The sequence below is a fragment of the Parasteatoda tepidariorum genome, chromosome 11 (assembly GCF_982258835.1).
Source record: "Parasteatoda tepidariorum strain Cologne lab strain chromosome 11, Ptep-v5.0, whole genome shotgun sequence".
NCBI lineage: Eukaryota > Metazoa > Arthropoda > Arachnida > Araneae > Theridiidae > Parasteatoda > Parasteatoda tepidariorum.
The window spans coordinates 53,423,254-53,654,598 of record NC_141765.1 but is presented as its reverse complement, the minus strand read 5'-3'; the positions used below and the strand labels follow the sequence as shown (position 1 = coordinate 53,654,598).

At 29.1% G+C, this 231,345-nt stretch overlaps 1 protein-coding gene and 1 long non-coding RNA gene across 5 annotated transcripts; one reads left to right on the top strand and one right to left on the bottom strand.

Moving 5' to 3' along the window:
* Positions 1-35,656: 35,656 nt before the first annotated feature.
* Scgbeta (sarcoglycan beta) lies at positions 35,657-185,356 on the bottom strand. Of its 4 annotated transcripts, none has more exons than XM_043040634.3 (6): positions 185,210-185,356; positions 49,160-49,354; positions 47,048-47,230; positions 45,130-45,339; positions 41,946-42,080; positions 35,657-41,227 (listed from the first exon to the last, which is right to left on the bottom strand). In XM_043040634.3, the coding sequence occupies exons 1-6, from the start codon at positions 185,255-185,257 to the stop codon at positions 41,018-41,020; spliced, it is 981 nt and encodes a 326-aa protein (XP_042896568.2). In that variant the 5' UTR covers positions 185,258-185,356; the 3' UTR covers positions 35,657-41,017. The 4 variants fall into 4 exon arrangements, with proteins under 4 accessions (XP_042896568.2, XP_087010542.1, XP_015919863.1 ...); XM_087154416.1 differs by lacking the exon at positions 185,210-185,356 and adding an exon at positions 74,995-75,357; XM_016064377.4 differs by lacking the exon at positions 185,210-185,356 and adding an exon at positions 50,078-50,142.
* On the top strand, positions 165,587-229,332 carry LOC107448990 (uncharacterized). The gene is made up of 3 exons (XR_001584728.4): positions 165,587-165,801; positions 204,287-204,352; positions 228,597-229,332. It is a non-coding gene; the product is annotated as an uncharacterized LOC107448990 (long non-coding RNA).
* The last annotated feature ends 2,013 nt before the right edge of the window (positions 229,333-231,345 follow it).

The window sequence follows — 231,345 nt, the reverse complement described above, 5'->3', positions numbered from 1 at the left end:
ATCTTAGGAAATACAACCAATTACTTAAAAAAAATGAAATTAAGTTATAAAAAAAATATTGTAGTTTAGACGAAATTCAAAAAATGTAAATTTCGTTACTCTATTTTGTTTTAATTCTGTAGAAGCATCTAAAAAATAGTGAAAATTAACTAATAACACTAAACTGATTTAGAGAGAGCTCTATTAACAAAATAATACAACTCGTTGTTTTGGTTTTTAATTCTCTCATGCTTTCAAAAGTCTTCTAATTTATCAACTGTATCAGAAAAAAAATGATTCGAATTTTTATTTTGCATTTCAAAAAGATTGATTGCTACGTAAGCATCCATCTGAAGAAAGTAAACTAAAATATTCACTAGTGAAATTTAAAAAAAAAAATTATAGCCTCACAATCTGCAGAAATCCAATTCAGGCATATTAATTTCTCAGAACAACTTATGAGAGTGTGGGCGAAATCCCTATCCAATGAACAAAGGAATAATATGGATGGCCATTTCTCAGGAAAACCTGCTTCATTACATTCACACTCACAAGTATTCCCATGAGGTGAAAGAAAACTCGTTTCATAAAGGGCTTATGCTGTTTGCAGTAATATAGTCAACAGTTTTTTTTAGTTAATGCAATTCTTTCATTTGACTGCTGTAATTTTGCAATTCTCAACACTGTAACAACGTATCTAAAAAATTTACTCGTATAGACATAGAATTGTGAATGATCAATTTTTTTTCATGAGAAATAAAATAAGTTCACTTTATAAGATATTTTACATTAAGCGTTTTCAGGTTAAAAGTATTTTAAGGTATTATATCCGTATACAATTTGACGGGGAATCGAGAATTAGTTCATGTTAAAAGAAATTCACTAAACGTGTTCACGTTAACGAAGTTCGACTGTATATATATATATTGAAATACACATTGCTCTTATTACTCTTTTACAGAATGATGGATACGTTAGTTTTGAGTTTTAAAATTTCTACAAATAACAATCAAATTTCAAGCTTTTTCTTTAAAATGAGATAAAATTCTTAAATGTCTTAAGAGATAATAAATAATCACTTTTAACTTTTTAAAACCGGGAACTGTATGTTATTGTCATGAATCATGTTTTACTTCAAGAACCAAGACATTCCAATTTGCTTTGATATCGATTTTTAAATTTATCTGCATTGGTCTAGTCAAGGACTAAACGACAATAATAGCAACAGCTTTTAGTTTTCGAAGCTCTTGAAATGATCGTTTCTATAGCAACAAGTCCCGGGATACAGGGAGTTATTTATATAACAAGACCGCAACGTCCGCATGTGATGAAGTTCAATAATCTCCAAGCCGGACATCTTGAAATTTTTCTGACGAAAAATAAATGCTATTAGAATTATCTTTTATTTCTTATTCAACAAAAAAAGTAACATTTAATTTCATGTAAAGTTTTCCAAATAAAAGATTTCATTAATATAATAACAAATTCCTTAAACGGTATAGAGTGACAGGGCTAAAGGGAGAAAAGAAGGTCACTCCTTTGAATTAATAGACACGTGCCGTCTGAGCTTCTGATTTCAGTCAGTGACGTCACGGCGGCGCAGCATCAACTTCTCGCTTTAAAAATATATTGTTTCGCAATGTTACCATAGCCACCGAGAGTTAAGGTTTCTCAATAGATTTGTGACGTCAACCTCTGAAGTGCCAGCGAACTATAAGATCATGCGGTATTCAGATTTGTATTAAGAGAAAATTATAATAAATAGTCAAACTTTTGAGCGACGTAAAATAATGTTGCTTTGGCTAATTTAATAGCATTTTATTAAAATAAATCAATATTATTTATTTCGTTATAACTCAATAAAATGAACATCTAGGACTGTTTGATGCTTTTCATGAAGCAATATTATGTGTATTTCATAATAGAAAATGATTTAATAAGAAATTTCTTTCCTTCAATTTTAAATCTTGGTTCATTATAACTATTTTTAATATCCAAAGAATAAACCTTATTTAAGTGTATAATTTATTATTTACTAATATGTAATCAAATATTAGATTTAATCATTTATTTGAAAATAAGAAATTATAAATTTTAATAAGGAAATCAGTGCCGTAACTTCGGCCCTCGGGCAAAAATTTTTGGCCGGGCCCTCTTAAAAATTTTCTGTACTCCATCTTTAACCGTCATTTTAGCTATTAATGTATAATGTTAGCGAATATATTTATGAAAACAGTTTACTTGTTTACATATAAATTGCATTATGAAATATTGTAAGTTTTCCACGTGGCAAAATGCAAAATTTGAGCGACATCGGTTCATCCTGAGAAATTAAATTTTAAAAATGTCGTACATATAAAACTTGATTTCTCAGGAACTATTCAACCAATTTCGCTCAAATTTTGTAATTTTCCATGTGGAATTAGATACTTTAAAATGATGCAAAAAACTGTTATTAAAGACTATTATTAAGTGAAAAATAATAAATAAATACTAAAAGGTATTTTTTGCATGGAATTTTCCTTAGATAAAAGAATTTTATTACTGTGTGCAAATTTTTTTCAATTCCCATAAAAAGCTCTCGGGCTATGGCGAAATACAAAAAAAATAAAATTTACATTTGAGGGTCCAAACTTTGGATAGCTCACCTGACCAAACTATTGGGACCATATTACCCAAATTACGGCTACCCCCCCCCCCATTACGGAGTTGGAAAATCGAATCCGTTGAAATAAAGAGTAATGTTTATTCAGAGAAAGTATGTTTTTGTCTCTGATAACGTAACTTAAAATAAAATATCGTCTGCACCAATTAATTAGCATATTTGAGGTCACACTCTCGAACTATTAAGATGGAGTCCTAGAACGTGAAGATCCGATGATTAAATCAAAAATTATTCAGGGTGGTCCTTTAATTTTTTTTTTTTTGCTCGCACTTTTTTTTCGCTTTTCAAAAATTCACAATTGAAAGAATATTCAGAAATTTTTTCTGCATATACATCCCTTTTATTACTGATAATAATAGCATTTTATAGAATTTTTTAATGAAATGACTTTTATACTAAAAATATTTTTTTTGTTATTTTAATTGTTTAAATTATAAGTTGAGGTTAATTTTTTGTATTGGAATAAAAATTACCCTTATTTATAGAAATTTTTGTTGATGCATAAATGATATTTTATATGGTTTATTTCAAATGAAAGAGAATAAATATATAACGGATTTAGTGTTTCAGCTCTGCTCTACATAATATCGTTATCCTATAACCTATAAGGTAAGAATAAGTAGGTAGGCAGGAACTTTATTTACGTCGCACTAGAGCTGCACAATGGGCTACTGGCGACGGTCTGGGAAACATCCCTGATGATAATCCGAAGACATGCCATCGCAAATTTGATCCTCTGCAAAGGGGATGGCTCCCTTGCTTTGGTAGCCCGACGACCTGCAGGCGAAGTCGAGAACTTTTCGGAAGAACAGTTTAACGAGTCCACTGCGGAATAAGATAAGAATAAAATAGTAAATGTAATTGTAGATTAATTACTCAACCCAATTGTGCTATTTCCCTGTTTTTTGAATTAACAGTTTTTTTTTTCTTTCTTAGGTATATAAAACTGCTGTAGGTACCATTTTTTGTCATTGAAAGCAAATGACTTGAAATTAGTTTAATTTCAATAAATAAGGATAAAGCTGACCGTAAAGAATCGATTTAAGAAAGTCTCGCGTGAAAGTAGATAGAATAATTGAAATAAATTATTTTTTTGAATAACTTTATTTTTTATTGACTGAAAAACAGGGGTTTATTTAACATAAAATACTTTAAATGAGGACATTTTTTCAGTTATTCTCAACGAAACAATGTTCATAGCTTTTTTATTAAATTAAATAAAATTTTTATTCAATTACATAATATTTTCATAAAATTAAAGGATGCATTTCATTTTTGAATGAAAACAAAGTTGCCAAAAAGCATAAAAAATTCAAAGTCCCAATTTTAAAAACTTAAAGGTTAAAGGTCGTAATAATTTTAAAAAAAAATATAATATAGGAATAAAATCTACGCACACAATAAGCAGTAAAATCATGAACTAAAGTACTATATAAAATGAAATTTGATATACGAACATAAAAAAAAAGCAATTGTTAAGCGTCCATTCATATAAAACAATTCTAACAATACATAAATACACAGTTTTAAATGTATTAAATGAGTTGATGCAAGCATTTTCTTACCTTTTTAGAAATAAATTTACTTTTTTTCTTCTCTGTCAAAAGAAACATTTTATTAAGAATAGGAATTATGGATATCACTATTTATGTTTAAAAAAAAAGACAAATTGCAAACAATTTTAATTAGTCTCAATTAAAGTTAAATTTTAATTTCAAAAATTGAACAAAATAAAAGGTAACAGAAAATTCATATCTGAATAAAAAAATACTTAATTTAAATTATGCAATTAAATGAGCTAAAAACAGGAATTTAACAGAGAGTATTAAAACGTCTGTCTCAGGAAAGGTCTCTTGACAAAATGACGGAAGTAAATGTCAACCAGAGTCATCCCCTTGGATCCCTTAAAAGCTTGCATCTGTTATTCTAGATGATTGCTTGTTTAAGACAACTTATATCGGACATATAGATGGTTCTGTAAATATATGATATTTTATAGAAGTACAAAAGAGCCCAGAGTCAAAAAATGAGTAAGGAGATTTAAAGAAGCAAGAGGACATTTTCCCATAGTGAGATGGCTATTTTTTGAGGAGTCAAATAACTGTGAGTCCTCTGGGTAGGTGGTGATAAGTTAAAAGATGCCTTAAAATATCCCCTATTTTCGTCAGTGTAGGATGTATTTTATAACTCTATCCAGGATAGGGTAAAAGAGTGGCAATTACTTTAGTTTTCTAAACACTTATTTTATTTTTTTATGCTGTGCTCTTCTTCTCGTTTCGTATTTCAGATTTAATTTCTTTTTAAATAAATTAAAAGTCGTCATATGTAGAAAAAAAAATTGAAGCAAAACAGAAGTATTTTTCTCGGGGTGGGGGGCAGTTTTCTAATTCAATTTGGAAAATAGCTACTAAATTGAAAAAAAAAAAGTAGTTTCTTTTTCTGTAATTACCAATTCCATTTTACTTTATCAGAAGGGGTGACGCACATTGCCTTCGCTCTTAATTAAATTTCAGAGTTAAATAAAGTTTTCTATTTGGAAAATAGCTTTAAAGTTGAAAATAAGAGTTAAATATTAATTTTACTTGACTTTATTTTCACGAATGTCTGAATTCTAGAAGAGGTGAAATACGCCCCTACACTTTGATTTAAGAGGAAAATAAAAAAAAATAAAAAATTGGAAAATTGCTTCAAAGATTTTTTCAAAAAAATAACCAATTTTACTAGACTTTATTATTGCAAGTGTCTAAATTTCAGAAGATACAAAACACATTTTTGCCCGAACAACTTTATATCAGAAGAAAATAAAGTTTTCTACCCCCTCACTATAATTTAAGAGGAAAATGAAGTTTTCTATTTGGAAAATAGCTTCGAAGTTTTTTAAAAAAAACTTTTTTTTCTTCTAAAGTTTCCAACTTTACTTGATTTTATTCGATTAATGTCGAAATTTCAGAAGATGCGAAGCAGATTTTTCGCCCCCTCACTTTTATTTCAGAGGAAAACAACGTTTTCTATTTGGAAAATAGATTTAAAGCTGAAATTTTTTTGGTTACAAATTTTTCTTGACTTTATTTTTGCGCTCATTGAAATTTCAGAAGAGGTGAAACACTTTGTTCGCCCCGTTATTAATATTTCGGAAGAAAATAAAGTTTTCTGCACTGAAAATGGAGTGAAAATTGGAAATAAAATATATTTTATACTTTTACTGTACTTTTCCAAATTTCAAAAAGCACATTATCCGCCCATTTAGTTTAATTTCAGAACGAAATAAAGTTTCCTACTTGGTGTAAAGATTCAAAATTGAAAAGGACAAGCTTTTTTTTTTTTCTAAAATTGCCAATTTTATTTCATTTTGTCATGGCGAATGACTAAATATCAGAAAAGGCAAAGTACATTATTCAACTCCCCACTTAAATTTCAGAGGAATATAAAGTTTTCTATTTGAAAAGTAGATTCAAAATTGAAAAAAAAGAATTTTTTTTTTTAATTACGTGTTTTACTTGACTTTATTTATGTGAATGTCCAAATTTCAGGAAGAGCGGAGCACATTGTTTCCCCCCCCCCATCACTTAAATTTTAGAGGGGCCCTCTGCCCCCTCCTCCGGTAGGCACGCCGCTGGGTCTCGCACCAGATAGTCAAGGAAACAACTAATTCAGACAGACGTACAATATACAGAAAGTGTTAACAATCAACTACAAGCAGTTGAGACGTTTCCCCCTCTCTGTGAAGCTTGTTTGTTCTTTTGTCTGGGAAAAAGTTTTGTCTGGGAAAAAGTCTTGTCTGGGTAAAGACTCTAAACCTGTATGTTAAAGTAGATGTGTAATTACGAAAAAGAAGAATTTCTTTCCTTTATATATATATATATATATATATATATATATATATATATATATATATATATATATATATATATATATATATATATATATATATATATATATATATATATATATATATATATGTAACATAAAAAGCTTCTATTAATCTTTTTACGTTAGTTTCTTTGCTATAAAACTTCATCCTAATTAATTATTCTAAACGAAATACTTTCTCACACTTTTAAAAGCCACATCCTGTTCTTAAATCTATTTTTGGCTCAACTATGCATTTAATTAAGAGCAGGACATATCTCCCTATGCTCTGTGTGGGAAAAGCTAGTTTTCTTTCATAAACCAATAGTAATCCTTATCACTTCCCTTTTCCCCTCAAATGTAACAAAATAGAGGGAAATTCCTTTGCTACTTTCCCTAAGATAAAAACTTAAGCACACAGTTTTTGAGTGCGATTTGGAGCTCCGCCTTTGCTAGAAAATGTCTTAAATATACTATGTGAAGCTAATAAAATATTTTTTGCCTTCCAACTGCTATCTGCGTGGCCTAACATCACTCACCATGACTGCTACCCTTTCAAGCCTAGCAGGATAGATAAATTTTGCAGTTGGTTTGGCACTTTTTTTTTTTTTCACTGGCTCCATTAAAAAAAAAAAAATGCTTTTTTCAAATAAGTAAAAAATATATAAATATAAAAGGAAAGAAAATAATCGAATGAAGTTTTAGGAGATGCCGGCGTTGCTCGTGAAACAGATATCCTGACTAAAAGAATGAGAATTTCGGGACTTTCCTTCATAATGGGTCCAGACGTTGCCTCTACACCGTTGTACCGGAATCGCCGTTAAAGAATTGATGTCTTCGCTGTTTTGGTTTCGTTTTCGCCTACCGTGTGTTACCATCAACAATTAGCTTCTTGCGGGTTTACAGCAAGTGCTTGCTGTGTTGCCCTACTTGCTTGCTGCTTGTCGGTCTCATTGAGGATTGATAAAGGTTCAGCATATGATCGAATTGATTTCGTTTTCTGGCGATTTTCTCGAGTGTTCTGTGTTTCCTTGAACGGAAGATGACCAAAAATGTGATCTCAAGTGGTAGCTATGATTCCGCTCGCGTGTGCGCGTGATTCATCAAATATGAGAAGTGATTTATTGGTGATTAATTACAGATGTGATTGGTATTTACTCTCAAAAGTTTAAGTTTTTAAACGTGAATACTTTTGAATCATTTACGCTCATATATTGAAATAGGAACATATAATTTTATGTTTATTGTTCCAAATATTTATTCCGGTAATATTATATTTATCTATTAATATTTATATTTTGATAATAGTTCCATTTATTGATGCTATTATTCAATGGTTTATAATATTATTTGTTTAAATTAAATAATGATATTAAAATTTAGTGCTATCACATATTTTTTTCTTCCACTTATGATTCAGTATGATTATAGTTTTAATTATTATTTAAGGAATCACTTTTTATATTGCATTATATATCACAGTGTATATTATATTGATTGTAGAAGTAAATTTTAAATTTTTATTTTATTATGGTGTTTAAAAAAGCAAAATATGTGCTATTCATAAATTTAACTTTTTTTTCTTTTAAATGTTATATTTAGTTAATGAAATTTATTTTGGTTATTTGAATGCCCTTACTGAGTGGCAAAAAGTACAAATTTAATATGCATCAAAATGTAGAGGATAAACCAGACATACTAGTCTTTGAGCCTGACATTGGTGTTCAATTCACATCCTGGCTCAAACACTTCGAAAAACAAACTCTAGATGCTAAATGTAATGACGATTGGAAATTTAAAAATTTTCAAAAATTCATTAAAGGTTCAGCTTTGAAATTGTATATTAATAACTGCCTTAATTGTAATTCATATCAGGAAATAGTTGAAATTTTCCAAGAACATTATTTTTCACCTCTCTTTGGCTTAAACGATTTTCAAAATTTAAAATTTTCTGGCCAAGCTAAAGACCTTAACTCATATTTTACTGAAAAGGTAGAGTTAGGTAGAAAGATAGGTTTAAGTAATGAACATATAATTGAGGGTCTATCTATAGATTTGCCTCCCCAAATTAGGACACTTTTGGTTTTAAAAGAACCCAAAACCCCGATTGAATGGCTCACAATTGTTTCGAAAATAATTCATGATGTACCTACGGTCTTACCCCAAACTGGAACTAAACAAAAATTACCAGAATCCAAATTTAATGGGTATGGACCACAATATCAAGGCTGGGTACCAAGGCGGCCATTCTTTAACAACTCGGGTAATCCAAATTATAATCCTCAACAAAATCAAAATTTTTCCCGGCCTAGTCAAAGTTATAACCAACAATCCCAATTTAGACCTACAATTCGAAATGAAAAGTTTCATATAAATGAACAACAAACAAGTCATTTCGCCCAGGCTTCCCAGGAGTTGCCTCCTAAGCCATGTAAATACTGTGATAAGCTTGGTATAACCAATGCTTATCATTGTGGCCAAAATTGTATAAACAAACCTAATATTTTTACGGTTGAGAATCAAACTCAGCCTAAACAAGAAAGTGACCAACAACAAAATTGTCAATTAATAGTAACTGGATATTTACAAAATAAAAATGAAAACAATATAAGTGACAAAAACCCAATTTTGACAAATAAAACTATCCTGTTAAACATTGATACAGGAAGTACTTTAAATATAATTCCGGCTAAGCTTTTTGAAAAACTTAATGTCCTAAAAGAAAGAAAAGACTTTGTTAATGTAAAACAAACAAAAGGTATTTTGCAACTTAACCACACTTGTACTTTAAATTTAAAAATTGGAGATATAGCTAGGTCAGTGAAATTTTATATTTTAAATACTGATCTACCTTATGCCATACTGGGTTTAAAAGAATGTAATGGGTTTAAATTAATGATAGATTGTGTTGAACGAGTTGTAATGCAAAATCAGAAGAAGCTGATAGTTTTTTCGGATTATAAAAGCAACTTGTCTTTACACATTTCTCCTGAAATCCAGGTTAATGATTGCAACAAAAATATCAATAAAGAAAATAAAGCTAAGAATAAAAATAAGGAAAGTAGAAATGAAAGAAACAATGTTAAATCAATTAAAAATAAACAAAATGAAATGATTATGGAAAATAAAAGTTTGGACATAAAAGTAAACAAAAATAAAAATGTAAACAAAGAGAATTTAAAGAAGAATAAAAGAAAAAATAGACTTAAAAATAAAGATTTAAATAGCAAAACTGAAAATAATCTTGAGTTTTCAAATGTTCTTGAGACTAAATGTGATAATGGTGCGCAACATTGTCAAAATCATGTTGACGGAATTATGCAAATTCATGATGATGAAAAAAATTCCCAACTTCAGGAAATTTTAGAAGATTTTTCAGATATTTTTGCTAAAGATAAATATGATGTAGGGACAATAAGAGTTGAACCTCAAAGGGTAAAATAACCATCAAATTTACCAGTGTCAATTTTGTTTTGTTTCATGAAAATAAAATTAAATACCAAATATGACAATAATACACATAGTTCAATGGAACATGTGGACCCCTTTTTTTTCTTAAACTTCAGATTAAAGACTAAGTGTCAAACTTTTTATTCTCTCATTGAAATAAAAATACTGAAGTCTTAAACTTCAGATTAAAGACCATTGTGTCAAATTTTTTTTACATTTTATATTGAAAATTTTTTTTGATAAAAAGTGTCAATTTGTATTTTTATATCTCATATCACTTGCATTTTCATATTTTTGTATCTTTCTTGTTATTGAATATGAATATTTACATCTTTTAGGAAATTTTTATAGATTTTCTTATCTTAAGTGAAAAGTTTATTTTAATTGTGTTAGTATGAGGAATAACTTTATTTACTGTGATTATAAAAAAGGACTGAAAAAACTTAATCACAAAAAAATTTTGAAAATGGAGATCTAACACTTCATTTCGATAGTAGCGCTACTTCAAATTTTTTTTCTTCCTCTAACACTGTATGAAAATTTTTTTTACATAGTGTGCAAGTGTGTTTTTTTTATAATTCATGTTACTTTATATCTTGTTGATTTTACAAATATTATTATTATTTTAATTGTGTTATCATAAGGAAAGTTTTGCAAAGGGATAATTTTAAAAAATTTTTTTGATGTTAGTTAAAATTTTTTCGGCGAGGGGGGATGTAACATAAAAAGCTTCTATTAATCTTTTTACGTTAGTTTCTTTGCTATAAAACTTCATCCTAATTAATTATTCTAAACGAAATACTTTCTCACACTTTTAAAAGCCACATCCTGTTCTTAAATCTATTTTTGGCTCAACTATGCATTTAATTAAGAGCAGGACATATCTCCCTATGCTCTGTGTGGGAAAAGCTAGTTTTCTTTCATAAACCAATAGTAATCCTTATCACTTCCCTTTTCCCCTCAAATATAACAAAATAGAGGGAAATTCCTTTGCTACTTTCCCTAAGATAAAAACTTAAGCACACAGTTTTTGAGTGCGATTTGGAGCTCCGCCTTTGCTAGAAAATGTCTTAAATATACTATGTGAAGCTAATAAAATATTTTTTGCCTTCCAACTGCTATCTGCGTGGCCTAACATCACTCACCATGACTGCTACCCTTTCATATATATATATATATATATATATATATATATATATATATATATATATATATATATATATATATATATATATATATATATATATATATATACGTGCCCGCCGTTTATTAAAATCACTTTCGTTTTATGCTCTTTTGATTTTATTAAGAGGCGATTCAACATTTGAAAAAAGAAAACTTTTTTACGATACATTCTAAATGCACACACTTTAAAAGCTGAAATAATGACCACATTAATGCTTTATTTTAACAAATTTAATTATTTTAATAAAGTAAAACCCTACATAAGATTAAATCATAAGTTTTGCAAAAAACCGATCAATGGTTGCTTGAGTTGCAGTATTTAAAATTAACTTTTCAACATCATTTGAGAGTTTATAGAAGTTTTTATAGTTTTCGATATTCCTCCTCTTTGTTCTGAAGCTTTCCGCAATACATTAAGTGCTTTTCTGACTTCCATTGAATGAGTTCCATTCCCACTGATGAGTTTATTTCATCTTCTGAGTCTGATTCCTCCATTTCTTGATGGGAAATAACTTTGCAATTTTTGATGTCTGTAACAATTTCAGAATCAGATTTTTCTCCTGATGTTTGCAGGTTATCGTCAATAGCTACGTAACGTGAAAAATTCTCGTCCATTTAATTTTCTTCATTGCTGATCATTTCTTCGAAACACTTATGAGCCCCATCTCCATTGAAGCTTCACGTTGATTGCATTTAGGAAGCTTATCATAATTTTGCAACACTTCGAATTTATCTTTAAGACTCAAATCCATCTTTTTCGGCATGCTGATTAAATTTAACACCAAACGAACTTAAAAATGATATGCGCTCAATTTCAAAATGAAGAAGAAAACAAAGAAAAATTATAGACATATGAAAAAAAAGGGGGGGGGAATAATAAGTGAAAAAATAACAAACAACAGTTTAAAAAAAAAAAGGATGAAATTTTATTTAAAAAAACCGGAAGAAAAAGATATAATCTTTTCATCAGCCCGCACGATTATATCCGCAGAACAGAGTACTTTCTGATATTGTATCAATAAAGCCAAAGCCAAATATATTAATACAATAGTGTGAGGAGCACTCAAAAATTTTTTTTTATAAAAATTACAACAAATGAAATAGAACATAAAAAGTAAAAATAAGTAAAAATAACATGTAAAAACAGAAAATAAAATAAAAAGAAAAAACAGAATAAAAATGAACTATAAAGCGAGTAGCGAAATCAGATCAACTTACATGGACGGAAATTTTTCAAGAATGATTTAAAAATGTTTTCGCAGAAAGATTGCCAGATTACAAAATATGAAAACAAAAGCGCAAATTGAGTGTAACAAGAGGGTTTTAAAATGTCGTTCTTACTGCACTGCTGAAGTGATTCTGTGCATTGATTTGTTAGTTACCAAGGATGGGCCCGAAATGGATGTGCGCAAGGTAATATTATACTGGATAATTTTAAAAATTGACCATAAATAGTTTTAGAAAATAGACGTTTATTTAAGAAAAATATAAAATAGAAAAGATAAACATAAATTGCCTGTTTTGCAAATAATTTTAGCCACGGATTTGCGCGAAATGGATTAGCACATGGAAAAATTATATAAATTATCAAAGAAAAAAATTTTAATAGATAATTTTAACACGGATTTGCCCGAAATGGATTTGCACACGGAAAAATTAACAAAGCAAAAAAATTTAGTAGATAATTTTAGCCACGGATTTGCCCGAAATGGATTTGCACATGGAAAAATTTTATAAATTAATAAAGAAATTTTTAACAGACAATTTTACCCACGGATTTGCCCGAAATGGATTTGCACATGGAAAAATTGTATAAATTAACAAAGGAAATTATTTAGTAAAGGAATTTTTAGTAAATAATTTTAACCACGGATTTGCCGGAAATGGATTTGTGCATGGAAAAATTATACAAATTAACAAAGAAATTATTTAGTAAATAATTTTGGCAACGGATTTACCCGAAATGGATTTGCACATGGGAAAATTATAAAAATTAACAAAAAAAAAAATGTTTAGTAAATATATCCACAAAAATATACGATTAATTCAATGATTTTATATAAAATTTTATTACTTTAGTTGGGTACTGTAACGTAACAGAGTGACAACTGAGCTAAAAGCATCAATTCCTCGAGAGGTAATGCTAAAAGAATGTTGCTTGAGAGAAACACACGAGAAGTGATGTTCTTTTTTGTGTAGTTGAAAAAGAGTTTTTTCTGAGAAGAGATATTTTCTTTGGGTAATATTTTGTGATTTTTCGGATGAATGTTTAAATAAATTGTTTGGTACAACTCACGTCTTATTTCTGGTTGTTGTGACACAACAGAATTTTACTGGTGGCAGCGGTGGGATATAGTAAGAGTAGTTGATTTAAGGTAGTCAGTTATTGTATATTTAGTTTTTTATCAGTTGTAAATCATGGCTTTTCTTAATAAAGCGAAAAAAGTGGATTTGATAGAATTGGCCGACGAATTAGGTGAATCTGTTCCACCTCAAGCAAATGTTTGTGAAATTAAAAAAATAATTCAAACTAGTCAACATTATGAGGCTGAGGATGTGAAGATGTGTTTGACTCGTATAACGGAGGAGAGAATTAGGCGAGAAGAACTTGAAAAACAAGAACGGCGAGAAGAACTTGAAAGACAAGAACGGCGAGAAGAACTTGAAAGACAAGAACGGCGAGAAGAACTTGAAAGACAAGAACGGCGAGAAGAACTTGAAAGACAAGAGCGGCGAGAAGAACTTGAACGGCAACATCAATTGGAATTGCGTAAACTCGAATTAGAAGCAAATTCTCAAATTCAGCACCAAAACAGACCGGTATCAGGTGAAACGAATCATAAAATACAGATTTTACAAATAACACCAAAATTTAATGAAGGTAAAGATGAAATGTCGTTGTATCTGATAAATTTTGAACGTCGAGCAGAAATTGCACAAATTCCTAAAGATGAATGGGTGCCTTACCTATTGAGCGTAGTACCACCCGACATTTCAAATATGTTGGCGAGAGAGTCCCCTAATGATGCCAATAACTACGACTTTGTAAAAGAATTGATTCTTAAACAATATAAGCTTAATGCAGAGGAACTCAAACAAAATTTTTATCGACATTTTAAATCACCTGAAAAATCTTGGCGAAATTTTGCACAAGAATTAAATTGCTATTTTAGCGAATGGGTTTCTGAAGCAAAAATTACCACTTTCGATGATCTTAAGAGTTTGATGGTTACCGAGCAAATGAAACGTCATGTACCAAATGACATGAGAGATCATTTTCTTGAAGATTGGATGGAATTGAATTCTTATACCAAATTAGCCGGAAAATTGGACGACTATGAAAGTTTAAAAAACAGTTTCAAGGAAAAGTCTGTGTCTTATAATCGAAGTAACCAAGATGATTCTTGGCGATTTCCGAACCAAAGTGATACCAGAACTGAAGAAAAGTTGACTTGGCAGAAAAATAATGTTAAAGAAAATGTTCGCGAAAGAGAATTTGAAAGAAGAAGACAGCTTAGATGCTATGAATGTGGTTCTTATGATCATCTACGCCCTCAATGTCCCAAGGTGAAAACAAATTCTGAAACTGTGGCTTCGCTTCACGTTTCGGAATCAAGGTTTCCTGATAGTATAATGACACCATATACGAGCATTGGCGTGGTAAATGGCGTTGGCATTTCAATACTACGAGACACTGGCGCAACCTTGGATTTAATTCCTAGGAGATTTGTAAAACCTGAAATGTACACGGGTGAATCTGTTTGGATAAAAACTCCAATACAGGAAGAATCATTTTGTTTTCCATTAGCCGAAGTTGAATTAAACTGTAAGTTAGGAAAAGTGGTTACTAAGGCAGCTGTATTAGGTGATTCTCTTGATAAAGGGTATTATTTATTGGGTAACAAAACGGCTGCTCTATTGGAAAATTCGTTTGAAGTCCCAATGATAAGTGCTGTAATGACTCGAAAACAAGAAAATATGAATGAAAGGAGGGAAGTGGAAAATAAAGATAATGTACAGCTCGGTATAGTCGATTCCAATGAACACATCGTTACTTCTGATCAAACGGCGAAAAACGATGACTTACTCACTGAAAAGATTCGTGACTACAATTTTACTGTTTATTTTCCTGTTTATTTTCCTTTACTGTTTTATTTTCCTATATACCGATAAACAAAACAGTTTTATGTCAACCTATATAGATCAGTTTTGACAAAATTTTATGTATGTTTTTTTGCCATTTCCTACTTTTGCAAAGAAAACTCTGTGGAAGGGAGGAGTTAGACTGTAACGTAACAGAGTGACAACTGAGCTAAAAGCATCAATTCCTCGAGAGGTAATGCTAAAAGAATGTTGCTTGAGAGAAACACACGAGAAGTGATGTTCTTTTTTGTGTAGTTGAAAAAGAGTTTTTTCTGAGAAGAGATATTTTCTTTGGGTAATATTTTGTGATTTTTCGGATGAATGTTTAAATAAATTGTTTGGTACAACTCACGTCTTATTTCTGGTTGTTGTGACACAACAGTACCCATTGTTTTTTTATCAAATTTTGAAAGAGAGTTTATCGATTTGTTTTTTGGATAAATAAATATTACTACATATTCTTTTAATTCTGTTCATTTCATTAAAAGTGGTATTTAAATAGATGCTCCTAGAAACATAAGAATTCCAAGTAATTAGTTTATTAATATTAAAATCATTTCTTTTATCGTATAAATCAACAAAGCAGATATTTTCACCTTTTATAATACCCAAATCCAAAAAATTGAAATTAATATTATCATCATGATTACGAAGTAAGATTAATTCCTCAGGGTATATATCACTCAACAAAATAGTAAAATCCTGGAAATTAAAGATAATTAAGTCATCAATATATCTAAAAACAAATTTAATACTAAGAGTATAATTTTTTTCATAATAATGCAAAAATAAGTTAGCTAAGAGGGATGAATAATTAGATTCTTGTGGTATTCCATTAATTTGAAGAAAAATATCCTTTCCATTATAAAGATAATTACCAAAAAGACAAAAATTAATCAGAATTTCCCAATAATCAAAATCGCAACCAAGGATATTTTTAAAATCATAGTAATAATTCAAAAGGACATCTTTTAGTTTAGAAAGGGGAATGCTATTGAAAAGATCCTGGAAATCAAAAGTCGCAATAGAATTAATTTTATTATGTTTAATGAAATCTAAAATCGGTTGATTATTAGTGATAATCCAAGAGAAACCTTCTTTAGTAATATTGTTAATAATCTTATTTAAGTAGTTAGAGAAAATGGTACCAGGTTTAGTTAAATAAGTATTAGACCCACATGTGATAGTTATAAATTTTACTGGAATTTTATGAAATTTAGGACTGATAATTAAGTAAGGCAATTGTATATTGCTAATTTTAATTTTTAATCTCTTGTAGAAAGCTAAAATTTTTTTAATGACAATATTATTATTGAAATTACTAAGTTTAAAATTTTTACTATTTTTTAATTCCGTATTTAAAAGTTCAGCATAGAATTTTTCACAGAATATAGCATAATTATTGTTAGCTTTGTCTATGGGAGTTGTTGTTGTTGTTACTTTACGTCGCACTAGAGCTGCACAATGGGCTATTGGCGACGGTCTGGGAAACATCCCGGAGGATGATCCGAAGACATTCCATCACAATTTTGATCCTCTGCGGAAGGGATGGCACCCCCGCTTCGGTAGCCCGACGACCTGCGCGCGAAGTCGAGCACCAATACCGCACACTCTCGGTCCCTACGCAGACTGATCCAAGTGGTCACCCACCCGCACACTGACCGTAGCCAGTGATGCTTGACTTCGGTGATCTGCTGGGAACCGTGTCTTAACGATCAGTCCACTGCGGGACTTGTCTATGGGAGTAATTACAAAATTTTTTTGAAGTTGCTTAATTGATTGAACAATTTTAGAAAAATTTGTTGAATTGTTATTCTTATTTAAATTGTCCTTATTATTGAAAATAAAGTTTTTAAAGTAATAATAAACTCCCCATTTCCATTGTGTTAGCATACCTAAAGGTAAAGAGAATCTATTTGATATCTTTAAACAAAAACTATTGAGATCATTAAGAAAGTATTTTAGAATTTTATTGATTGATATATGGTAAATGGGTCTAAATTTTGTGTCTTTTATCATTAAATTCCTAAGTTCCAAGTTTTCTATAATATTTAAATTACCAGTAATAATATGTTTATGATGTTTATCAACAAAATCAAAATATTTATCCTCCTCACAGTGACATTCATAATCGGATATATTAATACTCCCTAAATTTTTGCTTATATCATTATAGTTAAATATGGTTCTACCAAGAGATTTGTTATATTTAAAACTTTTAATTATGTTAAAATCTTTTAATGGAAATGAAGCTTTAAAATTTTCAAAAATGTTGTGAAATTTGATCTTATCGAAAATAGGATTTTGAAAGTTAATAACGAAATATAAATTATCTAAACTTTTCTTTTTATTAGGCGAAATTTTGCTCATTTTGGCTTTTATAAGATCGAAACAAAGAATTTTGAAATGTAAATTAATGAAAGAAAAGTTAATAATAAGATCGTAGAACTTATATACTTTATAATTCTTAAGGGAGAAGACAAAATCTTTAATTGTTTAATGCTATATTGTTTATTAAAGTCTTTTTCCATATTAGAAATAAAATTTATATTTAATTTGTCACTACGCTTATCTTTAATATGAAAAAGTGAATAAGTTGATGAGTTATTGAAGTTAATCTGTGTATGTTGGAAGGTATCGTTTTAAAAAGTATATCAAATATTAAGAATTATTACCTTTCAAGCAAGCGAAAACAACAGTTTAACAGACGACAAACTTCAAAAAAAGAAGCCACTTAAATGAAAATTTATTTCAGTACGCGAAAATTAGAAGCATTGTTATAAAAAATTAAGTTTATCCTAAGCATTATTACATTTTCCGCAATACGGGTCATGCGGAGAATTTCCCAAATTTCAGACAAAATGTTTGATATAATGCTTTTTTTTACATTCTGTTCATTTCAAAAACGTGTTTTACATTTATCAGCGTTTAAAGTTTCATCCAGACGGCATCCAGACTTGTTCTTCCATTGGAATTTTAAGAAACAAAATAAAGAAGAAAGAAAACAAACGAAAATGTTGCTCAGCAAGAATCAATTTCGGTTTTTCATCAAAGAAAATAATTTTCTTCATTTGTTTCTTTATCACAGAATGATAATATGATAAACTTATTATTATTTACTTTAAAGTTTATATAATATATAATGCTAAAGGAAGTTATAGTTTCACTATGCTTTTGCGACAAAAAATGTGACTAAAAAGAATTTTTGATTTAATTATTCAAATCAGAAAAACGATGAGAATAATAATTTTACGGAGAATTATTTTGTTTCTAAATCGTTGTCTAAAGCCAGAACTAATTAAATTATGAGGTGCCAGAAAATTATAGGTGCATAAATGAGGTGCCAGAAAATTATAGCTTCACTTGTGGTTTTTATAATGAATTTGGTTTAACTGCAATTTAAGGTAAATACATATTAATTATTAAAATGACATATGCGAAATGGGGGGGGCATTGATATTCAGCTTTTTTTGACAGATTTCTTGCATATTTTAAACGTTGGATAAATTTTACGAATAATTTATGAAACTATCAAGAACAAAGCGGAAATGTGAATTCTGAATGCAAACTAAACCTTTCCAAAGATGGTCAATGTTTAGTTGCACAAACAGCATCGAAATTCTAGATATTATGTCAACATATATGTCTTGAATCATACTAAAAAAGAGCTTTGAGTAGCTTTAAACTGACTCTTGAGTTCTAATGAATTAAAAAAATGTTTGAAGTATTCCCTATTATGAACTATTTCTCCGTGTGTTTCTGAACAGGTCATAATAGGGAAGCGCCCCAAGCCGCGTACGGCGACATTTCCATGGCATGGGTTCCGATTTATTTTTAAGCCTGATGGCGTGCTCTAACTCTCTTAGAAGTTTGTTACAACATTTACGTGACCCTCTGTTATATGTAACGTTTTTAAATTTGCAAAGTTTAACAAAAAATAGACTAAAAATGTCATTAAAAATTTGTTGCTTTAGGAGAAAAACTAATTACAGATTTAAAATTACCACACGTGAAGTAGGCAAGATCAAGAATTAGTGTAAATTCTACCGAAGTTATAATTTCGTGATAGGATTTTCGTCATAAACTATAACTAAGTGAGAAATACATATTGTTTGACCATGGAAAAGAATTAAGAAAATTTTATGTTTTTTTTATCATGTAAATTGAATAGTAAGTTATCATTTATTATGTATCAATTAGCAGTACTCTCTCTGGGCAATACTCTCTTGTAAAAATATTTACAAAAATGATGCAATATTCTGTTATAAATGCATTTTTTTTTAAAAAATCACTTATTTAAAAAAAATATTTTTATAGGATTTTAACACCTCAATATGATAAGCATAATTATTGATGTTAGAAAATTTTAAAAGCTCATATAAGAGTATGAAACGAGTATTAAAAAGTATAAAATGTGAAAAGTTCCTTTCCGCTAACTTCAGACTAATTCTAGTATATGAACTAATTTTAATTCATTGGTGGTTCAATTAATATTATTTTTATTAGACTTTTAGAATTGAAATTATTTTAGTAACGATGCGCCATGTCATTTCTTCCTGTTTCAAACGTGAGTATAAAATAAGATATTGTTGGTAAATTTAAAAAAATGCAGACGTCATTAGTGTTTTGAAGTTTTTCACTGGAAACACTTTAAACTATGCGGCTTATATCTGGAAAAAACATAGTCTTTCGTTATACTTTTCAATTTCACTTTATTACTTACTATTTAACTTTCCATACTTTTTCTATTTCACTTTATTTCTTACTATTTAACTTCTTTTAACTTTCTATATACATTTCTATTTCACTTTATTACCTACTATTTAACTTCTTTTAACTTTCTATATACATTTCTATTTCACTTTATTACTTACTATTTAACTTCTTTTAACTTTCTATATACATTTCTATTTCACTTTATTACTTACTATTTAACTTCTTTTAACTTTCTATATACTTTTCTATTTAACTAGATATGAAAAATTCCTCAGAGGATGAAGGTTTTCACTAAATAAATGTAAAGGGATGCGCTTATCTGGAAAGAGTGAGAATGAGACTTTCAAAACTTCTCTCCCTACTACCTTTAAATACTAAATACAGTAGGAGAATGTTAAAAGAACGTGAGAATTTCAATAAAAAGTCACTTATCACTGAAAAGAAAAACACGCGTAAGCAGAATTTACTTCTTAGTAAGAAAAAAAAAAGTAAAAAAGGGTAATGTTAGTTGGAGTTCTTAGAATTAGAAGTTGTGCCAGTGAGAACTGTTTTAGGAAATTTAGAAGGAAAAAAAAAGAAAAGAAAAAAAAAAAAAAAAGAATATTGAATTGCTTTTCAGAAATATTTTCCTAAATTATAGATTTCAAACTATTAAACATTCGACGCAGAGGGAACCCAAATGCCCCTTTTATAAATTTTTTATTCTGTGGCTGTAATTCCAATAAAAATATACGTATTTTGGTATTTTTTAATTATAAAAAATAGTTTAATAGTTACTAAAAAATATATACTACATAATCGGAACTTGTTTGTACTAAAATATAAAAATCAAAAAAAAAAAAAAAAAAAAAATAGTTTGAAAATTTTTCTTTTTATTCATAATCAAATATTTATCAATAATTGATTTTGTAAATGAAAGAAATTTCAATGAGTAATAACTGTTTTTCTTAGATCTAAATGACTGCACAAAAATAAGAGAAAATATTAAAAAAAAAAAATTTTTTTTTGCTGTTGCATACTGGGAAGATTTTATCATTAAAACAGAAAAAGGCAATAGTGTTCCCTGCTGTATTTCAAAACCATAAATTATTAAAATGCAAAATACAATATTTTTCACTTAATTTCACCTAAATTAAAACAAAATAATGAAGAACCATGAAAAATATATTTAATAAAAACTCTGCGTAAACATAATTGAGCGATTAATATTAATCGTCCAATTATGATAGTTTCTTTTTTTTCGTATTTTATAAATTATAACACTTAGTTCAGCCAAAGACACCCAATATCAAACTGTTTGAGGATTTTCTAATAAAAGTTTTTGCAGAATTATAGCGTGTCAGACGGAAATTGTATAAAGTAATTAAATGACTCATTGAAATCTATCAGCAAATTTACCAATGCATAATCATGAGGGGCTCAAATTCTTAAACATTTTAAGAGATTTTAATAGGCATCTACGAAGTTAAAGAATTTTATTAGACACTGTAAAAAAAAAAAAAAAAAAAAAAAGTAAGGAGATTTCAAACTAAAATGACTTAAAAAGCGTTCGTTCATTTTTTAAAAAATTAATATCTATAAGTGCATAAATGCCGTAGAATCATTTTGACGTTGTTGTAGTTCATTTACGTCGCACTAGAGCTGCACAATTGGCTATTGGCGACGGTCTCGGAAACATCCCTGAGGATGATCCGAAGACATGCCATCACAATTTTTATCCTCTGCAGAGGGTATGTCACCCTCGCTTCGGTAGACCGAAGACCTGCTTCAATGTCGAGCACTTCACGGTAGAGCAGTTTAACGAGGACCAAACCGCACACCCTCGATCCCTACGCAGACTAATCCAAGTGGCTACCCACCCGCACACTGACCGCAGCCAGTGAAGCTTGACTTCGGTGAATATTCTCGATTTTATTTTAATCATTACCTCTCTTCAGGGCCTGATTATCGCCTAGGCCCAATAGGCACGGGCCTAGGGCCCACACTTTCTGGGGGCCTCAAAAATCAGTAAAAAGTCCACAATATTACTATTTTTTTAAATACAGAAGAAAGAAAAAACAGTTTTTCTCAAAAAATAATTTTTTTTTAATTTCAAATTTTCTTTATATTGTGATAAACCAAACTCGTGTTGCACTAATCAAATTCGAAAGTACAGCTGATATTGAATTGGTGCAATTTTCACATCAATGGCTAAATTGAATGCACTGAATATGAATTTGCTTCTTTTAAAAGTGTTATATTTAAATAAATTATTATTTAAATGTGTTTTTAATTTTCTATGAGTAGCTATAATTTTGGCTCTTTTGGATATTTTTTAGTAAAAATTGTAATTAATAACCTTAATATCTTAGCATGCATGCTGAACTTATCCTTAAATCGTATGAAAAGTCGGCTATATTTGTGTTGGTTTAAGAACTAAATAATAATAATTACAGCTTACAATAAAAAATAATTCAGCTAATCAGTGACTTTTAGCAAAAATCACTAATTTCAATTGTTTGTGGTCACCAATTTATTTTTATACAACATTGCTTTGTTGTTTTATGTTTTGCTTTAATACATAAAACTTTATCTTAAAACAATAATCTTCAATTGCCTGCTTTCAAAATTTCTTAGAATATTTCTCTTGAATCATGCAGTTCAATAGATTCTTTTTTATTGTTAGGACTACTTTTCAGAAATTTAATTTCAAAATCTTTTGTAAGGGGTTCGGAAAACTTGGTGGGCCTGAATTTGTCTTTATCGGCCCATGCCTCTCCTTTTAACTAATTACTACCTAATGTTTTTTTGCTTAATGATGCCCTTATTCTCGATTTACATTATACCTTAACGGCTCTAAATATTTAATTCTTTCTTCTTATTATTAACGAATGTTTATCCTAAGCTCTCAAGTTAGTTACCTCAGTCGTGCCACCTATGGACAAACATCGACTTTATTTTCCACATACTCTTTCTCCAATATATTATTTTTATTTGATTAGAATTACTCTGTTAATGATTTGAAATAATTTGTTTTGCTCTTTAATAGAATAATTATAAAAGCATATATTTATAGATGGATGAAGTCGAGAATTTATCATCTGCTAAATATAGCAGATAGTTTTTGATCTTTTTAAAGTTGGAGATTTGCTTCTCCAACCTTTCTTTACATATCTCAGCTTATAAAACATTGATTTTATTGTTAATTTATTTTATTTCACATAGAATTTTGTAAATTTACCAACCTTTTTTTAGCTCACCGACCATTTTACAAGACACAAGTTTTTCAACGCGCCCCTCCCCCGCCTGTAAAAGTTTTCAAACAAATTTGTTAAACAATTATCAAAACTTTTTATCAATACTTGAACATTTTTTGCATAGCCGATGTTTTAAGTTAAGAAATCAGTCACGAAAATGTACTTTCGTAGAATATACATACCTTTTTATTCAAGGGATACAGATTTTTGACTCCCAAATATAGGAGTAATCAGGGAAATATGATCCCAATAGTTAGGGCAGAAGAGTGATCCAAAGTTTGGATTCCTTATTACTTTTTGTGTATTGCTCAAAATCTCGATAACTTTAAAGCGAATTTTAGAAATTTTGAGCAGAGTTATAAAATTCGTTCATCTGTAGTTAATTCCACGAAAACTTTAAGTAAATAGTAATTATTTTTGATTGTTTTATTTAATAATAATTGAAAAACTTTTGAACTGTAAAGCATACAATTTTTTACATTATTTTAAATAATGCAGTTTTAAATGGCAAAATATAAAATTTGCAGCGAAATCGGTATAATAATTCTTGAGAAATTTTTTTTAAAATTACGACTTTTTAAAAATTTGATTTATCAGGAATTATTCGACCGATTTTGCTAGTATTCTGTATTTTTTCTGTATTCTGTAATTTGCATTCTTTAAAATTATATAAAAAATTGTACACCTTACAATTCAACAATATTAAATAAAATAATAAAAAATTATAAATATTTATTAAAAGTTATTTTTTGCATGGAAATTATCTTCGGATAAATACATTTTATAACTTTGGGCAAATATTTTTCAATTTGTTTGAAAAGTTCTCGATATAGCGAAATACGCAATACATAAAATTAACATTAAGGAATCCAGACTTTGGACCACTCACCTGATCGAACTATTCAGACGATATTTCCCGAACTGCGGCTACCCCTTATATTTTGAGAGTCAGATATCTGAATCCGTAGGAAAAAAAAAAAAACGCACGTTTATTCAGATAAAAAACGTTTTGGTGGCTGATTTCGTAACTTAAAGTATCGTTTGTACTAATTAATTAGTATATTTCAGATCACCTCCTTGAACTATTAAGTTTGAGTCCTAGAACGTCAATATCCGATCATTAGATCAAAAGTTATGCAGGTTGGTCTGTACATGAAATGAATACCTCTTTCTCTTAAAAACAAAAATCATTAGCATACATAATTTTAAGAGGGAAAGCTAAGATCGAAAGAAATATGTGTTAGACTCATCCAACAAACTTCATAGAAATTGATAGAAGTTAATTTTATTATTAATTTATTTATTTAGTTAAATAAATAATCCCAAGAAACTGAAGCGGTAAGATATTACTAGATTAAAAACTTCATTCACTTGATCCACGTCAGAAGAAACCTTTCATCCTCTAGCATAGAAAATTTAAATGCCTAATTCATAAAAACCAATTATTTCTTCAGCAAAATATCTGAAGAAGGCATTTTGAATATCATCCATATTTTCAAATTTTTTGTCAAGCATAAAATGTAGTAATCAGAATATATGGAAATCTCATGGTGCAATGTCAGGCAAATATGGTGGGTGATTGAAGAACTCCCACCCCAACTCATGATCGTTTTTAGGGATTGTTTTACACAGTGTGGTCTTGAATTACCATGTAAAATTTAATGAATAAAGGTAGAAGCACTTCACTCACCTATCATAATTGCCGGACCTTACACCATCAGATTTCCATATTTTCTAATCTCTATAACATTTTAAAAATGCCGCTCCTCATATTTGCTCAAAACTACAAGTGGTTTTCATCAATCCAGCATTAAAATTTGGCAGGTTTGATAACGGAAGGTTTCTGATAACGTGGATATTTATATGAGTGATTAAAACAATTTATAATTTAATGTAACAAAAACTTAAATTTCCTAAAGAAACACAAGTTTTTTTAAAACAGTGATTATAAGAAAATTAACAACAGCAATAATATTTCTAACCCGTACTTGATTAAAAAAACTTCATTTTTCAAGCGAATGAAGTTTTTTTAATCAAGTAATATATTACCACTTCAGTTTCTTTTTTCAGTTTTAATATTTATAATCTCTTTTAATACTGTTTATCCGCGTTGCACGAAATGTAAGTTATGACGTATGCATCCCTTGAGACGCATAAAAAGTCATGATGCATCCTCTGGAATTAATGGCGTCGTCAGATAAAATTTATTGGGGGGGACCATACTTAACACTGTTATTTTCACGTTTCTTGAGAAAAAAAGAAAAATATCACCCTTGCCCTTATTTATACATATATATATATATATATATATATATATATATATATATATATATATATATATATATATATATATATATATATATATATGAGCAATTCTACAAATAAACGCCAGTTAGGCGGCCAAAAAAAAATTTAAAAAAATTTGGAGGGCACACTATTTCTACATGAATTTTCTTCTTCCTTACACCTTAAAAAGGCGAGAAAAAATCGTGAACATGAAATTTTTTCTTTGTGACATACTTTAAATGTGACATACTCAGATAAATCTGAGCCGTTTATTCAGATAAAACGATTTTTACATAAATATAATATTATTATAATGTTTTTCTAAAATGTATTTATAGAGATTTCATAGTATAAGATTATATTTTAGTATAAAAATTGGCGTTTATTTGTAGAATTTCTCATATCGTCGCTTTGAAACTAAACCGTGGTAACTCAAAAAAGCAAATTTTTCAGGAGAGCAATTTCTATCTAATGCTAATCACGCCAATGCGATAACGATTTATCTGCTCTCTAAATTAATTTTATTGAACTATGAAGATAATACTTTTTTTCTCTAAAAGGGTGATTTTTTTTACACAAAATGACCCAAATATCTCATTTTTCGATTTTTTTGAGTTTTACGGCGATAAAAGCGACGATATGAGCAATTCTGGAAATCAACGCAAATTAGGCAAACAACAAAAAAAATTTTTTTGGAGGGCTATTTCTACATGAATTTTCTTCTTTTTTACACCCTGAAAAAGCAAGAAAAAATATTAAACATGAAATTTTTTCTTTGTCACATACTTTAAATGACAAAATATCAATTTTGAATTTTTCCCGATTTTTTCAATTTACGAACTTTGATTAAATTTTTTTAGTTTTGTTTTTTATACTAAAATATAATCTTATAGTATGAAATCTCTATAAATACATATTAGAGAGACATTATAATAATATTATATTTATGTAAAAATCGTTTTATCTGAATAAACGGCTCAGATTTATCTGAGTATGTCACATTTAAAGTATGTCACAAAGAAAAAATTTCATGTTCACGATTTTTTCTCGCCTTTTTAGGGTGTAAGGAAGAAGAAAATTCATGTAGAAATAGTGTGCCTCCCAAAAAAATTTTTATTATTTTTTGGCCGCCTAACTGGCGTTTATTTGTAGAATTGCTCATATATATAGTAAGAATACAACTCTAATGAATGAATAAGCTCTGCATCATAGAATCAAGAAACATCTTGATTCTATGATGCAGAGTGGTCCGTAATCTACTTCCTCATATATAATTTTAGAATCATCTTTAAGAATTAAGTTTAAAAAACTATACAAATTTTGAATAGCAAACTACCATTTAAAAGCGGGAAAAAACGATAAGAAAATCGTAAGAATCACTATTAAGATAAACGGAATTGAAACTTTCAAACCAGTTTGATTGCCGAAATAAGTTTGAAGTGTCTCAAATAAGTGTCTTTCAATTCCTCTATGTTTTTTCGGCAACTAAACATAAATTTTTGGTCATGTTTTGATTTTCTTTCCCCCCCCCCCTGAAATATCAATTTGTGATCCTTTTTTTTTTTTTTTTTACTTCATTTGTGACAAGAATTCTAGAAATTTATCGAAGGAGTTGTCTTTACGGAGCATCATGTGTACAATTCTGTGAAAAAATACTATTAAATGGGCAGAAAATTACAAATCAAACAATCTATAATGAAATACAACATAAAGTACTGTCTGAGTAAAAATTTTCAGACTAGAGCAGTGGTCGGCAAACTTATTAGCCAAAGAGCCAAATATGAACATTACAACAATTTCAACGAAAAATTGGGAGCCAAATCTGCTTGTTTAGTAAACTTTTATTACACTAAATAAGTAGTACACTAAATAAAACTAAATTTCATATTTAATAAAATAAATATTTATTAATGCGAACAATGTGCTTGCATCTCCTTGGAAAGTTTGAGTAAGTCAGGTTTTGTATGTTGTTGTTTTTAATTTTAGGCATGATTCCAAGTTTTAATCAATAAGACGACTTCTCAGTTTACTCTTGATAATGTACATGCTTGAAAAAGATTGTTCGCATATATATGTAGAACCGAAAATGGAAAGAACAGCAAACGCGAGCTTTTTTAGCTGATCGTAAGAGTCAGGAATACTATTCCAAGCGTTGAAAATGATCATGTCTTCCTTCTCCAGGTCATTCAAAGCAGACCACTTGTGTTGTGATCTAAGATCAAATTTTTTCTTCTCCAATATTTCCAATTCAACACAAAGACGCTCGAATTTAGAGCGCCATATCTCCTTGTTTTTTTTTAAATCCAACAATTGTATTTCAAAGCTACCAATGTCAATTTCAAAAGGAGAAAATTTCAGCTCGGTTATCGTAGCATTAAGAGGATTTTTGACAAATGCTGAAGTTGCTCTGCTGTTTTTAAATTCCTGAAACCTACTGAAAAATGCTTCCCTCATATTTAAAATTATTGTTTTAAAATGATGTTTATCAATAGAGGAATTATTTCCTTGGCGATGCTTCAGCAGGCTCGAAGGCTTACCAAGTTTTTTTTTAAAATGAAGATATTATTGCGCCTTCCGTGGATATTTGTGCCAGAGCCGCACTTAAAGAGCCAAAGAGCCACATGCGGCTCTGGAGCCGCACTTTGCCGACCACTGGACTAGAGCAAACGTTTGAGAAATCGAAAAATACAATTTAAATCCCCTTTATTTAATTCTTAAAGTATATTATTAAGAAATAACGCTACAAACAAGATTTGCAATTATGTAAAATTATGTAGAAAAAATTGTTAAGATCAAAATTAGTATTTTAGCCTGAGTAAAAACTTAAAGGCTACCAGTAATTTTTGGAAATAAATATAATTAAAAAATACTATGGCTACTACGACGATTGAAAAACACTTCTATTTGCAAATTTGCCATGAATTCTTGCTATGTACTTTTTATTGCGCTTTTTAGAAGTTTTGGTTGCAAAGGTAAAGAGGTTAACTGATCATGAAAAGAACCGATAGAAGCTTTTTCTTCAATAAATATTCGTACTATTGCGATGATAATGATAGGTAGTTCAAGATCAAAGACTCTAGTCAGTAAGTTCTTAAAATTGAAAGACAATAATGGTAAAAAAGGATGCGGAAAGAAGAAACTATGTCCTCGTGTGATAAAAGACGAGATTACAATAATATAAAACATATACCTAACTTTGTTAAAAACTATTTTCTTCTATGAAAACTAGAATAGTAGAAGTAATTCGGAAAAAAAAAGACTCTTACACAGGCTTCTCAATTTTTACATTTCTTAAATATTATTTTTTTTATGTTGACTTCAATTGAAACCCTAATTTTGTGCCGCACCACTTTTTTCAGATAATTGCAAAATTAGAAATCCTGTTTGTTGCGTTACCTTTTAACAACTTTAAAATTAATTATAAAATAATATTTAAATCCCTTTTATTTTTATTTTTGAATTTTTTTTTTCACTAGTCTTTAAGTTTTTATTCAAATTATAATTATGCAAAAATTAAAATTATACAAAAATTGAATTTTGTTCAAACATTAGGATAGCACATTGATCTAACGGAAATTTCTTGGAAAGAGCAACAAATAATAATAAATAATTTTTTAAAATTATTTTAACTTTATTAATTGCTTTGGTACATGCTTGTGCATGTTGATTAACATCGATTGATTATTTACTTTCCTATTTTATACCCCATGCGCTGAACTGGTATTCGGCTTGTAAATGAATAAAAAATTTAAACTGGGGAGTTTTTCCGGATGATGCAGATGCAACTGTGCAATGTGACTCAAAATGGGAATCAGTAGAATAAGCAGCAAATACAATTATTACATTAATGTCAATTAAAAATTGAGTTGTGGTGAGTCGTAAGTTTGTAATTTACTTCAGGCAAGGAAATATATTTGTCCTCAAAAACTGCCTTGAGAGCTAGGCTTGTTAGTCTAAAATAGCTAAATATTTTTTTAATAAAAATACTATTTATTTCAATTATAATAGCATACTAGAATTAAAAAAAAGAACAGAGTTCAGTAAGTAAAATTTTTGCTAAATAGGCAAAAACTGCAGAATAGTGCATGATAACAACATTTCGACAAATAAATATTTTATTTATTGATAATTTCTATTTTTACTTTCCATTTCTTTATTAAATGATTATTTCTTCTTTTTCTAATACAATTTTTTATAAAAAAGCATTATTTAAAAACAAAATTTCATCAATTTTATTTTTAACTTTCGAACCTTTCATATTTTTGTATTCTGTGTTTGATTACTATATAATGTATGAAATACTGCAAATTTATTCTATGATTAAAAAATGAATTGTATCATAGAAACGACTAAAACTTTACAAATTGATAATACTTTGAATTTTTTTGATATTTTTAACTAATTAAAAGATTTAGCCCCTGAGAGACTGTTGATTGATACATTATTTATTACAATACTATATATTAAATAATTAAAAATATGAAAAAATTAAAACATATAAAGTATTAAAAATATATGAAGTAATCATGTATCACATATCATTTTTATGTATCACGTATGTCCCTTTTTCAAAAGTCTCAATTGAAAAATAAGCATAATTTCTTTAAATAATACATTGAGGTAAAAGTAAAGTTACTTAAATCCAATATGCACAGTGTCTTAAAAATATAGTTTCATTTTGAAAAGAACATTTTGTCTGTTAAAGTTTTTGATGAGAATGACATGAAATTTATAAATGCATAATATTATGTCATGTAATCCTACGTGATTAAACAATCATGAATGAGATAAATTTTTTGGGGCATATTTTAACATTTTAAATTGTAGCGGAATTTTTTAAAAAAAAATGTAAGGAAAAAGTCATAATACGTTTTGCTAAACGAAAAAAAATTTTTTTTACTATGAATTTGAATTGATCTGGATTTCTGAGATGAAAGATACAACATTAATAATAATACTGGAGAAACTATCTTTAATATTGGTTTCAGTAGAGATCATCATGATTAAAATAAATATATTTATAGAACTCTAAATTGCAAAAAAAAAAAAAAAAAAAAAAAAAAAAAAATTGAGAAATTCAAGAATATTAAAGCAGTTTTAAGTTTAGCCATTTTCTCATCTTGTTCCTGCTCAAAACGTTTTAAAAATCGAAATTGTTGTCTTTAAAAAGGAAAATAAAATTTTATTCAGTTGATTGACAGAACTATAGTATTCATATTTTGAAGAAATGATAAATTATAATAATTGTGATGGGAATAATTTTTATGTCCATTTTATTCAATGTATTTCTCTTATTATTATTTTCAAGCAAAGCAACAGACAAGATGAGATATTTTTTTTTTTTTTCGGATCGCATGATTAATTTTGGTAACCATAAAAACTTCATATAAATGTACACGAAAAAATAAAAAAGACAACACATAGTACTCTTATTTTCCTTCCTCTATCGACAGTATTTATAGTTTCAGTATTAAAAATTTAAAAATTATTACTTTTAATTCAGAAAAAATATTTGTTGAAAATACCAAATTATGAAAATGTTTATTAGCACAAAATAATTACTTTAAAAATCCCATATTATTTTGATAAAAACAAAATAAATAAAATTACATGAAGTAATCATTAAACACTCATACAATAAATTAAGTTTAACAATTTGTCCCATTCTTAAAAAAAATATTTTTATTAGTTTTTTTTTACCGTAATAAAATTCTATGAATTTTTTTAGGAAACTTTAGCATTTAAAGTAATTCTTCATTGTTTTAATTAATTAAAATGCAAGTTAGTGATAATTATTTATATTTGAACATAAATAATCAATGTTTATATAATTTTTTTAATTAAAATTTTTTATTAATTTTATAAATGTCCTTATAAACATAAACGTGACATTAAATTTCTGAATGAAAACAAAGTTATAGAAAGGTCATTAAAATTCTAAGTTTCGATTTATAATTTTAAAAATTAAAAAGTTACATTGATTTTACAAATATAAATAAAAAGTAGCTCCGTGCGTTCAAAATAAATTCATGCGCAATGAACAGTAAAACCATGAAATGATGTACTGTATAAATAAATTTAATATACAAACTATAAAACAATTCTTGCAAATATATAATAATAAATGTATTAGTAAGTGATTTAATACAAACATTTGCTTACCTCCCCAGAATTTATTTAATGACTTCTTATTTTCCAACGATAAACATTATTGCAAAAACTTTAAATAAACTTTATTTAAAAAAATAACAACTAATAATTTAAGTTAAAACAATTAATGAAACAAAATATAAAAGTAAACAGAATTACTACTTAAATTTATCAAAATTTCGAACTGACTGGAAATGTCTAGTTTAAATAATGATGGAATAACACTGTGAGCGCTTATACGTAAGAGAAGATTTAGAATGATTCTATTTCAGAGAAATTTTCTTAACAAAACCACAAAAAAAAAAAAAAAAACCAAGAAAATAGAAAATGTGTACAAGAATCTTTCCCTACTGAAATCCCCCCTAGAAATTCTAGATAATTGCCTGTTTGAGACAATTTATGAATAGGTAGGGGTCTGTTGATATTTGACATTTTAAAAAAGAGGACAAAAGAGCCCAGGGCCATAAATACGATAAAGATAAGTTAAAAATGCTAACCATTTTCCCGTATCCTAAACTAAGGCGGCTATTTTTGGGTATCAAATGACTATGTGTGTTATGTTGAGGGGGAATCGTCTTTATCAGTTAACAGTGAGAAGGAATGGTGGGAAGAGTGTTTTATTGCTTATTGAAGGAAAGGGTGGCTGTGACATTTCTTGCAGTTCTCTAAACACCTGTTTTATTTTTTCAGACAGTGCATTTTTCTGTGTGTATTTTATTTTTTACTAATTTTCTTTTAATAATATAATATAATAAGTTGTGCTTTGTAAAAATAAGAGAGAGAGAAATAAAAAGTTATGGAAACAAAACGGAAATATTTTCTCAAAATAATGAACCCTGGCTTCCCAATTATTGGGGGGGTCCGGACCCTTCGGACCCCTATGGTTCCGACGCCAGTGTCTGGAATACATAAGAAAAGTTAATATGCGTCCCTCTGGACTCATAAAAAAAATCTGTTTTAACAAGTCATTTTAAAAGTCATAAAAGTTTGTTTTTAACAAATTTAGAGGATAAAATTAAAAATAATTAATGATTTTAATTTAATTTGGAAATATTTTAAATTACCCAAAGAGTAAAAGAAAATTCAATAGAATGGAGAATTTCGAAGAAAGAAAAATCAATACTAATCTTACAAGTTCACATTATTTTATATTAATTAAATATATATATATATATATGCTTTTTCAATTTTTTTAAACTAAAATTTAAGCATTTAAAAAATAATGTACTAATAAAATAAAACAAAATGATTATAAGACATTTAAATTAATATTACAATATCTGAAGAAAAGGAATAAATTTCGTACTTACTTTAAGGATGAATGTAAGAGTAACTTGAATCTGTAATTGCTGATGGACAATTATAATTTGAGAAACTAATATAAGTTTCTGATGGATGCTTTTTAAAAAAGCACTGTGTACCAGAAAATTCAAGGTATGTCTGTTATTCACATCTTCCAACATAGTAATTTGTTAATTTTTCTGACAAATCAGAAACAACTTTTTGTCAGTTCATTTTTCTTATACATTTTGCATCAATAATTTTTGTGAATAGCCCAATGTTGCACCAATCTTTACAGCTTTCTATTTATTTATTTATAAATTTTTTTTACAGAAAAAGTGTCAGCCTTTACAAAGCAGATTTTTCTTAGAACATTGTAAGAGGTGGAATTACTAAAGGAAATTTCGATTTCTTCCCGCCCAAATGAGTTTTCTTGAAGGAAACTCAATAGTTATCTGTACTTAACTCAACAGTCAACCGTCATCTGTATTTGCAGATCGCAAATTATCACAGGGCAAGATGTCATCGGCACTGACGAAAAGAGATAAAACAAGGAAGTAGGTACGGTTGGTAGGGTTTATTGGTTGCCAAAATATTAGACATATTTTAAAATTTTATTTCAGGCTGATCACAGGTCCAGTGTTTATTTTACTGGACTACAGGCCAGTGGTTGTGAGTTCGAATCCCACCATAGACATGGATGTCCTTTCATCTGTGTGTGAATGTAAATCGCCCTATAAACTGGTTTGCGGTTGCATGACGTGGGCTATACTACTCCACCGCCTTGGCTTAGTCACAGGTGCCCACTGGGTAACAATAAGAGAGTACCAATTCTGAGGCCAATGGGAAATAGACCCAAGTGATCACCATTAAAAAAAAGTGTTAGGAAAATAAGTGCATTTTCAATGTTATTTTCAACAAGCAAGTGAGAGAAAAAAGCTTTTAGAAAGGAAAAAATAAGATCGTAAAAACTTTTTTTAAATGTAGTTATACCAGTTTGGTGGCCCCTTCATTCGACGCCATTACATAGCCGCTTACACCTCGGATCAGCCCTGGTGGCGGGCATTGGCAATTAAAATTCAATTGGCAATTCTGATATTTCTCAAAAGATATATTTATAAATTCTTTCTATATAGTCCTTGTATCAGACGCTTTTTCTAATGATGTAAGGATGAACAAGACTCATTGTTTCATTATAATTAGAAAAGGATACTATACATAACAAAGGTAAATACTTATTTACTGTGAACTTTTATGCGGAGGATAAAATAACTTTTCAACAGGTCATTTTAGAAATCCATAACTATTGTAACATAATGTTCAAAATAAATGAAAAAAAATATCCAAATAATTTTTTACAAAATAAAAAATTCATTGAACTCTTTAGTTTTAAAAGTTTTTGTATAGAACAGCAATCAAGGTGTTATTTTCACTATAATTGATTCATAATTCTTTTCTCAATAAATTGCCACATTAATATTGCTCCTAACATTTAATGCATGCAAAATTAAATATGTATTGATTTTTCAATACAAATCAAACGAAAATATATTTTTATGAGTACTCAATACTTAAAATAGTTTTTTACTGTAAGTTTTATAAATTCTCTTGAAAGTCTTAATGCCCTTTTGGAGTTTTCAACGTTTCCTGGGGGATGTTAGCATCCACATTGGAAATATAGGATCTAAATCTTAACAACTAGCAATCTAAACTGGAAAATAAAAAGGTAAATACAAAGCAAAAATATTAATAAAAGAGATTATAGTAAAACACAGTTAAATGGCAATGAAGAGAAAATTCAATAAATCCAACTTGATTTTTGACACATATTCATTCGAAAAGTACAAAATTCAACAAATATGAGAGTAATTTCCAAGTTCTTTACCATACAGATAAAAATTAAAATTTGAATTTTAAAATTAAAAAAATAATTTAAGGCTTTTCAACATAATAGATTTTTTTGAACAACATTCTATAAATAAGAGAACATCAGTCACGGGTATATTAAAAGATGAAATGTTAATAAATTTAAAATCTCAAATCATGGAAGAAATAGAATTTAAAAGCTCACTATAAAAGGTGATTTACCAAGCTACTAGTCTTTTGGGTGGTATTGAATAGTTTTTTTTCTTCAAATTAACTTGTATTTCTGCAAAGCAGGAAAAATGTGTAATACACCTCAGGTAATAATATGTTGGCAGACAGAACAGTATCCTTTTCATTTTAATTTATCAGTTTCACATTTAGAAACTGAATAATTAATTTCCTTGGTCAAGCAAGACACCAAGCAAGTTTGGTCAATAAAACGCCAAAATAAATGCATAACATTATATTAATCTTGAGGTTTTTAGAGTTAAAAAATAAATTAATAATAAGAATACTCGAAAGATAAAACACAGAAATCAACTGGAAAAAGTTACTTTTAGGGGCAAAATCCAAATATGAAGAAGGGTATTATTTTTAAAGGAATCTAAAAATTTGATAATAAGCTACTATTTTGTGTTTGATAATACTTTCAATACAAATGCAATTTATTTAAAGACACATACATTTAGAAACAATTAGCGAGTATACATGGACAAATAAATCCTTTTACATCGAAAAGTTTTAAATAAGGAGGTATTGTGTGCAGTTTAATTGCAGGTTGAATTCTGGTTAAATGGGTATTTTATTTTAGTCTTCTTAAATATTCACTACCAAATAAAAAGCTAACACATTTCTAAAATTATTTTTAATATCACAAATGTTAAACCAATAAACAGTATTAAACAGTATTCTAACAAAAATAAAACACACAAATTACATTTAACAGTTATAAATTTGGCAACTAAGTACATTCATAAATAAATATTTTAACCCTTTAACTGACAATCTATTCAAATAAATTTGCTAGAAATGACTGAAATTTGAATTAAATGATAATTAGTCAGATGTGCAGGAAAGCATCCAGATTCTACTTTGAACTAGTTCATCGATCACAGTTAAAGAGTTAAAAATCAGAATTTTCTAGTGCATATGAAAGACATGACATATTGCACTAAACATTTGATATATTGCACTAAACATTGCATTAAGCATGATATATATTGCTCATTAGACATCATACAAAATTCAAGGTAAACACAGCGTTAAGAAATTATTAAAATTTGAAAGGGCAGTTGCATACATGAATTTGTTATAATTTAAAATTATTCCAGAAGTAAAGAATGGCTTTGTAAAAAATTAAAGGCTAAGAGGCAGAAGAAAACCAAGGAATGGAATCTGTATGAAATAATGCTTCAAATTCCCAAATCTTCCCCTCAAAAATAAATAAATAAATAAAACTGGTCTAATCACACAAAGAAAAAACAAAACAAATATTTTCTGAAGTTTTTCTATTAGTTTTTTTTAAAAATGGATTCCTAATTTAAAAAACATTTTATTACCCTATTTAATTTAGATAATTTAAATAAAAAATAGGACAGTTTGTTAATAAGCATGATTCAAAGCCAATTAGAAAACAAAATTTAAAAAATTATTCATTTGCAGTTAAATGGTTGTTCTCAGTTATTATTAAGTATCAGTAAAATACGACTGCAAAGAGTCAATAGGTGTAAATCAGTCGAAACCTTTACATAAAAAGCAGAGATAAGCATTTACTGCTGTAAAGTCATTGTGCGGGGGGAGATTGTTTATTGCTGTTGATAAGTAAAACACACACTGACATAAATAATTGATGATTGTAATGAAATATATATTTTAAAATTGACCAAGTGCTATTTTTTACTATACTATTGTAAAAAGATATTTTTTGTCTTTAAAACTATTGAGCTTAAAGAGTGTGTAATTTTTTTTTATTGCTGAAAATTGCTTTTGAAAAACACCTAGAAAATCCAGTTTTCTATTCAGAAGCATTTAGTTATTTCCCCAAACTGAATTTCTAATTCAATCACTAAAAAATAAGAAAATTTTAACAATTGCAAACATATCAAAATCTTAAATACCATTAAATAGAGAAAAATATTTAAAAAAAAGCAACTTAAATTAAAATATATCACATTTCAACCCAAAAAATACATTTACAATTAACAGCTATAAATTTATATCTACAATAACACTTATTTGTAATAAAACAGTGAAGGAAGACTGCAGATTAAAAAGAAAATGTCACATACATTTTTACAGGAACAGAAGGGTATATATTGTAACAACACAACATTATTTTATTACACAAAAGACAAGATTTTTTTATGTTAAAAAGGGCTTAATTATTGCTCTACGATTCCTTAACAGTCCCTATATTTTAAAACTCAAAATTAGCGCATTTTCTTGGAAACTCTGATAGAAAATAACTTTGATTTAAAGTACAATATGAAAAAAATGCAAAATTGACTTTATTAAATTTTTTCAAGCATTAAATGAAGAGTCAGACAATAATTAGAGCCAGTATTAACTCTCTGGCTGCTCATCCCGTGGGCATTTGTTTTTATTCTTTTATGGAGGAGTGCATCCCGTTTTTTTACCGTTTAACCAGTGAAATTAATTATATACAGTATTAGAGGTTCAATTTTGGTTTTAATCAACCGATGTCGCTAGTTTTGACTCAAGCAGTGTCAAAATCTTTTGTAAGCTTTAGAGATATGCAAAGGACCTCAAAAATCCCAAACTGCTACGCTTTGAAAAAATAGCAAAGCTTTTCGAATTTTTCGAAATTTCTGGAATTACACAATTTAATGATACTGTTAATTTACTCAATACCTAAAACTTGTTTAAACTGCAGACAACAGGCTATATTACCAATAGTCAAAGACTTCATGAAACCTATATCTAGCTAAGTTTTTTAAAATTTATAAATATGAGAAAATAGCACAAAACAAAACAAACAAAATTGCGCAAAACAGATTTGCCTGAATTTATAATATGATCTATTTGTTTTGTAAAGAAAGGTAAAATACAAAATTTATAAAAGAGAAAGGCAGCAATAATTGTGAAAAACACTTAAAAATACTAAAATAAACAAATATAAAATAGTCAGTACGATTAGAGAAACATTTAAAATATAATACAACCATGTTAGCTATTATTTATGAAACATATTTGTTTTATAAATATCTAAATTTTGTTAAAATATAAAATTTATTGCTTAACGCTAAGATTAACATTTATATCTAAACAATGCAGCTTTTTTATTACACAGTTTTGAGTCTTTTAAATGTGAAATTGAAATGAAATTAATAAATCTTACTCTATAGAGTCTTACCTTTTTAATACACAATATATCTTATAAGCAATCATAAAAACTTTAATTTAAACATAAAAGTTGTAGCATATGTATTTTCAATTCAGATCACAATTGTATCAGTTTTATTTCAATACTTTTCTGAAAAAAATATCATACAATTCTCTTCCATAAAGTGAAATAAAATGACCTATAACAATAGTTCAAAATTGAACTGTAAGGGAAGGGGAAGCAGTTTTTTTTTGACATGTCAATCGATTTTCTCTAATGGTAAAAAAAAAAAAAAAACATTTTATTATTGAGCATAAAATGGTTGAAGACCATCAGGTACAAAGAAAACGATCAAATACCAAAATCATGTGAAAGAATATGCTTTTATATAATCTTTGATGCTTGTATTTTTTTAATAAAGATAATCATCCCATATTAAAGCATCTCAGATAATACCTATTTGATAAAAATTAAAAATAGCAATGAGCTTAATAAATATAAATTCCTATAAATCAATACAATGAACCAAATTCGTACTTCACAAGAAAAGCGTTAAAACACATAATTAAATTCATAAAAATTTTTTATTTGTGCTTAAATTTATAAATGGGAAAAAAGCTCCTATGGATTTAATGTGGAGTGTGGCTGAGTAGGTGATAAATCCATTTAAGTATACTTGAATATGAGAAGTTAACTCAATTTGAAGGTATGCACAGACAAAATTTTTCACAATACTAGAGGTGAGAAACCTGAGAAGTTTAACTTGCGATTTTAAAGCATCATGGAATGGTGTACAGTAGGCGGGTAGGGAAGGTCAGTATTTCAGAAAATTTAATATGCACCCAACAAGAGGAGAAATATAGAATGGCACATGCATTAAGTACTTGCTACCATTACAAGTTAGATTTCAAATTACAATTTACAAGTAATATTTAATGGCAAAAAAAACCCGACTTATTTTAATGCACTGACATTTTAATTATCAAAACAGACATGCAGTTTAATGTATTTACTTTTGGGTCAGAAACATTTTCAATAATTTTTACTTCTACTATTTCTGATATCATAATGCAATGATACTACCATGATAATATTTTCTTCTAAAAATTATTCTAAGCCTATGCTAAATCTAGCATTTTAAAAATTAAAAAAAAATGATTAGATTTTTAATTATTATTGTTTCATAGCAATAAACATGATTTAAAAAGCAACAGATAGCTGAATAACTAATTACAGATTTTTTTCAGTATGAAGTTTTATCACTCAAATACCTTGTTGTTTTTAGTAACAAGTAAATTATTTATCATTAAAATCTTAGCTTTTCTTTTTATTTCAAGTTCAGTGTAAAATTTTTTGGTTTTATAGTTTTAGAAAACTTTTATGACATTATTTGCTGAATTCAGTTCATTAACATTTTGCAAGCATCTTAGATTTTGGTTCAGAGCAATGTTTAGCAGGAAAGTCATCACATTTGGAGATTCAAAAATCAGATAATTATGTTTTAAGATTTTGTTTTTATAAATAGCATTGAAAAATTATTCATTGAATGTTTTTTTAAAAGAGTTAGCATTTATTTCTTTTAAAATTTTGATTTTTAATACTTATAATTGCTTTCTTTCTGCTGATACAAAATTAAAATGAGAAAATATTTTAAATTTTGATTTTGTGAAAAGAGAATGGATAAAACACATGAAGGTGATATTCAAATATAAAAAAATTGTAAAAGGCAAACAAGGTATTCCGATTTTATGTAACAAATCTACTTTAACACAAGTACTGTGATGCAATGTGTGATGGCAAAAAATTAATAAAAGCAACTTAGGTGGAATGGAACCAGCCTTTACTAAAGTGCATTTGACTCACAGTGCATGTGAAAGTCAAAATATTCCTTCAAGATCAACAGTTTGAGATAAGAGTCAAAGTGATTATGTCTAATCACCCATTTCATTGAATTGTTAAAAAAAAACTCAAAACAAGAGGGGGATGGGGTGCTAATTTATGTTGGTAATATGAAAGAAAAACAACACTTTAGGTATTTAATTTACAACACAGTAAGAAAATAGAAATTTTTTTTTTTAAAAAAAAGGTAGGGAAATAATGCCTTTTAAAAGTAACTTGAAAATATCTGCTTTTTCAAAGATGGCAGAAAAATTATGAAAACTTTGATCTAGTTTCTTAATTTTTCAGATAAGGAGTTATGAATTTCAGATAAAGAGTTATGTACTGCAGTAAAAAAACAACTAAATAATTACTTCTGAAATAGTGAATTATTTAAATTTATTGTGAAGATATTAATCTAAAAGTTTATTTTGAAGATACATAACAAGTTTGAATATTTTGGGATTCTGAAAAATTATCCTAGGCTTAATTATGACATTAAATTTTTTTATTTTCTAATCTCTAACAATGACATAACTTGAGCTAAACGTTTTTTTTTTTACTAGTAAGTAGTCGCATAGTTTTTAACTTAAATACAAGATGTTTCTGTCCTTTTACAAAATTACATACAAATGAGAATGAATGCATCAGCTATTGTCGTTAAATAAGTGAAAAACAACACAATTCATATTAAGGCTATGAATATCTCTGTGTTAGCAGAGTAAAACCAATAAAGAAAGAATATAAAGAAATGAAAAGAAAAAGACAATTAATTGATAATTACTAATTTACACTCAGAACAATTCACTAATAATTCCTTAAAAAGTTCGACGAGTATAGTGTCAATTAAGTCTGAGTAAAAAACATTTAAAAACAAAGCTAATACTGTAAATCAATTACGTTTTTAGAAATAAATGCTAAATTTGTGTAAATGTAGATGAGATTTAATAAATATACAAGCGGCTTCACAATAAGAATTGATCAAGCTAGTTAAGAACATGGGTTTATGCTTTCTGGAAATCTTACATCATTACAACCATAGCCTTGTTCACGGACAGGAATTCGAAAAACACGGCCACTAGGCATACACACACAAAGTTTGTACCAGCGAGGAGCACTATCTTGGGTTTCTGCAGCAAATGGTAATTTCCCAGCAGAAACCATAACACCATCTGCACCGTCAAGAATTATACTTTGATTCTAAAAGTATTTAAAATTGAAAAATTATCAATTCCTAACAATTTAGCTGGATAATGTCACATGAATATTAGAAAGAAATAAGTAATATATACGACAGTGACAGAAATCGCTCATTTATATAAAAATGAGCTAAAATCTGCAAAAACTTGAATATCCATAAAGTAAGAAGATTAATTTTAAAGTATGATAAAAAAAAAAGATTTTATTGAACAATTTAAAAAAAATGTTAAAAAGAGAACTATCCTATCAATCATGCATTCATATAAAATATTATACAGCTTAGTTTGGCATTTCTTGAGTAGCATGCAGTAATGGCAAAGGCAAAATATAAATCTTTTAATAAATTAGAATTTATAAGAATTTTATCCATCATTAATATTAATAATTAAAATAAATAAAAAGTCAGATAGAAGAATGGTTACTTTCTAAAAATTTGATTAAAGTTTTATTAAAATTCAATCTATTTTAAAAGCTTTTGCTTTAGTTCACTACTACTGGAAAAAATATTTTGCACTAACCTCAAATGTTAGTGAAAATGGTTGTAGACAAAAATTTGTTTGTTCCTTAGCTTTAGGACATGAGTGTAGTTAAATTATTAACTATAATTTTATTACCTTAATTTTATATAATTGTATTTAAATATTTAGCAAAAATTTTGACTAATTAAAGTAAAATATCATATTTTATCAATTGATTTAGATATTTAAAAAAAACTTACAACACTTTTGAGATAAAGATCAACTCCAGTAACCCAAACAATTTCTTTCCCTGCCATAGTGAGACCTTCATTACCCTTTAATATTACTTGATAAGGAGATGATATCTCTAGTGACTCATTTTTCTTACTCACAATCTGGAAAAAAATAATTTACTAAGACAAAAACAAAATTCTATTATAGCTTCATAAACAGATAAAAACAAAATGCTACATTACATAAACCTAATGTGTATACTACTAATAGAAAGTTCATGTATGTAAGCCTTTTAAATGATGTTTGTTTTCAAAGCAAGAAAAAGAAGTTATTTTCTATTATGTATGCAACATATACTTAGAACTTTCCTCCTTCACAACAAGAAATTTATTTAAAAATAATGTAATATCAGTGATGCCAACTTGCTTCTGAGAGTGGATAAATATTTTCGAGTGGTGATTTATGGTTTATTGTGGAATAGACCACTTATAAATATAACCACTTATAAATATTTCCTTTCAATGTACGATTTTTTGCTTAAAAATTAAGAAAAGATTTTGCTAAAGTTTTATTCTTCAAAATTCCAAAATGCAAGCTTTGGTGTGGAACGCTAGGTAAAAATTCTAGCTATTTCTTTCTTCAATTCTGTTGATTGACTCCTAATGTATTGAGTATATGTATTTTTTCTGCCATTAGATATTGAGCAGTTTTTTTTAATTAAAAGTAAAATATAAAAAACAACATATAAAAATCAAAACAAATCAATTTAGAAAAAAAAAAATCAAATATAAAATTGTATAATTCAGATTTCTTAAAAATGCTGATTTTTGTTTCAAATCCTTATTCTGCATAATACACCCATCAACACTCTTTATTTAAGTTGGTTTTGCATATAATACACTACAGGGGAGTATTTTGTTTTCTACTTCATTTGCAACAAAAATGTTTACTGTCTATATCTATAAAATTATCATTATTTTGTTTCAGCTCAAGATTAGCTTGTTGGCATTGGTGTCAGAAAGAAGATAAATCTTAAGATTATCAAAGTTATATCAAGTACAAGTAAAGTTACAACAACAACTAAACAACAACATTAAACTTGAAAGAGTTAAGAATCAAAGCAATCACTATTTTTGATGCTACAGTTTCATGCTATGTCATAATAAGACTGCGGTTACACTCAAGGTGCATAAATATTTATTTAATATTCTATTTTTAGTTAAATTATTCAAAGTCACTCATATATTCCGCATTTCGTTAAAATATGATTACGGTGTCATTATATAGGCATTACATATTTCATAGCTTTTAAATTTTTCAAAATTTCATTTATAACTCGGGGTTGGTATTATTTGTGGCTATATTATCTATTGATAATTCACGAAATTTTAGACCTCTTCCCATGCTCCCAATTGTCCATTAGCAACTATGCACTCACTGGAAATGTTAACTTCTCAGCGGTAGGACTGCGAGGTTTTTGGATATCCAATGGTCTCTCAGCCTGACTGCTGAAAAGGCTACAAAATCGCTGTATAAAAATCAATACCTATAAAGAAATTGTCTTCGCCTCGGTAAAAAAGATGCTTAATATTTTAATTTGTTAATATAATATGTTTTTGATGTGATAGGTGTAGCTATATTTGTTCATTTTACAAATAATGCCTAATAAAGCAGGATGATTTTCCTTGCTTGATCATATCTCAGCAGTTTCCCTGTTTAGTACATCAATGTAAAATTTTTTTTACTATCACTTTGCGGCGTGATAATGATACATTAATGACATTGTAGATTACTGCACAAGGTGAAAGGAATGAAGAAATATATTATGCATATACAGTGAAACCTCAGTTAAACAGATACTATTGGGACCAAAAAAAAAATAGTCTGCCTACGAGGGTTGTCCGTAAGAAAGAAAGAAGTTAGAAGCACTAATTAGAATTATTCATAAAGTTAGAAATAAAAAGAATTATTTAATATAACAATTCAATAAAACAGCATTTTTCAGTTAAATGCTATAATGTTAACTTGTTGTTGTAGTTCATTTACGACGCACTAGAGCTGCACAATGGGCTATTGACGACGGTCTGGGAAACATCCTTGAGGATGATCCGAAGACATGCCATCACAATTTTGATCCTCTGCACAGGGGATGGCACCCCCGCTTTGGTAGCCCAACGACCTGCACGCGAAGTCGAGCACTTTACGGTAGCACAGTTTAACGAGGACCAATGCCGCACACCCTCGGTCCCTATGCAGACTGATCCAAGTGGTCACCCACCCGCACACTGACCGCCGCCAGCGACAATTATTTGATTTATTTGAATATGTTTAATTAAAAGTAATATGACTATTCACAAAATAATAATTAAAAAAAAATCAGAGTAAGAAACTGCACAAAAAAATATGTAAAATTTTAATGGTTATGAACTTTATATTTTTCACCCAAATATTTAAGAACATGACCTTCAATATCCAATTACGTCTCATTACCTTAAATGAGAAGTGTTCCCTTTGAAATAGCATTCATTGATAAAGTAAGATTCTAAACAAATGACATTTTCAGAGGAAAATGGACAAAAGAGTGCAAAAATCTGTAAACATACAGTTCTTAATTATAAGATATAATTAGTATCCTATTTAAAGAAAATAAATGCACAATTTTATTATTTTTTAAATAGAATATTCATTGTATCACAATGTTACATTTTTTACTCTTTCAATTGTGTAATAAAAAAGGATGCAACTAAAAAATTAAGGATGCAAATAATGTGGGCTAACATTTAAGAAGTCTTTAAGGAATGAATGTAAAATATATAAATATTTTGTACCAAAATCATAGGGCATAAAAAAGTGGAGCCCCCTTAATAACTTTTGATTGAATAAAATGATTTTCACAAACTTAAATGTTATCTTAATAGTTCATACAATGGAACTTAAATGTTTTAATTAATTAAAAGTGGATGATATTTTTAACTATCAAAAGAGATATAAAAAGTCATTTTTTCGCACAAACATATTTTTCACTGAGACCACTTCAGAATTAAGGTTCAAATAATAAAGAGCTAGAAAATACTATGCCATGATAAGGAAAAAAAATAATAATAAAATATCTGAAAGTAGAAGAATTTAAAGTTTGAGCCACATAGAATTAATAAAATTTTTTGACATATCTCTGAAATTGAAATAAAAGCTTTAAAAAGTTTTTTTTACCCTGGACACATGTGCTTCCTTAACACTTAAGTGAGAGACACCTGTAGGTAACTTGAAATCATTATAATCAGTAGAAAAAATCTTTTTTCCTGAGGTAGGGCTTTGAATTAAGAACTCTTCAACACCAGAGATAATTGTATGGTCATGATGAATTTCAAGACTGGGTCCAGACTTTCCAGTATTCATTCTGGGTCCAGTTCGGAAAATTATCTGAAGAAAAAAAATCTATTAAACAAAGAAAACATAATAACTTAAAACTATATAATTTTAAAATACAAAATGTACATTTTCTCTTTAAAAAAATTAGATCTTAATCAGCCAGAATTTCAAGAAAAAATAAATAACCTCTACTATGGAACAGTGGGTCACAAAGACAGGACCACTACAGGGTTTTTTTTCACTAGAAAATCAAGTAAAAGAAAATGATACCGAATTTCCCAAATTAAACAGGAATTTTACATTTTGTTAAACTACAGAATAATTATCTGATTTGAAAGAATATTATCAAAACTGAAAGAAATTTGTGGAAATACTTTTTGAGAAAAAATTAAGAGATTTAACTACCACTTGTGTTTTGTTTCTTAAAAAGTTATACTTCCAAAAATATTACAAATAAAATTTTATATTTCAATAATTTATCAGGGGTGCACAACCTTTATTAGTGAAAAGAACCACTTGTACAGCAGGTTGACCAATGAAGTAGACTAAGTAACTAAAGACCTGTTTAGACGATCCAAGTTCTTGGATGAAGATAGATTGATATTGATGGAAACTTGTTTGGCTTTGAGCTTGGATCTTGTAAACGACCATCCAAGTACTTGATCCAAGTCCTTGGACGATAGTAGAGCATGTTCTACTTTCCATCCAAGTTTTTTATCCCTTAACCAATCAGCGTCTTAGGTTTTGTGATGTCAACAAGCAGGCATCAGATTATGTCCTTTTGTTGTCTGTTTTCATATATTTTAGTCCAAATAAATTAATCTATTAAGGTTAATTTGTGTTATTATGATTTTATTTGAATTTATTTAGTAATTTTAAACTCATGTAATTATTATTTTATATTGCTGATCACGAACAACGTGTTGAGCAAGTTTTTCATACGACCAATGAGTGACATTCAAGAACTTGGATAGTGTTGACGAATCATCCAATTTCTTGGACAGAGAAATCCCTCCAATTTCTCAGACTCAAGAACTTGGACCGTGTAAACAGGTCTTAAGTATTTAGACTTGTTGACTGATAAATAAAGCAAGCATTAAAATATGTGATTCGAAACCTGCAAATATTGTATATATTGCAAATATCCGGATTTTCAATACCAGGAGGAAATGCATAACAACTGCTAAAAAATGTATTGAAAAATAACTTTGATTGACAAAATCGGCACAAATAAAGCTTTTCAAAGTATTGTATTAAAAATATTGGGATTTTCAAACGCGAAGCAATAACTGCAAAAAAAAAAAAAAAAAATAGCTTGTTGAAAGGATGAAATCAGCACAAATAAAGCACATTAAAAGTGATTATTAAAACGAGCAATTTGAAACTTGGAAGTCATAACAATATGGTATTTAAAATATCGAGATTTAAGCAAATATGTAGAAATTTGACAATAACTGCCGAAAACACAATCGAAAAATCACTTGGATAAACGATGAAGTGGACACAAAGCACATGAAAAATAACTAGACTTCGAAATTCGCATATCAGAACTGCATATTAAAAACATTCCGATTTTTAAAACTATGTGGAAACCCATGGCAATAATTACTGAAAAAGTGATTGAAAAACCACATACGCTTATGATGGAATCTGCATGGATGGTTATGGTTTTCCAACACTATGTGGTTATGATTTTCCAACACACCAGAGGATGCAGCATATTTACATTTTTCTACAGATAGCCGACAAACATACTTACTGGTTTATTATCTCCAATTATAGGTAAGTCGCTATCAGAGAAACCTCCTATCACTCCAGTGTCTGGGGTAATTGTTCCCATGTCAGCATGATTTAAAAATCGTAAGAGTTTACCATATCTGATAAATTCCATACTTTCCATTCCATATCCAATACGAAGGACACTCAAAAGTACAACTATGACCTATAAGTAAATTATGTTATGAAGTTTTTTCTGTGCAATTTATTTATTTTTATTAAATATTTATAGGGTCTTCCAAGATACAAAGAATAAAATATTAAATATATTATGATTTGTATTTTAGCACATTGCAAATAGTAATTATAGCATTCTGATTTAAATAGGTGGATTTTAAGAATGTTCTGATTGCATATTAAAAGAAAATTCCCCTATCTTAAACAAAATATAATAAATTTTGAGCCTAAAAAACAGTTCATAAGTATTTATGTACTGCTCACTATATCTGATTCTTTAGGCTTAGAATTTTAGCTTTTTTTAACCGCTAAATATTGATACTCAATTTATAAATAATTACAATAGCATAATTATTTAAATTTTAAGGAACTCAATCTCAAGGATAAACATAGATATGAATAGTTTAATTAATTATTTAGTGGCTGCCATCTTTTATGACCTTACAGCCAGAGAATGTACTTGGCCAGGAATGTAAAAAAAAAAATATTTTCTAAGACAAACATAATATAACCTCGAAAAAAAGATCTTAAGCATATCTTGAAAAAAAAAAAAAAAAACTTTCGACATAATTCTCTTCAAACTTTCCAAACGAACTGCAGTTAGCTCTAAGACTAAATATACCAATATTTGAAGATTTTTCTGAAAATCAGAAAATGTAGCACATATTTAATTTAAGAGTGACATTTAATTAAATTAAAACAGATAAAAAATGAAATTTTTATCAAATAAATGAAATAATTTAGCTTTTAACGTATTTGTTAAGTACAGGTATGTCAGTTAATCTAATTACCCACCAGAGTTATAATAAAACCAAAAGCCTTTTACATTCACAGATATTAGACCATAACATTCTAAAGCATCATAGTGTAACATGGTTGACCAAAAAAAACAAAAATTCCAGAAAAAAATATAAATTATGTTGCACAAAAATATCCTGCAACATTTGGAATGTTTACAAATTAATTTTCACAAAAGTGGCAGTGCACAAAAGCAGAGATTTTTTTAAAAGCAAATAGAATGTTTATAAAACTTTTATTGGAACTTAATATGGCGGTTTGTAAATTTGAATCGTAGTTTGTATATTTGACAATTTATAAGCCTATTTATATTATTTAGGTAGTGGTTGACAAAATTCTTTCAATTCGAATTTTTTTAAAAAATTAATAAATTACATTTTCAATGACTAGGAAATTTTTTTCTGAAACTATGGAAATTTTGTAATAGTAGGAGGGCATGAATACTTTTATTATTTTTTTTACATTAACATAATAATTTTATTCAAAAATAAATTAGAAATCGAACAGAATTTGTTTCTTCGATTCATTGTAAGAAAACATTAGGGTCTATCCAGGGCTGCATTACCCATTAGGCCATGGCCTGGTGCCCCCAATGATTAGGGCCCCCCTTAAAAGGGATTTTTTGAAAATAAATTTTAAAAAATTGAGAAAAGCAATGATTTTTCATATTTTTTCAAAATGTTATGATTATTTTTTAGCTCTAATTTAATAAAATAAAGTAAAATTTAATTTATTATTATTTATTTTTCTTTTAAATATGCTTTCTTAAATGAAAAGATATATAAATACTTTGATATTTGAATAAATAAAAAATATACAAGAAAAAAATTTAATCTGAGAGCCCCAAAAGATTGAATGGCCTAGAGCCCCACGTACGCTTAATATGGCCCTTGGTCTATCAAAAGCTTTATAAATGTTTATAAAACAATTACAATAGGTGCAGTATTTGGTCTATTGATAACATCTTTTAACCCTAGGCCAAGACTTTTACATGCTCGCAAATTTATATAGATATGTTACTTATATCTTCATAAGTGTAGACAGACATTAAAAAAAAAATCACTCTCTCTATGTATATAAATAATACTTAACAAGATACAATATCAATTGACATACTCACAGCTAAATTTATAAGAGCAATTGTAAATAGTAAAACAACCAATGCATAAAACATGATGCCCTTTTTTCCCCTCAAGCCAGTTTTATGCAAATATAATTCTGAGACTGGAACATAGCCTGGATGTGCAGAAACATGATGATTGTTTATATGTTGCTTAAGCAAAGCTTTCTCTCTCATTGACAATGTATTTGTACCCTGTTAAAGACAAAAAGAAAAGTATTAAATAGTAATAAATAAATAAAAAAAATTATGTATGTAATATATATATATGTAATATATTTTCATTTAAAACTTCCGCAAAAACGAATCACTTAAAAAAAAAAAGATAAGGGATTACTTGGGAACACTTATAATTAAATTATTTTACAATGAAAATGTATCTTAAGGAATTATCTTTTTATGCAACCAATTACTAAATTTTCCACATCTAAAATAACTGTATTCAGTAAAGGAAACAGATATAACAGTTGGTACCAGATGCAACAAAACTGATTGAAAAATTTATGCATAAGATTTCAAAAATATTTTAAATAGAAAAGCGGGAAACAAGAAAAAAAAAAAATTCTGCTAAATAATACAGGAAAAAATAATTGTGCAGAAAATTTTACCTCTCCAGCAGCCATAGTAACACTTGAAGTTAACTATTTAAACTTACAATTTAGGGAAAATTTTATTTTCTTAGCGACGCCGATTTTTTTTAAGAGAGTATCATCTTTGCGATCAGAATATCAAATTTCAGGTTATGTTATTGTTTTCTGTTTTGATTTTGTGCTTTAAAATGAAACTTTTCAATGCGATAAACTAGCACGCTTTGGCCATACTTTCTAGACATATCAATCTTTGCATTGTTTCCATTCATATGATTCATTGTTTATATTTTAGAACACAATTGATCTGTAAATTTAATATGTTATTTACTTCTTTTTTTTCCCCCATTGACAATTGTTTTGTTGTGTAGGCAATGTTGAAGAAGAAAGAGACAAAAATTTTAAGATAAAGTTTGTTTGTAATAATTAAATAGTGCTGCCACCTACTACAGCTATAATCAAATAAAAGCGAGAGAAATTGTTTTATTATAGGTAAATACATACTAGGTACTAAATAGGTAGGTACTAGCAAGATAGGGAAACATTTAAAATCAATGGCATTTTATCAAATAGTTGAACAAATTTTGAAAGTAATATTTGAATAATACGTTTACTATAACATTAAAAATAAAATGAATGCCCAATTAATTAAAAAACGTTCTTAATATAGTTCTGTAAAACTTTGGTTCATCCAAAAGTCTAATAAAGTAAAGTAAAATATTAAAACTGAAAATTATCATACATTTCAAATAAAAATTGGATTTCAGGGGAATTTTTTAAAAATTGGTATTATGTAATTACTATCTTTCTGATCAAAATTCACAACAGGCAAATCGAAATATATCAGATATATTTTTAAGGTTTAATTACTACAGCTACAGGCACAGCGCAAACTTTTACCCGAGGCAGAGCCCTGTTTAAGTATGTAACTACAAAATTTTACCATTACATAAAATATTTACTCATTTACATTACGAAAAATATTACCATTACATAAAATATTTTACCATTTGAACATTTTCATATGTTGTTAATATAAATTATTAAATTGGACAATTAAAAAATTTAAAGAAAGGGAAATTAGGAAAAAAAAACATCTGAAAATAAATTTACTTTTTCATTGATTAAGTGAAAGGTATATTAGTTATTGAACTTGTCAAAAAATTTACTTTATTAAGAAAATAAAACCATGAATTAATTTAAATATAATTATGAGAAAATGAAGGCAAAATATGGGAAATAAAGTGTTAAATAGTATTGAAATGGCAAGAATTAATGAAGGTATCCAATTTATTGATGGTTTTAGGTTCCATCATTCGGGCCTTGAATCTGCGTACAAATTAGATAGCAACCTAACAAACAAGGGCGCCGGCAGAATAATATAAAAGGGGGTGCAACCCTCTAGCAAACTACCCCCCCCCCACACACACACAAAAAAATTAAAAATATTCGGTTATTACATTTTGTTTTGTTATTACATATACTTTCATCTGTTAATTTTTTCAAGATACATTTCTTCATTGTTAACAAGATATATACGAATTTCTTGTACTTGCAAATTTTGCTACGAGAAACTGTACTGATGGCGCTGGCAGAGCTACTGACTTTGAAACACAAATAACTACAAACAGTAGTTTCGTATACTAACGTGTTTGTGCACGCTTAACATTGGTATTTATTGTGTTGATGAAGTTTCACAGGTTTGAGAAGTCAGTTAGTGTTATACACCTTTGTTAAACTAAATAACTAATAGAAAATATAATATTACTTATATTTTATTAAATGAAATTTAAAAATATAGCTTAGATGTCTGCCAAGTTTGTTCAATAAAAAAATATGTTTAATAAAAACTTTTGTAACAAAATTGTTTTTCTGTATCTCTTTAACTGTTTAAAAAAAAGCCAGGGGGGTGCAAGTGCACCCCTTTGCACCCCGCTGCCGGCGCCCTTGCTGACAAACCTTTTCCAACCTAGAATTTAAAATCTTTCTTTTGAAAAATATATTTGTCTAAATAAATGAACAAAAATAATTGAATAAAATGATAATTGATTTCGAGATATTTTGCGACTTGAGTTTAGTTTATGATAGACTAAAATCACTTTGTAAGGAAACACAGGACGTTTACATAAAAATGATAGAATTTTTCTTATTTAAACTGGTATGAAATTTCTCAATAAAATTTATTAGTATAATTTTAACAATTTAAGCAAATTATGGCTGCAAATTATCCTTCGTGTTTTCAATTGTAAATAGAAAATCTAAAAAAATTATCTTCGTAAATTGATTATCATGAAAAAATATTACGTAATTTGCAATATTTTATTAAATTAATAATAAGTAAATTAATATGTTATGAAACATATACATTTTTATTTGTCTTCAGCAGTATTAGGAAAAAAAATTGCTGATTTATTCAAAACACAATAAACTTATCAATATTTCTATCAATAAAGTTTCGAACAAAATTGTAAGAAAATCAGAAACAGTGAAATACAAACATTTTCATTCGTGTCTCCAATTGTAAGCAGAAAATCTAAAAAATTTATCTTCGTAAATTGATTATTATGAAAAAATATTACGTAATTTGTAATATTTTATTTAATTAATAATACGTAAATTGATATGTCTTTGGGGGAACCCTGGCATTTTATTAAAAAAAAAAGCTCATTAGAGGCCGTGAATATACTAACCAAAAAAATAAAATTAATTATTTTGAAAATACTTAATGTAAGGAATGGAATATATAATATTAAAAATTTATAATAGATTTTACAGAAAAAAACATATTTTTAATTTTTCAAATTTGTTACATTTTTATCATAAGAATTTTACAGAAATAAATTCATATAAACAACCGAAATATTAAATAAATTATGGATGATTGTTTGGGTATATGGATGATTGTTAAATTAACGGTTAAAGAACAATCGTAAATTTCTGAGCTCCTGTGATTCTTCTATGGAACATTTTTTGGGAAACGCTATTCTAAACCGATACAAAATGCTAATATCAGACTTTCAGGAAAATTGAAAGTAAATCCAGACGCGAGAGCCAAAAAGAAAGAAAATGAAAAAAAAAAAATATTTCATGAGGATAAAAATCTAATTGTGCAATTAATGCAAAATTGCTATTATAATTGATATTAAATCTTTAAAAATTATTTTATTGATAAATAAAATAATTTTTAAACAACCAAATGACAAAAATAATTTTTTATTTTTTTAGTCAAGAATATTTTTTTGAAATTTCGAAGCATTTTAGGATTTTGTTCCCCTTATGATATAATGCATTCAAATTAACAAAACTGATTGAACTTGTTTTCTTACGGAAATCGGATTTCAAAGAAATTTCACAAACAAAACATTCTTAAAATTAGCATCAGTAATCAGGAAATCTTTTTAGTAAAATTTATAGCCAAGAGCATAACTTTATAATTTCTTGTAATTGAATGCTAAAGAGCCCCGAAGTCTCCCTATGCAATAATAATTTTGAATCTTCAATTAATTGAATTGTTATTTTTATAATTGTTTTATCAGAAATTTATTTTTCAATTCATTTTCAGATTTCTGTACTTCATTCATAATTATTTCTAAGCTAAAAATAAAATTATTTCCTTAAACGATTTGGCGATATTTTTGTTTCATAGTTTATATACTAATAGCCTTTGTTTAGCAATTTAAAAATAATATTGCATTGAAAAAATGAATACTAAAAATTTTTTAATCTTAGACTTCTAAATGGTTTAAATATGCTCGAGCTTATTTCTAAAAATTCGTAATTAAGAATATCTTTGTGTTGCTAATTACACATACCACGTATGGGCGGTATTATGCAAATATGATTAACGTATTCTGCATAGTATCGGCTAGTACAAAAAGTAACGAATAATTTCAACCTTATAGAATATTTTTGCTTTGAATATTTTGCTATCTGGTTAAACAGTAAAATAGGCAACAAAAGTGTGAGCTCACTTTTAAATGTGAGAATTTTGAATTTTTAAAAATAGTTTTCTATTCCTTTTCTCTTTTTGCTCTCAATTACAGTTCCGATTTGCTTGGTATGTTAGCCCTTAAGGAATGTGATGAAATATTTTAAATATTGTTTTAATCTATATAGACTATTTGCATTTTCGAAAATGATTGTAATATGAGGTTGAAGAAACGATGATAAAACGATGGTTGTAATATAAGTTCCCAATTTCTGTCCTAAATTCATTATCATATCTTTTACTTTTAAACTATCTCAGATCAGTTTGCCACTTAATTTATTGATGTAGTTGAAATATTATATTGAGATTCAAAATATTGAGAATGAAAATATTGAAATTTAAAATGAAATATTTTAAAATTTTCTCATTACATGATTATATTTATAGTGGGCCGTCCCCCGTTTTAGATTTCTTATCAGAAATAAAGTACTAGAAGTATACACATGAAAGATCGAAAATTTATATCTGTGAGAACAAGAAGCAAAAACGCTATAGAAATCTATCAAATTGCTAATGAGGACGGCGGGATAGAAAAAAAAAATAAAAAAAACGTTAAAATTAGTTTGGGTTGAAATTTAAAGTGTTTTTTATAACAACCATACAGTTTTTCTCGGTTTTTCCGGTCATCAAACGATGTTTTGAGTATTTTTTTCCTCAATAATAATTCGTTAGATTTTGATAGCTTTTAGATTTTTTCTTTTTACCCTAATATGTATACTTTTTGGAAGGTTTGTGAGAATATTCATTTTAGGTGATCATTATGGCAAACCCTGTGCACTCAAACCCATGAATCAGCACATTCCTAGATAATCACGCATCATAATTTCTTTTTTCAGTCAGTCCACCATATAACTTTTAAAAATATGATTTAAATTAATAAGTGTGTGTTTTCTAATCAAAAAATACCGTCGCCTATATTAAAGGTGTTGAAGTTAGCTCAAAACAGTTTATTTTATTTATTTATTATTATTTTTTATTTATTATTATTTATTTATTATTATTACTCATTTATTATTATTATTTATTTATCATTATTATTTTTTAAGAATAACTCTTCTGAAATTGATATTTCAAGTGTTTATAAACAAAATAGAAGGAAACAATCATTTCGAGAGTTTTAGCTTTACGAGCATGATAATGAAACAAACGATAATCAAAATCACGATTTACTATGAATTTTTTGAATGATTCAAGTAAGAGGCAGTTAACATCTATTAATAAATCAGAAAACCAATTTCGGATCTTAAAAATTCAAAATTTAAGATGAATTTTAAGACAGAGAAATATGTATTAGATTAATTTGTGAAAGTTAAGGAAACACGGTGTTTCTATACCAAAAAGAAAATAAAAAATGTCCTTTAACTCGTGGGTCAATCATGATTACAATACGCTCTACGTATTAAAGAATAATGCTGAATTTGGCTTTATATTCGACAAGGATATTCTTGGAAGCATATAAATCTGAAATTAGAAAATGAAGTTGGATTGGTCAAGTTCTTTTAATTCAGTTTACATATTACTTAGAAACAAAGATCGCATTTTTGTTAAGGGGCTGGCCAGTGACCACTCTAGAATTTTAGGAAAATATTTTTCTTTTTGTTTAAATGTCCTAATACGTTAAAATGAGATACCTAAAGGTTTAAGATCAAGAAGAATATCTAAGTACTCGAATTGCGAGTTGTAGTGCAACACCTCACAGTCACTCTTGTACAGAAAACTTCAAAAGCACTTTCGTCGAAGTCACATCTATCAAGAAAACCAATATCGTAGCTCAGACAAATCTTCCAATATTGACTTCAAATTCAAATTGAAAGTTTAAAATTACATTCCTTATCGAAGTGCTTATATTTATTTATTGTATTATTTTATTTATTGTAAAACTTTTTTGTTATAATTTATTTTTTGAAAGTTTTTTTTAGGAAATTTTGGAATTTTTTTTAAAAAACGCAATATTCTTACAAAAATTAATAAGCCACAAAAAAATCACATGTTCTTCTTTTAATCACATGTATTTTATATTGAATCTCAGTAAAAATTGGAAAAAAAATTGTTTACAGTGGCCTAAACCATTAGTACACGTATATAGTGACAAATTGAATAGATAATACCAAGAAACTGAAGTGGTAAGATGTTACTTGATTAAAAACATCATTCGTGTCAAAAATATACAAATTAGAAATAACAGTCGGCATGTTTCGAGCACTCAAAAATAGGCACCCATTTTAAGGCTTGTCAGGCGTGAATGAGAAGAAATGAAAGTGGTTTAAAATATAAAACGTAAAGTTGCCAACGAAAAATGGAAAAATAAATGTGATAAATCAAAACTAGAAAAACCACAGAAGCCGAGAGAGAAAAAAGATGAAAAACTGAACAAGAAAAATAAAAGTGACTGAGAGGGGCAAATTAGGTAAAATGCATTTCCACGCTTTTAACAAAAATTTGAAATATCAGTCGTCATGTTTCAAGTGCTCAAAAAAAGTGCATTTCAAGTGTGCCAAATGCATTTCCATGATGGACCACTTGGATCAGTCTGCGTAGTGACCGAGTGTGCGCGATATGGGTCCACGTTAAACTGTTCTACCGTAAAGTGCTCGACTTCACGTGCAGGTCGTTGGGCTACCGAAGCGGGGGTGCCATCCCTTCAGCAGAGGATTAAAATTGTGATGGCATGTCTTCGGATCATCCTCAGGGGTGTTTGCCAGACCGTCGCCAATAGCCCATTGTGTAGCTCTAATGCGATGTAAATGAACTACAACAACAGCAACAACAGCATTTCCACGATGCAAAGGACTTTTCCCCACTAGGCCACTGTGGTTTTTCTTGTTTAGGTTTCTCACCTTTATTTTTCCAATTTTCGTTGGTTTATATTTCAAATCATTTTTGATTCCTCTCATTCACGTCTGACAAGTCTTGAAAATGGGCTCCTATTTTTGAGCGTTTGAAACACGTCCACTGTTATTTCAGTTTGTATATTTTTGAAGGAAACGAATCTTTTAATCAAGTAATAGCGACAAATTATTTCTCTTAAAAACAAATTATCTTTACTTATTTTCAGTATCCTAAGAAACATAATATTTAAAAATAAGAGATATTGTTAATCTTGGAAACAAAATAGTCTTTACTTATTTCGGTATCCTAAGAAACACAATATATAAAAATAAGAGATATTGTTAGTCTTGGAAAAAAAAATAATCTTCACTTATTTCAGTATCCTAAGAAACATAATATTTAAAAATAAGAGATATTGTTAGTCTTGGAAAAAAATAATCTTTACTTATTTCAGTATCCTAAGAAACATAATATTTAAAAATAAGAGATATTGCTAGTCTTGGAAAAAAAATAATCTTTACTTATTTCAGTATCCTAAGAAACATAATATGTAAAAATAAGAGATATTGTAAGTCTTGGAAAAGAAATAAACTTTACTTATTTCAGTATCCTAAGAAACATAATATGTAAAAATAAGAGATATTGTTAGTCTTGGAAAAAAAATAATCTTTACTTATTTCAGTATCCTAAGAAACATAATATTTAAAAATAAGAGATATTGTTAGCCTCGGAAAAAAATAATCTTTACTTATTTCAGTATCCTAAGAAACATAATATTTAAAAATAAGAGATATTGTTAGTCTTGGAAAAAAATAATCTTTACTTATTTCAGTATCCTAAGAAACATAATATTTAAAAATAAGAGATATTGTTAGTCTTGGAAAGAAATAATCTTTACTTATTTCAGTATCCTAAGAAACATAATATTTAAAAATAAGAGATATTGTTAGTCTTGGAAAAAAAAATCTTTACTTATTTCAGTATCCTAAGAAACATAATATTTAAAAATAAGAGATATTGTTAGTCTTGGAAAAAAATAATCTTTACTTATTTCAGTATCCTAAGAAACATAATATTTAAAAATAAGAGATATTGTTAGTCTTGGAAAAAAAATAATCTTTACTTATTTCAGTATCCTAAGAAACATAATATATAAAAATAAGAGATATTGTTAGTCTTGGAAAAAAAATAATCTTCACTTATTTCAGTATCCTAAGAAACATAATATTTAAAAATAAGAGATATTGTTAGTCTTGGAAAAAAAATAATAATTATATTAATAGCTAATATGATTCTCAAAATGTTTTCCTTGAATGAATCGGCAGAGAAATTGCATTTAAAAACAAATATCTCAAATCAATGGAAAAGTAAATGCAAAATCAGTTCCATTGAAATAAAATAAATTAATTCATAAAAGCGAGAGCAGCCTTTGCCAGTAATGTTAAGCACTTAATCCCGGGTATTTCTAAGGCAGGGCAGGATTGATACCCAAATAGGCATCAAATCGATATTTTAGATAATGCGCCTCTAATCCTCGTAACTGACGTAAGCTTTTCTGAAGCCTTCACACACAAATGACATTCTTGAAACATATAGTACAACCGTCAGAAGGATAATAAACTGTGAGGACGGTATCGATACATACCGCTTTTCATTCCAAATTATCGAAGGAATTTAATTAAAATTAGTGTGTCAAAATTTGCTGTATTCCTTAACATTCAACTGACTTGTGTTCCATTAAATGAATTACGATAAAGTATATAATCCTCACAGGAAAAGATAGCGAATGAAAGACGGCCTTTAATTTATTAATTAGATTTGAAATTGCAATTTATATTTGAATGGGAGGATTTTTTTTTTTTTGAATTTAAATTTAGTCATTCCAGTTATTCTTATTTTTTCTTGATTTCATGAGGATAATATGCATTGAAACTAAACTTATTTTTTATTTTAAATAAAACTTAATATATTCGCCCCAAAGCTAAAGCTGAACAACGTAAGATGAGAACAAATAATAGCTTATATACAGAAATATTATAGATTTGGTTCTGTAATAAAAAAATGTTTTCAGAGGGGGAAAAAGGGAAGATGCAGAAAGAAAATTATAAACAAGTTATATGGGAAAAGATCAAAAGTATAGGGACGTGTTCCATTAAAACGTGTTCCAAGCTTGAACAAGATAAAACAACTAAAGAAAGGAGATAAGAAACAGAGAGCTATGCAGACTTAGAGAAAATGAAAAACTTTCTGCGAGCACAAAATTTCAGTTAAAAACTTTTTGTAGGCAATTTATTTATTGTTGTAACTACTTTCAATTCTTTCCATTACCACCTAACTTGGACTAAATTTGTTCGAAAATCACAGATTATTACCACCTAATTTGGACGAAAATCACGGATTTTTTTTAAAGTGTTATAATTCTTATAAAACTATATAGATTATTATATATATCAGCCAGGAGATCTCTTAGGGTTTTAGCGGCCCTGGGCGAAACATTAAGGCATTTTTTCATGGTTAATAAAAATCAAGTTTTGTTTAACAAAATATGTATTAAACATTGTATTTTTTTTTTCACTCAGAATTAATTTTTCATTCATTTCATTTGTTCGAAAATCACGGATTATTACCATCTAATTTGGACAAAAATCACGGATTTTTTTTAAAAATGTTATAATTCTCATGAAACTATATAGATTATTATATACACCAGCCAGGAGAGCGCTTATGGTTTTAGCGGCCCTGGGCGAAGCATTAAGACCATGGTTAATGAAAATCAAGTTCTGTATAACAAAATATGTATTAAACATTGAATTTTTTGTTTCATTCAGAATTTTTTAAAAATTGTTTTCACGTTTAACGATCAAACCAAAAACATTAATAAATTGCAAAGACAGAGAACTAAATTGTCAAATGAAAAGTAAATTAATTTTGATCAGAAAACATTTTAAAAAATAAATTATACTTGACAGAACAAGTTTTTATTTACAAGTAGATATTTAATAAGTTCTAAAATTACTTGCATTGAGATAAATTTGCATGAAATTAAATGGGTGCAATTGAAATATATTTATTGCTAATAAAACAGTAAATTATATTGCATACTATAATAAGCACATTAAAATATCAAAAATGATATGAAATGAATAATGAAAAATTATAATTTAAAACTTACATTTTTATTTACATTCAAACTTTTTAAAAAAAGAGAGAGATTTTGTCTCTTAATTTATTAACTTATTTCTTGATTCTATGAATAAAGCATTTATTATCATTGAGATTTGATTTCAATGGTTTATTATCACAGCCTTAAGTATAATATATTAGTTAATGGAGTACTGTAAGTAAAGTACTGTAAGTGTACTGTAAGTAAAGTACTGTAAGTGTTTTTAGATTAATTTTTTTGTTAAAAAAGCATAATGTGATTCAAATAAATGATTTTTTGTTAAAACTTCATATTTTTAAATTATTACAATCCTGCTTTTTGTTTTTCTTGACATTTTCCCTAGCAGTTTTTAGAGATTGCTCTCCAGACACACTCACAAATCAGCAACAGTTGAAATTTTTAATATGATTAATCACTATATCATAAAAGTTGAAAAAAAAAGTTCCATGTTGCTATTTTAAAAACTACATTCCTCATATAAAGGAGCATTAACTGAAATGAAATTCACCATTTTGAAATATAAATTATAGTAACTCCCATGAATTATATATCCAAGGAATAGTAAAAATCTATCCAAAAGTTAGCAAATGTGAAGAAAAACTTGTAATAAAACTATTAATCAATCCGGAATTTTTTGGCGGCCCTAAATTTTAGCGGTCATGGGTGGTCGCCCATCTTTCCCACCCCTAAACACAACCCTGATACCAGCATAGATTTTCTATAAATATAGCGTTTTTTTTTCTTTTTTTTTGAAGATTTAAAACTAGCTATTGTTGTCGTATCCTAATTTCTAAAATTTTATTCTAATTTTCTAAAAGTTGGGTAGAATATGGGAATTCTGAACCTGGCAGCTTTTTCTCTTATTTACTTTTTCTTTTTTTTTTAAATAATGAGTAAAATTAAAAAAATTTCCGCAATGGAGACAAATTTGCTCGTGTGTAATTTGTGCATATCTGGATATACGCAGGAGGTTTCAATCAGAACAGTAGTATGTCTGAATAAATCAGAGCAACGTGGATAAAGCATAGATAGAGATACAATTACGGACATACTACAGTTTCGTTTCCATAAAGAGTAACCTTCTTCAGTGTTTAAACACAATATGACAGTAGAAAAATAAGGAAACAAACATGTTGCAAAAGAAGAAAAAATAAGTGCTTAACCAATAGGAGAAAAGGAACAAGCTTGAACATGATAATAAAAGAAGGAAGATAAGTAACGGGGGTGTGAGATGGTTGGGAATCCCAGTTTGTTAAAAATTTAAATAAGAATATAACGATTGGAAAATAAAAATTACATTTCAACTTAGTATTACGTAACATCATATTCCATAAACATTTTATAGGCTTATAATATTTTTATTATAATTGTAACAGCTCAAAAAATTTATTGTTCTGGATTACACATGGTCTACTTATTCACTTAATCACTAATACTCAACATTTTTGAGGTTGGTACTATTTAGGGTGTAGGTGGTACGAATTAGGTAACCGGTTTCCTAAATCGTACCACTTGCAGACCTTGATAGAACTATTTTCAGTACTTTTTGAGCAAATAATGTATAAAAAAAATAATATAAGTAGCTGAATAACTTTATTTTATTATTAAAATATTTTAAATGTAGTTGTCAATGATTTGTGACTGATAAAATTTAAATGTGAAAAATGGTACAATTTAGATGACCTTCTTATTTTTTCAAAATATTTTTCTTTAGTTGACTTTCTTTTAACTGAATTTATCAAATTCAATATTACTTATATTTTATGACATGTAGAAATTTGTCCATTGAAATGAAAAAAAAAATAAATAAACTAGCTAATTTATTTTTAGGAGTATGCCTGTTTTAGGATCATTAGAGTTTTTGTAATTATAGTTGCGCCACAGTTCCAAATTTGCACACAAAAAATTACGAACAAAGAATTGAGACAAAATCGTTAATTTATTAAGTGTGATGCAATGTAACTGGATTAGATGAAATATAACTTAAACAGGTAAAAAGTGTAAATTTTTTTCATTTTATTTATCATTTTTTCTTAAAATTCTAATTTGTAATTTGATTTATTCTAATAGTTTGAAGCTTAAACTCTGTCTGTTGTAAGAAAGAAATCAAACAATTTAATTCACTTTCAGAATTAATAACTGTTTTAGGTTTCTTCAGAGTTTGTGTAAATATAGAAACGCCATTATTCTAGATTTGCAGATAATTTTTTTTTTTAGAAAGGAATTAAGTGAAAATTGGAAATTTCTTTGTTGTGCAGTCATTCCGGGTGAGGTGCAATAAAACTCATACAAATAAAAGAGCATTTTATTTATCTTCAGTTGGTTTTCTCCTGCGCATTTTCAAGGTTAAATTAAAGTTTATTTAGAGAAGGGTAGAATTCTGTCCATTATTTGCTAACTGTTTTCAGAATTTATGTTTGCTTTATGTTTCTTAAGGGTCTTTGTAATTATAGACACGGCAAAATTTCAGATTTTTTGAGGAAAATTTTTGAGTTAAGAATTAAGTCAAAATCATCAATTTTCTTAGACGGGATGTCATCTTAGAAGAAGTGCAAAGAAGTCATTCAAACAAAAAAGTGCATTTTATTTTTCTATAGTTGATTTTCTTTTCTTCGAATTTGTGTGATAAACCTCAACTTTATTAAGAAAGTTTGAAGAGCAGAATTCTATTCATTAACTTTATTTTTATTTTTCTTAAATTCTAATTTGTAATTTAATTTATTTTAATATTCTGAAGCTTAAAACTCTGTCAATTGTATGAAAGAAATCAAACAATTTAATTCCCTTTCAGAATTAATAGCTCTTTTAGGTTTCTTTATAGTTTGTGTAAATATAGAAGCGCCATTATTCTAGATTTGCAGATAAAAATTTTATTAGAACGGAATTAAGTGAAAATTTCTTTGTTGTGCAGTCATTCCAGGATGAGGTGCAATAAAACTCATACAGATAAAAGAGCATTTTATTTATCTTCAGTTGGTTTTCTCCTTCTGTGAATTCGCAAGGTTAAATTAAAGGTTATTTAGAGAAGGGTAGAATTCTGTCCATTATTTTCTAACTATTTTCAGTTTTCCGAATTAATGTTTGCTTTATGTTTCGTAAGGGTCTTTGTAATTATAGACAAGGCAAAATTTCAGATTTTTTGAGGAAAATTTTTGAATGAAGAATTAAGTCAAAATCATCAATTTTCTTAGTCGGAATGTCATCTAAGATCAGTGTTTCCCAAAGTGTAGTACGCGTACCCCCAGGGGTACGGGAACAGTTTAGAGGGGGTACGCGTTCTTATGTGAAATATCTTGCAGCAAACGAAAATTTTAAAATTTTTTATTCAAAGTAATTACGTATAATTACGTATAATAAAGTATAATTACGTATTTTTCTGTTGGCTATTTTTTACAGATTTAACAGTTAATATTTAGTGGTGTCAACAGCCAGTTATGATTTTTAACTTTTGTGCAATTTTTTTATAGTAAAAAATACATTCATTTTTTTTTATCAGTGGTACGAAGAATTTAGAAGGGGTACACAAAAGTCATAAGTTTGGGAAACACTGTCTTAGATGAAGTGCAAAGAAGTCATTCAAACAAAAAAGTGCATTTTATTTTCCTTTAGTTGATTTTCTTTTCTTCGAATTTGTAAGATAAAACTCAACTTTATTAAGATAGTTCGAAGAGCAGAATTCTATTCATTAAATTAACGAAATTAAACTATCCCAGAGTTAATGTCTATTTTTTTTAGAGTCTTAATAATTTAGAAGCTAAATCCAAATTTTAAATTAACCCATTTTATTTCATTAATTATATGATCTACTCGATTTTTATCGACAAGATATTCATTCTTTGTTCTTAGAGGATGGGTTGTAAAAACGAAATTCGTCTCAAAGTCATAGCCGATCCGAAATTGGTTTGGAAGCATAAAAGAACGCAAATTGTGACACGCAAGTTGAGTGAAGGGTGGAACTAAAGTTCCTGGAGCCATTATACTTGTTTACGACTGAACAACTCGTTCAAATACGAGAGTAAGAAACGAAAACGACTCGTAAACGAACGATTGAAGAATATCAGACAATCTAAACTTTTCTTCTTTCTTAAAGCTATCTTCTTTCCTTTAAAGAAGACTGCGATTAATCTTCTTTATTTGCTTAGTTTTTTTAAGTTCATGTTCACACACAAACTAATGAGAAAACTTTTGCTTCGGACATATGGCAGTGGTGTAGAAAACTGAAAATTTAAATTTTTGTTTTCGCGATGGAAAGTTATTTTTATTCTTTTCAGCAACTGAGAATAATTTCAAAAACTGTTGAGATTGTTGAAAATGTTCAAATGCATCTAGAACAGCTATCACAAATCAGACTACTAAATAAAGTGTAGGAAGAGATAAATCGAAAGAAGAAAACTTGGTAAATAAATAATATAGATCTTTCTCATAATGAGAAAGAGGAACGGAATAATATGTGGGGGATATACTAACATAAGAAGAGTCAAATCATTTTAGATTTCATAGTTATTGCAGATATCTTTATGGAAATAACATCAATCTTTACATTTATCTTATCTAAAATAATAAATAAAATAGAAAAAATAGGGAAAATAGTTCTCCTATCCCAAATAAAATCAATAAATAAAACGAAATGCAAAGTTAAAGAAGAGAACTGTGCAAATAAATAACATTGAACCTCTCTATTACTTGAAAAATAGTTAGAAAATAATGTTAGGGTTATTTACTGTAGTTTTATGGAGATGATAACCCAAAATATTTTGTTTTGTACTTACCAGAACAAAAATCGGTAGAAAAAACTAACAAACACAGATACTACCAGTAATTAAAAAAAAAAAAAAAAAAACAACCTAAAATAACACACAATGTTTTTGTTGTCGTTAGGCCATTAAGGTAATTGGTGCGATTGTTCTTGTTTTCCAGTGGTGCCATCTATGGCCAAGAATTCGACTTCTGCCACACCCATACGTCGCACCCGTCTATAGGGCGGACCCATTCATACATTCATTCATTCATCCACAGATCGTAATTTTGATCTGAACCGGAGAACGATCTATCTCCAATTAAGTACCTCCAGAGGTATTGATTTGTTACGGGAACATGGAGGACTTTGTGACCGGACTGATTTAACGTGCACTAGTCACCATTTCAGCCGTGATGGATTCGAACTCCCGCTCTCGCATACGTGTGTCTAGCACCGTGCCGATCAGGCTATCCCGGCCATAATATATAATAACATACGTATTTAATAGCAGAAGTAGAATAAAATAAATTTAATTTCAATTTGATAGTATAACAGTCTGAGGAATTAATAATGAGATATTTTATATATGATCTTAATGTAAACAACAACCACTACAAGTAACAACAACCAGTAGCAGCAGTAGTAGCCTCAGCAGAAGCATCAACAACAACAATAATAATAGGAAGATGAAAGAAAACCATTTTATCTCTAATAAGATCAATAAATGAAGTTAAATGAAAAGTTACACGCGACAAAAAGTTCTTACTATTAGAGTTTGCCCTAATGAGATAAGAGTTGTGAAATAATGTTTCAGTGATTTACTAACTTATGAAATGGGGAATATATTATATTTCATTGTTATAATAAAAAAAAAAATATGGAGTTATTAATACAAACATTTTTAGATTTCTCTTTAGAAGATTAAAAAATAGATATACAGACCAGGACTTACAAAATACTAGCTGCTCTTGAATTTGAGTATTTTGATTTTTTTTTTTTGAGCCTAAGGAATAAAATAATAGCTAAATCATTTGAACAGAAAAAATGTAATTGTATGCTCCGGTGCAAGAATAAGATAAGTCTAAATTTTTGATTAAGGATAAATATAACTGCTCCGATTATTTTAAGAACTGGGTACGGATGTAACATTAATTCTCTCTTGTGTAGTAAACAGTATGGAGAGAGGTCGATGCAAACCTGTTATCATTCTAATTTAATTTGGCTTTTACCAATAATTAATGAAACTTGATTTACTTTGTTCTTGCACCAAACTTCTCAATTAGCTAATAATAATAATAATAATTAAAATTACGCTCACAAAATCGAATATGCTACCAGAATCTAAGATTTACACAAGGGTGGGTCGAAAAAATCTAAATACTTTAAATATTTTCTCGGTAGTGCGAAAAGTTGCCAACTACCATCATTAATAAATAGGCAGAATCTTATAACCCTTAATTGATGTTTTCTGTCTCCTCTATAAGCTAAAAGTTGTGAAAGTTGTCTTATTCAAAAAATAATAGATTTTGTTAATACACTTGAAGTAGCACTTATAAGTAACAATTTTTTTTCCATAAAGAACATCTAAACAAAATTTTTGAATTATATATCAATCTCTTTTTTAACTGATATTGATGGGTGGCAGAATTGAGTCTTTTGAATTATCTTCTGCCCAACTGAATAGATCAAACAAAATTTGGGTGCTGTTGAAATGGCAGAAGATATTGAGTTACAGTCGTAATATTTTGTACAGGTATTCTTGCTAAAAATGGTAATTTTTAAGTGTTACTATAAGTCATTCCGCAGGTTAATACATATTTTTTTCTTCAATTTTGTGCATTTTTAGCCAAATTTTCTTAACGTTTGGACCATTGAGGCGACAGTTATCAATTCAGAGTTGAAACATTTTGAATATTTTTTAAAGAGGACGCTACAGAGCGTAAAAAACCTTTCATGGTGAATTCTCTTTCAACTATATTAGCAATTTAAAATTTAAAGTATTTATAAAATTTAGTTCAGTTATATCAAAAGCACTATTATGTTTTAAATACTAAATTCCTTTTTTTTATATCATATTATAGAGCAGCTATCATGGAGAGGAAAGCAATCATTTGATAATTTACCATTGAATGTTCAAAAAAATGTAGCATTTGAAACTTCATAGTTTACTCCTGTTTTATCTAAACTCATATTTTTCTGTACTTTAAATCTTATAGAGAGTTTGCCATTAAGGATTTCTCCGGTATAACATCCTTTTAATGATGCTAGTTCCAGTCTAAAGATAGACTTAGACTTTTTTAATCCACTCTAGTCTTCATCCTGGAAAGTTAAGACATTTATTACTGTACAGGTAAACGTGCAATGGAAGATTATAAAGTATAAGAGTTTCTCACGCGGTATAGCGTCCTTTTAATGATGCTAGTTGGCAACTTTTCCGTGCTAAAGATTCAAGCTGTGACTTTTTTGACCCACTCTAGTCTGCATCCTGGAAAGTTAAGACACTAAGAGGTAAAAGGGCATCGGAAGATTATATAGTATAAAATATCTTTTCTTGTAGAATTTCATATTCAAAATTATGTGATTCCAACATGAAATCACTTTAACCGGAAAGAAGAAATTTTTTTGCCTTTCTCAAAACACGTGCCTTAGCTCCTCGCCAGTGTTTTAAAAATGATTGTTACTTATAATTATTCCAATCATGATATTAAATCATTTAAATTGAATAAAGTTACTATTCATGAAAAGATTCTATTCAGCAAATGAAACAAACTATTGATTTTTGTAGAAGGATCATCAATGAAATTCAATGAGAAGTTCACTAAATTGATTAAACCTGTGCTCAAGAGATTTCGTGTTGAAGTGGTATTCAATATAATAAGTATTAAGTAGATAACTTAGAAGTTGAAGTTTCTCTGTTTTAATTTATTTCTCAGTTATATGACAATTGCTATTGCTAAAGTTTATTTCGGCAATCGCACCTGCTAAGAAAGTTTCAAAAGATTGCGGTAAAGTGCTGTTGTTTATGATTAAAATTTTTTTAAATAATAATATATCTAATTTCAAATCATTTGACGAAATTAAAAATACTTTTTATTAAAAAGTGTTTAGATTAAAAGAATTATATTTAAGGAAGTGATTATATTTATAATGACAGTATTTAAAAATTTACTGGAAAGCGGCTAAAGTTAAAGTATCTATTAGTGCAGAAATGTAATGTGTAATGTCAAAGCATACAATTTTCTTCATAGATTGTGTGTTTTTAGTAAAATTTTTTTCACCGAATGACGCTGCAAGTAGTAAACCTGTAAATCCAAGAGAAAAATTTAAAAATCACATCATAAAATCTTTCTATGAATGAAAATATCATTACAAATAAAATATCCACCATTAGCCACAAATAACATGTAGTAATGGGAGAAAGAAATTTCAATAAATTAAAATACAGTGGGAAAAATGGTAAAAAGGATTCACAGCGCAATTTATTGGAAAATTTCCCATAAATTTGCAGCAAGAATCATTGTTTTAACCATAACTTATTTCCTGCAATAGATTTTTGAAAACAGCTTGTCTAATTTCGGATACTTTGTTAAATTCAAAAAAACAAAAACATTCTCTAGGTAAAAAAAAATGTATTTTTTTTACTCACAAGAAAAGGCCTTAAATATTGGAAGAAATAGACGTATTAAATAATGAGCAAAATTTTGGTGACACAATATGGCTCCAAAACATTACAAATTGTCCTTTTTATAAAAAAAAAATTATAGGGTAATCAGGTTTTTTTATTGTAAGATACAGGGAATATTTAATATTAGGAATAACGGAATTTTTCTGATTTTTAAAAAAAAAATAATTATTGAATCACTACGCAATGGCTTATACAGGTCAGTTTACAAAATGATACAAAAATTAACGTGAATTAAAAAAAATCATACTGTTTTTAATGTTAACAAATAAGGTAGATTTTTTAAAAAGGGACATGGGATCTCCAGAATTCGCAAAACTTTTTTTTGTCTAAAACGTTTAGAAAATTTATGTTTAGGGGAGAGTGGGGTCAATTGTAACAGGGTACGATTGTAACAGAGCAAAAATTTCGAGTGTCGGGTTCTAGATTTCGTCCCTAGGTGGCGCACAAGGTGTATTTAATAAATCTACATGTACACCCCTGCTGGCAACCATTTTTATGTACTTTTGAAAGAGTTACATCACAGAAGATATTTTCACGCTACGTAAGTACTTTTTTTGGTATTAGAATATTATATCGTAACAAAGTAATTTTGCTCAAACAAATAAAAATTATTAACCGAATATGTAAGTGGACACCTTAATTAACATTTCAATAAAAAAAATTAGTTTTGTTAATCAACTAGCATTGTTTTTAAGAAATGAAGCTGAAATGGCGTCTTAGGGACAATTGTAACAATAAGTAAAGGGACGATTGTAACAGCTGAAAATAAATAATGTTATGTTTACAAACCATTACTTAACTTTTTAAGAACCACCAATAGTTTCCTATATCATTTATATTATGTTGCATGTGCATTATTCATTAAAATTTTTAACCCCTTAAAGTTAAAAGTTTAACCCTTTTGGTCTCTGCTCATTATTACTTTTACTCCTAAAATATCACTACTATTTTGATCAATAAAAAATATATCACAACTATGATAATATGTATAATTAACTATGTTTTAGATGAATTTATGAACTGTTACAATTGACCCCGTAAGTGGGGACAATTGTAGCAAGTGCACGACTGTCAAAAATTCTTAATAACTAATATAATAACATTAAAAATAAGGTATTATTTTTTTTTCTAGTATAGGATAGTCTACTTTACTCGTCTGTCAATTAATACTAATAATATATTGGATTTTTTGTCAGTTAAAAATAGTTAAGTAAAAAATGTTACAATTGACCCCACTCTCCCCTACCGTTTGGTATTGATATTTTCATCAATTAATTAGATTATAAAAACCAATTTGAGTTCGATTTTTCCCAATAGTCTTTGCAGTTTGAAAAACGTTTACAACTTTTCATCTTTACAGTTTTGAAACCGTTTGTTACTGATATGGTTTAAAAACTGTTAATACAAAGCTATATACGGTGTTTAGTAACCATTTACAACTAGCATGGTTTCTAAACCTATTCTAAAGATAAAATTTAACTGGACATAGGAGTTAGGTTATGTTAGGCAGTGGGCAATAAAGTTAGATAGTAGTTAAGTTTTTTTTTTTTTTTTTTTTGCCAAATAAACCATGAAATGTGGCTTATTAAGTTTATCTGGTTGTGCCATCTATCGTGAGAAATGGGTAATACTAGGTTTTTTGTGTTAATCAGCTTTTGTGGTGCTATCATCTATGCGTGAATAAGAGTTTCGTATTAATAGTCCAGGGTCTCTAATTGGAGGGCACAAGACACTCCAAACTTTTCATGCGTTGAAGGAATGGAAGAAATATTGCTATGTCAGGGCTGGGATTCGAATATTCATTTAGTCGGCCTCTCGGTTATGGTATGTAGCTAGCTACTAGAAATTAAATAGTTAACAGTTCAAATACCATCATTTTTATGACTATTTGACTGTCTCGGTTAAATTTGGTCAGATAAAAATTAAATAAATTGTTATATTTAACCAATTTTTTCGAGAAGTTTCTAACAGTGTTTTTTTTCCTTTCATTTTGCTTCGCACCAAGCGTCTCAAATTGTTTTTATTAAAATTTGTGAAATTTTAGACATCTTCAGTTAATAGATCTTTCAAATAATATCATGATTGCTAAACATTGTTTTGTTGCCGTTATTATAAAATATTTTGTTGTTGTTTGGGGGCATTGGAACACATAATTTGGTGCAAAAACATAAGTGATTTTTTTTCTTTATTTCTCTCAAACGCTACAAAAGACGGCTACAAAATTCTTGAGGTGATGCTTCCTGTTATGCTTTTGATGGGGAAAAAATTGAATATTTTCTGTTGATATTCGAGATACGAGGAGTAATTTTTGCATTTAGACACATTTTTATGCAATTTTTCTGGAATTCTTTAAGACAACACAAAACAATTAATTTGTACCAGGAAATTAAAAAAAACAATTCAAAGATATCTTCTAGTTCTATTATAAAATGAATTTTTTAAAATACAAAAGTGTTAGAAGTTATTTGAGAAGTTGGCAACATAAACAAGAAATTTGACTTTGCCATTTTTGACAGCCAATTTTCTAAAATAGGTTCTTTATTAAAAATGTATAGAAAATAAAGCGTTTGAACAATTTTTATATTATTATTGACAATAACTCTTAATCGTTTTGGAAGTTGCAGATTTGGAAATCACAAACATCTAAGCCGAAAGGCTACTAAATTCTATAAAACGTATTTTGTTGTTGGGAGTCAAAAATGTCTCAAATTTGAAATCCGTTCTATAATAATTAAAAAATGTTGCATATTATTTTTAAGTGTCTTCGATACATGATCATTAATTAAAAACCTAATTCAATCAAATAATTATTTTATCTGAAAAGTAAAGTAGTGCATAATGATTGTTAATTTTAACACATTCGTCGCATAATTATATTGTTATTGTATCTCCTAATTATGTACGAAATTTTTATAAATAATTAAATACCTACTACAGCTAAATAATTATATTATCAGAACGCAAAGTAACGCCCGATCATTGTTAATGTCACAGTGTCACAGTATTATTGTTACTTATCATACATTAATATATTATTATTAATGTCTCATCATTGTTAATAACATATTTGTCAATTAGTTATGTTATTATTTTAACTCATTATTAAACAGGAAAATTGCATCATTAATTAAATACCCGCTTTAACTAAATAGTTATTTCTTGTAGAAAGCGATGTGATATATTATCTTTTATAAATATAAAAATTTTGTCGCTTAATAATATTAACAATTCATCTACTTATTATGCTTAAAATATTTTTATTTCATTGTTTGATGTAATATACTGGTCAATTTTTTCCTTAAAAGCACCAATCATTATGAAAATTCTTTAAAATCAACACTAAATTTCACATTTAAAATAAACTTTAATAATAACAAAGAAAAAAAATCCCAACAATTTCGAAAATAAGTTTAGCAGAATAAATGTTTTTTATTATTATTATTTTTTTATTTGCTTTTATTTAGAGTAAACGTAAGTCATGACTTTTATATTGAATTCGTTTTCAGGCGACAAACTTTGACAGTTTTATGATTTATTTACTAATATTTTCTTAGAATAAAATAGAGTGATTTTAAATGCGATCAACGGTCTCGTCTCTGTTTATTATATTTTGTGTAACAAATAGAAATTTTCAGAAAGAGTTTAAAAGGATTAAAAACAAACAAAATTCTGACGACATAGGAATTACATTTGAAATAAATTGTTAGAATGGTGAAGAAATATTTCACAAAACCGATCTCTGATTTTTTTCCTACGCTATGGTGAAAGAGGTTATTTTATTATAGTTTGTTTTTTTTAACAGAGAAGTCTAAAACTAACGAATTAATATCAGTAAATTATAAAAAAATTGATACAGTGTTCCGGTTTATAGTTTTTATCGACGAAGCATCAATATATATTGGATGATTATAAAATAAATTTGCTGATATGAATAAAATTTTGCACATCGGTATTTTTTATACTGTAAAGGTATTGCTTTCAAGAAAGGTGTTAAAAACACGATTGCGTAGCTCTCACGGTTACTGTTACAGTGGCAAAATTTCGAAATTTTCGAAAGGCAACATCCACTTTTTTTAAATTTTATTAAAACGCAATCCTAACAGTAAAAACCTAAACTGGAATTGGAACGACGTTTTGAGCACAAGAAAATGCGACGCTAAGCTTTTTCCAAACGTCGCCATTTTTCGTGACCTCTAACGAGAAGAGAGTGTTATATAAAAATCTTTAGAAACCGAAAATAAATTATGCACATGTCAAGAAATCTTTAAAACTATTAATTCATTATTTGTACTTTTTTTCTGTTTTTCAAGGTTTTTATCAGATTTTCTTCTCGCTAGTGGTCACGAAAAATGGCGACGTTTGGCAACTACCTAGCTTCGTAATTTTTTGTGCTAAAAATATCGAACTCCAATTTAGTTGTTTTTTTAAAACTATTACGCTTTGATCAAAAAAAGTGAGTGTTACAATTTTCACCGTAACTGTAACTACGAGAGCTACGCAATCATTTTTTATGCTATTTTGAATTCGAAACCTATATAAATAAGAAGACATAGCGCGTTTTTAATAAGGCGCGTGTATAAATAAAACCAAGACAGTTGAGCGTTAAGTTCTATAATTATGTACAAAGATGTGTAAAAGTCATTTAAAAAAAGATATGCAGAATAAGAATTAAGAACTGTATAGTAAATCATGGGTGGAAATGCCGTCGTACGCCACTAGGGTTACCCGATTTATTATGATCCTGCTGTTCGTACGCATGTGAACTGCCATCTTAATTTAAGATGATTATCCTAATTTTACGTTTAACAGTTATAAGTTCCGAAAATTGCATTGTTAGAAAAAGCTGTATTGTCTCAAACGTCGCAGCTTTTGATAAGTGGTGGCAGTGCACTGATACTAGTAGAAGAAAGATCAAAAGAAATTTTAAATCCAAATATATTTCCCTGTAGTTCCAGAAATTTACATTTAATAAAATACGTATGAAGAGTCTTCTATCCATTTAAAATTGAAAAGTTTAAAAAATAATATTTTCAAAAAATCACGAATAAATTAATTGTGAATAAGTGTTCAGAAGTTTAAGGAAGTGAGAACCCCAGCTAAAATTTAAAACTGAATGAATAAAACTCAAAGCACTAAAAATTAAATAAAATTTTAAAGTACATTTAAAATTTTTTTAATTAGATTGAGGTTTTGCTTTAAAAAATTAATTTCGCACGTAATTCAAAATTAATGTGTGACGTAACACAACAGAAAATTAAAATTGAAATTTTCTGCAGAAATTTTTTTTTCCGAGGAAGGTAGGAAAATTTTGTGTTAGTCAGCTTTTATTCGTTCCTAAATGGTCTTAGCATAACTAATTCAGTTCATCAGTTGTTCAAGCTAACAGAAAATAGAATAATTTGAACGTTAAAACTGTCCAGTAAATTTTCAGAACTTAGCTTTTCTTTATGAATAAAACAATCCGTCTCTAGTATGAATCCATTTAAATGTTTATACAGACAGTGTTTAATATTTTTATTTAATTTTTTATCGCACATAGAATATTGCATTTAATTATTTGCAATTATTCAATTACTTAAGCCCGTTTATCCGATGCATAAGTCATGAGAAAATATTTAAGTGAAAACCAACTATCGTTAACTCAAATTAGCATTATAATCACGATTGTACAGAGTTCAATGAGATGGTAGTTTAATTATTAAAATTAATATTCAGTGAATTATGTCGAAAAGATTATATTGAAAATACCTCTATTGTTTGTCGATTTTCTCCGGGAAAGATTTTGATGTCATAGAATGTAAATGAATAATAAATTTATTTAACGTCTTTTTTAATGTAAAATAATTGCTAGGATCGTAAAATATAAGCAAAAACTTATCTTCTTTATAACTCAACTGTTATTTCTAGACAAATAAATCCTACAACTTGTGTGATATGCATATAAATGAGGAATATGCTTGCATATTTATTAACCTTAATAATTTAAACGCTTGTGTGTAGATGAAATAATAATACTAAAAAAATAAATAAATGAAGCAGTTCAGTTTTATTAGTATTAGATTAATTACTAATTAATTCTTAAGTGAGAATTAAACGCATTCGTAATGAATTTCAGATTTAGAATATTTAGATAATGCATTATTTAATTAGCCTGATTCTAATAAATAAATGCGCTACTCATTTACTATGGAGCTGTTTTAAACTATGAAGTGAAACCAGAATAGCTTTAACATCAATGTAATATTTATTTCTTAAGCTAATTTCAAACTCTGCACGCTACTAAAATTAGGAGCTATTAGCAATTAATAAATGTAGTTAGAATAATAGTTATTAAATTCGCCTCTCATTCTTTATCAGTAGTTTAATCAGTTAAATTATTAAAATTTTCTCATTAATTTTTTTAAGCTTTAATTTTGTTTTTTAAAATTACCTAAAACTATTTGTATGATAAAAAAAAACAACTTTTTGGTATAAGATTGTTAATTTAAAATAATTTCACTAAAGATGTTTTTTCAATGTAATTGTATAGTTGTAAATTGTAAAACGACGGACCAGGTAAAATTAATTACCAAAATAAAAAAAGAGAAAGAAAACAAATATATATTGTAAAATTTAAACCCTGACAAATTAAGAATCTTAAGAACATTTTATTCTGCAAATAATATATTGAACAATTAACGATACTGGATATTAATTGATTTCACAAAATATAAACTTGAATTGAAATTTTTAACAGTAAACAAGTTGAAAATAAGATAGCAGCAAATTATTTAGTTAATTAAACATGAAAACGATTTCAGACAGTTCAGCACAACTAATGACAACAAAACATAAAAACGACTCACCTCGTAAATTAATATAGCTAATAGCTATCGATAAATAACAATTTTGAATGTATCATCGTAATATCTTTGGGAGCTGGTCCCGAAAAGAAAATTATAACCATCTACAACACATCGAATTCGTATATAATTTGCTCCGTGACGAAAAACAAAGTAAAAGTAAAGGTTCGAAAATGAAACTTACTACTGCGCAGACTCAAACAAAAATTGTGCTGACATCTCTGAATTTGAATTAAACAAAATAAAATGATATATGATGAATTGATGCTGCTAGCGTTTAAAGTTACAATTAAGAATTAAAAAATACTATATTCAGATTGAAAATTAAATAGCAATGAATAATAAATTTTTTAAAACTAAACATCCTGCCGGCCAAGGCGGTGGAGGAGTCAGTTCTTGGGTAATGGGCAGATTTTTGTAATGGGTCTGGTGAATTGTCCATTGGAAGTCTTGACTTCTACGACCCGAACCAGTTCGTCACTGCCAGGAAAAGTCCTTAATATTCGGGCTGAAGTCCATTTTAAAGGTGTGGAGATCGAGTCAGTTTTTAAGAGAACTAAGTCCCCAACGGCAACATTCGTTGATGTACCAGTCCACTTAGATTTAGTTTGTAGAGTTTGGAGATAATCTTTACTCCATTTGTTCCAAAATTGAGCACGAAGTTTTTGAATTAAAGACCATCTAGACTTGAGACACATGGATGGTGATGGGTCTCTCTCAGGCAATGAAAGAAGTGGAGCACCCACAATAAAATGTCCAGGGGTAAGAGCCTCTAGATCACTTATTTCTGAGGTTAAGGGACATAACGGTCGAGAATTGAGGCAAGCCTCAATTTGGCACAAGAGCGTAGCCAGTTCTTCGAAATTTAGTATAGCTGAGCCGCATACTTTTAGCAGATGTCTCTTGGTTGATTTAATATTAGACTCCCAGAGTCCGCCAAAATGAGGTGTTGCAGGAGGAATAAAATGCCAAGAGATTTGAAGATTGCTGGAAAAATCTTGAACTGAATTGTCTCGAACAATTTTGTACAGAGACTTCAAATAGTTACTGGCTCCTTTAAAATTTGTGGCATTATCACTGTATACATCAGATGGCAACCCTCGTCTAGCAATAAATCGACGAAAGGATGCTAGGAAGGTTTCTGTTGACAAATCAGAGACAAGTTCCAAGTGGACAGCCTTCGTAGCAAAACAAATGAAAAGTGCAATGTACGACTTTAAGGTGACTTTAGATCTTGGTAAATTTGGTTTGGTTGAAATTGGACCTGCAAAGTCCAACCCAACACGTTGGAAAGGTTTAGATGGAATAACTCGATCACGTGGCAAATCGGCCATGAGCTGGCTTGAAGAAACAGCATTTACCTTTAAACAAGTTATACAGCCTCTGAGGATCTTTCTTACTGTGTTTCTCCCAGCTGGAAATCAAAATTTTTGCCGAATTAAAGATAAAACTACAGAAATGCCAGAATGTAACGAAAGCTTATGATAATATTCTATAATAAGCGTGACAAAATGATGACTTTTCGGCAAAAGAATAGGATGTTTAGCCGACAGTGGCAGATTTGAATTTTTGAGTCTCCCACCAATTCTTAAGACCTTGTCAGAATCTAGAAAAGGTGAAAGGGTTATTATTTTAGAGTTTCTTGGAACACAGCCTTTATTTTTGATTGACTTAATTTCAGCACTGAATTCCACCCTTTGAATTTCTTTAATAATTGCGATAAGAGCATTATCCAGTTCACAAACCTGAAGGCAACCGTTTATCCGATTTTCCGAATTTCTCGAGTTGAACACGAATCTTTTACACCAAGCAATCACTCTTATTAATTTGCTGAATGATGAATATTTTTGAGTTAACTCTTGCATCGAATTACTTTCAACTGCTGAGGCATGTATTAAAGTGTCAGGGTTGGAAGTGTGAACAGAGTTTGGTTTAACCTCTTCAGTGAATGCTGATTTTGCATTAGATAGCCACTCCGGGCCCTGCCACCAAAGTTCCAAGTCCATAAGCTTCTTTGGAAAAATTCCTCGAGTGGCGCAGTCGGCAGGATTGGTAATACCAGCCACATGGTTCCAGTCGCCAATATTAGTAAGTGATGTTATGGCTGCAACTCTATTTTTTACGAACTGATCCTTTAAAGAGTCTGATCGAATCCAACTCAGAACGATTTCTGAATCCGACCATAAGAACACTTGCTTCCAAAATTGATCTATCGAAATTTGAAGATTACTATACAATTTTGCTAGCAAATGAGCTGCACACAGTTCGAGGCGAGGTAGTGATACTGTTTTCAAAGGGGCGACCCTGGTTTTTGCTGCCACTATGTTCACTGAAGCTCTATTTTCGTTGTCCACTACTTTCAAATAAAAAACAGCTGAATATGCTTTGAGTGAGGCGTCGCAAAATCCGTGTAACTGGGCATCAATGATTATATTATTTATAGAGATCAGTCTTCTTTGAATTGCTATTTCCTTTAGAGCTTGTTTTTCAGCCTGGAAGGTTTTCCAGACACATAAGAGTTCTTCGGTTAAAGGTTCGTCCCAAGTTAATTTATTTTTCCATAGGCTTTGCATCAAAATTTTTAAGATGATTGTGGCAGGTGAAAGAAAGCCCAGGGGATCAAAAATCCTAGCTATGACAGAAAGCAGTTCTCTTTTTGAGGTAACTATCTCTGGAAATGAAATGTTCACCTGAAAAGTATCTTGTTGTGTATTCCAATACAGTCCTAAGACCTTCTGACATCGATTTTCTTCTATAGTAACATTGTGCTGCTGTGCAAGAGAGTCTTTGGAAAGATCTGATAGAACCTCTGGACAGTTAGACGACCATTTTCTGAGATTGAAACCTCCTCGTTGCAAAAGTGATTTTAAGTTTGAAACTAGATTTTTGGCATTGGGGATGGAATCTGTACCTGATAACAGATCATCAACATAAAATTCTTCCTTAAGAACTCTTGAAGCATCAGGAAAAGCTTTCTCTTCGTCCTTAGCGAGTTGTTGAAGTGTTTTTACAGCAAGATAGGGAGCACAGGCTGTTCCATAGGTGACAGTTAATAATCTGTATATCTGGATTTCTTCTTCAGGTTTGAACCTCCAGAGTATTCGTTGGTAATCAGCATCCTCTTCATGAATACGAATTTGACGAAACATTTTCTCGATGTCAGCAGTAAATGCAACTTTGAAAGTTCTAAATTTTAGTAATAGAGAAAATAATTCGGGCTGCAAACGAGGACCTGCATGCAATGCATTGTTGAGAGAATTCCCTGAAGAATCCTTAGCTGACGCATCGAAGACCACTCTTAGTTTGGTTGTGTTGCTGTCTTCTTTAATAACGAAATGATGAGGTAGATAAAATGTTGATTCCTTAATCAGTTCGTCGGAAGGAACTCTTTCCATATGACCTAATTGAAGATATTCCGACATGAAAGTTGTGTACTGATGTTCAAGTTCATTATTCTTACTTAGTTTTCTTTCAATGTAGTTGAATCTTTTACTTGCTTGAGTAGCTGAGTCACCAAATTCTATAGAATGTTTGAAAGGTATTCTCACAATATACCGTCCAGATGGATCTCTAGCAACCGTTTTTTCGTAAAATGCTTCACAATCTATATCATTCTTTGATTTCAGTTCAGCTTGAGGTAAAGATTCGAGCTCCCAGAATTTTGCCAACTGACAATCCAAAGATGAGGTAAGATGACAGTTCACAAAGGAGTTTTCCTTATTGGAGTTTGAGAACACTCTTCCTGATAATAGCCAGCCTAGATGAGAATTGAGTGCAGCTGGAGTACCTTTCTTCCCTAAAATTGGTTCTCCAATTAGCAAGTCAGCGTATAAGTCGGCTCCTAACAGAATGTCTATTGGACCAGTTGCATGAAATGTTGGATCTGCAAGCATTAGACCATGCAGGTGTGGCCAGTTGCATGAAGAAAATGTGAAGTTCGGTAAATCACTTGTTATGCAGTCTACAATTAAAGCTTTACAGCAAAAAATGTTCTCATTAAAATGTGGAGAAAAGACCAAAGATACTTCAGATAAAGAAGATTTTACTAGCGTATTATTAATTCCTGAAATCGAATGATTTGTAACAGTCTTTGATAATTGCAGTCTTTTAACACAGTTTTTGCTCACTAGAGATTTCTGACTGCCGTTGTCAATCAGCGCTCGGCAATTAACGAAATGCCCCTCAGCATTTTTAACCTTTATTAAAGCTGTTGATAATAAAGTATGTTCCTCACTTTTAAAGTTTTGTTGACAAGTTGTGCTGAGCTGAATATTATCCCTAGCTTCAACTAAATTTTCAGATCTGGCTGCAGTATTAGCAAATGAATTTGAATTTTGCCTAACTGAATTGTAAACATTAGAATTTATAGGGTAAAATCGATGCAGTGAAGTGTGATGTCTTTTTTGACAAGATTTACAAGTAGAGTTCGAAGAACAAGAATTCGGAAAATGACCCTTCCTTAAACAATTAGCACAAATTTTGTGGCTTTTTATGAGATTCCACCTGTCATCGATGGTCATTTTACCATAAATAGGACATTTAAAAATTGGATGACTTTCACTGCATGTAAAACATGAATTTTCTTTTTTATTCAGAACAATATTGTTAACGAATGCTTTCTTAGGAATCGAATTTTGTTTTATTTCCGTTTGCATTCCATCTTTACAAGATAAACCTTTCGCCTGTTGTTCTAAAAATTTAGCCAAATCAGAAAATTTTGGAAAATCTTGATTTGTCAAACTTAGTTCCCATCTTTGCCTAAGTGTTTCGTCTAATTTACCCAAAATAAAATGAATTAAAATTAAATCGACAAACGAGTTTACTTCTAAACCTAAAGTTAATAAAATTCGCGTAACTTCGTTACAAGTGTCTAAAATTTCAAAAATAGACTTAGCTGAATTCGGTTTCATAGACTTTAATCGAAATAATTTGGAAATTTGAGCAAACGCTAATTCTCTTTTATTATCAAATCTTAAATTTAAAGTTTCCCAAGCATGCTTATAATTTTCTTCGGTAAGTGAAAAACCTGAAATTAATTTAAGAGCGGATCCCTTTACGCTAGCGTATAAATACTGAAATTTCTGAAGTTCCGTTAAATCAGAATTTTTATCGATAGACGTCAAAAATAATTCTTTAAATGACAACCATTTCTCGCTTTCACCAAAAAACGTTGGTAATTCAAATTTTGGGAGCCTTAAACAAGTTTCTGAAAGTTTTGATTTATTATCACTAACATTAGCGGCATTATTACTACATACTTCCGTTTTACTCTTTGAAAATTCACGAGCAATTTTGATTTTTAATAAATCAATTTTAGATGCGATTTCATCAAATTCATTTGAATTCGTTTCAAATTCATCTTCTTTACATTGTAACATAATATCGTTATGTATGCTGTTTAATTCAGACCAAATTTCGTTAATTTGTTCTTTAAATACTTCTAACTCTGCGACATCAATAGAAACAACATCAAATTTCGGATGAAGAATGTTTGAAATTCTAGTAATTTTCCCCTTTAACACACTACGCTTCTTTTTTAACATATCCATATCGAAATCGAAAATACGAAATGCTAATCAAAACAAACAAAAGACTCAGCGTCGTTTCCGGTACGAAATCAAAAGCACGAAAATGCAAATTCTCACGACAAAACAATAGCTCAGTGGCCGTCTCCCGTCTCGACGAGACCAAAAAATGTATAGTTGTAAATTGTAAAACGACGGACCAGGTAAAATTAATTACCAAAATAAAAAAAGAGAAAGAAAACAAATATATATTGTAAAATTTAAACCCTGACAAATTAAGAATCTTAAGAACATTTTATTCTGCAAATAATATATTGAACAATTAACGATACTGGATATTAATTGATTTCACAAAATATAAACTTGAATTGAAATTTTTAACAGTAAACAAGTTGAAAATAAGATAGCAGCAAATTATTTAGTTAATTAAACATGAAAACGATTTCAGACAGTTCAGCACAACTAATGACAACAAAACATAAAAACGACTCACCTCGTAAATTAATATAGCTAATAGCTATCGATAAATAACAATTTTGAATGTATCATCGTAATATCTTTGGGAGCTGGTCCCGAAAAGAAAATTATAACCATCTACAACACATCGAATTCGTATATAATTTGCTCCGTGACGAAAAACAAAGTAAAAGTAAAGGTTCGAAAATGAAACTTACTACTGCGCAGACTCAAACAAAAATTGTGCTGACATCTCTGAATTTGAATTAAACAAAATAAAATGATATATGATGAATTGATGCTGCTAGCGTTTAAAGTTACAATTAAGAATTAAAAAATACTATATTCAGATTGAAAATTAAATAGCAATGAATAATAAATTTTTTAAAACTAAACAGTAATAATGATTAAAAATCAAAATTTTTGCCTCAAAAGGTATGTTAAAGTTCTCATATCATGTTTATATATGTTTTGTAACACAATGCACAATACGAATGAAATAGAATGAATTTCAGCTAAAAATTAAAAGAAACCACAATTTTTAACAAAAAAATCGTGTTTTTAAATTTTTATATTTGCAATTGTCTTAATTAGATTTTCAATTTATAATTGATTCAGTTTTTTTTTAAAAAAATTTTAATTTTTACTGATACAGTTGTATTTTTATAATTTTCTACTAATGATTACCTGTATCAATTGACGAAATAATAATACAATTTTGAGTATTCTTCCGTATTGTTAAGTTTTCATTCATAATATTTTTTTAACAAAACGCTTTGATAAAATATCACGCATTTAAATTATCTTTCAATTCAATTTTTGAAGTTTTATTATTTAAGGAATAAAACATTTCTACACTTTTTAGAATGCAAATTGTTCTACAGGATTCGTAGCTTTTTCAACATTTAAATTTTTATTTTAGCAAATGTTTTTTAGATAAATTAAGATAACGATTGAGCAGAAACTGTAAAATCTAAATTATTACTGATCTCTCCAATACAATATAATATTAAGAGAAAAAGAACTACCAATTAATCGTAAAGATTATGTCATATCTTATTGTATTACTGATATTAGTATAAAATACAAAAGAACAAGTCATTTTATTTTATTGAGTGCATAACTTTTGAGTATGTATTCTATTAATTTATTATTAAAGGAAACGAAAACAATAATGGATATAATGAAAATTCTTAAAATGATTCATACTAAGTAGAGTTAATGACCTTAAAATTATCTCTTAAACCAGTGCTTCCCAAAGTGTGGTACGCGTACCCCCAGGGGTACGGGAACAGTTTAGCGGGGGTACGCGCTCTTATGCGAAATATCTTGCAACAAACCAAAATTTAAACAATTAAAACAAAGCTAGCCATAAAAATTTTAGATTAGGTATTTTCCAATGGCTATTTTTTGCAGAGTTAACAGTTAATAATTAGTAGTGTCAACAGTCAGTTGTGATTTTTAAATTTTGCGCAATTTTTTTATAGTAAAAAATATTTTTATTGGCAGTTTTTTTTATTAGTGGTACACAGCGTTATGAAAAATTTAGAAAGGGTACGCAAAAGTCATAAGTTTGGGAAGCACTGTCTTAAACAATCAAACAAACAAATTTTCAGAAAGAAATGTGTAAAAAGGATGCTTTTTCTTATTCTCCGCTGAAAGGTTTGGAATATAATTCTTAAATTGCTTCGTAGCTAGAGTAATACAAATAAATATTATCAAGTATTTGAAATAATTTAGACTTTCTTACGAGTAGGTTTTTTAGCAGTAAAATGCAATCATAGAAAGAAAGCCACTCATTTATGCGTAGTCGGCAATCTTTTTTTTTCAATTTCTAAATTTATAACAAGATTTAAAGCTTTAGAAGAAATTTAGATACATTTTCCTTTCGAAATATATGAGTGTTTAATTTGTTATTATTGCAATCGAAGAATTTTGTAGGATTTTTATAAGTTTTCGCAAGCTAATTTAAACAGTTAATTCAACTGAATTCATACTGTTGTTAAAATTAGCTTTCGAAAAAAAATTAATATGTTATAATTAATCAGAAAACAGGTCTTAAAATATAAAGATAACTATTATTATAACACTGGTTAATTATTTGCAAAACATTTTTATTAATTGGAAACCAAAAGCTTTTTAGATCTAATTAATGTTCACTGCTTACAGCTGATGTTAACATTTTCCTATATAAAGCCGGAAATTTGATTATTTTTAAAATGTTACACGTTTGCCCATTTAAGATGTTTAATTGTAATAATTATTATTAATATTTAATTTATTTGCCTCATACATAAACGTATTCAAGAGCTTATTTTTCATATTTATACACTCATTGACAAAAAAATTAGCGCACCAAGAAGGAGTCGTCAAAATAAAACGAAATTTTACATACGTAATAACTACTTTGATATAAGTAAATGATTAGAAAATCAAAGAAAAAGGATAATTTATTTCAGAGAAAAGGCAAAAGAACGGAGGAGTTAATACCCCGTTGGACCCCCTCTAGCGCGAATGCACGATGCGATACGTTCGGGCATTGAGTCATACAAGTTCTGTATGATGTCTTGAGACATTTCGTTCCATATTTGCTGTAACCTTGCCTCTAGTTCGTTCAAACTCGTGGGATGCCCAACTCGCCGTCCCAAATGATCCCAGATATGCTCGATTGGAGACAAATCTGGGGATCGGGCAGGCCAAGGAAGAGTAGTAACAGTACGGAGACAGTCTTGTGACACCCTTGCCGCTTGAGGCCGAGCATTCTCTTGTTGAAAAATGGCTCCTGGGAGCCGTTGCATGAGTGGCAACACATGTGGTTGCAGGATTGCATAGACATACCGCTGGGCTGTCATGGTGCCATGGAACAATACTAGGGGTGACCGTGTATTGTAGGCAATGGCACCCCATACGATCACACCAGCTGTGGCAGCGGTGTGTCGCTGTACAGCAAAGTCAGGATTGAGGCTTTCACCACGGGGTCTTCACACACGAACACGATTGTCATCACTGCTGAGATTGAATCTGGATTCGTCGCTAAAGACGACCTGCTTCCATTCCGTTGCAGTTCAGTTTCGTAAGCGGCAAAACTCCAAATGGAGGCGTTGATGGATGGGGGCAATTATTTCTTGGTGCGCTAATTTTTTTTGTCGATGAGTGTATATGGTGTTAGTGATGCATCGAAGTTAAACAATTACGCGAAATTCCATCGGTTTGCAATAAAGTGTAATACTACCCAGTATTTATTCCAATACACTCCTGCGTTTTGATGAATTTTTCCACAAACGCATGCACATTATGCAATAGTCACTAGTAAAACTGTTAATTTATCCATTAATTTCTGTAATTAAATGTTGGTCTAAAAAAATGGGTAACACTAAATTTTTAGTTTTTTGTCCAAAAACGAACAGTTAAGAGAAAAGTATGAACACCGTGCAAAATATCTTTCGTGGGAGGAGACTCACTGATATTCGATTGACATTAGACTCGTATTTTCAACTATAACCAACCAAAAAAATGACTAAAGTGTTTAGGGCTGTGTTCTTCTAAAAGGGATTTTCTTGGTTACGATTCATCTCTTTGATACGACAATATCAGAGACAAATTCTTAAAAGAATCTATTTCTAGAAAAGAAAAGAAAAATGGTATATTGAAATTAATGTGCTGTAGTGTATATTAGTTATATTTGTTATTTATTGTGCGTGCAAATGCATTAAGTAATATGGATGATCCCGCAACTTTCATTGTGTACCCACGGACATTTGGCTCTCGAGTAATCATTAAACATAAATGGAATTTTGAACTATTTTTTAAGTAATATAGATGATTCCGCACCTTTCATAGTCTATCTACGGACATTTGGCTCTCGAGTAATCATTAAGCATAAATGGAATTTTGAACTATTTTTTAAGTAATATGGATGATCCCGCACCTTTCATAGTGTACCTACGGACATTTGGCTCTCGAGTAATCATCAAACATAAATGGAATTTTGAACTATTTTTTAAGTAATATGGATGATCCCGCACCTTTCATAGTGTACCTATGGACATTTGGCTCTCGAGTAATCATTAAACATAAATGGAATTTTGAACTATTTTTTAAGTAATATGGATGATCCCGCACCTTTCATAGTGTACCTACGGACATTTGACTTTCGAGTAATCATTAAACATAAATGGAATTTTGAACTATGTTTTAAGTAATATGGATGATCCCGCACCTTTCATAGTGTACCTACGGACATTTGACTTTCGAGTAATCATTAAACATAAATGGAATTTTGAACTATTTTTTAAGTAATATGGATGATCCCGCACCTTTCATAGTGTACCTACGGACATTTGACTTTCGAGTAATCATTAAACATAAATGGAATTTTGAACTATTTTTTAAGTAATATGGATGATCCCGCACCTTTCATAGTGTACCTACGGACATTTGACTTTCGAGTAATCATTAAACATAAATGGAATTTTGAACTATTTTTTAAGTAATATGGATGATCCCGCACCTTTCATAGTGTACCTACGGACATTTGACTTTCGAGTAATCATTAAACATAAATGGAATTTTGAACTATTTTTTAAGTAATATGGATGATCCCGCACCTTTCATAGTGTACCTACGGACATTTGACTTTCGAGTAATCATTAAACATAAATGGAATTTTGAACTATTTTTTAAGTAATATGGATGATCCCGCACCTTTCATAGTGTACCTATGGACATTTGGCTCTCGAGTAATCATTAAACATAAATGGAATTTTGAACTATTTTTTAAGTAATATGGATGATCCCGCACCTTTCATAGTGTACCTACGGACATTTGACTTTCGAGTAATCATTAAACATAAATGGAATTTTGAACTATTTTTTAAGTAATATGGATGATCCCGCACCTTTCATAGTGTACCTACGGACATTTGACTTTCGAGTAATCATTAAACATAAATGGAATTTTGAACTATTTTTTAAGTAATATGGATGATCCCGCACCTTTCATAGTGTACCTACGGACATTTGACTTTCGAGTAATCATTAAACATAAATGGAATTTTGAACTATTTTTTAAGTAATATGGATGATCCCGCACCTTTCATAGTGTACCTACGGACATTTGACTTTCGAGTAATCATTAAACATAAATGGAATTTTGAACTATTTTTTAAGTAATATGGATGATCCCGCACCTTTCATAGTGTACCTACGGACATTTGGCTCTCGAGTAATCATCAAACATAAATGGAATTTTGAACTATTTTTTAAGTAATATGGATGATCCCGCACCTTTCATAGTGTACCTATGGACATTTGGCTCTCGAGTAATCATTAAACATAAATGGAATTTTGAACTATTTTTTAAGTAATATGGATGATCCCGCACCTTTCATAGTGTACCTACGGACATTTGACTTTCGAGTAATCATTAAACATAAATGGAATTTTGAACTATGTTTTAAGTAATATGGATGATCCCGCACCTTTCATAGTGTACCTACGGACATTTGACTTTCGAGTAATCATTAAACATAAATGGAATTTTGAACTATTTTTTAAGTAATATGGATGATCCCGCACCTTTCATAGTGTACCTACGGACATTTGACTTTCGAGTAATCATTAAACATAAATGGAATTTTGAACTATTTTTTAAGTAATATGGATGATCCCGCACCTTTCATAGTGTACCTACGGACATTTGACTTTCGAGTAATCATTAAACATAAATGGAATTTTGAACTATTTTTTAAGTAATATGGATGATCCCGCACCTTTCATAGTGTACCTACGGACATTTGACTTTCGAGTAATCATTAAACATAAATGGAATTTTGAACTATTTTTTAAGTAATATGGATGATCCCGCACCTTTCATAGTGTACCTACGGACATTTGACTTTCGAGTAATCATTAAACATAAATGGAATTTTGAACTATTTTTTAAGTAATATGGATGATCCCGCACCTTTCATAGTGTACCTATGGACATTTGGCTCTCGAGTAATCATTAAACATAAATGGAATTTTGAACTATTTTTTAAGTAATATGGATGATCCCGCACCTTTCATAGTGTACCTACGGACATTTGACTTTCGAGTAATCATTAAACATAAATGGAATTTTGAACTATTTTTTAAGTAATATGGATGATCCCGCACCTTTCATAGTGTACCTACGGACATTTGACTTTCGAGTAATCATTAAACATAAATGGAATTTTGAACTATTTTTTAAGTAATATGGATGATCCCGCACCTTTCATAGTGTACCTACGGACATTTGACTTTCGAGTAATCATTAAACATAAATGGAATTTTGAACTATTTTTTAAGTAATATGGATGATCCCGCACCTTTCATAGTGTACCTACGGACATTTGACTTTCGAGTAATCATTAAACATAAATGGAATTTTGAACTATTTTTTAAGTAATATGGATGATCCCGCACCTTTCATAGTGTACCTACGGACATTTGACTTTCGAGTAATCATTAAACATAAATGGAATTTTGAACTATTTTTTAAGTAATATGGATGATCCCGCACCTTTCATAGTGTACCTATGGACATTTGGCTCTCGAGTAATCATTAAACATAAATGGAATTTTGAACTATTGTTTAAGTAATATGGATGATCCCGCACCTTTCATAGTGTACCTACGGACATTTGACTTTCGAGTAATCATTAAACATAAATGGAATTTTGAACTATTTTAGATAGTACACAATGCCAGCCAGGTGTCCGAGCGGTTAGCGTGCCTGACTGCGAAGCCAATGGCCGCAGGTTCGAATCCCATTCTGGGCACGGATGTTTCTCTCTCTTGTGTTGTCCTCTGTTGTGTGTGATGAGTGAATGTGACCCAGTGTGGCGTAGGCAATGTTACTGGCCTCCGTGACTTTGGTTCACAGGTGCCCACTGGGTAACGCGAAATAAGTAACAACTCTGGCATCTTCTAAGGCGAAACGAATAAAGTTCAGTGCCTGCCTTTCGAATAAAAAAATAGTACCCAGTACATTTCTATAGATAGAGAGTATAGTGAAAGATATACTGTTCATTTCTGTACATTTATATAAATGGAACTAGAGCTTTGATCAAGATCGGTGAGAGAATGTTTATTTATCTAGAGTACTGTAGTTGTATAATACACAAAAAAAGATTGAGCCCTGAATAACTTTTGATCTAATGATTGGATTATCAATACTAGGCCACTTTTTTAACAGTTTGAGAGCCTAACTTAAAATATGCTAACTATTTAGCGCAGACGACAATTTAAGTTACGAAATCAGACATTAAAGTTTACTTTCTCTGAGAAACCATAATTTTTTTTTTGACGAATTAGGATTCTTAACCCTCAAAATAAGGGGAGTAACCGCAATTTCGAAAATATGGTTCCAATAGTTTAAGCAGTAGAGTGGTCGAAAGTTTGAGCCCCTTACTGTTAATTTCACTTTTTGCGTACTTCGCCATTCCCCGAGAACTTTTTTAGCGAATAGAAAAGTTTTTTTTTCACACTATTATAAAGTTCGTTTATCCAAAGATAATTTCACGCAAAAAAATAATTTTAAATAATTATTTACTTTATATTATTTTATTTAATAGAAGTCGAAAAAAATATTGCACTGTAAGGTATACAAATTTTTATATAAATTTAAAGAAAATAATTAAGTAGCAAAATACAAAATTTGCATGACATCGGTCGAATAGTTTCTGAGTTTCTAAATGCAAAAAAGATCACTTACTTAAATATTTCTTTCAAGAACTATTCGACTATACATTGAACTATATAAATATTTTCGACTTGATTTCATTCAAGTGATTCAAAACACGCTAATCCTAGATGAATAAAATTATTAACTCCGAAACTAGTCGCCATATAAAAAAAAAATTAAGACTACTATGAGGAAATAGATAAATCCAAGACAATAGCAAATTCAAGATTCTAGTTGGATATTCCCAAACAGGAAAAAAGTAGGTAAAAAAATATAAAATTATGCTGTAATTAAAAAAAGAGAAGAAAAAAGTGCGATTAAAAAATACTTTCCAAGAAAATAATTTTCTCAATTCTATGGTATTCTAATTATTTTAAAATTTAAAAATAAGTCTAAATATCTTATTTTATTTTCACTGATTTAATCGAATTGCATTTAATCGCAAAAAGATTTTAATTAAGAAAAATCTCAGCGTGAAATACCTTTTATTTACCTTCAATGTGGCTTTTACTTGATCCTAAGATAAAATTATAAAGAGTAAAAAAAAATAAGGAAATGACACAGTGAATTTTTTTCAGAGCAATCGAAATAAATTAAAACTGACTCCGAAAAAAAATATATAAATAAGAACGTCACAAGAACTACTTTTTTATTTCTTCTGAAATCCTTTGAAAAGTTTAAGACCTAATTAATCAGCGACTCTCTTTTCTTTGATTGATTGTCGGTAACTGAAATTCTACTATTTATTTTCCAACGTTAAGAGGATTAAGGAATTTCGGTCTCAATTCGAATTTTCCTTTCTAAGAGTTATTATTTCTTTAAAATGTCTTAGGATTTTGATACTGAAACTAAGTTAAAGGAATCTGCTTGTTAATAATATTGTTTTTTTTCCCCATTTAATTTTGATTTGAACGAGTCTTCTGAAAAAGTAAATATAGAAGGTTTTAGTTTTTAGTTTAAGATATTGTTAATAGATGGTGCAACATGCAACTTAGTGAAGAAACGTTATCAAGATCATTAGCTGTTGAGCAAATTTTTTAGCCCATTGAGGGATGAAAAATAATAATGTAATACCATATATTTGTTATTAGTTCTAAATTTTTGGACATTTATTTAAGAGAAAATTTGTAATTGTTTTAAAATATTAAAAACATAAATCGTTCTTTACCTTTGCTTAAATTCATTTCAAAGAGTAATTGAAATTTTTTTTCTCCTAATTATATAGCATAGAAACACTCTAGGATAAAAAAAAAAAGGTATGAAAACTTTCGAAATCAAATTTTTTTCAGTTTCTCTCCTTGCCTTTTTAGTTTATGTCAAAAACAGAAATAATTATTTTTAAATAAAATATTTAATAATTTTACTCTTTTTAAGATACATATTATGTTAAACATTAAGTTTAAAAATATCATATAAATTATAATATATAATTCATATTTGCACAGTAAATATACTATATAAAATGAAATATATTGCTCATAAAATAAATTAATATTAATATATGTGAATTTTTTTAAAAAAAACATGAAAATTAGCTATTTTTTAAATTTTTTTCTAATAAAATAACGTTTTATTACCACAATTCGAGCACCTTACATTCGAAGTAAAATTTACTTTTTAGATTACACATTCTATCTTGTTTGAAAGAACTGCGTGGAGTTTAAACGGACAAATAGTTAAAATATTTGAAAATAAGTAAATAAACAAAAATATTAAATTTTAACAAAACGTCGCCATTTTGGCGAGATTTTATAAAAATATAGCATGAGGGAAATTTTTCAAATATTAAAATACCATGCACAGAAGATTTTTTCATATTGGCATTTTGAGCTATTTTCATAATTAGCATAGAGAACTCGGGTTACAGAAAAACATAACATAACATAACAGTATCGAATAATTCTTATAAACTAAAGTAATAAAAAAAGCATATTATTCGTCAAAAAGCATTTGCACTTGACTTCAGAGCTTTCAAAGAATTAAACAGTATTATTTTAAATGTTTTAAATTGTTTATTTTTATAAAATTAAAATAACAAAAATTTCAAGTTATAAGCATGTCGTTCTTTAGTAACTTTAAAAGCAATCAAAACCTACATTATTTTCTCCTAATTTCTTCAAAAACATTCAATTTTGAATGAATACCAGAATGAAGCAGGTACCTATGACCAAACATAATGCAATGTGTTTTCTCCCAACTTAAAGCAAACACACTTTGTTTTAAATGAAGTTTGTTTGCTGCAGAGATCGACCAATAACGTAATTCTTTAAAAATGTTCAATATTTCTGTTTCCCAAATTTGCAACATAAATATTCCGATAACAACGCAACGAAATATACACAAATCCTTTTAGTGGTCACGATAGTTTTGAATCATCATTCTTTGTGCTGCATTCATTCAAGCATAAAATATATTTTGAAATAAACTAATTATTATCAGGAAATAAGATAAACTTCTATTCACTATTTTCTGGGAAGTTATTAAAATATGAATTTAGAGCTGCTAGGGCAGTTTCAAATGGTAAAACAATTAGATAATTACACCGATATTTTAGATGTAGAGAATCTTTTTAACGGCAAAGAAGTTAAGTCATTGTTCTTAATCGAAACAAAACTTCGTTTTCATTATGGTTTTTAATTATCAACAACAAAAACCACAATGTAAAACAGCTACATTATGTTTGATGATGTGAAAATATATCTTTAAAAATTATTAAGGCGAAAAAAGTCGACATGTTTTGAACGCTCGATCACAGACGCCCATTCTCAAGACTTGATGAGAAAAGTAAATGAGGACATAAGTGAAGAAAATAAAACATTTGAAAAAGAGAACACAAAATTGCCAATTGAAAAATTAAAAATAAAACAAAGGTTAGAAACAAAACTAGAAAAGCCGAGGCAGCTGAGAGAAGAAAATCAGGGCAGGTGGCATTTCCAAGAGCTATAAAGGGTAGGTACGGAACATATGTCATTAAATAGGGAATCGACATTCATATGAAGGAAATAGGAATCCAGAGCATGAAGATGAGTTGATGTGATAGAGGAGGAAAGAATTTTGGCTTTATCGAACTTTAGTGATTCATTTGCCAGATTACATGGTTCAACTTTGCACCAATTTAAGGCAAATTTGCATATATTATGTTACAGCGTGCTTTAAAATTTTTATAAGTGAATGTAGAGCACATATCTATCTTATACATATCTATGTTACAAATGCACATATCTATGGACCATACGTTATTAAAATTTTAGTGCATCTTGATCCATAATATCGGAAAGGTTTGCTGCAACCTTTGTAAAGTATCAGGACTTAGCAATTTAAAATACGCGAAAAATCTGTATGCTTTTAGCAAATCTATAAAATTTAACCATTTTATTTTGCATTTATGATTAATTTGATTTAGCTAATTCAGTTTATTCGAAAACTTAATGAGTTTTTATTCAACGTCTGGAAGACAAGAATTCAAAGTGAGTATTATCCATAGTGTTACATCTAGCCATATTATGGACCATGGTGTTGAACCTTGGATCAATTTATTTTTTTTTATTGTAGTATATGACAGTATTCGTTCGCAAAAAATGTGTTAATAGCCAGAAGTATAATGCATTTCTCACAAAAAAGTTATTTAATTTTTTCTTTGTGTTTTAAAAAAAAGTTACATTTGGTAGCAGTACAGACCTCCCCTATTACTTCATTACATAGAGATTGTGAAAATATAAAGGCTTATTTTAGTGAACATTACTACAGTTTGCGTTACTTAAATACGCACTTTTTTTAGATGGGATTTGTATATTTACCGGTCCTCGTAAGTTAACCTCTGTATGGTCGCTTTGTAGTTTTTTCTTTGAAACTAATGCGTGGATCTTAAAACAAAATAATTTCAATGAGTTTCTACATTTGGGAAATTAATCTCGAGTTATGTAGAAAAAATAGGATCATTAGAAAATTTTATTAATTAAAAAATAAACTCCTGCGTATTATATTTTTCAGAGTAACTCAGTTTTTATTTTTGTGTTCTTATCACCACTTCAACTATTATTTTTAAAATAGTGAATGTAATGAGTAACAGAAAAATCCTAACATGTGAAACATCTTTTTGCAACATTAATCTAAATTTTTAATTTTTTAATTTGGGAACAAAATTAGAAGTCACTGATCAAATAGTTAAAAAAAATTTTTTTTATGAAAAAAGTGATAGTTGTTTTTTTAAAGTTTAATCATGAGTCGAAAAATAAATTGAAAAACAAACAACTGAAAAGATAATCTTAGTAAATAAATACAATGCATCAAAAGTAATAATTTCTAAAATATATATAAAAGGCATTATTTCATCCGCATATCAATTAATTAAATCCTTTTATGCATTGAAAAATTTAATTAAACGATTTTAATAATTCTATTAAATTGTAATTGAAAGGGATTATTGATAGAACATTTCACTAAATTGTTAAAGAAAACTGATTGAATTTACGGAAATGAAAACGTGAAATCTATGTTAAGAACCAATTGACTTAATCCTCTTTATTTAACGAATAAACAAACCGTTTGATAAATCAAAGAAAGCAAAAATATTTCATTTAAAGTCTCGTATCATTAAAAGGACAAATGGTGATTCTCGTAAAATCTTTAGCTTTTACAGAAATTTCAAAGAATTCGAAATATATTTTAACAGTGAGATAGAGCTAGTATATCAACATTATATTTAAGGAAACGAGACTTAAGGGCATTTGATATTTGGTGAGATAAGCAACTCATTGAGTGAAAATGCGTGTGCATCAAATAGATTGAAATCTTTATTTTTTATTTGTATAATAAAATATCTATGGCAAATTTAAGCTTTTAAAATAGCAAATTCATTATTGTTTTAATAAGCTACCTATTTCAATATTTTTCAGACAGACAAAAAAAAAAAGGAAATTTTCTGGAAAGGCTAATATATAATTCATATTTGCTCAGTAAATATGCTATATAAAATGAAAATATATTGCTTATAAAATAAATTGATATTAATATATTTGATTTTTTATTAAAATTAGCTATTTTTCATAATTTTTTTCTAATAAAATAACGTTTTACTACCACAATTCAAGCACCTTACATTCGAAGCAAAGTTTATTTTTTAGATCACACATTCTATCTTGTTTGAAAGAATTGCGTGGAGTTTAAACGAACAAATAGTTAAAATATTTCACAATAAGTAAATAAACAAAAATATTAAATGTTAACAAAACGTCGCCATTTTGGCGAGATTTTATAAAAATATAGCGTGAGGGAAATTTTTCAGATATTAAAATACCATGCTCTACGGAAGATTTTTTCATATTGGCATTTTGAGCTATTTTCATAATTAGCATAGAGGACTCGGGTTACACAAAAACATAACATAACAGTCACGAATAATTGTTATAAACTAAAGTAATAAAAAAAAACATATTATTCCTGACACTTGACTCCAGAGCTTTCAAAGAATTAAACAGTATTATTTTAAATGTTTTAAATTGTTTATTTTTATATAAATTAAAAAAAACAAAAATTTATAGCTATGAGCATGTCATAAGACATCATAATGAAAAATGTATAGTTAGTCCAAAAACTTGGGAAATTTTTTTTTTCCAAATGCATAGGAGAGAGGGGCTAGACTAGACAATTTTCTAAATCAACTAGAAAATTTCACCAAGCATCTTTTTAAACATATTTAATAATTTTAGGCCGTGGTAGCCCAGTGGTTAGATAATCGAATTCTGATCCGAAGGGCCCGGGTTCGAAACACGACCCCATTATGAACCACCGAGTACATGCGACATACGAGCTCGTGGTACCTATGGTAGGTCGCTGAGCAGTATCATGGGTACAGGGATCTGAAGGTAGTTTCCTTTCCCTTTAGATCTATGTCTAAAATAAGGGAGTGGTCTCACGAATGAATGGTGCTGCCATCTATCCATGGGGTTAAGCGTACTTGTCAAACGAAAGGCACATCTTCCTGACTTAATTCGAAAAAGGCCATAGCTAGCGAGCTTGGCTTGTCCAATTGTCATTAGAAACACTACGACTAATAATTTTTTTTCCAGTAAAATTTTATTTTGATTGGCTCATAAGCTAATTTGAGAGCATACATTTTAATTTATTTTTTAAAATTATTTTCACTTAAACTACCTAAAGGATAAATATGATTGAGCTGATGAAATGACATGTTCTAATATGAAATGGGCTAGTGTGGACAAGAAATACATCTGACTATTAAATATATTGCAATTAATTGGATCGTCCATTTCGAATTTTGACGAATTTATTAAATCTATCATTTATCCTCATTTCAGGATTGTTCTTATTAGAAAGGAAAATCAAATTGCTGAAAATTAATTTCCACAATTTAGCTAATCTACCTAGAACTTATACAATTCTACAATTTAATCTATAGTGTTTAAAAGCTCTAAGTAGGAAACTTCTTTTAAAAAATATTTTTGCGTGAGTGAGTGATGTTTCATGCCTAAATGTGAAACTCGAAACATTATGAAAACCCATGCAAGTTATAAAGTCAACAACTATTTTACATCGCAGTTGTGGTAATATTAAAGGGAAGAAAAAATTGAGGTTTACAACTTCAATTTCTCAAATTTTTTATCTCTTCGATTGTAATTTCTAATGGAATTCTATTTTTCGCCGAGCTCTCAGGTTCTTATAACTCTTTCCGTCATTGTATTCATTTTCAAAAAAAAAAAAAAAAAAGCTCTCACGTACTCCTTTTGAATATATTATGATTGAGATATTACTTTTTTTAAAGTAATTTATTTTTGTATTTATATTTCGCATTAAACAAAATTTTTTGACAAGTAAAAAAAATAAAATTTCATTACAAGAGAACTAAGTATTATTTCCAGATAGATACTTTTCAAGTTTTTGGTATTTCTATTCGATAACAGTAAGATACACAAAAACATATTATTACCAACACATAAGTAGATATGTTCTTTACATAAAAAGTTCTTAAAAATTCTTCTGAACAACTTGAAAATGTGGCTTGTTTTAATTGCCCAAGCCTTTAAATTGCATGTATACATTTCATGTATTTTATTTTTCATAAATTCTAAAACACGCAGGCTGCTTTTGATCATTCGAAAATGCGATGCCAATTTCACATTCTTAAAATGTATACGAAATTAAAAAAACAATTTGTGTGCAGTCGTACACATAATACACGTACAATATACAGTTAAACACATAATGAGTTCCACAGTGGACTGTTCGTAAGGACACGGTTCCCAGTAGAACACCGAAGTCAAGTATCACTGGCAATGGTTAGTGAGTAGGTGGGTGACAACTTTGATCAAACTGCGATGGGACCGAGGGTGCGTGGTATTAGTTTTAATTAAACTCTTCAACCGTATTGTGATAAACTTGAGGTCGAAGAGCTAACAAAGCGAGAGAGTTCTTTGCTGAGGATCAAAGCTGTGATGGTATGTCTTCGGATCATCCTATGGTATATTTTCCAGACTATCACCAATAGCCCATCCTAGTGCGACGTAAATAAAGTACTACTACCAAACTCATTACACACTCATAATGATAGTTTGTTCCTTAAAAATTCATAATTGAGGCTAATTTAGTTACAAAAAATTAAACAGAATTTACGATAATGCAATGGAAGATATGTACTCTCTTAAGAGTCATCTTCCTTCGCCATCTTGAATTTTAGATAAACTTTTAGATTTTGATATTTTTTTAAATTTTCGATCTTTTATTTTTAACAAGCTTTTGACGATAGAATAAGCATAATAGCACAAAAGAAAGAGTACACATAATATCACAGAGTACTTTAAAAAAAGGTGAGATGTTAGGGCCTGTACATGTACGTGCAGAGACTGACTAAGGCAGGGGCAGTTGCCCCGGGCCCCCACATCAGAGGGGCCCCCAAATCGAATAGAAAGTTAATTTTAAGTTTCCTTCTTTAATGAATTTTTTTTAAAAGGAAAATATAAGTACAGTGTAAAATCCGTCAGCTTTATGTTAGCTTCTTCACTAATCTATCGTATGAATACAAAAAAATCTATATTTCGTAAATCCATGGTTTTTTAGTGCGAATTCAGCTAAATTATATCAATTACGGTGGAAAAATTTGGCCAATCAAAAGCCTTTTAATTACATATAGCAAAATGTGATATGTTTGCAAAAATACAGGCTTCTGATTGGCTTAATTGAGCCATCGTCATTGCGAAATTTTAGCTGAATTCTTCCTTAATGTCAGCAAGGATATGATTTTTTCGCAGCTATATGACAAAGTTAACAATCAGAAAACTGCATTCTGCATGAAAATGTCAGAAAATCAATAAAATGGACAGAATGATATTTCGTCTGACCATTGGAGGGAGGGGGACATTTATAGCTATTTTAGGTTCTAGTCAATTTTCTTGTCATATATCTATAATGAAGTGAAAAATTTAAATACCTCCATAAAGCTCTGTTCTTCATTACTGAAATAGTGAAGTAAGGGCTGTCCCAAAGAAGTTTTTGCCCCGGGCCCCAATTAGGCTTAGTAGGGCCATGTGTACGTGCCCGACACGTCTCAAAAACACTGACATGCGCGTGCCGATATGTCTCAAAAACACTGCCGAGTCAATTTACAAAAATTAAATAAAGATAATAGAATGCTTATTTAACACTATCCCTTTCCATTCATACCCTTCTGTCGCTTGAGTCTAGTGGTGAAAGTAGAGGGGATACTAATTTGACTTGTATATCATTTTGACTTAATAATTTAACACAAATATTGGCAATATTTGAAGTGCATAATTTTTTAAAATTAATTATTTTTTGCATAACATCTAAAGAAACTAAGCATTTTTACAAAAAAAAAAAAAACATATTCAAAATGATATGAAGTAATACAAAGGAGTTAAACACTTCGGAAAAAACCACTGTGTCCAGTAATAAGTATAGAGATTCATATTTGGCGATCTTGAACTAAACAAGCCTAAATTTGTCGACTAAATTTTTTATTCCGAAACATCAAAAGCCCATTAACTTTTATACTAGTCAAGTTAACAAATCAGTGCCTGGGTTAAGTCAGATCCCAAAGGTATAAAACCAGAAGGGGTTAATCTGTAATACCTGATCTATGATTCCAGCATCAATCTTCATAATGAAGGCATATTCACCTGTCAAAGAGATATATCCACGTGAATTACAGGTTGCGGTTGATTTAGATGCGACTTAATACCAATATTACTAATGATATAGTCTAATATAATTCACGATATATCTAGTTTTGGCTTATATCTTTAAGCTCATTTGCAAGGAATTATATTACCATAAAAACTTTACGATTCTCTCATATGGTTAACATAATTTATTAGGATATTAAAATTAAATGTTTGTTAGGGAAAATTTTATTTGCAGTCATATTAAATAGTTTTTTATTCTTCATTGGTATTCATTAATATTTCAAATCTAATAAGGACATTTATTTAGAAAAAAATACTCTGTGGAGTATGAGCACTTAACTATAATGATTTGCTTCATATTTTGTGCTCTTTCATTAAGTGATTTTTTATTGATACTATTTTTTATATTTATTATTCATCAAAACCGCAGCATGAGACAAAAATTATCTCTATTAAGACAGAAAATTAAAATTGGAATAAAGACCTAGAATTCTAGCTATTCTGAATTCTTGAATTATTAATTAAAATATTGGTCTGGACTAATTGCATTGTGTTTAAATAGAATTAGTGTACAAAATAGCTTGGGTTTTTAAGAAGAAATGCGGTATTTATGACGCGAAATTTTTGTTTAGTTTAAGCACTAATTTTATGACTATTTCTGTGGCCTTTAAATATTATTCATACAGCTTAAAGAGATTGCCATGCTCAAAGACGTCTCAATCTTTTTTATAATGTTTGAACTGCTAATGTTTGTTAATGTTGTTTAACTACTGAATCATTGTCTTTAAAAGTCAAATTCGAAAATTTCAGAAGTAGTGCTTCTCTGACATTAGCAATTTGTTTAGTTTAGAGAGGAAGAAAAACGGTTTCCCTCCATAATGACATCAAAAGCTACATTGTAACAAAATATTAGATAAACGTATCTAAATTTGCTATGTTAACGCTACTATGGTGTCTCTAAGGAGTTAACAGAAAAACAGTGTATACTAGTTGAAAAACAAACAGCATATATTACTTGAAAAAAAACCCAGCGTATTTTTAAGTTGAAAAATAAAAGCAGTTCAGTCCAGCCGAAAAAAAACAGCGTAATCAGGTTAAAGAAACAAAAATAGAGCAATCAAGTTTTTTTTAAAAAACAAACAGAAAAACAATAACAGAGCAATAAAGTTAAACAAAAAATAGCGTAATTCAAGTTGAAATACAAAAACAGCATTATCCAGTTGAAAAACAAAAACATCGTTATCCAGTTGAAAAACAAAAACAGCGTATTCAAGTTGAAAAACAAAAACAACGTAATCCATTTGAAAAGCAAAAACAGCGTAACCCAGTTGAAAAACAAAAACAGCGTAATCAAATTGCTAGAAGAAACCTTCGATCAAAACTTAAATTAGGTGTGATTGCATAATGATTTCAAGTTAATAATACTTAAATTCAAGCTTCAAACGTATATATTTTACTATTTCTTTCTACTATATTTTTTGAACTGTAATCCAGTAAAAGTAGAAGACAAATAAGAACAGGCAAAAAAAAGTTAGAATCATGGCACGTTTACAAAAAGATTGCAAAGTCATTCATTTTAAACCATATAACAAGATAAGAAACCAGAGGAAAGAAAGACCTAAGTTTGAAGGATCATTTTTCTTGTTTAAGACCAACATCAGTCAAAGATACAGTTATATGTACTTTACCGCTATCCTTGAGTTCATTTGTTTGAAAACGTAACGAATATTTATAATCATATCAAAAGAATACATTTTTCAAATAGGTTTTAAACTATAACAGTTCGGTTTTAAGTGTAACTATTTTCCTTGTTTTTATGCTTTAACTATAGAAAGTATTGGTTAATAAAAATTCCCATAACTTGAAATTGATATGAAAGAACAACTGATAAAGTATTATTTATTAGATCTCATTCGTTTTTATTTAAACTGGGCAGATAGTGTGTTTCTTTACATTAAATAATAGTGGTAAATTGTTTTTCATACATAGTGAAATTTACTTTAAAGTGATTTAAAAAATCATTAAATTTTAAATTAGCTAAACTGGATCATAAAATTTAGTTAGTAAAATGTAAATTATTTCTGTTATTTACAAGTCAATTACAGGGTGGACACATTCCAGAAAAATTTAAAAACTGGTAGAAAAAAAATCGAGGAAACAAAACTTATTAAGTAATTAAATTAAATATCTGAGTTAAAAATTACAAACTGACTTCCTAAAATTGAGTATAAAGTTAATATAATAATTTATATTAGTAATTTTAAATTGATATATGAAATTAATGATATAAAATATGAAAATTATGATAAACTCATGAGACATTTGTCACCACTTTTTAAATTACCTGGATTAAGAAGATAACGTAATCCTGGTTTAAGAAGACAACATAATTAACACTGGATTGAGAAGACAACGTAAAATCTAGATTCACATTTGCATCTTTAGCTTTTTTAATAGAACTAATATGTCCCTTTAAAAATATTTTTAAATGTATACATTTTAAATTTATTAATTTGGTTTTAATTACTTCTAAATTTACTTTAAATTTTTAATTATAATACTGACAAATCCAATAAAACTTAAAGTCTTAATTTTATAAATAATTAATACTTCGTAAAGGGTACTTCGAATTTACCTTCACTGACAGAACAGTTACGATATCAATGCTGCAAAATATTTTTTTTAAGAACCTGATACTCCATAGACCAAAAAATTCCTATCAGTTTATAAAAAATCTGAAAAATGCAATTTAAATTTTAGGCGATCCGTTTTCAGAAAGAAAATTCAAGAGTTTTAAAATTTGCATTTCACACATCTCTGTAACCATGGAGAGTTAGTTTACACTGGTGTTCAAAATTTCATTATAATCGCCTTTGTAATTGTTGATTTCTAGGACATTGGAGATAGATAAAGGGTCTGTGGCTCACTCTATATAGAATATCTTACAAAACCTAAGAAATAAACCACTATGGTAACAGAGGCTCGAAGGTCTATTCTCAGTTTAGTTCCCTAACTGGAGTATATTACATAATTTAATTAGTTGACGAAACAGTAAACAAAATTATGCATGCAGTATCAAATTTTTTTTACATAGGGTTATTCGGAAAGTAATTTCGTTTTTCCCAACAGCATAATTATATCTTTTCACAGCCAACTTCCCACTTAAGCCGCATAATCATTATATATTTTGATAACTCATATGGTGATAGAGCAAGGAAGACTTGCTTGTGAAAAAGTTCGGTTCATTCGACGCAGTAGTTTTTGGTTGGTGCTTTTCAAATATGAAAAGTGAGAAGTAGAAGTTTAAGCATATTTTATTTTTTACTATCGAAAAGGTAAACATGATGCTCTAGCAAGGAAAAAACTATCCGACCAGTATGGAACTTTTTTTTTGCAAAATTTCGATTCAGAAACACGAGGATGCACCACGCCAGTTTAAGCTGATGAAGACACACTAAAGGCGTTGATTCATGCCAAACTGATGAATAACAACTCGTGAGATCCCTTTGACATTATATTTATTGATTTCGACCGTTCATGATAATTAGAAACAGCTTAAGGTTTAATCTCAAAGTTCGATATATGGGTTCTTCATGTTCCTATGGAAAGAAATTTGTGCCATCGCTTCGAAGTTTGTGATTTGCGTCTCAAATGTCAAGAAAATCATCCATTTTCGAAGTGCATAATCACTGGGGACGAGAAATGGGTTATATACAACACTGCTCCGGTCTCTGCAAAGTTTTTAGACGGACTTTTTTTAGACTGTAAGACTTCAAATAAGACGGTCAAAATTCACCTGTCTCTATTTTCTGCCAGCAGGAACAGAAACTTTATTCGTGTGGAAACATGCTACAGCTAGAAAGAGGGCAAATTCATACTATTTTTATTTATTGATTGTAATGATTACGAATTTTATTCTTTTCATTTTGATAGTGCTTCTATCACAGGGAAAGTTTTGCAAACAGATAATTTAAAAAAAAAAAAATTATATGGTCATTAAAATTTTTTCGGGGAGGGGGGATGTAACATAAAAAGCTTCAATTAATCTTTTTATGTTATTCCTTTCTTGTAAATCCTTTTCTCATTTTATTATTCAAAACGAACCGCTTTCTAACACTTATAAATTCACATCCTGTCCTTTAATCTATTTTTGGCTCAAGTATGCATTAATTAAAAGTGAGACATTTTTCTCTTTGCTCTTGGTGGGAATTGCGCGACCTATTTGATAAGCCAATAACAATTACTAAGTTTTCTCTTATTTCCTAAAATGAAACATTTTACGGATTTACTTTGCAAGATTTTCCTTAACTTATATTGAGGAGCACAACATTTCATGTACACTTTTATAGCTGTTCTCACTCTAACAATTAATAAATAAATTTTGTACCTTCCTACCCCAAAACCTGTTTTCATCCTTCCACTCGGCAAATATATATATATATATATATATATATATATATATATATATATATATATATATATATATATATATATATATATATATATATATATATATATATATATATATATATATATATATATATATATATATATATATATATATATATATATATATATATATATATATATATATATATATATATATATATATATATATATATATATATATATATATATATATATATATATATATATATATATATATATATATATATATATATATATATATATATATATATATATATATATATATATATATATATATATATATATATATATATATATATATATATATATATATATATATATATATATATATATATATATATATATATAAGAAATTACTTTCTGAACAGCCCAATACATATAAATTTTATTAATTGCCTATGAATAAAATTTTTCGTACTTAGAATCTTTCGATTTTCAGCACCTTTGGAGAAATGTTAAGCGAAAACAAGTTCTTCTAGCATGTAAGAAAAACTAATTACAGTTAAATGACGAGTTCTAGTAACAGAAGTGGTACTTTAATTTCTTCGAAGGTATTGTAACGTTCTATCTAGTGGATTCTTGGTAAGAAAACGATATCCTGCTTTCTCGCCAATTAAAAACATAAGAGACTTCGTTAGACAAGAATACCGCGGGGAACTTAGTTTCTGTTTAAACGTGTTGATATCCCAGCAGGATAAATGTTGACTTCAGCTATCCCCCAAGGAATAATCACTCTTCTTGCCTTAAGATTGTAAGCTAAGACGTGTGTTGATTTATTTTGCTCAGTAGAAATCTCATTAATTAAATTAGAAAAAGATCTAAAGGTTTTAGGAAAGTATTACAAATTCTTTGAACGAAGTATTTTTTTTTTTTTTGTAACTTCAGGAAAATGTTTTTCAATTTTTTAAAAATATTCCGGGTGTTAATACGATAAAGAATGAGCAAGAAGGAAAATATAAATCGATGAAAAATGAATTTGTGATATTTATTTAATAAAATTATGATTAGTTGAAAAACCGCTCGTATCTAATCAAATTATATTCGCTATTTGAGTCAAAAGATTGTACAGTAGCTAAGGCACTCTGTAGTAATTGTGGACAACCGGCATTCTATTCTTGACGACGGCTTGAATTTGACCCAAATTCAGATCGTTAGGTTCTTGCTTGTCTGGGAAGTAAATGTGGTCAGTTCACAATACTGCCTTCGTTGATAACATGGCGTCGTAGGCCTCGAAATTATGGAGCCTTAATCCATGATTCCCTTGGCTGACAACGGGTTGTTTTGGGAGTGCTTTACTTTTTACTTGAGTCAAATGTCCAAAGATTTAATTCTCACCTTAGTCTAGAGCTCTTTAACGCGTGGCAACTGTAATATCTCGTTAAAATAAATTTAAAAAAATAAAATAAAATTTAATAAAAATTTAATAATAAATTTAATAATTTAAAAAAATAAATAAAATTTAAAAAAAAGCAGCTGAAAGACATTATTTGAGACGAGGACTGGAAGTTTCATAGTTGTCAAATTAAAAAATAATATATAAATTTAAACTACTGTATTTTAGAGCTACAATGCTACCAAAGAAGGTAATGAAATAATTTATCTCAAAATCTACTGCATTACATCGCAAGGTATGTTTTAAAATAACTAATGTATCTTACAACTACAATATTGCTAAAGACGATCATGAAGTAAATTTTTGAAAAATCTATTACTTCGGGTTTACACTACGGTAGGATGTTTCGCAAATTGCGAAAAGACTCATCAAAAATTTTAAAATGAAACAACACGGTTTCGGTTTTCCGGTAAAACATTTTACCAAATTCTATTTAAAAAAATAAACATCAGCTTTAAAAACTAATAAAAAAGTATCCTTTTGATGTATACTTTTAGATATTCTTGTTGTAAGATAAGCTATTGCATTTCAGATAAATTATTGTATAAGCTTGATATAAGGCAGTTTTTTATAGATAAAATAGCTGTATCTCCTAAAGTGGAATATAAATCATGTTGAGGTGTTCAAATTACTATTTATTTCAATAATATTTTTATTCAGTATATTGTGTGGTATTGGGTTTATAATCTCTTAGAATCAAACTTGTTTTATCTCACCAGTAAGTACAATTATTAATTAATTAAAAATATTATTTGCTGTTACGTATCAATTATTCTCTAAGTATATCTTAAATAAATTTTAAAATTTCACTGATAAAAATGCAACTAGAATTGGTGCATTCTCGCATTTATAAGTCCTCTGGAAAAACTGGGCTTATTAAACTAATTAAATTTCGCTAAAACTTTTTTACTGATTTTAGCTTTTTATTAAAGAACATTTAATCCCAACTTAAACCGTGTACAAGATATATTTTAAAATAATTACTGTATATTAGAGCTACAATGTTTTTTTAAAAAAATATTAAATTATTAGGTCACAAGTTAGTTAGGTCACAAGAAATGTTTTAAAGTAACTACTGTATCATTGTATCATTACTGTATCATTGAGCTAGAATGTTGCAGATTATTAATGAAATAAATTATACTTTATGTTACTCTTGGCTGTTGGATAAAAGAATTTTTTCAGATGAATGATTAAGGCCAATCAGCCTTCGAAAAGAACAAAAACTTTTCGACGAAAAGCAAAATGTATCTATCGCTTGGCGATAGTGTTTCTGGTAAAATAAAATCGTTTGTGCTGGTATTTAGCGTCAATGACGTAAAAAAAAACGCAAGCGTTAGTAATATCATTCAATCAATCCATAATGCTTACGAAGATGAATGAGTTGTCGTTTTGTGCGTCGACCAAGATAGCCAGGAATATATAGCCTATGCTGGTCCAACTTCCGAACGTATATGATGGTTGCTGTCATGATCGTATATATATCACACTAACAAAAGTAGCATTGGGGGAAAACGTCAGCTAACCTGAAGTCTCTTAGAGATATGAAAAGTTTCCCTTTATTATGTTGAGTACGTGAAAGATATCCACATACGACGAGCTTAATATAATATGTTCAATTTACTTACTCACAATATTTCAAATCTTTTAATTACGTTGTTTGTACTATGAATACAATTTATCTTTTTCTTACAAAATTCTTTATAAAAATAAATATTTATTAGAAAATTTTATAAATTAAAAAATTTAATGTCAGACGAATATTGTAATCTAAGTTTTTTTTTGTGGAGCATATCGGTTTCTACTATTTGTTGGAGGCTTCCAAAATACATAAATTTTTTTTGTTTACATACATAACATATATAAATTTTTTTTGTTTTTATATGGATCTGGTAAAATATTTTGTAGGATTTCTAATTTCACCATCATGTAGTAGCTGTATTTGGAGTTTCTCTGAGGAAAAAAAGTAAAGTTAAAACTACCAACACATGTTAAAATTTGGTGTGTTTCTTGCTCTGTGGGAACTTATTTCCATTATTAGCTGGTTTGATGTAAAAGCAATAAATAGAAATGCTATTCTTTGAAATCATCACGGTTTTGAACTATTTTACAATAATTTTTTTTAAAATCTTTAGAAAATTCACGCACATTAATGCCTATGGGAATTATAAAGTAGATAGAAATAATAAAATCAGTTCTGGTGAACACAATTGCTTCGTGTGATTCATTTCTGTAGTTGATATAGTCGATAGTGATTCATTTTTATAGTTGATTTTTATGGTTGATTTTTATAGTTGAACTATGCAATGATATCAACAATCATACACTAAGAAAAAAAATGTGGTCAAAACGACCAGAACATGGTAAAATTTGCTGTACTTCTGACTGCATGGAAACATTAAAAAATTAGGTCATTTTTACTGAAGCTGTCTGGTAATAATATTAGTGAAATTAACAATAAAATAAACACCCATGATGGAAAATGCTTACGCCAAAGTCCCACTTCATTTTTGTTTCCGAAAACATCAAATTTGGCGTGCTTGGAATAATGTAAGTAAATTGTTACCAATTGAGTAAGAGATGGTGTGAGCTTGTTGTTGTTTTGCACGGTGCTCTACATCTACAGAAACAAAAGTTCTTCCTTACAAAATGCATGTATGTTTTCAGTTGCGTTAATTTTTAAATATCTGCTTATTGTATTAAATATCTGTATAATATTCATTTCCTTTCTGTTTTGTTAAGCCTAATTTTAATTCGTTTTTATTCTGTTTCTGTGCTATGTATGTGTTTGAGTTATAAACTAATTTCCTTTTAGAATTAATGTGTGTGCACCCTAAACTAACTGCTCTAACTTTAAATTGTACCGAACACAGCAAAAAATTTGGTATATAAAGTTGGCAGTGTTTCCGGTGTTAAGATGAACCAAATACTTTTTTAAGAACAGAAGTGCAAACAAATATATAAATTTGATAAAATAACAACTGTTTAAAAAAATTAGTGTAAATATATAACTAAATATGAGCTAGTTTTTTAAACGAAATATTTTTTGCATTGGAGCCATAAATTGATTCGAATGTGTATAAAAATATGTTGTCAATAAACAAACAAAAAATGAATAAATAAAAAAATTGAAATATAACAGAGAAAAAGTAAATAAAAAATATGGTTGCAAGCACTGCAAAAAATTTTAGTTTACCTCAACACCAAAATTGGTAGCAACTATTCACCAAAATTTTTCAGTCTAAAAATAGCTATACTGACTTTTATATGCATTATATCTTAACGTTGTTATAAATTTTAGCTGCTGAACATAAAAATGGGAGCAACTATTTTACACCAATAGTAGTGTAAATGTATATTCCTAATGTTTTGCTGCACCTAATTCAAAAAATTATTTGTGGTGTATTACTATATCCCTTTAGATGTGAAGTAGTTGCCACCATTTTTGGTGTTAAAATACACTAAAATGTTTGACAACATACAAATACTTAATGGTATTAAAATAAAAAAAATTTCCTGGCGGAAAGATTTCTGTAATCTGGCAAGTGTGTAACCAGTATTTTCTTTAAGTAAATAATCCTAAGAAACTGAAGTGGTGAGATATTAGCCGATGAAAAACTTCATTCGCTTCAAAAACATATAAATAGGAAATAAAAGTCGACATGTTTAAAGCGCTTTGAAAATAGGCTCCCATTTTTAAAGTGCTCTAAATCTGTCGACCATTATTTGCTATTTATATATTTTTGAAGCTGTATTTTCTTGTTAAAAAGCTATTTTGTGCTGTCAAATTAGTTATGTTTAAAACAATGATCTTTAGAACTATTTTTGTGTATTTTAGAGTTAAATTTGTATCAATAAAAGCTAGAAAGCCAATTAATTTGAAAAAGGATTATCAATCTTATTAAAAATATCCCACTGAAAGAGAGCTTTTATTTTTAAAGAGCAAACAAAGCAATCTCTGGCTAATAAAAACTTATTATTTACGATTCTTATTTCTTTTCGCGATAGAAATACACCTGAGTTATTGAAATTTCAAATCATTATTTTTTAATCACACGAAAAACATTCGATATTTTTTGCCTCTGGTAATTGGTCCTTCTCACTCAAGCTATTTTCTGTTTTGAGAATCATTAGATTTTTTTAATAGAGATGCAAATTGTTATTATGAAAACAATTTATCTACTTTTCTTAATAGTGTCTAATGGAGCATATTTAAATGTAATTTTATTCTAAGTCAGTAAAAATTTAGATTATTGCAGAAAGTGTAAGAAGTAGTTTTACGATAAAGACGGTGCAACACTTATTTGTGAAATCTCTCAATTTAATTGTAATATGTCTATTGAAACAACTGTTCCGTTTTTGAGTGAGAATAAAAGATACAATGCATATTTTTTTAACTTTTAAGTAACATTGTTTTATGTCTGAAAAAATAAACATGCCACAATTTGGATCGTCAATTAAAAAGAAATATATTGAAAAAGTTTGTTTGTGCCTATTGTTAAGACCAAAACTATTATTATTTTTTTTTATATAGAATGTTGCATTTGCGTCCCATTTTTTTTTATCTAATTACATGTAATAAAATAAAGAATTAGTGTTACAGTCTGTGTTATTTGGCAATAAGCTGTTTGGTAGCTACGAATTCAGCCTTAACTTTAATATTAAGTTCCAGTGAGTACTTAGCATACCAATTTTTGAACTTTTTGCTATTTTTATTTTCCCCAGCACTTTCGCGTTTTAAAGAAATTGTAAAAATTTCCCTTTCGTCTGGTTAGCCATGGGAGGTTTTCGTGGATTTCATCTCAATGTAATGCAAAGAAGGTTAATTCCATTAAAAAGTTCTCCACGAAGGCTAGTTTGTCCCAATGCTTGCTACAGGAATTTCTTTGTTTTCTAGTTTGGGTTCAAAGTTACAAGGCATTGATAGTCGTAACCCAGAAATGTGTAAGCAGTTCATCGTTGGTTCAATATTGCTTATAATATAAAATATTTGTATTTGAATGAACACAAGGCAAAATGTTCAATAGGGGATACTAATTTAATTGATACTATTTCGCCCCTTGTACTTGAATCACAATTTGAAACCTTTTAAAAGAATACCATTTATGAAATAAATGTATTAAAATATCACTGTTAGCGTTATAATTGTCTTATGTGGTATCTTTTCTTTATCAAAACAATATTATAACAACTAACAAATAACTTCTTGCATTTGAATATTAAAGAATCATTAAATATGACATTTTGTGAAATCTTCACCAAAAATAATAAATCTGTTATCTGTTTTTTGCATTTATTGTAGCAGAAAGGTCGAAAATAAGGCATAGGGCAGTTTTATTATGATTATCTAGGGACAGCAACAAAAAACAACTCTGTACAGATACATATGCATGTACACCGTGCAAAAAAAAGAGCACCCTGAATAAGTTTTGGTCTAATGATAGGATTTTCACGGACTAGGATTTCATGGTTTGAGGGTTTAATCTCAAATATGTAAATTATTTCTTGCAGACGATAACATCGATAAGCTACGAAATAAGACACAAAAGCGTACTTTATTCGAAAAAGTATGCCCTTTTTTCCTACGGATTTAGATTCTTTATCCTTAAAATATGGGGGTAAATACAATATCGAAAATATGATCCCTATAGTTTAAGGAGGAGAGAGGTAGAAAGTTTGTAACCACAATTTTAAATTCGCTTTTTACGGATTTCGCCATAACTCGAGAACTTATTAAGTATTTAAAAAAAATTGACACTAGTAGTTTTTTTTATCAAAAAAAATTCCACATAAAATGGTTTTTAATAACTATTTAGTAATTTTTAATATTTTATTTAGTAATAATCGAAGTAATTTTGAATTTTTACGACATACAAGTTTTTAAACATGTAATTTTAAATGGAAAAATATAAAATATGACTGAAATCAGTCGATTAATTCTCGAGAAATCAAATTTTAAACATACGACTTTTTCAAATTTGATAACTCAACTAGTTCACTAATTTAGTCTTGCTACCCAAACTACTGGAACCTTATTTCCTCGAGTGTGGTTACACTCAATAATGTGAAGGCCAAAAATCCAAATCTGCTGGAGAAAAAGATAAGTTTAGTCAGTGAAAATACGTTTTTGCGTCTGATTTCGCATTAAACGAAACAATAAGAGCACGAAATAATAATATTCACAAAATAATAAGTGTAATTAAATTAAGCTCTTTCAAGCTTAATAATTGCATCTTAGTACTTGAAAATCCGACCAATGAATCAAAAGATGTACTGTTCTTCTTTTTACATACAATGCATGCATAGAGAAATATATTCTAAATTCAGACCTTATCGTGAAAATAGTGTATTTTCCATTACATAAGGGGATTCCCCGAAAAAGCGCCCACTAAGCTACAGCTGCAAATAATTCGATTTGACTCAACTCATAACATAAATAGTAAAACCTCATTTTTAAAAATTAATTTGTATTATAAAACTAGGGTATCGAGCAATCTCTCAAGTTTTCAAGTGCAATTATTTGAAGGCCAGGACAGTAATTTCAACACAAGAAAGAGCTTAGGTTAATTACATCCTGCTGGTAAGTTTGCTATGTTAGTTATGAGGTTAACTTTCAGATTATGACAACGAGCCCCGAAGAAAACTGTATAACAGAAATACACAATTTTTCCTCAGTCGATCATGTTCTACGGTAAGTGAAGAACGGAATTAGTTTATATCTATTCATTAAGAAATGCATTTCATGCTTATAATGATGCTTTTCAAAAGATTCTGATGTTATACTCTGGGTAAGAAGATTATGAGATTAGAATTTATTATGATGATTAAGATTCAATTGAATACCTAGCAGAAAATATGCTACTTAAGTCTATTTGATAGTAATAACTCGATGGTATATTTATCGCCTAACTTTCATCTTACTAAATAATGCACTAGTTGAGAATTTTCAATCAGTTTTGGATTGTGATATGGTTAAGATTTGGCCAGTTAAAAAGATTTTTAAAAGTTTCAGTAATTCCTAAATTAATAATTTATTTTGAGATTAAGCCTAACAAATTTTTAAGTTTAAAAAAATAACTTCCGTTCTCAAAGATTTGGCAATCTTTGTACTTCAAAATAGCATGAATACCTATAATATTCGGCTAATGTTTCACAAATATCATGAATGTACAAACACTAAGAATAAATATAGTCAAAACTACCAGAATATGGTAAAACATTCCGTGCTTCAGACTATACGTGAACACTAAAAAGGTGGTAATTTTTACCGTAGCGCTTTGGCAATGACTTTTGGTAAAATTAACAATAAAATATGTTTATACTGTTTGGTAGTAGATATCGTAAAATTTGTTAATTTTATCATGACACCTCAGAGCATGGCATAAAAAACATTTATACGGTTCATTTACGTTTCAGTTTTGTATTTTACTAAATGTATGAAATGAGAACTGCAATTCGAAAACCATAATTTGCCGTAAACTATTATTATACGAAAGGAAAAAATTAACAAATGAATGGTTTACGGAATGGTTACAAATGAATGGTTACATTTCGGTACCAAAATTAAGTATTTTTTTTTTACCAGAAATGTCATTATCATATAAGTACAATAATTTAATCTGAATGTTTTTCTTCGTGTAGTAGTACGTTAAAAGTTTGTAAGAAATAACAAAAGTACAAGCTAAAAGCAGTTACTTAACTTGCAACTGTTACTTTAGAAATTTATCGCTTCGTGAACCTTCGTTTGAAATTTAGGAAAAAAACATTAGATGTAACGAAAATTTACTATGATTGTCAGTTTCATTTATAATTTCAACTAAATGGTGAATAAACAGAACGTTCATCGCTACATATTTCTACCCTTCATAAGTTTCTCAAAATATATTTAATAATACAGCCCAAAACAAATTATATGCAACTATGATGTAACGTTATTATTGTTTATTAAATATGTTGCTTTTAGCATAGGTGTTAAATTCCTTTTGATTTGACTATTTAATATTGCTACGATCTCCAGTGCTTATCCACTAATAAATGTTTTGAATTAAGCCGTACGTTAAATTTCTCCTTTAATTGAAAACCACCTTAGAAGTAAATTGCCTGAAGTGCATAATGATTATTTTGTACCAGGGACGGATGCCTCTGTTGTATCTACAATTTGGGGTTATTCTGAAACAATATTTTCAGTCGTAAGTTTTAAGCACCATCTGTTAACAAACTTTGTTACCAATTTTGAAACTTGGGAAGACAAAAAGTTAGCTTTGGTAATTAAACCGTTCATTTATATCCTCTTCCATTTATATTTAGTTGGTCATATTTAATGGGTATTAGTCATTATTTAATTGGCCATTTGGAGACACCTGGTATTATTATTATGTTACCGTCATTCGGGGCTACTTTGTGCAAATTCGAATTTGGCATTTTTCAAGTGCTGCTATTCAGTATTATGTTTATTTCACGTCAAAAATGTGTGGAATTTGAAGATAGAAGTCTGTTCTATTACTACAAAAATTTTTTTCGAATTTTAAAACAATCTCAGAGTGTGTTTCGTTCATCCAATGTCAACAACTTTGCGAGGACGTCGGATGTCGAAAAGTGTGCGTGGAAACTTTAGCTGTGAAATGCAAAGACGTTGATAAAACAATTGTCGTAAGTGCAAAATTTTTTATTTTTATATTAATAAACAATTATATCATGTTAGCGTTAAAAAATTTTGAAAATTAATAACAAATAAACGGAAAATGAAAAGAATGCACTTTGAGGCTACTTTGTGCAAAGTTTCATTCGTTTTTTTTTCGACAGAAAAATGGTCAGACGTTATAAAAAAATACCTGGAACGAGAAACTACCGTGATTACACTTTAGAAAAGCTGCAACAATGTTTGCAAGCAGTTGCTGATGGTATGTCGATTGCAGAAGCTTCTCGGAAGTACAAAATCCACAGAAATACTACCTCTAATAAAATTCACAAGAAACACGTGAAACTTCCTGGTAAACTATTATTTTTCTTCTACAAAGATTTTTCTAATGAATTAATCAAACAATTTAACACATAAAAATATATTTTATAGGACATCAGGTGATTTTGACAGAAACTGAGGAGCAAGTTCTGTCATGTTCATTCAAGGATGTTATGTTCAAATTTAACAATATCATAAATGTTAATAAATATGTAATAATTATTATTTTTGAAATTTCATCCATTTCAATGTTTAAAAATGTATATGGTTTCCTTTTGTTTAAACTCAAATGTTTTGAAATAAACATTCTTTTTAAGAAAAAATTCTTCAAAATAAATGGTTTTTTAGCGCTGAAAATTATTTTCAAACTAATATCTTTACATATCTTGATGTTTTTGTCTTTAAAAATGTCAACAATTAACTTTTTTAACAATTTTATATCAATATTTTACTAAAAACATGATTATTAAACTGAATTCCTATCGCTGCACAAAGTAGCCCCATTTGAGGGCTACTTTGTGCAAGGTATGTTTTGACTTATTATTCGTAAATATTGCATACAAAAAATGCCAATATTGATCAAGTTCACTCGTCTGAGTCCATTTATGAATATAATATCGATAAAATTTACTAAAGTTTGAATTAACATAGTTTTTTTACATGTCAAAGTTCAAAAACTGCGAAATCCTGCACAAAGTAGCCCCGAATGACGGTAGTTCATTATTATTTTTTTATTATTATTTAAGTTTGCACTGTTACTTCTTCAGGAAAGTTTACTTCGTTATGCTAAAATTTTTCTGTAAGTGTACAAAAATCCTTTTTTTTAAATTTTGCATTCATGATTATTTTTTATATTTAAAAAAAAACAATTTTTAGTTAAGAAAAGTTGCTCTATTTTTAATTACTTGCACTTATACTTGCAAATTTTTAAAGGTAACGCTTCCGTGAATCATTACAAATTACATAATCATTAAATCTTTGCTTTAAATTTCAACTTTTGAAGGTAACGTTTCAGTGAATCATTACAAATTACATAATCATTAAATCTTTGCTTTAAATTTCAACTTTTGAAGGTAACGTTTCCGTGAATCATTACAAATTGCATAATCATTAAATCTTTGCTTTAAATTTCAACTTTTGAAGGATATTTTTAAATATTACTAAATTGGATCCTAAAAGCTTTTCCTTATTAGAATACTGTGGCTATCTTTTTTTGCGACAATTTCATGATTAGTGTAGAAGGCACTAGCAAACGATATGCAAAACTCAAGTCATTAATAACTGCCAAAAATAGATAAAAATTTTATTCCATGCAATGACAAGAAACTTCAAAAAATACTATTAAATAATGTTTTATGATGATCTCAAAATTTAGTTCCAGTCTCCTGGACTTAAAATCTCTAAACAAGACACTGATCGAAATTGAGATCAAAAGTTTATCTCCTTTAAGTAAATATATGTTATAAGAAGAAGAGCTTATTTGAACTAGGAGGAAGTTCTGTAAGAGTAAGTATCGTCTGTAGGAAGAACAATTGATCTTACTTGTTCCCTAGATTCATCGATCAGTAAATTAGACCTAGAGTGCAGTACTTGCCACGTTATTCAAACAAGGATGCGACAAGGATGCGAATCTTTAAGAACTAAAATGTGTCACTAGTACTAGATGATTGTCGGCATTAAATACTGAATACAAAGGTAGACTGTAAGCCTCACTACTCTTTGCTTTGATGATACTTTAATAAGAGTTTTTTGTTAATAGTAATTATAATTTTTTGGCATGATTTAGTTACCATTTTATTTTCTCTCAACACTAGACATTTGAGTTAAAGTGAGCAATGGTTATATCTGAAAAAAAATTTTTTTAAGGGATTTCAGAGGAAGTAACATTGCAATAGTTACTTATACGATGAATAAAAGTAGCTTTTAAAAATTGTTCAGCTGGTAACTCAAACGCATCGTTAGGGGGGATAGAAAATAACGTAAACGTAACGTAATTTGCAAAATCTCTCTAAAATGGTGCTAAATTGGACCGTATCATCATGGCTTTTGAACTTGAGAACACAATACTATTGTTTAGCATGAATTAATACATGATCCGATTTAACATCATATTAGGATTACAGTATTTTTGCATGACATTATGGTTCAAAATACCAATGTTATGGTTCATAATTGAACCAATTGTTCGCTGAATGTATTTCCAAGCATACTGATATCATCGCAGGGAACTAGCGAGGGATATATGCACTGAGACTATTGCATGATTGAAGCAAAAAGATATATTGTTTTGAAAAATAAACTTACACTTAATACTTTTTAAAAAGCGTAAAAAAATTAAGAATAGCTCAAAAAGCAAATAATATGTATAAATGAATTTTAACAGGAAAAATAAATGCATAAAAAATATTTGAGAGTATCACAATTTTTTTCAGAATCCTTTTATACTTTACTTGGAGAATAATACCAAATAGAAAATGTTTTAAAATCATTGATTTCTAGACTGAAAATTTCGCAAGGTTTTTCAAGATAATTCACTTAACAAGATAATGCACTTTCACGATAGATCATCGCAAACTTCTTAACGTCTTTTTTCCTAATTAATTAAAATTAAGACGCAAGAGGACGTAATTTTATTGATTCAAGAATATAATTCATTTTTTCTATATGCCAGAATAGAAAATATTAATGCTATTTCCTAAAAGACTTAATGTGATAGTTAATATGCAGATTAGGTTTTATTAATGAGAAAAAATAATATACATTTTCTTTTTTCTTTCCAGAATAATTTGGCAAAATAAAAAAAATCCCTTGATAATATTGTTTGTTATATGTTTGAGGGAAAATAAATCTTCTATGGTAAAATAATTAAATTGTATGATATAATAAAAACTGTTATATTTCTTTTGTAATTATCAAAGTTGTTGTTTTATTTTAAGCTATGAATAAGACATACTGTTTTTAAATTTAATTTTTCTGCATTAAATTTTTTTTATATGATTTTATGAAAAATGCAGTTTACATTTAAGCATAATTTAATTAGTAGATTTTAAAAATATATTTTTAATACACCGGAAAGTTATGTAAGCATATATTATCAAAAATTATATTCTTTTAAGGCTTTTAAGGAAAAAAGAAAGTACCGTCATGTGGGGTGTACCGTCATGTGTGCAGAATTTCGCAGTTTTTGAACTTTGACATGTAAAAAAACTATGTTAATTCAAACTTTAGTAAAATTTATCGATATTATATTCATAACTGGATTCAGACTAGGGAATTTGATTAATATTGGCATTATTTGTATGTAATATTTACAAATAATAAGTCAAAATATACCTTGCACAAAGTAGCCCCCAAGTGGGGCTACTTTGTGCAGCGATAGGAATTCAGCTTAATAATCATGTTTTTAGTAAAATATTGATATAAAATTGTTAAAAAAGTTAATTGTTGACATTTTTAATAGCAAAAACATCAGGATATGTAAAGATATTAGTTTAAAAATAATTTTCAGCGTTAAAAAAACATTTTTTATAAAGAATTTTTTCTTGAAAAGAATGTTTATTTCAAAACATTTGAGTTTAAACAAAAGGAAACCATATACATTTTTGAACATTGAAATAGATGAAATTTCGAAAATAATAATTATTATATATTCATTAACGATTATAATACTGATAAATTTGAACATAACATGATTGAATGAACATGACAGAACTTGCTCTTCAGTCTCTGTCAAAATCACCTGATGTCCTATAAAATATATTTTTATGTGTTAAATCGTTTGATTAATTCATTGAAAAATATTTGTAGAAGAAAAATAATAGTTTACCAGCACGTTTCACGTGTTTCTTGTGAATTTTGTTAGAGATAGTATTTCTGAGGATTTTGTACTTCCGAGAAGCTTCTGCTATCGACATACCACCAGCAACTGCTTGCAATCATTGTTGCAGCTTTTCTAAAGTGTAATCATGGTAATTTCTCGTTCCAGGTTTTTTTTTATAACGTCTGACCATTTTCTTGTCGAAAAAAAAAACGAATGAAACTTTGCACAAAGTAACCCCACAGTGCATTTTTTTTTTCATTTTCCGTTTATTTGTCATTAATTTTCAAAATTTTTTAACATTAACATAATATAATTGTTTATTAATATAAAAATAAAACATTTTGCACTTACGACAATTGTTTTATCAACGTCTTTGCATTTCACAGCTAAAGTTTCCACGCACACTTTTCGATGTCCGACGTTCTCGGAAAGTTGTTGACATTGAATAAACAAAACACACTCTGAGATTGTTTTAAAATTCAAAAAAATGCTTGTAGTAATAGAGGAGACTTCTATCTTCAAATTCCACACATTTTTAACGTGAAAAAAACATAATACTGAATAGCAGCACTTGAAAAGTGCCTAATTCGAATTTGCACAAAGTAGCCCCACATGACGGTAAAAGAAAAGTACGCAGATTGGGGCTAGCTAGTTAATATTTAATCAACCATTCAGGACGTTCGTGTAAAAATCCCCAACAAAACCAGTTTGTTTATGATGAAGCTTGAAGGTGTTTCTGTTTATTGTCTTTTAGCTCCTCTTAGTCATCAATCGAACGTGTTATGACGTCTTTAATCTTTTTTTTTTAAATTTTAAAGCTCTTACTGACACTGTTTATTTTAAACTATTGAAAATTGAATTCATGGTTCTTATAAAGTGAGATTAATTTTTTATTTATTAAGAATTATCTGACACACATCTGTCTGTAATAACTAGAACGCAACGTTTTCTTAAAGCTTATTTTTTGTAGATTATAGTAATATTAGAAATATTACAATTCGATATCATAGAAATATATTTTATAATATCGTATTGTAATAGCTCTACTACAGAAACACCAGATATGTGTTTCAGAAAATACGGAAATGTTGTAAAATGAATGTAAAAATATATCTGTCTGTTGATTTGAATATTGACTAAATACAGGGTTATCCGTATTCCGCATTCACCATCATTAATCTACTATATTATTGTAATTCTTGTAAAAATGAAGTAAAAATATTTACACGTTTTGGGTCACAAATTAATGTTTAAACAAGGCAGAAAAAAACGTTAACAAAATTTCACGAATCTTTAACGAGGTAAACTAGATTATAAACATTGAAATCTGTTTAATTGACAGTGAAAATTCAGAAGAGCTAAACGCTGATAATTTGGTACAGTTTTTAGTAGGAATTCGTCTGAATAAATAAACTTGATATAGATAAATTAAAATGGATTAAACTAGTTTTGAAAGAGTACTAACGTGCCTTTAATTAGGATGGAAAAGTGAAATAGCTGAAACAGATTGGGGCTATTACAACCTTACGAATATTTTTAATTTCTACAAAATTATTATTATTATAATTTTATTTATCAAATTACAATAATAAGCGTTTAACTTTTGATAAATGTATTTTGCATTTTTTTAATATCTAGGCTGATTGCAGTGATTTAAATTATAATAAAATAAAATTTCTTCCCTTATGAAATTTTTTTTATGAAATAAAATTATTTAATGTTACTTGAAAAAAGTTATTGAATTTTCTTAATTTATAAATCGTACCTTAAAGTTTGCTTAAGTTTACAGGCTATTTCAGAACATAAACTGCTTTCACGTATTTTAATATTATCTATGAAACTTATTAGCATTAAATTTCTTTATTGCACTGAAATAGAGTTTTATAAATTCCGAGTTGTAAAGTTAAACGCAGAAAGAAGATTCACAATTTTTATTTGATATTTAAAAAAAGCACAGAGAAAAAATATTAAAAAGTTTAGAAGAAAAAGTTTTTATACTCTAATGCTGCGGATGCACCAAATATTCAGTTGTAGGTCACTTATGCTAAATATTTGGTTACGTCAGATATTTACCTTTTTTTCTATTAATAAAATGGTTGATTCATAAAAGTATACTAAAAGAATTAATGCTACAAAGAAAGTAAAACTGGAACTTAGTATGAGAATTTGCTTACCTATGTAAAGTGTCATCAAATTCGTTGCACTGAATATTTTTATAAAAATATGTGCTGGTTATAAACGTAAATGTTTTCTAATTATAATCGACACTAAAACAAGTATCTCATGGAACAAAACTCTTTTACTCTTACGAGTGTACATAAAAATAAAAACATATATTTGTTGCCAACAAAAGAATGTTGTAAGAAATAATAAAGACGAAATAATCATTGCATTTGCGTTGATGCACTTGCATCTGGAACAAAATATTTTACTGTATAAAAAATTCTATTTTGCTTGAGAAAATTTATAGTTTTTGTACCATGATGTTTCATATATTGACAATTTAAAGATTTTATTTCTGAATGCAATTCATAAATGGTCTAAAACAATTTTTTAATGGACCATATTTCAGTTGACAAGAAAATTGCATAGTATGGCTTCTTAATTATCTAGATTTCTCCAGTTATAATCAGTATAGGACCAAAAATATGCATAAATTTATTATTATTATTATTTACCTAAAGATGATTTATTCATTGTTTATTTCGATCTACTTACTTGTAATATTTATTTATTAACCTTTCTTAATATTATTCCCTGCTATTAATAAGATTTGATTTTTATTATTATTTCATAGTAGTGACTGAAAACTGAAATAGGTATTATTTTTATTATGAAGCAGTAAATAAGTTATATTTACTTTTATAATTAGCTTTATATTAAATTGTTTTCAATCATAACATGCAAATAAAATGAGGAACATAAAACTGTTATTAGGAATTAACTTTACCCAATATTGCTAAACAATCCCAATAGACTCTAGAAATAAATCAATGCTTATGCAATTAAATTTTTAGAATCTTTTATTTGAATTACTTTAAGTTTTTTTAACTAACACTCTGTTTGTCCTTAAGAAATAAAAATAATAGCGCAGCAATAAAAAATCCTCAATAGAAAGGTTACATTGTAACAAGACAAGTTATAAATAATTACCAAATATTTAAATTTTATGTTAAGAATTTTATGTTGTAATTCCTGCAATCTCATTAAGGACTTACGAATAAAAATTTAAAAAATTTCTGAAAAAAAAACAACCATTTTTTGTTTTAAAATTAAAAACCCGAGAAAAACTGGGTTTTTGATAAAAAGAAAATCCAGATGTACTGGGCTTCTTATTTTAAAAAAGCGCGTTTTTTCTTATCCAATATTCCCATCCAATAACTAAATCTTCTCTGTAGTGTATTCGATGATTTTCAATAACTTTTTTAAGGAATCTAAAAATATATTAAGGGTAGATTTTATGGAACACACTTTTTTTGTAAACTTAATTTGCTGTAATTTCTGAAAAATTTCTATTACTTTTCTCTCAAATTACAATTACTTATGTTTTCTCTCAGAAGAATTGTTCTACTTGTTTCATTTAAATTACTTTTTACTATGCAATCAAGAATATGAAGGCTGTATTAACATTATTAGCGCAACAATTAGCATTGCTAATAATAATGCAACTGAAAAATTACTATCACTCCTCTCTGAAATTACAATTACTTATCTTTTTTCTCTGAAGAATTGTTCTACTTGTTTCATTTCAATTATTTTTAAACATACAATCAAGATTATGAATGCTGTATTATTATTGTTAGCAACAACTAGCATTGCTAATAATAATCCAACACCAAGGAAAAAAGAATATTAGCAACACCAAAGAATTTTTTTTCTTCCAAATCTAAAATTTTCTTAAAAAAATAAAAAACGCAAGTCAGAAAAAAACCGAAAGCATTCTAGTTTAAAAATCCCTAGCCATTTTAACAGATTGACATTTTCCAAAATAGCTTCAATTTTATTTAAACCTTGATTGGAGAACCAGTTTCAGAGTGTCCATAGAGACTTGGAATAAGCGAAGCGTATTTCTGAAATCCAGTCAATCGGGCGTCACATTTCACATCGTTTTCACTTAACTTATACCTTATGATGCGTAGTAAACTTTAATGTTGTGTGAGAAAAGCCGAAAATGTGAAATCTTACAAACTAAATGTAAATACAAATGTCACTTGGGGGAGGAACAGGGACTTGTGGCAGATTCCGTCTCTAAGTAGCCGTAAAAATCTGGAAGAGCAATTCCAACTTTCTTTCTTTTCACCAAAGAGTGGAATTTCAGATACTTATTAAGCTTGTTTATTTTGTTCCGTTAGGCCAGAGGAATGTGATTTCCCAAGAAAATGGATTGTGTAGATTACGGATAATTCCAGTAATTATCCACAAGTTTCTATTAGCGTGTTTCGATTGGTCGGTAAAGTCAGGTCCCCTCTTATTAACTTGTAAGCATGCGTTCACGTGATTTAATGTAAGTCGGATTAATTTGGTGGTAGCTGAGTAATTTTGGTGAAATGAGCTTAATTCATGATTGCATAGTTGTTAGTAGAAACTAATTTTCTGCGATGAATAATTCTGCTTTTTCTTGGAGATGGGTCTGGTTATTACTCTTACGCTTGTACATTGTATACTTAGTATTTCCGTTTAAAACTGTTTTTAGATTGTTTTAAAGTATAATATTGTCTTAAAACTTAATTTGTATTAAACCGTTCCAAAATTTGGCTGTTAGGAAATAAATAGGCTCTCTCCTACTTTGGGACACTTCGAACCATGACATAGTTCAAATTTGCAACAACTTCAGTATAATGATAAGTTGATCCATATAATCGTACTCTAAATCTTGATTACACCATAGTATTGCTCAACTTGAACAGAAACATGGTTCGAATTTACACCATATAAAGATTGTGGTGAATTTGTAACGTACTGCTATTTCAGATTGACAATATTGTATCTCAACGTTGAATCGATTTTTCCGAGTGTGCATCAGTGTTAAAATATTTTTTTATTGTAAGAGCAAGTGGTGCTAAATTATTCCAAATTATTGCAATCCTTAAACTTGATTATATGTTACTGTGTCTCAGCTTAAACATAAATATGCTTCAATACAACTCTTTATTCAAACTGCAGAGAATTTACAACGAATTATGATTCAAGATGCCAATAATAAGATTCAACGTTGAGCTGGTTCCATATTATTGTAGTTTTTAAACTTGATCATACGATAGTGTGTCTCAGCTTGAACGAAAATATGTTGTAATATAGCATCTTACTCAAATTACAGCGAGTTAGGATTCAAGGTTCCGATATGATTTCACGTTGAGCCGATGCCATATTATTGTAAATCTTAAACTTGATCACAAGATAATATGTCTCAGATTGATCAGAAATATGCCTCAATATAACTTCTTATTAAAAGTGCAGTGAATTTGCAACAAGTTATGATTCAAGTTACCATAATATTATGATTCAACGTTGAGCCGATTTTTCTACGAATGAATACCTATGTTAATACATTTTATTTATTTTACGGGTATGTTAATAAACTTTTTTACACATTTTAATTTCGATTTTTTTCTGAATTGTTTAACAGCTGTGAAAACAAAACTAATTTATTAAATACACTGCACCTTTGCATCCAGCGTTGTAAAAACTTTGTCATCTGAAATTATGAATGGAGTCATATCCCTCATAATTTTGTTCTCAGTTGTAGCTTAAGCTGGCATTCCTTTTTTTAAGGGGTTAAGTATCCACATTAAGGTATTGCTTCAACGTCACAATAGAATAAATCAAAATTGTGAAAAATTACTTATCATAAATTGAGGGTACTGTAAAAAAAATTTCCGAAGCAATATGAAACAAAAAAGTAGCTTACCAGTAGTAAATTAGTTACAGCATCACCTATAATAGAGATGGAGAGATGCATTTTAAAATCTCATGAAATTTTGTTAAATTAATAACGATCGGATTGAGCGGCTACACCAAGAATTTAAAATAAGAAGTGTCTGAATTTTTCGGAACGGAAGAGATCCATAGCTGATAAAATATATAAATAGCCTGATAAAATATATAAATAGCCTGATAAAATATATAAATAGACTGATAAAATATATAAATAGCCTGATAAAATATACAAATAGCCTGATAAAATATATAAATAGACTGATAAAATATATAAATAGCCTGATAAAATATATAAATAGACTGATAAAATATATAAATAGCCTGATAAAATATATAAATAGCCTGATAAAATATATAAATAGACTGATAAAATATATAAATAGTCTGATAAAATATGCAAATAGACTGATAAAATATATAAATAGCAAGATAAAAGAGCCATAAACAAAGTAACTCCGCGTTATTAATATTAAATTTTAAATAATTGGGCTACAGCTTAATCACCAAAAGGACAGTAAAAATTAATATAGCCCTGTAACTGAAACATTTTTATGATTAGAGAAATAAAGAAGCTTAAGGAATAAAGAATTAAAAATTAATTTGATGTTCGTTTTAGTCACGAGAGTGAATTAATAAGTTAGACATTTGTATTGAATTAAAAAAAAACAATTAGCCGTTACATTGATTGTTAAGAAGTGAATGAAATATTTATATTCGATTTTTATAAAATGTGATAAAATTTAAATAATTGGGTTAATTTAATTAAAATTAGATCATTAGAGTTATTTAAAAAAAATTAATTTATGAATTTAAAGAAATTTTAAAAAACTAGGAAATATGTAATGTCTATAATAGCATCACAGTAATTAACGGACGTTTTAAGCTAAGAAAAAAGTTATTTTTACAAATTTATAGAGGGGCTTTATCCTTTTATTCTTGCACAACCAATAAAAGGGGAACTTTCAGTTATGACAGATTTAGCAGTCCTGTTACTTATACTAGTTACATTTTTGGTTTAACTTTGAATTAAGCAATATCCCCTTCTTCTGCTCTCAACTAGATATGTTTCAAACTGCTTTATTCCTTGGCTTGCCTTGTGCAATAATTTCAAACATAAATTTGGCTTGGTTTATGGTTCAAGCAATTTAAAGTACACTGCAATCCAGTTTATTTTCTGAAATACCACGTTTATTGAACATTTTAACCGAAGCATTAAAAAGTAAAAGTGATTTCCTTTGTTGTTTTGCGATTTTAAATAAAAAAAAACCGAGTTTCTAAAAGGATTCGCAGCTTAATTACTTAATAAATTACACTATTTACAATTAGACCCAATTTTCAAATTTATTTTGTTATTATGAGAATGCTGCATGGCACGACTACTGTTCAAAATTATGCGTAATGAAGATGAAACACCATTCTTTTTTTCTTTTTTCCTTTCAGAAATTTTAATTATGCTACACTGCGCAACTTCTGTTCAAAATTATACGTAATGAAGATGAAACACCATTTTTTCTTTTGCTTTTCCTTTCAGAAATTTAAGTTATGTTGCATTGAACAGCTACTGTTCAAAATTATAAGTAATGAAGATGAAACACCCTTCTTTTTTCCTTTCAGAAATGTGAGTTATGTTGCCTAAATATTTAGTACAAAGAAAAGAATGCTGAAACAAAATAAGAAAGGAATTTTTTTAACTGCTATTCGTTCTTAGATAAAAATTACAACAAAAAGTAATATATTCTTAAAATCTTTGATTTTACGTAATAATTAAATGAAAATAATTGCAAAAATACAAAAAATAAATTCCTTATTGAGAAGATATCGTACAGAAAAATATAGTAATTCAGTTTTCGAGAATAGCAGAAAGAAGATGTTAGCAAAAAACATAATATTAAAAATGCAAATATTCACTGAATTGAAGATGAAATGAAACTCAAAAACAAAAATAAAAACAACCAGATGGAATTTACTTATAAAATACTTTTAAATTCTAGAAATAGAAAAACTACCTTATTCCCTTAAGAATATTGTCGAAATTTTTACGCTTAATCTTTTTGATGCCTTTCCTTTTGAAACAGAAAATGGAAAATAAAACTAAGAATCAACAGGTTTAAACGATACTTTACGTTACTTGAAAGTACATACGCATTTAATAAAAAGTGAAAATATAAATATACTAAAAAGGTTCAAACGTATAAGTTTTTCTTGTTTGAATTTTTAATAAACCAAACGGCTTTTGAAGAAAAACTTCAGAAGAGCAATTCTAGATGAATAATTCTCAAAAAATATATTTAAGACTTACTTAATTTTTCCATTTAAGTAAGTATTTATCGCATTAAAGCATTATAAATTTGAATATTAAATGACAATTAATAACTTTTTTAGTTTTGTCTTTCAAAATAATTTTATAATTCGACTTAAAAAGAACGAGGGAAATGAGATTAAGTTAACTTTTTCATTGCGTTAAAACTCTTTAATTTAATACACTATATTTTTTCTAAAACCACGATGTTACACATTTTTAGCCAAAATAAAAATTAATTAATGGTAAGAGTGTTTTTAGTTTATTTTACAAAATTAGATTTTTATTTATATGTAAACCTTCGCATTATTTTTATTTGTAGACTTTCATGATTTAGAGTATGAAATTTCAGATTTCAAACTTTGCTTAGTTACGAAGTCTATTTTTTTGCTCTTGTAGAGGTTTTTAGAAAATTCAAGTGCAAGTTACGAAAATACTAAATTTTTTTTTTCATTTATCATTTTTCTTCTGTTTGAACTATAGTAGTCTTTCTTGACTATGAATGACCTCCATTTAAGTTAGCGAAATGAAAAAAAAAATTGGTTGAACTTTCTTTTTACATCTTACTTTGGGAACAGCTTTTAGCTGTGGAGATTCCCATATCTGATAAGGTAGCTAATTTGAACGATATTTTGATTCCATTCTATATTTTTGCATTAATATTTTTTAACAGTGTAAGAAGTTTTTGTTAAAACGTGCTTAATGTATTATAATCATTTTTTAAAAAAATAAAACGTAATTTTTTTAAGGATCTCATGACCCCTGTTGAATACTGCATCCTATCCGAAGAACCTGTTTGTACTGTCCAAAATCTGGTTTTGAATCCATGATCAACTTCTAAAAGTATGAACAAGGAAATATTAAAAAATATGATAAACGGATAAGTTAAGAGAATTCATTGTATCGTTGTTGTATATTCGTACATTTGTAGTTCGTTGCTGTTAAACCACGAGCGTTACCGTGAGGCTTTGGACAAACCTAAAGATTTTACTATATAAACGTAAAAACCTATATACTGGGTAATTATAACTAAAATAGCACTTTCAAAAAGTTATAAAAAAGAACCATTGGTCGGAATTATCTAATATTGAGTTTAAGTGAAACAATGGGAATTTGTCTCACGAAAGAAAAAAAATATATTAAGAGTTGACTGACCGATGTCACTGTAATAGTCACAAGGTTTCAAAAACGCGACTACTTAAAAAGATAAGTTAATTTGTAGACACTAATTAAAAGGCATGAAATGCGCACCACTTATTAAAATTGCGATAAAGGTGCAAGGTAGCGCATAAGTCTTGTTTTGTTTCTGAGATTGTAGTTATGACTCTATGATTGAAGGATAGGGCTCTGTTGGTGAAGTTCTTGTTTTGTTTCTGAGATTGTAGTTATGACTCTATGATTGAAGGATAGGGCTCTGTTGGTGAAGGTCTTGTTTTGTTTCTGAGATTGTAGTTATGACTCTATGATTGAAGGATAGGGCTCTGTTGGTGAAGGTCTTGTTTTGTTTCTGAGATTGTAGTTATGACTCTATGATTGAAGGATAGGGCTCTGTTGGTGAAGGTCTTGTTTTGTTTCTGAGATTGTAGTTATGACTCTATGATTGAAGGATAGGGCTCTGTTGGTGAAGGTCTTGTTTTGTTTCTGAGATTGTAGTTATGACTCTATGATTGAAGGATAGGGCTCTGTTGGTGAAGGTCTTGTTTTGTTTCTGAGATTGTAGATATGACTCTATGATTGAAGGATAGAGCTCTGTTGGTGAAGCCGTTTTACAAGAACTGCACTTGACTGCGTGGGAATTGCATTAAAGGCATTCAAGATATTAAGAATTTTAAGAATCGGCGGAGGGATTCTTATGTAACGCGTTTAATTTAGCATTCTTTAAGCAATCGTTTAAAGCACCTTATGACCAGTACAGTGCCATCTATCGGTCAACTTTTGAACTAGTTTTTATTTACAAAACAAATTTCATTGCTTCAGATGTATTTTGAGAAAATATCAGTTAACTCTGACCAGTGGTCTTTTTCTTTTTAAAGCTTTTTGAAACTGCAACTTCAATTATTATCTATTTTTTATTTCCAATGCCCACTACATTTGGCAACTATATGCCCTCGTAGTACTTAATGGGGGTTTGATCTCTTTTTAGTGGGCACCATATAGGTGGATCAATGTCAACCCAGCGACATAAGAAAGACAGAACAGTGAGAGAAATTAAATCCATGTCCGAAGCGGGATTCGAATCCGAGCACTTCTGACATGAGGTCAGCTCCCTGACCACCATACAATCGGTCGACGAATTATAATCACCCAGTGTGATATCTATTGCAGGATATCAGGCATTTTATTTATCGAAGATTTTATAAATTTTTACTGCCGTGATGGCTCAGGGGATAGAGTGTTCGTCTTCCAATGAGGTAAACCGGGTTCGAATCCCAGCGATGGTTTATCGATATGAATTCCTCAAACGGCTCGCACCGATTACAGTGCTTACATAAAATATTATTCTCATTGGTAGACGGATCATGTGTTAGAGCCCGCTTGCCACCAGGCTAACCGTGGAAGGCTTGGTGGTTTTGCTCTCCATGCAACGCAAATGCGGGTTAGTTCCTTCAAAATTTTTCCATTTTGCTAGAATTCTTTATTTTGCTATATAAAATTACATTCTTCAAAATGATGCAAAAAACCTTACAATTAAATTTTTTTTTGACCATATTAAAATAAAATAAAAAAATAATAAATATTTACTAAATATTAATTTTTTTTGCATGGAATTGTCTTTGGATAAACAAATTTTATAATTGTGGGTAGAAATTTTTTAATTTGCTTAAAAAATTCTCGAAATAAAGCGAAATACGCAAAAAGTAAAATTGACATTAGGGGTCTAAACTTTGCAGCGATCTCCTGACTTAACTATTAGGACCATATTTCCCAGACAGTACAGCAGTCTACAGCAGTCTTTGGGTATTTAAATAATACACAAAGAATATAGCATTGATATAAAAATTCAAATTAATTAAAAAAATAAGGTCTATAGATTCCATGTGATATAAAATGCATAAGAAAAAACTAAAATTAGCTCTTTGGTTTAAATATATAGTTGATCCTAAAGATTTTCTTGAATTTTTTTTTTTCTAGGACACTTTATCAATTTTATATTTTTTTCAGAATCTTTTGATCGAAAAATCTATCAATTTAAAATTTCGCACTTTCGAGTTTAAATTTAGTTTAAAATCCTCATTTAGAAATTTATCAAATGAATTGAAATTTGAGCTCTTCTCAAACATCTAATGTCTAGTAATGTTTTCAAAAAGCGATTGGCACAATCGAAAAATGTTAAGTACCAAGATAAGACTCTTGATAGGCAATAAAATGCAACAGCTTTGTAGATAAGCCCTTTTAAGAGCTCACGATAACGAGAAACTTAGAAACGAATTCTCAAACACTTAAAGCATTTATTATAATAAAATAGAAGATCAAGAATACCAATATTGATCTAAGAAGGGTTCGGCATCTTTGCTTTGTTCCCTATAGCGAAAAGAGCATTTTAAAAGGCGATAAGATTTAAAGCAAAATGTTATCAGATCTATTTCAAAGGATTTATTCTTTTGAGAAATTCTTAAAAATATCTCAAAATAGAAAGCAAATCTTGTTTGTTTATTTTCTTTACCATATTTAATAAGCTTTTGGTTTTCCGTGAAAATTTTTTTGTTGTTACAGTTTGACATAGATTATGTAATTTCTTTTGAAGAAAATTGAACTTTATTCGCAGTTGAAATAAATTTCATGGAAAGTTTAACTCTTTGAACTCCGAATACTTTGGAAAGCGGTTTGAATAAGTGTAAGCACTAAATCATTTAAAATACATAACACTGTATTTTTACATAATTTTTAAAATACTTAAAATAATGTGGTCACTAATTAAAGATATAAAAAAATTTCATTTTAGAGTGGTGATTACTGACTGCGACTCAGAAGAGATATCGGAGTGACCACAGTGCTGACGTAAAATATCCTCAGTGGTAGACGGATCATGGGTTAGTGTCCCCTTGCCGCCAGGCTTACCGAGGGAGGTTTTCGTAGTTTTCCTCTCCATGTAACGCAAATATGGGTTAGTTCCATCAAAAAGAAGGCAAATTTCTCTCAGGAGTTCCCTTATCTTTCGAATTGGGTTGAACATTGGTAGGCTGTTCAACGACTGTTATTAAAGAAAAAAAAATTTAAATTTTGGAGCCGTGATCGCTCAGGGGGTAGAGCGTTCGCCTTCCAATGAAGTAGACCGGGTTCGAATCTCAGCAATGACTGGTCTATGCGAATTCCGCATCCGGCTTGCACCGACCACAGTGCTGATGTGAAATATCTACAGTGGTAGACAGATCATGGGTTAAAGTTTCACTAATTAGTTACTAATTAGTTAATCACTAATTATTAAGATATAAAAATGTTTCATTTTAGAGTGGTGACTGCTGACGGCGACTCAGAAGAGATATCGGAGTGCAAAGGGTTAAAAATGTATTTTTGTTTTATAGTTTATGGAATATTAAAGGTAGGAATTTTTTTAATAAGATTCTGGGGGCTGGGATAGCCTGGTTGGTAGGGCGCTGGGCCCATATCCAAGAGGTCGTGGGTTCGATCCTCGCCGGCCGAAGACTCCCCGTGTAGTAAATGGTGACTGATGCACGTTAAATCTGTCGAGTCTCAAAGTCCTCCATGTTCCCACAACAAATCAATACCTCTGGGCGTACTGATCCAGGAGTTTCCTTGTCTTCTGGATTGGTTCAAAATTACAAGGCTACGGAGTTGAACATTAGTAGTCGTAAACCCAAAATTGGGTCGGCTGTTCAACGAGGGTTATAAAATAAAATAAAAAAAATAAGATTTCGGTATTATAATGCGAATATTTTTCTCAAGCAATGTTTTTTATAGTAAAAATTAAGCTGGAAAATATTGCAATAAGTCGAAATTAGTAGAAAGGTTTAATGTATAAAAACAAGATAAGTATTGCCAAATCAGGAAGTTACAGGACAAAACTCACATTAATTCGTTCCACAACATTAAAAATATCTTTTTTTAATTGCTTACAATTTATTTCCTGTAAAAGGTAATAATTTCTTAGATATTTATAAAAAAACGGTGACAAATATTAACGTTTTCGAGCTTTTTTTTTGTGAAATATATTTTTATAACGAGGGAAATGTCAGATCTAATTATCGCGGTTTTGTTGTCGTATGCCTGTTTCGGCAGTGGGGGTGCGATTGTTCCTGTTCTTAAGTGGCGCCATCTATGGCCAGGAATTCAACTTCTGCCACGCCATTCATACAACCACAACCCGTTTATAGGGCGGGTCGCATTCACACACCAAGGAGAAAGGACATAGAACACAGAGAGAGAGAAATAAACATCCATGCCTTGCCCGGCATTCGAACCCAGGACCTCTCTGATGCAAGGACAGTTCCCTGCCCCCTACACATGCCGGTCGGCATCGCGGTTTTGTCCTAACAGCTTTTCTAACCTTAATATATTTCAGGTAAAAATGCAGAAATTAGTCATTCAAATACACAAATGATGCAAGTCAGGAAAAAAAATCTAAAAACAATACTAGAGAAGAGTAAATTTTTGACATCACTCAGTTAAAGGACTGATAAAATTTCAGCACTCACATTTAAACAATACAAATATTTTTTCACAGTTACATTTTTTAAAATTATAAGCAAACATTATTCTAGTTTCAAGTCGGATTTTTTCATAGTACCAATAATGATGGATATTTCAACACATAAGCGGAAATATCACCATGAAAAGTTTAAAAATCTTTATTGTTTTCTTATCTTACAAAATTTTATTTTGTAACAGTCACTGAACAGCCTAACCGATTCTGAATTTATGACTATCAATGTTCAATCCCGTAGTCTTGCAATTTTGAAACTAATCCAGAAGCATGGGAACTCTTGTATTCAGCATTGGGCCAAATAAATTTTTGTGGCGGACTTTTTCATGGAACTTAAACACATTTGCATAACACTGAGAGAAAAAAATCATGAAAACCTCTCACGGTTAGCCAGACAGCAACGGGTTTCTAACTCATGATCCATCTACCATTGAGGACTACAGGCACATCCAAACATTCAGAGTAAAATAAAATCTCATGAAATTTTGTTTGAAAGAGTAAAGTACTTAGCTAATCATTTTAGAATTATTTAAAATATAATACAAAAGTTTAATTAGACGAGACATAATTAGGCGAGACAGCTCTCCAAACTAATCTAAGTATCCGGAAGCGGCTATACTGCGACAGACATAAAAGCATTTAATATAACAAAATCAAACTGTGTTATAAATTAAGATAGAAACAAAATTATAAGTGAAGGAAAATGAAACTACTAAAATACAATAAAGAGCAAAAAATAACTAGTGTGCATAAAGTTCCTGGACACCATATATACATAAAATTTTTATCTTTATTTCATAAAACAAATCCTGACAAAGCCTGTGAAGATTTAAATGATTAAAATGAATAAATAGTTCTTAATTAAGAAAAAAAACCTTAGTGAATATTAAATTGAGAATTTAAAGTAACGTCTTAACATGATAAATCAAATAATAAAACAAGCGAACAATTATCATTGCAACAATGTGCTTCATCATTAATCAATATTCACGATTGCAAACATTTATAAATAAAAAAAACTAACTGTTCTTAAATTGTATAAATCTGTCTAATAATATATTTAATTTTTTTTAAAAAATGCCACTAAATAACAAAATAATTAAGGTATATCAAAAACATTTTTCTAAAAAATTGTTTTGATTGTTTCAATTTCAATGGAACTCGTACTTTTTAATTTATTTTCTTATTCATATATCATTTACAACAACTTATCGAAACTGAATAAACTGGACATAATAACACATATTCAAATGATGGTAATTTTGATTTATCAACTGAGGTTCACAAAACTAAATCAAAAGGCACAGATGATGTTGCAATCTATATGTTTTCCAGCATATTTTTTATATAAATTTATTTTATAATGTGCGTAGATTGAATTTGTGTTCAATTTAAAAAGGTGTTGCTGGTGTGACTTTTAACGAATCTCACGCTTGCAACAGGAATACCCGCAACGCTTAATAACTATAAATTAAATATTAAATAATTATTTTGTGTCTTTAATTCAAAAAATCTTAATATACTGTTTCTTTTTATTGCAGAGTTTTAAAATTTATACTCAAAGAAATTTTTCTGTGGAGATATAAATGTATTTTTCTGTTGAGGGTATGACAATAATTAAGATTAGTGAACACTGATCTATATACTATAACATTTGAACATTGTAATAGCAATAAAACAACTAAACAATTAAATTAATATAACATTCAAATAAGAATATATATATATATATATATATAAACATATGTTACCGTTAAAGCATATAATGCAGTTATTTCATAGAATACCTAGTTATTCCATGAAATAGCTGATCGTGTCCGTTAAAGTGTGTAATATGTTATTAATTTGACACTTTAACTAGTTATTCTATGAAATAACTAGGTATTCTATAAATTAACTAATGAGAGACAGTTAAAGTGTAAATTAAACAATTGATCTAAAATGAAATAACTAGGTATTCTATAAATAAACTAATGATAGACAATTAAAATTAAAAAGAAGCAATTTATCTAATTTATGCAGCGTATAAATGGTATTTATGGGTACCAGAAAATCATTTGTTACAACAAGGATTACTAAAATGGCACTTGGAATTACAAAGAACATTATTTCTAAAACAAAAACATTTTTTGTTGAATAGTTCATAAATGTAGTAGGGGTGGAAGGTAAATGTATTTGTTGTGCGAGATATATGATTATGATATAGATTATTTTACACTTTAACGGGCTGCAGATCGTTATTCTATGAAATAACTAGTTAAACCGTGAAATACAAGAGAGTTTTACACTTTAACGGACACGATCAGTTATTTCATGGAATAACTAGGTATTCTATAAAATAACGGATTTCCTACTTTAACGGTAACATATATATATAGCACAATAAAGACAAAAAGGATAAAGGAAAAACGAAAAAATTAGGAAAATTAATGTTTTGTTTACTGCGTGTAAGCTGGAAGTAAACTCATAAAATAAGTAAATAAGTTAAAAATATAGAGGGAAGCATGGAAAATAATAAAGATTAATGAAAAGGGAAGAAGAAAAATTATTAAAAAAAAAAATACTATATTAAAAATCCGGAAAGAATGAAAAGATATAATCTCTTCATTATGATTTTACAATATGAACAATTATTTAAAAAAAAAAATATTTAGCGTCTGGCAAAAATTCTGTGCAAAACGATCAAATCATGTTTTTGTTTAAATAATTGTCAATTTTCTAAATTCATTAAAATTTTATAATTAAATATTAATCTTATTAATTATAAACTTTGAATTATCCAGTATAATATTAATACCTTGCACTCATCCATTTTCGGGTCGATCCAAGGTAACTGACAAATCAAACGCGCATCAGTACTGCAGTAAGAACGTGTCTTTAAAAAAATCCTTTATTTACGCTTCTGTTTTCAGATTTCGTAATCTGGCAATCTTATTACGAAAATATTTTAAATCATTCTTGAAAAGTTGCGGTACGTGTAAGTTCATTTGAATTCGTTACTCGCTTTATAGATTTCGTTTTTGTGTTTTGTTCTGTATTTTCTTTCCATTTTATTTTTCGTTTTTTGCTTGATATGCTTTATTTCGTATGTATTTTTTACTTAATACGCTCTATTTTCGCTTCAATTTTTTTAGTTCTCATCACACTATTGTATATTTTACTTTGGCTATATTTATACAATTTTACAAAGTACTCCGTTTTGCGGATATAACCGTTTGAGCTGATGAAAGAGCTAATATCTTTTCATTATTTTGCTTTCCGGCTTTTTGTAGAATAAATTTTTTTTAAATGTTATTAAATTTTTGTTATTTTAATAATTTTTATTTTTCTCTTTTCATTAATCTTTAACATTTTCTATGTTTTCTCTATATTTTAACTTATTTTATGAGTTCTATATACTTGCAGCTTACGCGCATAAAATAAAACTTATTAATTTTCTTCGTTTTTCTCTCTTTTCTATTTATCCTTTTTGTCTTTCTTGTGCTGTATCAATATATTTAGACTAAATAGTAAATAATTATCATTGTTAGTTGATTTATAGCTAACAATAAAGTTTCGTCTTCATTGTTAAAAGATCTGAAACATCACAGTCTTTTTATATTCTATTTTAAAAACAAGTTGCATTACATTTATTCCAATTGAAGCTTATTCAAAGCTATTGAGCAATATATCTCTTTCCCAGGCATCTATCAATCTTAATACATTGTTTAGTCTGAAAGTTTTATGTTACTTAAAAAGAATAATTCGCTACTTATTATACTCCAGCTGCCTTTATGAATATTAATATGTTGATGCAAAGACTTTTTAATCGGTCAGCAAAATTGCTCCTTTTTTAAAATTTTTTTATACTTAACAGATGATGGGTGAATTTCGCTGCAAGAGTTGATGGAGTACTTAAAAAACTCTGGCATTAAAAGATTTGAATAAGTTTCTGAGGAAATTATTTTTGAACTATGGTAATTTCTTTTAAAATTCTTAATGATATTTCTCGCCCACTTTCAAGAAATTTTGCATTATAATTATTTAAGATTTTTTTTTTTGGCAAAGGTTTTTTCAATTGCATTTGAAATACTTTTGTAATTTAGAAAGTAACTTTAAAAAATAACTCTTTTGGAATATTGTGGCCACGCAAGCTCAAAGTATATAATATTATGGCCATACAACAACTATATTAGATAATAAACAAATTTATTTGAATGGACAATTATATTAGAATACATTTGTCGAGGAAAATCTTTTTATTTTCTAGCAAAGGTTTTTTCAATTGCATTTGAAATACTTTTGTAATTTAGAAAGTAACTTTAAAAAATAACTCTTTTGGAATATTGTGGCCACGCAAGCACGAAGTATATAATATAATGGCCATACAACAACTATATTAGATAATAAACAAATTTATTTGAATGGACAATTATATTAGAATACATTTGTCGAGGAAAATCTTTTTATTTTCTAGCAAAGGTTTTTTCAATTGCATTTGAAATACTTTTGTAATTTAGAAAGTAACTTTAAAAAATAACTCTTTTGGAATGTTGTGGCCACGCAAGCACAAAGTATATAATATAATGGCCATACAACAACTATATTAGATAATAAACAAATTTATTTGAATGGACAATTATATTAGAATACATTTGTCGAGGAAAATCTTTTTATTTTCTAGCAAAGGTTTTTTCAATTGCATTTGTAATACTTTTGTAATTTAGAAAGTAACTTTAAAAAATAACTCTTTTGGAATATTGTGGCCACGCAAGCACAAAGTATATAATATTATGGCCATACAACAACTATATTAGATAATAAACAAATTTATTTGAATGGACTATTATATTAGAATACATTTGTCGAGGAAAATCTTTTTATTTTCTAGCAAAGGTTTTTTCAATTGCATTTGAAATACTTTTGTAATTTAGAAAGTAACTTTAAAAAATAACTGTTTTGGAATATTGTGGCCACGCAAGCACAAAGTATATAATATTATGGCCATACAGCTATATTAGATAATAAACAAATTTATTTGAATGGACAATTATATTAGAATACATTTGTCGAGGAAAATCTTTTTATTTTCTAGCAAAGGTTTTTTCAATTGCATTTGAAATACTTTTGTAATTTAGAAAGTAACTTTACAAAATAACTCTTTTGGAATATTGTGGCCACGCAAGCACAAAGTATATAATATTATGGCCATACAGCTATATTAGATAATAAACAAATTTACTTGAATGGACAATTATATTAGAATACATTTGTCGAGGAAAATCTTAAAACAACAAACAATGTAGGACATTGCTTTTGTGAATAACCAAGATGGAAAATTGTTATTTTATTTCTAATGAATTGCACTATAAGAAGTGGAAAATTTAGATTTCAAGAATTAAAATATAAAGCAATAGATACTTCTACTTACCTAAAAATATTAAATTATATAATTTTCACTTTATAACACAAGTGAGGTTTATAAATGATAGCAATTAAGTTACTGTGAAAAAAATGCAAGGTTGTGCTTTCTAACAATGGGTGTCAAAAATAGTTTCTATTTTTGTCAAAAAGTGATCGAAAACATAATGACACAATGGGCTATTTATAGATTAATTTCACAGTTATTTTTATAAGATAAATATTATCTCCCTGTATCTCTTTTGTGAAGAGGGACATACAATTTGCATTTGAATTGCAGTGCAGTTCACAAAGTATTAAAGACAAATAGTTTTTATTTTGGAGGGAAAAAAACTCCGAATGGACATTTAAAAATATCGTTTTACAAAATTGCATAGCACAGCCTGCACTTTTTTAAAGATAAACACTTTTTCCCTCATGTCTCATTCTAAAGGGGGCCATAAGATTTGAATCTGAATTGCACGGCAGCCCACTTAGCATTCCAGCCAAATAGTTTTTATTTTTGAAGAAACAAATGACTGCATGAACCTTCTCACGAAATTGCATCGCTTAACCTATATTTTTATGAAGTAAATAGCTTCAAATCGCACCAGTCTTTAAAATGCCATACATTTGTTTCGCAAATTGACAGAATGAAACACATATTATTTAGCTGAAATATGAATGAAGTAATCGATATTAAAAAAAACTATTTTGCAAATTTTCAATGCGTAAAATTTATTTTTATTAGGAAAATATTTTTTACTTTTGTCTGTTTTCCAAATGGTTCCCTTTACTTTTCAGTTGAATTTTAATTTTTTATAAAAATGCCCCTTTAATACACCTTTTATTTTGAATTATAATTTATATTAAAAGATTAATTTCACAAATTGCCATCGCGTAACATATATTTTTATGAGAGAGAAAAATATTTTCTATTAATGTCCATCTAAAAAATTGCTCGCTATACTTTGCATTTGAGGTGTAACTTCTTTCTTAAAGTTCCATTCAAATGCATTATTAATTTTGTAAAAATGTAAGCAAAAATGTATTTATAATGGAAATAAAAAGTCATTTCTTAAACTTGTATCGTTTAACATATTTTATGAGAAAAATAATATGCAGGTATTAATCTTTAAGATGGCTTCCATGTACTTGCATCTGAGTTGTAAATTTTTAAAAAACTTTTATTTCATTCTTAAAATATTAATTTTCTTAAGTGTATTTTTAAAACATTAATAATTAATTTTGCTTAATATTTTACATTTAGATAAAACATTAAATTCATTCTTTTACAAATAAATTATTTTGTCTAAATGCTCTTCTCACTCTGTTAACATAGTTGATTGATAATGCATTGTTGAAAATATCACATTATTTTAGACTTAAATTTTTTAAGAGTCAGTCTGTATTTTTTAACTAGAAAATAATTTTTTTGCCGTTGTACTGTTTGAATGAATAAATTTCAATGTGAAGTTAAAGTGAAATTCTCATTTACGTTGTACTTATAAGTTAGTCAAGCACTCTCTTTTTGCATTACAGTGTAAAATTTCTCTTTATATTTTCTAGTCTAGTTTAGATTTTTTATTTATCGAACCCAGATAAAATAAGAATTCAATATTTGGTCAAAAATATCCTGACACTCACTTAAAGAAGTGCATCTACATCATGGTGTGGGTATGTTTTTCATAGTCTCGCGTGGGCCTCATAGCTCCCGTGATTGGAAACATGAATTGTGAGATTTGGACATTCTGGACATTGCTGATGGCAATATACTGATGATATTTTGTGTCGGAGAACCGGGACCAGATTCCGTTTCGACCAGCCTTCGCTTGGATTCGAACCTTGATTACCTCACTAAGAGGCGATCACTCAATCCCTTGCGCCATCGCGTCTCACAGCCAATGAATGGATGGAGCCAATTGAAAAGAATGGACAAGTTGACTTCTCAGAGCTTCTATCTAAATCTTATAGAACTCCTTTGGGGTGAATTTGAATATAGATTGCGAAGCAAATTTCATTCATCATCACGACCAGCACTCACAACTTTTATAGACGCCGGAAAGTCAATTTTAGGGTCAACTATCAAAACCTGAAGAAAAGTCTCCCCAGACGTGTGCAGGCTGTCATCGATGTAAAAGGATCAACATCATATTATGTCTCAGGACTCTATTTGTACCGAGTTAAACATCTCTTGCTTGTTATGTGCCAATCATCCCTTTTCTACTATTTTGTAACAAAAATATACAAAAATGATCATTTTTGTGTTGATACTTGGTATTTAACATTTTTAGATTAAAATTTAAAGGTGGGTTACACCAATAGTTGGCTCAAATGTACAGCATTTTACCTAAAGAACTCTTACAGATATCCAATTAAAGTCACAAATGAAAGGAAGGATGAGTTAAAGGAATAAATTAAAGAAAACCATAATTTTTTTCTTCAAAATCACATTGCTTTAGAAAAACTTCACATTGATTGAGAAAAATTCCATATTGCTTAAAAAATTCTTTTTTCGAAATGGAATTTTCCCGAAGCAGATAACTCAATTTTTTTCAAGTTTAAACTTAATTTTATTCGAGTTTACACTTCATAGTCAAACCCACTAGACCCTATAACTAGAAGTAAAAAATATCCATTACACTAAGAAATAGATTTATTTATTATTATAAACAAAAATGGAATTTTTTTTAAAATTCAAATCTATTCCTTGCGAAACATATTTTGCTTTGGTTAAACGAAATCCGAAACACTATATTTCTTTTTTTAAAACACCAATAATGCTCTATGACAACATAAATTCTTTCTTTACGTCTTACTATTCTACCATCCAATTAATTTTCTTTCCTTGCACTTCAGAAGTGGATAATAATAGTTTCCAATCTAAAGCAAAGCCAATCAAAATAAAACTTCGACTTAATAAGGATTCTTTTCATTTATTTGAAACAGCTGTCAACAAAGCTGATTAATTTGAACATTAGTTAAATATAACGAATGTTTCAAATTGCTATGCTTTAACAAGGTTTTTACTTATTATTCACAATTGTTGAAAGTTTTTTATGCTGCATAAAATGTTCTAGTATGATAGAAATGAGGTTTCAATTAAAAACAGATTACTAAATGTCTGTTTTAATCGATTGTGAGATGTGTCATACATTAACTGTTTTATATCTTTCTCTACTTAGATATTTTGTTTCATTTTGTGTTTTCTTTCATTTCGAATCGATGAAATATTTTTAAATGATCTGTAAAAAAATCCCGCTAAATTTATGGTTTTAATTTGGCAGTTGGATTGGTTGTGCAAAACCGGAAAACGTACGAAGCAAATCCATTGCCACAACGGTTTTTTGCATACAGAAACAAGTTTTCTTAGTAAACAATGCGAAGAAAATACGAAGTCAGATAAATTTTTTACCATACCAAAATGATTATTTTTCGTGTAAGTTACTGAGTAAATCAGTACTCACAACGGTTTTTTTGCAACACAGGAACAAGTTGTAACTAAAAATAACAAAAGAATAAAAAGTCCGTAGCCAAACTGATTTTTCACCATATCAAAACAAGTTTTTTCTGGAAAAGTTACAGAGTAAATCTTTTGTCACATCGGATTTTTACGGCATGGGAACATGTTTTCTTAATGAAAATTGCCTACTCACTTGCGTATTCTGTACTCACGCGAGATATGGATATTTTATGTCAGTGCTCTGATCGGTGCAAGCCGGGAGCAGAATTCGTACTACCAGTCATCGCTGGGATACGAAACTGTCTTCTCATTGGAAGGGAAGTGCTCTGATCTCTGAGCCACCGTGGCTCTAGTGAAGAAGTCAAACTGTCTTCATTGTTAAAGTCTTACATGTTGAAGTCATATTTTAAGTGTAAATACGTTTAAAACTATAGTGTATAAAACTTAAAAAAATGTCTAGCAATTTACCAAAAAATTATCGAAAGAAAGATAATATAATATTCAGGTAGAGTACCAATTTGACAATAAAATAAAATCGAATAAGCTTTTTTTTTGTTTTTTTCTTAAATACGATGTTCAAAAACATGAATTGATGTCCAAAAAATAAAAAAAATTGCTGAAAAGTAAGAGCAAGTGCAGATAATGATCGTAAACGAATTTGAAAAATGGTTAAGTTATCGTACAGTAACCAAAACTGTACGTCAAAAACTAGAATTTGAGCTGACTGTTTTATCTGATTATGATTTAGGGTGAAACACTGAAAAACTATTGTGGTCAAACTAGCTTTAAACCGCTAAATATATAGAGAAAATCTGGATGTAACGGGTATTTTTTTTGCAGAGAAGGTTATATGCTTAATTTTTCTGCATAAAAAATGGTTACTCTTTCCTTAAAATAAAACTAGAACTGGTTAATAAAAGAAATATGAAAATTCAAGCATATTTCATATGTCTTTTTACATATATCTAATTATTAGTAACAGAAAAACTCAGAGACATCTTAAAATAAATTATGATGCTACAAGGATAGTTGAACCATATTACATTCTGTAAAACAAACCTTTATTAAATATTTACATTAAAATAATGATATTAAAAATAGTGATGCTTTATATTAAAATAGTGATAGTTTACATCAAAATACTATTAATAAGAATTGAATTGAATGAAAGGTTTAATGACACAAGGTTCAAAAAGGACATGCTGCGGCAAACAAATGGTTTTTAAAACAAATCAAAAAGGCAATATATATAGTACAAATTTATCTTATTTAAATACAAGTGATAGTTCAAAACCGTATGTAGCATGCAAATGCATTCAAAAGTTAATAAAACCAGATAAAAAATGCGATAAAATTTCATCCAATAGGTTAAAAAGGTATGTAGGTAATGAGATAAAGAAAGTATAAAATTAGTTAAGAACAGTTATATACAATATAAAATACCAATAGCTCGTAGAAGTGCAAAGATGTTAGGATGATGAACTTCACCCAACAAATATTTTCTATTTATAAGAAGATAGTCACAGTTTTGACAGCAAGAGAGGCCAAGAGAAGATTTTAAAGCCCCATCAAACCAGAGAATTAGAGTTATTCGAGCTCATTCAAACAGAAATTTTGTTTCTTTTTCATTCACTTGTTGCAAAGATGATTTATCTTTAGATTTGTTTACTGTTTGAAATAAAATGTTTGAAAATAACCTTTTCAGTAGTACTTTATTTATTTCGCTCTGGAGCTGGACAATGGACGATTTGTGACAGTATGGGAGACATCCCTGAGGATGATTCGAAGACATACAATTACAATTCTCTGCAGAGAGAAAGCCCAACGACCTGCTCTCGAGCACTTAACCGTAGAACTATTTAACGAGGTTCGAAACCACACTATCCCGGTTCCTTCGCATGTTGATCAAAGTGGTTACCCACCCGATTCATTGACCACTGCCAGTGATGCTTGCCTTTGGTGATCTGTTGGGAACTGAGTCTTAAAAGCAGTTCACACAATCGAGTAATTACAATTTCATTTTGAATTTTTTATGATATTTTCATTTTAGGATAGGTAAAATGAGGAAGAGAAGCTATCTGAAAAGAGCTCTGAAGGCAGTTCCGAAGGTTGGTGAATAATAATGAGCAATCCTCTAATACACTATCCGGTCAAAAATATCTGGAAACCCAGTGGTATGGACTTAGAGCATCATGAGGCACATATTAATATGTGGGTCCCCCTTTTGCATCTATGACAGCCTGCACACGCCTGGGAAGATTTTCCAGCAGTTTTTGATAGGTGGCCATAGGAATTGTCTTCCATCAGAGCTGAAGTGAGTGCTTGCAGTGAGGAAGGTCGATTTGGCTGGCTAATTAATCTGCGCTCTAATTCGTCCCAAATTTGTTCTGTGGGATTTAAATCGTGGATCTGAGAAGGTCAGTACAGTTTTTGAACACCCATTTCGTCAACCCACTTCTGTGCAAGCCTCAATGTGTGAATGAAGCAGTTATGCTGCTGGAAGACAAATGGGCCTTCCCTGAAATATTGCATTAGTATTGGGAGTGCAGCATTGTCCAAAATGTCCACGCATACATCTCAGAATTTATGCTTCCAGTCACAGGAACTAACGGACTTAAGCCAGACCACTAGAAACACCCCCACACCATTATGTTTCCACCACTATAACAACCGGGTGTTAGGTTACTTTTTGTCAGATAGTGTATAATTTAAGCAAGAAAATATTAGTTACTGAGTTATTTTGAGCCGAAATTAAATATTTTTCACAAACCAGAAGCAGTTGAATTATCACTTTTTGCAGTTACAACATATGATGAACTAATACGTTTTACTTTGCTTAAATTTCTAATTTATTTGGAGCAATTAAATAGTTAAGTTGCGTTTTCTAAAGAACGAATCTCAGGTAAATCGGTATATATTTCGTTGTTTCTTAGTAAGTAAAAATTAAAACATATTCTGTGAATGACATATTTCAGACAAATAACTAGAATATCGTATTTTTATGCCTTTTATTTAAAAAGATTGATTTCAAAACTCTAAAATCTCTACCAAAAAATAACACCGTATTATCTCAAAATCAATAATGAAAATACAACTAAATTGATTATTTTTTTTTTACCGTGACAAATATTAGAATGTTTTATAATCATTATTTACACATGGCTCTCCAAATAAATCTAAAGTGTTTGATTAAAAATGAAACTAAAAATAATTCAAATAAAAAGCGATTATCTAAAATATCACTTTTCCTAAAATTGCTAGTGCAGCTGCGTATGCGATTAAGAGGACATTTGCTGGAAGCTGATAAAAGAAAATAAATAACTTCTTCATGTATTAGGATAATAGCTAAGAGTTTAAGTGAAAGAAATTTAGTTTTCTTAATTTTATTCATCTCGAAAACTCTTGGCAGAATCTTAAACATTATATACAAAAAATATTTACTTAATAACCAAATAAACTTTATCGCATTTTATATTAATAGTTATTGAAATTGCACAAAGCAAAATGGTATCAATAGATTATATGCATCGTAAAGGCAGTTAATAGTATTTGTTAAAAATCATTATCTATACATACCTTAGACAGTTAAATAAATTTTAATGTGTTTTTACAGATAATAATGGAATTGATTAAACATTTAGTTTGAGTTTGTTTTCCTTTTTATTAAAAGCGCTCCTAAAAGCAATTGCAGTTTGAAGGAAATGAAATTTTAATCATAAGCTAGTTTATAGATAAGAAATTTAATTTTGCTGAGAAATTTTTAAGAAAACAACTTTGTTTATTATTAAAAGTTATAGTAAAATAAGATAAATACGCTGTTCTATAAACGATAGTTTTATAAAAATGGAAATTCCAGGCTACTTTAGAAAATTTCCGTTTCAAAAATAGTTTTTTTTGTCCTAGGTAATTTAATAACTCAATGTAGTGAAGTAAAGGGTTGATAACTAAGTTCATGTAAGCTTTTTAAACTTTAACATTTAGTAAGCCATTAAATGTTTTTGTTTTAAGCTTAAGATCGCTCGAAAGAGGATGTTTCGTTCTACCGGACTCAGTATTTTTTTTAAAATTGACATAGGTTACGTCACACTAAAAAGATCAGTTTAGTATGACGTAACATCTGTCTGTTAACTAAAGAGATCTCTAAGGCGATGAACCTCTGTCGGTTGAAAGATTGTTGGTTAACTAAAGAGATTTTTTTAGTTTGACGCAACCTTTGTCGGTTAACTAAAGAGATTTCTTTAGTATGACGTAACCTCCGTTTTATTTATGAAGGTTTACCATTTTATTTTAATACCGGCGTTGAACAGCTGACCTAATTCTGACTTTACGACTATCAATGTTCAATTCCGTAGCCTTGTAATTTTGAACCCAATCCAGAAGACAAGGAAACTCCTGGATAAAGCATTGGAACAAACTAGCCTTCGTGGAGACTTTTTCATAGAACTAACCCTCATCTGCATTACATGAGGAGAACAACCACGCAAAGTTCCTAGGTAAGTTTGACGGCAAAGGGATTCTAACCCATGATCCATCTACCATTGGGGAAATTTTATGTCATCAGTGTGGTCGGTGGAAACCGGGAGCAGAATTTGTTTCGACCTGCCAACTCTGGGGTTTGAACTTGGTTCGCCTCTTTGGGAGGCAAGCTCTTTATTCCCTGAGTTACCGAAGCTCTAAAAGCTCTATGATAGCGAAAAGGGATTAGGTTTTAATAATAAAAAATTTTACCATTTACGTTGTTTTTAATGAAATTAAAAAGTCCCTGAAAAGAAAAAGCAATCACCGGAATTAAGAAAGAAAATCAGATTAAATTTGAAGATAAAACTGGTAAAATATAGGTTTATAAAAATCTAAATTTTCAAGTGGAGGTAGCCAAACTACCGAATCAGGGGAGCCATGCCCTCGGCAGAAGATCGAAATTGTGACCGTATATTTGCGGATCATCCTCAAGGATGATCCGCAATGATTGCGGATGATTTTCTCAGAACCTCACCAATAGCCAAATGTGCAGCTCTAGGTCTCTATGGATTCTACTACTACCAGATTTTCAATTCATTGTTATACAAATTTAAGTGTAGGGTGAGGCGAAAAAACTCGGACATTATAGAAGTAAACAAATTTCTTTTTACTTAGTGTGTTTATTTCTTTTTGTCTACCACTTTAATTATAAGATATTTTATAATATATCTCTTAGTTTAGGTATTGTTTTTTATACATTGTCAAGCAATGCATGATGTAATTCATGCCCATGGACTGCAGTGGATGGTCCATTTTGAAGTCTAGGACTTGCACTAAACTGAATAAGAGTTTGGACTCTCTAAAGCACTCGCTTCGGCTGGAATAGGATAGATTGAAGATGGAAGACATGCGGCCCTAGTTGAAAATTTCAATAAGCGTTTGCGCTTCTGCATCGCTGCAGAAGGCGGCCATTTTGAAATCAACTACTGAATTCTACTCTTATTATTTTTGTTCCATTTTCTTAATTTATTACTTTTAATAGAAATTAAATTAAACATTTTTAGTCCGGGTTTTTTTCCGCCCGCTTTAGATATTATCTATGGATTAAGATTTTGTTATTTTCAACAAAATATTTTTATATGTAAGGAGTAATTAATTTTCATGACTTAAAACTAAATCATTAAATTTGTTTGAAAATCTATTGTATTCTTCTCAAATTATTTTTTTTAATTTCAAATATTTCTTTGTTAAAAAATTAATTTCATAACAAAATAATCTTAAAAAATTTAATGTTTTATTGTTCTTTATCATCGAATGGATGTCCTCTTTGGCTGGACTGCGGCTACCTTTACCCCCTCTGCCCATCACATTCAAAACTGACTTTTATGCAGAACAAATACCATTTAGTAGTTAAATATACCAAATAAACCAGAAAGATAAAAAATGCTCAATTCATAACAAACATTGAGTTAGGTTGAAGTAAAATTATTTTAGTTACGTCGAGCTAGAGCTGCACAACAGTCTGGGAAGCATCCTTGAGGACAATCAGACATGCTATCACAATTTTCATCCTCTTCTCTGGGGATGGCTCCCTCGCTCTGGATGGTAGATAGTTAAAATAGTAGAATCAGGGTGCGTAGCGTTTTTAAAAAGTGCTTAAAGGTGCTTATTTTCGTTTTTAAAAAGCCCTTAAAGGTACTTTTTTCATTGGGTGTTTTTAAAAAGTGCTTAATTTTCCCTTTTCAAAACTGAGAATTTTCCTTTACTGCGTTGATTTTAGCTTCGAATTATGCAAAAAGACGCAGTTCACATTGTTCTATTCAACGCTTTCACAATTAATTCTACCCCAATCTGTTTCTGCGTATTTTCAGTCCGTAGCGTATGAAAACGCCATTCGTTTTACAGGATTCAAAACTTCATGATTTTTGACGATTGTCAAAAACAATGCCAAAAGATTTTTTTTTGACCTGACGGTTAAAACAAGATAAAACCGTTAATAGTCAAAAACTTTCCAACCCTGCCTAATTATGATATTTTTTAAAGTGTTTAAAAATATTTTTTGAGTGCTTGAAAAGTGCTTAAAAGGTGCTGATTTTTTGTTGAATAATTTGGCTACGCACCCTATCGAACAGTTCAAAAAGGTAGATCAGCTAATGAGGATCAAAACCACTCACTCTCCATTCCTTTGCAGGCTCAACAAAGCGGTCACCACTTGCTCACTGATGACTACCAGTGATGCACTCGGAACCAACTAGGTTGAAGTTAGATGATCCGTTAAGTTGAAAATGAGTTGAAAGTACCTAAATGACAGAAGATTTAAATCAGGAACATGTCACAGTTGGTCAAATCTGGAATTCTTTTTATTCTTATTTTAGTACGTTTCCTTTCTAAAGTGAGCGATAGTGAACACAGTAGTGATTTAAACGCTTATTTTGGAGGGCGTGAAAGCAACCATACATAAATTGAATATTTTCAATTGCTGTTAAAGATTTATATAAATTTTTGAGTACCGCACTAGTGGCACAACCGCATTCTAGTAACAACGCACAAGAAATGTGAAAATTTTGATATAAAAGGAATTATGATTTCTAAAGTAATACCACAAATATTCCACTTAATACCACATATGTTATTATTACCACACATTTAGTAAAAAATACAAAACTGAAAAAAAAATTTAACCAAATAAATCATTTTTAATTCAACTTCTGAAGTATTATGATAAAATCAACAAATTTTGCCACATTTAAAATTTTTTTTATCACTTATTGTAAAATCATACTTTATTGCTAATTTCATGAAATCATTACCGAAGTGAATCGATAAAAATTACTGAGCTTTTTGATGTTCCCATAAAGCGAAAATTATGGTAAATTTTACCATATTCTAGTAGTTTTGACCATTTTCTTGAGTGAGAGAATTGTTGACATCATTGTAGAATTATAACCATAAAAATGATCACATAAAGCAATTGAGGTCACTTGGACTGATTTTATTATTTCTATTTATTTCACAATTCCCTCAGGTATTAATTTATATGGTAATTTTATTTGTTTTTGGATTTTAAAAGCTTTTATTGAAAAATAATTGAAAATTTTGTCATCAAAGAATACCATTTCAATTAATTTTTTTTATATTGAACCAGCTAATTATGGAAATAAGTAAATACCAATTATAATTTATTATTTTTTCCACTTTTCTGGAATTTACCAAGAGATTAAAATTCAACTATTTAATTTTTCTAGCGTCTACACAAAAAATCAGACTTAATTTAATTGAATACAATTAGGACCAAACTATTTCCTTCCCAATAACATGTATGCTGTGATTAAACCATGAAAAATATTCTTGAAAGATGTAGTGAAACTTTTTTCATCGGAAGAAATGCATTTAATCAAAGAAATAATTTAATTTATTTTGAGCAGAAAAAAACAAACATTTCTCGATAGCATTCTGAGATTCAATTAATTCCATTCGCCAGTTTTACGAAGAGATCTACGAAATGTAAAATAAAATTATTTACGCCATTCAAAAATATTGAATTATTTATATTTATTATTTTTGAAATGTACAGTTAAGTTTTCATTAAAAGTTGGAAATATTTAATTCAAACTCAGAGTAAATTATGTATTCCGATTTCATCATGTGTCTGTATTGTTGAGGTAAAAGTTGATTTTAATTATAAGATTTTAAACAGAAATTATTTTTTAATTTAAAAAAGCAGTTATTTTAAAACCGAACAATAAACTATAATTTAAGCAGGGAAAATGGAGTGACATTAGTTTTCGAATGACCCAAGGTTTAGGAATTCTTGCATCTGACAGATGCACGTTCGTTAACCTTAAAGTGTTCAAATGTAGAACGCGTAAAAAAAATGTATGTTAAATTATATAAAAAGTTCTCTTAAAAATAATTACAGTGCACGAAATAAAAATCTAGTAATTGGATTTATCCAGTATTATGCTTTGAAGGGTTGAATATGTCATGGAACTATTTAATTAAACCTAAAAATAATAAACGCAATTGTAAAATTTTTTTATTTAAAAGGTAATTAAATGTAAAATTTTTTATATAATCTTTCTTTCTTTTATAATTAAGTTTAAAAATGCTTGGAAACTTTTTTTAAATTGTATGGAACACAAGTATTAACCTAATTACAAACTGTTATCTTGACCAAAAAATTTCGAGTGAAATTTATTTTCTCAGAAACCATTCGGTATTGCGTATTGTATATTATACTTTCAATGGGAGGTTAAGGTACAGTCGAAGTTTTTGAAAATAGTTGAAAGTTTGTCATCCGTACGTAAAGTACGGATGACAAACGTAGTACGTAGAAGTACGTAAATTTTTTTAACTCATAAAATCAAATTTTTTAACATGATTTAATCCTAGATCTGAACGATGCTAATACGGTAAAACTTTTATATAATCATTCAATTTTACCTTTTCCACATTTCAATTTATTTTTTCAAGATTTTTTACCATTTCGGGTATAGTGAAGTAGTGAGCATATATAAAATAAAGCATTCCTACGTCAAGAGGGTCACTTAAGTTGAGGCTCCACATTTTCGTGACCAACGGCATGAGTGTGGCAATATGGTCAGATACCCAGGATACCTTTACTTCCCAGACAAACTGGTACCCATCAATCTGAAACTGGGTGGGCCTCAAGCCACCACTGAGGATCAAACCCCTGTTCTTCACAATAACAGTTCAGTGCCTGAACCACTGAGTAATCGTGGCAGTGATCATAATTACCTCAAAATATTATGTCGGTTATTTAAAACAAATTAATGATAGCAAACAATAAATGTATTTTGAGAAATAGGAAATTTTAAAATTGCTAAAAAAAATGTAATCGCACTCCTTTATTAAACTTCCTGCTTAAATGCAATATAATAATAAACTTCAACTTTAAATTAAAAATGAAAAAACACATTAGTTTTTACGTGTTATACTCCTACAAGGTATAGTTTTCCACAGTAAGAAGCCCGCAGTTCAAAACTGTTGAAGTGTTTTTTCTCTTTACAAGTACTTATGCTAAACTGTGTGACTCTTAAAACGCCCACAACTTTTGTTCTAACTTAAGTTGTTAGCTCGTATAATGAGATACCTGGAATATAAGTTTTTTTTTATTTACTATTTTCAAAAGCTGAATTTACCACAGGAAGAGTCCTTTCGAACTCTTACCCGTACAAGTTTAAATCTTTGCCATTCTTGAGAATCTGGTGTGTAATCACCCACGCCTTCATTATTCATAAAGTTAGAATTCTTTTTACCTTTACCTATCATGGAGAAGTTATAGTTACAAGCCGGTATTTTCTTATATATACATGCTGCGTCACGGTTGATTTGCGATTTCAGACAATTTGTGTTTATTGTTGCGTATTAAATTAGAGTCCATGCGGTGTCTTTGAGTCTGAAAGGAGTATTCCAACCTTAGCCGGCTATTAGGTCAAAATTTTCTTATTATTTGCACAGTCTTTTAAAAAGTGTTTTCTTAAGGAAAGACAATTTTTGGAAGTTTAGGAAACAATTAAAAGAATGCAGACTTTTTATGAACCAGTTTTTTGATTTAATTTGCAATTTGGAACTCATTCATTTTTCCGCTAACATTGAGGTGCATACTTATTTTTGACCTGTGTTAAGTTTACATAGAAAAAATATGTAACCTCTTTATTACTTTGGTACTTATTTGGATGTTAGCTTTATATAACACACAGATAATTCGTTAATATTTTAATGGTTTTGTTGTTTCGTTTATTGTAAAAAGTGCTGAGAGTTAGGTAGAGCACTTTCTGACAATATTCTTTAATTATTTTAAGAAAATTATAAAGCATAAAAAAATCACGTTTAGTTGTTGATGCTTGAAAATCATTTCGAAGCATCTTCTTTGACGCTTTCACGAAGAGTGCATTATTTATAAAGCGTTATTTATGTATTTATTTCTATAAAAAAAAATAGCACTTCGTAATTATGCTTACACAATGAGTTCAATAACTTGCGTTTGAACAGGGTGCGTAGCGTTTTTAAAAAGTGCTTAAAGGTGCTTATTTTCGATTTTTGTTTCTTAAAAGCTCTTAAAGGTGCTTTATTCCTTGGGTATTTTTAAAAAGTGCTTAATTTTCCCTTTTTCAAAATAAGATTTTTCCTTTACTATGTTTATTTTCGCTTCGAATTATGCAAAAAGACACAGTTCACATTGTTCTATTCAACGTTTTTACGATTAAATTCAACCGCAATCTATTTCGGCGTATTGTCAGTCCGTAGCGTATGAAAACGGCTTCGTTTTACATGATTCAAAATTTCATGATTTTTGACAATTGTCAAAAACAATGGCAAAAGGTTTGTTGTTTTTTGACATGACGTATAAAACAAGATTAAACCGTTAAAACCGTCGAAAACTTTCCAACCCTGCCTACTTAAGATATTGTTTTAAAGAGCTTAAAAATATGCTAAGTGCTTATTTTTGATTAAAAAAGTGCTTATTTTTGATGAATTTGGCTACGCACTAAGTTTAAGATAAATATTAATTCTTAATCTATAACCTTTTCATGACCTAAAAAAATGCAAAAATTGTACCTGTTTAAATAATGAACTAATTTGTGTCATTTTTTATTGGTGAAGGTAAAAAGAAATAAAATTTATCGTAAAATACAAGATAACAGAAGTGATAGGAAGTTCGGCTGTCGAGCTAACTATGGAACGGTTTTGAAATTTCTCCTCTAAACATAAATAATATTTATTTCCACTTAAAATGTCTCAAGATTTCCCTCCACATTCTTTTCAAGACTTTTCTTGAATCTAATTAAAATTAATTCTACTACATACTTAGATTATTTATCAAAAAGGTCGTGCCAGGCAAATCGCGGCATCGCTCAGGGTGGCAGAAGAGCAGTTCAATTTACTTATTCAAATTGATTAAATTTTAAAAATGTTTATAAATATTTAAATATTACTGCTATTACAATAAAAACTTCATATTATTATACTACAAATATTTATGCTATAAAAACTTATAATTATAACTTTTGCATCGCTTTCTTTTTCAAAACCATAGCCAATTTTGTAGCGAGAAATTTGGAAATACAACTAAAACCTTCAACCAATGCAGTGAGGCAGGGATAGCCTGGTCGGTAGGACGCTGGGCCCATGTCCGAGAGTTCGTGGGTTCGAACCCCGCCGGCCGAAGACTCCCCGTGTAGTTGTTGACTGATGCACGTTAAAATTCTGTCGTGTCGCAAAGTCCTCCATGTTCCCATAACAAATCAATGCCTCTGGGGGTACTGGATTGGAGATCGATCGTTCTCTGATTCAGGTCAAAATTACGATCTGTGGATGAATGAATGGCTGTATAAATGAGTCCGCCCTATAAACAGGTGTGACGTATGGTGTGGCAGAAGTCGAATTCTTGGTCATAGATGGCGCCACTGAAAAACAAGAATCGCACACTCTGCCTTAAATTTGCTCGGTTTCACCAAGCAGACTTGCCCGTGTGGCAAGTGGCATTAGAACCAACTAACCAACGCAGTTAAAAGCTAAGGCAATTTGATGAAAAAGAATGTACTATGGAACACAATTAAATGAATTTAATAAGCATTAATGTTTGTTTGTTTTAAAATATTCCTAAAGTATATTTATAACAAGAGATAAATTGAAAATTTTTCATTTTCTTATGAAAATTCAGTTTTATTTAATCAAATATAAATGCAATTAAACATAAATTTAATTTTATAACGCATTAAAGCAGGGTATGAAATTTCAGTTTTTAAGATACTAACCGGACTAAACTTTTTACCCCACCAAATTTAACATTCATGAAAAATATGAATAATTTTTTTTGAAACTTTAGTAATGGTTTTAGAGGTGAAAGTGCGTGCCACATCATTTTTTGATCTAAATCGAAGGAAAAGGTTGACATTTGATATCAAAACGTTTCCACGCGCCGTTTTACCGAGGTACGATAATCGAAGTGGATATAGTTTTAATGCTCAATATTTTAAAATGTAATACTTAACAGCCTTAAATATTTGATTCAATGAAAAATTTGGTACCAAAATCTCAACCCCGGGGGTTGGTGAGGTTCAACTTTAAAAATTTTAATTTTAACCCATTTTATTTTTCAGATTAGGATTTTCTAGAGAAAAAACTATATTTGACTTCCAGGTCCTTGCATTAGTTTACAGATGGCACAAAAATCGCAAAACAAAAAAAGAGGCAAAAGTTGTTTAAAATGTAGATATTTAAAAAAATGCTAGTCAGAAATAGAAAATAACAATAGTCGTGTGTGATATAATGAAAAAATCTAACTAATGACTACTAACTTGTCCCCAGCCCACCTCCTTAATTGAGGGGATTTGCGGGGATCGGAGAAGAGTTTGGGAGTGGAGTGAGTTTGGGGTCATTACAAATCAAACAAAACTATTTTCAGATTTTTTCAGACAGACATATTTCGATCTTTCTTTAGCTCAGATACTTTTTTTTAATCTTTTTTTAATTTTGCGAAATAATCCATTTGTAGACTAAAATGTAAAGACCCACAAGTTAAATTGGGCACAACCGGAAATTCAAGTGAAAATGATGCTTTCAATTTAAGAATTTGCAGTTGAAACTCGTTTACCTTCAGGGGATCATTTTGGAGGGTCAAGTTTAATATCATTGAATGCAAATTTTAAAATAAAATTTCGCATGTATTTTTAGATTTTTAATTCGGCTCGCATATCTGGAGGTATTTGTCCTGTATTTAATCTCACCCATAATCATGTATAATTTTACAGTTCATATGTAAAAAAAATGTAAATAATAATTTTCTAATTGTTACATTAATGTTTGCAACTCACATGCAGTAAGTAGCACCATTTAATTTTTCTTAAATGGAGTATTTTGTAAGATAGAGAAAAGCACACACACAAATGTGTGATTTTACTTTTCTGGTTCGTTAAGGCAGAAAACAACTTTTTTTAAATCACCATTTCAAAATTTTTTTTCTTCTTATCAGTTTCTTTTTTCATAATCAATTATTTTTTTTAGAAACAATTCTTTGATTTGTTTCTTAAATAAACACTTAGATTTATTCCCCACATAATTAACAAAAATTAAAAAATATATTACACTAACTAACCTATAAATGATAATTTATCAATAACTGCCTGCTTACTGGCAAATAAACGTCAAAAACGTAATTAAAAACGTAGTTAACAGAAGGATTGTGTTATGGTAGTTACATATAAAATAAAAAAACTCTTCAAACCAAAAAGATATTTAGGAGATTTAATCAAAGTTGTCTTACTCAAAATCAACTCTAAAAGTGAAAGGTATTAAAAATGAATCTTCTATCTTCGAAGGCTTTTCAATAAAAGAATATTAAATGAGTAAATGAATGAATTATATAATAAAATGTAATAATATTTAGTAAGAATACAATTTGAAGCAGTGTTTGTATTGATGCACAAAGAAATAACTATGATTATATTTATGCTGCGAGATATTAGAATTTTAATATCACGATATATCACCAAGAAATATTTCATGATATATCGCGATATTATTTCAGTTTGACTAATCTATATTATTTTTTACTTAAATCAATATTTTCTTTACCCAAAATAATATTTATCAACAATCATAAAAACATCGAAGGGCGATTCCACGAAAAGTGGTCCTGAGTGACTAAATTTTCAAAATTATCGTAAAATCAAAAATGACACAATTTCGGAATCTAGAAGATGTACATTTTTTAATAGTTAAGATAGTTTTTTGAATTACAAAAAATATTTATGTGAATTCTAACAAAAGGTGGAACACTATGAATTTTAACAGGAGTTCTCTTCTTTGTTATGTTGTATTCCAATGGAGTTCTTAAAATATTAAAGAGCAATAAAATAGTTTTTAGTAATAAATATAACTATTTTACTCTTTTATCATTGTTTAATGTATTTTTTTAATTTGGCCTAAATTTTTTTGCTTGTTTAAAAGTCGATTAATCAAGATAGTCTAATTTCCCAGTAACACACGTAACATAATTTTGCATTTTTTTCTGTAAAAACTTTAGTAGAAAAGAAAATTTAAAAATTTTTTGTTTTATAAATTAAGAAGGCAAGATATGCAACGGAAAAAATTCTCGAATTAAAACTGCCAATAGTTAAAATTTTATAATTAATTTTATTCAAGGTAACACACGTAACGAAAAGTTACGCGCGTTACTGTTATGTGTGTTAGAGGTACTTATACGCTTTAATTATTTATTTATTTTCAATAAAAGATTTAAATCATGTTCGGACATTTTTTATAACCGCCGCACAACTTCAATGCCACAAATACGGAATTGTAAGATTGTGGTTTTTTGTAAAATCAGGTCGGCATAAGCATTAATAAAAAAAACAGCATAATAAGACGATAATTTTGAAACTTCTATTTTTTATACGTTTATGTTTAAGTAGAATATTTCGACTGCATTTTCTAGATTATTATAAAATGGATAAACTTAAAATAGTGTCCTTATCTGGATTTAAAAGAATAAGAAGATGAAGAAAAAAAGAAAAGAGCATAAGATTCTGCACCTCAAAGGAAAGAAAATAAGGAAATAATGAAAGTTAGACTTGAACTTTCAAAACAGATTGATAATGATGTAAAAGGTTCACCACTAAGTATTTCAGATGAACTTAATTATTAATAAATGGATTTTCTTCAAAAGTTAGATTGTTTATACTATGCTTGTATTGAAACAAGAGCTGGTTCTCTGGATTATTACGGGTAAAAACGGGCAATAAAACGAAAGAAATATCTAGCAATGTTTCTAAGAGAGGCTTATACTGATTTTTGTCAGTTGCATCCTAAACATTGTTTAATTTTCCATATTTAGTACTTTATGATTAAAAAATTTATTGCTACTGTAAAACTTAGAATCAAAACAAATATCATGAAATTTTTATTCTTTAACTGGAAGGCTAAAATTAAGTTTATGACAATACATGGTGATGGTAGAAGTATTTATGTATATAAAGTAAAAGAAATTTTGGATCTAATTGTTGGAATGGGTGCTTCTGATACTTACAAAAATTTCTCATTGTTTGTTATAGGTTTCTAACCATCATTTATTGTAGTTTGGTAACGATGAGAAAAAGATGACAATAGCTCACAATAAAAAATATATAATGGCAAATGTGCAAGAAGAATGTTTTGAAATAACTCTTGAAAATTGGACTAACTTTCAATAATACGTAAGAGTTAAAAGAATCCGAGGTGATACTTTCCAAACAAACATATCTAGCATTAAAACCAGGGAAATTGAAGTTGACTTTGCAATGGCATATTCTTTTGAATATCAAAACGAATTTCAATCAGCATTATGCTATCCAGCCACAGTTCCGTTATTCACGGCAGCTGTTGTCTTAGACGATACTCTCCTAAAGAGTTTAAAATAGAGTCCTTTACAATATTTCCTAAGGCAAAGACAAAGGTGAAACAATGTCTACACTTTTATTTTAAGACTGTTTAAAAACGATTCTACTTCAGAAGATGAGCTAACAGAAACCTTCTATAGTAATAAGTCAAGTTAAGAATTTAAAAATAAATATATGGTTGAATTATTTCATATTTTGTCAATCAAAATATAAAAAAAGAAATTAATTTGGAAATATTTTACGATATCACATGCAGAAGTTCCTTCTATGGGATAGGTGTGTAGTACAAAATCTTGAAAGCGAAGCAAAAAGCAAAGTTATTTATATCATTGTGTTGTTATACAAAAAAATTTATTTGCTATCCAGTGTTGTTTGCAAAGCTAACCAATCAACTCATGCCTAATACAACAGTATTATATATTAGCCAAAAGGAAATAAAGATATTAATTGAAAAGATCAATACATGGCAACGGTAATACAAAGCATAAAATCTATGCATAAGTATCGTTAGATACTTGAATAAGATGCATAGATGCACATTGTGGCACACAAATAGTCAGTAAGTCAATTTCTGTTCCCTCCTGATCAGAAGTGCGCCTATAACTGAAATTAAAACGACATATGCTCTATCTCGGGAACATTATTGACGCAAATGCACATGCTTGTAAACTTAAAATGCAATATTTGCATAAAATAATTGGAAAATATGCATATTTTTGTTTCCAAACAGAAATGATTTTGAAGGAATAGATGTGCCTAAGATTTGCTATGTTTTACTCTCTAAACCAGTATAAAGAAGGGCTACAACCATCATTCCAGACCATTAACTATTTTATTTGCTAAAATAAATTGTTTTTCTTCTGCTAAATTAAAATAAATAAATGTTTTAGTGCAACATTTATGACTTCTCAGTTGAAATATTCACAGAGGGTAACACACGTAACGTTCAGTTAACACACGTAACGCACCAATTTCACCAAAATAAAGAAGTTTTTACTGTTGAAAGAAATTTTTAAAAATCACTAAACACAGCTTCGATATTGTATCTCTCTATAAAAGAAAATATCTTAATTTTTTGCCTTTATACTTCACAGAATTAAATGAATATATTCAAAGTTTCAAATATCTAGCATTATAAAGGGTAACACACGTAACAAAATTTCAGAAATTTTTTTTTTCAACATCAAATTAATTTGCGCCTTCAATCTTTGTTTTGAAAACTTACAACACATATAGATTTAACAACAAATTAAGAAAAACATAAAAAATATCTGACAAGTTTATTATAATAAGTGTTAAAGTTGAAATATGTCGTGTAAAAGTAACACACGTAACGAAAGAATCGCCCCGAATATGATGAATATCGTTATTGATACTTTTCGCGATATTTTCGTATTTAATATTTGTAGTTGCTGATAATGTTTGCGCTGCTATTTCATTCGATAATCATCGTTACAGATAATGCATGCGATATTATCGTATGCGATATTTCACGATCACGATATTATAATTGTCGTATATTAGCTATTTATCGTAAGACACGGTATTCACGATTTATCGACAGATTACGTTTCAAATATCATGATCGCTATGTCGAAACATAATCGATATTTCGTTCTGCTCTGGATAATTTTAAAATCATTCTAATACTATACATACTTCATTCCTGATTTTTTCTGTCTATTAAAGAACTAGACTTGATAGCGTAATTGAATAAAAACTATACTTCGAAAAGCGGATTTCAAAAATTTCAGCTGAAAGAAATTGCAGACTGGAAAAGAAAACCACGAATTGGAACATAAATTTAGTGGAATAAATGGAGTAAAAATAAAGAACACTTTCTGTCATCAAAAGTAAAGTTAAAACAGACACTAAAAAGGAAAAATACTTTTGTGATCAATAAATTTCTGTCACAATGGTTTAAACGTAATTTAAGAGAAGAGATTTTGTAAAAGCTTTAAGAGCAATTTTAAATTCTGTGCTCGAAGAAATATGATAAAAACTTTCTTTATCTTGTCATTTTTCATTTCATTCTTTATTGCTAACAATCACAGTTAAAAATAATGATTGCAATATATCAGATTGCTTATTTTTAAAAGCAAACATTTAGAAAGCCTTATTTAAAAACAAACTTGAAATAAAATTTAAGACTTTATATATGTGTTTGTGTTATGAAATAAGTAATAAAATTAAAAGCATTGTTGCGACCAATTTTTCGAGTGACAAAGCAATTACTAAGAATGAATTTTGAGAAATGTAGAATTTATTCTACCAGTCACTTTTTAAAAAAGAGTTTTATTTATTCTGACTTCATTTATAAGTACTTGTCACTTAGAGTTCAATCTAAATACGTTATAATTACTAGGGAAAGTTTAATATGGTTTTAAAGAACCATCCATAAAAATAATTTTCTAATAAATAAGTCTTTTTAAAAACAATCTACTACAAATGAAGGACAGAGTACTGAGTCGAATTTTTTCCCAAATTGATCTTTTTATCAATTTTGAATTCATATTTTTTTTATTTGATTCTAAAATGCGCAATTTATTTTTGATCATTAAGGAAGTGTAACACAACCAGGGATAATATTTAATATTTCTTACTTTTGATGCAATTTTTATTTAAAAGTTTTAACTTTTTTCACGGGAGTAATGATTTCCAAAGATTATATTCACAAATCTAAACAAGGTTTCTCCTTTTCTTGAAGAGAGATTAGATTATATAAAAAATATCTATGCCGAATTTTAAGAAATTTTTCTCAGATGTTTTAACGATACATTACACTACAATAATGGAAGAGACACTTTCTTTTATTAAAAAAATTGACTTTTCCCACGGGAATATTGATTTCCAAAGATTATACTTACAAATCTGAACAAGGTTTCTCTTTTTCTCCAAGAGAAATTAAATTATATGAAAAATATCTATGCCAAATTTTATGAAATTTTCCTCAGACGTTTTAGCGATGCACTACCCTACAATAATGGAAGAGACACTTTCTTTTATTAAACAATTTTAAGTTTTTCCCATGGGAATATTGATTTCCAAAAACTATATTTTCAAATCTTAACAAGGTTTCTCCTTTTCTTGAAGAGAGATTAGATATATGAAAAATATGTATGCTGCTAACATGTCAGGGCTGCTAACTTTATGGGAAAAATTCTTCTAGTAGTAGTAAATTTTATGTTTAAACACGTGATTCTTTGTTTAGTAAGTTTGGCGTAAAATTATTTTCCATACCACTATATGTGAATGATTCAAAAGTTTATATAAAAAGCCTCTCTGTTCCAACTCTTTCGTGGTAAAGCTTTTAAAATGTTGGCAAAACTAACTAAAATTCTGAAAGCTTTAGCATTTGATTGTTAACCACTATATTAAATATTTTGCAAAAAGCGTAGTAGCTTACAGCTCTGCATGAATCCATTTTACTTTGGACAAAAGTTAGTAAGTAGTTACTTTAAAGTTTTTCTATATATTGAATGTTTAAAAAATATCGTAATACACCATTATATATTTTTACACCATTTTTTTCGGACTATGTCAGTTTTATGTCAGTTTTTCTATACATTTTATACGAAAACTGGAGAGCAATAGAAAGCTCCAAAATAAAGTTTATCACAACCTTTCTACGAAAACTCTAAGTTTGAAGAAGAAAAAAAACAAAACCACTTACATAATTCATACCTCCACTATTCAGCTAGCACGTTCAAAAAGTAGGGATATTTAGGAAAAAGCAAACCACTGTTCAAATAGGTCGTAAACTTCTAGAAGCCCTTACCTCCTCCCGTCAAAACTCTCTAGAACTAGGATTTAGGATATGATCTCTGATCTTCAAATGACGTCAAACAAGAAATAAATAAGGTATGAAGGTTTAAGTCTTTTCTTGTATGGTACATGTTCACAATCTTTTCTGTTCAAGGATGTATTTTCACCAAAAGAGCTTACCACTGAGCCGAAAAAATGCAAGAAAATGGAACAAAACCAAAGGCAGAGAAAGTAATTGAAGAAATATTTGATTTTCGAAGAGACAGCTATGCTTTGTTTGAGTAGGAAAAATACATAGCTTGATTTATGAATTTCTTAACTCAAATGAAATTTCCACTTAATGTAATGAAGTTAAGGGTGCTTTATATTAAAATAATCATCATATTTTAAATTCAAAAAGGCATATATTTGAAAATTACTTAATTCAACCATAGAGTGTGTAAAAAACATATTTTACATACGTATTTTGTATAAAATATTTACCAAAGTTGTCAAAGACTAATTGTCTAAATTCATTGTAATGATCCAAGAAAAATATTGTTAATAGTTTTACCCTAAATAAACCTATTTTCATGGATATAATTCACAACAGTATTATTTTATACAGATAATCTTGAATTTTATTGTAGATTTCAGTTCGTATTTCTTTTCTGTTTAATGCCGGTCTGAGTGCGAAGCTAATGATTACGGGTTCGAATCTAGCTCAGTGCCTGGATGTTACTTTCTATGTGTTGTCCTCTGTTTTGTGCTGTGTGAATGTACGAGTAGTGGCTGTGTGGCGTGGGTAATGTTGTTCGCCTCCCTGACTTAGGCTCACCAATGCCCACTCGGTAACGTTAAATGAGCAATACTTCCGAGGCGAGGAGCGAGAAGTTCAGTGCTTGCTTTTGAATGCTCTTAGAAATATCATCTACAAATGTTCTTGAGGGGGGCTAATTTCTGAATTTGTATGTATACATTCTAAAACTTAGAGGTATTTGCAATTTGAGTTTGCAAATGCGAACATTTTCCTTCTGAAAAATATTTTACCAGTCAAATCGATTATGCTCTTCAATACCATCTTTTTATACCCTCATTCAAATCAAAACTGGAGAATTAACTTCCTTGTAGAAAAACTATTGTAATTTCATGAAAGATACCGCCCGAAAAGAAAATAAAACTTCGTTAATAACATAAATAATAACTTCAACGTATTAAAACCACACCTTAATAATTAAATTTTTTTCTTCGGAAAGATAAGTTTTCAGAGCTATTGGAGTTTCAATGTATTATTAATTTAATCAAATTTGAAAAAACTTTCTGTTCGAGTAAAAATAGGTGCTTTACAAGTTTCATTATGCACTGGGAATCAGCAATTAGTTTTTTGCTAACAAAATGTAATATAAATAAACTATCGTTAAAAATACACATTGCTAAACTATAATACACTACTTATCTATAAAACCAATTGTGTGTAATCTGCAAACACATTAACTTAAAGCATAATTTTTTTGGATTGTAAGATTTATTGTATTGCAGGATTTATTGAGCACATTAGCGAATATGTATTACGTATATCCAATCTTTCAAAGTGAATATATATTAAGACAAAGAAAGCGAAAATAAATTTTTCAGTAATGAGTATTTTTAAAGATTAGACCAAAAATCCCTATTTTATTTTAAGATTTCTATTACAGTAAGTACCTGTTTCCATTTACTGAACCTTTTGCGAAAAAAAAAATCTATTTTTGAAGTTTAAAATATTGAACCCATAACTTAAAATATCAGTTGAGCGCCAAAAAAATCTCATCTAATTATTCAATTAATACATACTTCTCTTATGACAGCTGAACAAGAAGGAATACTTTCTAAGTTTTTATTAATTCAGTTTTAATTGCAAACTAAAAAGCAGAAAAACTACACTATATTTAAATATTTAAGTAAGAGAAATAAAGAGTCTTTCTGACATTTGATTAATAAAATATATAATAATGAATTAAGTTCATATTTTACATTTTAAAGTGTACGAAAAATTCATTTATTTTAATATTTGTGAACCTTATTTGTGTTTGTTAATATTTTATTTGTCACTTTTTTTAAGCGAACTACTTTCCCGAAATCTCAAGATATTGTGCCCACAACGAATTGTGCTCACTGCAAATTGTAACCGCGGTGAATTGTACCCTCCATGAATTGTCGCTGCGACGAACTTGCTCACGACGAACTTTTCGACAAATTGTCGCCACGATGAACTTTGATCGCCGAATTGGCGAAGAACCGGGTTAAATTTATAAAAATCTACGACGTGTAAATTGTTTTTGGTTATGAAATTTCAGAATATATTTTAAAAGTTTTTATTTTCACTCGTAAACTGCTTTATAAAAATCTGAGATTGATAATCACGCCCGCTCGAATCGAAAAACGTATGTTTATCACAATAAGCTAATATTATGTATTCGTTATTACATTTATTCCGAAACTATCTCATAATGTTATTTTTAACTTCAAAAACTTACGTTATGAGTTGTTTTCAACTTAAGAACTAATAAACAAAAATCTGCATTTTATTAATCTCGTCCGCTTAATTTCAAAGACGCGCTTTTATTACAGTAAGCTACTGTTACATATTCGTTATTAACATTAATTCTAAACTCATAATCCAACTTTTATCTTCAAAAATTCCTTTTTGTTTTTGACTCTCAAACTTATTCCTTCAGAAACGAATTTAATAATCACTCTCACTTGATTCAAAAGACGTGCTCTATCCCTTGCAAGCTATAATTATGTGTCCTATTAACATTTATTCTGAAATCATAGTACAACTTTCAATTCACTACTTTCTCTATGAGTTGTTTTTAACACGTGAAATAATTATTTTAACATCTGAATTCGATAATCACACTTGCCCGATTGAAAAGACGAGCTTTTACCTCTTTTTATGTATCCATTATTAACATTTATTCTGAAATCCTATTTAATAATGCAACTTTCAATTCAATACTTTCTCTATGAGTTGTTTTTAACACGTGAAATAATTATTTTAACATCTGAATTTGGTAATCACGCTTGCCCGATTGAAAAGACGAGCTTTCACCTCTCATTATGTATCCATTATTAACATTTATTCTGAAACCCTATTTCATAATACAACATCTATATATTGCTTGATTTCAACAAATCGTAATATTTACTTAAGAACTAACTTGTTGTACAAATAAGTATTAAATAGACTGCAGGCCATATTCTTCAAAGCCATAATCATTAATGGAACTCAACATCATGCGGAAGCTTTGCTTAAAATCACCGTTCTCTACTAACTACCATTCGGGTCATTCTAGAAATGAATGCGACCTCTTTTGCATACAATTGTCGTTACGTTTCAGCAATCAGCTCCAGACGGGATCTTTGGTATAATATTCAAGGCAAGATCTATCGAATTATTAGAGTTCTTGTCGTACTCGGAAATTTCATGGATTGGCTTTTAAAAGGTACTTTAATAAGCTTAAGTATAATATTGTCTGAAAATGAAATTATAAATCAATAGAGTTTTAATTTTATTATTTAACTTTTTTTTCCTTTAAAAAATGGATTGAAAAGTTGTTAAAATGCGCAATCACTGTTGTTAAATATGGTTAAAAACGAAAGTTCAAGGACACATACAAATTAGAAGAAATTTGGAAATAATTTTAAAAAATTTTCTAAATTTTTTTTTTTTTGTGAAAAAGTCATCTGAAAAGTCACTTCCATCTTATGACTTACTTTAAATTTTTTAATGTGTTCACTATAAAAATATTTAGATATATTGCAGTGTGAAAATCAATTTGTTTGTCTATCAAAATATATGCTAAATGCAGGCCTCCCTATGGACCTAAAAAATAAACAAATAGTAAGAAACTAATCAAAGCAATTGGAAATTTTCCTAATTTAATAAACACTTAAATTTAAATATTTCTCATCAGCAAAGTGCCATTTGCATTATTGAGTCTTGTGGGATCAGGAAAGTTTTATTATTTACTTTCAAAAGCCAGAAACACATTGTATGATATAAATTTTAATACCGTTTTGTTTAGTTTGATTGAGCTTTGATAGTCCTATGTAACAAAGGAAACCGAAATTTATTAATTTTTTTTAAATTTAAGAACTAATGAGATATTAGAGTCAAATCAACACCTCCTAGAAGGAAGATGGCGTCAGTACGAATCAATTTAGTAGTTCGACGTTACCAATATAAACTGCGCAGTGGATTAAAAATAAGAAAGATGTCATAACGTTCGGGCTACTAGCTGCGCAGTGGTGGTTAATACGAAAGATGCCATTACTTTTGAACTACTAAAGGATCAAATTTCACTTTCTTGTCTATGGTAATCCGTGGTGAGGCCTTTTCTCTTCTAGGAGGTATTGGTCAAATCCCCCACTTTCAACACTAAAATGAACTTTCAACATTTTAGAAATTAATTTCCTAAATTTGTACCAAAACCTTAGCTTTTGATGCATTTTTAACGTGTGCTATACTTAATTATGGCTCTATACACTCTTCATTCCAACTGTAACTTTTTCTGAATATTGAAAATTTCTGAAAATTGCTTTGAATGTTTAGTTTAAGTGGAGGAAACTTGATTAAATTTTATAACTGCAAAGAATAATATCTAAATGAATTTGTATCAAAAACCAAATTTTTAGGATATAAGCAGTTTGAATATGAATTAATAACTGTGATTTATTTGCATTCGAGCTGCAACTTTTTTCAAAATTCAAATTTGAATGTCGAATTTTAAAGGAAAACGTGGTTAAATTTTTAACGTTAAATGAGATAATTTAGAATATAATTTCACAAATTTTTAGTGTTTTAGGGAATCCATATTTTTACAAATTATTAAAAAAAGTGCTATAGTTTGCATTCTACTTGTAATTTATTGATAAACGTGCCTTTGAATGTTGGATTTTATAGAGAAAAACGTTCCTAATCTTTATGTCTCTAAATTGTTAATCTAACTTTGCTAAAAACTTCAGAAAAAAATTTCAAAAATATACTTCTCGAAACCTACACGTTAAGGGCATAAATTATTTTTATGAGTAATTCTAAATGACAAATCTTAAATGAAATTGATCAAATAGATTTTGCGGAATAAAATTTAAAAAATAAGACTTTTTGAAATTTTATTATTCAAAAACTATTCAACCTATTTCCCTCAACTTTCGCCATATATAGTTTAAAATGAAGTAAAAATGTATTCACCTTACAGTTTAATATTTTTTGAGCCTTATTAAATAAAATAATTAAATAATTTTAAAAATTATTTTTACAGAGAGTTATTTTTGAATAAACGAATTTTTATAGTTGCGTTTAAAAGGTTTTTGATTTGATTTAAAACTTGCCGAAAGGTGGCGAAATATGCTGAAAGTTAAATTGACATTTTAGGGTCTAAATTTTTGGAAAAATTACTTGCCTTAACTATTTGTACCATATTTTCCCGATTGTGTCTCCCCTACATATTTTAATGGTTAAAAATCCAAATCCGTTGATAAAATGTAAGTTTATTCAGAGAAAGTACGTTATTATGTCTGAATTTAATAGTTAATTAGTACTAACACGTTACCGCATACTTTTAATCGTGTTCAGTAACACATTGTTTATGATTGCCGTATGAAATTTAACGTCAGTAATACTAAGTGAAAATAGTCAAATTTTGTCACAGTTTTTCCGTGATAATTCTCCACGACTGTAACCGTCATCTCGACAATTTTCATTTTTTTTCTTTTCCCTGAGCAAATGGCGGAATGTTTAATCTTTTTTCGATTTATTACTGAATAATTAACAAATAAATGCATTAGTAAATTTAGTACTAATGATACTCCTTTTTTATTAATCAAAATGTTTATGATCGCTATAGTCGCCATTCGCCTACATATCGCCAAAAATCGGATGGTTAAAGCCGTTGTTTACGGAAGCATGTTGACATTTTTGAGATTACCTTTTCAAACTATTAAGATTGACACTTACTTTGAGAAAATTCGATCATTATCCTTAAAAGTTATTTAAGGTAACAATTTTTTTTTCAGTTTGCGAACTGCATATTCAAAGTTGATAATTTTAGAATGTATACTTAGCATAATTAAAGCATTCAAAAGATGATTTGAACAAAGGTTTAATAAAATATAGTATTTTTCAGCAAAAATGTAATTTATTTTATTGAAGTTTTTAAGAATAAAGATGTTTGTTTGTATCACTATTGAGAACTACCAGTTTTTTTACCCTTTCCTCGATTTTTATAAAAGTTCTAAACATTCAATCCATGATATGGCATTTAAACCAGTTTATTCTCCTGCTATTTATAAAGAAGGTTCAATTAAAAAAAACATTACGATTCCATCTGCCTAACACGGAGTGGATCAAAATTTAAAAAAAAAAAAGGAAATTATGAACTCAATATCAGTTATTTTTAATGTTCTAACTACGAAAGAAATTGTAGACAAAATAAAGATGTTTCAAATATTAATTTTATTATTTTTACAAAAAATCTTTTCTTAAATGCCACGCTCATTGCAAGATTATGTTTGCTACTTTTAATTGTTTTTCCAAAACTGGAATCTCTCCTAATGTTTCAACTGGTGTAGAGACCTATCATTTATATTCAAATATAAATGCTAAAATCAAATGAAAATGGCATAAATAGGAGATTTCCTGTTGTCTACGACCTTTAAAAGGTGTAATTACCATCGAAACTAAATATATGACGTTTTAGAAACCCATGTTTTGTTTCTAGAAGTGATAAACGTTCTAATATTGCGTGAAAAATGGCGCGTGTAGAGTCCTAATGACACCTGAAGACAGCTGAAATTATGTCGATTTATTTTCCTTCATTTTAGCTCCAATTTCTTGTCAAACAACGTTTTATTTTGTAAGGACTAGCGGGAAAGAACGGCAATAAATTAGAACCTAAAGATTTCATTGTTATATATAATAAGATAAGAGGGAAGATCTTCTATTTAATGTGGTAAGAATTACTCAAATATTTATTTGAACTGCGTTTTTTCCTTTCCATGAATGGATAATTACTGTTTGGAGATTTATTATCATTACTTTTTAAATAATATTTCAGAAAAGCCTTTTTTCCTCATTTTTGTGTACCCGTCTTTGTTATAAATGTTTTTGTTTTTGAGAAAAAATGAAAAGTAATTTTTTAAAAATAAATTAAGAAAATGCAAAAAAAAAGAACGTTCCATTAATACATAAAATTTTTGAACTTTTCTTGAAAACAAAATGTACATGGCTACTTGATCATTTTAAAAGTGAATTAGGTATTATTAATCTTATCTAAAACCAATTTTTATCCAATTTCAAATAAAGCGTTTGATGTTTTTAAATTTATGTTACTTGGTATTTTAATAAATAATTAATAACACTTTTTACAATTGAAATTAGTTTTTCTCAGTAATATGAAAAAGTTATTTTTAAAGGTAATTATAAATATGAAATGCTATGAAAATAAGTTTTATCTGATATGTTATCGATGGTTTTCTTTGAAAATGTAATAAGTGACCTCTAAAAGCTTTAATAATTAGGACATTTACGAAGTAAATCATCGATATCATCATTTTATTATTTGAAATTTACTATAAACTTATTACAAGCAATGGATAACGTTTAGTGAAATTAAATTTTACCTGATGTTATATGAACCATTTGGTAATACGAAAATAAATATGATTTTTTAAACCCAAGTCTTATGCAACGTTATGTTAGTTTCTTAGTTCTAAAATCTTCAGGGTGTAGATTAGGATGGCTAGAAAAAGTCTCAAGTATCTGAAATCTTTCAGCGCTAGTGCGGAATAGTTGTCAAGTACCATCATTTAGAAGTATTCAAAACCTTACCACTCTGAATTAATAACGTCTGCCTCCGCAATCAGTCAAAATTTGTGAAAAATCCGACACAAATGCTTAGAATTCAAGAAATTCTAACCATTTGTGACTAGAATTTGTTGTTGCTGCAAGCACATCAACAAATTCTAGATTTTGTTGATGTGCTTGCAGCAACATTTTTAAGTTACCATTTTTAACTCATTACTAACATTAAGTAATAATTTTTAACTCAAAACAAACTTTCAGATTAACAACTTATTATCTTCAGTATCCTTAACGTCATAGAAGTTTGAATTGGTGCATTAAGAAAAATCTTTTTCGCTAACAGATTCTTTATTGAATCATTAAATCAAACTCGATCGTTAGATTAAAAGCAAAAAATACGGTACAAATTTCGATGATTAAATTCTTTTGTTCCAGGTCGCCTCAATAGACGAATCCAAACTTGGATGCCTTTTAGGTGACTGAAGATATTAAGTAGTTTCTAAATCTTGAACAGATATTCTTGTTAAGGAATGTTAACTTTTATGTTCTGCTGCAATCCCAGCAGCAAACTCTCCAATTTTTTTTTCTTCATTTCAGGCATTCTTAGTATAATTTCCCCCACTTTTGGTCCATTAAGGGGTAGTAAGATTTTGCATACCTATTAATGATGGTTGTTTACAGTTTTTCCGGTCTATAGCTCGAAGATTTAAGCTACTTTTCGACCGACTCTACTGTAGATATAGAGTAAACGACGATTCTACAGTAGACTTTCGACCGACTCTACTGTAGATATAGAGTAAGCGACGATTCTACTGTAGACTTTCGACCAACTCTACTGTAGATATAGAGTAAGCGACGATTCTACTGTAGACTTTCGACCGACTCTACTGTAGATATAGAGTAAGCCAAAAAAATTAAGATATAAGGCATCATCATAACTTTTCATCTAATCATCGATTTTAATCTAATGATGCAAGTAAGTATTTGTTTACACAAATCCTTCTGTATAAATTAACGAAGTTACATTAGACCCAAGAAGCAGAAAGTGCCTAAAACTGTGCGGTACGTCGGAGAACAAACGAAGTCCTGCAGAACAATTTGTATCTTGAATAAAATTCTCTTTAGCTTTGACCACTTGCTGTTTCCCAGGAATGATGTTGCTTTAGAAGAGGAACAATTGACACCCTGCACACATTTCAGCACATTTATCAGTAATCTCCCTCTCCCATATCTTTGCCATTCTGAGGAGGAAATCAATGAATTAGCTTTTGGCTATAACATTTTTATAAAATGGGTGTATCAGTTTTTAGCAGACAGCAGGAGAAATCGATCACGAGAGCTTCTAAAGCAAGTTGTAAAAGAATTAAATTCGATATTTCCAATTGAATTAAGTTTATGACTTTTATATTTTACATTCCCATTTGAGAAGCAATTTGTGAAATGTGGGGATCCACGATTGATAGAATTGTTTCTTCAAGAACAAATACTTTTGATGGAGATGAAGTTGTTGGAACAACAGACCAACGAATGTTTGTGTTTTTCAAATGGTGCACCATCTGGGCATTTGTCCCTTCGAAGGATTTAAGATTTTAATGTTCGGACCATAGGCAATTTATTAATAATTTATCATCATCATCGTCATTAACAAAATTTTGCACTTCAAAAGTGATTGAGAAAGTAACAAATCAAGAATGTTTGCCTTGGTTTAAAAAATAATGTAGAGTATCTTTGATTGATCCTGTATTTTAATAAATGAAATTATAGTATTTTAACATAAATTTTTGCTGTGAAATGCCTGCAGAACATTTGCATAAATTAATAAGTCCTGATGCTGAACATTTGAAAATATTCTGCTTATGGGCATTAGACTTATATCTTATTTCTGGTCACTTCATATTAAATAGATTATAAATAACAATTTGTTTCAATAAAAGGAGATGTCTGAAGTTGGACGATGTAATTCTAACAGAAATCTAGTAAAATTATAAAACCTGAAACTGGAAGAATAATAAAACCCCCACAAATAGCAATAAAACAATCATAACCTGCATTTAAACAGTATATTTTAAGTTATTGAGAAAATACAATTCTCGCCTTAAAATTCTTCTGAGATTTGACAATAACTGCCCCATGCGACTTTCATGTTAGGCAGGAAAATTAAAATTAATGAAAGGAATGAAAGTACACTAATTAAAAATAATCACCCTTTGGAACTCTTTATCCTATAAACACAATTTACAGATGAGTAAGTGGGATTGGTTAAAACATTTGAAATTTACGAATATTTTGGTAAAAGAACAATAAATAAAATTGAACCAATTGGCGAGTTTCTGGGAAGAATACTAAAGAGGGATTATTGTTTAACCATTGTTTTTACAATTATCTTTTATTGTTATTCAGGATGATTTTTTAAGAAGCTTTGACTCATTATTTAAGGCTAAAATTTAAAAAAAAGAATTACGATAGTTTGAAAGAAATGTAGCTAAAGTAATTTTAATCTTAAGAAACTTAATTATGCACATTTGGTAAATGATTTAATCCTTTTAAGTAAATTTTCTTTTTTTAAATTTAGTTGAATAGCTTGAGAGATTTACGCTTTCACAGTTGTTAAAAAATATTTTATCACAAATAGCCTTTCGACTACTTCTGATTTTTACTAATTAGTAATACCAAAGTGCAATTACTTTTTCAATTAAGTTTTCTTATTTCTTGTAGCTCGTAACAAGACAACTGAGTCTCAAATAGAATACACAACAGCAATGCATTTACATCAGTATTTTTATGAAATCAAAGCGTTGCAGTCTAGTTCCCAAATCATAATGCGAGATCGAGAAGGGCGCATGAAACGCTGTGACAAATCTTTATACTTTTAAAATTTTTAATAAATGCATAGGTTTCCAAAAGCGTATAATAGTCATCATTCACCAAAAAATTATGTTCATAAATAGCGGTATTTCTTACAGAATTTCTAAGTAATTTGAATTGTATTATCCTAATCAAGACAGTGAGCTTAAAATTTTACTGGATAAATGTGGTTTGATCCACATGTGCAATGTATCATTGCATCTGTCGATTAATGCAATGTATCAATGATCGACATATGAAGTATATAATTTCTCTAGCTTACTGATTGTGTGATCAATGTGCTGTTAAAAACTTCTTAGCGAGAGATTAAAGTCCTCACTTTTTATTGTGTAGAAACAAATGCTATCGCATTTTAATTCGTCATATAAATTAATCTAGTTTTAAGTTTAGATAAATCTCTTGACAAATATGACAAGAGATTTCAAGCTTTTTTTCACGAATACTTTTCCAAATTCAGGCTTCTTCCAAAAAAAAAAAATTCCACTCTAAGGAGGCCTAGATATGAGGAAGGAGTAAAACTTTTTTTTTTAAGAAACTACATCCTAACGTATTAAAACAGAACAAATAAACAAGTTATTTACCTTATATACAATAATTATTTCCTTATACTTATTTCCCACTTGTTTTTAACTTCAATTTTTCCAAATTTCATGAAGTAAATTGATTATCAACATCTTAAAGTATGGTATGTTTCTTTGGAAAACAAACTTTAGAATTTCAAATCGAATAAGGTGAAAAAATTAGAACTCTTTTGTAAAAACTGTCGTATTACAACCCCTTCGATTTTTTTTTTAAATTAAGCATTTTCTTGTATAATAACAAATTAGATCCTTTTAAGCTTTTATCTTAATTTACCTTTTAAACAAAAACTAATTCATTCCAAGAGGATCTTACAATTTTCGTTTGAAAATCGGGTTGTTTCTGCCACAGTTTAAATTCAAGAATAAAGTAAAAAAATAGAGTTTACGTGCCTTAAGGTAATAAAAAGTAATAAACTGAGACGCCACACGAAGTTCTTAAGATTGCATTGCATTAAAGATTTAAAAATTAACATCATCATTAATTAGGCAAGTGCCCTTAAAGAAGAAAATTATGCACACATGAGAGTTATTTTATTAAAATAGCTTAGACAGAAATTTAAATTTCTTGATCTCTGAAAGAACGGCATTAAGAGATTATTTCTAACATGAAATTCTTTTCGCAGTTTTTATTTAATAACTAAAGACGAGTTTTCTTAAGATTTCATTAAATATGGTGCCTAAAAAATTCTGATTTATATAACTATTATATGAAATGAAAAAAAAATGCTGTAAAGTATTTATTCTTAATCTTTAAGAGCTTAAACGTGTATGTTTGGTAAGAGATTTAATCCCCTTTTGTGAATTTTCTATTTAGTTTAAATGTTTTATGACGTTTTATTTAATTCATTTACTTTATGTAAAAAAAAACCATCCTTAACCACCGTAGAAAACTAATCTACCTGATAAACATTACTTTATAACAATGATATTTTTATTAAAAAACAATCTGTCAATAATGGTGGCAAAAACAATATCTGTTTTTTTTTATCAGTTTAGGTCTAATGAATCGATATTCCATAACATTTGGTTGATATATCGATATCTAATTTCATGCGTAAACATCAGATTCTCTTTTCACAAGAAATTGTATCGAATTCATTATTTGCGAGATTTTAAGAACTCAAAGTTATAAAAACTGGTTTCGTTAGAAAAATGAGTGGATAATGATATGGGACATTTATTTTTTGTGTATTTTATTTTATAATGCAAAATGACAATTAATATGGGATTCTCTTTACAAATGTCTCAAAAAGTAACTTACCCAAAAGCCAACACATTTTTCAGTTTTTCACTAAATAATTTTTTTTATATTCTAGAAGGTACCGCTATTTTCCGCTAAACACCGTTTCTGTTCTTTTTAGATTGCTTCGTTCTCTCATTTTAACTATTCGGCTCGAAATGGGACTAATTACCTACAAAGTTACAAAAATCACAATATTGAAGTGATATATTCTTTCCTTGAAAATCAAGTCAAATAGTCCGTTTAGAAATTAATTTCACAAATTAACAATAACTTTAAATTATCAAAAATTTTCAAAAATCGAATTTTTAGTGCTTCTTAATCATATAATTTTTATTAATTTTACTAAAAATAGTTTGTTCTACAGTTTTGGAACATGGTCGGAGGAACATACAACCTAATCTACGAACTCTTGGATATGGGCCCCGTGCCGTACCAACCAGGCTATCCCGGCCTTTTAGCTTTATATTTAGACATTTTTCACATTTAAGACGAATTTTATGATAAACCTATTTCAAAAAATAGGGTGCTCCGCCTTCTGTTGTTCACTATCAATCGCCAAAATCCGGAAGAAACTGCTTGCGTATTCATACTATACTGATCGCTTCGCTTGCTCATTGCTCCTCTCCATTCGAAAAGACCCCTTTCGTCAACTGAAGATGCCTGGATCACATGCATAGTAGAAAAAAAGAGGCTTGAATACTACAATTGTATATAATATATAGCTTAATACCAATCATTCCTTGAAGATACAGCGTATTTTTTGGAAGAAAAATGGAAAAGCTAAAAAGGAGGAATTTTTAAAATTGAAACCCGGTCTATATAGGAATTATTATTATGATAGAACCAAATACAGGAGCAAAGCGACTCAAACCTTCGAGCTACTCAGATAAAGCCGAGAGCAAATACTATAAGATTCATACTGAAACTTTATGCCTATAAAAACACCGCAAATACAAATTTAAAAGCACAGCTTCCTACATTCTAAGTGGACATTAATTTGTCAATCCATATTTCCCTATCCGTTCCGAGGAACTTTTCCTAGCCACGTTGCAAAGTCCGGTTTGTGAGCGAGGGAACGAAGAAACCCCATTTATTGTATGGTTAAGATGGCCATGGTCGCGTGCATAGCGCGAGTCAAAATGGAAAAAAAAACACCTTGCACCTGGCCTAAGAGTTCTGAGTAACGAACGAGCACGATAGTCAAAGGAGGTAACTGTCAATTGAACAGAAAGCTTCCGAGTGAAAAGCGAGGATGGAAGTCAAATCTACCGGAGACGAAACGGGGCATCTCCTAGCAGAGTGACCACTAGACTCAGACCCGTTCACCTACCGACAAGTTGATCAGCATTGCCTCACACCGCACATTTATTTAAGAAAATTTTAATATTAAAATTACAGAAAAAATGGCAAATTGCTATCAATAAGCAATCAAAACTGGTTTAAACATCAATTTAAATTATTAACAGAAGAAATAGAAAATCAAGATCAGCATGGATAGGAATTCAATTGAAGGATTTTCGAAGATGTCTGGAGTAGGAAAAATGGCAAAAGTAAGGAAGGGAATAATTGCAAAAGCGTTGGTCAAACATGACATACTGATTTTTAGTTTTATTCTTCCGGTGAATTTTTCCTCTTGATTTCAGATTTCTGTTTAAATCAATTATCCCCACACCACGGAGGTCTCAATATTAATTAGCGTAATTTTCAAGAAATCGTTTTTATTTCCAACATGTTATACAGCTGAAGATCATATCATAGGATCAAGCGCAGACTTTTATAATCTTAAAACTAGAACAAACTTTTTCTTAGAAATTTCTTTCTAAAAAAGATGAAACTCCATGTAAAGACTCCTAACACTTTCGTGCAGCTAAGATTCAATTTATAAAGCACTAAAAAAATGTGGCACATGAACAATGGCAAAACTGTTGATAGACCATGCCAACCGGGAGCTTTCTCTTGTTTCAGCGCAAAACGAAATTATTTCTTTTTGACTTCCAGTTTTTGTTTAAAATTAATTAATCCCACATCATGGAGGTTTAAATATTAATCAGCATAATGTTTCAAGAAATTCTCTTATTTCCAGCAGTTGTAGACCAAGATCATATCATAGGGATTTGCCTAGATTTTTGTAATCTTAGAAAAAAACTCTTTCTTAGAAATTTCCTCTGAATCCGATGCAACTCCATGTAAGGACTTATGACACGAGATAAATGAAGGATTGATACTAACACTATCCGGCGAAAAGTATCCGGACACCCAGTGGTATGGCCTAAGACCGTCCTGCGGTACATATTCATATGATGTTGGTCTCCTTTTTACAGCGATGACACCCTGCACACGCCTGGGAAAACTTTCCACCAGTTTTTGATAGGTTGCCATAGGAATTGACTTCCAGGGTTGCATCACAGCTGAAGTGAGTACTTGCAGTGAGGAGGGTCGATTTGGCTAGCTACGTAACCTGTGCTCTAATTCGTCCCAAAGGTGTTCTATGGGATTTAGATCCGTGCTCTGAGAAGGCCAGTCCAGTTTTTGAACACCCATTTCTTTAAACTGCGCCTGTGCAAGCCTCGATGTGTAAATGGAGCAGCTATCCTGCTGGCAGAGAAATAAGCCATGCTGAAATATTGCCAGAGAGTTGGGAGTGGAGCATTGTCCAGAATGTTCACATACATTTCAGAGTTCATGTTTCCAATCACAGGAACTGACGGACCCAGACCAAACTACGAGAAACACCCCACACCAATATGCTTCCACCACCTTAATAACCGGATGTCTGGATACTTTTGGCTGGATGGTGTATTATTAAAGTACTTTATCAGAAGTTGTTCTCAGTGTTGACTTGATTTTGACTTCGTAGTAAAGAACAGATGTGGGAGTGGTCTATGTATCTTTGTGAACGTTTGTCTATGTATTAACCCCTTCAGAACTAGCATAGGAGAAAAAAGCGCTTTCTCAGGCTCGTTCGTACTGTCAGATGGGGTGACTTTGTACAAACTGTCATTTTTTCAATATTTGCGTCGTGCCATCTAGGGTTTTTTTTAAGCTCAGTATCAACTGATTTGAGTTGTCAACATAACTAACTAATGGTTTACCAAGAGCTGGCAATGTAAACATCATCGTTCTTGGAAAATTGTGAGCTCAAGTTACAAACAGTTTCAAATTTTTTAACGTCGCAAAATCGGAGGCTGGAGAGTCTGCTTGGTTGAAGAAGTTCTAGTTATCTTGGCCAGGAAGGTAGGTTATACTTTAAAAGCCTTATCGATTGAGATAACAAATCATGCATAAGTTTTTGTATTTAATTATTATAATGTTAGTAATTGAAAAAATGACAGTTTGCACAAAGTCACCCCATCTGACGGTACTAAAGAGTACGCATACGAATTAATACGAGAGTACCGTATTGAGATCACATTTGTGTGATCTTTGGCGGCTAGAGTCAGAAAGGTTCGTTTCATATATGATACCGTGGGCCGTGAGAAAGAATGGCGTGATTCCGTATGTGTGAGCACGGTTCTAATGGGGTTAATAAATTAATAGCTACCCCCATTTCCTTCGGAGAAAGTCAGGATTAAGTTTTTACATCATACACAAAAGTTTATGGTTTTGCTCAGTTTCAATTCGAACTTATTCTTTTTTTTCTAAATTTTTTGAGCTTAGTGTTCCAATTTTCTCAAAAATCCTCGTAAACACACTTTGTAGCATTGAAATGGCATATTAGTTCCAAAAATCCGATCAATAGATTAAAAGTTATTAGGAGTGATTTGCTTATTTCTTACTGTCTACATTATTTTTATCATTCGCAATATTAATTGATTCAAAAGTTCTTAAGTTTTATAAAACGTATAAATATTTACTTATTTTTTGTATGAATTAAATGTGTAGAATTTTAGAAACTTTTTGTACCTCTAAAAACTTGCAATAACTAAAACCACGTGCCTATCATTGAAAATATTTACCATCTTCTTGAATTTGTTTTTCTTCTAAGAAAACGATTTAAAAAATGAAATGAGATATTGCAATCTATAAATGAAGTGCCTAGTGCTTAGTGAAATACTTCGATGTAAATACTCTTTCTTGAGAAAAGCGTTGATTTAAAAACTTTTTTTCGGAATTCTGCATTATTTTTCCTCTCTGTTTGTTGTTAGATATGTTAAATTTAAGAAGCACCAATAATAAAAAAATATTGCTTATGAAGCAAATAATATTTGACAAGCATTTTTTTAAGCATTGAAATAATTTTCATATCTTAAAATATTTTAGTATTAATATTGAAATTTTCAGTTTTATAATTATTAGTTTCCTCAAATTACTTTTTAGCAAGTTTTATTTGAATATTTGATAAAAACTTTTTGTCTGATTTTAAGTGAATCAGTACTTAAACATTTTCCTTATACGATAATAAATATAATAAATGCATATAATAAACGTACCATATAATAAATACAAAGTAAACTATAGAAAAGAAAAATCTTGCTGTTTTATAATGAAATTGATATTGAATATAAGTGAGAGCCTATTCGAAAAATTAAATGACGTGTTTCAGTCGTTCTTTAATTATAGAAAATTCAATAAAAATTGATTGAGAAAAGCTAGGAGTTAGGTAACATTTTTCACATTGCTCAACATTAAAAACGTAACACTCTGAATAACTTTTGATCTGATGATCAGATCCTCACGTTTCAGGCTTCGATCTTAATGGTTCAAGGGGGTAGCCTCAAATATGCAAATTAATTAGCGCTGAAGATATTTTAAGTTACGAGATCAGACACAAAAACGTACTTTCGCTGAATAAATATAATTTTTTTGTCGGAATCAGATTTTTGAACACCTAAATCCTGATTTAATCATTCGCCACCTAGCCAAATACGATAAAATCGGGAATTTAGCGAATAAAATTGTGTTTTAGCGAAAGTATTAGCGACTGATTTTTTCCACTGGAAAGAAAAATGTATATATAACTTGATCCTCAAAATTACGCCAAAATGAACTTTTCTAAACATATCAGTATTTTTTATTCGATTATAGTAATTTTCGGCAGACGCGTCGCATAACGCGTCGCATTAGAGTTATGTCCAAATAATATAAGCCTGACACAAACTACCGTAAAAAACAATAGTTTTCTATGGGAAAAAATTAATCATAAAAAATTATTAAGATTTGCATTTGGCAAAGACTTTTGATATTTGGCTAATTTATGGATTTCGCGATAACATGAAAACTTTTAAAGCGATTTTGAAAATTTTTGCACGAAATTATAAAAATTCATTTATCCAAAGATAATGTCATGCAAAAAATAACTTAAAGTAATAATTTATTATTTTTATTATTTTATTTAATAGTCGAAGGTTTTTTTAATTATAAAGTATATAATTTTTAAAATTACCGTCATTCGGGGCTACTTTGTGCAGCGGGGGCTACTTTGTGCAAATTCAAATTTGGCATTTTTCAAGTGCTGCTATTCAGTATTATGTTTATTTCACGCTAAAAATGTGTGGAATTTGAAGATAGAAGTCTCTTCTATTGCAATCTATTCCACCAGCAACTGCAACAAAGTTGCAGTTGCTGGTGGTATGTCGATTGCAGAAGCTTCTCGGAAGTACAAAATCCACAGAAATACTATCGCTAATAAAATTCACAAGAAACACGTGAAACGTGCTGGTAAACTATTATTTTTCTTCTACAAAGAGTTTTCTAATGAATTAATCAAACGATTTAACACATAAAAATATATTTTATAGGACATCAGGTGATTTTGACAGAAGCTGAAGAGCAAGTTCTGACATGTTCATTCAAGCGTGTTATGTTCAAATGTATCAATATTATAAATGTTAATGAATATGTAGTAATTATTATTTTTGAAATATCAGCCATTTCAATGTTAAAAAAGGTATATGGTTTCCTTTTGTTTAAACTCAAATGTTTTGAAATAAACATTCTTTTTAAGAAAAAATTCTTCAAAAAAAAAAAAAAAAAAAAAAAAAAAGGGTTTTTTAACGCTGAAAATTATTTTCAAACTAATATCTTTACATATCTTGATGTTTTTGTCTTTAAAAATGTCAACAATTAACTTTTTTAACAATTTTATATCAATATTTCACTAAAAACATGATTATTAAACTGAATTCCTATCACTGCACAAAGTAGTCCCATTTGTGGGCTACTTTGTGCAAGGTATGTTTTGACTTATTATTCGTAAATATTACATACAAATAATGCCAATATTGATCAAATTCACTCGTCTGAGTCCAGTCATGAATATTATCGATAAATTTTTCTAAAGTTTGAATTAACATAGTTTTTTTACATGTCAAAGTTCAAAAACTGCGAAATCCTGCACAAAGTAGCCCCGAATGACGGTATTTTAAAAAATGCAATTTCACAAAGTAAAGTTCAACATTTGAGTGAAATCGGTTGACAAGATCTTGAAAAATCGAATTTTAAAGAAATTGTATTTTTAAAATTCGATACCTCAGGAAATTCTTAAGTTATTCAGGGTCCGTTTTTTTATTTCGCGCACTGTATATTATATCATGGGGAATTCATAAAACAATAGTGGTTGTATGAAAAATAAACAAGTTTCTTTAGGAGCTAGAGAGACTCTTTTCAAAATTTGAGTAATTCTCAAAACACAAATTTGATTAAAGTTCTTTAAACAACACTTATAAAAATTATTTTCCTGCTTTTACTAAGCTTTCCTCCGTTCATTAACCCTGTTCCATCAAAAGCTTTAACGGCAGACCACATTATGCAAATTTGATTGCCATAAACACAAAAACTTTAACCGCTTAACCAGTGTGGAAGTTGATTTGAAAAAAAAAACACATAGGGAGTAGACGTCGAAAAATTTATTTTTCGGCAATTAAAAAAGATTTTTATTAAAATTTTAAAAAGAGATTTTGAAAAATGGGAAATTTTAATATTAATCAAACTATTTAAATAAAATCAATCGAATAATGACTTTCCTTTGATGTGGGATTTAAAGTAATTATAACAAAGACAGTTTAGTTCAATTCAGTTGCTACCGATAATCTGTTTTAAAAATCTAATTTTTGTCTTGAATCTTTCCTTAGAATTATTTTTAAATGAATGGTAGCATCAATTTTTTCTTTGCTCAAATCCTACTGTGTACAATATGCATTGAGTATATACAGTTCATATATTTGAAATTGGATAACTCAGGAACTAATCAACCGATTTCGTTCGAATTTTCTATTTTGCCATTGAAAATTACGTTATTTTAAAAGATGGAAAGTTTGTTTGTATTAAATTTTTTTACCATAGAATTATCTTTGGATAAACGGATTTCATGATTGTATGCTAATCGATTTTTGATTCACTCAAAAAGTTCTCAAGTTATAGCGGAATACGCAAAAAGTACAATTAACATTAAGGGGTTCAATATTTAGGTTGATCTCTTGCCTACACTATTGGGACCATATTTTTCAGTGTGAGACTACCCTATATTTTGAGAATAAATAAAAGAAATCTGTAGAAAAATGCGTTTACTCAGAGAAGTTATGTCTTAGTGTCTAATTTCGTAACTTAATAGTCTTCACAAATTAATTAGCATATTTAAACTTAGTAGGAATGAATCCGAATGAATCCAAAAACTATTCAGAGTTTTCTTTTTTCCTAACTCTTAGAACATGAGACATTTCAATTAAAATAAAAAGGAAGCTAATGCACATACAATATGAAAAATGTATAAATTAACTCAAATATCTTAAAACATTAAGGTCGCTTTCAACATTCAAATAAAACTGCAACACGTAACGTAAAATACACTATAAGTTATAATTTAATTAAACTAAAGCTAATACAAGCATTATGTTTCAAAGTTTAGTAAAATTTTAAAAACTTACATCGGAATATTTTCAGGTAACTGAAAATATTACTAATACGTAACATGGATTAAATATTGTAGTCTACATAAATTACCTCAATGATATTTCAGTCATATGCCAAATACACATGAGTTAATATTTCAATATAAATACAATCCGAATCAAGCCGAAATTCATAAAATGCCAAACATCATCCAATAAAAAAGGAAAAACTAATAACCGAAGAAATCATTGGATGGTCTAAAAATAAATCTTTGGCAGAAAAGCAAAATAAGACTGACAAATAAAATTGATTTTTTGGAATTTCAACAAAATTTTAATTTCTTCCCAATAATTTGACATCTGTTAAAAATAACTTTTTTTTAAAAAGAATTTAAAGGCTAAAAAAGGGAAACGGGAATCTTCTGAAAAGGGAAAAAATAAGTTTTTTCTAACTTATTGATTTTTTACTGCTCTTAGAAATGAAAAATCGTAATTTTGCTCTTTTTTATTGTGTTTACAAATTCCCTGCTCTAATCAACAAATCCAAATAACATTTTATTTAGAGCAGGCTGAGTTAAATCATGACACGCTGTTGCTCGATAAAAATAAATTTATAGTTAGTGTTTACTGTAAACCGGCATAAAGTAAGTATTATTTGACAACTTTTCTTTCAAAAGTTCTCCCTCACTTTAGAAGAAATCATTAACTGCTTTTTATTTGTGTAGATGAAGGGCAAAAGGTGAATGTTCTTTTATGAGATTATTAGCATATCGCAAACTCTAAGATATTTTTCTTTATTTTGTGAAAAAGTAGGATTATTGATTTTTCAGGGAGCTAAATATTTTATTTGTGAGTTCTTTAAATTTTCGTCACGATATAGTCGCTTAAATGCTTAAAGCAGATGCTTAAAGCAGATAATGCTTAAAGCAGAAAAAGACTTATGGAAGTATCAACAATTCGAATCCTTATTTACAAAATATTAGTGTTTTAGAAAATATCTTGAAAATTAATTTGCATTTTTGCATGATATGGATTAGAGATAAGTTCGGGCTCGTTCTTGGATGCCCGAGCCCTCCCGATCACGAAGAATTTAAATCCGAGCCCAATCAAACACGTGATACACAGGATTACTTAGAGCTTGAGTCCTCCCGGAGACATAATTCGGATGAAGATCCGATTTTGCGGTCTCGCTCTTACGTCTCTTTGCTGTCTAATCTAGGAAATTAGTCATTTAAACCTTTTTATTACGATTAATAAATTTTAATTTTTATAATAGCGTTTGCTAAATAAAAAGTGAAAAAAAAATTTTGCAAATTTTATCATGAGTCCAAACCCACCCGAGCTTAAAAACTTTTTTCAGAAAACGAGTCTGAGCCTATCTCATCCCTAATTTGGATACACAATATCAAGATGAAGTTGGTCTGAAGCTGTAAAAATATTACACAAAGCTGTAAAATGTCACAAAGCTTGACATTTTGATTAAATACTGCTTAATATCTTCATTTAATAACGATCGCTTGGCAAATCTGAATGCGTGTTTCATTTATTATTTTATGCTACCTTAATTATTGATAAAATTTATCTATTATTTCCTTCCAAGTGTTTGTTGTTTTAATCTACTCAAAATTGTCAAGGCTAGACAAAGTGTTATAAGCTAATAAGACAAAGTGTTTTGGCTACTTATCTAATGTCTATTTGAGCGAATAATGGCTATAATTTATCTTGGCATTGTTATAGTTCGGTGTTAAAGTGTACCAAATTTATTCACTGGTCATATATGCCAAATGTTTATTACGCTAAATTACCTTAAATGTTCCAGTTGTGGTTGCTTAGTTCCGATAGTTTACAAGTGCGTGGTTTGTGAACTTTGATCTAGCATAGAGGTCAATACAAAATATGTTCAGGATCAAGATGACTTGACGAATTTTATAAACTTATGATTTATTTAAACAGGTCATTGTTAAATTATGTTATGATACAATTAATTATACGGTAAGCTGATTCTTTTCTTTATTATTTTCTCGTGGCATATTTGATAGTTTTTTTTTGTTGACAAATCTTCATCCTGTGGCAAATTATAAGTATAAATATTTTGCATGAAATTTAAGGAAAAAGTGTACCTCCCGTATTACACCCGTGTGATCTCAGCGTTTTTCGAACTTTAAGTGCTGGCTTTTAAATTTATATATATATATATATATATATATATATATATATATATATATATATATATATATATATATATATATATATATATATATATATATATATATATATATATATATATATATATATATATATATATATATAAAGCGAACTGAGAACTTAACTTAGCATTTTTAAAACTTGTTAATGATAATTATTTTAAGGAAATTAATAAAATCTTCGTAAAACTAATTATGATTCGGCGAAGATATCAGAAAATCCACTTATGCATAAGTATATTAAAATTTTTAATAAACTGAAATTATTTCTTTCAACCTTATTGCTGTGATTTTCAACCAATAGTGAACCGAGAGTTGCTTTTTCTTTGTTTAAACCATGAGTTTTGTTCTTGAAACAACATGTAATTAAACAGAGGAATATAAATTTAATTTACATTATGAAAAATACGACAACCGAAGATGGCGTCTTCAGGGGGTACCAGCTCCAGAAGCCATAAATGCAAAACCTTTTCATTTCATTTTTTCATTTCTCATTGCCTCCTTTGTTTCAATTCATATTGGATTTTCAGAGATCAATTGAAAAAGGTTTTGCATTTATGGCTTCCTGAGCTGGTACCTCCTGAAGACGTCAGCTTTGGTTGTCGTATTTTTTTCATAATTTTCATTTTTCATTGTTTCTTTTGCTTTAATTCCTTTTTGATTTTCAGAGATCTCTCGATAGAAAAAGGTTTTACATTAATGGCTTCTGGGGCTGGTACCCCCTGAAGACGTCAGCTTTGGTTGTCGTATTTTTTCATAATTTTCATTTTTCATTGTTTCTTTTGTTTCAATTCCTTTTGGATTTTCAGCTGCATAGCGCGTTTTTCCACTCGAAGTATTGTTTTTAATTGCTTTAATTATTTTGATTTTTTTTAAAATTTAATTTACATTATTATTTCATATTGTAAAAACTAAATTCTTTTTATTTGAAATTTAGTTATATTCGTTTTCTGCCATTCTGTAAGTATTTTGTTAATCAATATTATCATTTACATGTTACCAGTATTATTAGTCATGTAGATAATCTTTCTTCACTGTTTTTTATCTCTCGAAAAAAATAAAATTTGTTTTGTTTTGCATAATTTGTACTGATTCAACAATGATATTTTTGAAATAGATCCTTGCCTCTTTTGTTTTGAGGTGGGGACTAAAGAAAATTGGCAACTCTTGGCTATTGAAACTTTCATTACAAATTGTGAGAAGTTAGAGAGGAGAAGAGTTCGTCGGGGTGTATTTATTTGCACATACTTTGTCAGAAAATGCGACTAGGATAAAAAAGTTGTTTTAACAATTAATAATAAATAAATAAATATTCTCTAAAATAATTCAAATGCAGTCAGATCAAATTTTTAGCTGGAAATGATTTTAACATTTAATACAGTTCATTGGTAACCATGTAATCTTAAGTCAGTAATAAAACTTTTAAACCATCGTGCTGTGATACTAGACCCTTATGGAAGCAACTTCAGTGCTTTTTATTCATAATTCTTTAAAAAGTATTTTAAATAGTTTTCCTTACCAATATGCAGATTAATATGATGTGTATTTTTGGAATCTTTACGAAAAATGGAAGAAAAAAAATTCATGCTTATTTAGGGATGCAAATATTTTACCAAGAAAAAAAACCCACATCGAAATTGTTTAATTACAGTAGAAGATAACTGACGTAATAAACATCAAAACAGGCTTAATTGGCGTTTGAATCTAGTAGAAGTTAAATTTGGAGGTTGTTAATATTAATCGTCTTTCAACTCCATTCTGGTTTCTTCGGCAATCAAATCTGTCTTGTTCTTTAATACCCTTACCTTCTTCTACCTAATTAGTAAAATTTTGAAAGAGTTTTATTTTTCCTCGGCTAAATATTAATTTGTGACCCCTAAAATGCATACTTTTCTGTTTTAAATTTTGATAAGGATTCTAAAAATACATTAAATACTGTATTTACGGAACAATTTCATATTAATAACTGTGATTTTTGTGAAAAAATATTTTGATTTGTTATCTGTCTATTCTACTTTAATGTCTACCATGCGTTGCGATATTCCTCAGAAAAACGAAAAACTCAAATTACTAACTTAAATTAGAAAGATCAACTTAAAAGATTTAAGGAAGTATTAAAAGAAAATTAAAGTAGGGTTGCTGTGAGCTGTAGCGCAACTAAGGGGGGGGGGAGACATCTCCCAGGCACAGCCTCAGAGGGGTACTAAAATCTTAACATATAGGACATTATTATTTCAAAAAATATTTTGTCTTTAAGTTTTTTGCCCCGTAATTTGCAAGTGAAACGGGTGTTGTTTTAAATATTTTTTTTTTGATTTATCTAAATTTTTTACATGTTGTCTATTATTGTAGTTTTAATTGGTAGTAGCATGCCATTTTTAAAATTATTTTTAATGAATTGGTGACAGAAAAAAATGCTTTAAGTAAATCAAAGGCCATAAACGCGATCAAAAATATGCTATATGTGCAAAGCCAGCTAGAAAGTAACATACACACTGTTAAATTTTTAACAAAATCAAATAAAATTATAGAGCCGCTTTTTTTTAAAGCACCATTTAGAGTTTGAAAAATCTTCTTGAGCATATAATTTACAATCCAATGCCAATCGTGGAGAATTTCAGTTTTTGCAAAATCTAAGGCATAAATTGGTCTGGAAAAGCAAACACTTTAAGCCTGACATATTGCAAACAGGGTTCATAAACTAAATTTGTCCCCCAGATATGTAAACCTTAGTTACGCTTCTGGCTGCGCAGAGGATTAGTATCAGTTTATATAATATGGATAGTGTTAATTTATTTTAAATTTAAGAGAAAAATATGTCGTACTTAAATTGTTTTGGATGAAATATTGTTTTATTTCAACACTTTTATCACACACACATCATATAAAATAAAAACATCAGAGCCCGTAATATTTTAATAAAAAAAGAGAATTCTATTAAAAACTCTACTTCACCATTAGTGTTAATAGAAAATTCTTGCGAGGATTAAAAAAAGAGCACAAAATAACTAAAGATGTTTTTAAGATGCGATTTCTTTTTGCTTGAATGATTTTATTTATAAAGTCTGCGTCATATTTTATAAAACAAAAGCGAAAAAAAGGGAATAATTGAAGACTTTATTTAATGTGAAATGTTTATAAAAGTTAGTTTATACTCAAATAACTAATAAGGAAAGATAATATATAAGGAACTTTAAAACGCTGAAATTACCAAAAAGTAAACATAGCTGAAAACGTAAAAGATAAGTTTATGAAAAGTTTCCTTTTCAATAATACTGCACCATTGTTTTGAAAATTATATTTTATTTACTTAGTCCTAAAATAAATATTTGCAACATATCTATCTAAACAATTCAAAATTTATTTCAGAGTCATAATATTTTATATTGTGCTGCTATGTATTTAAATGAGTTATTAAATGTTGAGTTTGGTTGAGAATGCATCAATTAAGGAAACAATGACAACTGTTTTTTAATTTTTGAAGAACAATGATTGTGAAACAAAGCATTAATTAACTCGAGTTTCGTATGACCTAAAACTTCCTTTATTGAAATTATTTTAGCAATGTTTCCGTTTGAATAAATCCTGTATTTTAGAAATTACCACAATATATTTGAAAAAAAAAAGTAGTTTGGCGGACAACATTGAAGGAAATCATCAACAGCTTAAAATCTTCACGTCTTGGAAATTGAGCATAAAAATCTATCTTAATAAGAATGAATTATTTTCGAAAAACTATTTTACATTGTTACACAATTCTTCAAATTGTGTTAATTTAGGAACGAAAAAATCAAAACATCAAAATAAAATTAAGCACCGATGTGAAGAAGAGACGTACCTCTATTTTCTCACTTTTACTTTTCTTCAAAAACGTCAGGAACTGCATTCTTGCAACAGCTGTTGACTTATTATGCAACTGAATATTTCAATTCATTTTAGTAGAAGTAGTAGTACTAGTACTTTATTTACGTCGCTCTAGAGTTGTACAATGAGTTACTGGTGACGGGTTGTGAAACATCCCTAATAATGATCCGAAGACATGAAATTACAGTTTTGAACCTCTGCAGAGGGGATGACTCTCCTGTTTCCATAGCCCGATGACCTGCGTGCCAAGTCGAGCACTCTGTGTTAGAACAGTTCAATGAGGCTGAATATCGCGTATCACCGGATTCTACGCGAACTTATCAAAAAAGTCCCTCCCCCCCAAATGAAACCGAACTCCCACCCCACCCCCTACCTTACATACTACCTCAAGTCAAAACCCACCCCCTCCCTAACAAAAGCCAGTGATGCTTGCCTTCGGTCATGTGCTAGGAACCGTGTCTTACGATTAGTATACTGCAGGAAATATTTTTTTGAATGCAGATAGTTGGGTTAACACTAAAAAAAAAACAAAGTTTCTTTGATTTTGAAACAGCAAAAAGTAAAATTGTTCAACTGTAGCTGCTTTTTCTTACTGTAAAGTCAGGTCTCCAGATTAGTGTTTTATAGTCAAATACTAGCCCATTGTGCAGCTCTAGTGCGACGTAAATGAACAACAACAACAACAATAGTCAAATACCGGTACTGTAGGGTATTTTTTTTTTGCGTCATTCTAAAGCTGCACAATGGGCTATTGGCGACTGTCTGGAAAACGGTCTGATCCGGAGACAGCATCTCGTTTTACAGGGAGGGCACATTCACACACCATCCATCCATCCGCAGATCGTTATTTTGACCTGAATCAGAACAAATTTTGTAATTAGTGTATGGTCAAATACCAAATTTGGCCTAACATCATGTTTTTGGAAGGTCTGAATTCAAGTACATTGGAAAAAGTATATAAGTTCAGAAGTAGGCTGTTCTTATATATTGTTTTTAAGTCTATTATAGTGAGACTCTATAGTTTAGAGATGCATTCACAACAAGCTGATTCCTATTTATGCTTAAGCAAGGAACCCACGACACTTGGAAAATTACAGTTTACTTATTGGCGATCATCAGTTTGGAGATTCAAACTCATAGGATTTGCGTACTCGTAGAACTCGTCTATTTGCGCACCAAATTCAGCTGAAAATAGTCCTAGTAAAAGAAGAACAATCCTGCAGTCTTTTGAACTGGATTCTAATTGTAATATTTATTTGTTTATTCACATGTTTATGTTGGCTCGCCCTCCCAATAAATTAAAATAATTACATTAATAAACATGTAGCAGAAATTTGAGAAGGACTACGCAAAGTTGCATCTAGACTTACGGCTGGATTTGAACCTTGTACTTCACGCTTCAGAGCATTTAGTAGAAGGGTCATGCTCCTAGGGCAAGTCCGAGAGATAACGCTGCTTATCTTCTCATTTCGTGAAACAGAGGTCGGAAGTTCGGATCTCCATCGAGGGGTTTCGTCCCTCCGCTAAACGTGTGAAAGGTAGCGGATTCGAAACCAACCGATAACGAGGTCTTAAATATTCGATTAATACTAAATAAGTCCTTTTTAAATAAATGTGTATTCCGAATTAAACATTTATGAATACTCAAAAATGATTAGCTATAGGAATACGAACTCTGAGTTGATTGTTGTTGTAGTTAATTATACATCCAAGATAACAACGGGGTTCAAACCCACTACCTTTATGCATCAGTTTGTTTAACAGACGGACGCTGTTGTTGTTAATTTACGTCGCACTAGAGCAGCACAATGGGACATTGGGGACGGTCAGGGAAACATCCCTGAGGATGATCCGAAGCAAGCCATCACAATTTTGATCCTCCGTAGAAGGGATGGCACTCCCGCTTCGGTAGCCCAACGACCCGCACGCGAAGTCGAGCACTTTACGGTAGAACAGTTTTAACGAGGTCCAATACTACTCTGAGTTGAATAAACATGCATAATTAAAAATAAGTACTTAAATCAGAAATTAATTTCATTGTTCTTAAATTTCAAACTTTATATACTAAAAAATGAGTATTTAACTTGAAAATAAATTGTTGTTGTTGTTGTTACTTTACGTCGCACTAGAGCTGCACAATGGGCTATTGGCGACGGTCTGGGAAACATCCCGGAGGATGATCCGAAGACATGCCATCACAATTTTGATCCTCTGCGGAAGGGATGGCACCCCCGCTTCGGTAGCCCGACGACCTGCGCGCGAAGTCGAGCACTTTACGGTAGCACAGTTTAACGAGGACCAATACCGCACACCCTCGGTCCCTACGCAGACTGATCCAAGTGGTCACCCACCCGCACACTGACCGTAGCCCGTGATGCTTGACTTCGGTGATCTGCTGGGAACCGTGTCTTAACGATCAGTCCACTGCGGGACTGAAAATAAATTGAGTTGTGCATATAATCTGAAACTTTGCCCTCAATATTTTTTTAAGATAATAAGTAAAACTAATGTAATAATTGAAAATGCATTTGTGTTTAAAAATGAGAACAAGAATAATAAACACATTAATAATACTATATACTTGTAAAATAAGTATATATTATTGGGAACTATCGCAAGCACACATTATACTCATTTTCTTATGCATTTTACTATTTTTAATTAAATTGTTTCAACATTTAATGTTTAGTCATATTTAACTTTTTTAAATATTTCAGTCCCTCCTAATTTAATTATCTCTGAAATTGTATTTGATACGCTATTTTTCACTAGTTATCATCTGAAAATCCGTAGAGAATAATTTTGGCATTATAAAGTTGAAAGTTTCGCAACTGTTTGAATTTTCATCAAATTAATTCGAAATTTTGTAAATTTTATGGAAATTAGATAATAGTAAAATTTACATAAAAGTTTAGCTTATAATTATAATGAAAGCTTTTTAAATGTAAAATATTAAAAAATCAACATTAAAATACAAGGATAATTTTTTCCTTACTTTTCACATTTAATAATGACATTTTAACTTTTAAAGTCCACATTTTCAATAAAATATTGATTTAAAAGTACATATTATCAATTTAAACTTCTGAACTGGAAAAATGTCAGCATAATAATTTTTTTATGAATTCCACGTTAATAAGAATTGATGAAATATTTGAGGCGATTTAAAACTCTATTATATAACATTTTTAGAAATTATTTAGAAGTTTTTCGATACAGTGTTTGTTTTGAAAAGACTAGTTTAAAAATGTTTTTTAAGATCAACTTATTATAAAAATGAATTATAACTGTTATGAACCCATGGGGCTTTACGAGGAATTCGTAGTGTTACAGGGTTTTCGTTTCACTAACTAGTTAGTGTCATATTGAACATATAATACATATACAAAACACAACTCGTTATTTCCTAATCATCACAAAAAGGGGCAAAATTAAATGTTATCAATACATAGTGGCTCTTGAAAGAGCCTTTTTATTACTTAAAATGTGTTTTAAAAGATTAAAATGAAATCTAGAAAACTAGCGTCAAGGCAAGAATTGTAACGATTTTCTTAGAGGCATTGCTGTTAGCGCCTGTGAAAACACTATGTGTGATTGGTTAGCTTGGAGGAAAAAAAATAATTCGGCATTTTCATTGGTGGGAAAACTTCCAGAAAAAGAGTGCAAAGAAAATCTAATTTTTTAAAATTATGACCGAACAATTTTTGGAGAACTTGTAAAATTAAAAATACTAAAAAATTCTGACTCATTTTGTCAAAAGAAAAAAATGCTCCTAAAGCATCGGACCGAACTTAAACGATAAATAAGTTCAACTCACGGATTATTATGTAAAATGTCAGCTTTACGAACAAAGGTTCAGAAGCAAAACAGATGTGATGACTTATTCATAAAGCCCATTTATTAAGAAAAGATAAAGAATAAAAAATATAGCGTATAATTGAAAAAATTCATAAAAACTATGATTTTTCTCCTCCCCAGATCAATGATAAAAAATATCTCCTTTACAAAACTTAATATTATAAGGTTGGTATGATGGTTAATACATTGTATGTCTCCTAAGCAAGTGAATACAGTTCGGTTCAACGCCTAGACATGCTGGGTATCAAATTACCGAGCTGATCTCGGGGAAGATTACTCCACTCGGCAAGTAATGATCACCGAAGTTTCGATACATTTGTAGGAGATGGTTGAAAGGCTGCAACTCGTCGGCCAAGTATGTCCCAAACATGCTCAATCGGATTCAAGTTAGGTGAGAATACTGGCCATTCCATACCGATGATATCCTGAGATTAAAGGCGTTGTCATCCATAAAGACAAATTTAGCCCTCTATGGCATCTCTAAACAAATGTACACGCTGTTCCAGAATGATGTCCAGATAAATTTTGCCTTTCAATGAATTTGTCGTTCAGTGATGCTGTCTTGGTATTAACGGTTACCTGGTGTTCTCCATATAAAAGTTTGACGTGAATCAAATTACAAGCTAAACCGGGATTCGTCGAAAAACATCACGTGACGATGTCCACATTGCATGTTCGCTTCTTCAAGCGAATCGCTGGTGATAGTGAGTTTCCATGAACGGAACACATTTGACAGGCCTGCGAGCATATAGACCAATATTTCCCAAACATATGTACAAGATTTACCTTGAAACTGTGGTATCTGTGGCTGCAGACAGCTGACAAGACAGATCAGATGTCCGTCTGGTTCTTTTGGCAATTACTGCCTAATACCGGTCTTCATTAAACGTTGTGATTCGGGGGAAACCTGTACTGACGTCTTGGAATCGTTGCTAAAGTCTAGAGAGGATACTTTGAACAATTCCAAGTTCCTTGGATACTTCCATCTGAGTACGCCCACAGTCAAAGCGGCCGATCATTCTGCCACGTAAATCATCCACGTGCGTCTTCTGTGTCATAACTATTCGGTTATGGCATGGGGTGGCTTACAGAACGCTTGTGAACAATTTTACTTCTTTGTCACTATTTCTTATATACCCCTCTCTTACACTCTTTGTCATTGTGACATACTATCGAACTCATTTAGTGGCTTCCTGTAATTTGCATATTATTTTCGAGGATGTGTGCGATAATTCTACAGCTGATATTTTTACTTTAGAGCTCAATTTCTGTGTGGTTCTAAATTACCCTTAATTTATGAACATGAGTGTTTGTTAAATATAATGTTTTTAATATTGTTTCATCAAGTTACAAAAAAAGGCTATTTACTGAATTCAAGTTTTTTCTTCTTTCAGATTTTAAAATAGATTATTTCGTGAAAGAAGAATAAAAATACTTAGACGCGAAGAGCTTTTCTAGTTGGACAATTTTACAGTAGTAAATATTTTTTAACTTCGCTCATAAGTTCTAACCTATGTAATAAAGAAAAAATTATTCTAAGCATAACCTAATTAGGATTTGCCTACTCAATAATAAAATTAGACTTCTAAAGAAAATAAGTAAAAAAAAGTAAGCATCCTGATGCTTTAATTTTCCTTAGGTATCTTCTCTCTTCAACAAGAGAACAAAGAGATTAAAAAGAGAAAATTGAGAAATCGATTACCTTATTAAGTGTATCCTCTTTTTCATTTACTTATTCTCATCTTCATTAAATTATTTTATAATATTCTCAATAGCTTAAACATTAAATACATTGAATCTTGGTAAGCTAGTTTATCTAGAATTTAACTACTTTTCATAACCTAAAAGATTTTGATAGCAAAACTAAGTACTTAATTAATACAGCATTATGCAGTCCCAGTTTGTTTGAATGAGCACTTAATCTTTGTAATTCTCTTCTAACTCTAAGGTAAATATGCAGGTGTCAACTCCTTTCAAGATTACTTAGTCTCTTGTGGCAACAATGTCGAACACCAAAAGATTGTCAGAGAAAAGAGGAGACAAAGTGCAGTTTGAAACAAACCAGGGGTAATTCTCATTATATCCTGCAACATTGACTCTATAACATGGCTAGTTTAACCTTAATGTCTTCCACTTGAATCCAGGGCTTATACCACCAATCTCTGGAGAGACTTTAGGTAGTGTAGCATAACTTCCATGGAATTAATCCCCATACGATCAACGAAAAGACTAAAGTGTGATAAAGAGTTGGAAGGTTATTGAGAAGGGGTGACGACTCTGTATCGGCAAATTCGTAAGTGGGCAAAACTTTGTGCAATGAAGCGACACTTCGAAAGCATTAAGAAGAATAGAACTTTCCTCGTGTGTATCCATAGATTGCTGTCATTTACCATCAAAAAGGAAATTATTCTGAGGGTATATTATGGTATATAGATGATCCCAGTACTTTTATTCCAATAGAAATATCGGAAAACTAAATTAATCGAATATAAAAGAAAAGCTTAAGGAAAAATAGATTAATATTAAATATCCAATCGTTGGTATGTAAATGTTTTATCGATGTTAGTTTCGAAAATAAGAATGTACCTCGTAAATGTTTATGTAACACATAATAAAGGAGTGAGATTGAGTCATGAATCTAGCAAAATTGCGTTTTATTTACTAGGTTTAATTTGTTTAAGCCCAATACAATTACTGCAATATATGGCTTTCAGTGATTTTCATCGCTAGTTTCTAATCTCTTTAGAAAAGACAATCAAGTCTGAACGTGCTAACGTCTTGGCGATAAAAATCGCTCTACTCTGAGACGATTGCGTTTCGAAGAGAGTTTTTATTTGTTTCATACCAAATAAGGAAGAATTCGCTTTTTCTTTATTTTTTTTAAACACAGCTATAAGATCATCTATCCAATTAAAATTGACTTTATTAAAAAAAATATTGATAGAAAATTCATAAATAAATCATTCGGTAAGAAAATTTTTCAAGAATCTGGTAAAAATTATAGGAATCAATTTGTTGTTGGAGAAATAAGTGTTTTAATAATTCAAAGTATTTTTATAAAATTCTTATAACATCAAAGCTGCTCAATAGACTTAATAACTAGCATTACCATGGGAATTAAAACTTCGAAGATTTTTTTCTTCGATTAGTTAAAAAGCGGTCAATTGCAGCTCATGTATGGTCTATAGTGAACCTTCTTCCGTAGGCTTGAAAGTTAATTTTTTTTAAAACACTATTAAGGTTTATACTTAACAAATATTTATGACTCAATTTAATGAATTAAAGTTTATTCAAGAATATTTTCTGTTACATAGATTCATAAATTTACTAGAGGAAAAATTAAAAAATGCAAAAAGCTAATCATCCGTTTCTGAAGAGAAACGGGAGAAAACGTTTTTTTTTTGGGAACGCAAAAAAACATTACTTGAAACTTATAAATATTTGTTCCGAATGTGAAATTCGGTCTGAAGTTTAAAAGTATGAGTTTGGTTAAGCTCAAGGTTTTTAAGAATTACGAAAAAAATTTTGATGTCGTAGATTATCATCAGAGGCATTAGATCAATTTAAAATGAAATTTAGTAGGGAGATAGAATGATATAACACTTACGAAACAATCGTGCATGATTGTGCGCAATCGGATGATAATCGGAGTTTGATGATATGAAGCAGTAGTTACAGAATTGAACAAAAAAGGGTTAATATGTGTTACAGGGTTAATATGTGGTGCATTTTAATGGTATAAATACCTCACATCATTATTCTTAACAAGAAGCAAAACAGTTTACGACTTACAGTGGCAATTATTCTCATCCATACAGTGCCACCAATACCTCCCAGAAGAGAGAAGGCCTCAGCACTGGTTACCATAAACAAGAAATTTGATCCTTTAGTATTCCAAACGAAATGACAGTTTTCTTATTTTCCTCCATTGCGCAGCTTAGTAACCCGAAGGTAGTATCATCTTCCTTACTTATCATTCACTGCGCAGTTTATTTTCGTTACGTCGAACTACTAAACTGATCCGTGCTGAGGCCTTCTCTATTCTAGCCGGTACCACTTGGAGAAAATTTTCTAATTAAAGAAAGTCGCTGATTAAACTAGCATTATGGAGTCACGTGATATCATACATTACTTGACTCCATTACGTGTCATGCGATCATGTGTATTTATTAAAAATGTTAGATATTTATTTTATTTGTCAATCTATCTTCAAGCTAATTTTCATATTAATTGGCTCAAGGAGTTTTAAGATAACCGAGGAAATCTGAAAATTGTCCTGAACACCACCACTGTTATAAAATTTCGTATTGAACTTTTATATCCTTCACATTTGTCACAGCTTTATGAGCCATATTACTGTGGAAGGTTTTTGAAGCTTGTCAGCGAATTTGCTCAATATTTTGGTTAAAGGTAAAATAAATTTCCGTGTAAGTACTGTATTTAAATCTATTTATTCTCATCAGAAATTTAAGATGTTAGGAGTTAAGAGGGTTTATATAGGGTTTTCCGTAAAGAGCACCCTTAAACATATATTTTTAAATTCCCTATCAAAAAACGAAAACGAAAATTTAACCTATTGGGGGTCGCAAATTAATATTTAAGCAAAAAAAAAACTGCTATTACAATCTGACAAATTAGAGTTCTGGGAGGTGAATTTAATAAACAACAAGACAAGGAAAAAACCGAAGTTAGAAAGATGATTATTAGAAACGCATCAAGTTTCCACATTCAGTTATAACTGTTCTGGATTTTAATATATAAGCTACTTATTCAGTGGTTTGACAGATTTTCATTGCGTTTTTATTTTTTAGTCACCTGAATTTGTGACCCTTGATATGTCGATAAGAATTTTTAAAATATGCATAAAGGGCGGTCTTTGTAGTACACCCAGTATATTACATAACTAATTAAAACTGTTCCAAAAGGCTGTGAAAGTATAATACTGTGACTAATGTAAGAGAATTTTGCATTCGTAAAGATCTTTATTGTAAAAATGATAATTCAACAATTTTTATAAAAATGTATGGTCTCAGCTTCAAGGCTGCAGTACTTCTTAAATTAATTAGTTTGTTAAAGCAAACATAATATGTTATTTTCCATTCTATTATCATGTTTAAAGTAAAAAGTTGAACCTTGATAGGAATTTAAAATTATACACAAATGATTATTTTATATTTATAATGAATTTAATTCTGTTTGTAATGAAACATAATTATTGTTAATTATTGTTTAGAAAGAAATAAAGAACCTTATGTTAATAGCACAGTCTTATCTGTTAATTAAGTTTGCACAAGAAATAAAGCAGAAAATTTTAACTATTACGACAGGATTAAAATTAAATAAGTGAAACATACATTTAATAATTTTATTTTGGATATATTCTAACAATCTTAAAGTAGATAATTATCATTGAATTTCAAATGAATTGAACGAAAGTATCTTTAAATCCATGCAGATTTTGGAGAGAAAAAAACTAATAACAATATTAAGCGAGGAAATTTCCAGTTTAATAATTAAAAAAGGTTTCTAGATTCTGAAACCATGAAATAATTAGATATTTTAAAAAAGATGAGAACTGAAATTTTCTTCGAATTGATTATTTTAAAGTTAATATAGATAAGATTATGTTTAGTTAAACATTTTTCTCTTCATATAAATATTAACTTTAGTATTAAAACAAATGTTATACATTTTTAAAGCTGGTTTTGTCAGCAATTAAAAAAGCAGGAAACATCTATCGCATTTTTTCTCTTTGTTGTTTACTTTTGATTGAGATTTTCCAAAAACAATTTAGACAACTTTGAAAAAAATGAATAGAAAAGAATTAAGCGGAGAAATGCACAAAAATGAAAAAGTTTTCGTAAAAAATTAAAATTAGTTAAAAATTAATAAAAATGTGACAATTATAAATGACATGAAATTCTGCTCAATACAAAGCTGCAACCTGGTGATGATCCAGCTGAATAAATATTTAAATAAAAAAAAGATAAAATGGGTCAAACCTTCCATGTTTCCCCTGTTTGCAACTATGCTGATTGATAAGACATAATAATTCCCTAAAACTCTAAATGTCTTCCTCTGTCTCGTAATCCACTTACTTTTTTTCTCATCAGGGTGAATTTCTAGCAAAGTTTTATTGATGTCGTTTACGAGATAAATGTTAAAAAAAATTGAGATAACAATTAAGATAAAAAATTGCTTCAATGTAATTTTTTTCAACTAAAACATTGTTATTTCTTTATTTTATTGTACCTAAGACTTATCCAAACAGTAAATATAAACGATAAAAGTGTTACATTTGAGAGTATTTGGTTTCGAATAGTACACATTTCACCACTTACTTTAACTATTCCCAAAAGTGAAAGCTAAGAACTATATTATTTTCCGTTAGAGTTCCCGTAATTGTATGGAGAAAGAAACACAAAAAATGCATTATTTTTTCCTCCTTAAGCTATCTTCTAATTGACTTTCTGCAAATTTATTTCTAAGATACCTAAAATGCTTTAAGTACGTTAAGGAAAAAGTTTTACTTATCTTAAATAATAAATATTAGAGCAGTAAAATAATTACACACAATCATTATCAATTATCATCCATTAATCGACCTTAGCATGCTAATTTTATCTTGCGTTCATTTAATAAAAATAATACTTAATGGATTAATAAAAGCAAACGCATGCAATCATATTTCTATCACTAAAGCGTATTACAAGTAAAAAAATATTAACTGTATATTTCTGTAACGTTAAAAAAACTTTTTTTTTATAGAATAATAAAAAAAACACCCAAACAATTGTCAAACAATAAAGACTCGTATCAATAAATTGGCAAAAGCGAATGAACTTTAACGTAAAATTAACTTAAATAAGTTAAGTGTACGTTACAGTTATGATTAATAAATTAATAAAAATATTTCACAGAACTTTTTATTATTTACAAACGTATCTAACCACTAAATTATCAAAAGCAAGTTAATTTTATTCATTCAAGTAATAAAAATAAAGTTTTCTTGTTTTTTAACAATGCAAGATTTCATAATATTATGAAAATTTTTGAATAAGGTAAATAAGTTATTTGAAAGATTCCTGAGAAAGTTTTTTTGTTTAAAATTTATCTTTAACAAAAATACTTATTTTTTAATTATAATCAAACTGTCTAAATTAAATCGATAAATAAAAGATTACGCATTATATGATACGAAAATATTTAATTTAATCTAGTGTTAATAAGGTATGCCTAAAAACTGATTATTTATCATCAATTAAAACAATAAAAATAATTATTTAACATAAATTATTAAATTGTTTTATAAAATTATTTTTCAGAATGAAAAATACAAAATTGTTTTGATTCGTTCAAAATTGATTAATTTTTGGAATTATTTCAATAAATATCGCATAAAATAAGCAAAAAATAAAATTAAAGTTAACAGGGTCAAACTTTCGACCACTTGTTTCGAAAATTGGAGCCAATTTTAAGAGGTCATGTCTGCACTTCTAATTTTAAAAATCAGAAATTTAAATCTGTCGAAAAAATGCCTTTTTATTATAAAAAAATTACTCATATTTCTGATTTCCAAACTAATTAACTAATGCATCAATGATAATTAATTTTCGTTGAATCTCTTTAACACTTATTAATTACTGTATCTCAGGTTATGAAAACTTTATCTTAAATCAGAAATGAATTTTACTTTTCAAAGAAATCTGGTTGCTTAGTCTTGTAAAAATTATAACTTATTGTAAATTTTACGAATAAAATGTATTTTTGCAAACATTTAAATTAAATACAAAAGTTCGGGTGTTCCAAATTTATTTCTTAAGTGATTTTCCATGTTTAAAAATTATAATGGAAAAATCTTCCATGAAATAGTAACATCACATCAATTATCAGAGTTGCAATACGCAATAGAACTGCATATTGCTGAAAGTATTCTACTTGAATACTTGTTATTTGAAACACTACAATTGCTGAATGCATTTTATCTGAATTTGAAACTGCTTCAATGTTTTTCTTAGACTTTTGTAAATGGAAGAAAGCTTTGTTTTCTTCGGATTCTGAATATCATAAGTGGAAAGATCATATTACATATATTTATTCAAAAATTTGTGCTTTTTGCCCGATGTATAAATTACTCCTACTATAAAATGTTCTATCTCTTCTTTGTGAAACATACAAAAAAGGATATATCGAAGAGTGATGGAGGATACAAGAGTAAATCACAAACATTCCTTAATGAAAAAAATTCTACATGTTTGATTTCATTTTAGTGTCTTTTTTTGTCACTTAAGTGCTTTTTTGAAAGCAAATGATCATACTCCCAGTGCTGACTTGTCACAATGGAATAGAATTTTAAATATAATATAATATATATACATATAATATATATATATAAATATAATATATATTTATATATATATATATATATATATATATATATATATATATATATATATATATATATATATATATATATATATATATATATATATATATATATATATATATATATATATATATATGTGCACGACGAGTAGAGTATATGCTCTCTGTTATTGCATTAATATAGCTTCAATGTTGTTGTTGTAGTTCATTTACGTCGCACTAGAGCTGCACAATGGGCTATTGGCGGCGGTCTGGGAAGCATCCCTGAGGATGATCCGAAGACATGCCATCACAATTTTGATCCTCTGCAGAGGGGATGGCACCCATGCTTCGGTAGCCCAACTACCTGCACGCGAAGTCGAGCACTTTACAGTAGCACAGTTTAACGAGAACCAATACAGCACACCCTCGGACCCTACGCAGACTGATCCAAGTGGTCACCCACCCGCACACTGACCGCAGTCAGTGATGCTTAACTTTGGTGATCTGCTGGGAACCGTGTCTTAACGATCAGTCCACTGCGGAACTAATATAGCTTCAAAGCATGATATATCAATACAATAGTACGAGGAAAACCAAAGGAACAAGAAACGAAAATCGATTCGCAAATGAAATTTCGGTAACCAAAAAATCACCAAATATTCTAGAAAAATTCAAAATAAACACAAATGGGAGCATATAAGAACATATTAAGCAAGAGGGGAGAACGGATGCCATGCTATTTCTGAGTTTCATGTACAGTGTTAGAAGTTTGATTCTAAAATTACAGTAAAATAACCTACATCAGTATGTTTATGTAATTAACAGTAAAGTTTATATTAAGGAGCATTTTAAACCTTCACGTTTTTAAAACCATTTATAACTAGAATGGTTTCAAAACCGAAAAAGGAAATTTAGCTGGACATTAAAGTTAGACTTTTTGTAAGGTAATAGGCATTCGAGTTAGCCTTTTTGTTAGGATGAACTTTAAAGTTAGGTAGTGGCTCTCTTCGGATTCTGAATATCACAAACGGAAAGTTCATGTTACGTTTATTTATACAAAAAAATTGTATTTCTTGCCCTATATATCTTGCTAGCACTATAAAAAGTTAAATCCAACCAAAGCCAAGTTTTTCTCACCTCAGCATCTTTTTTCATAGAAATAAATAAAAAATGTTGATTTTCGAAATATTTTCTTTTCTTTTTACTTCTTTTTCCTCTGCACTAACATTTCTCCTAGTCTCTGCTGCGTTTGAATGTCCTAGAATGGCTCTTCTTCGCATCGTACAAGAACTTTGTCTTTTGGGAAATGTTCAATCATAAAAAAAGAAGAAGAAACAGTTGCAGGTCAAAAATAAAGAACATTCTGTAAGTAAAAGGCTGTGGGAAGTCTTTTTAGGACATTATTTGTGTTTTTCGAACTCAAATGGTGTTGTCTTTTTTTGGCTTTGAAATGCAATCAAAATAATTTCATTCCATTATTTGTTATACTAACAATAAATTCTAAATTAACTGGTAGGATAAATTTTATTTTTTTTACAAATAATTGTTTCGTCATTAAGTTTCTAATAATAATAAACTCAACAGTAATTTTAAGAGCATAATAATCCTATTCATCTTCATAATTTTAATGTATAATCTAACAATAAGTATTTTGTTTTATAATCGTTGTTGAACAGCCGACCCAATTTTTGGGTTTACGACCGCTAATGTTCAACTCCGTTGCCTAGTAATTCTAAACCCAATCCAAAAGACAAGGGAACTCCTGGATCGAGTATTGGGAGAAATTTTAACAATAAGTATTTGGAAGCTTTTGCAAATACCGTTACCTGAAAAAACTTTCACATTCCCCTCTAAAATATCGTATAGCAAACATCTTTGGCATCAGTCACATGTTGCCAAGAAGACCACCGTAAAGCTTTCGAGAAAAGGATAAACGACGGGGTGTCACAGAAATGGCCCATATTTAAGGGGCACATTTAACGAGCTGGATTACCCAAAATCGATAGTGACTTTCTTGATTCAAAAAAGTAAGCTGAACTGTGAGTTTCAGAATGTATCCTAAGTCGGCTAATTTAAGAAACTGGGACAGACCAACGGAAACTCACCAGATAAATTTTGAAGCACAGCATTTAACCAATCGTATACATACTCCACGAGTTTTAACATGCATTCGGGATTATTGTAGCTAAAAATACCATCCATAAAAAAACACTCCTGCTTGGTTTTCTTATTCGACTCATAAATAAGACTTTGATTACAAAAATCTAGGTGCATAGCTCCTCAATAATAGATCGTGAGTATATGGAAATGGGTCTTTTGGAGCGACGATTGAAGGATCTGTGGTTGGAACTGGGTCTGACGTCTAGCAAGATAACGTCTGAACGTTTATCGAGTGAACTGGCTTGCCCAGAGCAAAGATATGAACCATATCGAGACCTTCCATCAGGTTCTTGATAGGGTTTAGACCTAATCCCACAAAACGCAGTTTTCCTATAACATAAGAAAAAAAACAGGAATAAAAATTCTGTTCAGGAGTCAACTAAATACCTTCAGAAGAATCCACAGTATATATATATAGAATTGATTCGAATATAAAAATTGATTCTAATCGAAAAATTCGAATATATAGCTTTGACGTTCAGTAGAACTAGTCCACTTCCTCGCTAAAGGTAGTGTGGGAGGGGAGTTATCGACAATGCCAACCTTCATCTATCAAAAGGTACCTCGTGACTGAATCAAGTTAGCATGTCTTATATACCAGTGAATTGATGATTAATAATCGTAGTTGTAGTTACGTCACAATACTCCCCCACCAGTATTTTATCAGGGATAGAATTCGATGAACGAATACCACTTGTTGCTGTATTTGTGAAAGACCGAGAGAGCTGGATTAAGGTCACCGGGTTTTTGAGTGCTGAATGTGAGAGATGTATTAACTTCACTGTCGTAGTCACTCCTGAGTTGCATTTAGCAGTCGAGTCTATGCAGGCTGACGTTGTGTATGATCGAGACGAGACTGAGTAGCAACAGCGCGAGGAGGTGGATAATGTCGCAGTCACAAGTAGCAAGTCAACTGTTCAATGTGGATCATCCATCGAAGTAGGCGTTACTGTCAAGATAGGCGTGATCATATCACGTCCGTAAGTCACCAATGTGGAGGGAGGAGTTATCGACAATGGCAATCTTCATCTATCAAAAGGTACCTCGTGACTGAATCAAGTTAGCATGCCTTATATACCAGTGAATTGATGCTTAATAATCGTAGTGGTAGTTACGCCACAGTAGTATGCGTAAGTACTGTTATATGCCAGCAATGCCGCGAATATATGTTATTTACACAACTGAAAAATAGTTTTTGGAAACAATGAGGTAGGAAAAGGTTATGTATTTATCAATGCATTGAAATGATCAATTTAGCAGAGGATATCTGAAATAAGGAAGAGAATATCTCATATTATGTTATCTTAGTCTAAGGAATTTTTTAAAAGGATCGTCAATTAGTCCGGAAATAACATTTACTTAGTATTATTTTTGATTAAAAACGGTTCAAAGAATATAGCGAAGAAATTTTTCTAAGAATTTGTAACTTTAAAAATATGTTTTCCTTAAATTATTAATAAAACTCAAGAAAAGCCTCCGGCTCTATACTTTCTTTAGCTTCTGCATAATAGAAGACGTTAGTGAATTTTGAACAACAGAAAAAAATAATTAAAAAGTGATTTTCAGAAACTTGTGACTGCAAACAATTTTTTTAAGCCCTATTGTAAGGCTTTATAAAATTTCTTTCGACTAAATGCATTTTTCTCACTTCGATTAACAAAGTAAACATCGTTATAGTGTTTTGAGGCTATATAATTAGAAAAATAAAAATATTTTTTCTCGTTCAAGGCATTTGCAACTCTTAATATTTTATTTTATTTTTAGTAAAAAGAAAAATTACTTAATTTACACATTTTTCGAAAATGGGAATTTTTCTTACCCAACAGTACCATTTCTTCACATAATGCTTAAAATTTACACTATTCTCTTTTTCAAAAAAAAATCAAATTCTCTGGAAGTATGTTTACAATATTTGATAGCGTTGAAGATTTCGCAAATAATAGTCTAGTCCAGGGGTTTCCAACTGGCGGCCAGCGGACCTCATCTGGCTCGCGAAGCTTTTTTTTTGTGACCCGCGAGCCAAAATATACTAGTTGTCATTTTTTTGCGGACAATTTTCGTAGAAAATCTATATGGGTTTTAAATACTTTTAAGTTTTATATCTTAACAATTTGATATCTGTTTCACGTTAATTGTTTGATGCATAGGTGCACATTAAAGTTATTGTTGCCAGAATTTTTTAATATGCAATTAAATATTTTTAAAAATCTACTTATTTTAATTTGTAATTCAATACTTTTGTTTTGTACAACTTGATAAAAAGCTGACAGTAATATTTAACGTTCCTTCAAACATAAAAGAGTCCTATATAAAATTATACGGGCCTATACGGGCCTATATTATAAAATTATATGGCCTATACGGGCCAGCATTTGACTGGTGCTTTTAATTGCAGCCCCCGACCTCATGTTAGTTAGAAATCCCTAGTCTAGACTTTCCTGGTTAATTTAGATTAAATAGAATGTTTATATTTTGATTCAATATATAACTTGAAATTTCAAATAAATTACGGCTATGATCGACCAAGCATCTTTTCAAATTTTATAACTTGAATATATATTCATGTCGATAGAAAAACTTATTTTATTTTGCTTTCAAATACTGAAACAAATTTTTAACAAATTATTCAGACAGATTTATTTTTAATTAAAAGACAAGTTCTTTCTTTCTTTCTTCTTAAAGAAATAAAAAAAACTCGACTTATGAAAACATTAAAAAATTGTATCAAGTTCCGCATCTCCTTGAATTCTGTGGCTGAATGATATCTGAATAATAAAGTCGATATCTTCTATCGATATGAATAATATTCTATCGATATGAATAATGTTCATGTCGATAGAAAACCTTATTTTATTTCGCTTCCAAATATTAAAACTGAAAAATATAAAATTTTTAAAAGATTATTCAGACAGATTTACTTTTAATTAAAAGACAAGTTATTTCTTTTTTTCTTCTTAAAGAAATAAAAAAACTCGACTTATGAGAACATTAAAAAATTGTATCAAGTTCCACATCTTATTGAATTCTGTGGCTGAATGATATCTGAATAATATTCATGTCGATATCTTCTATCGATATGAACAATATTCTATCGATATGAATAATATTCATGTCGATAGAAAAACTTATTTTATTTCGCTTCCAAATACTAAAACTAAAAAATATAAAATTTTTGAAAAGATTATTCAGACAGATTTATTTTTAATTAAAAGACAAGTTATTTCTTTCTTTCTTCTTAAAGAAATGAAGAAAAACTCGACTTAAGAGAACATTAAAAAATTGTATCAAGTTCCACATCTCATTGAATTCTGTGGCTGAATGATATCTTTCAATAGAACTGAAAAATATTGCTTCAAATTTTTGATGAAAAGGCCGTTAGTCTATACCCTGAAGCGGATTAGAGTGATAAATCTGTGAAATAAATTTTAAAAAAAATAGCGAGGAAAAGACTTCAAACAAAACATGCTTCTTGTCCAATTTTTTCCAGTTAAAACTGGTCGAATTTAATAAATGACACACAGAAAGTAATCTAGAAATATTTCCAAGAATAAAAGGAAATTAAATTTAAAACATGTAATAGTATTCATAAGATTATCCCCTCAGAGTTTGTCCAATAATAATTATCTTTTAGTAAGAATAAGTATATGATAATGTTTACACTGTAGATTATTTATACTGTTTTTAAAAAGAAAAATGTTTGTGCAAAAGAATTACTTTTTCACATTTATTTCCTCCCGAAATCTAAAGAAAAAGGCACGATTTTTGATTGACTTATACATTAGTAAAATAATATTTGAACTGGCTATATTTGATACTGGCTATGAACAGCCGACATATTTATGGGTTTACTACTATCAATGATCAAGTCCGTAGCCTTGTTGAACCAAACTCAGTAGACAAGGGAACTCCTGGATTAAGCATTTTATTTTATTTTATAATCGTCGTTGAACAGCCGACCCAATTTTTCGGGTTTATGACTACTAATATTCAGCTCCAAAGCCTTGCGATTTTGAACATAATCCCGAAAACAAGAAAACTCTTGGATCAAGTAATGGGAGAAATTTACCTTCGTTGAGGATTTTTTAATGGAACTAACCCGCATTTGCGTCACATGGAGAGGAAAACTTACCACGATTAGCCTAATGGCAAGGGGACTCTAACTCATGATCCGTCTACCACTGAGGATATTTAACGTCAGCACTGTGGTCGATGCAAGCCAGATGCGGAATTCGTACCGACCGGCCTTCGCTGGGATTCGAACCTGGTTCACCTCATTGAAGGTGAATGCTCTATCCCCATAGCCGTCGCAGCTCTGGATTAAGCATTGGGATAAACTAGTGTTCTTGGAGGAATTTTTGATGGAACTAAACCTCATTTGCGTAACATGGAAAGAATAATCTCCCACGATTAGCTCGGTTGCAGGGGATTGACACATAATCCGTCTGCCACTTAGGATATATTACGCTAACTCTATGGTCAGAGTGGGTCCGTGAGCAAAGTTCGTATCGACCAGTCATCGCTGGGATTCGAACCTGGGTCAGATCATTGGGAGGCTTGCAATATATCTCTTGAGCTACTGCAGCTTCAACCATGAATGTATGTTTAATTTAAAAGTCGATTTCAGGCATATGTTGCTTATTTTAACTGTTTAATCTGTTATAAATAGATCTATCAGATGATGGATGCTTGCCAATTTGCACATGAAAACTCTGGAACTACTGGTCTATTACAGGTAAAAGTTTTATTTATTTAAGTACTAAATTGTGCCAGCAGTCAAATTTTATAAAAGTAATATTTCTGAATTTTCATAAAATATAACATATTATTTTTTAATAAAATGTGCATTATTTTATAAGTAATATGCTGAAATTTGAAGGTATCTATAAAAAAGACAGTTTATAGTAGCCTTCCATGACTGCATCTTTCTAATGATAGTTATTAAGTAATTTCTAATATTAATTATAATTACGTAAGTATGGTTTCTAAAGTCATATACTAAGTAAATCTATGTTTGAATTATTTTTTTATTGTATTTTTAATCCATATCTGTTAATCTGTTTCAACAGAAAATTAACTTTACGTCATTTTTTTTGTTTAAATATACGCTTATCATTTATTTTTAAATAGATATGAGTTCAAAAAAAATATGATAAAATATGAGTTTTGTAAAAAAAAGATACAAATGGGAAAAAAATTGCAACAATTTTTGTAAATATTGTATTTTATCCGAAAATAATCTGCCAGAGGAGTGTCATTTATCAATAAAGTGGAAATTCTGTTTAAAAACAGATTTTAAGGTTATAAAATAATGTTATTCATTTTTTTCTTTTTTAAAATACTTAAAAAGTTGAATTTTATCATAAACTGCAATTTTTATTTTGAAGGAAGAAAGAAAATGACACATTGTTAGATACTGTTTTGGTAAAACAGTGTATGTAGGCAATTTAGTTTGCTTTTCTTTTACTTAGCTTTGGTAAAAAATATGTTAAGCTTAGCTTCCACGTTTTCTGGAACTTACAAACTTTTCTTACAAAATTGTTTTGTTTGAAATTTTTCTTGAATGCTAAACTTTATTCAAAAACTATACCGATTTGCGTGAACTTAATATTGTATCTTAATTCTTTAATAATCAAATACATGAAAAAAAATTGCATTATTGATGAAAAATAATTTTGTTTGATCATACAATTGATCATGCATGTTTCTCTACATATTCAATTTATGAGTAAATTTAAAACGGCATTGCAGCAATAAAGGTTTATCACTATTTTCTTGATTCATCAGATTTTTGTATACACGTTATTGTCAAATTACTCCATCCGGGAAGTATTGTGTCACAAAATAGAAGAGACTATCTGACAGAGGCTAGACTAATTAAGAAACAGTCATTAGAGAATCAGACTAATTAAGTTACAGAATGAAAGGGAAAAAAACATTTTATGGATCCAGAGAGCTTTACAGAACTTATGAATCTTACTTATTTTATTTATTTTGAACGAAAAATTGCTTAAAATGTTTCCCTTTTTCGTGCATTTCATTTCAACTGCAGTTTAAAATCTTTCGTGTGAAACGCAATTAAAGGAAATTTAAGGAATACATAACCTTATAATTTTACGCAAAACACGTTAACTAATTTAATATACTTGCTTTCGAAATTTCAGAACGTTGTGCATGTTTGCATAAATTTTGAACTGAAACTGAAGTACAGCTTTGAAATGAAATTATTTCCTAAATCTTAAACAAATAAAGCATATTTAAGAGTAAATCGCAATTAAAGTTTACGTAATTTTAAGTTAAACTATAACACGAAACTATTATATTATTTCTAAACTATTGTATTATTCTTTTTATATGATTCTTTCTTTGTATCATTCTCTAATTTAAATCATCATTCGTTTTTAAACCTAATTTATTTAGTATGTTTACAGTTTTTTAAAGTCAAAATTGAAGGGTTCAGCTGATGGCGATTGTTTGCATCGTTTCAAAAAAATTACAGATTAAAAGGTGCATCATCCGCAAAATCTGTAAATTGTTATTTAAAATTTTTTTTCGAGAAATTTCTTACAGTATATATATATATATATATATATATATATATATATATATATATATATATATATATATATATATATATATATATATATATATATATATATATATATATATATATATATATATATAGATATAGATATATATAGATATATAGATATATATATATATATATATATATATATATATATATATATATATATATATATATATATATATATATATATATATATATATATATATATATATATATATATATATATATATATATATATATATATATATATATATATATATATATATATATATATATATATATATATATATATATATATATATATATATATATATATATATATATATATATATATATATATATATATATATATATATATATATATATATATATATATATATATATATATATATATATATATATATCGTGCTGGGAACAACTTTGGCATTAGTCCCATGCAAGATGCCTACCGCACTATTTTGGATGACAATGTGCTTCCTACGTTGTGGCAGTTTTACGTGGTGGACCCCTGTTACTTCCAGGACTGCAATGCCAGCTGTCATGTTGCGAGGGTCACCAAGGTTTGGTATGGTGCCAATGGGGTTAATTGAATGGACTGGCCTGCACAGAACCCAGACCTGAACCCTATCGAGAACCTCTGGGAAGAGTTGGATCGCCGAATTAAGGGGTGTACTACCCTTTCAAAATCGGTGAAGGAACTTACATGTCTTCTCCAAGCCGAGTGGAAGAAAATACCACTAGCCGTCACACAAGGACTTGTGGAAAGTATGCGTCGGAGGGTTCACGCTGTAATTGCCTCTCGTGGAGGCTCTGCCAACTATTGATTATGAATAAAGTTTGTTTTTCTTTTATTTCTTTTCAATCACACGTGTCCAAATACTTATTGGTAGATCATATATATATATATATATATATATATATATATATATATATATATATATATATATACAAGGGGTGATCAAATGAAAAGGTTCGAAACGACGTAAAAGCGTAACAGTTAAATATTTGCATATTCCGCTATGGGAGAACGTAGCAAGACATCTCGGGATGCGATTAGAGTCTCTGACTGAGATCGGAGCATGCGCGGGTGCCCGCATGAGCAGGAAAGAGCAGAGGCTCTTATCAAAAGCAACGTCCAAATGATGCGACAGTCCGTATGAGGACAGGATGGCGTTCGCTTTTCAAAATTCGACGATTGAGGAGCAGCGAGGTGTTATCCGATTTCCTCGAGCACAGAAAAACCATCAACTCCGATGTGTACTGTGAGACACTCTGATGCCTACGCAGGTCCATCAGGAACAAAAGACCGGGTCTGCTCACGGAGGGTGTGGTTCTGCTCCATGATAACACCCGTCCACACGTCTCCAGAGTCACACACATGGAACTGGCCAAGTCCAAGTGGGAGACGTTGGACCATCCGCTCTACAGTCCGGACATGTCACCCTGCGATTTCCATGTGTTTGGTCCACTGAAGAAACACCTGAAAGGGAAGCTCTTCAACTCGGACGACGTACTCAAGGATGCTGTAAAGGACTGGGTCTCGTCACGGCCACAAGAATTCAGGGAACAAGGAATCCTGCGGCTTGTTCATCAGTGGGATCGTTGTGCTCAGGCCTATGGTGTATATTTTGAATGAAGTCTACATTTGTACCCACCATGTCGTTTCGTACCTTTTCATTTGATCACCCCTTGTATAAAATGAAACGAAAATGAACGTCAAAATGAAACGAAATTTCACATACGTAATGACTACTTTGATATAGGTAAATGATTAGAAAATTAAAGATTACCGTTTTTCCAATCATTTACTTATCATTTACTAATTTCTAATCATTTACTTATTTCTAATCATTTACTCATATCAAAGTAGTCCTAACGTATGTAAAATTTCTTTTCATTTTGACAACTCCTTTTTGGTGTGCTAATTTTTTTTGTCCATGAGAGTATAGATATATAAAACACGATGAATTCAACGTGGAGACCATACAATTTATCCTTAGAAGGGACGAGACTTTAAAATAAAAAAAAAGAAAGAAAAAAAGATATAACAATAAAAGCCCAAGCCTTTCATCTTTCTTTATAGAAAACTTAAGAGAAAATTTTTCCGTCCAAAAGTCCGGTTTTTACATCGTTTAAGAAACCCTTATACAAGAAGAATATACCCCGTCTGTTTTCTACAGTTCCTTTAAGGGTATAAAACTGTATGGGGTTATATTGCTTTATGGGATAGAGTTATTTTTCAGGTATCTATACTCAATAAAATTACAGTCATCTCCCTTTTCAATCTCCCTTTACGTATTTTTTTCTATTAAATCCTATAATTTCATTTTACACAAAGAAATGAAATTATATTCATGGACAGTTTATTTAATATTTTCATACAGTGGCTAACTTTCCAGTCTAACATGCAATTAATGATGCATATCCACCTGCGTTTTAATTTAACTTCATATCTCATAAAAAAAATGTTTTTTTTCCTTCTTAGGTACAAAAAGCGCACGTTGCTCAGAATTTTCTCTCAACGTATCATTAACTTTCTTTCTTTAAGAAATTTTTCAAGAATGTGGGCAAAGAAGGAGGGAGGGATTGTAGTTTCTTAATAAAAAAGGAAGTCTTTCGGCATCTTCTTTGAAAAACGACGAAATAAAATTGAAATGTTCAACGTGACTCGAGACTGAACACTTCATTTCAGCGCGTTTCTGAGTCACACTAGAACAAATGCGATAATAGAAGACAGAGAGACCGGCCTTTTTTTTTCCGTCTCATTTTTTTGTGAAACTTACAAAAAAGGATATATCGAAGAGTGATGGAGGTGAAAAGAGTGAATCACAAACATTCTTTAATGAAAAAAATTCAAGTTTGATTTCACTTCAGTGTCTTTTTTTATTACTTAAGTGATTTTTTGAAAGCAAATGATCACCTATGTATTCTTAAGAAAAAATTTACTCTATGCAAATAGCAGAACGAAACCTGTTTAAAAATGCTGACTTGTTATAATAGAATAGAATATTAAATATTTGTAAAAGTTGGCATTTGGTATATTAAGCCAGAATTTAGAGCACACATTGTGAAAACAATAAATTTAATAATAAAAATTGACAAATTTGAGAAGAGTTTTAAAATAACAGCTCCGTCTGAGCTCTAAAACAGTTCTGAAGTTTGAGATAGTGTCAAAAAATTCGATCACCAATGCTTTTCATTTTCAAAAAAACTGCGGCTTTTCTCCATATTGACGTTTTGCGCTACTTTTTGTGAAACTTATCCTTTTTTGTGAAACTTACAAAAAAGGATATATCGAAGAGTGATGGAGGTGAAGAGAGTGAATCACAAACATTCTTTAATGAAAAAAATTCAAGTTTGATTTCACTTCAGTGTCTTTTTTTTCTTATTACTTAAGTGATTTTTTGAAAGCAAATGATCACCTATATATTCTCAAGAAAATATTTACTTTATGCAAATAGCAGAACGAAGCAAAAACCAGTTTAAAAACGCTGACTTGTCATAATGAAATGGAATATTAAATATTTGTAGAGGTTGACTTTTGGTACACTGTTAGAAATTTATCGGAAAAAATGGTTAAATAACAGTTTGTTGAATGGTTATTTTACCATATTTAATCAAAACAGTCAAATAACCATAAATAAAATGGAAATCAAATTGTTAAGTTTGAGGAAAACTGTTTATTAACTGCTTTCACCTAATACGGTTAAACAACCAGAATTTTAACTCCACCAACTAGAACCAACTAATGAAGCTACTTAGTTCCTTTCAACTAGGTACATATCATAGCCGAGCGGCCTTATCTGTCAAACTCATGACCGGCTGAACTGGAGTTCGAGTCCTAGTGTTGACACCACAATATTTCCACCACTCCCTTCAACACATGAAGAATTTCCAGTATCCGGCACTCTCCAATGTCCATTACTTTACAAAAAGCCGAGATCCTGTGTCTAGTTGAATAATAATTATTATTTTTTTTTACGTTTCTGAAAAATACTAGTTGTAAATGGTTAAAAAAACGTATAGTTTTAAAACCATACTTCTTGTAAATGGTTTCAAAATCGTAAAGGAAAAAAAATGTTCTTTACCGTAAATTTTACGGTTTATCGGATGGACAGGCAGCTGCCAGTTATTTTACCATAGTTTGAGAATGAAAATTTTAACAGTGTACATTAAGCCAGAATTTAGAGCACACATTGTGAAAACAATAAGTTTAATAATATAAATTAACAAATTTGAGAGGAGTTTTAAAATAACTGCTCCGTCTGAACTCTAAAACAGTTCTGAAGTTTGAGGTGGTGTCAAAAAATTAGATCACCAACGCTTTTCATTTTCAAAAAACTGTGGCTTTTCTCCATATTGACGTTTTGCGCCATTTTCAAAATAAGCGGAGACAGCGTTGGTTTTAAATAGGCTAAACTTGACCTAATAATCATGAGTAACAATTGCAAAGTCACGGCAGTTATAAAACTTATACATTACTCGCAAAAAAACATCATTTCATGTTAGGACGATGCTTTCAAAAAACAGCCTTAAGTAAGAACAGTCAATAGTAACAGTCGCAAACTCACGGCAGTTATAAAACTTATACATTATTCGCAAAAAAGAATCATTTCATATTACGACGATACCTTCGAAAAACAGCCTTAAGTAAAAACAGTCAATAGCAACAGTTGCAAACTCACGGCAGTTATAAAACTTATATATTATTCGCAAAAAAGAATCATTTCATATTACGACGATGCCTTCGAAAAACAGCCTTAAGTAAAAACAGTCAATAGCAACAGTTGCAAACTCACGGCAGTTATAAAACTTATACATTATTCGCAAAAAAGAATCATTTCATATTACGACGATGCCTTCGAAAAACAGCCTTAAGTAAAAACAGTCAATAGCAACAGTTGAAAACTCACGGCAGCTATAAAACTTATACATTATTCGCAAAAAAGAATAATTTCCTATTACGACGATGCCTTCGAAAAACAGCCTTAAGTAAAAACAGTCAATAGCAACAGTTGCAAACTCACGGCAGCTATAAAACTTATACATTATTCGCAAAAAAGAATAATTTCCTATTACGACGATGCCTTTGAAACACAGCCTTAAGTAAAAACAGTCAATAAACAGTTTTTCTCACTGATAACAGTTTAAATATCACCTTTTTTGTAGTTATTTGATTCTTTTGTTTGAATAAAAAGTTATGGTTAAAAAACAATTAAATGAAATGCTAGCTAAATTTTTTTTACGAAAATTTATAACAGTGTACTTGTAGCTTTAGTGATTTGATTTCGAAAAAGCTTAAATGGAATTATTCAAACTATTATTTCCTTTGGTGTTGCCAAATACTAAAAGTAAAATACCTTCAATTTCTTTGAATGAAGTTATTGTGATATGACTCATACTGTGGAATTGTGATATGGTTTTCATACAGAGTGCCAGGTGGTCGTAATTTATGGTTATTTATAATTTGTGTAACTCTCTTGTTAAAAGATGCAATAAATTAATCAATCATACGTTTCTTGTTGGAAATTGTATTCACTCTTTTTGAATGTTGAAATGTTGAGTGTGACTCGAGACAGAACACTTGATTCCGTTAATAGAATACAGAAAAACCGGCCTTTTTTCTGTTTCTTTTTTGTGAAGCTTGCAAAAAAGGACATATCAAAGAGCGATGGAGGTGAAAAGAGTTAATAATAAAAATTCTTTAATAAAAGAATTTTTGTTTAAATGATAAAAAAAAAACCTAAGCGTTTTTTTGCTGTCATTTAATAGCTTTTTTTAAAGCAAACGATCAAACATATTTCAAGGAAAAAAATATTTAATGCAAATAGCAGAATGAAACAAAAAACCTGTTAAAAAAACTTGTCAAAATGAAAGTTAAAGTAGAATAGAGAAATAAGTATTTAAATGTGTTTTATTTATATCTTTATTATTAACGAGCATTGAAATTACAGCACGAAAATTCAGACTGAATTTTATATCCAATAAATGACTGAAAACAAATTTTTCTTCGTAAATCACATGCAATTAATTACTTATGGATAAACAAATCATTCAGAATAATTTGTATATTTAGCGATCTATGTTTTTAAATTTAGGCTATTTCTATTCAAAAATGTTGTGAGGTGCAGTATTTCTTAATTTTTTTTCGGAATAATAGAACCAAATAACCTATTATTGCCAGTTTAAAAAAAACAGTAATAGGACAGCATTTAGACAAATTTTCAGATCAGGAAAAGGCAATAATAATAATAATTTAATATAATAATAATAATAATAAAAATAAGCAATAATTTAAAATTTCAAAAAAAAAAAAAAAAACGCTGTTTAGAAATATAGCTATGTAAATTATCCCAATTTTTTAATTATTTGCTGATTTTAAATTTAATTTCTATTTCATAAGTACAACCTATGTATAAAATAAAATTTTTCATGAAAATATTATTGAGAGAATTTAGATTAGATCTTTAATTATTTCAAAATAATTATTTCGTACTCAAAAGTGCTAAGCAATAATTTAAAAATTATAATTTAATGCTCAAAGGTACTAAACAATTATTTAAAATAATTATTTAGTACTCAAAAATATTAAAGAATTATTTAAAAACAATTATTTAGTACTCACGTTTATTTAGCATAAACTTCTCAAAAAGCATAATGATTATGTTAAAAATGCGCTCTATCTTCTTTTGCTAAAAATAATTGCATTTAATCTAACTATTCTAAAGTAAAGTTTTATTTAGTATCTAAAAAAATAAGTGAGTATATTAAGTGCTTTTGTTCACGTATTCTTAAAATTAAAGATTTTTTGACAAAAGAAGTTTAAAATGCTGCATCGAATAAAGAAAAAAACTTGAGATGTAACATAACTTCAGTTGTAGTAACTTAAATTAACTTTGAAAAAAAAATTCGGAGATGTTTACCCCATATTCCCTGCGCTAGTGCCTAAATTGAAAAGGAATCTCAGCAACATCATATTATTTTACAACAATAGCTTCCAAATTGTACAAAATTTGAAATCATAGAAATATGAAAAGTTAAAACAAAGTTCTTCTATTATTTTGTAAAAGTTACTAGAGACTCGGCAATAAACAAACGTTTTAGAGCACAAGCTGCAGCGAAATTGTGTTGCAACAACAAATTATTTTACAGAAATAGTTTGAAGGTTGAGCAAAACTTAAAATGTTATAAATTGAAACAGAATTTCCCCATACTTTTATATTATGGACAAAAACCTCCTTGAATAGAAGTTTAGATTTTCTATAGCTTCAGCAGGATATCTGTAGTAACAGTTATTTCTTTACAATAGTTTGCAAGTTGAGCAACATTAGAAGTACATTTCGTATAAAAATATTAAGAATACATATTTTTTTAACGTTTGGCACTGAGTGAATAAAATAAATATAAAAAAATCTATAAATATTAAATGTTTGGGAACAATAGAGCTATAACAAGAAATTCATTTTTGTAACTCTTAATGGTCATTTAAGTTTAATTAGAGATAATTAATTTCAATTACATTTTTAACTGGATAACTATATCTGGAAAGGAGGATGAAACATGTACTTTTTTTAATAGATTATTAAGAAATTAAGATTTCGGTTTAAAACATTTTCTAAATTTCAAAATTCACACTAAGAAAAAAAAAGTAAGGACAAAACTACTAGAATATGGCATAATTTACCATGCTTCTTGATCTATGGGAATACCAAAAAGCTCGGTAATTTTTACCAAAATTAACAACAATAAAATGTAATGGTAAATTAACAATAAAATTTGATTTTTATTAGCAAAATGAAATGTGATAAAATTAGCAAATGTGGTGAAATATGGATTATGTGAGAGCATACAGCATTTTTTACTAAATGTGTGATAATAAGAATTATAATTTTGAAACCAGAATATCTGGTAAACCGTCACCATATGAACGGAAAAACTACCAAATGAATGGTTTAAATGCCTTGTATTTTGGTTTTATTAAGCAGAATTATGGTTAATTTTTACCAGATATGTCCTTAGTACAGTACGGTAATTTTATCATTTTTTTTTCCGTGTATGATTGAATGTTTTGAAAATATTATACGAAAAAGTTAAGAAAAATGTGAAATATATCATGTCAAAAAAATAATGAGTACTTAAATAATATTCGTATGAAAAGATATAAACTATTCTTCAAATTTTATCCTTATATACTGTTATAAAGCAAATTAAAGACACATATGAAACTAAATAATTATTTCTGAAAATGAGAGCGATGCATATGCTCTTTAATTAAATTTTTAAAAAATTAAGATTTCGGTTTTTTGACATTTTCTGAAATTCAATATTTAAAATATAATTTACACATTTTCTCAAGTATATTTATAGGAAACTAGAATTAATTTTTAATTCCATCCATACTTACTTATCCTCTACGTGCCTTGGGCACTTAAGGCCTCTAGCATATCCCTCCAACGCCTCCTGTCTTTAGCAATAGATCTTGCTTCCTCCCAGCCAGATATTCTACATTCTTTTAATTCGCCCAAAAACATGCGCTGGGTGGTAAGTCTGGGTCTTCCTCTTGTTCTTTTACCATCAGGGGCCCATGTAAGCGCAACAGATGAAATTTTTTCTCTGGGCATTCTAAGGAAATGTCCGAGCCAGCTCCATCTTCGTTTTTTAATTTCATCTTCGATTGTTTTCATTTTAGCTTTCTTTAATAGATTTTGATTTGATAGTTTGTAAGGCCAGAAAATTTTAAAAATAAATCTTAAACATTTGTTTTAAAAGGTTTCTAATTTTTGTATTTCGATCTTAGTCTGTTTCCAGGTTTCTGCGCCATATAATAGTACTGCTCTAATAATAGCTTTGTAAACAACTATTTTTGTCTTTATTTCAATATTTGACTCTCTCCAAAATTTATTTAATCCCTAATTCCATCCATGAGTTAATTTTATTTTTTTAACTTTATAATCAAACCAATTAAATATGACAGCAATTACAGTGCTGAAATATTATATTACAACAACCTCTTCTAAATCATGAACATTTTAATATATAACAAATTAAAGCATGAGCAGTAATTGGCATAAATATATTTAGCAATTTAATCTGCATGAAAATATGAGTGTAGATATTTTTTTTTGTTTCATATTAAAGGTTAAAAGTGAAAAAAAATATTTATTAAATTATTAAAGTCTCAGAGCAGTATCTACAGCAAGAAATTTATTTTTATAAATTTCAACGAAATTATATGATTTAATAGAATTATATATAACTTCAAATGAATATAAATTAAGCTTCAATCCTTAACTTATATACTGCTTTAAAGTAAACACTTAAAGACTGAACTAAACTCGAAAACTATTTCAGAAAATGAGGGCGAGGCATGTACTTTTTAATTAGATTATTAAGAAATTAAGATTTCGATTTGCAACATTCCATGAAATTCCAAGTTTAAACTATAATTTATACATTTTCCTTAAGAGTTGTTTAATAGAAAACTGGCATTAATTTTAAAGTCCAATCTTAGCATTTCGTTTTATTTTTCTCTTTTCTTTTTGCTTAAATCAATTCAAACTAATTACATATGACAGTAATTAAAGTTTTCAATTTCCCAGTTTTAGTTTCAACATTCTTAATTAAATTCATGCTTTCTACTTTTCCTACTTATATTGCCGCTTTAGGGATAATATTTCACGAACTCAACCCGAGTTATCCTTTAACATACTTTTGTAAAACCTGAAATTAAGTATCTGAAAACTTACTAAATATTTTTAATTTAGAAACGTCTGATAGAAAGGAACATATTAATTACCTACATAGAAGATAAGCAGCTTCATTACATTCAGACAAATTGCATGCAAATCACATACATTTAAAAATTAGTAGTAATTTAAGATTTTTCGTTTAAGATAAATTACTGATTCTCAGGAAAAATGAATGTTTAATTGAAATTATTAATACACGATTTTTATTTTGATATAACTTGAAAACTTTTATCAAAATTAGTGTTTAAGGTTTTAAAATTAAAATATAGTCATGTATTGATTTTCAAAACTTTTTGATTTGTGTCCGAATTTAAATGGAACTGATCAGCTGAATTATACTACTGTTAAATAATATATATAGAATAGCAAAGTTAATGCAGATGTTTTACATTATCTATTACATTCTTTTGAAAGGTTTAATATTTTAAATGTACTTACGTTTAAAATTGTAAAAACGCTATTCAAATTGTTCTCATCCTTATTTTCTATTTAATTTAATTTTCCAAAAATAGAAAACTTAAACATTTTAAGAACTGATTAGCATTTAAATGAATTAAAAAGGTATCAAGTAATAATTTCTACAAAAATATGAGATTGAAACAGTGCATTATGTTTCTCAAAAATTCAACATTTTTTATACGGTGTTGAGCAAGTAAACAATACTGATATACATGGTTAGACAGATGCTTATGCTGTTAAAATTACTGCTTTGTCTCTTTTAGCGAAAATGTTGAGCTTCGACATTTCAAATAGGTTATTAAAAAATCTATTTTTGAGCCAAAACTTCAGTGAGTACTTATTGGTTTACCTTTAGTTGAATATTTGACATTACTAGAGCTACTTTCTACATTTTATGCAAAAGAGGTTCAAAGAAATTAGTTTAATATCTAGTTAAATGCAGCACATGTCCCTTTATCAAAATATGTAAAAACCAATATATTTCCAATTACCAGTGTTTTTCCAAATGTGTAAAAACTAAGTGTTTTGTTTATCATCTTACTAAATTTTAACAAATCTATTAAAAATCAATATAAATATAATAATAAATATAATTACTTTAAACCTGAAAATATTCATACCGACCTTGAAAAATCATCGAAAGACAAAACTTATATTTATGTTTCTTTAAACGTTTCGAATGCGAGCTTTGGACCATTTGTTTCGAAAGTAACAGAAACCACTGAAAATCAAAAATATATGTTTCTAAAACATTCAATCTTTTTTAGCAACCACAACCACTATTTTTTAAAAAATCCTAAATCAGAAGGTAATCTCTTTGTTTAGACTGTATCTACAGTAGCAGTCACCAATGTGACGTATGATTAAATCTCCATACGGAATTTTGTGTGTCAAATTGGATTAAATTTTTCCGTGATAAATTACAACGCACCATTCCTACACTGAGAAAAAACTACCAGAATATGGTAAAATTTACCGTGTTTCTCTATGGAAACACCGAAAAGCTCGGTAATTTTTACCGAAGCGCTTTGGTAATGATTTTGGCAAAATTTACAATAAAATATAGTTTATAATAAGTAATAAATTGAGTAATTTCTTAATATACTTTAGATCATGGCATAAAAACCATTTATTCAGTTAAATTTACTTTTCAGTTTTGTATTTTTTACTAAATGTGTGGTTGTAGGAACTATATTTTTGAAAACCAGAATTTCCGTACCATATCAGCAGAAAAATTACCAAGTGAATTGTTTAAGTACGTATATTTTTGTTAGAAATGTCATTACTATACAATACGGTAATATTACCGGCTTTTTTCCGCCGTGTATTTGGAATTCCACCCCTCAGGGGGTTTAAATTATTTTTTCTAATTTATTTCTTTTTATTTTTACTTCAGATTTAGCTTAAAATAGTGATTCATTTCGTTACTTTTAGAACAGAGCATTGCTTGAAATTAACGTTTATAGCCTCGGAACTTATGTGAAATTAAATAATATGTTTTTTCTCGAATGGCAGGCACTGGACTTTATTCTTTTCGCCTTAGAAGATGTCAGAGGTGTTACTCATTTCGCGTTACCCAGTGGACACCTGTGAACCAAAATCACGGAGGCCAGTAGTATTGCCCACGCCACACTACCACAAACCCGTTCATAGGGTGGGCCACATTCATACATCGCACACAACCGAGGACAACACAAGAGAGAGAAACATCCAAGCCCAGAGCGGGATTCGAACCCGTGGCCATTGGGTTCGCAGTCAGGAGCGCTAACCGCTCTATCGCCAAACCGGCATTAAATAATTTGTTTTTTCAATCAGTCATTATAAATTTTAAAGATGAAAAAAACTGGTCAAATTACGTCACTGAATAGTTTTTCTTTAAATATTAAATACGTTATATATAATATATTTTTGTTGATGATTGATACCAAAGAAGATAGTGATCTTCAATATAGTTATATTTGACAATTCCGAAATTTTGTACAGATCAATGTAAATATTACTTTTCATAGTACACATATTTAGAAATAGACGTTACAATCATGAAATATTTAATAAATATTGGAAAGAATAAAAATTAGTTCCAATTAAAAGAAAAAGTTCAATAAATGAGTTTCAAATGAGTTTTAAATGAGTTTCTACAGATGAGCTATTTATAGATTCAAATTCTGAATGAAATTCTTCATTTGAACAGTATTAGTTCTATGGTTTTTATTTTAATTTTTAGGATATTGTCACTTAATGCAATTAAGTAAAATGCAATGAACTGTAATGACCATAATTCGCTGATAGAAAATGCTGTTTAGAAACGAAAATGGGTCACAGAAAACATAATAATTGTTTTAATAAAAAAATTAGGTTTGTATCTATAGATTTCATTACTCCTGACAAGTATTTTTCCAAATAAGTTACGGCATTTAATTGTACAACGCGAAAAAGTTTCAAAGTATTAGCCTTGGTTTAATTTTCGGGCTTGGGCCATTAGCTACTTAATTGCAACTCATGCAAGCTCATGAGAGATATTGGGACTCGGCAAGCAAGATATTCATGGCTTTAATTACAACAAAGTATAAACTAATGCTAATCTGACAAAGTAACACTAATTTAACACAATTTTTAATATGATTAGTTACAAATAAAGCACTATTAATAACACATTACATATCCTTAAGAGCAATTTCCGAAAAAGAGTTGGATCTATATGACAGAAAGAACTAGCAATATCCTTATTTTTTGAAAATTAAAATTGAAAGTTTTTTTATTAGAATATTATTAAATATTTTTATATTCTCAAGAAAGTCTATCGCACTGCACGTCCATCAGAGCAATTTCCTGAAGGAGCACTGACTCTGTATGACAGAAAGCATGATTGCTTTTGGTAATTAAAGAAGCTTTTTCATTATACGTTTCATAACCAAATAAAAATAAATATTTTTAAAAATATTAAATTTTGTTTTTATCGAGATTTTCGAAAAAGTGTAAGCACTGTTCAAGTTACATGTTTCGAACCATCTTGGGTAATCTTTCAAGAATATATAATATGTTAATTTAAAATTCCAATCTGTGGCAAAGGTTAAATGAATTCTGAATGAAAATTTAGTGGTTTTAATACTTCAGTTAACGCCAAAAAGCGAAGTAATTCCCCCCTCCCAAATAACTTCTACTTTGTCTCCAAATACTGTCCCTTGACAATTACTATCCACCCAAGGATTAGAATTCCTAATCTCATTGAATGAAAGCAAAATAACTCAAAAGCACAAACATGTAGTAAAATAAAATTTGTGAGCAACCTCTTCAAGATTCATAAATTCAATTTTGAGGCTTTACAGATACGACGCTCGCTCTCCATAGTGGATCAGTGAACAAAAACGGAATCCAATTTTAGGCTCCATTGAATATCACTTTGTGTTCGCGAGTAAGTCGAAAAAAGTCTTGAAATAATATCTTCTTTATTTTTTTTCTATTTATTCTAACAAAACAAAAGCTTCAGAGTATTTTCTTCCCCAAACAGAAGTGCTTTTTAGTTTATTTAACGTTGCATAGAAAATTCAGTGATTTCGAATATCAACAAAAAATGTTTCTGCTTTGTGTTGAAGTCGGTTAAAAGTTCTTTCAGTTCAGTTTTTTCATCCCAAAATAAGAATCCACATAGATTATAATATAAAGAATAAAGCTTTGTGAAAATAAAACCTTCTCACGAGTGTTTTAACTTTAAAGTATTTACATTTCAAACAATTAATACTCTTGATGTTTCTTAAGTGTAAATTATATATTGTTCTGTTTGAGATTCTCTGTCTGTCTTATTCATGAAAACAATAGTATATCCCGAGTGGTAAACTTCATATAAATTTTAAAACAAAACATTAAATGTAGAAAGTATTTGTATAGTTTGTTATAAATACACTTTCTGTCTAAAGTAGTTTAAGACTGCTTTTATCAATATTTAAAACAATATTCATGTCTTCTTAAGTTATAACATACCTACTATTATAAGGTATATATTAACAGATAAAATAAGAAAGATTTGTTGTTAGAAGATTCTAGTAAATATTGAAGATTTTGCACTTTGGGATGCTCTGTATTTATTCATTCTTTCAAAATCGTGTAAGAAAATAAATTTTTTCTCAAATAAGTAAATTCAAATTCATTAGTAAGAAAAAGAAACTTTTGTTCTTTTACATTCGATTTTGCTATCAAAGATTTTACTTCTTTTCTCTAAAATCTAGAATTTTGCTCACCTTGTAAAAATTTTTTTAATAAAAAAATCTTTCTTTTAAATTAATTCCATATCGTAAAACTTAATAGTATAAATCTAGTTTCAAATGAATTTTAAATTGCGAAAAATTCCGAAAAAAATTTCAAAGATTCCTTCCTTATAATAAGGAATAAGTAAGCTCTGATTTCAACTTGTTTTAGAACCAAAAAAAGTATTCCTAAAAATTTTTAATCTATATTTTTTGACATATATAAATACTTTCAATCTGATAGACTCTCACTCATTAATGTGGACACTTTTAAAATGAATTATACATTGCAAAAAATTATAAGAAAATTGCAAAATACCTTTGTTTTTCTTAGCTATATTTGGTTCTGAACATAGCTTGTTTTTGACGCAGAGCGAATGAGTAGCACTATATGAGTCGCCTCATTCAATGGAGAAGACATTTTACGGTTAGCCTAATCGTAACGTGTTGTTGTTGCTTCTAATATCACTTGCCACACTGGCAAGCCTGCTTGGTGAAACCGAGCAAGTTTAAGGCAGAGTGTGCGTTTCTTGTTTTTCAGTGGCGCCATCTATGGCCAAGTTAGATCCATTCCAGTACCCCCAGAGGTGTTGATTTGTTATGGAAACATGGAGGACGTTTGCGACTCGACAAATTTAACGTGCATCAGTCACTTTACTACACGGGGAGACTTCGGCCGGCGGGGCTCTAACCCACGTACTCTCTGCCATGGGCCCAGCACCCTACCGACCAGGCTATTCCGGCCCAATCGTAATGTTAAACTAGATTGTACCACTATTTGTTCAATGTAAATATTATACTTAATCATAATAACAAGTGCGGAAGGGTAGCACTCATAATTCAGTAATGGAAGTAGTAGTGTACTGTACTGTGACCAGTGCGGATGGGACCAGTGCGGTGCGGATCTTCATTTCATGAAGAAGAAAAAATCCGTGAAGGCATTATATCTTAAGCCTATTCGTAATAGTAAACTAGCTAGTGCCACCTAACTCTAGATTCATCAATTAAAACAATTTTATTTAATCGTTTAACAAGTGCGTAAGGGTAGCATTTAGTTGTGCATTTACAAGTGCGGAAGGGTAGCAATCAATTGTCCATTCACAAGTGCGGAAGGGTAGCAATCCATTGTGCATTCCCAAGTGCGTAAGGGTAGCATTTAGTTGTGCATTTACAAGTGCGGAAGGGTAGCAATCAATTGTCCATTCACAAGTGCGGAAGGGTAGCAATCCATTGTGCATTCCCAAGTGCGGAAGGGTAGCACTTAGTTGTTCATTCATAAGTGCGGAAGGGTAGCACTTAGTTGTTCAATCACAAGTGCGGAAGGGTAGCACTTAGTTGCCCATTCACAAGTGCGGAAGGGTAGCATGCATAATTGAGTTATAAAATTGGTACTGTTTGTTATTTATTACGCGGGAAAACAACCTAGGTTGTGACTTTGTGGGAACTTTGTGATTCCAGAACTAATATAGTAAGTTTAAGTTTTGCATATTCACTTTGCACTATTAGTTTCTTTTGCATAATATGAATTCTATTACGTAATTTTATTACGAATAACACATAAGATTCTGTATGTGTGCACTACCGCCCCCATTAGACTTTTAGGGGTGTTGCTAGATGATCAGTAATAACTTACGGAATACTTATTTTTATTAAATTTTCAGTTCACATTAAAATTAGTGAACTTATTTTGCTTGAATCTAAAAAGTATTCATTCGTAGAGTAAATTCTGCATGTGCGAAATATTATTTAAGCTGTTATTAACCTTTTCCGGGGGGCTGTGACAGCAGTTGTCACATCTGATCTTGGGGTCCTGTGGTGGGCATGTGACATTTTCAGTGTAAGGATAGGGGAAAAAATCTCCTCCTCAGTTAAGAGAGAGGATCAAGTTACAGCGGGATGTGTTTTATTGTTTTAGTGTTTACGAGAGGTCTCACCTTTTTAGTTAAGGGGAGAAAAGTTTTCTTGCATTTCCCACCTACCTTCAAACATGTATTCAAAGTTCGGATACTTTTTTGTTTGTCCGCCGTTTTCTTACGTCTTTTTTAGCTAGTTTCATTGTTGCTATTTTTTTGTACAAATTTTTTCGTTTGAGTTATATTTTGAACAAATTAATTTCTTTATTACAAATATAATTTAACAAATATTTTCAATTGTATATAAAAAATATGGAATAATCAGGATCCAAAAGCGCTCTTTTAAGTAAATTAAATTAAATTGAAATAAAGCATCAAAGCAATATATTTTACATAAACTCAAATAGTTTTTTTAGGTTATGTTTTAAATTCGTGTTATAAATATAGTTATTGGAATTTTAAAATTTTGATTATAATTCCTGCAGTTTAAAAAAAATGTTCTTACATGATTTTAAATAAATATCTGCCTTTCCGAAGAAAAATATATGTACTTAATACTACGCAAGAGTATTTATTCATACCTTAGGATACATAAATATTTTAAATGTCACATTTATAAATATATAATTACTAATGTATTTTCTATATTTAAGAAATTGAAATCATAAACGCTACTTTTAACTTTTTTTTGCAAAACCTTTTTCCTTTGGTGGCAATTTTCATGCTTCTTTCCCTTATTCTACACACAGTTCAACTTTTAGTTATAGGTTCTAGAAATTCTTTTAATATCTCAGTTTTGTAACTTTTTATAAGATTAAAGCTAAATTTTTGAACAATAAAATTCTATAAATCTATTACATGAGTAAGTTAAAGAGAATTGAGAAATGACTATATTTTTTAAAAAAATTTAAAAGAAGAAGAAAAAAACTATTATATGTGCTACGCAGTTTCAATAAAGTGCTTACTTTTCATGAAATTTACTGCAAAATAAAAGAAATGAGCCCGATTGTTTTATGTTAATCATTTGCAACTGAAACACATTAACTGAAATATTTCTGACTTTTCGCTTTTTTGGAACTATTTTAAAAAGACATAAGGGAAGTTGACGAAAAATATTGTTAGAAATTTAGAACGCATATTAGATTCTAACTAAGAGTTCATGAGATAAATGTGCTAAGAAATGTGTTTTAATTTTAGAGTTAAGTTAACGCATAAAATATTTTTTAATGGAATAACTTAAACTATTATATACTATTTAGAAAATTAATTTAAAAATTCTGTATGATTATTTTTAAATAATTAACATAGTTATTATAGTTCATAATTTTTTAAGAAATCTTAAAAATTTCTAAAATTAAAAGAATTTATTTCATAACATAATTTTCAATGGAAGTGATCTTACTTTCTTGAAAAAAGAGGATCTTTCAAATTAACTGGGAGTTAGGGCAAAATTATCCTCATTTACCTTGCTTTTCTATTTCATTATTATTAGTAATAATAACAATAATAAATAAATGACTCTGATGAATGAAGAGAAAAATTATTTATCATTTATTGAAGTGACCGGTATTTTTCATAAGTCGATAGATGAAAAAGATGAAAATAAAATAATTCAGTCAAAGAGTTAATATCAAATTAAATTTCCTATATTTTCTTCCAACGGCTATGACTTAAATCCCTTCACAAATAATTCAGACTCAAGAGACATGTCTACAAAAATATGACATTACAACTATTTATGTTCTTTCCCAAGATTTATAATCTTTCGCTAAAATTATAAATTTTCAGCAATGTTACAAATATTTAATAAGTGAAATATTGATGTTTATAATGTTTAATATAGATATTTATAAAATTAAGATCACGAAAAAGAACTCTTTTTGCATATTCAAAGAAAAATCGATTTTACTTGCGAAAAAAAAGGTTTTTCCGCACTATCATCCAATTTCACTGCATGATAACTCTCAGGACAAACTGATTTCATACTTAAAACATAGTACTCCTATAAATGCAAAAGAGCATGATCTATCCGTTATTTATGTGAAAAATGGATACAAACCGAGCTTTTCCCTTTGGTCTTCGAAATTTCCGACGTTTTTTAACTCAATAAAAGAGTGTTTATGATCACTGTACACCTCATTAGCTTGCTTATCTTTGCGGAAACATATAAATAAACCAATCGTTATAATATGGTATCAAAGAGCTTAGATATAACTTTAAAAAATAGATATAACTTTAATAACTGATATAAATAACGCCTGCAATACCAAACTGAAATTTTCAAAAACTGAATTAACTATTGAAACAATATCTCAAAGAACATTTTTTTTAACTATTCTTAAAATGCGTAATAATAGTTTTGCATTTTAAGCAGTAAAATGTTAAAATGTTTCATAATAATACGTTGAAAATAGTAATGTAAAACAGAGAGCAATGACAAACCGCAATTACAACAATTTTAAAGTAAATATATGATAAAAAACATTTGACAGAATGAATTTTTTTTTAAATAACCTTTAATAGAAATCAAACGTGAAAAAGATAAAAAATTCAAAAAAAAATACTCTCATGATGGAAATTTTAATTATTAATATAGTTTAAAATGGGAATTGACACAGTAATCTATAGTTTTTTATTCTTTTATTTATATAATTTTTTATAGCTAGCTTAATGAATAGTTTTTCGGAACTATGGTTAGGGATTTTATCTTGTTTATAGAATTCAAAACAATAAAATGAGGAAATTGAGATACACCGCACTAAATTTGAATGTTTGTAAAACACCATAAATAGTCAAAATGTGACATTCGGAAAGTAGTTTTTTACATTGAATCGTATAAAACCACCAACGAAGTTTTCCCGCGCTTTTTCAGTTGTAAAAAAAAATGGGATTCCTCCTCCAGCGGTATTTCTATTATCCCGAACTGCGGTGGTGTAAAAGATAGCAACTGGCGTTTAAAATAACAGAGGGAGAATAAAACTTTCGGGAATGCTTAACACCCATCACTTGACTTGTTTCAGGGATTAGCGGTGCCCTTTCTTGAATTCATCCCCCAGTCTCAAAAAGAGCCCACCAGAGGATCTAGATTTCTTATTTTTGCGCCCACGTGAAAAGGTTAACGTAGCAATTTATTCAGTAAAAGTTTACTTACCATTCTATCAGTGAAGTTAACACTTTGGTAATCATTCTACTCAAAGTTCATAGTAATTATTTTTTTGCTCATCAATTTTTTAAAATATTTTTTAACACAACATTTTGAAATGTTTTGATTTTTCCTCATCACAAACATAATCTTATTAGAATTTTTAAAATAATTTTTTTTAAAGTTTGGTTACATTTTACTTTAGTTAAAATAAAATAATTCTGCCCCTTTATAAAGTTTTATACTATTCTTTAATTCCCTTAAAGTATCAAAAATTAAATACCAGCTATGAATTTCCAGTTTCAAAAATCCAAACACGAATATTTGTTAACCAAAGTTAAATTTTCTAAGCAATGAATTAGATTTGTAAGATAGTAACTTAAAAGAACAATATCTGCATTCAATTTTTTAAAATAAATTATTAAATCTTGATGACAAGCTTCTCAAATAAAGAATTAATATTTTGTCCGTTTATTGATCTGTCATGCTTATCAAAGCTTGAAATGTAAGAAAAAATGTTTATCTCATTTCGCATATATTTTGGTTTGATTTATGCAAATATTTTTTGTACAAATTATCATCATTGAAACCGTCAAAGAAAGAATCCTTCATTTTTTTTATTTATCAAAGTTAAGTTAAAAACATCTTTGAAAGAGAAGAATTTTAAAATTCGCGTTTAGAAGAGGAAAATATGTCATTAAGTAGTCACATGGCAAATAAAAAAAACAATTTCTATTGAAAAAAATAAATCTTATTTCACGTTTTACCTTCATTGAATGAATTTAATGATCACGTTTTTCTTTGACATGAATTACCATAAACTTGACATGTTAAAAAAAAGAAAATATTAAAATAAGAAACAATGCCTTAAATGATCTCAGAAAAATAAAAATACAACTTTCAAATCTTTAACGTATACAAAAAAGGGTTGAATTCTTCGATAACTATCATTTCTGTTTTGTATTAAATAAAGCACCAAAAATATGTCATTTCCCTAAACTTTGATTCTATATTGATTTCGTTTAAGATGTCTGTATTAATCAAAAATAAATAGAACAGTTTTTTTGCACTTACAAATGTCTTTATTTAGTGTTATAATAGTGAACTGAAACTTGCAAAAAAATTTTCCCAAATTTGTCCATTAATAATGTCTAAAATTACATAGTAAAAAGACTAAATGCTGCAAACAGCATTTTGTCAACTATTTTGTAATATTTGTCATAAAGTTTTAAATCTCTGTAAACAAAATTAACGAGTTCAACTTTACGCTACATGATAAAATTAATGATTTAAAATTTAATTTTAAAATATTTTATGCTTTTGCGCTCTATTTCTCTTGAACAGTTTTAGTTTAAATAGAGCGAATATTACTATAAAATAGTCCTATTACCTCTTTAATTTAAAATATTCAGAATATCTTTTGTTCAGATAGTACAGCAGCACAGCAAATGCCCTGTGATAAAATGAATTTTTAATTGTAAAAAAATTATCATAGTATAATCAGTTTTATATTCTTATATACATGTACGAATTTTATTATAGTGAGAAAAAGGTTTTGTGTATTGCAATTTGTAAAAGACAACTGTGACCAAAAAAGTTGGTTATCGAATTAATTAATAACCTAAAATTCTGCAGTAACTAAAACGCTAAAATTTTTGTTTGCTTTAAATTCTCTTCTTCTTCGCTTTCTTTTTCTTCTTCAGCCCTACAGCCCAGTGCAGGCTAATGCTTTCTCAATCTGTTTCCTACAGACAGTACGATACTGCAAGGTTTCTCAATCTGCTCACTGTCAACACTCTTAAATCCTTCTTTAAGTTTTGCAGCCATCTCGTAGGCTGTCAGTCTGTTATTTTTGTACTCTCGATCTTCCAGAATGTAAATTTTTTTGTCTGGATTTAGATCTTCGCATACACACACATAGAAAAATGAGTCCCAGCCATCTGATCCCGTAGTATTTAATAACTCTTTACATGTTAGGTTGTTTATATTTATTATATATTTCATGGTTATACAAGCTTCTCCAAATGTCATTTACTTTAACTGTTCCACAAATTTACTAAATAATCTTTTTTTCAGAAATAAGCAATCTATTTTTGCTCGTCCCGCAGTGGACTAATCGTTAAGACACGGTTCCCAGCAGATCACTCGAGGGTGTGCGGTATTGGTCCTCGTTAAACTGTGCTACCGTAAAGTGCTCGGCTTCGCGCGCAGGTCGTCGGGCTACCGAAGCGGGGGTGCCATCCCCTCCGCCGAGGATCAAAATTGTGATGGTATGTCTTCGGATCATCCTCCGGGATGTTTCCCAGACCGTCACCAATAGCCCATTGTGCAGCTCTAGTGCGATGTAAATTAACAACAATAACTATTTTTGCTCAAATTTATTGATTGTTTAGCTCTTGCAACCATACAAAACAACTGGTCTATAATCAGAGTTTGGTAAAAATTTATTTTACTACTTATAGAGATAAATTTCGACTCTAATTGGTTCCTTAGACCAAAGCAACGTCTATTTGCCATAAAAAATATGCTCCTAACTAGAGGTTTAATATTCTATTTTATAACCGCCGTTGATCAGCTGACCCAATTTTAGTTTACGACTACCAATGTTCAACACCGTAGTCTTGTAGTTTTGAACCCAATCCAGAAGACAAGGGAACTCGTGAATCATGTATCGGGAGAAACATGCCTTCGTGAAGGACAAGGTTTTTAAATCCTTTACAACTCATATGATTAAAAAAAAACATCAATGCAAAATTATACGGTTTTGTAACCATTTACAACTAGCAGTTTTTCAAAAACGTAAAAATGAAGTTTTTCGTTTGGTAATGGCATTTGGAGTTAGATGGACATTGAGTTGTGTCAAACCGTGGAATGTGGCTTAATTAGTTTATCTGGAGGTGCTATCGTCAGAGACGAGAAATATTAACCTTTTTTTGTGTTTACCAGGTGCTGTTATGTATGCGGGAATGAGAATTTCGTATTTTACAAGTCCAGGGCCACCAATTGAGGAGTGTAGGTCACTGGACGAAATATTCTTGTGTCAACGCTGGGATTCAAACCTCCCTTCAGCTGGTCATGGGAATGACGGAATAGCCCTCTCGCGTGTAGCATCATGCATCCAGTTGAAAGGAACTAAATGCTTCATAAGGTGAGCATAATTGGTGCGAATAAAATACTGATTGCTTAATTTATTAGGTGAAAGCAGTCAATAAAAGATTTTTCTCGCGGTTAGATGATCTTTTTTATGGTTATTTGACTGAATATGATAAAATACCAATGAAATAAACTGTTATTTAACTATTTCTTCCGACAAAAATTTTTTAACAGTGTATCTCGAAGACTAAATGCCAAGTAAAAATATTTTAACTTTATCAACAACTTTCACTCTTATTGTATAAAACCTTCTGAGTTGGTAATTGCTGTGCAAAATCATCTTGTAAAACAGTGTATAATCAGTTATACCACGAAATTTCTTTTTCAAAGCGAAGAACTCTTTTTATCACTAGAATTTATTTTTTGAGCAGTTATAATGCACAAAATTAAATCTTTTCTAAAATGAAAAATAATAATTCTGTATTATAGCATTATTTGCTTTCTCTCTCTCTCACACTCTCTTTAAAGTACACAAAATAAACTTAGTTTTTATTTAATAAATTTTTAATGAATTAAAAAATAGATAATTTCAGGCTCATAAATTAGAATTATTTTTCTTCCACCGTAATCCAACGTTAATAATGAAAATGTTTAACCAATACCATTATTAATACCTTTATCGTTTCTCTTTAAATATTTTTTTTTCTTTTGAGAGCCCTCAGCACATTTATTTATAAAATAATTTAATTGCTCTCACTTATGTTCGCATTTTCGTAGTAGTTTGTGTAACTTATTATGTATTTTTCCAATTAATAATTCCAACATAAGTTTACAGTACCATCGAATTCTGTCATGCAATTTAAGTACAGTCTTTAATTAAAGAAAGCTTCTTAAAATTGTTTGATTAACTTGTTCAAGCAGTTGCTTTTAAATTAGGATTACTATTTTGAAGTATATTAAATCCAGTTGTTAACAAAAATGCATTCATCTTTAATAAAAAAAAATTCTTCTTTATCGATCTAACGGAAATTAAATATACTTAAAAAAATTTTATTCAGCTTTTTCTTAAGTTATTGGATTTACTTTTTTGTTAAAAAGAAATTTTGCATTTTAATAAAAAAAATATACTAAGGTAGATTGAAATAAAGTAAGAATAAAGCAGCGAAAAAGTTTTCCGGCTTTCCGGTTCTATATCTTAAAAGCGAAGTATTTGCTTAGTAAGGAAATTTTAATGTTTTCATGGTGTTAAGAAATCCGTTAAATATCTTATTTTTTTACTTTTTAGTTAAAGTATAATGAATTTTTTATATATTTTTTATCCTCACGACGAGTGATTTATAAAAAAGGAATTATTTTAAAACTACGGCAGTTAAAAAATAATATTATTTGTAAAAAAAGTATTCAACATTTTTGAAATGCTCTTAAATAAGCATCATAAAAGGTTTTGGGTTTTAATGCTTTATAAATTTAATTTCAGAATTAAAACACTGCATGGATTTTAGCATTCAACTTTTAAAATAAAATATATAATTCACCTATTATTTTTTTAAAATGTAGAGTCATTATGCTGAGTACTTCACTACCAGAGCGACTAACTTTTGCTGAAAATGTGAAGAGTACAATATTATGGCTTAGAATTTCCTGCATTGTTTGCATTATGCATTGTTCATGGTTTTATTCATTAATATGATAGATCAACAGTTCTCAAACTTTTTGATTGTGTGGATCTTTTATTTTTTTTAGAAACTTAGAGGCTTAGTATATATTACACATACAAATAAGAATATAATGACAAGTATTCAACAGTATATCAATGTTAACAAGCATATCCTAAATAAAATAAAGGTAATCAAATTGAACATTTTCACGTTTCATCAAATTATACTCTAAAACTGTTTAGATTACCGACTCATTTGATAAAACGACCAAATTTTACAATATTTACTACCGAAGATCATGTCAGTAGAATATTATTTTATTTGTAATTTTACTTAAAGTCATTAGCAAAGCGTAATTTTAAATACTACCGCATTTTTTGGTGTTCCCATAGAGCCAGAAAACACGGTAAATTCTACTATATTCTGGTAGTTTTGACCATATTTTTAACAGTGCACATTTAAGAGTAGTTAGCGGAACAACAATAGCTCAGGGCGAAAAAAACTCCTGAGATTTATAGCAAGTAAGACAGCCAAACATTAAACATTATTATGGCCTTAATGCTCGAGAAGTATTGTTATTCCGCTAAATGCTCTGATGCATGGAGATTGCGATTTGAAAATGTTTATACTATTTTTCTCAATTTATTTAGTTACTATTTTTTTTTGATGATCTGTTCATCAATTTGGACTGGTCTTGCTCGAGATAAATTTTTATATAGGCTCTTAACATTCAAAAATATCATTAAATAGGTAATGCTTTTATCAATCCACATATCAATGGTAGTTCTCAAGCAAAGCATTTTAATATGGATAGGAGTATTTTATTTATGTTACACCTATAGCTGCACAATAGGGTATTGGTGACCTTCTGGAAAGCATCCCTGAGGATGATCCGAAGACATGATTTCTTAATTTAGAACCTCTGCTGAGGTAATTGCTTCCCT

Excerpts from the sequence above, each read along its gene's own strand:
- Scgbeta (XM_043040634.3), bottom strand. The coding sequence starts at position 185,257 with ATGCAGTTCCTGACGTTTTTGAAGAAAAGTAAAAGTGAGAAAATAGAG. Across the intron at positions 49,355-185,209 it reads GTAAAAGTGAGAAAATAGAG|GGTACAAATACATTGTCAAT; the intron begins GTACGTCTCTTC and ends TGTCTTTAACAG. Across the intron at positions 42,081-45,129 it reads AGGAAGCACATGTGTCCAGG|ATTGTGAGTAAGAAAAATGA; the intron begins GTAAAAAAAACT and ends ATTTTTTTCCAG.